Below are 254373 nucleotides of genomic sequence, written 5' to 3' on the forward strand. Positions count from 1 at the left end.
CTGTCCATCCCATATAACCCTTTGCCTCATTTGTCGTCTTCCCGTGAGCGCCCAACGCGAGGCGGCTGTCCTTTATTTACATCCATTCCTGATTGTACCTCTGACTTCATGCACACCACATGAGTTCCCAAATGTAAGCCCCGGGACCATCACACCCTTCCACAGCCCTCGAAGCACCTCGTACCTATTGTATCCCCATAAAGCTCTGTGCTTCATAACTCGCAGCATTCCTCTTTCCCTTTGCTACCGATGCTTTCTCCTTTTTTTTTTTGTACCTCATATATCTATCCCCCTCATTTACCCATACTCCGAGCTACTTGTACTCGCTTACCCTCGGTATTTTTTGGCCCTGTATTAAAACCGCATGGTCTTCGTGATCATTGAATACCATCAATCCACATTTTGTTGCACTAAATCCTTGTCCTAGAGTCTCACATTCTCTTCCAGTCGCTGTATATCATCTTGACTGTCCGCAAATAAGACAATATATCATCAGCATAAAATAGACCTGGAAGCTTCTGCTCAACCATCGTGCCGACCTGTTTGTGTGACAAATTAAATCCAATGTTGCTATGCCTTCTAGCGCTTTTTCCATCCTCACCATGTACTACAGCATGTAGCTGTCTCAGCCCTGCTAATTTCAACGCTGTCCTTGCTACTTATTCCTTCCCATTCTATACAAACTGTATTTTCTCGGTATATTTCCCTCAAAAGCTGTATACAGTCGTCCCCTATGCCCACTTCTTTCAATATATCCCACAAAATTTCCTGATTAACGTTGTCATACGCACCGGTGATATCTAGATAAGCTACGTATAAGGGCCTGTTTTCTATTTTCGATATTTCTACACACTGGGTAAGAACAAACAGATTATCGTCTAACCACCTGTCGATTCGAAATCCATTCCAAAATATTTTTTTCTACCCACGCTTCTATTTTTAATTTTACTGCCTCCATCGCCAACCTAGCACCGATGTAATGGTTAGCGGTCTATACGAGCGAATGTTATCCTTTTCTCCCCTGCCTTTATAGATTAAGTTCATTCTATACTTTTCCGCCAACTGTCTGGTATTTCCCTCTCCTGTAAGCACTTTTCTGCGGCTTTCAGCAGTGCTTCTTTAGTGTTATGTCCGAGTTCGTTAATGAGGCTGACGGGAACCCCATCTAAGCCCGGAGTAGTGCGCTTAGGAATTTTTCCTTCGGCCTTCTTCCAATTGAAATTCTCTAGTACTACATCTTCGTCAGTTGCACTCCTTTGCGTACTTTTACTCACCGGGGGAATCCCCTGGGCGACCTTTTTAAACGAATCGGCTGTTATCTTTCGGACGTAACCTAGCGCTTCATACCCGTCCAATTGATTTCCTCCTTCATCTACCAAACGTTGTTGCATTGTGACAGACTTTCTAACCAGCGCTTTTAGGTGGCTCCGAAATATCCTAGGCGCGGCCTTCTTCTTTTCGCGAATCTCTGTCATCCAGCGTTCACTTTCACCTTTAATTTTTGCCTCGACTAATTTCTGCACAATGGATTTTTGCTCTAAATATATTTCCCATATTTGGTTAACTTCGTCCTGTGGCCGCTTCTCCTTTTTTGCCTGTCTGTGCTCCCCTGATGCCTCACGTCGCTTCTCGATCGCCTCCCGGATTTGTTTGTTCCACCAACTTTTTGGCTTTCTCTTTCAAACAAATAGTTTTCTTCTCTTTTTCCATTTCTTTCGTGATTACATGTAGCAGCTCACTATACTTCCAGTCTTTGCCTGGTAGTTCGTCTACTTTTTCCTCGATGCTTGCGGCTATATTTGTTATTTGTTTGTCATTTAGATACAAGCTGCCAAACTTTGATTCTATGTTCTTATTTTCAGTTTTATATCTCATTTGTAATATTATGCGTTTATGATCGCTACCCAAGCTGTTAATGCCTTCCTCGTCTATTCTTATCTCTCTAAGTTCGTCATATATTCCTTCTGTCATTAGACAATAATCAATGCTCGATTGCCTGTTTCCGACTTCCCGCGTGATCTGCCCCTCACACTTAGGCCCCACGGTAACTATCTCAAGACTATGCTGCTCGCAGAGATCTAGGAATAACTTGCCATTGGTGTCTGAATATCCGTCAAGGTCATGAATGTGCGCGTTCATGTCCCCTAGAAGGATTATTTCGGCATCATGACCAAATTCTTTAATATCAGTGCTTATGCATTTCACTATCTCCACATTCTTTTCTCTGCAGTTCCCGTCCACAATTAAGTAAGCTACCCCTAGCCACGTTTTCTTTCCACCTACTGTGTCCGAAACCCATATGTGCTCTGAACACGTTTGTTTCACTCTATCCCATTTTGTTCTGCTATGAATTAGCATTCCAACACCCCCACCTCTCCTTTCTGATGTGATCCTGTTACATCCTTCCCAAATATAATTGTCAATATGTTGTGGCTCTTCCAAGTCTCTAAGGTGTGTTTCTGTAACCGCATAAACACCCATCTGTTCCTTGTTTAATTGTCCCTCAATCGCTAACCATTTTGCCTTTTTTATGCCACCCTGCATGTTAATGTAACTAATTGCAACACGCGCCTTCTCCCTTCTTTTACCTCTCTGGTTTTTCGCTATACTGCCTGTCAAAGAGTCCCCCTGGTTGTTTTCCTCATTACAAGCTACCCTGGGCACCGAAGGGCCCGCGTGCACCCCAAAAAAGCTACTGCGCGTCCTCGAAGTCGCCACCGGTGGCGACTTCGAGGCTTGGTCATGAGGTGGGGCCCCACCTCATGACCAAGCCTTTTCGAAGTGTATTCCGTCTCTTCGAAAACAACCCCACCTGTGCACCTCTCTGTTTATTTCCACTACCTCGATGCCTTTCTCTCGACTCATCTGCCATACCTCTTTGTTGGCGTCGACAACTACTCTTTGCAGGTTGCCGTCACGCATGCACCGGTACCTCCGGTATTGTGCATACCACTATCTGCATCTGAGGGGAAATGGCGCGCATGTCATCGACCCCTTTCGCCAATGTGGTCGCTAGTTCGGCTGATTCTTCATTCAAGACGTCGTTTAGACCTCCCGCGATTATCACGAGGGTCCATTAGCCTTAGTTGAGAGTTTTGCGCTAGCTTGTCTCATCACTGATCCCAGCCTGTGTCCCGGGAACTTCCCTATTAAAACTCGTTTGTCGCCTCTCACCCTTTCCTTGACTGCTTCTGCGCATCTAACTAAATTCGAGTCCCCGGCGATTATCACGTGCTCCGACTTTTCAGCTGGACTGTCCCGCACCTGGCCACTGCCTCGGTTACTAGCGCGTGTCACGTACTGCTGCTGTTTTGTCCCCTCCCCTTCCCAAAACTACTTCGCGGAAGCTGGGTCCTGTGACCCTTGCACCTGTCTTTTCCAAACCTGCTTCCCCCTGTGGGGGTCGATGCCCCGCTGTTCCCGCTTCTTCTTCTTCTTCACTGGTTATTGAGGAAAGGAAAAAGGCCCAAGTACTATGTTTGTAAGACCTACTTGTGAAAGCGAGGTATATAAAACAATCATGCGGCTTAGAAATAGTAAATGTTGTGATTGTTTTGATTTTCAAATCAAACCTATTAAATACGCCGCCGAAATAATTGCACAACCACTCTCTGAAATCATTAACCTCTGTCTGGCGAAAGGAATTTTTCCTGCGATACTTCAAACTGCTAAAGTGTGCATCTTGTACAAAAAGGGAGATAAGAATAATTTAGCAAACTATAGACCCATCTCAATTTTGCCAGTATTTTCTAAAATAATAGAAAAAATTCTTCATTCCCAGCTGGCAGAATTTATTAACAAACATAATATCTTATGTGACGCACAATACGGTTTCAGGAAAAATCGATCGACTGAGCTTGCTCTACTTGATCAGAAAGAGTTCATTTTGAATAGCATAGAATGTAAACAACTAGTACTCGGTATCTTTATCGATTTCAGCAAGGCCTTCGACTCTCTGAATAGACAGTTACTTTTACGTAAGCTAGGTTTATACGGTGTACGAGGTGTTGCCTTAGACTTCTTTGACTCATACCTAAGTGAAAGGAAACAATACGTGTGTATAAACAATTTTTCTTCGACGACTAAACCAAACTATCTCGGAGTGCCTCAGGGCAGTATATTAGGTCCGTTTTTGTTTAATTTATACATAAATGACATTGTAAATATAGATCCTTCAGCAAAATTTGTTATTTATGCTGACGATACAAGCGTATTTTTTGCACATGATGATAGTGACCAGTTGATTCAAAGAGGAAATAATATACTAGAGAAGATATATAAGTGGGCATGTTCCAATGGGCTATTAATAAACGCAGAAAAAAACCAAAGCGGTTATGTTTCGAGCAAAAGGCAAGCAGGTACAAGTAACTTCTCCGCTCTATCTTAATAACAATCTGATTCAAATGGTGGATAATGTGAAAACATTAGGTGTCGTATTTTCAAACAGCATGCTATGGGATGCACAAGTAGAGCAAGTAGCGACAAAAACGGCACGTGTACTTGGTATAATTTATCGCAACAATTATCTACTACCGTTAAAAACAATACTTATTATTTATCATTCTTTGTTTATGTCCTATGTTAACTATTGCTTTATGGTGTGGGGTGACACAACACAAACAAATATTGATAAGCTCAGTAGACTTCAAAATAGATTCCTAAAAATTATCGCTAAGAAAGAACCTTATCACTCAGTTATATACATGCAACAAAAATATAAACTAATCAGTTTTCAAAATCTTTACAATTACAGCATTTGTAGAAGTATAAAAAAAGAGCTGAAGCAAAAAACTGTGCTATCTGATTTAGCCAACCTACAGCCTTCGGAGAATAAATATGATACCCGTAAGCATAACCTCTGGTTAATACCACGATCACGCACAAAATATGGTGACCAAATGGTACGCAATGCTATTCCCAGAATGCTGAATTATTTAAGCAGCATTGATGTAAATATAGAAAACATGACCACAAAAAATGTTGCATCATTGTTCTTATAAATTGTATCATGATGTCGCTTACCCTTTTGTATCAGTTTGACCTCTTATGCATTTTGTAACACATGTATACATAGCCTTTTTAAGCTTCTGATGTTTTGTTTTCTCTTCATGGAAACTGTTGTATCCTGTTTACGTATAGATTATGTAATTATATTGATTATTACCATATTTCTGTATAGTATGCTTTTGTTACCTTATTTGTATGCCAGTGCTTCTGACCCATTCATTTTTAGGTAGCGGGAGCTAGTCAAGCTGTTTCAGTGCAGCTTTTACTCCCGCCATCCTTCATGTAGTATCAAACATGAAAATAAAGATTCAGTTCAATTCAATTCAAATTCACTCTGTCTGCCTTGAGGCGACACGGCGCAGTGCCTTATAGGGGTGGGGGGATGGGGATAAAAAGAAAAGTATAAAGAAAAGGATAGTAGTAAGGGCACAGCGACGGAGAAGAAAGAGATAGGAAATATGGGTTGGGAGCCGGTCACCAGAGTTCAGGGACGGGACCATGATCGGCAGGGGCGTAGCCAGAAATTTTTTTAGGGGGGGGGTTCAACCATACTTTATGTATGTTCGTGCGTGCGTTTGTATGTGTGCGTGCCTATATACGCAAGCAAAACTGAAAATTTTCGGGGGGGGGGGTTTGAACCCCCCAACCCCCCCCCCCTTGGCTACGCCCTTGATGATCGGCTAGAGGCACGATGCACGTCGGCGACGGAGCGGCGAAGCCCCAACCGTTGAGAGGCGCACGGCATGGCGGACGAGGCAACCGTCACGGTACAGTGTAGTCACGGGGCGTCTACGGCGAGCGGCACGAGTCCGCCCTGAGCGGGCGAACAGGGCATCGCGGGACACGTCCGTCTTGCATGAAATCCTCCTCGGCTGACTTAAGCCTTTCCCCCATAGCCATCGTTTTTTTTCCCGCTCAGTCGCCAATGCATTCTCCAGCTCGGCGATTCTTACCATGAGCTCATTCTGGGCAGCCATCATTATTTCTATTTTCACCTCTAACTCGCATTGCTTACCTCTAGAGTTACTGTATATGCTACCTTTAGGTAGCATATACAGTAACTCTACTTACCCCTAGAGTCACTGGAAAATCAGAGTACCGCAAAGGTCAAGAAGGTGGCAAAGGTAGGCTGCACGCGGGCAACATTGGGTAGCGGCGGCCATGTCCCTTCCAGACCATCCGGCGCGTTGCTAGCGTGTGTTGAGAAGTGACCGATCTTTTAGCCTCAGTGCCGTGTTACGCTCGGCAGAACGGCATTATGTGTGTGTGTTTCTTCAAGAGGATATTAGAAGTGATTTCGAGTCATCGACAGGTATGAATCGACTGCGCGGTTAGCGGTGTAACTAATGAAACGTACGGTGAATGTTGCGATGTGCTCGCGAACTCTCTTCATGGCTTCATCGGTCTCTTTTCGTGTCACGCCCGGGCGTGTTCGCTATAGTCCGGGGCTGTAAACATAGTTGCATTAGCGCAGTGACATTGTGCGAGATGCCATTTACTTCGACATTTGGTGAATCTTGACTCTTTGCGCTAGCTTTGATGTCGGTGTTCAGGTTCACTGCACTCGAGAACGTTATCGAACAACATCGAGAACATTCAACATTGCGTCCTTCGACTGATCGCTGACGCATAGCTTGCTTGTGCACCGTGCTTGCTGTTCAACTGGTTGATATGTGTAATAGAAGTTGTGTGTGTACGGTAATTGGAAGTTGTGCGCGACGTCTTGATTCGGAACGCCAGCAGCCGAACGCACGGGCGAATCGGCGTGCGGTAGGTAAGGTGCATCTTATCTTGCGATACGTAGAAGGCCATCAAAAATGATTGACATCACTACTTAATTATTTCATTTCTTATTTCTTGTCTCCTTAATATTCTCAACGTTGCAATGAATTTGCAAATATTTTGCTCTGTTCCGACAAACAGTTCTTTTTTGGCGTTGCCAGCACGTAAACAGCTGGGGTTCGGTTTCTGCACTGCTGCTTTTTTTTTTTTTCATAATGCGCTCTTATTAAAACTTCCTCGGCACGGTGCTTTATGTTCTTTCGATCAGAAATAGCGCATCCCGGAATTTTTAAAGCGCATGCTACTGCAACACATAAAATCGACTCCTTCAATGCGTGGGATCTGCTTTCTTTTTCTTTTTTTTTTTTTGCTGTGACCATTTCTCACCAACTATACAGTATTTTAAGGATACGCTCGGCGCAATGCAGCATTAGCAGCATTTTTTTGCAACAAATTTAAAAATACGCTTGATAACGTTGCCTTATACCAAGTTTATCAACAGAGTTCCACGCTTCTGTTTTGGGCAATGCTAAATGATCATGCCACAATTGTGCCTTCAAGGTATACCAGTAAACAGTTATTATTTTAATAAATCTTCGATTTCGCTCTCGTGCGTGACACGCTTATAACTCGGATAGCATGCCTAATCTGTTCAACAGATCGAGATATAAACAGCCGCGCAAATAGAAATGTATATAGTTTTCAATATCGCTGACCATACGAACCGAAAAGGTGAAGTATCCTGTCGAGATTTTTTCCAGCAAGCTTAGTGCAGTTCACTGCAGGAAGGAGTGTTATTCGAGGGGAGCGAATTCGTTCAGGCCAACTATGTAGCCACGTAGAACGGCGCTCTTTGACATTAATTTTTCCCACACGGCAAACGAGATTCCCAGAGTACTCATCAGTAACGTTCGATTGATGGCGAGCTACTATCTTCTGGCATCTGCATGCCAGAAGATAGTAGCTCGCCATCCGTGCCCGTGCCCCCCCCCCCCCCCGAAATTTTTTTCCCGTGGCATACACAGCACGAAATGACACTCGACCATATCTGCCTGCCAGGCACCCACTTCAGATCGAGGAGGTGCCCCCCCCCCCCCCCCGAAAAAGATGTCTGCTTACGCCCCTGTCTGCATGACGCGTTTAAAAAAAGCGACGAAGTACTTCTGGGGACCGTGGTACTGCTAAATGTCCGGCCACGCTCTTCATTGAACGCGCCTGCACCCAAAGCGCCTGGAAGGGATATGGCGGCGAAAGGTCACGTGATGCGAGTAAGCCAATCGCGTCGGCGGCGGCGCGCGGAAAACAGATGCGATACTCTGAAATTTTTCCAGTGACTCGACTCTACTTACCCCCAGAGCCGTCGATGGGGAGAGTCTGGCTAGTCTGGCGAATGGGTGGGGCAGTGACGTCGCGGCGCGGCGCTGACGCTGTTTACGTCACTGCCACGCCTCCGCTCCGGCGGCGTCCGCCATATATAGTCTTTCCGCGCGACGGGCGCACGGCTGAGGCTATGTACGCGCTGTTCATTTGCGAAATCTAGCGTTCCTAAACAAATTGCGAAAGCGAAATTGTGCAAGAACATTGTTATACAAATTTAATGAAGAATATGGAGTGAATTTTACGTGTCCAAATCATCGTGAAACTGAGTTGTGCACGCCAATTCGAGTCCACGACGTTCTACGATACGTGCTGTGCTTTTAGAGCGCAGCTCTTAGGCGTCTGTTCCTGCGTTGTTCGGCATCGCCGTTGGCGTAGTCGGCGTAACCGATAGAGCGAACGAGGACGAAAGACAGCGAACGTGGATTCTGTCGATATCACGAGCCACTGGCCTCTAACATCGCTTTCTTCCTTCGTCATGCGTGCTCGCCCTTCGGTCGGAGCTCGTGCGCATGCAGGGCTGGTGGGTGCGCTGCTACTGTCTCGCTTGTCGTGACGGGGATGTCGATGACGCCTGCAATGCACAGAGTGGCGTGCGTAGTATCGAGCACTGGCAGTTTCTGTGGCAATATGTAACGAATGTTCCAATGCGGGTAACCAGAAATTCAAACACAGCTCGCGTTGCCTCAACACAAAGCTGCGCTCAGAATTAGCATGAGGGAGTACCGTGATCATCGGCGACTTTTCAAGCTATGAAGACCTGGGGGTTTGCGTCTATTTTTTTTTTAAGTGCGAAGCATTTCTTAGCGAACTTCTGCGACTTTGAGCGTATCTATCTGTCTATCTACCTGCCTACGAATTTGTGCTCTCCTGACCGTTTCGTTGGGGTGTATACCAAAATTGGTATGGCATAATGTGACTGTATGACAAACATAAATGACTCGTCATAACATGAAAATCATGACATGCATGTCATGTACAGCATGATTTACATGCCACAGTCTTGGTGCTCTTGCGGCCGTTTCGTTCATTTGATATATACCAAAATTGGTATGGCTTGACAAGAGTGTATGGCGAACATAAATAACAGGAGTTATTATGAAAATCATGACACGCGTGTCATGTACAGCATGATCTTACGTGCCACGCTCATGGGGCGTTGGCGGACGTTTCGCTAGCTTGATATACACCAAAATTGGTAGTGCGCGACATGACTGCGTGACGAACATAAATAACGGGAGTCAATGTGAAAATCATGACACGCGTGTCATGTACAGCATGGCTTACGTGCCACGCTCATGGTGCGATGGCGGCCGTTCCGCCAGATTGATATACACCAAAATTGGTATTGCGTGATGTGACTCTGTGACGAGCATATATATAACAGGTGTGATTTTTGGAACATGTCACGTGACAAGTGTTACGTGAGGATCACTGCATACCACGCCAGAAGAGTATGTGCATGTGTTCTGGCAGCAAAGCAGAAGATAAAGAAGAGGACGGATTGCGTGCCGGTTCATGATGATGACAATTTTTATTCGCCACTAACGGGGATTCTCCAAGCTTAAACAGCTCTGCTTTTAAAAGAAACAGAGATACCAGCGCACGTAATTGTATTAAGGCCACAAAATCGCAAAAGCGGGCGTACACAAGCGGCTTGGGGATCTCGAGCCCTAAAATTCCCTCTTAGAGAATTTTAGTGCCGGGACTCCAAAGTGCCTTGCGTACGTAAGCCCCTTACGTTCCTTTGTATAGTCCATGGGTGCGGCTGAGAGTACAAGCGAACGTAAGAGGGTGAATAAGGAAGCGGCTTGGAGACCCCGGCACTAAAACGCTCTAATAAGAGAGAAAAAAAAAACTCACAGGGTCCCTTATGCATTCGCCTAAGACCACTAGAAGGCGAAAGCCGTCTTCCTTTTCTTCAGCTGATGTATTGTTCCTCACCCCCCCCCCCTCGAAAGCTTTGTCACCTAACATTGTTTTGCACTGCCTCCAAGATCGGAGGCACTGCAATCTTCCTACACCACATCTAGTCCTGTGCTGACGTCATCGCGTGAAGTCACGTTATTCGACGTCATGATGACGTCACCATCTTTGGTCGTATGGTCACTCATTACGTGATAATTTTTGACATCCCTCGTGTTGACGCCGCCGACGCCGCGGACGCCGGCAGTCAATTTTCGCGTTTGATCAGGCATCTAAGGTTTTCGTCAGAGCAGGTGCAGGGCCCCCAGTAGGCGCGTTAAATGAAAACAATACCTCGTTCGGCTAGTCTGATAGCGGACATCCTGTTGGTTTACTTTATAAAATCATTTTTCTGCTCAACTTCTTCGCGTTCTATACTTCCGAATCACGAAATTTCATCGAGCACATAAGGGCCCCTTGCTTGCAGCGATAGATATACGGTCCGAACCATAGGTCCCTCCTGGACTTCATGGAGGAAACACAACTGCACCATTTTGTGTAATGTGTATTGATGCCGCAGGGCAAACTAACGCAATAAAAAAAAGAGCTTCCTGCACGAGCACAGACATCGTGCACTATACGTGCATGACTAAAAAGCGCAAGGCACATTCGCTTAGCAGAGAGGCCCAGATTAATTTATATGCGCGAAATAAACGTGAAACTGGTAGCATGTACACAAGCGGCACACAGCGGTAAATGACACCATAGGCTGACAGCCACAGAAACGCAGACCACATAACGTACAACACATGCCAGGTAACCGCCGCAGCTGACGCGCGGCGGCACTAACCAGCGATATCGAAATAGATCTTCCCCTCACAAATCACGGTAACGTCCCAAGCTCGTGCTCAGAACGCGCGATAAATTACGTAAACGCAACACATCACGCTTGACACTTATAGCGTGATCGCTGCAAAATTTCAGTCTGCCCAAGCAATCGAAACGCGAACCATAAAACTCCTTTTTTTCAGCGTGACAAAATTATTTTTAAAGGTTGTTTTAAAGTTAATTATTTTTAAAGGTTTTAAAGGTTTTTAAAAGTGCGGCGCGCCGGCGTTGCCGGCATCTCTCCGTCGCGGCAGCGCCGGACTACGCGCCGCGCTGTTGGCGCTGTCGCCACTGCCGCGCGCCGCCGCCGGCGAGGAGAGAGGGTTTACGTCACGAGAAGAGGGCGGCGCTGGGGCGGAGCTCGGAGAGCGGCGAGATGAAACAATCGCCAAACTCTCCCGAAGGGTATATATGGCTCTGCTTACCCCCATCTGTTAGCGCCACCTGTCGCAGCCAAAAGGAAACAGCCAAGGCGACGAACACAATCTGGACGCGGTGCCGGCGGCAGAGTCATCACCTAACTCATTCTTACACCGTGGTCAATGACGCAGTGATTTTGAGTAAATATAGCATCCACTGACCTCCATTAAAAAGGCTGGACGGCGCATCCCCGCTCTGCGAGGCGGGCGCTTGTGAAGCCACCGGAAGGTCCCCTGTTTGTCCCGGAAGCTGGCGTCTTCTGCCCGTCTCAGTCGCGCAATTCAAATATTCTCGTGTGGCAGCTGTTGTTATGATCGTTTTTATTTTTTATTTTTTCAAACTCTGTGATTACGCCTCACTTTAGACGCCGACGAACGCTACACGAAAGATGACAGACGCCGTGCCGTCACCGTCCGAATATGGCGGAGTGCTGCAACGTACAAAATGCGTAAAAAGTAATGCAACTTTGAGGTACTTACGCGTGAAATGTCTTCCCTGACGAATTTTCTGGTCGATTCGTACAGTTTATTGCGCTACAGGCAGGTATTTCTTTTAAAAAAGAAGAGAAAAGCTCTCTTCCGGGACAAAAACGGCGGCTTCCGGTGGCTTCACGCCCGCGTGCTCGAAGCGCCATCCAGCTCCTCCTAGTGGAGATCAGTGATAGCATCATTTGTCCAGAGAAGAGGAAGCGATTTTTACAGCGAAAGCTGTTATGAGATCACTTCACCGGCCGTTATTGGCGCCGTAGTTGTCCGCCGCCGCCGGTATCCGTAACCAGTATCGCTCGAAATAAGAAAAAAAAAGGAAATAAGAAAAAATTTCCAGGATGGAACGAGGTTCGAACCTGGGCCCTCTGCGTGGGAGCCCAGTATTCAACCTCTGAGCCATGCCGGTGCTTGAAACTGCTTTGCAAAAAGGTCCTATACAGGCTTCATGTCGGGAAGGAACCACACTAGCATATGCAATATAGCGTGGTTGAATAGTAAAATAAGCACCAAGCGTCGCACAACGCGAATTCTGTAACCAGGCGTCACACAATGCGAATTGCGCAACGAGTAGGTTGTTGAATGCTTCCAACCCATTACAAAGGGCTCTGCCATAATTCTTCATCGTCATCAGGCACAGCATCAACAATGTGCGCATAATGCCTTACATGCGTTTAGCAGGTACCAATGCTCTCCGTAGAATGACGAAAAATGGCACAGTGCCTGCTGCCCTACTTCTCAAAAATTACAATGATTTATAGCGTAGTGGGTTCCTCGCAAGTGCACTTGTATTGGTTGCCAAGGAAGCCCATAAGCGCATGATCCATTTCCTCGGGGTCTCAGTAAAATTACAATGATTTATAGCGTAGTGGGTTCCTCGCAAGTGAACTTGTATTGGTTGCCAAGGAAGCCCATAAGCGCATGATCCATTTCCTCGGGGTCTCAGTGAAGTTCTCCCCCACCCCGTCTCTCTCCCACGTCAACGTATGGTATACAGCATGACGGGAGAAGGAAATAGCGACCGGGCGTCACCCAATGCAAATTACATAACTGGTGGGCCGTTTAAAGCTTCCAACCCATTACAAAGGGCTGAGCCATAATTCTTCATCGTCATCAGTCGTCGCGTCAACAAAGTGCACATAATGCCTTACAGACGTGTAGCTGGTGCCTCGCTTCTCCGCAGAATGACGAATAATGGCTTAGTAGGTGCTTTCCAACTTCAGAAAAATTGTGATTTATGGCGTAGTGGGTACTTAAAACTTAAGCTTAAAACGGGCTCTAGAAACGCCGCTCTTCCAGCTTTCGCTGTGACTGTGCTGCGGTTTCAGCGCAGGCCTGGCGTTTTTAGCTGACTCTGAGAACTCATTGTAAAGCCCAGGCCATGCGCTGCGTTATAATGTTTGGCTCGCGTGTCCTAGCTCGGGAGCCTCGACTACAGATCGGCAGCGTTTTCTGACCACGCTGAAAAAGTGTTGCAGGGCCCCTTGAAGAAAGAGCAGCCCGTAATATAGCTTACTTGCAATTCACTGCAAGAAGTGCACCTGCCGCCCTCTTTTCACTGATAGACGTTATTTGTAAAAGTACAGATGAACCACCGAAGCTTACCACATTTATCAGCAAACTAGTCATATGATTGACTGAAAGAAGTTGCAATTTCTAGTATCACGTGGCTACTCATCACATGAGCCAGGGGCGTAGCCAAGGGGGGGTTGGGGGGGTTCAAACCCCCCCCCCCCCGAAATTTTTCAGTTTCGCTTGCGTATATAGGCACGCACACATACAAACGCACGCACGAACATACATAAAGTATGGTTGAAACCCCCCCCCCCCCCCCCCCCCGAAAAAAATTTCTGGCTACGCCCCTGACATGAGCCCCCACACATGTGGATGTTTTCAGGATGCTTTGAGCTTAACAACATCAAGACATTATACTGTTTGCTGGGTTTCCGGACATCATGGAATACTGGGAAATGAGAACGCTGATGCGAAGGCAGCGAAAGCTGCATTTAAACAGGAAATCGATGCAACGAAAGCACCGGACAATGCCATTATAGGGTGCGTGCGCTACCGACTTCACCAGTTTTTGCAAGATGACTGAAATGGGAAACTGAAAACAAATTTCAAATTATAAACCCAAGGCTTAGGTCAACGCTTCTTCCAAGACGTGAGAGACACAAGGAAGTCATCCTGTCTCGATTACGCGTACTTGGCACGCATTGTCATCTTCTGACTGGTGTAGAGGCACCGTGTGTTAGGTGTGGAGAGGCTTTTACTGTAAACTGTATGCAGTCATGTTTTCCAGGAACAGAAAGCCAGTGAAGGCGACACTTTCCTGAAGCATTTAGCCATAATGCATACCCTGCACCCTGCTTTATTGCTTTCAGACGTCGCTATGTTTTCGCGGGAAAGAGTGTTCAATTTTCTTAAAGGGGTGGTGCCATCAAATTTCGAGGCTATATAACAAGCCTGTTGTGGGTTTCCTCTGTATGCAAGGACACCACACGAAGGGTCGGACACAGCAAACGTTTAGAATATACTTTAATTCACTTCCAAAGTGTACCTAAATGCCTATTCTCCCGATTGAAACGCGTCGCTAGCGAGCCAACTCTGACGTAGCTGTATAGGAAAGGTAGCGAAAGTTGTAGTGACGTCACACCAGATCTACTGTAGTGACGTGAGTGACCTCCGGACCTCCGCAACGTACGTACCGGCTGTAGTGAACTAGAGTATATTCTAGTTCACTATAGTGCCGGCAATTAAAGCATCGGTTGCTACATCATTTGCCGAGTTTCGATCGCTTCCTGGCTAAGTGTGTCACAGCCTTGTGTGGTACGTCACGTGACCGAGCCTCCTACACTTCTACGTCACTGCCCAACCTCGGCGCCCAGAAACCGAAACCGAAAGTTGTCCACAGCAAAAGGCGGTATTAAATTATTTAGCGAGAATAGAATACATGAATCTTGGTGCGTGCATCATGCTTCCTGGAGTTACAGGAAACGCTTACAGCAAAGAACGCGCAAGCCACAAACATGGTGGCACCACCCCTTTAAAGACATCGTTTTTCAAAGTGGATGCTTTGTAACCTAACCTGCAAACTAGTCCTCCAGGTTGAGGCATGGGTCTGCAGAAGTTAAACTGTAGTAGTTGCAGCTTCATAACATTTGCCAAGCAAGTGTAAATGCATGAGCCTGTCTGACATTGTCAATGCATACTCCACTTTTGTTTTTATTTTAGGTAAGTTTTTACTAAAGTTGTTAAACGTTACCCTGACCATCAAGGCCCTGTACACCTATTTTACATTTATTAAGCCTCTATACGATGAAATCTTCGTTTCTAATTTCTTTTTAACCCTGCTCTATGTGAAGATAAACTTCATATGGCAGTCTTTCCTATAGATGCATGCCCTTGTGCAATAAAACATTATCAATAAATCAGGACGCTTTGAGCACGTGTATTAAGGTATAGTGGAGGCTATATGTATGCTGTAGTCCTGCAATGAAAAAAATGGGATGTTGAAAGATTTCTCGTGTTCCGAGTCTGCTGCGCCACACCTTTATCCCACAGAATCCTATACCAACAAGCCCAACGTGAAACATGCAACATTCGCGGCAGAAAAGGCGCTCAACCAGATTCGTCTTTCAATGTTTCCTTAACCCCGCTTCTTCCGCCCTGGGAGAAGCTCACGGGCGGCAGGCAGAGCGGGGAGTCGGAGACCAGGGCGTCTTTCGATCAGGCAACCTGACGAAGGGCTTACCAGCTCGCCCAAACCAGTAAACTCGTTTGGGCGAGCTGGTAACAATTCATGATAAAAGTTATTTGCACACCAGTTATAAAACGAACGCTAGGAAAAGGCAGGTATAACCGCAAACGTTCAATTGAATTTTAATGGGAGAAGTAAACTGGTTTGATACATCATAGACTTGTCTTTCAAGCTACGGCGCAAACATCCATGTACAAAACCAGCCTACTCCCTCCCATGAAATTTCAATTGAAAGATTGCGCGTGCATCTGCCCTTTCCTAGTGCTAACTGTTTAAGTGGTGCTCAAATAACCATTTTCAGGACGAAGGACGGGGGGCACGTACGGTCTGATTGGGAGAAGGGGGGTAGGGTAGGGGGCAGCACTGGCGCTGCCGGGCTATTACCGCTACCATCGATAGAAAAATAGCTGTAAAACTAGCGATAGAAAGCTGTACAGCGATAGAATAGCGTCAACGCTAATAACATCGGGGGTTTTACGTGCCAGAACCACGATATGATTATGAGGCACGCCGTAGTGGAAGGCTCCGGAAATTTCGACCATCAATCTGGTCTTCTTTAACGTGCCCTGTCATTGCTGAGTATGGGCCTGCATCCATCGAAATGCGACTACCGCGGCCAGGATCGAACCCGCGACCTTCGGGCCAGCAGCCGAGCACCGTAGCCGCTACACCACCGCGGCGGACATAGCGTTAAAGGGGCCCTGCAACACTTTTCGAGCATGCTCAAAAAGCGCTGCCGATCGGTAGTCGAGGCTCCCGAGAACACGCGAGCCAAATATTATAGCGATGCGCACGGCCTGGAATTTACAATAAATTCTCAAAGTCAGCTGAAAATCGCTCCCTCTTCTCTCGACAAATGATGTATTAGTCCGCAAAATATGACGCGATTGTCGGCAGTTCCACCATTGGCTGATGTTAAAATCACAATAACACCCTCATTATTACTTTCGTTGTTAATTTTGAGTTCAATAAGTAGATAATATGTATGTTTATATTATGTTATCGCGTTAAAAACACCGAACAAACATTAATATTAGCACTTCCGGTCTCACCGACAGCTCGTCTGCTCGTAGTTGCGTGGTTCCGTTTTCTTCGCCATGCGCAGTGCCGAAAACGTGAATATTTCTGTGCTTTTGACCATCGCCGGTTGCCGTTGAGAGTGGCAGCCGTTCGAGTGTTGCCTCGTCAGCTGAGAACTGCATCGTCGGCACGTTCTCACGACCGACCGAGGCACGGGCGCAGCGTGTCTCCGATAACAATGCTGGCGTCCGGTAATGGCGGCGCTTCGGGGTCGTCTGCCAGTGCCGTCTTACGAGGCGGTGTATCGGAGTATGGGCCGAAACCGATCTCAGCTGTCATTCGTTCCAAACGAGCGCGCACGTTTGCTTCCATGGTTGGCAGAGCGATGAAAACACTACGGCGTTCGAGGTGCACACCCAACATTACCAAACCGACGCGCAGTTTTCAAGCACGCGCGATACACAGCGCGATCGACTCCGCTCGACGAGAACGACGCAAGCCGACCGGAAGTGGCGGCACAGACCACGTGGTTGCGCCGAGACGCCAGAGAGAAAAAAATGAAAAAAATGCCGCCGGCGCTGACGTCGCCTCCTCGCACCTCCGCCCTCCCTCCCTCCCCTCACGCCGCGCGCAGCTTTCCGCGCGCTCGCTGCGTTGAGTTGAGAGAGAAAGCTGCGGAACGTGATCTCTATAATTTGGTAACACCACTTAGACTTGACGGATTCGAAAAATTTTTGCGGCATATGGCTCGTGAAGAGTTATACGTCAATAATGGGACTATTCCAATATAACAAAGAAAGGTGTTGCAGGGCCCCTTTAACGCTGGCCACGCCATGACAGCAGCATGCTGCTCCGTGGAACAGCCACCACTGATGTTGCCTAGCAACAGTGAAGGCATAACAGTGACCCGCATTTATTGGCCATCTACAACTTTTCTCTGCTCTGTCAAGTACCAGAAACCATATAGATATGCCTTAACCCTACCAATATAACCAGGGTTGCGGCCGTGTGGCTCGAATCACTCGGTCACACCCTGGGAGGTGGTGGGTTCGAACACTGATGAGAGTGTCAGTATCTGGTAGGTACGTTCCGAGCGCATCCTCCAGATTCTCACCAGTGTTCGAAACCAGTTGCCGGTGGGACGAGAGCGTGCGATCTTGGCCGATTCGGAAGCCGAGTGAGTGAGCTGTCACGAGCCGGTCCAGCCTCTCAACAAGGCGAGTGCTGGACGGTCGCCTTCCATCCCAGCTGATCGACCGGAAGCTGAGAGTCACGTGGCGAAGATTTGTCACGGGCGGGGTATAGGCGTCCCACTTCGAGCATTTTTTTTATAAATAAATGGAGATGCTTCCACCAGTGCGTGGTTACTGCAACGGTGAGTCACAATCCGGCAGGTTTCGTTATTTTGCGGAATATATATAGTCGTTTTCATACATATATCTCTGAAGGGGGCACCAAGTGTGCCCCATACCTGTGCTCAGTCGGACCTGTCTCGTCATTGCCGGGCCATGGTCATGTAGGTTTCACAGGAACTGTTTACTAAAGCCCCTTTACTGTTTACTTCCCACCTGCGCCATCTATCTCCTGCACGCATATTTATTGGTAGGACCGTGGCTGGTGTGGAACGCGTTTCACTTTTTTTTTGCTTTTTTAACTTGAGAAGAGGGAACGCGCGCTTCAAAGCGGACAGGTCCGGGATATGAGAGACCTTTCAACTTTTCGGGTGTGCTAGCACACGCGTGTGCTACCAAGCACTCTCTACTTAGCGAGGTCTAGATGACTCCCACGCAGTGGCGTAAATCCAGAATAATCACAAGGGGGGACACACATCTTGCAATGGCGGTCATTTTGTTTTCACACATTAAAAATTTAATTACGCCGGCAGAATTCTCTGTTTTTCATTAAAGAGCTTTCTCTCTCTCTCACAAATTAAACATACGTTTAATTTTAATTATACAAAATTTAAAATCATGCTTTGAAAAAACAAAAAGCGAGCATGGGTCTCAGCATCAGGTCAGGGAGCTTAACCTAACAGCCCTGAGCAGCCAACAGTGATTCTGATTTCACTCGCCTGCCTCTGATATTGCATTTTTTTACCCCTTGGCACAAGTTAGCTGGGACACCCGGTATCTATCTATCTATCTATCTATCTATCTATCTATCTATCTATCTATCTATCTATCTATCTATCTATCTATCTATCTATCTATCTATCTATCTATCTATCTATCTATCTATCTATCTATCTATCTATCTATCTATCTATCTATCTATCTATCTATCTATCTATCTATCTATCTATCTATCTATCTATCTATCTATCTATCTATCTATCTATCTATCTATCTATCTATCTATCTATCTATCTATCTATCTATCTATCTATCTATCTATCTATCTATCTGTCTATGTGTGTGTGTGTGTGTAGAGAGAGAGAGAGGAGGGAGGAGATACAACTTCATTCGCACAATTACATCGATGGCGGCCTTCCCTATAGTACAGTTTGGCATCATTCAATGAAATTTCGTTAATGTCTAAAAGCTGCTCACTAATAATTGCTTTTTTTAAGGTAGGTAAAATTTCTGCACATATTCAGGTTTGCGTATATTATATTTCGCACTGTTTGCTCCTACTAGGAAGAGGGCTTCTAGCGCGTTATTATTATTATTACTATTATTATATTACTATTATTGTTAACTTGCGAACCCCGAGTTTTCCTTTAAAAAAGTAAGAATTGGTGGTATTGGAGGTGTAGTTACATTCTATATACTCATCGCATTTGTATTTGCGGCATTGCTTACAGGGCCCTACGGTACCTCTAAGTAAAGACGCCAATGCAAACGGTGTAGCCATAAATTTTAGTTGAAAAAAAAAAATGTGGGCGATTATAATGTTAAACTACCCCGCATTGTTTCCTTCCGCATTGGTCGTTAGCTGTTTATGATTGGTAGAAATTTTCTGGGTGATGCACACAGCATTTGCTCGTAACGCGATGCAACAAATGACGCAAGAATGATCCATCGCGTAATGTCCACTTATGCAGATCTACGTAAAAAAAAATGAGAGAATACGCCATTTCGAATGCGGCATATTATTGGCCATTGGTGCTCTTAACGCGATGCAACAAATGACGCAAGAATGATCCATCGCGTAATGTCCACTTATGCAGATCTACGTAAAAAAAAATGAGAGAATACGCCATTTCGAATGCGGCATATTATTGGCCATTGGTTCTTCGCCATTCGTCAAACTTTTTCGGTGTGCCATAAAATCGCTTGCTTGTTACGCGAAGTCACAAATCTGTGAAATCTCGCGGCGTTAAAATGACGTATGCACATTAAACATCGCATTACTATGCCGAACTATACCTAAACTTTTTTGGAATTGCCGGACAGTGTCCCATTCCGAACGTAATTCAAGAAGGCTGCCCGCCGATCACATTGGCAGCAGTTAGCTACAGCAACTGGCGACATGGTTTCATGTGAGTATAATAAATATTTTCAGTTGCAGCATAACGATGTTTAGCTGTTTGTGCGCGTATACAACACTCTGAACTCATCATTGCTGAGAGAGAGGGAGAGAGAGAAATAAACAGCGCTGCGCGTGTGTGCTTATTTGCCGTCCGAGTTGTATTTCCGCTGTACAGGTCAATTCTAGATTAATCAAGACAAACACCCGGCTGTGAATTGAGTATCCTTACTCCCGAAAACCGTGGACCTTGACAATTTTCCTGGCCCGGTAGATCAAGTTGCAGGGCAACCTTGAAAGCTGGGCTTCCCAATCTGCTCTAGTCCACTGCCTTATTCGTTGCCTTATTGCAAGTCGCCGCGCTCAATGCAAGATACCATATGATAAGCTAAGCAAGTTAATTGGAAACTAAAGAGGGAACCTTGTTGAACTCTCCCACGTCAATCCAACTAAAACGCTCAACACTTCTGCAACCTCATCAACTCACAGCAGCTGCAGGATATACAGCAGCGGTGATGTTATTGCTTTTCGATGAAAGAAAATTAATTTCCTGAAACAGGAAGAGGGTTTGATCGGTCCATAAAATGTTTACTGGTTCCCGCCCATATTTGCGTCGTCGATGACGTAAGTTTCAGGCCAGGCAGAGCAGAACGAAAGCATGACAGACTGCTCCAACGTTAGAGCTCTTGCTCGGCCCCTCCTCTGCAATGCTGGAGCGCAAGGCGCCAAAGCATCGCATAGTCGGCCTGAACCGAGAGAGCCTACAGTGCGTGGTCGCGAGACATGGAGCATAATCTTCACAGCAGAAGCGACAAATTTCCCCTGCATAATTACGTGATCGCTTTGGTGAAGGAAAACTTCGCCTCAGTTATTGGTTTCTCAGTGTGCCTCCTGTCAAAAGCGGGGGTGGGGGGTGGGGAGGGGCTTGACGCCCCGTCCCCCCGGTATATACGCCTATGACAGACAGTAGTAGAAAGGTACGTTGGTGAAGTTAGTTTCTAAGTGTGGCTCGTTGGTGGGCTCTAGCGTATTTCGAGTTGATATATATGTCACTCGGGTTAAACGATCAAGTGAAAATGCTATAATGTTTTTGTTACAACGCGCAAAGGTACAGCTTTTCTTTAGCTTCAGCTGCGCTCCCCATTATGTATACATGTTAGAACTAGCCTCCTACGATATTTTGGTTGTAAAGGATACTTTTGTTTCCCAGTGTTTTTTTTTAATTAACGTAATCATAGTCCAGAAATCAGATTTATACTTTATCGTCAATGGCTTCAAACAACCCGTTCATGTAGAAGAAAAATTGTAGGTGATCGGGGATTTTTTATTTACTTTGCGTTTTAAAGCCAAGCATTTTAAATAAACAATTGCTGCATGTCATACGTAACCCGTAACATTTCAGAAAGCTCGTGTTCTAAGGTGCCCTTTGAAAAGCAGAGGAGAAGCTTTCACTTTTGTACTTTGTTTCTGCTCTTTGGAACGGCTTCAGGTTTCAGATTGGTTTTCAAAGAGAGTGCGCTATAATTAACAGTCAAATATGGTGCTCGAAATATAAATCTCGATAGGGGGACACTTGCAAGGTTTGCCCCCCCCCCCCCCATTATTTACGCCACTGCTCCCACGTACTCCCCCTTCCGCTCGATACAGCAGCCGCACTCGGATGCGCCGAAGCGAGCGAGGAAGCAAACGCGATGACACAGAACAGACCTTTTCCGTAAATGCGTTTGTTACCGTTCGCGAGTAGGGCGCTCGTTGAGTGCGTTTTACCTAGTAGCGCATAAGTGGTCATTATGCGACGAGTCATTCTCGCGTCATTTGTTGCATCTGGTTACGAGCAGGTGCTGTGTGCATGACCAAGAAAATTTCGACCAATCATAAAAAGCTAACGACCGTTGCGGAATTCTGGGTAGTTTAACCTTATAACCACCCACATTTTTTCACAAAGAACACTGGTGCTTACCCCTTTTGCGTAGGCGTATTTACTTGGAGGGGCCGGAGGGCCCTCCTAGTCATGTTGCAAATACAATTACGATGAGTATAAAGAATTCGCGCACACCCGATTAGGATCACTGCGCGATCGAAAGCTTGAATGTGACTCACGAGTGGCAAACCGCATTAGAGTATCTCTCTCTAATCATAAAGGTACGAACTGTACCGTGCGCACCACTGCTATTTTTTTTTCTTTTCGGGCTTAGCGTCCGAAAACCACGATATGATCATGAGGGACGCCGTAGTGGAGGGCTCCGGAAATTCGTGTACCTAAATCTTAGTACAGGAGCCTCAAGGCTCAAGCATTTTCGCCTTCATCGAAAATGCGGCCACCTCGGCCGGGATTCGATCCCGCGACCTTCGGGTCAGCAGCCGAGCACCATAAGCGCTAGACCACCGTGGCGGGTCACGCAAAACTGCTGGCATTTCATACGTGTAAAAAGTTTTAATGTGCATCCAACTCGCCCAATCTATGCTAGTTGTCCGCAATAACCCGCTGGTCGGCAAAATCATAAATTTTAACTTGTCGGCAAACATTTGTCTACACAGGTCTGCATGACTACAAGTGGGAGTAGAGTGTGAATTTTTGTTCAAGTCTGTTTACACAACGCTAGGTTTTGTGAATAAAAAAGCCGTAAAATTGATCGCACGCTTCCAAAGCAGATTAGACTCTCGTTAACTCGCTTGGCGAGACGTTCGCGCTTTCACGTAAGATATTTCAACGCCATCAAGCCCTGTGAGTTTCGCTACTGACTCGGGGGCATGATTCTCTCCGCTATAGCTGCGGGTGCATAGACGATAAGTTAAATGTAAAGGTTTTATAACCACCTGTAATGCTGGTAGCCATCTATAGAACAATCAGAAGAAAATACAGGCTAGGCGTCGAGGAGCGCCGTGCGACGCGAGCGAACTATTACGAAAATGCTGCTGTTCGAGCCAGAGCCTAGCAGACGACAAAAGTCGAATCCCCCTTTTGCTTCACCGGATGGATGGATGCTATGAGCGTCCCCTTTACAATGGGGCGGTGACAAGTGTGCCACCATGCTCGACAAATAAAAAAAACTTTTCCTTTTCTTTTTTTAATGTTGGCCTAATGCCTCTACATCGATTAACTCTTTCTTAAAACAGGGAAAAAAATACGTAAATTCACAGGCCAGTTCTCTTCCCTTTACGGCAGAATGTCTCTTTTTTCCCACTATTTATTTTTGTCCTTTCTCTCTAATCTTTTTGCCACCAAAAGTCTAACCGTCTCTTATTCAATCGCGGGTGTGTTCAGCTTTTCATTGTTGTCCCTAATACACAAGGCTTCATGTAGGCTCGTGCCCAAACGGATATCTCCACATTCAATCAGAACATGTTCCGCCTTTTCCTCATCTTCCACACAGCATGTGCGCCATCGGAGCGCGCCGTTCCGTCATCAGTGGCGCACGAGGCGAATTCTGGACACTCTCATATTCTGTCATATTTTTTAATTTCGCAGTGGATGCATTTCAAGCCAATCAGATGAGCCGTAGCAGGTCCCTGGGCCAATCAGAGTTTACCAATGGCGGAATCTGATAGCATGGCGGAAATTGACAACGTCCAGAATAGCACCCCCGGTTACATAAAAATAAAAAGTCACAGTTTTGCCGCAACGGCGAAGCAATGAATGCGACAGCAACAAGTTGAAATGTAACGCGAAGAACGGAAAGCAGCTCGAAATTTCCAGCGCGTCGCTCGAGCGCCAAGGAAGAACGAAAAGAAACACAGGACGAGCGCGAACTATTGCGTGTCACAGCTCGACACTTAAAGCGCGCTGCTCAAACGTAAAGGACACATGAAACGAACGCACAGGTATACACAGGACGAGCGCGAACTAACAACTTGCCACAGTTGTTACTTATTTCTGTTTGAACAACGCGCTCATTTCACAAATGCGCCCGCTGCAGCGAGCGAAGGGACCTTCGTACCCGGTGAAAGCACGAGACATACAAACAGACCCTCCCCCCCACCCCCACTACACGAGAAAAGCGCGCACGCAGGCGACCATGCCTTCAGTGGCGTACCATCTCGTTCGCGAGTGGGGAGGCTAGCGTCGCTCACTCTGTCCGCCGTGTATATATATATATATATATATATATATATATATATATATATATATATATATATATATATATATATATATATATATATATATATATATATTGTGAGCGCTGTCACCGATTCTTCTTTGTCAACTGGACATATCATCATCATTTGTACAATTTCCTCATCTGTATATATCATCATCAGTGTGTGTCGGCTCGAGCTCGACTCGAATAAAGTGGTCCTTATCAGTGGTCGAGATGCGGGGTATTGTGGATACTGGCGCTGCTATTTCGATTATTCCCGCTGACTTTTGTTCTCGCCTCCGAAAAGTGACCACGCATTACTGCGGCCCATCTCTCCGTGCAGCGACGAATAGATGGTATTGCGTGAGTGCACCCACGCACTCATTTTGGGGTGGGACTTCTTGTGTTGTGCATCCGCTTCCATATCTTGTCGTCAGCGCCTCATACTGCAGCTCAATGCCACTGACTCTTCTTTGTCTGCACACGAGGGGCGCATTCGCCTCGTCACCACCTCAGATTATGTGCTTTGGCCATCTAGGGAAGAAATAATCAGCGTTAATTCCAACAACATTGTGGGTGGTGACGTGCTCGATACCTTACGGTCATAACCTACATCGAGGCATTCACATTATTCCAGGGCTTATTCGCTTCTCTCACGGGTCTGCCTTGCTTACTGCCCTGCTGCCCTGTGGATCAACAGTCACTTGCGCGGTTGACCTTCATCCCGTTGCAGTTGTTGCCCTTCCGCGTCAAGAAGAACTACCAAAGTCAAGCTCGCCGCCACTGAACCCTTCTACACCTTTGTCGACAACCATAAGCCCTGATCTGACAAGCCCAGAGTCAAGATTTACTCACCTTATTGAACCGGCATCGTTCTCTGTTCGACATTAAATCGCCCGCCCTTGGTATGACCACTGCCGCTACACACCGCATTCAGGCTGGCGGCTATCGTATTATTCACCGGCGCCCGTATCGCGTGTCTCTGGCAGAGCGCGAGATCATCGAGGAAAACGTCTCAGACATGCTTCGACGAAATATCATACGTCATTCCTCGAGCCCCTGGTCGTCCCTCGTTGTTTTAGTGCAAAAGAAAGATGGAACAGTACGTTTTTGCGTCGATTACCGTGCGCTGAACAAGATAACGCGCAAAGATGTTTACCCCCTGCCACGGATCGACGACGCACTGGATTCGTTGCATGGCGCCGAGTATTTTTCTAGCCTTGATCTGCGATAGGGCTACTGGCAAATACCGATGTCCGAATCTGACATAGAGAAGACCGCTTTTTCCACCTCAGATGGGCTGTATGAATTTAATGTAATGCCTTTCAGACTTTGTAATGCGCCCGCTACCTTCGAACGCATGATAGACAGCGTACTGCGCGGTTTGAAGTGGAAAACCATGTTATCTCGACGACATAGTAGTGTTTTCGTCCACGTTCACGCAACATCTTCAACGTCTCGAAGAAGTCGTAGCCTGCCTTGCAAAAGCTGGCCTGCAGCTGAATATAAAAAAATGTAGCTTCGCCAGCAAGCTTCATCAAGGTTCTCGGGCACTTAGCAAAGAAGGGATTCGGCCGGACCCTGAGAAGCTTGCTGCTGTCCTTGAGTTTCCCCGTCCGCTGCGACAAAAGGACCTGCGTAGTTTTCTCGGCTTGGCATCTTACTTCCGGCGCTTCATACGCGACTTCGCAGAGCTTGCGTCTCCGCTTCATCAACTGCTCGCAAGCAACGCGCCCTTCGTTTGGTGCGTAAGCTGTGAAAGGGCTTTCTTGGCGTTGAAGCAAGCCCTGACATCCGACCCGGTACTGTGCCACTTCGATCCAGGCGCACCAACCATCCTCCACACTGACGCTAGCGGTCATGGTCTCGGTGCCGTTCTCCTGCAACGGGACACCAACGCGCGCGAACGAGTCGTCGCTTACGCCAGTCGTGCTCTGACTACTGCAGAGAAGAATTACACAATAACAGAGCAAGAGTGCCTTGCTGTTGTTTGGGCAGTACAAAAATTTCGCCCATATCTCCATGGCCGCCACTTTACAGTCGTTACCGACCATAACGCACTATGCTGGCTTTCGTCCCTAAAGAACTTATCGGGTCGCCTTGGTCGCTGTGTGCTTCGCTTGCAGGAGTACGATTTCGATGTAGCTTACAGACCTGGAAAGAAGCACCAAGACTCTGATGCTCTCTCTCGCTGCCCTCTTCCCAGCCGTGATAACTCACCATCACCATCTTCCACCGAGACTGCTCTACCCATCTCAGCGCTCAGTTTTGGCTAAGATCCGGCAGCACATCTGTCCTTGTGTCGCATCAACGCGTCGACCCTTACTGCAGCTCTATTCTAGCACGCATGGAAGGTACTTATGCTCTACCGAACGCAGGTCTGCGTCGACAACTTAACCAATTCAAGATACACAGTGGTGCTTTACATCGCTACGTTGATACGTCGATGGAGACAAATTTTAGGTCCCAGTTATACCACGTTCTCTACAACGTGAGATTCTTCATACATTTCACGATGATCTCACCGCCGGTCATCTCGGCTATCACAAAACGTACGAGAAAATACGAAGTCGCTGCACCTGGCCTGGCCTCTCTTCAGCCGTTGCCAAATATGTTGCATCGTGCGTCCACTGTCAAAGCCGCAAGCAACCCACTACAGCTCCTTCTGGTCTCCTGCAACCTCTTCCTTGTCCCGCTTTGCCTTTCGAAGTCGTCGGGATAGACTTGTACGGCCCCCTTCCCGTGACCTCCAATGGCAATCGTTGGATTGTGACGGCTGTTGACCATCCAACCCGCTACGCGGAAACAGCGTCGCTACAAGCTGGGACTGCCACTGAATTAAGTCGCCAATTTTTTTCTCCGAAACATATTTTTACGCCATGGAGCTCCACGCGTGCTGCTCAGCAACCGCGGCAAAGTCTTCCTTTCTTCTATTGTTTCTTAGGTTCTGCGCGCCGCCAACACCATTCACAAGACCACTTCTACTTACCACCCGCAAACCAACGGCTTGACAGAACGCTTTCATCGCACCCTCTCGGACATGATTGCCATGTACATCAACCCGACCACAGGTCGTCACGAATGGCGAAATGGTGGGCTTGACGACGCAACGCGCGAGTGGTTGGTGTTGCCGACGGATCAGTGAGCAAGTCTATCAGCGAGGCGATCCATTTATCCTTGCGCTGTTCGGTAGCGATGGTGTGAACGTCGATGGAAGAAACAACAATGTTACGTGACGAGCAGGGGGCATTGTCGTCAGGCAAGGAGGAGCGCTAGAGGGCGTCGGCGTCAGCATGCTGGCCTCCGTTGCGGTACAGCACGCGGATATCGTAGTCCTGTAGGCGAAGTGCCCAGCGGGCGTGGCGGCCTGAGGGATCCTTCAATGACGACAACCAGCATAGTGCATGATGGTCGGTGATGACATCAAATGGGCGACCATACAAATAGGGTCGGAACTTCGTAAGGGCCCATATGATCGCCAGGCATTCCTTTTCGGTGACGATGTAGTTGGTCTCGGCTTTAGTAAGCGTACGACTTGCATATGCCACGACCTATTCAGGGAACCCTGGTTTGCGCTGCGCAAGGACAGCGCCAAGGCCAACACCGCTGGCGTCTGTGTGTACCTCTGTAGGGGCCGTAGCCCAAGCAACGCTGGCCGACTGCCGACGTTTGGCTGATCACTGGCAAATAGTCGGCAGCCGACTTCACTGGCCACCAGGCATCCGAAAAGGGTCGGCCGGAGGTGCGCTGCATGCCAGCTACGTCGGCACTAGATCTGCTGCACGATTCGCGCCACCGTCGGTGGCCAAGTGAACGCCGAGCGCGCCAAACGCTTGTCGGCACTAGGTCGGCTGCACGATTCGCACCACCGTTGGTGGCCGAGTGAACGCCGAGCGCGCCAAACGCTTGTCGGGGCGACAAGTCGGCAACACGTCGTGCCGGCCTTGGTTGCCGGCAGAGAATTCGAACAGCGTGTATTATTTTAGGGCAGCATAAAATACACTGCAGGAAGTGTAAACAACTCCTACAGTGTGATTTTTTAAACATTACAAAAATCACCTGTGACACACAACATACTTGTGGTCCTTGAGCTGATTACATCAAGTGATACCCACGTGAAAATGGCATGTGAATTCCCAGCTGGAAATCGGGTTTCCAGCCTGGTTTTCAGCTGGAAACGGCTCTTCAGGCTGGAAATTTTCCATTCCCAGCTGGAAATTGTATTTCCAGCTGGTAATGAAAACCATTCCAGGCTGGAAATCGTATTTCCAGCATGGATATGGAAATAATTCCCCACTGGAAAGCCATTTCCAGCTTGAAGTTTCCAGTTCCAGTTGGGAAGTTATATTTCCAGCTGGAAATTTTTCCATCTTCAGTTGGGAAATAATTTGCTCAGCATGAAATTTTCCTCTTTGAGCGAGGAAGTGGTATAGTTGACAAAAGGAATTCCAGCTGCCCAAAGATTGATCTGCATACAAGCGATAGCAGATTGCAGACCGTGCATTTAGACAGGACTTAGAACAGTGGTTCTCAAATGGGGGTCCGCGAGGTCATTTTTCGGGGTCTGCAAAAGCCAAGCTTGCAAAAAAAAAAGAAAAAAGTTCTTTGAATCCCACAACTTGCTCTCTCCGACGCCGCGGCCATGAAAAACGCTGCACCGGCCGCACTGCCGCCATGCTGCCGCGATGTTTGTTGGCATCTCAGTAGCTCTATTCTCGTATCATTTCTTGGTGACTTATGACGTTAATGCTAAATAATAACCTACTCTGTATTGTAAATACGGCATACAAAAATTGTATTCCTTTTTTTAAGGTTAATACCATTAAAGACAGCGGTCCAATAGACCGCATAAATTATTATGTCGCCGCAGTCAGCCACAGTTTCGAACAGCACATGGCGGCCTGCGGCCAGTCGTGGTGACATCTGTACAGTGTGTGTGCTCAGTGTTCGATAGTCTAGGGTGTTTCCTTGATGAATATCTGTGTGACAGTTACATGGAATACTTATTTTTGGTCAGGTTTATCTCTGGAAAGTGTTACGAGTGATGACCAGCATGTTCGAGCTGTTTTTATTGTTGTACTGCGTGCGATGTCTTGGATACACCAGCGCCGATCAAGGGACAGCGATTTTCTCAGCTCTGAGTGTTCCATTTGGAGGTAAGTTGCACTTATATATTTCAAGTATAAGTGAACGTTTGTCCCGAATGTTTGTGGGCTTCGTTATCACGGTGTCGCGTTACCTGGCTGTGTGTAATGTTTATATATGCGCGAAGTACGCTACAGGCCGGTTTGTGTAAGCAGCCTTTGTCTCCAATAGCCCTGTGCCGTGCAATGCTTGCGCCTACTGGTGCGCATGCGTCTATGCAACAAACGCGAGTAATTATATGTGTTCGAGTGAACTCATTAGACGCCTATTCGGAGTAGTTTAAGGTCGATATAAATAATCGTTACATAGCACCGCAGTGCTCATCAGATCTTGCTCACCTTTGCTTTGCACTTGACTTTGTATTGTGGTACTGCTTTTGAAAGCTGTATTGATGCTGTTCGTGTGATTTGGTAAAACTATACTTTTGGTAGAATTGCGTTTTATGGATCATTGTGGATTTGATGTTCCCTCACTATGTATAAATATTTCTTTTTCAGGTGGTGTACGAGGATATGAGCAAACTCATTCATCTAGATCGAGATATGTTCCAACACTTGCTACAAGCGTTCAGATAAATGCTGTTAAAATAAATGCTGTTAAATTTCACCACCATGTTCTTTGACTGTGCAGTTCACTGGACGAACAGGTCCTGTAGGAACCATGCTAAGGCGCATGCGATAGCCGCGAGGTCAAATCTGGAAATTCTTCCATTTCCAGCTGGTAATGAAGGATTCCAACTGGAAATTTTGCCATTTCCTGCTGGAAATATTTGCTGGGAATATTTCCATTCCCAGCAGGAAATATTTCCATTCCCAGCTGGGTTATGGAACCTGGAAATTTTTCCAGGCTGGAAATTTTTCCATTTCCAGCTGGGAAAATTTCCAGCCTGGAAAGATTTCCAGGTTTCATAACCCAGCTGGGAATGGGAATCATTTTCACCTGGGTAGAGAGTATTTGTGCGAACAATCCAAATACATTATTGACTAAATAACAAAAATAATAGCGAGCCATTACATTCGTGCACGGTTTCTCCAGGCGTGCGTATCTAGATTTTTTCGAGACCATAATTCGCCAAGTGTGCGACAGTATTTATATATATACATGGGCGTTAAACTAGGCTTTTGTCGTTGTTCGATGCTTAAAACGGATTCTTACAAAAATAAACGTGACTGAAAAAGCAAACAGTGAATTTCTACCTCAAATTTGATGGCATAAATATTAAATCGTAAGATTTCATTCCAATTATTGCAAACTCAGTGGCTATAGTTAGTCAGTTGCAGTAGGTAAGGCAGTGAATTTGAAGGTCATAAATGAACTTTATTTAGATAGGCGATTATTTATTTTGCTTTTTCATGCAAGTAATGTCACCGGCTTGCATTAAACCGAGCTCACATAATACATTTATGTCATTTCTGAACTAAAACGGCCATTAAAAACCATTCTGTATAACTTAAAAGAAGCATCGTCTGTATACAGACAACATGAAGCATGAAAATTTTTGCGTGCTGGCCGAGCAGCGCTGCACCCAAACAGTCTGTGGATAGAGAGACGCAATGTTTTGTTCTAACAGCTAGTCCTTTATTATGTAATTTGCGCAATGGAATGAGTAAACGTTCTCATCTTTCGCTGACGGATAAGTCAGGCAGACGGAAATACCATATATGCTATGTGAAAAAAACTCATCAAAAGGCGTGGCCGCAATGTAAGATTTTAGTACCAATACACGAATAATATATAAACAAGAAATATTCTTTCAAGTTTGTTAGAACGAACACATAGCAATGGTAATCCACTGAAGACTCGTGCTGTGGAAAATAAAACGCAGAAGGTGGAAAAGTGCGGGAAAGAGCAAAGAGGGTCAGCCTAAGGCCAACTAAAAGGAACCGCGTGGAGTGAAAAACACACTTAAAAAAAGAAGCAAAATAACATGCGCTACTGCGGCCCGCGCCCCGGAAGCTCCCGGTGGGGAGAGGGAAACTTCTTTTTTTCTTTTTTTCCGCTGTTCTCCGGTTTTCTTTCTCAGCGTTTTCTAGCGCAGCAAGGGCACAATGGTGGAGCCGCCTCCTCTGTCGAAGAAGCCGCACATCTGCAGGCACGCCGTCAGTGCCAATGCTTTTGCCGCCAAGAAAATGGGGCACATTAAAGCCCCTCCATCGCGTCTACTGCCGCTTTTTTAAGTACCGCTAGAGTGTTCTAGCACTGTAAGTACCGCCATCTATTGTTCGACGACGACGCCCACTTACGGTTCCGGAGCTTCCGGAAGGAAGTTCTTGAGCCACTTCCTTCCGCTTTTTCCTTCCATCTTGTTTCTGCGCACGCATGTGCACACGCGAGAAAGCTCATATTTTGCTTCTCCGTTTCGCAAGTGTTGTTGTTTTGAGGTTCGTCGTAAACTGCCTGCCGCCGAGCGAGTTTTCGCTCGGTGTTTCTGCGTCGCGAGGGCATGGGTGGGCATCAGGCGGGCATGGGGCAGGTGCATCAACAGGAAAAGCAGCAGAAACATCATGGTGGCACTTCGGCTTCCGCTATGCGGGGAACCGGTGTAAAGGGAGAGGGGGCGGACGAGTTGGCGCTACTTAACCTAGCCGGCGGAAAACGCATGGAGGGGTTTTAGGGCACATGTCCGAAACAGCACCACTAAAGACTTGCGTTTGTCAAAATTTACGCGTGTACGTCTAGATAGTAACAAGTTTAAATTAAGTTAACGCGAATTTATCTTTTTCTTTATTGTGCAATGTAGTTACACCTTTATCTCTTACAGATAATCAGCTCATATTCTTCGATATGCCTATTTGAAAAGTTTCTGTTATCCCATCACTTTGTCAGAGGTCGCCTTGCATATGTTTGTGACATTCATCATTTTAGCACAGCATTTCAAATAAAAATGAACCCTTGTTTTTAATAAAAGACAAAGCAGATACACCGTAACCTACATTATAAAGAAGTTAAAATAATCCCAACGATACACTGCCTCAAGATACGAATCAGAAATCGCATGGTGATCATTTTATACGTCTTGAAAATACTAAACAAAAATATAAGCAAGCGAATATGATGCATGGAAATGCATGAGAAACATTCCGCGGATTTGTCTGATCTTCTGACTCATACGTATAAAAGAATCGCATAATGGAGCATTTGCGGCGGGTAACGCGCAACGCGCACTGCTGTTCTGTTGGAATGTTAATAAAATGTTTACTAGTTCCGTTATTTCACAGAATGATAATTATCAATGAGAGAAACACGTGCTTAAAACTGGACGCTGTAGCTTTATATTTCAAGACGCGTTAGACAAATGCATAGCTAGTGCCTCGCGGTAACCTGCCGTCGTCGGTGCCGCGCATGCAAAACGAAAAGAAAAGTAATAAAATTACATTGCTAATAGCAGACGCTTCACGTGCCCAACGTTACTAGAACAAACTCAGTTTCAAAGCTCCGTATCTCCGCCAGCGGAGGAGGGTGGTCCGAACGGCGGTCGCGAGAACTAGCGGCGCTGCAGTTCCGTCTTGCGCCACTATCGGCGCGTCGTCTGCTGCCACGGCATAACGCTGCGGTCCGCCGCGCAGTTGCCCGCGGCAACTGCGCGGCAACTTTCTTATTGTACTAGTTTGGTGGATACTTAGGTGGATATGCATAAGGTTGTCTGTATGCATTGGCCCGCGTGCGTTGTTCATTGATTGGCTAAGAATCGATGTTCGGTCTATATTGCAACGCCCACTTCTTGTTTTATTTTGATGTATTCGGGTTTGACCAGCAAGTACGGTTATCAACGCTCGACGCTGTCCGCGAAGCAGTGTTCGAGAAGCTTCGCGATTGTAGTAGATCGTTTTGGTAAGATTGCGCGCTGCACGCGAATGTTCCAGCTTTGTCGAGAGATAACGCCGCCACCAGCGATATCGCTGGAAAGTTCGATAGCGCCTGTAAAAAGCCGACGCGCTTGACCGCTTGTCAGTTGATCGACGGTCGACGCTCTGTTCGCCGCTATCAGTGTATTGCTGTAGTTTGACTTTCAGTTTCCCGGCCACAAGTTCGGCCAAATAAAGAGTTTCATCTCGGACCTCCTGACTGCTGGCTTCGTCGACGTCACGACCCTGTGACAATATTTGAGCTGTCTACATTGCGCTTAACTTCCAAGCATAGGAGTTTCTAAGCGAATGAGGGTTTTCAGCGTAATTTTTATAACTACCAGCACAATTTTAGCCGCTGCCGTCTTATCTAGACCAAGAACAACCCAACACGTTTGTAAAAGCCTTTATAGTGTACAAAGAAGCGTACTTACTCGAGATACAAAAACGTTCTCGAAAAACAGTACTCATGTTTCTACAACTTATTCAAAAAAAAAAAAAAATCTCGAAAAACATCACCAATGCTTTGCAATGTTTACAAGACACGTTTTCGCGACGGTTAAAGGGATACTGACCCAAAATCGGAAAATTTTACGAGAACTCGCTAAATGAAATCTCACTGTGCGATTACATCGAATAGATGTCGTCTCTGAGCAATTTTTTCAGCGGATAGTTGTATTTTCGGTGTCTCATCTTTCTACATCGCATCCTTCTACGATGCCTTAAACAATTCGAAGAGATCGGCCGTGATGTGAGCACCGAGCAGTTATTCGCGCGTACTCTGTCGCTAGAAGGGTCGTCAGTATTCAACTTCAGTTTTTCAACTTCACCGAGCAGATGTTCCATGCCCGCAGCACTTCTTACACTGTACGACAGCCGTTTGCGTTTCGTGCTGTAGCCGTTCACTACGCAGTTCAACTGCTCGGACGTCAACTACAAATATCTTTTGCACAAGTAAGCCTCCGTTCCCGAAGCAAAGTGTGGGATTGGGCTAGTTGGTATTCCAACATTAAACTGCTCAGCGAAAAAAATTTGACACGGTACACATAGAAAAGAAGTGGACCAGTGCTGGTCCTCGTCTTTTCTATATGTACCGTGTCAAATTTTTGCGCTGAGCAGCCCGTTCCCGAGCCGGCGAGTGTAAAATATTCCGCACATCTTGTTCAATACCTCGTCGTAAAATCTCTCGAAAATCCACTGCTTTGAAGGCATAGCGACAGCTGACAACTGATCCAATGTCAGTGTGATGCAACTCTCAGTCTCGGTAGCGTATATAGGTAATCGCGTGCCTTTCGTTTTGCTGTTCTATTTCTGGTGGCTCCTCCAAATCGGGCACTGCGCTTTCGCGGGACGCCGTGCGTTTTGGGGGCGATTTGCGCCTAAACCCCGAACATTTTGGTTTTAAAATGTGGCGTGGAAGTGGTGGGAACAAGCGCGGCACGGCACCGGGCGCGAGTTCCCACTTTCCACGTGGGATCAAAACTTCTTGTCCCGCCACGACACGACAATAGTGGTTTACAATGTCGTCACTCTCAAAATGAACGTCACAGACCTTGCATTGCGCAGTAAGCTTTCTATCTTTGCGATGCAAAGCTTCAGGGGCGTAGCCAAGGGGGGGGTTCATACCCCCCCCCCCCCCCGAAATTTTTCAATTTTGCATGTGTATATATACACGCACACATACAAACACACGCACGAGCATACATAATGTATGGTTGAATCCCCCCCTGAAAAAAATTTCTGGCTACGCCTCTGCAAAGCTTGAATAGCGTAGGGTCTTTTGGAGGACCGAAGAAGTGTCGTGAAGCGGAGTCGTCGTTGCGGTAGCCGCTCTTGCAGCCCGGCGCAAAGCAAGTCGGCATACCGCACTGTGAATATGTTCGTCCTCGTTACGCTTCGTACATCATGCACGTGTCTTCGTACAAGACGCTGAGCCTGGCCAAGAACAGTCGCAAAAATGACGAGCTAACAAAGCGCAGCCGATGCTGTAACCCACGTGCGCTCGTACATCGGCGGCGCCGATCACAACAAGCGCCAGCCGCGGGAGCTAGACGTGACTGCAGCGCCACTAGTTCTCACGACCGCCACGCGGACCGCCTCTCCGGCGGAGCTATTAAACTGAGTTTGTTCTAGTAACGTTGCACGTGCCGGTGACGATGTGTGGCTGACTGTAGAGGCTGCGCAACGTAAGCGTACCGTACATTTCTACACGTATGAGAACTTAATTATCAAGTCCCTTGCTGACGCACCACATGGGACCAGGTGCACTGCTCGACACCGTTAGATTGATTTATATATTTGTCCAGCCTTACATCGGCTGCATAGAGTGATGAGGATTTGTCAGCAGAGCTCATCAATCTAACGCCGTTGTTATCGAAAGCAGAGCAAAATAACGCGACGTGGTGAAAAGTATTCGTCTCTGATCGAGTGACAAGTTGAACACTGGTCAATTTTACTTTGAAGTTCAACATTTAGGTTTCGAGCTAAAGCGCGAGCGCGTTTGGGCAGTATGTTGAGGAATAAGTCATGTAGTGTAGCTACAAACGCGATGACGGCCTTTGGTCAAACAAGGAAAACAGCAATGACCGTCAACCACAGACGTAAGGGAAACTTCCGGCTAAGGGATAACATCGAGTTTTGCTCTGAACTGACTGAAGTTAAGCTATTAATCGGATGCTGACTAGACATGCGATGGCCATAATGATGAGCGCATGCATTGGCGTTAATATGGAAGTTGGAGTTCTTCGGCGTTGTGAAGAATTATTCGATCGGAGAATATCGTTAAAATATTTTTATAACCTTGAGAAATCGCAAGATTTGAACACTGTGGAGATCAATGTATTTGCCACCAGGAAGTACATAACGGATAAGAAAGTGCAATCACGCGAATTTATGTTTAATGTGGCTTTACAATGGTCCATTGTGCCGCGGTATAGAATTGACTGAAATAGTTCGCAAATGGCACGAACTGTGCGAAATAGAGTTCTCGCGGACTGTACAACTTTAATGGAAAATTTCAGATACGTGTTTCAAGGGTGCGAAAACTCTGACTGATTATATGAAAGGCTGAATTGCGAAGTGATCTTAAAATCTGGCGTTCTTGTAGCTTATCACACGTCCATTTGTTTAAGAATGACGTCGCATTTGCAGTTCTGCTCCAATCAATAACCCCAGCACTAAAGTTATATGTTTGCTGTGCCTCAGTTTTCCCGAATCCAGCCGAATATTTCTGATGTGCACATTAAGTATGTGAATAAGAAAAGGTACAATTGCGGAGTTGGTTAGGATGCGGAATTTAAATGTCGAAATTTTTCACCTGTTTCGCAAGAAACTTCAGAACATTTAGCGATCGGGCCGCTGAGAATCCTCCGCCGCATTGTCATGAGCACCTTTCAAGCCTTATGATGACCTGTTATGATGAAGCACTTATATGCTCAATGTACAGTGGTACGACATGAGTGCTTTTCAAGTGTACCGAGCGTTTACGGTTTCTGCTCGAAGTTCAAGAAAATGTCCGCCTTTGCATGCATTAGACGCAAAGCATTTGGTTGAACAACATCAATAAATGGGAATAAATGCGAGTACCGAGCAGAAATTTAATTTTGATCCTGATACTATAGCGCGCTAGGCTCTATTAAAATATCGATGATTTTGAACGTTCCACCGAACTGTCCACCGCTTTAGCACGGTCGTGAATATAAATATATGATTGATCTGATCGAGCCACATGACAAAGGGAGGAAATCAGATATAATGGAAACATTTGGAATATAGAATCTAATATCATCATACTTGATTTGGTCTTCGGGAATAGCCCATATGCGTTAATACGAATATTTCAAAATATCATCTATGTCTAAATAAACACAAAATTAGCGTAAAAGTCGCTTGCAGAGCCAGAATTCGATAGTCCGCACACTCTAAAGAGTTTTAATATTTGTACTTGATGCTCAGTTTATGGTTTTCATGTTAATTTGTTTTAATGTTAGGGTGCCAACGATATTTTGTGTTAACAACGAAAACGGTTCAATTCAAATTCGATTCGCTTCTTGGACGCATTAGCGCTGCCCTAGAGTGTTCAGGCATGTGCTTCAGTGAAAATTTCGCGCGCCTTTGTTTTCTCACCAGACAGAGCTGATATAAGCAACACGTGCGTTCCCCCGAAAGAAAAAAGTGGTGAGATGGGGTCTTGCGGTTCTTGCTTTGGAGAGAGAGCACACGTAACATGCATCACATCCCTCTCCCAGAAACAATGACAAGTCCTGAAAGGAGGAACGGAATGTGCCGAGGGCGGCGGGGCGTGCAAGTGGAGCGCCGGACCTCGGACCTCTCGCGGTTTTTTTTTCTTTGTCACCGCGCTGGGGAGGGAAGCAAGCTCCGTGGCGTGCGTGAGTTCCCTTCCCGCGAAATCGTAGCTCTTTCGAGCGAGGACGTGCTGAAACACTACGCAGAGGCGGGCAAACACTCAGAAGCATTTCGTTTGCCTTGATCCTGGAGGCGCGCGGCCGTCTCCCGCTGCCGAGGATTTGACGCGAACTCGTAAGTGACATTCTATTTCCTCGGTGTATCGTATGGTGACTTTTGTCTAGCGACAAAATCAAATTTTATTTGCGCAATTGATGCGTCAATCTGGTCGTCTCTTCTAGCGGGCAGATCAGAAATGTTCAGGCAAACGGTGGTTATGTTTGTCCGTGGACCCAAGACATCGTTGACGGGGAAATATGTAAGATTTTCTTGATTTTATTTGTGGCATCTTATTGTAAGACCGTAACCTATAGTCTGCCGTTTTCTCTAAGGAACACTGCAACAAGGATTGGTGTGGATAGCGTGCTGCGCTGGTCTCGCCAACTGAAAAGAATTCTGGTAAGACGCATGCTTGCATGGTTAGAAAAGTTTCACGCAATCGCTTTTCACGTTGAATTTGGTCGCAAGTGTGCTGTAAATGCCGACTGCACAATATGTGACTGGCCCGCGGCCGCTTTGAAGGTAAGATTGTGTTCTCATTAATCTATTTATTGTACCATTTGTTTCGCAGTGACATTACGAGCCAACAATGAAAATCCAATCCATCCTGTCTCCACATATTATCTAGTTTGTGCGCTGTGGAGCTTGAAACCACTTCTCAGAATTTCAGCACACTCGCATTTATGTAAGTGCAGTGTTTTTCTTATTTGTGCAGTGACAAAATAATTTTGTTTAGTTGTGTGAATAGAGTTTCTAGACGCGACATGACTGTGCAACTGATCAAGTAAATAGTCTACCTTTCTCACAGTATTATTCATTGTTCTTTCTTTCAGTCTTTCCCGACAGAAGAACAATGCAAGTCTCACATCTTGATGAGGGTGGCGATTTACCCTCTCACATCTCGACGGTAAAACGTCGCATCTGCGTACGTGTTCAGGGCCAAGAGCACGAGAACTGGCCGAAAGAAGGGAGCCGATCCAACAAGAATGCCGTCCGTTTTATATATATATGTCAGCGCTATCATGCTCATGCAGCGATCACATGGACTGTACGGTTGCGTTGCACAAGGGCTGATGCAAACGCTCCGTGCGAACAATGTTGCATGTAAAATTAGTGCATCTATACAATTGCAAAATAAACATATAAAGAGAGAAAACTTATATTCACGTCTTTCTGTTACTGTGTGTTACGTATTAACACGTTAGTGCAGACCGTTAGAGGCGTTTAATTCCGTCTTACATGTGCAATCTGCCCGTAATTAATTCAGATAGAGTTAAACGTCTCTATAAACTGCCCGTTCACATTAAATACGACACGCATCAACACAGCAGAAAAACAATTGATGCGTTTTGTTAGAACACGCACAAAAAATAAGAAAAAAAAAGCAGAGCAATACTAGCGAGAAACGTCCGCAACCGACCCGCGGCCGTCGGTAAATCGACGCTTATGTGATGTCGGGCCTTGGTCAACCCGCGAGCGGCATGCACTCGGCATCGTCGGTCACGGTGGACGGGCCTACATCGGGTGCCGACGCAGGCCCACATGAGGCCAATGTCAATCCCCAAGACCGGCCCTACATTGGTTGCCAAGGTTGGACCAACGACAGTGCAGTTGGCCAGCGACATCAGGCCGACATTTTGCCAAGGATAAAATGTTGCTTGGGAGGGTCGTAGTGGCGTAGTATGGGAGGCAACGTCAACAAACGACGGAGCTTTGCGAAAGCGTCGTCACACTCTGACGACCACGAATGGAGGGGCCCGTTACTTCCGAGGAGCTTCGTCAGCGGCGATATGATAATCGCGAAGTTTCGAATGAAGCGCCGAAAGTAGGAACATAATCCTACGAAACTGCGCAGTTCTTTGACGGACGTAGGTTTCGGGAACTCGGTCACGGCCCGAAGCTTGGCTGGATCGGGGAGAATTCCGTCCTTGGACACGCCGTAGCCGAGTATTGTCAGCTGCCGTGCTGCAAATCGGCACTTCTTTAGATTCAGTTGCAGACCAGCGTTGCTCGAACGCATCAACACATGGAGGCGTTGAAGATGCGTCGAGAAGTCTGGAGCGAAAACGACGACGTCGTCGAGGTAGCACAAGCACATGTGCCATTTCAGCTTGCGCAGAACAGTATATCCATCATGCGCTCGAAGGTGGCGGGCGCATTACACAGCCCAAACGGCATGACGTTGAATTCGTACAAGCCGTCGGGCGTGACAAAGGCGGTCTTCGGTCGAGCGTCATCAGCCAAGGTACCTGCCTGAGCGCAAATCGATGGTTGAAAAGAATTCTGCTCCTTGTAGGCTGTCAATCGCGTCATCTATTCGCGGTAGTGGATACACGTCCTTACGAGTGATCTTGTTGAGTCGTCGGTAGTCCACACAGAACCACACAGAAGCGTCCTTCTTCGCAACAAGAACGACAGGAGACGCCCAGGGGCTGTTAGATGGTCGAACAACATTGCGTCGAAGCATGTCGTCGACTTGCTCGTTGATTACGCGGCGTTCTGTGGGAGATACGCGATATGGACGTTGCCGCAGTGGCGGTTGGGCGCCAGTGTCGATGCGATGCGTAACGGTGGACGTGAGGCCGAGAGAACTTTGAGCGACATCGAAAGAAGTGCGAAATTCTTCCAAGCTTGAGGCCCAGAAGCTGGGAACGCTGGACCAGCGTAAGGTTGTCAGCAATGGAAGAAGCAAATACGTCAGCGGGCGATGAACCAGACGTGGTAACAGCACTGAGCGTACTGGAACTGGGGCAGTGCCAAGGGCGTCCGCAGAACTTTTTCTAGGGGGGTGCATCAGCAAAGGGTAGGGGAGGGGGAGGGGGGCAAACAGCATAGGTAGCTTTTGTTTCATTGCCGTGACATGACCGGCAAGATTCGTCCATAGCAGTATGTAACGTGCAAAGTTGGCAGGTAATCCTGAATGATGTTTCACGCGGATATGCGGGACTGGAGTGTGCTAATCAAGCTGTGTAGCTTACTGCTACTGCATAGAAACTTACTATCCAAAATTCCAGGGGGGGGCAGCTGCCCCCCTTTGCACCCCCCTCCGGACGCCCATGGGCAGTGCGTGCCATCTGGTTCGTCCATAACTTAATTGTGCGTCTTCGAGGGGTTCCACGCTGCCGAGACATTCTCCTCACACCAACGTAACACTGTACGGAGATGGGTTGATATCAAAAATTGACGCGCTAACCTGAGTGACTTGCACGGTCGCGAAAGGCACCAGCAAGCCTTTCCTCGTGCAAACACGGTCAGATGGCGAGAGGAGTGCAACGGTGTCGGAGAGACTGGCGCAGTAGACGGACACCGCCGTTGACGAGTTTGCAGGCACTTTGGTGTCGTCTTTGACGAGTACCTTGCTCACAGACAATGGACTGTCAGCCGGCGTCAGATCAGAGAATGGTGAGAGCTCTATTTCGGCTGGTGCGCAATGAACCACGGCGTCGTGGTGGGATAGAAAATCCCATCCTAGGATGACGTCGGGAGAGCATGCTGGAATTATGATCAATTCGACGGCGTACAGAGCATAGTTAACCATGACGCGGGCTGTGCACACCGCTGTAGGATGAATACTTTGGGCGCTGGCTCTACGGAGGGAGAGCCCGGGAAGTGGCGTCGTCACTTTTCGCAGTAATCGGCTAAGTTTGGCGTCAATAACGAATACGGCGGCTCCAGTGTCGATAAGGGCAGATGCGCGAACACCGTCCACAAACACGTCTAACACGTTCGATGGGCTTCGCTGAGGGCTTTCGCAGTTCGATAGCGTCGCAGCCCTTGCCTCGTGGACTGCGACGACTAGTTTTCCTGGTCACGTGGGACCGGACGTGGCCGCATCGGTGACAGTGATCGGCGTCGCGGTGACGGCGAACGGCGTGTAGATGGAGCTGGGCGAGACGACGGTGACATAGGCGGCGGTCAATCGTAATACGGGCTGCTTGACTGGCTGGTGATGGTTGAGGCGACACGAGGCGGCTGCACGCGATCGCAATAGCGGGCAACATGACCGGCGCAACCGCACGCGAAGCAGATCGGGCGGTTGTCAGAAGTGCGCCCGGGGTAGGTCCCATCCATGACGCAGGACGCGGTGGACGAGGCGCTTGCTGATACGGCTGTATGATGGGCTGCATCGGTGGCCTAGTTATGACGTCGGCAAACGCAGCCGGCACACTCGCTTCGAAGGCCTGAGGTCTGGCGACGGCTTCGGCGTAAGTAAGTGGGGCAGCCACAGAAATCGCTTGGGGTGACCTGGCTACAACTTGCGCGTAACTGAGCGGTGCAGGCGCCGGAGGGGGCTGGTGGTATTCCGGCATGACCTCCGCGATTTCCTGCTGAATAGCGCGGCGTAAGGGAGGCAGCAGCGTGGTCGATGGCTGTTCAACATGCTGCGGGTGAGGGAAGGCCAGTAGGGAGAACTGGCGGGCAATTTCCTCGCGCACAAATACTTGATCTCGGCGAGCAAGGCGGACTGATCAGAAATGGAAGACATGCCAGCGAGATCGGCGTCACGTGATGGAGGTCGACGGGTCAGCAACCGCTGCCGGCGTAGCTCCTCGTAGTTTTGGCAGAGCGTGATCACCTCGGCCACAGTACGAGGGTTCTTGGCGAGCAGCATAGGGAAGGCATCGTCGTCGATGCCTTTCATAACGTTGAGGATCTTGTCAGACTCAGGCATGGCTGCGTCGGCTTTCTTGCACAAGTCCAGGACGTCTTCTATGTAGCTCGTAAAAGACTCACCGGTCTGCTGAGCTCGTTCACTGTCACAAACGAGCGCTTAATAAAGCGCGCGCGCGGCCACTTTCAAACGGCTGCGAGACAGAAAGGCGCGAGCCGTTCGCCCAAGAAGCGCGAACGACGAAAAAACAAGCATCAAAAGACGCCGGCGCGCCGCATCCTCCTCACCCAATCGAGCCAGACGCAGACGACGCGATCAAACGCCCGGCAAATCCTGGATGTTTCTAGAAGAAAGGGGGGACGCATCCCCGAGCGATGCCGCCGCGATTCGAAGCTACGAGAAAATTCTCCCCCTTTCTCTAGCCTCAGCTGTACTGCACGCCGAAGAACTCTCCCGACGCTTCTAGAAACCGGGGGAGAAGGGATAAAAGCGTGCGACGACGACCAGTCGAGACAGTAGTGCAGACAGGAGTGAGTCAGTCGGCCCGGATATGGTGAGTGTGGCTCCGTTAGCCAAAGAAGACGTGTTTATGATGGTGTGCGGTCCGTCGATCGTCGATCTGGAAGCATTGGAGGACGACGCCGTGTGAGCCGTGACAAGTTACGACGACGGTTGAGCTACGACGATCAAAGCTGGAGCTGGCGTGAGTGTTTCCTTGAAGAGAAGCATTCGATTACCGTCCAAGTATTGTGGACGTTGGATACGCCATTGTATATTCAGGACTTTAACTGTCATTGAATAGTTGTAATGCATGCGATTGCATTTGTAGCGTGTGATCTGTTTGCTTAGCTCCCGTTGTGTAAACACCATCTGAGTTATATTGAGAAGTTGTAACTGGTACCAGCCGAGTGTGCATGTGTTTGTGTTATTTGTATTGCCTTAACTGAGAATATATTTCGTTTTCGTTTGTGTTATCGACTCTCGGCTCTGACTCGGTCTTTGGACCACAACCGGCGTTCGCCGGCGCACCAAAGGACCAACTCTAAATTGTCCGCGCTTTCGTGGTGCGTTTTCGGAGGGCCTTGACGCCAGCCCTTAGAATCCGCCCGGCGATTGCCATCCCCATTAACGGGATTAGTGACATTCACGTAAACGTTGTTCGGCTTGCAGTTTACGAAGGGCAGGGCGATCAAACACGTCGATGATGGCGGCCTTGAAAGCAGACCACGTGGGGAAATCGGTGGCGTGGTTGTTGTACTACAGGCCCACCACACCCGCGAGGTAGAAAACCATGGTTGCTGAGTTTGCCTGCCTCGTCCCATTTATTGGGTACGCTCACACGCTCGTACATCGCAAGCCAGTCCTTAGCGTCGGTCCCATCCGCGCCGGTGAAGATAGGAGGGTCGCGGATGAGAGGGACACCGGGGCAGGAGGTCGTTGTTGGAGGAGGCGTTTGCTGAGCAGCGTCTTGAGGCATGGTAGTTGGTAGGGTACGGGATCTAAGCTCCAGGGGCATCGAAAGGGAGCACAGCACTCTCCACCAATTTGTTGAGGTGTTTATTAGACGGCAGTCGGCGACGATGCTCAATGGCGACAGTCAAGGAAAAACACGGGTTCAGAGCGCGAGCGGGAAGAGCCAAAGAGGACAACCCATTAGAAGGCTATAGAGAGCGCAACCCATTACTCATCTCAAAGGCTTCGCTACAATATAAATAGCTCGCCGTTAGCATGCTGAAAAAATTGGCCGCGTATCTGCGTGCTTCGCTGGAAATGTCGTCTAAAGACGATAGAAGAGGCGCTGCGTGAGATATGGACGCCATCTGGCAATACGTCGGGAAACATGAGTGCTGTGTTGCGGGCTGGTAGTCCCGGCGCAGCGGCAGGCGAAGACCGGCGGTGACCAATGCGACCGGTGGGGACGCCGGCCAGCCCGAACACGCTGTTTGGCGCGATGCGCCGAAGGAGAAGAAACGCCCGCACTCAACGAGTACTCTCCACAAACTCTCTTACTTACACGTCGCCTGGGTAAAACAGGAATGCCAGAGCGGCGCCCCCTGTCATTCGTACAATGCAATACTGAACCGAAACCGAAACACAACATGAGCTTGTGCAGAGGGCACGGAGGAAGACAAGTTTCAGCGCACCTTAAGAAACTAGGGTTGTAACATTGTAGGGCGAGTAGGGCCAGAAGAACCGTCACGGCGAAAACCTGCCCCCTCAGTCGTATTCGCCTGGAACGTTGGTGTGGCTTCGCTTTCCCTCCTCCGCTCCTGGCCTTTCCACAAAGCTACTGCCTAAGTACGAAGGCCCCTACCGCGTCCTACGTCAAGCATTCCCAGTTAACTATATGATTGAGCTTGTTCAATCATCTACGGACCGCCGTCGTCGCGGCCGCGAGACTGTTCACGTCGATCGACTGAAGCCGCATTATGACCCACCAGTTGTACCTGTTTCTTAGGTCGCCATGATGGCTCCTTTTCCGCGGGGGAGTGATTTGTAACATGGTAGGGCGCAGACAAGAACGCCTGCGAAAGAAGAAGACGAAGACGGTTGTTGTTGGCGCTCGCGCTTGCTAGGCTTGGACCGCTGATCGCTTCAGCTGTGGCAATCTTTTAATAAACGCGTTACTGTCTCAACGTTAAACGCATACCATCAAGGTCTTTAAAATTGCGTATCTATGTATTTTCTATTAAAGGAACACACCACCTAATACTTACCTAATGGTGTTACGCCTCAGATATGCGTAATATTTACTTTTTGATCGACAACGTTCACAAGTATGAACAGCCGTACCAGTTCAAGATGGGTGGGCGGTAAGCAAGTGGTTCAACTTGGGCCGGTTGGCTGAATCGGGTGACGTGCCGACAAACAGAAAGACAGACCAAAATTTCTGCGTTTAAGTTCCCCAAGAAAGACTATCGTCTTTAAAACGGTACTCTTCGTGGCCTAGCCGTCTAACGCAGCGCGCTGCGGAGCCAGAGGTCGCCCGTTCGATTCCGCGCGTCGGAACGTATTTCTGAATTATTTTCCTTTGTGGCTTTTGTATATATATATATATATATATATATATATATATATATATATATATATATATATATATACATACGGGCCCGGACGGCGACGCCGACGGCAAAAACCAGCCGCTATCGCAATAAAAAGAAGCACGCGTGGCAATATCCATCCTGCTGCCCTGCACAGGGAAAAGGTGAGGGGAGACAAAAAGGTAAGAAAGAAAGGTATCTACAGATGTGGTGATGCATGTGTCGTAAGAGAGAAAGGAATGAGGTAGAAACACGCAGCGTTGCTCGTCCCCACAGGAATACCAGAGAACACTTTTATTCACCGCGTTTGGACAAAAGCGACGTCTGTGCTGTACCGTGAGCGCTGACGTTGCGTCGGACCACGGGCTACCCCTTAATTACACGCCCGCGGTGCAGTCAACGTGCCTCGTAAGCCCAGGATGGGCACACAACTACTAAATTTACACAGCGACGTCGTCCTACACTCTATACCCCGTAAGGCTTGGCTCAGAACAAAAAAAAAAAAAATGTGGCAAAAGGAGAGACTCGACGCTGCCGGAGTCGACAGCCCTGAGAGTGAACTACATAAAATGAATCTGTATTTGTTGCGATTTTAGTTTGGAAGTCTGCGCAAGGTACATTCCAGGAGACGTCGGATCGGACGCAGAATCGGAGAGCACGAATCGCGCTTTTGTCTGATTGCATGTCCTCACTGTATAGGTAACAAATGTATAATGCACCAATTCCTGTGTGCGGAACCACTACATATACTGCGCGAAATAACAAAACCTGCCGGGTAGTGACTCACAGTTGCAGTATCCACGCACTGATGGAAGCATCTCCATTATTTATAAAAAAATGCTCGAAGTGGGACGCCTACCCCGCCCGTGACAAATATTTTTCGCCACGTGACTCCCAGCTTCCGGTCGATCAGCTGGGATGGTTGGCGACCGTCCAGCACTCGCCTTGTTGAGACTGGACCAGCTCGTGGCAGCTCACTCACCTGGCTTCCGAATCGGCCGAGATCGTGTGCTGTCGTCCCACCGGCAACTCGATTCGAACTCTGGTGAGAATCTGGAGGATGCGCTCGGAACGTACCTACCAGATACTGACACTCTCATCAGGGTTCGAACCCGCCGCCTACCAGGGTGTGACCGAGTGATTCGAGCCACACGGCCACAACCCTGGTTATACTGGTAGGGTTAAGGCGTGTCTATATGTTCGCTGGTACTTGCGAATGTAGAGAGAGGTTGTAGGCGGCCAATAGATGCGGATCACTTATACCTTCACTGTTGCTAGATGATATCAGTGGTGGCTGACCCACGTACGGAGCCGCTTGTTGTCATGGCAGCGTTAACGTGCTACTGTCGCTGATCAGCTTATGCATATGGTTTTCAAGTAATCCCAGCCCAGCTAGCACAAAAGAGATACAATCCGTCTTATATTCAGGCATATATCGATCGTCTAAACTGTCAGCACGCCAGATTAAAGAAGTCAACTTCAGGACGAATTTGATCGATCCAGACACACACATTTACAAGCGTCTTCGTCTTTATAACTTGTGTTGTTTACGAATACATTTTTTTTTAGCCGTCAGCAATACGGATTGAAGAAGTCAACTTCAATAAGGATGTAATCAGAATTTGAAATCCCGCTATAAGGTGGATTTTGAAAGCCGTTTTTTCGCCGAGCAGCAGATCGCGCGTCATTTGGTCAATGCACGCATGGACATGCATGGACCGCCGCGAATTGAAACTTGAACTCGAGCCTGTGCACGCCATCTCTCATTGCGATAAAGAAAGTAACGCGCAAAATGATAAAGGCGTGTGGTGTTGACATGGCGTCATTAATCATGAAGGCTTCCAAGTTCGTTAACCAGTAAGCTTTACGTAATTTACTGGCAGCGATAACAGTCTAACTTAATTCTTCACGAGTTCCTTAGCGCTGATCTTGTGTCCATCCGCGCGCCTGCTACGGTCGCGCGCGTCGGTCCTGTCCTCTGTTGCTTTATTTCGCGTTTGTGTCGTGATCACGGTGTAAGATATATATACTCTTTAGGTGTGGACACTCCTCGGCTTGCATGCAGAGCGCGTTCGACCAGATAAAGTAACAACGGCGTGCGTCTGTTGGTCCGGTGACCGCAGCGGGTATCTAGCGGCGGGAAGACGAAACTTAAAGAGAGAAAACGCTTTCTGCACCGTTGCTATAGCAACCGACGCAGTCGGCGGCAACGCCGGCGTCCGCTGCATGTCTTGTTTTTCGCTCGTGAAAAACGCGGTATGCGTTTCTAACTTGAGTTGCTGGCGTGCCGTAGCCGCGTTCGCTGACTAGGAAATTCAGATTTCCCGCGAAGCGTCAGTTGCTACGGGAACGCGTTTTTGTGTTGAAGTTGCATCTTCCCGCCGATAGGTATCCGCTGCCGTCAGCGGTCCGACGGGCTCTCGGCGTTGTTACTTTATCTGGTCGATCGCGTCTGGCGAGTGTCCTCACCTAAAGAGTATATATCTTACACCGTGGTCGTGATTCATAGACTATGAACGCAGCTGTGATGGCTGTGATGAAGCTGTACTTCGCATCATGTACAGAGGCGTCCACTTCCGCCTTGAACACCGCACCGTGCGGCTGGATGGATGGATGCTATGAGCGTCCCCTTTATAACGGGGCGGTGACAAGTGTGCCACCAGGCTCGACAAAAAAAAAAAAAAATGCCTTTACTCTTCTTTTTCTTAGTGTTGGCCTCGTGCCTCTACTTCAAGCCAGCGTAGGGTGCCTGAATGGTGGGCGAGGGAAACCATTCAGGCACCCTAAGACAGCGTGGAGTCACTGGAAAAAGACAGCGTTCAGCGGAGCGCCTCTCGCGGGTGCTTGGGGAACTAGCGCGCAAACGCCGCCGCGTCGTCTGCTAAAGCGCGGCGGCTCCGAATCGCCCTTGCTTTGCGGTGAACCTAACTTCGCTCTTGCTATGCGCATGCAAATCGAGAATCCCGCACGGTTCTCGAGAAGCGCAGCAACTGCGCCTTGTTCCGTCCAGCTTTTAGATGCGAAGCAGCTTTTGCGATGGGCTTTGTCCGTAGTTCCATTGGCGACCGTCCGCTTTCTAAAACCTACCATAACCATCTAACATATTGAGCGCGCGCTCGCGCCAAGCAGAAGTCATCTTCGTCTTGTTCTTCAACCGCCTTGATGATGATGCGTGCTGAGCACTTTAGGGGCCCGGGCTGCCGTATGCTGTCCTAGCTTGGCCTAACGCAGACGAAACCACGTGTGCTGACACGTGCTAGCGCGTTCGGGCCTGTGCAAGGGGCTGGGTAAGAGGCTGTGGCCTCTCCCCCTTACACTCTCCCAGCAATCATGTGATGGCGTCGGCGAACGAGATTCTGCAGACGCGCGATGAACCAACGCGTTGTATCTTAGTCAGAACGCGCTGGCACGCGCTAGCGCGTTCGGGCCTGTGTAAGGGGCTGGGTAAGACGCTGTGGCCTCTCCCCCTTACACTCTCACAGTAATCACGTGATGGCGCCAGGGAACGAGATTATGCAGACGCGCGATGAACCCGCATGGCGTGCTCCAACAAGAGTTTGGGGCGAGTAACAGCAACAGCAACTACAGTGAATTCGTGGTGTGTTCTACATGCAAGGACGCGTTAACATCGGGCAAGGTGCCCGTGATGAACGAAACTTTATAAGTCGACCCATGCGCTCGTTCGCATCCCCACATGGTTCCCTTTAGTGGGAGATGGTGAAATTTTTTCTCCTAGTGTTTTTTTTTTCTTTTCTGTATACGGTCTCACAAGCAATAAACCTTGGCCCGTGCTGAGTAAAGTTTCCAAGCCGCGCTGGCCCTCCCACAACTAAGCTACTCAGCTGCTTTTGTTACCACACACTCAACAACAACCACTCAATCATTTTTCAAAACCTGGTGAGTGGCTGGCAAAATCATGACAAAAGCAAAGCAGCAACATCTAAAATTTTTAATTAACATGTATTTATTCATTAATCATTACAAAAAGGCCTGCGGGAAATACACGCAGACACCGCATGTGGCATTGTGTCAACACACCTTCTTTTTCCTCTCTTCGTTCTATAAATATACAAAAGGTAACAAAAAGAAGATGCCTACATTTTGGTGCACATCACCATAATTACCATCGTTAACTTCGTCGCCACATGACGGGAATGAACATTGTGTAAAATATCTGCTCAATACATTTCTAAAGGTGATCGACAGATGTTTACGCACAGGTTCACATCTTTTGTTCCAAGAAGAAAAAGTCGGCTGGCTGCAACAACACAGAATGGCAAGGCAAAAAAACACAACATATGACGAGAAAACCTCTTGACGCACAGCATCGTCAAAAAGAAAGAAAGAAATAACATTTGATTTTAAAGAGAAGTGGTCCCACAAACAAAGACTTACGAAACGGCGCAAGCTCATATATTAACGAAATATAATCTACTTCTAAGACTGGCATGTTACGAAAAAAAAACACTTACATGGAAACAGACAAATAGGCATATCAAGATGCAGCTACAGAAGCAGTCAGACTACATCACTCATTTGACCGCAAACAGCAAGATGGTCACAAACAATCGTTTGATGTTTCGCGGTTGTAATGAAGCCAGCACCACCACGCACAAGCTGCGAGATGATGGTTGTTGCTTTGACAGACCAGCATTTCCTACGTGGCAGTGCCCGTGGACTGAAAACAATATAATTTACGCGTTGGGAAAAGAAACAACGGCAATAAAGGACACACTCACAAAGAGCATCGGCACACATGCAGAACTGAGAGGTTACCGTTGAAGTGAAGAGTAACAAACACCAAAGCACGTTGCACTTGGCAGGCGTGAGAACCTTCAAAAGCGTAGAGTACCGGTCATGCCCTTGACTCTCATTTCAGCTTACAAGTTTCGTCGCTCCTTTCAATGAAGACCTTCTGGTCCACTTTCAGACACAGAGCTAGTGGGGCACGGCTTAAATATGTGCTTTCCCTAACCCAGAACACGAAAATGTTAACAGCGATGAAAACATAACCAAGGCACAAGACAGCTGCAGTAAAACAGAATGGAGGGCGAGGGAGACAAAAAAGGAAGGTAGGAATTAGTAAACACACACAATGTACATGGTCAACAACAGGACAGATCTGGCCAGCTGCCAAACAGCTAGAGCGTTTTTTTCTAAACCTTGCGCTAAATTAGATTTCTAGAAGCGTATATTGTACAGGACCTTGTACACAGCTAACGTCAAAAGAAAAGGTCACTGATATATACATCTACAGCACACATCTAAAAAGCAACGCAGCCTCAGCTTACAGGTGTATATAATATAGACCGCACTGCATGCAGTTCGAAAGCCATCAAAATCGTAAAATAAGAGCAACAGAGAGACCAGCCCAGATCAACATTATATTAAATTGTAGCTAATGATAAAAATAATTTCAAGCTAGACTTTTTTCGTAGCACGCACATACTCTTAGAACGAATTAAAACATCAGTGTAAGTTGTGGAACACGTAAGAATGCCACATTTCATATAGAGTGTGTGCACAGAACTTCTGCTCATACGCACCACACGAAATGTGGAGTTCTTGCGCATGCGACGCCGTTACAGATGGAACTTACGCAGTACTTAAACTTGCTAATAACAGCACCAGGTATTCCCATACACCCGACAGCAGTGTGAGGCATGTAAATTGGTGTTTTGCTCATGCAAACCTACACAGCCAAGCACCCACAGGACCACATGCCAAAATGACGATTGTTTGCAAGTCGTACAGCCGTCAAGGGTGGCTTTGCTTAAGGCACAGGTCTAACCGAAGCACGAGGTGTCCTTTTGTAACGCAGAGACCCTCTCAAAGAACTATGGTGACAAACATCAGCATGCTTGGAAATGCTTCAAAAGATGGTGCCATTGCAACCAATATGCTGCTCTGAAGTGAGTTTCTGCATTACTGAGAAAATGTAACACAGGGGGCTCTGTATGCACCTAACAGCAAAAAGCTAGTGCCCTAATACACATCAATAGCACACATATCTAAAAAGCAATATGGCTTCACCTTACATATGTATATAAACCCACATTGTGCTCAGAAAGCCATCAAAATCATAAAATAAAAGAAACTAAAACACCAGCCCTGAGTGGTAGCCATGTTTTTGACTCAAGTAAAACTAACTGCATCAATGGTATTTCTTGCAGTGTGACTAACACTTTTATGTGTGAGGAGCTAACAGGCATAGCACAAGCTAAGCCCTAATCAAGCTGCCACTGGGTGCATAGGGACAACCTGGTGCTATCAATGACATTCGCATGCCAATTTACGCTGGCGTAAATTTACATTGGGCAATATAAATTTACATTGGGTTGAGTGCGTTCCAACAAATGGGTATTCCTGTCATGGGGAAATACAAGGGCAGCATAGAAAACAACCCATAAAGACTCAAAATATGAAATGTACCCAACACAAAAAGGGACGCACTAAACTACCTATAAGCCATATGCACGTTGAGGAAAACATTGGAAATCAGCAGGCAAAGCACGCAGAGCAAACCCCAGCTCGTCTAAATTTAAGCACTTAACACGAACGCAATAGCCAGAACGTCAACAAGATGCTGATGCATCTTCTGCGGTTACTCTGAATGGCATGAATGCTTGAATACACAAGCGTTGGCATGAGTAAAACAGGTGTCAATAGTGCGCAGCTGGGCAAAAATGAAATGCGATTGCTGCACTGTGTGAAAACACTCGAAACGTGGGCTCATTACGCCCCTTTGCGATATGACAGTGCAGAAAGAAATATCTCTTTGTTGCGAGAGCTTGAGATGTGTGCCGCATGTCTGGTGCTAAAAGCAGTATCAATGTCCTAGAATAGAAACCACACGGAGAAAGAAGTGACATGGCAATCATTTTTCGCCAGCTGCACAGCACATATTTTTTAGACAGAAAGCTACATCAGTGGGCAGCCATTAGAAAAAAAAAAGAGGAAAGAAACAGCTCGACTGACACAGGTCATCATGCATGAGAGCTCTTGCAATATGGGTACAGTGCAGTTCACCGTTAAATGGTACACACGAGTGCAGAGCATGTGCAAAATTTTCCCCTCTGGCATGCGTACAACTGCCCAGTCTGCAGCAGGTGGCTTCTAATTAGTGGCATGGCACCTTTGTCCACAACTGCATAGTGCACCGACACAGTTTCTTGAACTTACAGCTAAGTAAGAGCCACACATTGGGGTGTTCCCATTAACAGCGAATGTCACTGTACCTAACATGCCAAATAGCTACATCGGCATCTTATTGCCCCTTTGCTGTTGCTGGCTATTGAAAATCAAGAGATGAGCACTTGCTAGCACAGAGAGCTCAACGTAATGGTCTCAGTGCTTTGTGCAATGCTCCACTTAAAGGCCAACTCCGGCGATTTTTTCACCATGTCAAAGTAATGGTGCTTTTATGTTCCTGAGACGCTCCTGTTACGGGCCCGATAGCAGAAATACTCGGAAAATTGGAGAATAATTTTAAATAAGCAAAAAAGCGCAACACCGAAACCGAAACCCAACCGAGTGTGCTGTCTACGTATGACGTAGACGTTGTTACGAACGAACCGGAAGTCGTGCAAGGCATGCTGGTCACACCGGCGCCGAGTATGAAAACTGTGACAGCCGGTACGACCAGCGAAGTGCCGGCCAAACCAACGCTGTCTGTCGCGTTGTGCACAGCAGACGCTCGCTGTAGCGGCCGAAGCGCCGAAGTTAGCGGTGCCCTCGGCTGCGTCACTTCCGCCGCCTTCCCAATACTGACGTCACAGACGCAATGTTGCCAATAATTGTGGGAAGCCAGGAGGGCGTTTGCAGACAATCTTTAAAATTCATTTGCAAACAATCTGCGCATGTCTCAAGCCTGTAATTTGGCATAAATGACGGAAACGTGCAAAGGAACGTACCCAGCGAATTTCATTGAGATCCATCAACCTCGAAAAATCGCCGGAGTTGGCCTTTAATGTGTTAGCTGCGAGCAATCAAAATAATCAATAAGCTAAAACGGAAACCCTTTCGTCGACTATTACGCGGAGCTCAAAAAGCCCAAAATAACACAGTATGTCCTAAGTTGCAAACGACACTGGCACATTACCATCAGATTCACTTAATTCTGTTCACTTAATAACCATTCACAGCTGCTTAACATCAACTAGCTTCAAATAGGGGAGGGGTGGAGTTTGGTATAAAAATGAATTATAGGGGTATGATAGATATAAAAATTGCCTGTGATTGCACTGTCTCAGCATGCTAAGTAATCTACTAATCAGCATTCGTTGTTATGACCAAGCCAACTGCTATGTCTCTTTCTGGGAAGCGTCGCCAATACAGCCCGTTGCACAGTCCCTGAGATTTAAGTGGCAGCTACATGCTGCACTTGCACATATTACGCACATGCGTGCCCGCAAGTGCACGTACGATGTACTTGCATGTGCAAGCACACTACGGCAACGTAAGAAAGCAATTATTACATGGTATGACGAGGTGACAATTACAAACTACATGGCTTCCTGCTTATGAAACACACATTCTAGTTCATTAGTTACAACTGTGCATGAAGCTTGTGAAAGTTGAGTGTTTGCAACGTTAGGACAGCATCCTTCTTCCAAAATTAAACTACACATAAAGCATTGTATTACTGTAACCGCTCTTGGTAGAAGCAATGATGGTGCCAGTACTATGCCCTGCTGAGGTAATGTGCGGCACATCTTTTTCCGTGCATCATACAATGTTTCGTAAGGTTTGCTAAGAAAAGATGTAGACTCCTTTCCAATGGAAACTTGCCGAGCAAGAGCAGTACAGTCTACAAACAGAATGCGCGCTTATTCAATTGCAATGGTGAACGTAAAACAAGCATACAATTTAGTTTGTGAAAAAGGTAACTCAAATGGCCCTGAATGTTGACATTTTTTTGTACTAATTAGCCTCATAAGTGAACATTCGTTACACTGTGAGAGAAGACAGCTCCTCTCAGCAGAAATTTGTAATGAACGTGCACGATTTATGGCACACGCATTAAATGTGAGACTGCACGTGCACAGACACTTGCTGCAACTGCCAACATGCAATAAACATTTGCAGTGCTCTTCCCAACATCTAGTTCACGTGCACAGACACTTGCTGCAACTGCCAACATGCAATAGACATTTGCAGTGCTCTTCCCAACATCATGAAACACGCCCTAGGCATACACGAACAATAGCTTCTCTAATGTACCATGCCACTTCTTTACATCTGCTATTTCTCAAACCTGCTAACCTCAACAACAACAACACTCTGCTGTCAGCCCTTGCTGGGAGACTGGGTGCCATGGAGACGTGCTGGCAAATCGTCAAGACTCTTAACATGCAATGAGTCTGAACAAACATGCATGTGCGTATGACCTGTAATATGAGCATGACACGGGCACTTTCAATCACAATTGAGCCCCGATTGAGACTGAATTTCTTGGCTACTACTCTCTCCCGTAAACATCTTGCACAAATGAGCCAATCGCAATCGAGAAACTTTACACCAATCAGTGTCACTTGCGATTGAAATTGTGCAACGTGAAGCCTATATAAGACGTAAGGCATCTCAGACACTTGCATCCTTTCTGGCTTACTAAAAGCTTGGATGCAATTTTGATATTAGATCAGTTTAGATTGATAAATCATTCACTGAGAACTCTAGCATAATGAAGGTCGCGATCGCAGGTTCATTATTGTGACAGCGAATGAAGGACAATACTGCACTTTTTAAATTTCACACTGAAACAAAAACACTGGTACATTACCTGATGTCGTGGATTTCAAGTTTTTTGTATTTTGGCCATGCTGGCTCAATGAAAGTTCCTGAAAAATGCCAGGATAAGTCTCTGCTCTCACGGGACACAATGTAATTCATCTTTACCAATAAAAATGATGTAAGTCTTAAGAGACGTTGAAATATATGATGTCACGGCAAGCCGGTCTGAGAACTTTGAGGCAGCGTTGCTACCCGTCTTTTTCTATTCTGCACCTTCTCTGATTTACCAAGAGACTTCCAGAGTGAAGATAGGTGGTTCAGGTATTGTGGAAAGGCAGGACAAATCCTTTTTCACTTTAATGTTCCTTTTAATGCCGACCCATTTGTATTAGCAGAAGAGTAATCTATTAATTTCCATCCATCACTTTATCGCAGTAAAAAAAAAAACTCCTCCACGTAATGCCTTCGAGGTCAAGAGGAAAAACGAACCAGCTAAGTGACCAAATAAGTTTCCGTCAAGTATAATTATTTCTTAATGTCCTTCTGAATACTAATTTTACACAACATCTCAGTGGGACATCGAGGTTGTGTTTAGTTTTGCAGAAATGCGGAGCAAGAATATTTTAAGTGGGTTCTTACATCATTAATGTTCCACAGTGTGTGAAACAATTAAACGTCAATATCAAGTGAAATCTGAAGAATTCGTTTGCCATAGGCCAAAAGGTGGCAAACCAAATGGCACCCAGTCTCAGTTCAACAAGTGGCATGTAGCCTAAACTCGTCACACTGTAATACGTACTACACACAAGAGGTCTAACAGGCTAATGCACATACACAACAATTAGGTGGCAAACATGCCAGTCTCGTGAACAGCCTGCTTGCATCAAACTGGCAGGTTCATCGTTACACTGCATTTCGCGCTACAAGATACAACGCTGCTAAGTGTACTATGTTCATTCCTTCGTTTGTTCCATACAAAATGAGTCTGACACTCGACGGTGACTCTTTGTGAACCGTTCACAGGTGCTTTGTAATTGAGTATCAGAAGCCGAACCATTCTGGGGACGCACGTCTGATGTTGCCGGACGTCTCGGGAAACATTTCGGTCGCGTAATCAGGCCATGTCATTAGTGCAAATGATGCCAGGCTGTTTGTTAATTCGCCAAGAAACTCGCACAGCATATCCACTGAGGCAAGCACGTTGTTCACTGGCCCACACAATTTCTGAACGATTTGTGATGGCAGCTCTTGTTTCATGGTACAGTCTGCCAGATGCAAATTATTGCCCAGGATAAAGCATTCTTGGCTATGCTGGGCTCAGATCTTGGAGTCTAACTTTCGTTCAGGCCGCTACTCCTAAACAAGCCACTATGCTCAGTTCAGGTGTGACTGCTTTGATGCTGTGGTCACAGATGATCGAGTCAGTGAAAAACATTAACAGACTGCATGCAGGATCAGAGAAAAAAGGCATTTCTGCAGCACAGTGTTTTGCTGTTCAGCATGAGCTGGTACATGCAGACACACTAGTGTTGTACGATTTCGCTGAATAAAGTCATATAAGCTGGTAACAAAATATCAGTGCTCAAATATTTCGAGATGTGGAAACTTTTGATGCCAAATGTACATGTGTGACACTACTGATGGCGCTACTGTGTCTATTTTAAACACTCGCTCTCTTGTATTTGTGTTGCAGTTACCTACAGCTATTTATTACTTACAGACAAGACGCCCACCTTACGTGAATAAATGGAAGGCCTCCATTTTAAGACCGACAGTCACTGCCCATGTAAAAATCTCAAGTTGCCATGTGACAGAAGGCAGCCATTTCCCGTACCATTTGTACTGACAATCAAATTCAGCAAGCTACAGGTGTTGATATAAAAATGCCAAAAATTTCATACTAGGCATGTAGTAGTATCAGTAGAGTCTATATCGATTTGATACAGCCGACTTCTGTGAACCCCGCATCGGTGGGATTAAATTATTCAAAGGGTCAATTTAAGTAAAGCTTTATGAAAGCATCGGTGGCGTTTTGAGACTTTACTTTCAAACGAGGTCAGAATTATCGAGCAGAATTATCACCAATGAACCAAAGTTGATAGGAATAGTGTAGAGAATTGCTGCAAATTTTTGATAAACATGACACTGACTTGTACTATGTTTTTTCCCCCATTCACTGTCCCCATGTAGCTTCCGTTCAAGCAGCACTTTCACTATGTAACATCATAAGAAACAGGAACACTTGCGTGTGCAACACTACCTCAACAGCTGTTAGCCTTCAGAGACTAAAATATGCTCATTTCTTTGAACTTCCAAGAAAGGAGTGATGAGATTTTGTCCAACTACGACAAGCATTTATGTAACTGCAGGCTAGAGCAAAAACATTAGGCAGAATCTCAGACGGGCAATAACTTAAGTGCCATTCACAGGCTGTCAGATGAAAAGAAGGCTTAGCAACCATAACTGCAGAAAACACTCACCTGAGACAGTCTCTGAAATCACTTCAATGTGTTTCTACATGCATAGCCTCGATAGCAGTGCTTCAAAATTAGAATAATACTCAACACAAGGTCACCACTAACCATTACATATTAGTTTGTTACTTTTAAGTGTTCCAGGAACAGTGCTGCCTTGTTTTCATTCATGATGACTGATCATGTTAACGCTGTTTTGCAGGTACCGCCTAAATTAAAGAAGATAAACTAATGTGCCGGCCAATCGATGTTCATCGACACTCCTATGAATTTTAAAATGGCATTTCCCCGTCAAAGAGGCAGGCCTAGCAGCCCTAGCTGCAGCAAAGTACACTCACTGATCATCTATAAGCGTGACTCTTAAGTGTCACTCACCGTCACATGTAATTGACTGGTGCTAGAGGCAGAGTGTAGCGTGCATTGAGTAAACGGTGCCCGCTACACCACCGTCCTTCAAAGTTGTGCTTTGCTACAACGTGTTGTCCAGAGGGTTACGAGAGTGTCGTTTCTTTCCAGAACGTTATGGGGCGGCACACCATTGGTGCCCAATTAAATATACAGTCTACAATGTACAAAAATGATACTTATAACAAGATTATGTGGCTCGTGTCTATTTTTGCGGTTTTTTTTTACAAACGTGGAAGGCTCTACAACACACCCAAGTGCCACGCTGAATGCAGTAAGCATGGTAGTGCTCATTAACATGCATGAACCTGCAACAGGAACGCATTAATGCGAGGCATAAAAAATTCTGACTCAACAGCGAAATGAAGGTCAACAGGTCTGCACGTGATCAATTAGACAACTAATCTCAACCGCTGTTACAAGCGTAAGCCACATGAGGAAAGTAAGGAATGCGCTTCGGTGCATCGGTGTCACGAACACCAATCTCGAGGCAATCGTACAGGCCAACCGGTTGTCAGCACATCAGTGGTATTTCGCGAGTATGTCACAAGCGTCTAGTACATATTTCCATCTATCTTTGGTTACAGCTCAGGTACGACGAGGCAAGAGATAACGGAATTGAGGGCTCAGTTGTAATTACGTCGAAAGAGAGACGTTAGGAAAAGGTATTTGCGACAAAAAGAAAAAGTGAGGATGCATACAACAGTGTAAATGAGACACACATGCACGAGATTACGCATGTGCAGATGACGCAATCCTGCGCTATTGCGAACAGCATACTTCTCCTAAAATAAACAACTAAGACAAAGACAGAGAGATACACTTAGAACAATGCAAGATGGCAAGAGAATAACTGCTGGCATGTACAGAGCAGGGGCACGAGAACGAGGGTACAGTTCTACTTAAGCAATCATCAGCGAAATCCTCGAGCAAATCATTACATTGCATGTGTATTGAGCAAGCAGATGAAAAGCATAATAAATTGTATTTTTTTATGAGATGCTACTATTGGAGTGTATATGAACAAAATGAAACAGAACTAAAACCCAGAGTTCCTTAAAGGGATACTGAAGTGGTTTTACAATTCGGTAAAACTTTGTTGTTAACAAGGACCAACATTATTGTCGACGATGGCGTAATTTTTTTCGCTGTTGTGGCAGCAGGAGCTTTAAAATACGCAAAAGAAAAGTTCGTCTTGCTCCACCCATGCGAACGCACCGAAAGTGTGGGCGTGACCGGAACTACGTCATCGTCGGTAGTTTTGGCCACGGTGGTAGAATAACAGGTGGCCCGACGCGCCGCTCCGCCAATGCGCCGCGCGTGTCACGAAGGTGCTCGAGTTGCCGCTGCTTTTCCACAAGGTGGCAGCAGGTGTACTCTGGGCCGATATCTCTGCTCCGGCGCATTTGAAAGCATGTGCCCAGTGTGCGTCGCAAGCATTTAAACTGCAATTTACATCCTTAACTTTTGAGAAAGAGATCCACGGTGTATTTATTACACCAGAGAGGCCTAGAGCAACACGGAAGAGTTGCCGTCGCTCAGAACAGACGCGCCACTAATGAAAGCATGCAACGCAACCAGCGTTGCAGCCGCGTCTCTTCCTTTCTGCTTGGTCATCTTCGATAAATGCGGAGGCGTCCGTGGGTGCAAGCGTCCGAAGAGCAAGAGCGTTCCCTATGTGACGCAACCAGTGTCGCAAAGTTGCAATCAGCCTTCGAGTCATGATCACGGCAAGATCACTGTGGTCGTGATTAGGTGATCCCACGGCTTGAGATCCGCTCTGATGCGTCGCGTTTGTTGCGCTCTGTCAAACCAACGTGCGCGACCACATCGGTGTTTCCGCTCACTTTGGAAGCTGGAACCACGGCTGAAACCACGGTGGCTCGATCTGTGCCGCTGATGCGGCGGCCACCATGGGACGAAAATGCTTTGCTCCAAATTGCAAATCTGGCTACAAAACGTGCGAAGAAAAGCTGTGCCTTTTCTCCGCGCCGAAAGACGAAAAGCGACTGCAGTTGTGGAGAAATGCAATTCCATGGAAAGACCGCCAGCTACAGTCCTCCGACATACATACGATAACGTGAAAACCAAATGCTTTTTTTTTACTCTGTACACTCGCCGGTAGGAATTTTCACGCTTTCGAAAAAAAATAAATAAATACGCGCACGTCTCTTGCAATCGGCACCCTGTGACAGTCATATCGGGACTACCCGTGTCGATTAAAAAATTTTAAGCTTCATAAAGCCTGGCGCTCTTACTTTTGCGGTCGAAGCTGGCAGACAGCCACTACAAGCCAGTAAAAGCACAAACAACAGTTTAAAGCCACAAAATTAGCTAGAGAAACCGGCTTTTACAGCACAGCGAGAGCTTGCGGTGCGCGTCTTTCTGCCCCAAAACTCGTCGCGTACCTAGCGGTGGCCGCGAGCAACTCGAGCAGTACGGCGATGCGCTCACGGCGCTCGATGGGCCACCTGTTTTATTCTACCACCGTGGTTTTGGCGGAGCCGTGGCCTCCGTGACTACTTCTGGCTGCGCGCGTTGGTGGAACTGATCGCAAAGGCCATGCTTTCACAGAGCTGATGGCGCCGATGACGCGGCATACCGAAGTTGACGTCACCGCCTTCGCTCAGCAGTTCAAAAAGCCCTGCGGCTGCAGCCGCTGTTTTTTTGCCAAGAAATGCCATTTGTGTTCACTTCTGTGAACTCTTACATTGGTTTTCGTATTCAGCAAGGATCAAACTATGATTACACATTCCCAAGTCACTTTTTTTAAAAAGTGCTTCAGCTTCCCTTTAATAACGGTAGTTAAATCCCCCACAAATTAATCTACATTCTTCGAAGAATGAATAATTCGGTGCTTTTAGAGGGACCAAATTTGTACATTGAACAAATCACCTTTAAAAAAAAATGTAAGCAATTAAGTGTAAGCTTATTTTAGCTGCATTTCTGTAAGAATCCAACAAAGCATCGAATAAGCCAAATGAAACGAAATGAATGAAATAAGCCTCCCCTAATTGGCTGTTGCCTTGAGGAAGCTAACCGAGTTATCGAAGATCCTTTGCCCAGTGCAACCTAAGACAGCTTGAAAGGATCGAATAACAGAGGCAGCATTTCAGTGCACAGAAACACTCCTGCCAATCACTTGGGATATATGTGGCCCCAGTGCCCAATTATGTGGCACTGTTGCGTACACTGACAGCAAATAAACAAAAAAGTTCCAAAACTTACTAGAAAACCGAAAAAGCCGCATCAGTGCAGACACAAAGACGTTGCGCGTTTCCCCCCCAATGTTTCATCTGTCATGAGAAAAACCAGAAGCTAAAAAAAGGCCTGAGTCGTGATAAAGCTAATGCCCAGTATACATTCAACTATTCATTCTTTTTTCAATGATCCGTTGTAAATCTTTGCTCAGAGGCCACGAAACAAGTGATGGCTCAGCTCGACAATTAATTTGACCGTACATCAATAATACCCTGACTTAATTTACCATCCATGTCGTATATCTTGTGATGATGCAAATGGCAAATGAGGAAGAGCATTTCAGTATTGGACCGAATGCTAGCTGTTGTTATGGCTATGGGTCCAAACTAATTGGAAGTAATTTGAATGAAATATAATTCGGTCAATACAAATGAAACCATCAGTCGATTGATCAATGCACACCAGTTGCCATATATTACCACCAGGTAAGCAATGGGCGAGCCATAATTTGCAATGCCAACCAACTGGCAACCAGACGTTTCATGGTGTGTGGTGCACCTTCAAGAACGGCAATTAAACCACAATCCCCCAGGAGTTGCTCTCACCACCTCTTAACACTTCCCGAATAATTAAGAAAAAGAAAAAAAGGCAATCAAATATACAACACTGGAGATGAGAGGCCATGAAAGCACCCTTGTGTGTGCGCAAATTATCTCGGGCCTGTCCTGAAACACAAGCATCTCTAGAGATGACTAACTTTTCATTATTTTCTTCCTCGATATATCGTCTTTCCCACTGGCCATGTAACCTCAGTTCCTTGCAAACTAATAATAGTAAAGAATGACTTTAAGTAGGTGATAAGAGTGCAAAGTGTCACAAGGTCACCATGCTATGCAATCATTACCCTTGAGCCTGCTCCCATCGTGTGAAAAAAAAGAAAAAAAAAGAAAACAAACGAAAAAACAAGCCACATTATCGTTATCTCTGTAGGTTTGTACAATGCTTGCACAAAAACAGAGTACAGACCGAACCAAAACGAATCTTGCTTTGCTTGTCATCTTTGTCCCCCTATTTCTAACGTTGGAAACTTTCAGCCAGCGCTTTTCATTTTTCATCGAGAACAGCCTCAAGATGGCTTAAAAAGAAGTTTGCCACTACGCGAGTTCTCTATGTACAAACCGAGCACTGCAAGAGCCTACGTACTTCTACTGCCACGTCAGTCACGCCGAACGTGTTATGGCATGCCTTCCGGCGCATACATTCTGTACAGCAAACACCGCCCGATCGAAGCTAAGCTCGCAATGCGTTGAACACGACGATTCAGCGCGCAGGACTATTCCTAGCCCATCCCAGCGTCTCACCGTGACTCACCACGTGCAACATGAAATCGTCACCCCTCTCGTAAATGTTGCATGTCGCGCCACCAGCGGACTGCATGAGGTGTAATACAAAAGGTGTAGGATGAGGCCTCAAATGGTCCCACACCACTGATCAAGGCAACAACTCAACAAAATCCCAGAACTACGGCGAAACTGCGGAGCGGCCGAAACTAAACGTAGATTGTAGAACCTAACACGTTCCTGTTAACACGCCGTCTACGTGGAGTGACGGTAATGTTGAGTATACTATGCGCACAAACGTGGCCAGCATTTTCAAATCTAGTTGAAGCCCCGTCTTCCCCCCCCCCCCCCCCCCTCCCCCAAAAATTCAATCACGATCGAGAACGCAAGATCCCGAAGTCCATACCAAACGCGACTTTGAGGAAAGGGGTGGGAGTGATGACGTCGTGCGCGTCGATAGCGGGTGGCATTTCCGGTCGTGTCGGGTGGGGCTCTCACATTTTCCGGACGAACAGGCCACAGGTGGAGAACACCACGGAGCAGTGAAATGTGCCACACTAGACACTCCCTCACAGACGTGCACGCATGGTGTTTAAATTAGGTGATGACTTGAACGGCTACCCGGCCGTTGTGCCATTTGACTGAAAAAGAAAACAAAAGAACAAAATGAAAACATGAGTGCGGCCTCTCTGCCTACTGAAATGTTGCAACTGCAAAGTAAGCAGGTATCAACAGCACTTGTGGCCACGCTCCTTTACTTAATCACACTCACATCTGGTGCAGAGATAATGTTCCAAATCACATTTTTTTTAGTGTTATCTGGATGCAACGCACTTATATCTCAATATAGCAACCACAAAAATTGGCACTCTGCTTCACTGGATTGAAATTATGTTACGCTAAAATAGAGTTCAAACCTCTGTATAACAGAGTACATCTGAAACGTCTTGTACGAATACCAGTAGTACACAACAGATGCAGTTGAACACATAAACACACAATTATTCACTATATCAAAAGGTTTTAACATCTAGCGAAAACCTAACCTAGCAAAAAGAAACACTTTTATGTTGCTATCTCATAAGAATATGCTTAGGAATCCTCTCTAACTTTTTTTCTGCAATTTCGCTTCGAAGTATTCGAAAAATATCCTAGAAATATTCGAGAAATATTAGAAAAATATTCGATTCGATTCGCACTCACACTTTAATATTCGAATTCGCTTTGCACCCAAAATTTTGCTATTCGCACAGCTCTAGTTTTTATCCTTTCATAAAGTGCATGGTGCTCTCTATAAAAATGTGGATAGAGGACAGCTTGCTGCCCTGCCATGAGATGAATAGCAAAGGCTATGAGGACTGCTGCACCAAATGAGTCCTTACCTCAGGTGCATCATCCCATCCCTCGCTGGCTCCAGCCAGATGGTAGTGGCGCTTACGGAGTGCGGCCAACTGTACACGCTCCCGCTCCAGGCTGCTCTCCAGCTCCAGGACACGGACCTATTGCGGCGTTATGAAAGAACGAGGGAGTTCACAATTGAGCCATTTGAGGGTATGCTTAAAACCATCAGCTCATCGGGCTATTTGAAGAAAGTGCGAGAAAAACCACATCACAGAGAAACGAAGGAGAGAGGGCGACGCACTGCTAGCAACTGAAGTTTAATCAAAAGCGCAGGAAGATATACACACACAGTACGAAAAATAACAAGATTAAATAATCACACAGTCGCAGTACGAGTATGCATATGACAAAAAAAAAAAGAAAAACTCAAGCACGATTAGGCTGTCAGATTACGTGACATCAAGATATTCCACCTCATGGCTAGGTAACGCCACCGAAGGACAGCTGATGCACGAAACACCCGCTTTTGCAATACGGGCGCCTTCAACAATTTCTGGAGTCCTCTGATCTCAGTTTGAAAACAAAATGCAAGTTTCCTTAAACAAAGGCTGACACCTACGGGCCCGACGATGAGCAGATGGGTGCGATAGCTTGTCAGTCCTCAAAGACCTTACACCAACTCGCCCAACTGTCCCTGGGTGTTCATTGGGCTGAGTTTGAAAGACTGCACTGTACTCTTAAGCGAAAACCCACAAAAACCTCACACAAACGACGCACAAAGCATAGAGCTGCTAAATAATTTTTACTTGCAAATGTACACACTTGTGCTTGTGGCACTGTGGGAACATGAGATTACAAGACTGTCTGCGATCACATCGGCATAAAACACACGAAGCACTGCAGCATTTCTAATTACTCTTGAAAAATTTGTCTATGTGCTCCCACTATGTAGTGTGCCGAGTAGTCAGTAAAGCAGCATCTCCAACTGAGGCGAATGGCTTCAAACCTCTCCAAACTTCTGCCCATTTCTAATGACGAATTTCATTTGACCAATGATCATTTCTAACGATCTGCAGTGCTTCACGCATCAAAACAACCCCGAGGATGAGAGAGGCTACAGCGGAGGGCTCTGGATTTACTTTGGATATTTGGGATTTGGTATTGCACCCCTCGATCTAAACTTAATTTAGCGTTTCTTTTCTCCCACTTTCATCCCATCGAAACTTGGCTGCCAAGGCTGGGAGTCGAGCCCATGACCTTAAACTTACTGATGCTCACATTGGCTCATGAGTCACTGCAACTGTACAATTGCGCCATTAGTAAATTTAAGGTGGGCATTTAGGGCAGACTTGACAAGTGGTCAGTAAAACCTTTCAGCTGAACATCATCCATGCCAAAGACCTCCTCTGCAATTAGCCCTGCATTTGTTGCACTAGAAATAACAATGTAATAGGCTTACGTCTTGCCAAAAGGTGGCAAGATGCTACCCTGGCACAAAAAATAGCGAAGCTAGCCAGGATAGGAAGAGAAAGCAGGAGCAGTGTCAAGCACTGGCCAGTCATACCTGTGATTCCATTTCTAATCTCTTGGCCTGGTGTAGTGTGATTCTGGAGAAATCGAGCACTTCTGCAAAAAAAAAAAAAAAAAAAGACATTGGCATATTAAAGTCAGACAGGAACAACTTCAGTGAGTGCCTGCATGCTTCTGACATTAAGTGACACAAAGTAGCCGAGTTAATGAGTTTTCCACAATTGCCTAGTGGAAACAGTACTGAACTAACACTGTAAACTTTTGTGAGAATGTTGCAGAGTGGCGTTTTCGTATTGACCTCTTTTCTTCAAGAGCCAGGACTACTCAAGAATGAGCTTGGCAACCGTCACTATGTCGGTCGTGGCACTTGGATTCTCAACAAAGACAGCATGTAAGATGCTGCACATATTGTTGAACCTCGCGCCACCCACCGACAAGAAGGCCGTGCGCCGATTTCTCGGCTTATGCGCCTATTACAGACGCTTCGTCAAAAACTTTTCGCGGATCGCCGAACCACTGACGCTTCTCACGAAGACTAACGTGGGATTCAGGTGGGAAACGGCGTAAGTGCAAGCATTTAAAGAACTTAAACGACAGCTGCAGACGCCACCCATACTTGCGCATTTCGATAATTGCACCGATACGGAAGTACACACCGACGCAAGCAGCGTAGGACTCGGTGCCGTCCTTGTGCAAAAGACTGACGGGCTTGAAAGGGTTATCAGTTATGCTAGCCGGTCATTATCCAAGGCAGAAGCCAACTATTCCACAACAGAAAAGGAATGCGTTGCCATCATCTGGGCTACGTCACAGTTTCGCCCCTACCTCTATGGCAGGCCCTTTAAAGTTGTCAGTGACCATCACGCCTTATGTTGGCTAGCTAACTTGAAGGACCCTTCAGGTCGTCTCGCACGATGGAGTCTGAGGCTTCAAGAAGTCGACATTACCGTCGTGTACAAGTCCGGACGAAAACACTCTGACGCCGACTGCCTGTCCCGTGTCCCCGTCGATGCGCCGCCGCAAGAGGACGACGACGACTGCTTCCTCGGAACTATAAGTGCCGACGACTTCGCCGAAAGGCAACGAGCCGACGCGGAACTGGGGAGCCTTATTGAGTACCTCGAGTGCAAGACCGCCGTTGTTCCGAAGGTATTCAAGTGAAGACTGCCGTCGTTTTTCTTACGGAACGGCGTTCTCTTCAAGAAGAACTTCTCGCTACTTCGAACCGACTACCTTCTTGTCGTGCCCTCATCATGGCAACCAGAAGTCCCCCAGGCCCTACACGACGACCTGACGGCTGGACACCTCGGTGTTTCCCGCACACACGGCAGAATACAGGAAAAATACTACTGGCCACGCCTTGCTGCCGACGTCGCCCACAATGTTAAGACTTGCCAAGATTGCCAGCGACGGAAGACACCGCCGCCTAGGCCAGCGGGACTTCTGCAGCCAATTGAACCCCCTCACCAGCCGTTCCAGCAAATCAGGATGGACCTCCTGGGGCCGTTTCCAACGTCGACTTGCGGAAATAAATGGATCGTCGTAGCAACTGACTACCTCACCCGCTACGCCGAGACAAAGGCCTTGCCCAAAGGCAGTGCCGCCGAGGTAGCCAAGTCCTTCGTGGAGAACATTGTATTGCGTCATGGCGCCCCAGAGGTCCTCATCACAGACAGAGGTACCGCCTTTACTGCGGACCTCACTCAGGCGATCTTCAAATACAGCGAGACGAGCCACCGCCGGACCACCGCGTACCACCCACAGACCAACGGCCTGACCGAGCGTCTCAATAAGACCATCGCCGACATGCTGGCTATGTACGTCGACGTTGAGCACAAGACGTGGGACGCCGTCCTTCCGTACGTGACCTTCGCTTACAACACGGCCGTCCAAGAAACGACGCAGATCACGCCGTACAAGTTGGTCTACGGAAGGAGCCCGGCGACGACGCTCGACGCCATGCTACCTAACGTCACCGATGAAGAAAACCTCGATACCGCCGCTTACTTACAACGTGCCGAAGAAGCTCGACAGCTCGCCCGCCTGCGCATCAAGACCCAGCAGCACACCGACAGCCGTCGCTACAATGTTCGACGACGCTTCGTGGAGTACCAGCGCGGCGACCGTGTCAGGGTCTGGACGCCAATACGACGACGCGGACTGACCAAGAACCTTCTTCGACGATACTTCAGACCGTACAGGGTACTTCGACGTCTTGGCGCACTCGACTACGAGGTTGTCCCCGACGGCATCACGAACTCCAGAGGCGCTGAGCTCGACCCGAGGTCGTGCATGTGGTGCGCCTTAAACCGTACTATGCTCGTTAACGCACCTGAGCTCTCTAATGTTTGCTTGCTTTATTAGTTTTCTTTAGTACTGCATGTATTCATGTTCTGTTTTTAAGCATCGGGACGATGCTTTTTCAGAGCGGGGCATTGCCGCGCGTCTTATTTTTCATGAGTTGAAGCTTCACCTGCAAAGCCGGTGGCAACGTGCTGCGCAAGCCGCGCCGTGATGTGTAAGAAGCTTCGCGATTGTTTTAGAACGTTCTGTTAAGATTGCGCGCCGCAGGCGAAGATAACGCCGCCACCAGCGATATCGCTGGAAAGTTCGATAGCGCCTGTATAAAAGCCGACGCGCTTGACCGCTTGTCAGTTGATCGACGGACGCCGCTTTGTTCGCTGCGATCCGTGCTCATTGTGCATCGCTTGTATAGTGACTATTTCGTTTCTTGGCACAAGTTCGTCAAATAAAAGACTCGTTCTTATCCTGCTGACTTCTGCCTTCGCCCACGTCACGACCATGTGACAATATAACAAGACAGTTTATGAGACATTGTTGTCTGTAACAAAGTAAATCTAAATATTTTCTTGCTGATATATGTAATAATAATATCTGGGGTTTTACGTGCCAAAACCACAATATGATTATGAGGCACGCTGTAGTGGAGGGCACCGGAAATTTCTACCATCTGGTGTTCTTTAACGTGCATGGACATCGCACTGTACACAGGCCTCTAGCATTTTGCCTCCATTGAAATGCGATTGCCATGGCCAGGATCGAACCCACGACCTTCGGGTCAGCAGCTGAGCATTGTAACCGCTACACCACCACGGAGGACAGCTAATACAGTGATCTCCCGTTAAGACGAACTCGGTTAAGACGAATTCTCGCTTATACCGAACAACACGGGACCATTTGTTTGGTTTCCCATAGACTCAATGCAAAAAAAATTCGCTTAAGACGAACCGCCCAACTGTACTCTTCTGTTAAGACGAACTTTCGCGATGATCAACAACGCTAGCGATTCTGCGAAACGAACACTGCAGTCTTGGTGGGGCATTCAGGCGACCGAGAAAAAGCAAAAAAGATGAAAAAAAAGCAGTTCCTGGAGCAAAGACGCGAAGCAAATCGCGACGTGGAGGGCGCGAGACAAACGAAGAAGACCGGTCAGCGGATAAAGCCGGTATCCCTTCTCACCCCCAGCCTGTGGGTGGGGGAGGTGTGGGCTTTATCAGCAAAAAAAGCAACAAAAAGAGAAAAAAGAGTGGGGGATTTACAACTTGGACCCCCAAGCCATTGCGTCCTTTTGTATTCCCCCCCCCCCCTCCCGTTCTCCAGCTTCCTAGCTGGAGTACAAAGGAGAACAGAACAACACAAGAGCTTGGGGCCCCTCCGCCGTGGTCAGAGGGGCAAACGCAAAGGGAGTGGGGAAAAAAGAAAGCGACAACAGGAACAAAAACGGTCTGTGCATTACAATCGAGTACGAGACCGAAACCACAATCGCGGCGCACTCCCGTCAGAGGGCTCAGGTGCATTGTCATCGCCATCACACAATGGCGGCCGAGCACATGTATTTTGTGGTCAATTCGCGTTGGTTCGCGTAGGACCTGTACGCGTTCTATCTGTTCCCAGTGAAGTGCAAATTGTGATGAGCCATTTTGATTATGGAAGCGCACGACAAAGGAAGGCTATTTGCACAGTGAATATAGCTGCGTTGTGTCTTTTTCGTGGCGAGGCTTGTGACCGTGAGTAGCCCGATGGGATATCTTCAGCTGCACGTCGATCAGGACAAGTTACTACGGGCCGAAAACGGGAAAATATCCGGACCTCGAAGAAAACCTTGCAGACTTTCTTAAGCAACTCAGCGTATAATGACTTTGTCAAGGCAACAGCACGCGACCGAGGCGTATCCAGAAGTGATCTTAGAGCCAGCAAAACAGGCTCACAAAAGAAAAGGAACTGCCAGGACAATAAATTTTACATTCTTTGAAGAAAAATTGTGCTTGTCTCTTAATTTTTTTTTTCTAATCGTCAACATAAGAGCGTGTTACAGTTTTATCATTAAAATGTGGTAGCAAATATCTTCACGAGCATTTTTATTTTTGAACACGTGAAATCGAGTGCTCGTAAGATTCGTGTAAATACTCTGCTTGAAGGCATAGTCTTTATCTAGATGAGCCAAATAAATGCTTTTTCTTGTCGTTTTGCCCCACATTGTAAGTCTACTCTATTCAGTGTTTCAAGTAACATATTTGGATGCACTTGGCATGTTAGCATGTCTCTTTTTGGGGGCACTTCTGATAAGCCGAACTCCTGATAAGACGAACAGATGACCGCGGTCCCTTCGAGTTCGTCTTAACGGGAGTCTACTGTATATGTAAGAAATACACATTTATAATGTCACTAGATATACAGTAAAAGCTCATTAATTCAGTTTTCACGAGACCGGAAAATGTCTGAATTAACCAAATTCCGAAATATCAAAACTGTCAAAAAAACAAAAACCAGTGTCTGTTATGTCAATACACTTTCATTTTTCATGAATACTCAAATTCTGTACTTGCCTTGCGTAAGAGCAGTGTAAAAGCCGAAATTTTGGCCACTCGTGACTTTGTTCACAATGTGACTGTGGCTCAAGACCTCTCTGTCCTAACTAACCTGAAATGCTCGAACCCGAAGTTAATTAACCAGAAATGTTGTTACCGTCATTAACGTACAATTTCCTCTGATTACGATGATGATGCAGACTGCGCTGCCTCATTTCGGTTGTCCGCAAACGGCGTTTTCACTCCTGTGCGACGCACATTTGCGGCGCTTCGCGCTCAGCGCGCTCCAAGAATCGTCTGAATTAACCAGGTTGCGGCCAAATATGACTGATTGAACAAGAGATTGATGCCATTAAGGGGAGACGTGGCTTTCGGTAGCAACTTTCTTATTTCTTCATGGATTTTGATGAAAATTGGCACACTTATTTGAAATGTTTTTTTAATGCTACTGTAGAAATTTCATGAATATATCTTTACAACTTTTTGATGTACAATATATTTTGCCTTCTGCTCTTGTTCCGAGTCTGACTCGCTTAAAAAATGCGATAGGAAACTCGTTCAAAGTGCTATGCATTCTAAGATGTCTGATTGCGGGCATGACATTCTTAGATTTTTTTATTTGCAACAAAATTTTTTTTTAGTTTTCATTTTTCATGAGGTGACTGTGCAACAGGCATCGAGGCTTTGTGCAACTCGTCAAATAGCTAATTATCAAAAGGCCATACTGAAAAAGCAAGAATGTCACGCCCTGAACTGTGCTTCAAGGAATATAGAACAAAAAACGGAACTGAAATAGACCCAGCGGTCAGTGAGAAATCAGCGGAACAAGCGAAGCAGGAAGCAAGAAGAGTCGTTTTGAGAAAACGGCTTTTAAAGTTGTACCAACGATATTACTTCATCTAAACGCACTGGGGTCGTAATCTTTTGAGTCCTTCGTAATGTGCAGTTTCTTGAGTGCCCTGTCTTTAGTTTGAGGTGCCTTGCTTCTCTAAAACACAAGAAGATTGTGATCTTTAAGGTGTTTTACAAGGCTGGACCTCCTGCACATGTGGCCTTTCATCTGTTGCGCCTTTGTTTTCTTTTTTTCTTAAAATCCTTTTGTGATATACATAGAACATGTGGCATGAATTTTAAACGAAGTTATGAAGTGGTGTAATAGACATGACAAAAAACAAGATATTGTAATGCAAGTAGGTCATGTACTATGATGATTTGCCAGCTTTCTTGTATTCATGCTCTCATTAACATAATTAAGTCTTGATTGCAATTGATCATTGAATCATTTTTATAGGATACTAAGAGCGGCTGTCATCATGACAACCTATCCCTTCCTCCTAAATAACAGGCAGTTATGGCCAAGACATTGGTGGAATAGGAATTCCTTAGCAGTTTATTCAAGACGCGAACTGGGCAGATATGAATTCATCTCCCTGTTTCACTCGTCAAGCTAATTTGTAAGCCTCGCCTGCGATGCGCTTCGTCATTCACCCGGTCGCGGACACGGTTTTCTGCGAGGCTTTTATTTTTTCAGATGATTCATGAGTGCTTACGGCGATACCAAGCACGGCCCCAAGCGTGCCTAAATTGCATCACCAGTGCTTTATTTCACCTCTAATTGCTTGGCCGCATAGTCCGGGAAGTCGGCACGCGATGTGCTGGGTGGCGGCATTCGGTGACGATGCGCAATATGCCTAGGTGCGGCGACGAAAAATAAGCGCGCAACGTGTTTGGCCTCGCATTTCGGGACGCTGACGCGCGCCCGCTGCGCGACGAGCTTGGCTGTGGGGTCCGCTGCCGATGCGTAAAATGACCATCCGCTGTACCGAGGAGCCGGCGGGGGAAGCGCTTGGTTCCTTGCGAAGAAGCACACTGCCGCGAGTCCGCTAACGCGTTGTTCTTGCCCGCAAAGTTCGAGGTTCGTCTCGCGTGCCGACGCCGTGAGCGGAGTTAGGCCTAGTGACGACTCCGAGCAGTAGATGCGCCGGCCGCGGTGCCTGATGTTTCAAAGTACGTAATGCGTGGTCGCGAGTGCAAAGAGTCGTCCTGCGATCATCTTCGTCACGACGTCCGAAGTGTGCATAAGCAGAACCTCCAACCACGGATCCCACGAGTCAACGCTAGAGAGTCGGTCCGAGACGCGCGTTTGCGATGTTCGCTACGAGTGCGGCGCGCCATCGTAATCCCAGCAAGCTTCCGCTAGTAGCTCCAAACTAAAACGTAGTTCTTGTTCAAAGTTATCGTCGAGCCGTGAACACAGAGCGATTGCGAATACGCCACGAAGTAGCGCGACTTTCGACAGCCGTGAGCTCGAGACGCACGAGCTGCAGACGACGATCTCCCGGAGCGAGCATCGGACCAATGGCGAGGCGCGCTGGGGCAACATGGCGGACGCGGCCAATCGGAGGGCTCGAAACGACCTTCGAACATTTGCTTTTTGTGCGCTTGTTTTCGAAGGGAGGAGCCAGCTGAGGCGGGGCATTTGAAGACGGAGAAATGCGCTTTCCGATGAGACCAAGATATCGGCGCCCGGTGGCGTCGTTGCGGAGCTATGATTTTTTGAAAATCAGTGTTTTTTTGTGATTTCCCCAATAATTTTCACCACCTCGGCAGGCGCAACAATTTTTTTATAGCACTTCTACGCGGTTTTCGGTGAAGATATTTTGGAATCGGATATAAAAAGGGCTACAAAAACTGAAAATGTGATTTTCAAAAAATCGATTTTTTTGCCGTTTTTCGCGATACGAAAGCCGCGTCCCCCCTTAAATAATGCACATGATTGCCGGTACCAGAGAATGCGTTCGAATTATCTGCCTTTCCTAATGAACGGGTGTCAAACTAATGAGCTTTTACTGTAGTAAAGATACTTTCATGTCCAATGCAGGTTTATTATAAGAACATTCAACAGTATCAAACGGTCAATTATTAGTGAACTGTTAAACTAGTGTTAACGAATGCCTTTGGACTAATGCCAGCCATTTGGAGATCTTTAATATGCACCAGAATCCAATACACGAGAGCTTTTTCATTGAATCCCATTGAAACGCAGCAACCGCAACCAGAAACTGAACTCGCAACACTCTGCTCGGTAGCACAAATGCCACGACAAGTGAGGTACCATCAATGCAGTCTCAATGATACAGTAGAACCCCGCTGTTACGTTCCTCACTGCTGCGTTTTCCCGGCTCTTACGTCGTTTTCCGCCGGTCCCGGCATAGCTCCCATAGGATACAATGTATTGGGAACCCCGCTGTTACGTCGTAACTGTCGGACCGTTCCCGTATGATACGTCGCGAAGTGCGCCCGGAGCCGACCGAGTGACTACCAAAGAGAGCGGCCATGGCGCATTTTCACGCAGCTTGGCCTCGTTTGACCGTAATAGCCGCATGAGAGCCGCAAGCAACAGAATCTTTCAATTGATGCAAACAAAAGCATGGCCTTCGAGATTCAAATTGCAAAGATGGCGTCTATGACGTAACTGCTCGCGAAAGCAAGGCCTTCGAGATTGGCATTTACTATTGACAAAAGCATAGCCTCTGAGATTTGCATTGTGTAAACATGGCGTGTATGACGTAATTGCTTGCGAAAGCAAGGCCTTCGAGATTGGCATTCACTTCTGCCATCGCGTTGGCGTAGACTCATCATCATCGTTATTTGTCGGAGAACGGGAGGAGTTCGAGCTGGTTGGAGCTCGCATGGTCGTGCGTGCGGTTCGCGGTCGGACTCGCCGCGCCGGTCGTGATTGCGTGTGCTTAGTTTTTTCATGCCTACAGCTGTTGGTGTTAAAAAAATCACATACGTTGATTACATTTCTGTGGATAAGGCCGTCCTAAGCTCCGCGTTTCTATCCATCGACTAAATCGCGGCTGAGCGCGCCAATTTTCGTGCTGCTCGTAAGAATTGAAATAAAATTCTGTACCACTAAATATTTTGCCGTTTTTCCTGTTTTTCGGCTCTTACGTTTCCCCTCTCTTACGTTTATTTCCTACGGTCCCTTCAAAAACGTATCAGCGGGGTTCTACTGTATATAGTAATCTGCGAGACTTCATGGTACACGCTGAATTTCGGTGGCTTCTACCACTCCCTACTGATTGTCTAACAGTTAAACAGATTAACCACTGTACACTAAATTGCTCCTTATCTTGAAGTTATAACTCAGCTTGGCCAAATCCCAGCCCAACGTGAACATGCCCAAGACACTCACTGCATTTATATGGGCATGTTCACGTCGGGTGTTCCAAAGACGCCAGCTGTTCAAGTACAGTAGTGGGTAGAAGTTCAGGTCCATTTCTGTATATGGGGCTCGTACGTATATCACAATTTCCATGCTAAGAAAATAGGGGTAGGAGCCTTGTCAAGCTGCTCACATAGCAGCCTTTTGCCCTTATCCTTGCATTTTTCTTTCTGCAACTTCTGTAAGAAAAATGCTGATTAAATTGAATTTGAATTTAAATTTGAGTTTCCTAGTTGCCAAGCTCTCAGTCAACCAGCTGTTGCATTGGCCTACAGAATGGCACTTGGCTGAGGCCTTGTGTTTGGCAGAGAATAAGTTTGTTAATCTACTAAAAAAAAAAAAAAAAAAAACTCAGCTACACAGTACTGAAGGCACACTGCAAAACATGTACGTATGCAAACAAACAATGGCACGCAGTACCAGCATCTCACCTGAATCTTCAACAAGGTGAGCGCATGCCTTGGCAGTGGCCACCACATTCCCTGTTGCCTGAGAGACACCCTTGGAGGCTGAGCCTAGCGCTGCTAGCCGAGTTGAGCCGCGGTCAGCCTTCACGCGTGAGGCAACCACCAACTGTGCAGTGGCACCTGCAATCTCCTGGCTGGCCACCACCAGTTCCTCAAACTTGCCACCGCCGCTCGACACGACACGGTCCGCCGCGTCCCTGAAATCGAGTGTCACGATGGAAACCAACCTCTGCGCAGCACTACTACAGAAACGAAACAGAGTTTGCAGCAGCGTATCTCTAAAGGTTTAAGTAACTTAATTTGCTTATCCTAGGTTCCAATGGTTAGTGTTCCAGATGGAGTGACCCTCAACTTGGCTTCTGCATGCCACATGGGGTGCTATTGTCGGGCAATCACTGTCAGGGTGACAGTCGCCTTTGCTAATTTTGTGGCGTTGGACGTTTCGGCTTATAAAAATGACAATTTGCAGCATTCTGCCAAGCTACTTTTGCTTGATGAAAGCAAAACTGTCCATCCTTATGTATTATGACACACCCGCAAAGGTGATCTAGCAAAGGTGAACACCATTCCTGAAAGTGATGGCCCAAGAATACCACCTGTGGTGGGTTTTGTTAACAGAGCGACTGGTTCACAAAGGCAGTGGTGCAGAGCTCTATCCTCAGGCAAGGGCAAGTCATTATGCTGCAAACCTTTTGCTTTTTGATTTGAGAATGAGGTAAATTTACTTTGTAGCCCGAATTCCTGAACAATTTCAACGATGAAAAATCCTGAAGAGCCGTCCTCTCATACCATCTTGGGACACAAAACAGTTATTGACTGCAACAGCAAGCAATGCTGCCAGGGTTATGCGGGCACAATGGGAGTACATTAAAACACTCACAATGAAGTTGAATACAAGAATTAAGGTGTCACGCTCACACGTGACAACTTACACGAGGAACTTCGCTCCGAGGCCAACTACCTTGGCAGCCGAGATGAGACCCTCGGTCCAGCGGTGGTTCCGACTGTAAAACTCCTTCTTCGACGCAGAGCCCTGGGCAGCAAACACAGGCACAGCATACTTATTTATGAAAGACGCTTTTCTCTTGGAAAGATTCACTCATGTCGACACCTGTAAAGGCTGTACGGCCAAGTTGGTTGCAAATGTTCTAGTGCACTCTTTTGGATCAGTCTCTCACTGCTTGATTTTTCAGTTACGCGTCCGCAATGTCGACCAGTCTTTCTCGGTCAAAAAGTGACTCTTTTGGCTTTCTGCTAGACTTGCAGTCATGCGACCACAAGAAGAGAAGCAAGCCAACACGGTCACTTCTCAAAGTGACCGGTCGCTTTGCAATTTGAATTTGCCAGAACATTTGTGACCTCACTAACCTCGGAGAGTTTCCAATGGAAATTAAACTGAAAAGCTGTACACCAGACTATTCTTTTAATAATATCTGGAGTTTAATGTCCCAAACCATGATATGATTATGAGAGACGCTGTAGTGGAGGGCTCCAGAAATTTCAACTACCTGGGGTTCTTTAACGTACACCTAAATATACCGTATAAACCAGAATATAAGTCTACATTTTTTCAATCAAACAACGAGCTATAGTCACCCCTCGTCTTATATAGTGGTGTTTAGCCGACAGTGCGTTGCTGTCTGGCAACATGTGTGTGAAAAGCCACACAAGACCCTATCCACATCCAAATCCAATAGCAGGCGTTTGATTTTTAGTGTTATTTTCTTCTCGTTCGTTGAATATGCGCAGCGGCATGGGGAGGCAGTTCTCGGTTGCGTTTAAACTAAATGTTGTCGAGTTCGCCAAAGCGAACGGCAACATGGCCGCTCACTCAGCGCAGCTTCGGCGTTTCGAAAAAAAGCGTGCGCTACTGGAGAGCACAGAAAGGGAAGCTGCAGAAGTGCAACCCTCGGAAAACGTCGTTTCGTGGACGCAGTGCGGTTCATCCGCAGCTGGAAGACACACTCGCGGACTTTGTGCGGGAAGTTCGTGCGTGCTCGCTGCCAGTGACCGTGGATACCATTCGCAACAAAGACGTGGAGCTCGCTCAAGAAGCTGGGCTCATGAGAGAAGAGTTCCGTGCACCAAACTCGTGGGTGCGTCGATTCATGAGACTCAAAAGATTTTCTCTCCGCCGTGCACATCCACCTGACAAAAGTTGCCGGAGGAGTTCGAGGACAAGTTCGAGGACAGCGCTTCGTGAACCGGCTTCGGGAGCAGAATAACTTCATGATGGGGCAAATTGACAACGCCGATGAGACCCCCGTGTGGTTTGACATGCCTTCGTCGACGACGATAACGCAGTGCGGCGCCAAGGTTGTGAAGCTATTGACCACTGGCAACCAGCACTCGCGCTTCACCGTCATGCTGGCTTGCACAGCAGACGGTAGAAAGCTGCCACCCTTCGTCATTTTCAAATGAAAAACAATGCCGAAGGAAGCGTTCCCGCCCGGTGTTATCGTTCGCGTCAACCCAAAAAGATACAAGGACGAGGCCATGATGCTCGAATGGATACGAGTAGTCTTGGTTCGGCTTGCCCATTTGTAGCCGGATGATATGGAGCTGATGTTATGTGCTTGATCATGTTCAGTTTGAAGAAGTGTTGCATTTCGGACAAAACGAATGCTGTCCCATTGTCGGAAACTATCATTTGCGGTATGCCAAAAGTGGTGAACAGTGACCGTAGCGCATCCGTTGCAGCGGAAGTAGACTGTGACGGCACTTGTCTTACTTCCAACCACTTGGAGTAAGCATCCACTACGATTAAAAAGCTCTTATTGTTCACCGGCCCTGCGAAGTCAACATGAACGACCTTCCATGGTTCATTTGGACAGGGCCATTTCGGAATCGCAACAGCGGAAGGAAGACGGCTATGCATTTGGCACGTCTCGCATGATCGCACCTTGGACTCTATGTCGGCGTCCAACCCAGGCCACCACAGGCGACTGCGAGCGAAACGTTTCATTGTGGTTATTCCCGGGTGATTGGCATGAAGAAGTGTCAAAGCTTCCTCTCTTGCTTCCGTTGGAATCGCGACTCGTGTGCCCCATAATACACAACCACGGTGCATGGAGAGTTCATGTACCCGACTCTTGTACGGTTGGAAACTTGCACCCTGCCATGATGCCGTTGATCCGGTTTGTAGCTCATGGTGAACTTCAGATAGCGTGGAGTCTTCCCCTATCAGTCTGGCTATCTTCTCAGCAGTCAGTGGAGGTTCACCGCAACCCTTCAATTATCAGCACGTCCCCCGGTGCCGCCAGCTCATCGACATTGGAGGCCGGAGGAAGTCTACTGAGCGCATCTGCATTCTGGTGTCTTTTCCCTTCTCGGTACACCAACTCGTAGTCATAAGCGCTCAAAATCACGCACCAGCGAAGCATTCGCGGTGATAAAACTTGCTGAATCTGTTTCCTAGGGCACATGATTCCAAGAAGTGGCTTACGGTCAGTCACGATGAGTACATGCCGACCAGCAATATACTGGTGAAAGTGCGTGACTCCAAAAACAATTGCAAGTCCTTCCCTGTCAAGCTGGGAATAATTTCTCTCACATTTTCCGAGGGTTCTTGATGCAAACGCTACTGGTATTTCTTGTCCGTTTCCGTCCAGCTGCGCAAGTACTACTCCTAAACCATAAGGCGAAGCATCGCTGCTCAGCATCAGCGGACGAGAATCGTTGTAATGCGCAAGAACCGTACATTCAGGCAGCGCGTCCTTAAGTCTGTTGAAAGCAGCCTTGTGCGGAGCTTCCCATCTCTACTTAGCTTCTTTGTCCAATAAGCGATGTAGAGGTTCGGCAATGGATGCCTTGTCACAAAGGAACCGGTTGTAAAAGCTTATCATTCCTAAAAAGGACTGTAGTTCCGACTTGTTTGTTGGTTCTGGTGCACTCGTTATTGCTTCGACCTTTTCAGACGTTGGCTCACTTGCCAGAAAAAATGTTGCATCAGCAACGCGCTGGATGGCACGGAAGACGACGCACTGTGGGAGGCGGCCAGCGACAAACTCTCGCCTTCAGAAGACAGTGATGCTTTGTCTGACGAATAGGAACAGCTGCGATGCTGGTTGACGGGAGCTCCGACGATGGGTGAGTGGTGCGCCGATTCGCAAGTAAATGTGTTTTGACAATTTTGAGTTTTCTTTTTTTTTCCTTTTTGGTCACCTGAACTTGGGGGGGTCAACCTATATTCCCACTCGACCTACAGTCCGGTTTAAACGGTACCTGGCACAGAACGGTCAAACTAAAGTGCCACACAAATTGAATCTCAACAGTTTGATGATTAGTTGCACAGTCTGCAGCCACATTGAACCTGTTTCTAGCTGTGTTTGATTTTAAAATATGTGAGCCTGAAAAAAGCATGCTATGCATATGTCGTAGAAAACTGCAACGAAGGTTTTACAGCCATCTCGTGGAGAAGGGGAAACATAAGTCAGCTCCGCCGCAATGCAAAGGTGCTATGTGGTGAAGCACACCAAAAAATCAAAAGGGGCCACTGTCACGAGGCATAGCATGGCTTCAAAGGACGCGTTATTTCCCTCCCCAAGCATGGGTTTAACGGACCCCCATTTGAGAACCACTGGCTTAGACAGAGGTAGAGTGGGCTTACTTAGATATTTCTTTTCATATACAGTCGATCCCGGATATATCGAACTCGAAGGGAACCGCGAAATAGTTCGATATATCGATACTTCGAAATACGAAATATGCGTATTTAAGGCTTCAATTAAAGCACTGCAGGCGTCGACACAGTTTTCTGAAATCGTAAAAAGCGCGAACATGGCGTTTCGCTCACATATGCTACAGAACAAGGCGAGAACCTCTTCCTTTGCGAGTTGGCGCACTTTATTTCGCATGAAAATAGTCCGTGAACTTGTCTTGCTTCTTGAGCGCCATGAATTCATCAAGTCATCGTCAATATCATTCAAGCTTTCCAAATAAGTAAATTCAGCACCTTCGGCCACAACAGCGGTGATCGACGCTGAACGCTGATGCGAGCTCTGTACCGCGGTAAAGGGTTTAGCGGTGGCAGCGGCGGCTGGCATCTTCAAACCGCACCGGTCCATTTCCGCAGCACCGGCAACGTCAGCTATGATATCGGCATCGATGCAATCAGAAGCAGCTACGTCGTTATCTGCACCGATTCACTGACGCACCGTACGCCGTAGTCGGCGGTCATGACGCGCCCAAAGTCGTCACCTGGAACCAAGGCCCGTAAGGAAACAGTGCAAGACGGCGCTTTACTTGACGTCGTTCCAAGCACCGGTCATCATTTTTATCGCTACGACCGGGACAATGTTTAGTTCGACTCCCGAATGACGATTTATCAAGAACGAAGCGAGAGTACACATGCCGCAGGAGACAACACTGCACGAAGAAACATTTCTCCGCCGTCGCCATGTTGGCGATACCGATGGCACTTGTGGCTTTGTAGAAGGCAGCCGCTACTTTGGCGAGAAATGCGAAAAAAAAGCGTAGCCTCCGAGATGGGTTGCGGATCTCAAAGGCCATGCTTTGCGGGCCCGCATACCTTCATGCGCGAACAGACAAGGAAGGGAATGCAAATATTACAACAAGGCTGCCAAGTCACTTCGAATTCTTATTTTGGTGCCCTCGGCGATCAGCCTCTTTGGAAAGCACTAGCCCGTGCGTTAAAACCTGCGGATTGCGCGTCAAATATACCGGTGAACTGACAAGCGCTGCACAACGAACTAGAGCAATGCAATTTCGTCACCTGCGCGCAACGGCAGATTGGAACTTACAAGAATGCAGCCGAAAAATGATCAATATTTGTTAGGAAAAATGCACTTTCTGGGCTTCGGCGCGGAGCAGCGTTCGATATAGCGGATGTTTGGCTGTGCAAGAGTTCGATATACATGCACACCAGCCGCATACTTTTGCATGGGAAATTCAAGGGGATTTCTCAACTGTTCGATATAGCCAATAATTCGATATATCCGAGTTCGATATATCCGGGATCGACTGTAGTTGGGCCAACACTTGTGTCAACAGCTACTGGTTTTTCTTTTTTTCCCCAGCACTAGGCATTCTTGAAATTTCTGCTGGTGACAACATGCAGATTTTTGTAAATGTGGCAACATCATAGTTTTGTAAATGTGACCAAGTCATAGAGTCAAGGGAACACTACGAATTAAGAAAACTCGACTATCGTTTAGGCCACTGCAGTGGCTCAGTGGTTATGGTGTTCAGCTGCTGACCCGAAAGACGCGGGTTTGATCCCGTTGGCGGCGGTCACACTTCGAGGGAGGCAAAATGCTAGAAGCCCGTGTACGCTGTGATGTCAGTGCATGTTATAGAATACCAAGTACCGTATTTACTCGATTCTACCGCGCCCTCGATTGTAAAGCGCGCCCGTATTCCGTGACCAAAAAAAAAAAAGTAATACATCGATTGTAACGTGCACCCATTTTTGTGAGAGAAAAGAACAAAAAAAAAATCCGTAGGAGTCAACCTTTGCACATTCCGAAGAACAAGTATTTGGGTTTTAAAGAACTAAAGTTTCAAAAAATAAAACACAAAGTCAAACAGCGGGCCTTGCCGCTAAACTGTCACCACTACGGTGGCGATACGAGTCACGTAATGGATCAGTCCTCGTCGCTGTCGGACAACTCCTTGTCGCTGTAAACGCTCTTCGATTTCGGGAAACCGGCCCTGCTTTGGTCCACTGAAACCTTTTCGTGAAGCTTTGCTGTAAAAAATCTTCTGCTTCTGTTTGCAGCAGTCTCGCACGCACGTTTTGGGAACTCCGAACGACCGTGATGCGGCCCGATTTCCGTCCGTCTCAGCACATGTAATAACTTTTCTTTTAAATGCGGCATCGTGGTGCACTCGTCGAGTATTTGGAGTCGGCACTTCCATGCCGTCGATGCGAACGCAGAACGGGATGACGAGCTCCTCAGCACACGTACGAACTGAAACAATGGCCGAAGCGCGTAGGAGGCGGCCATTTTGAAATGCCGATGGCAGTATGATAACAGTTTCTTTTTTTTTCCGGTACTCGATTATAACGTGCATGCGATTTTTGCACTCGTTCTACCGAAAAAAATGTGCGCGTTAGATTCGAGTAAATACGGTAGTCAAAATTATACAGAGCCTCTCACCATGGCATCTCTGAGCCTGAGTTGCTTCGTGACATTATATCCCACAAACCAATCAACTATCACTAAGTTTGCCATCATAGGTTCACTAATACAGTTGAAACCCTTCATAAGACACACCAGTGTGCCTGCATCAAAACAGAGGTTGATCAGAAAATGAGAACGTGGTACCCTGCTTATGAGAAACACCTCATGTAAGGGACAGGAACTGCTTCCTGGTGCATGTCTCTCATAAAGGGGTTCAACTGTAGAAGAGAAAATAAAAGCCCAAGTTTCATTTTAAAATTTTGCGTCTAAATCTCTGCAACTGAATGCCATTTGAGTGATTGGGTGCCACAGATTTTGAACATTCCCCCCCCCCCCTATTTTGACCATATTGGCTCAACCAATTTTGAAATTTAGGTGAAACATTCTAAATTATATCTCGGAGGACAATGTACTTAATTTTCACTACTCAAGAACTACGTAGGGCTTAGCAGACCATCAAAGTCAATGACATCACAGCGAGTTTGTGTGAGAGCTTTAAGGGGGGACGCGGCTTTTGTATCGTGCAAAATGGCAAAAAAATCAATTTTTTGAAAATCACATTTTCAGTTTCTGTAGCCCTTTTTCTATCTGATTCCAAAACATCTTCACTGAAAAACACCTAGAAGTGCTTTAAAAAATTTGTTGTGCGGGCAGAGGTGGCGAAAATTATTGTGGAGATCGCAAAAAAACGGTGCTTTTCAAAACATTCTTGCTCCGCAACGGTACAACCGGGCGCCACCATTTTGAGCTCGCCGTAAACAGCATTTCTTCGTTTTCAAATTCCCCGCCTCAGCTGGCTCCTCCCTTTGAAAACAAGCGCACAAAAAGCAAATCCCTGAAGGTCATTTCGAGGCCTCCGATTGGCCGCGTCCGCCATGTTGCTCCAGCACGCCTCGCCATTGGTCCGATGCTCGCTTCGAGAGGACAGTCGTCTGCTTCTTACGCGTCGCGATGTTACCTGATGTTACGACTGTCGAAAATCGCGCTACTTAGTGACGCGTTCGCTCTCGTTCTGTGTACACGGGTCGACGATAATTTATGTATACCCTGCAGTTTGACAGCTGCAAGCGGAAGCGCCGTCATCAGTGTACGATAGACGATAGCGTGCCGCGCTCGTCGCGAACATCGCAGATGCGCGTCTCGGGTAGTTCAGCTTGTCAGCACTTCGTCCTCCGTGACGATGAACTTCGCGGGACTACTCTTTGTACTCGCGATCGAACATGACGTGCTTTGAAACATTGGGCACCGCGGCCACGCACACCGCGACCGAGCTTACTGCTCGGAGTTGTGGCTAGGCCTAACTCCGCTTACGGCGCTGATTTACGAGACGAATGCGCACTTTGCGGGCAATGACATCACACTAGCGGACAAGCCGCACTGTGCTTCGTCGCAAGCAACAAATCGCATCGTCCGCGGACTCCCGGTCAAGCTCGTCGCGCATTGACTGCTCCGAGCAGCGGCTAGCAATTTCGCGCGTCGGCGCCGCAAAATGGGAGACCAAGACGTTACGCGCGCCGATTTTTTGTCGCCGCGGCTAGGAGCACTGCGCATTGTCGCCGAATGTCGCCAGCCAGCATATAGTGCGCGACTTCTCGGACCCCGCGGCCGAGTACATCGGCATGAAAGAAAGCGCTGGTGATGCAATTTAGGCACGCTTAGATTCGTGCTTGGAATCGCCGCGAGCTCTTATGAATCTTCTAAAATAACGAAAGCCTCGCAAATTACCGTTTCCGCGACCGAGTGGATGATGAAATGCATCACAGGCGAGGTTTGCAAATGAGCGTGGCGTGTGTGAAGCAGGGAGTTGAATTATATCTGACCAACTCGTGTTATTGAATAAACTCCTCATATATTTCATCCCAGAAATGTTTGCAATAAGTGTGCCAATTTTCATGAAAACCTATGTAGGAATAAGAAAGTTGGTACTGAATGCCACATCCTCCGCCTTAATTTTATTCAGAAGGTCACAGGAAAGAATGACCTCCGACACACATCCATTGTTTGTGATGGACACAGTGATACTTCCCTGACTCTTTCTGAAGAAAGAACATACAGATTTATTCCATTGGCTAAAGAAGACTGTATAAATCATGTCAAAAAGAGGATGGGTACAGCTCTGCCAACACCTGTATCAAGAAGCAAAAAAGATCAACCACTTGGAGGATGGGCCGGCCTGACTCAAGACCTCATTAATTTGAAAGACTGACTAGTTATTATGATATGGCTATCCGTGACAACGTTGACATTGATGACATGCAAAAGGCCATAATGGCAACGACATGTCACCTCGAGAGATGAAGAGCTACACCATGCATTCTGCCCACTTGGGTCCCTGAGCTGGTGCAAGTACCGTGCTGCAGAAGCTGAAGGCAAGGCTCCACCACCACACACGTATAAATTGGCAGCACTGCATTGCTTCCAGTCTACTGAAACCTGACCACCCTCAGTTGCTCGGCTGTTGCCAAAACAAAAAAAAAAAAAGTCAAAATGCGGCCGAGTCTTCATTCGGTAGTTCGGTCAATTCTACCAGAAGAGCTAAACGCTTCACTGATTGCCGCCGAAACAGCTGTCAATGAGGCAGTCTGCAAGTATAATACTGGCACTCTCCATGCTTATAGAGAGTTTTGTGCATCACTTGGCCTGAAGCCTGGAAAGCACTCCATTCAAAGAGCTGCAGAGAAGGATGCCATCCGGGAAAAAAAGCCATCAAAAGTGCACGAAAGCAAGCAGCAAATGCTCAAGAGACTTCACATCACTAAGGACACCAAAAACTATGATCCTGGTGCATTCCAGATCACTGGACGCAAGGTGAAACTTCGAGAGCCGTTTTCTCAAAAGTGCCTTTTTGCCTGCCTGCCATGTTTGTGCAGCCATTTTCTTCGTAACCGTTTGGCCTATTTTGGCTCCGTTTCTTTTGTTATGCTTCTTAGACTACAATGCATACCGTGGCATTCTTTCTTTCTCACTTTGACGCTTTGTAATTTTACGATGTGACTACTCGTTCACCCCAAGAGTGTGCCTGATTTGAAGGTATCAAAAAGAATCGCAATGCAAGAATATTGTGTTGCAAAAAAATAAAGCAAGAATGTCACGACACTCAGCATGCATTTAGCTATGCAACAAATATTCACCTAGCCTTCTAGTCCTTTTTTTTTTACTCTCCAGGCATTGCGCAAAGTGCAAAGGAATGCAAGAAGTAAAAATTGAATTGAATAAAAAGTTCTGAAGGTATCACTCTGAAACTTTTTTGAAAGCATCAGGGAGACATGCTGAATACTTGTGCCAATTTTCATCAACATCTGTTAAGTTATAAGAAAGTTGGTTTTCCAAAGCCACGTCCCCCCTTAAAGGGGCCCTGCAACACCTTTCTTAGTTATATTGGAATAGTCTCATTATTGACGTATCACTCTTCACGAGTCATATGCCGCAAACATTTTTCGAATCCGTCAAGTCTAAGTGGTGTTACCAAATTATAGAGATCACGTTCCGCAGCTTTCTCCCTCAACTCAACGCTGCGAGCGCGCGGAAAGCTAGGCAGCGAGTCGAGGGAGGCAGCGCAGAGAAGCGAGGCTCCGCCCAAGAGCGCCGGCGGAGTTTTTTTCTTCATTTTTTTCTCTCTGACGTCTGGGCGCAACCACGTGGTCTGTGCCGCCACTTCCGGTCGGCTTGCGTCGTTCTCGTCGAGCGGAGCCGATATCGCGCGTGCTTGAAGAAAACGTGCTTGAAAACTGCGCGTCGGTTTGGTAATGTTGGGTGTGCACCTCGAACGCCGTAGTGTTTTCATCGCTCTGCCAACCATGGAAGCAAACCTGCGCGCTCGTTTGGAACGAATGACAGCTGAGATCAGTTTCGGCCCATACTCCGATACACCGCCTCGTAAGACGGCACTGGCAGACGACCCCGAAGCGCCGCCATTACCGGATGCCAGCATTGTTATCGGAGACACACTGCGCCCGTGCCTCGGTCGGTCGTGAGAACGTGCCGACGATGCAGTTCTCAGCTGACGAGGCAACACTCGAACGGCTGCCACTCTCAACGGAACCGGCGATGGTCAAAAGCACAGAAATACAGTAGACTCGTTAAACGGAACCTGAAGGGACCAAGAAAATGTGTTCCATTTAACAGGAGTTCCGTTTACTGAGAGATGAACAGGAGTGCAGAATCCAAGTATGAAACCAATTATATTAGATGCAGTTGTTCCGTTTAAGCAGCAGTTCCGTTTAACAGATTTCCGTTTACTGAGAGTCTACTGTATTCACGTTTTCGGCACTGCGCATGGCGAAGAAAACGGAACCACGCAACTACGAGCAGACGAGCTGTCGGTGAGACCGGAAGTGCTAATATTAATGTTTGTTCGGTGTTTTTAACGCGATAACGGAATATAAACATACATATTATCTACTTATTGAACTCAAAATTAACAACGAAAGTAATAATGAGTGCGTTATCGTGATTATAACATCATCCAATGGTGGAACTGCCGACAATCGCGTCATATTTTGCGGACTAATACATCATTTGTCGAGAGAAGAGGGAGCAATTTTCAGCTGACTTTGAGAATTTATTGTAAATTCCAGGCCGTGCGCATCGCTATAATATTTGGCTCGCGTGTTCTCGGGAGCCTCGACTACCGATCGGCAGCGCTTTTTGAGCATGCTCGAAAAGTGTTGCAGGGCCCCTTTAAGGTGGCGTCACAAGCTGTATTTTCTTTTTGTGCATTTTCTCACTTACCAAGCATCTTCTAGCAGCAAGAGTGGTGATTTTGGTATTGAGAACAGCTAATTTACTAATTCGACAAAAATAGTTTTTCTCTTTAGTCCCAGTTGAGCTCACCTTCTCCTTGGCTACTATTTCTTCCTGAAGGTGTTTGGAGCTCTTGACCAGTTCTCGTATGGCCTGCATGACAACAACAACAAGGGAGTAAGACGACAAGCCAAAACAAGACTGACAAGCCTTTCAGTTCATGCAAGTCGCAATATTTGTAGGCTTGCAATTCACATGTTCACTGCACGTCCTGTGAAATAATAGTCACCCAAACCAACCATGTTTACCTGACAGGCTAAGCAACAGAGAGAAGTTTGCAGGTTTATCAAAACTGCACAACATGCAGGTTTGTCTTCACGTGCTCGGGCAAATCCCTGTCATCATGAAGGTGTTGTGACTGTGACAGGAAACTTGCTTCGTTGTACAAGGAATAGCATTCAAAGCGACGAGGTTCTAAAATGGGCGCAGAAAAGCAAGAAGTGCGCTCCTAATGGAATGGGAGTCCACAAAATGGCCGTTAAAGAACAAAGCTGCACTCGACTGTGTTGATGTGACCATTCTTACGCCCATGAGCAGCTGGCGTCATCTTTTAGGACATCACTGCACAGCAGTCAGTGCTCAGTTGTCACAAAGCAGAGTGACCTTTTCAGTGCACCGTGCCTCTTTAAATTAATACTAACACATGCAGGGGTCATTGCCCTTACTACACTGAGCTGCACAGTTCATACAAAGTGGAGACTGAGGTCAACACACTTTAAATAATCCACTCTAACACGCATGTAACATAGTAAAAAGCACAACGAATTTAAATGAAACAATTTTATTACATTAAACGCTAACTCTAATCATCTTGATTATACAGTCGAACCCACTTATAATGATCCCAGATATAACGATCTATCGGCTATAACGACCATATTTTGATGCACTTACGATTTTCCTATGCTACCTATTGAAACTGCGTCCATATATAGCGAACATTTTTCAAAGCCTCCTACTTTGAGAACGAACACTTCATACACGGTCGCCGTAAAAATATGGCGTATACGAAGAGAAATAAATTGAAACAGGCCTTCTAAATCATCTTTTAAAGCATGAGAGAAGCGTGCGCTCGCGCGTGCCCCGCTCCAGTTTACTCGCGACGAAGATACCCTAGGTCGGCGAGCACCGCACGCTGATTTTGGACGCTGCGAATGAGGTCGCTCACTTTCCAGTCATTTCTTCAGTGGCAGAATGGCAGTGAGGAATAAAAAAAGGAATGAAATGCGGGGCGGCATGAAGCTTTGTGGTCAGCTTTTCGCACGGGAACCTTTTCTGGTGCCGTTCTCTGCAGCTACGACTGCCTACGATGAACCTACGCCTTGGAACACAAGTCATAAAATGCAATAAGTGATGACAGCGATAACTTTTCATCGCACAAAAGTTCACTGCGTCGATGCCACAGTGTGCCGCAAAACGTCTCGTCTTTTCGGTCGACGCCACAGTGTGCCGCAAAACGTTTCGTCTTTTCGGTAACGGCAGAGACCGGTTGATCAATCATTACGACTTCCGTGTGATTGCGGCGATGCCTTCACGGATAAGGAGATAAGCATCAGAAGAGAGCGAAGGCGATGTGACGGCTGGCGATGAACGTGCCATTAGGACTTATCGCCGACAACCTTATCACAGTCATCTGCAGCTATCTGCACGGCTGCACATGGGGCGTAAGCTGTTCGTATTGATGGCAGTACGAGCAGCACAAGCGCGATGCTGCCGTTCGCAAGTTTGCCGCCGCCACGCCGTGCGAGATAAAAGTGTACGTCGCTTCGTGAAAACAAAAGTAGCTCGATGGTGTTGAGCGGCATGGGCGCCGGGAAACGTCGATTCACTTACAGCGAGCGTATACTTCGTGTTTTATTAGGCGACAACTATGGCAACAACCCAAGTGTGCCGTGCCTCGTCAGGCGGGACTGTCAGAGCATGGCGGAGACGTAGAGTGCGTGTAACTTGCAAAATGCTTGTCTTCGCCACGCTGAACGAACAGGCTACTTGCCACACCTGTGCACGGTCTGAAGGGAAGCGGACACAAAGAACGCACAAATGCGCATAATACAGCAAGCGGCCCGGCAGTGATGGCGTGAGCCGTATAGGCGACGCGCCGCACGCAACTAGCCAGGGATGATCGGGTCCACGTAGTGGTACCGCAGTTCAGTAAAATGGCGTCAGTTCGCTGCAAACATGGTTTAATTCACTCATGCACGCAGCGGGCTTTGCTTCACAAAGCGAAAAGGTTTAATGTGACACCGGAGGGGTTGTTAGCACTTTTCAATAAAAATGGGCAGAAAAAAAAAAGGCGGCTTGGTCGCTAAATGCACGTTTTTGAGGGCGAGTCCATTTACAACGAACTACTGATATAGCGACCATTTTTCGCAGCACTTTCGAGTTCGTTATAAACGGGTTCGACTGTAAATGGTAAATTTTTTAAGTAAAAGTGTGTCAGACACCTCGGAGCAGTACTGATTACTTCGGCTTGACTTGATGTTTGCTCTTGGCGATTTATTCTTACTACGTGTGATGAAAACAAGAGCACGCAAAAACATAGCCTGCCTCGCACCTGCATGAGTCCTGTGCAGGCATCGAGGATCTTGCTGTTCACCTCCAGCTTGATGCCCGAGTCACCCTCCCGGGACTTGTTCAGCATGTCCTGCACACAGAACACAAGAAGGTTGCACACTCCATCACACAGCGAGAGCAGTTTCAACAACGAAATGTGCACAACCAAAAACACAAAGAAAAGAAGAAGAGAGGCGTACAAACAGCAGAATTTATTTTGCAAGAAATTCGGGTTTAACATTGCTGACCTAACAGCAGCGGAAAGAGCAGCATGCCAGATTGAGAAAATAAAAGTACCACGATTTAAAAAAAAAAACAGAAAGACAGAAAAAAATTGGACATTTCAAGCAGTGTGAAAACCAACATTACACAAAGTGTGCTGCGGGTAGCTGGCTGTCTAAAATTGCTCATGGTTCCATCAAGTCTTACCAGATGATGCAATGTGACCACATGAAGCGAGCGATTTACGAGTTCACAACTGTACATGACGGCAATGGCAACATCGACGGTTTGATGACGAGAGTGACGGCAATAACATGACAGCAATGACAAGAGCATGTCAACTAATCAATTACACTGCATCAGTGTAAGGTCACAGCTGGTTTCATAATAACGTGCACCAATCCCACCGTAGTGTAGTGAGCAAGTTGGGCCAACCCCAAAGGCAATGAATGACATGGCGTCTCAAAAGTGCTGGAATGAGTGTTGGGCTGGTTGTTGCTGTATACCGTAAAAACCGGAATATAGCTCAAATTTTTTTTCAAAAAAACAGCCCTAAAATGTCGACTTCTGTCTTATATTATACACCGGTCATTGGCAGAAAAACTTCGCAAGTCTGGCCACTATGGGCAACTGATGTCAGCCGCCTCTATCACCATCGCAATCATCAGCGTCGCTTTGTTTATTAGAAAATAACTTCATCATATCCAAAAATTTGTTATACAGTAAAACCTCGGTGATACGATCACGGCTCATGCGAATTTCGGGGTGATATGAATTTCTTCGTGGTCCCAGTCAAGGCCCATTAGCCTGCAATGTATTGGAGTACGGTTGTTGCGAACCGATTGCGCACAGGTGCCGCCCGCGCTGTTGCGGAGGATGCGGCAGTCATGCGCGGGCTCGGGCATGCGCACTGCGCGACCATCGACGGTGCGTCATTGCCTCCGAGATAGTGCGCGCGAAGCTTGGAGGCCTTGAGGCGCCTTCGCGTTTACATTACAGATGACGTTGACGTCGCGCTTTCTTTTTCCGACGTGTTGACGCGTGCTCCTGTGCTCGAGGCAGCAGCGTCTTTGTACTGTGTTAACACGTGCCTACCACGTCGATGCAAGCCATGTCCCCGCAATCAGACGTTCTATGAAACAAGACTGAAACTTGGGCTGCGGGTCCGTCATGAAGTACCATTAAAAGTGGACGAAGACCCCAAGAGACCAAGCGTATGGTCTTGGAGAAGGAACTTGGGCGCTATCTATCGTGTGCAAAGCGCTTCTTAAGTCACTTTCGCCGCAGTAGTATGGTGTCATGCAGACAAGCGTAGTAAGATTAGGAAGGGGCTACTAGTGGTCACGGGACACAACACATGTAGTTCATTAATTACACACGTGCGCATGCACCGTATATTTACGTTGACGTCTCGTTGACGTCTTAAAACTTTACTGGGAATCATTCAGACCTGTTCATGACGTCGGTGCGGCCCTGAGAAACACTGAATCAAAACGTATGCCAGCTTCCTTTTGTCACATACTAATTTTTCATGTTTTCTGGTGATACGAATATTTTTGATAACCCCGCGAGATTCGTATCACCGAGGTTTTACTGTAAACGTATATTCCTAACACTGTATTTATTGCAAGACTATTCCTCATTCGCTTCGTTATAACTGATATTTTGTTATATCCCTGTTTGTTATATCGAGGTTTGAGTGTATAGACCTTTTCACAGACGGCTGCCTGGGCGCCGCCATAGTCCTCTTTGGGCTGTGCTAAATAGGCGTGACCCCCCAAAAGTGCACTGCCGAGGCTGGGACGTCAGCCTTAGTACTCCCGTGAGCAGCCCAGCATGGCGGTCTTTTTCCTCTCCTGTGAAAAGGTCTATACAATGTACTAGAATTGTTTATTACCAGCCTTGTGCCGTGGGCAGTCTCATCTTGCGCTTTTGTTGTTGTCTTGTGAATATTTGGGCTCTGAGGTGCTTTCTTTATTGTTCTCGACCGGTGGCCGCCGACAGTTCACCATAGCATTCAAGAAAATAGTGATCGAGTTCGTGAAGGCACGAAGAAATTTGGTCTGAGGTGTGTGAAAGATGTGTTGGGATGCTAGCGCACGTGAACGCGAGCGGGAGCCTTTTGTCACAACCGATAACTGAAAGTTTATCTTTGCAGGGGTGTTCTCGGTGCTGCAATCTCGCTGGATACTGTTTCTTTGTTGCTTTTTGCGATGCCGGCAGCTCTGGTTACAGCGGTAAATATGGCTATGATCAGCGGGAAGATCGAGTGCACCACAGAAGCATTTGCTACTGGCGGACGCTGAAGGATCACATCCCGACACGCAGCGACCAGAAGAAAACTTTGTTTTTGTGCCAGATCGCAGCGTATCTAGAGCTGGAGATGGAGATTGCACAGTTTAACCGGGAGCCGCGCTCACGTCGTGATTGCTACTGGGGACCTCAATGTGCATCTCAATTAATGCTGTCAAGACGGTTGTGACGTTTTATGAAGATAATGCTAGAGCCCGCTTTTGGCTTTCTGCCATGTGGAACTTAGATGTAAGCACACGTGTGAATAAACGGCATTTCCACTGTGCGCCATTTGAAATTGCGTTTGTTTCATGGTAAAGGCGCCTTCTGATACTTTGGTCGTTCCATGTACTTTTTTGTTATCGATTTTCGGTAGTTAGAAGTGGGGGGTTTGACCTAGATTCCGGTAGGATCTATATTCCGGTTTTTATGGTAATTTTTTCCCACTGCTTAAGATGACGATGACAAAAATAGAGGCGCACACACAGCGCCAAACTTCTCTTTCATTCACTGTCCTCATCTTATGCGCTAGGGAATCGTGACTATGCTAACCACCACCAGAAAAGAATTTGGGATCGCAGTGTGCAAACCATGCCATCCTGCACATAAGAACGCTAGATGCAGCTTTGCCGTGCATTTCTGTGCAAACTCTCACCTTCTTAGATAGCGTGGTTTCAAAGAGTAAAAACTTGACGATGAAACTACATTGAAAAAGTTAGATAGGCATGAAATAATCCCACAGACAAACAAGCTGCAAGTTGAGCGTCTTTCCTGCCTGTACTCTCTTTTATCGATTAGTTGCATTGTCAAGCTTTCACTCTTCAAAACCACACTTCTCACCAACTAGCCCAACAGTTCACACTTCTCAGATAGTGCCACAGTCAGCAGCAGGGTACGTGAACGACACCGCCAGCCCTGAACCCGGGTGTGCTGCCACCGACGCAAACTTCGAGAGTCCCGCTCCACCGTGTCATCGTCCACAACTCTCGCTTGCCACGAGAAAACAAAGCCTCGTGCAGTGGGCAAGCCCTCACCTGGATGCGCTGAGCGGCCTCGTCGATGGCACGGTCCATCTGTGCCAGCTCGTCTTCCAGAAGGTCCCCCAGCTTCTGGGTGTCCGCCTCGCCCAGGGAGTTGGACAGGGCACCGCTTGCTCGGGCCACCGTCTCGAGAGACGCGTGCACGGCATCCAACCGTGCGCGCACTTCGTTGCCACAGGCTGCTCCACCGCCTGCGAGGGCAACGGTAGGGTTGAAGTGGACTTTCTTTTCAACAGCAAGTAATCAAATGAAATTGAACAACGTTTATCGATATTAAAGGCACAAATGACACAACTCGGGAATGAAAGCAACAATGAAAGTGGTCTACAGTGCAGAAACAGATGAGGGACTGCGAAAGCACAAGCCTTAACCCTTTGAGGGTCAAATTTTTTCACCAAATACGACCTCCCAGGGTCATTGTTTTTTGTTGCAGATTTAACCCTTCAGAGTGGCCTATTTTGAAAACATTTACTCTAAATTTTTTAGAGTGCCAATAAAGTGAGAAAGATATATTTTCCGTAGGTATAAATGCATCAGTCATTCATGAATAATACAACTCAGTACTAAGACTTGGGAGGGGCTACCAGCTGTCATGGGACACAGAACATTTTGTCCTTTAATTACATATGTGTGCACGCGTGGTATATTATTGAATACCAGTATGAAAGATGACATCCAAAAACTAGAGCTGTGCGAATAGCAAAATTTTGGGTGCGAAGCGAATTCGTATAATAAAGATTGAGTGCGAATCGAATAATTTTCGAATAATTTTCGAATATTTCTCGAACATTTTTCGAATGTACATCGAAGTGAAATTACAGAAAAAGTTGCAGAGAATCCCCAAGTATGTTCTTATAAGATAGCAACATGAAAGTGTTTCTTTTTGCTAGGTTAATGAAGTGCTGGCACAGGGTGGTGTTTCATAGTTGTCTTATCAAGAATGAGGCAATGTAGAGGCCAAATTGTATTTATGTACATGATTTGGTGCAAACAAAGTGTTGCTGACAACACTTTACTCATGATAGGCAAAGATGTCATTTCTAGAGCTGTGCGAATAGCAAAATTTTAGGTGCGAAGCGAATTCGAATATTGAAGTGTGAGTGCGAATCGAATCGAATATTTTTCGAATATTTCTCGAATATTTCTAGAATATTTTTCGAATACTTCGAAGCGAAATTGCAGAAAAAAAAGTTGGAGAGGATTCTTAAGCATATTCTTATGAGATAGCAACATGAAAGTGTTTCTTTTCGCTAGGTTGAAGCGCAATGTACAGGCCGAATTGTACTTACGTACATGATTTGGTGCAACCAAAGTGTTGCCGACAACACTTAACACATGATAGGCAAAGATGCCATTTCCTCAGCCTCTTTCAACTTCTTTCAACTTCTGTGGAAGGCCAACTGATGTGGCAGACAAGGGTGTGCTCCCTTCAAGTCCAGAGTTCCAAGTCTGCTTCGTAGACATCGATATATAATAACATCTGAAATTTTGGATGCTAAAAAGCGTCGTCGTCCGATTTTTCGGACTTCCTACCCAAATTTCAGGTCCAAAACAGCATTAATTGAGCCCCCACCTCTGCCATATTTTTCATCTCCATGTTGGAACCAGCATTTTCTTGAGTTAATACACTTGCAACTGCAGCGGAGCTTGAAAGGCAGCTTTGCCGCAATGCGGAGATGTGATGAGGTGAAGCATATTAAAAATCTAGGGACCACTTCTAATCGGACGTTGACTGTGTCTTGGCTATGTTCGACTGTAACGGAGCTTGAAAGGCAGCTTTGCCGCAATACGAGAGTGTAATGAAGTGAAGCATATTAAAAATCTGAAGGGGGCACTTTCAGTCTGACGTTGACTATTTGTTTTTGGAAAGTTCGAATAGTTCGAATAGTAAAATTCCAGTGCGAATCGAATCGAATAGCAAACACTATTAAAAAAAATATTCGAAATTTCGAATATTCGCACACCCCTAGTCATTTCCTCAGCCTCTCCTCCTCTTTCAATTTCTGTGGAAGCCCAACTGATGTGGCGGACAAGGGTGTGCTCCCTTCAAGTCCAGAGTTCCATATCTGCCTCTAGACGTCAATATATAAGAACATCTGAAATTTTGCATGCTAAAAAGCTTCGGCGTCCGATTTTTCAGACTTCCTACCCAAATTTCAGGTCCAAAACAGCATTAATTGGGCCCCCACCCTCTGCCACATCTTTCATCTCCATGTTGGAACCAGCGTTTCTTTGAGTTAATCCATTTGCGACCGTAGCGGAGCTTGAAAGGCAGCTTTGCCGCAATACGGGGGTGTGATGAGGTGAAACATATTGAAAATCTAGGAACCACTTCCAATTGGACTTGACTGCGTCTTGGCTAAGTTCGACCGTAACGGAGCTTGAAAGGCAGCTTTGCCGCAATACGGAGGTGTGATGAGGTGAAGCATATTGAAAATCTAGGGACCACTTCCAATCGGACGTTGACTGCGTCTTGGCTAGGTTCGACCGTAACGGAGCTTGAAAGGCAGCTTTGCCGCAATACGGGGTGTAATGAGGTGAAGCATATTGAAAATCTCTAGGGGTCATTTTCAATCGGACGTTGACTGTACTTGTTTTTAGGAAGTTCGAATAGTTCGAATAGTAAAATTCCAGTGCGAATCGAATCGAATAGCAAACGCTATTCGAAAAATATTCGAAATTTCGAATATTCGCACACCCCTACCAAAAACCTGACTGGCAATAATGCAGAGCTGCCTACGACATTGCTGCAACCATGAGAAACAACAGACGTAAGTACAGTAAAACCTCGTTAATTCGAACTCAGTTATTTCGAAATCCCGCATAATTCGAAGGGTTTCTGTGGTCCCGTATTTTGCAATGTAAATCTGAGCAATGTAAATCCCGATTTCGCCGCAAATCCGCGGAAGCGACGGCCCTTAGGAGCCACAGGGCAATGCAGTGTAGTGATATTAATGAGTGACAGTTGAAGCAACCCAGCCTCGCTGCTGTTAGCGCAAAAAAAAAAAAAAAAAAAAACACGGTCTCGTGGTCAGCTAAAAACGTGCGCCTGCGGAAAAGACGTGCTTCACTGCAACACAGCGGTGACACGCGGGCAGCATGTTGCATGCTTCTCGCAACGTCAGCGCCTCATGGTTTACCCATTCTTTTTGGGAAAAGAAAAGATAATAAAGGATGGTCTGACGAAATTCATGATGTATGCGAACTTCCGATTGGCGGTTGCTTCGGCAATTTCCGCACTTTCAGTGCTGGTGGAGTTCTTGCCTGTAACGCCTGCTTCGAAAACTCAATGAAAACTTCAATGATCATGTTTTCCAGCCAGAACACATTGCGGATTCCGTCACACTGGCCATTATCATATTCTTTATTTTACCAGAAAGAATGGGCGAACGGTCGCATCATGACGCGCTGAGGCTGCGAGGAGCAGGTGACATGCTGCCCGCGTGTCACCACTGTGCTGCAGTGAAGCACGCCTTCTTTTCCGCAGGCACGCATTTTAGCTGACCACGAGACTTTTTCGTTTCTTTTTTTTTTTTGCGCTGATAGCAGCGAGGCCTGCCGTTTTTCCGGGTTTGCGGCAAAAATGGGACCGGGTATTGCTGGAAAGCAACCCTTGGAGCCGCAAACTAGAAGGCCGAACGACCACCTCTGATTACTTTCAGTAATTTAAGTTCCTTGCATCCTGCTTTTTGTATGTTTCGTTAATTCGAAAACCCGCTTAATTCGAAAGTTTTTCACAGTCCCAGTGACTTTGAATTAACGAGGTTTTACTGTATATTTATTGTGCCTAAGTGCTAAGTTTGTTATGTGTTGCCCTGAGTAATACTTATGAGCACTTCTGACAATTCAAACAAAATCTTGGGGTCCCTTCGAGTTTGAATTACGAAGAGCCTACTGTGTACTGATATCACACGGGTACTTTTGATAGCGATCAGAGCCGATATGGATTAATCTTGATGCAGATCTGTAGCTGCTACACAGCCATCTTTAATCTTGATCAGGCCCGATTAAGATGATCGTGATCTGCATATTGAGATCTGGCTTCCAGATCGCGATTTGACTGACGTCGGCATCAAACTCAATGCGGATTAGTTTGAACCATGTATCAGGACCATTGTTGACTGCAATAGAGAAATCTGGTTTGGATCAGCCCTGATTGCGATCAAAAATAACGTAGAAGCCATCACATCAACTAGGAAAGTAAAAGGAGATGCACGCACCTTCGGTCCTCAGAGACTTGAGAAGTGCCAGCGACTCCGTTCCCAGGAGACGACAAGCTGAGGCAAGCTCTGAAAGATTGTGCAGATGGGATGGATAAGTGGCCCAGTTGGCTGTGAACTTAAATGTACAGCAAAGACATTTGAGCGCACTTTGCTGTGCGCTGACCTTGCGCGAGTATATTACGTACGGGGAAACATTGCATCAATTTTAGTTATTGCGGGATTGCAGTTCAGCAACATTTCATTGTTGAGAAATATGAAATGCATTGAACGCGATGGGCGTTTGCCAGGGACAAGAACGTATTTTGTAGTTGCAGGAATTTCGTTATTGCGGGTTTCAACTGTATTTTACTATTATAATGTTGTGTGACTCCATGCAATAAAGCAGCTTCATATCATGACGAGGATGAAGAGGAACACGCCAGACAATGATCACTGCCAAGAAACCTGCAATTTCTCCACTATCGAGTTGGCACATGTTCCTTGTGAGCGCAGATGGCTTGATGTGATGACGTCATGTGTGCACTGATCTGTTGCAAGTTCAGCGCCTCACAGCTAGCATGTGCCCTCCTCCTCCTCACTCGACTCCTGGTCTTTTTGCTATCACTCTTTACTCACATTACACTCCGCCCCCGTTTTATCTAGTGATATCATACGCACAAAGTGGGGGGAAGCAGCTAGCAGAATGAAATTGTAACAAAAAGTGTTCTCACCATCTCCGAGCTCAATGTTTGGCGACACTTGCGACACCCCCTTGCCCGCTGCCATCAGCTGGGACGCAACGTGGGCCAGAGGACACACCGAGCAGATCAGATCCTCCGCATCTGCGGCGGTTGAAAGGGAAATGGTACTAGGTCAGAGAAAACTTCCAGCACACAGCATTCTCATAAGCAAATCCACGGTTAAAAACAAAAGCTTGTGCCCAGTCGCTAGAGCACAGAGAACCGCTAACGAAGCATTTCACGTTGCGTTCATTGTTGGGCCAGTTGGTGCATCATGTACAGACACCGAGAGGAAAACGACGCAGAATTTTTCCCCGCCGGTTCCGACTCAACGACTCTAGAAAAACCATTAAGCATACCCTACTACGGATGCACAGTACGTAAGTAAGGAGAACGAATGTCGAGGTGTTGGCTCTTGACTGGCATTCTGTAGTTTGCATGCACTTGCAAATATAGTTTGGAAAGGCACAGGATAAGAGAAACAAATCTAATATTTATAAGGTGTTGCCAGCACAGTCAATATAAGCTACCGACACAATGCGTCGCTTTCCTCACCCCCTCCACAACTGTCTTCTTTGCCAAGGTATTTCAATCTAGTGAAACTTCAATATAAGAAAGTACAGTGCCCATTATTTTGATTTCAATACTAATATTTAGCTGCATGTCAGGCGTAATTACTGACTCCCATGCATATTCCATTACGGTACTTACCTACAACCTGATTTTACTCACACGCAGATGTCACACCGGCAGTTCAGCATTCATGCAAGGCAAGCGCGATGAGCTACAGTCGTTCATCAAAAGTGGTACAAATATTACAAACCTTCGTTGTTTTCTTCGAACTTCTCAAAGCCAGCTTTGAACTTGTCCAAGGCCTGTGACACCACAAGTGTCTGCTGCAGCAGGGTCTCTGGAAATATGCACACAGAAGGACATCAAACTAAGAACGCAAGGCCTTTCACCAATGGCTTCACAGGCTGAAAGGTCAAGAATGAAGTCATTAAAAAGATTACATAACCATGCAGAACTTTAACAAAATGTTCCACCTCCATTTTCCTTTTTCTCCTACCATTGAATCTTAAACCTAATTTCACTTAAAGCAGTTGAATTATCTCATGCTTTGCTATAAGCGTTCAACCATGTGTTCAACCAGCAGGTTGTTGGTATTGCCTCGTTGGAATTATGTGCATGGCATGAGCACACGAACGATGACTGCATAACATCTAAACAAATGCACACAAAAAACTAAAGATAAATGGGCACCTCAAACCGAAAACTGCAATTACTGCTGGACTGCTGAGGCTTCGCACATTGAAACCAATGATGATGAAAGGTAGGCTTGCGCAAATAGTAAATTTTAGGTTCGAAGTGAATTCAAAATGAATATGATTTGGTTGAATAATTTCAAATTGAATTCGAACAGTATATATCACATATTATTAAGAAAAATGAGCATAGTTGACATGACCCAAATAACCTGCACAATATTTTTAAATATTGAAACAAGGCATGTGCAAATGTTCTTTTTGGTTCAAAGTAAACTGGAAGCAAATTTGAATAGTAGCAGGATTTCACTTTCGGCAGAATGCAAGTGATAACCTGTAAAATATGTTAAGTTTTAAAATTTACTATACCTAGAGCATACAAGCTGGTATAACATGCTTTTAAACTTAAAAAAAAAAAAAGAGGAATCAATGTGAGGGTAAAATGTTCATGTAGCCTTGAAGTGGGGCTTTGCAGATTTCCCCTGGAGAGGTTTATTCATGGTATAGCACCCCTCCACTGCAGTGAAACCATCTTTACAGGGGGTTACCAGTGGATTTGTTCATTTCGAATACTTTGAAATTTAGAATAATTTAAATTCGTTGCGACGCGAATTCGACTACTGTAATATTCATTCGAATATTTGAACTGCTCGAATATTTGCACAAGCCTAATGTGGAGTTTTCTTCTTCTTTTTTTTTTTAAATGTGAATATAGCGGGCGCTAATACAGTCGAACCCACTTATAACGATCCCACATATAACGATCTATCGGTTATAACGACCATATTTGGGTGCACTTACGATTTTCCAATGCTAACCATTGAAGCGGCGTACACATATAGCGAACATTTTTCAAAGCCTCCTACTTTTACAACGAACAGTTCAAACACGGTCGCGGTAAAAATATGGCGCATATGAAGCGAAAAAAAGTTAAAACAGGCCTTCTAAAGCGTGAGAGGGGCGCGCGCTCGCGCGTGCCCCGCTCCAGTTTACTCGCGACTAAGATATTCCTGATCGGCGAGCACCGCACGCAGATTTCGGACGCTACGAGTGAGGTCGCTCACTTTCCAGCCTTTTTCTTCAGTGGCAGAATGGCAGTGATGAAAAAAAAGATAGTAGGCAGCATGAAGCCTTGCGGTCAGCCTTCGCACGGTGACCTTTCCTGACGCCGTTCTCTGCAGCTACGACCGCCTGCGATGAACCAAACAATGCCTTGGAACGCAAGAAGGCGTAAATGCAAGTGATAACCGCGATAACTTTCCATCGCATAAAGGTTCACTGCGTCCCTAAACTCGTCCACTGTGCCGCGAAAAGTCGTCCGCCTTTTCGGTAACGGCAGAGACCAGTCGATCGGTGATTACGACTTCCGCGCGATTGCGGCGATGCCTTCTCGGATAAGCATCAGAAAAGAGCGAAGGCGAGGTGGCGGCCGTCGATGAACGTGCCATTATGTCTTATAGCCGACAACCTTATCACAGTCATCTGTAGATATCTGCTCGGCTGCGCGGCCTACGCTGTACACTGCGGATTGACGGCGGTACGAGCGTGCCATGCTGCCGTTCGCGAGTTCGCTGGCGCCGCGTCGTGCGAGACTGCTTTAAAGTGCACGTCGCTTTGTAGAAACGAAAGTAGCTCGCTCTTGGCGCGGCCACCGAGAAATGTCGATGCACTGACAGCGAGCGTATACTGCGTGTTTGACAATGGGACAACTCAAGTGCGCCGCGCAGCGTCATGCAGGGCCGTGAGAGCATCGCGGAGACGTAGAGTGCGCGTCGCTTGCAAAATGTTTGTTTTCGCCGCGTTGAACGAAGAGGCTAGTCGCCGCACCCGTGCACGGTCTGGATTGAAGCAAGCACGAAGAACGTACAAACGCGCACATACGGCATACAGCAAGCGGCCCGGTAGTGACTCCGCGAGCCGAGTAGGCGACGCGCTGCACGCAACTAGCCAGGGATGATTGGCTCCACGTCGCGGTACCGCGCTTCGGTGAAACGGTCTCAGCTCATTGCAAAGGCGGTTAATTCCCTCGTGAGCACACAGCGGGCGTCGCTTCACGACACGAAAAGGCTTAGCTTGTCACCGAAGGGGTTGTTAGCGCTTTAATAAAGGTGCAAAGAAAAAAAAAAAACTGTTTGGCCGCTAAGCGCTCGTTTTTAAGGGCAAGTCCACATACAACGAACTACTGATATAACGACCACTTTTCGCGACACTTTCGAGTTCGTTATAAACGGGTTCGACTGTATTTAAAAATCAAACATCGTGGGACCTTTTTCCTTATTTACTGCTTCAGTTCTGGAAGCTCAATGTTTCGTCTCAGAAAAACAAAATAACTGTAACAGCAAACTAGTACATATGACGACAATAACCTCCCCAGCTGCCAAGCTGTTTCACCCAACATCTGTAGCCAGAATTCCTTCGCCCTCAGAAGATTACATTTCTTATGGAATGCTGTCATGCATACACGTGAAAGAAGAAAACACTCATATACGTTGAGTAAGCCCGCATGACTTCTCAATATACTGATATACTGATAGTATAAAATGCACTGGTAAAAATTTCTGAAAGAGGAGCCCTGTCAGTACGTAATAAAATGTCATAATTACGTTCCCTGGTCATGTGAGGTAGCCGATGTGTAAACACAATATCATTCGAAATGAATGAGAGCCCACTGCACTGACCAGGTGTGCCCATGTAGCCCTGACGGCCAGGCCGGTCCATGTCTTCCGAGCGAGGCACCCACGATGGCCTCCCCTTCCTGTACGACTCCCGCTGGAAAAAGGACAAAAAAAAAAAAATGCGCTGAAATCTTTTGAAAAAGGTAGTGGTATGTCATACTAAACGGACATTAAGGAGAATGCTAAGTTTACACTTATAAAGTATTCCACAAAAACAGCTCTTTTTTAAAAATAAATGTCTTGTGGCTGGTAAGTATATGTGAAAATGAAATGGCTGATAAGTATAAGTAGTGAAAACAAAAGTCAGAGAGTTTCAATTCTTGAATTTTGTGCCGACACTTCAGCGATGGTACATTAGGGGTGACAACATGAACTTCAACGATTTTCTCCCCCCCCCCCCACCGCCACTCAGACCATTGCAGATTACTAAAAGGTGTTGAGACCTGCCAAATTAAGCCATCAGTGCATTTAGTATGCATGCGATTAAGCAAGCTTGAAAAAAATTGTTAGCAAGCCACATTTCTAACGGCAGCATGTCTGCGACCAACTATGCAAAAAGACAAAATACGTAACACAGGAAAAAGAGAAAGACACAGACTGCTATGTACAATTCACTTTCCTTAATAACTAAATTAGCTTCAATTATAACAATTTTCTATAACTGCACCACGATGTACACACACTGTCGAACAGTAACTTGTATACACACATGCTTTTCTTTTATTGCAAGAGTAATTATAGGCACACTCTCAACGAGTTTTTGCAGTGATCGTCATGTTCTGTACAAAGTCCTAATCGATAACACTGCCCTGTGCATCATACGTTCTATGTGGGAGTAACTCAGGCCACGAAAATGGCTCAAGCAGAGATGAAACGAGCCGGCCATCTTCCATCGCACGGAGGGCGCATGCGATAACATCCCCCAGTATGCGACGCCTGCCATCGATTGGTCTTCAAGCAGAGAGGAAATGGCGCCGCCCGTCTTTTCTAAAGAGCATGAAGGGACGAGGGGGGGGGGGGCTGTGTTGCTTGAGCAGCAACTGCGAACTTTGATCATAAGGGCACGGTCGCAAGCGTTCTCACCAGTCTGTGTAGAGACGACAGACTGCACAAAAAACTCTACGATCCCTGGAGCGGCCCAATTCGCTTTAACCAGCATTTTGTACAGCTGCGCGAGATTAGGTCCAAAAGAGCTAGCTGCTAGCCTTACTCCCTAAAACATTACAATTTGTTGCTGTCGCATTTACTACTTCGCTCTCGCAGCAAAACTGGGTGTGTCCAGATAAGATCGAACACGAGGTCCCGCTCACCATTCCCGATTTTGATGAAATTTACTGTAGGCCTAGGCATTAGATCCAGAACAATGATTTCGAAGTTATTTTTATAAAAAAATTTTGTTCGCCTGAAAAAAGAAAACCCCTAAATTTTGACCCCAAAAAACACTTTTCCGCCAATTTCACGAATTCTGAACTTTGAGAGCACCTAGTGAAAAAGTGGTGCACTTCTCGGTCACAATATTTATTCCCATCAAGGAACGAGTGAAATGCAATCTTATGAGTCTTTTATTTCTATTACCTGTCGAAGCACTTTTGAAGAAAAATTACAAACATGGCAAACTGCACAAAACACCTGTATTTCAAAAATTTATTGGTGCAAAACAAGTTAAAATGAGGATAATAAAACACAGCTGATCGCAGGACCCGTGACTATTCTTTGTCCCCGTATGCTTCAATTCTGGGAAAAGTAGACGTCACACTACCATATAAAAAAGGCTAAGGTGCCTCAGATAGGTTGGCCTAAACTTCAACAGGTAGACCAATCGTTGTCATTATCACCATTGGCATTTTAGAGGGTTACTAAATGACTTAAAATGATGTTGCTGTAGACTGAAAAGAAAATCGGTGCTGTTCTTCCTGTGCAGCACAATCAACTAACCATTTAAAACGAAAATGCCAGAGATGACAATGCCACCTTCGACAAAGGTGGACCCACCAATCGAAACGTCGCGCAGCCTGTTTAAGGCACCTTATTGGCCATTGTTTCACAGTGCTTCCATCTGTTGGCTCCCAGCCTTACTATGAATATCTGAGGGTATTGATCAAGCAGCGGTTTGCCCAGCTTACCAAGCATGCGCAGCAGGGCTGCAAGGGCCTCCTGCTGCAGCCTTTGCTGTGCCTGGGTGTGGCTCTCCCCGAGCGCCGCCATGGCCGCCTCCTGTTCCTGTCGGTCGCGCGCCATCTCTGCCTGAAGCTCCTTGACACGCTCCTCCAGGCTCTGATGTTTTGTACACACATGACAAGAACGAGGCAAGTGAACACTACAGCTGCTGGTTGAACAAAGCAGCAATGCGAAATGTTAAAGCTAAGTATTCAGACTTACGCACCTCAAGGAGACTTTGCGCTTCAAAGAAAATTGGCAGATGATTAGGCGGACATCGAGTGATAAAAGAATACTGCAAACACATTATTTGTTATCCGGAGTATTAATGCGTTTAACCACGCATTCATTCTAACAAAGGGCCATACTGTACCTAAGATGAGCTTAGGAGTCTTAGGAGTGGCAAGCAGCTATGACAACTCTGGTGCCATGCACAAGCGTCACTGATGAAGAAAGAATGCCATTCAGTGCTTATACTCCTGGTGCTCTTCACAGTTACTGTATATAGAGTTTCGAAGATTTCCTCAAGTTCTCTCCATCTAAGTGGTTCTCGCTATTCCAATACTAAGAAAGAACACTGGCACGTGTCGAGGATGTTAAATAATGCTTTGCGGACACAACCTAATGCCCACGTGCAATGAATGAACACAAATAAAAAGAAAAGTATGGCCCGCAGTGGGATTACACATCTCGATTTCGTAGTGCATATGTCTAATCACATGGCGACAGCAATGGTAAAAAATATGGGAGAGCTCAGCACATCCTTCAGCAGCTACATTTTGTTAAAATTGAAACAGCTGTCAGCACCACTTGTACGATACTCACGAATTGAAACAAATTGATTTAGGGCTATCTAATCAACATACTTTTGTTTCCACTGTCTCCTGTTCGTCTTCCATCGGCGTAATATTGACTCGTGCACTTACATCAGAGCCAACGACACCTTTAGCGACCAAATTTGTAGCGACGCGATGCGGTTATCTCGAGAAATTGCACATACCAGTTCTTATACTAAAAGCTTTGGTGTCTTGTTTCAATCCATGAGCACTGTACTTCGTTTGCTTTGTTGCTTTATGGCAATGTAATGTAACTGTGCAGTAGTGGTACAACGTCTATCATAGTTATAGGGTTATTGGTTTAAGAATGTCTAGTAATGGCAGGTTTTTTTTTCTCTAGTTTTCCTTTTATGTTGCTTCAGCATCAAGGATGACTGGCATACCAGATAGAGAAAAATGTAGTCAGAGGAGGGTTTGTTAGGTAATGCTCTTGAACAGGTTGGAACATATTTTCATAATAATGCATGTTGCTAGCTCTAAAAGTGAATTACTTTGACAGAGTTTCACAGCGCAGGTGAGCTATTTCGACAAAGGGCCGGCTACATCGGGTTACGTTCGCACAACTTCAACGCCACGTTAAGAAAAGTGCATCTGCCATGAAGTGCTCTAGCAATCGAACGTGACGGGAATGCGCAGTAATGGTAAAAAGAACGTCAGCATAGCTGCTACATAGTGTAGCCAGGGAGCCCTACAGAACCTGGCCATCAAAGTGAAGAAGGAAGGCAAGAAAATGAAAAGAAAGATAAAGAGCAAAAGCGCAGATGACACATACCGTGATCAGGATGTACTCCTGGTGCAAGAAGCGAGGAGGCAAGCGTGAAAAGCGGGGTAGATCGGGGTTGGGGAAGAGAGCAGACAAGAAAGCGTGCGCCAACTGAACACAACATTGACAACATTGCACTCTGACAAAGCTTGTCCCAGCAATTTGCTTTGTTAGTTATGCGCAGCACTGCAGAGGCCAAGTGGAATAGAGTGTTGCATTCATGAAAGACAACTGTGTGAGGAGCTCCTCTGAATAAGCTCGCAATTAGTTTGTCCTTGAATTCTGCAAATAGAAAGCATTTTACAGAGTTTTCTTTTTTTTTAAATACTGAGCTTGGGTGTAGTACAAGCATATTCAGTACAGATGATGCCATAGAAAACGTGTTTATCTTCTGTGGCTTTCCTGACAGGATATAGAACATGCTAATACACTTAAGCTCGACAATGATGAATGTCGTGGTGCTGCACCTTTTACTGGGGCAATTGCATTTTTGTCCTTCGTTGCACCGAACAATGTGAAGTTGAGGTTTACTCCAACCAAGTGTGCAAGCACTGGACCCCAAAATATGGTACTACTTCTACAGAAAAAATACGGTGCACAATCAAGGGCCTTCAAGGTATTTTATGGTTAAAGCACTATGATTCCTAACAGCTTGAAAAGTAGCACACTCTTAAAATATGAGCAAATTTTTTTTTATGGTGCAGAGATTCTCACGAAGTCTTTTTTTGCATAAACCATCACTGCCCGCCACAAACAAGATGGCTCCCCACCACAATGATGCAGTAAGAATACATCAGCTTGGCGCTTGGCATGTGTTAACCTAACGAGCAGATACAAAAATAAAATTCCTAAGCTTAATCGAAAGCAAAATTTATAGATTCTTATGCATTCCATGAAATTAAGGGCTTTCAAGTCCTTGAGACTGGAAGTATTACATTCAAGGGTTTTCAAGGCACCAAAACTAACCCCGAAACATGCACCTTATATTGGTAGCTCTATGCAAAACTTCAACATGAATGAGTGACTGGCCTAGCCGAAAGAGCTAACTAAAGCTGCATTGCTCATCAGTGCCATGTTTTTGTACAGGCTGTCATGCCTGATACTACAAGGCCACCCAAATGCAGCTACCTTATCTGACAAAAAGTTGTTTGAGCTCACTACTTCCTTGAAGATACTCGTGCAGCATTGCGCGAAAAATGCCAGAAGACAGCTGGTGAAGCAGTGAAAATCACTTAAACCTAGTAAATGCTTTAACTATGCAGCTGACTCTTGTAATAATGAAAACACAGCCTAAACGAGTACACATTCATTAAATCTCATATTCATTATAAGCTTTTGTCGGCAAAAATAGAGAATAATCGCAATGAAGTATATGCGAAATAAACGCAAGCGTGGTGCTTCTGAAAGGCCCGCAAATAGCCGTGTGGATCTTGATCACCTGTCGCTAACTTGCTGTGCCAATATGGAGCATGAAAACAGTCATAACTTAATAGACATGCTTTGTGTTTCCGCTAGTATGCAAACATACTGCGTAGCCAAGTCAAGCCAAGACAGCCAAGCCAAGTCCCTTGACAGGATGCGCAGAATGGAGGTCTAAAATGGGTCAAGTGAACGGTGAATTCGTTTGACCAATTCTTGTTTTTGGCAGGTCAGGACTAGTGAATAGTTGCCAGCTGGTTTTTTGGACATAGGAGGGCAACCAAATATAGACCTGGTGTGCTATTCTGAAAACTGTTGAATTCTCCCATGATGTCATCTTCAGCCAATAAGAGAGGCTGTAGCGGCCCTCTGGGCCAATCAGAACTGACAACATGGCAGAATTCGACAGTGTGCAGAATATCATCCCCGATTGCCATTCTTCACGACTTGTCACCAGCCAGTTTGAGAGCCATCTGTGAATGCTTCTTATAGCTATATTGCCAATGTCACTGGGTCTAACTGGCACAACGTTATCAGGAATCATAACCTGAAGTTGCAAATACGTTATGCTGAACAGGTGGCAACATTTTTCCCAGGTGCGATGTTTACAGTACTACTTCATGTATTCATAATGAAAAAAAATTAAGCGGAACACAAACTGCATAACATCTGAAATTTTACTTTCCATTATACAACTGGCTGTAAGCAGTCGGAGTTACCAAGGAAAATCTAAATACTTTCACAAGACCAAAAGATTACGCTTTAAAAAGTCACTCGGCAACTGTGTCTGACATTTTCACACTAGAATCTCACATTTTGAGCGACGTGCAAACATGCTTCACTATAACCGATACCGTGTCGAAGTCCATAAATTTGGTTTTGCTATAGCGAAACAATACTGATCGAAACAAAGCATGAGAACCCAAGCATTAAATTCGCTTCATTATGTGTGACAATTCATGATCCCTACGTTTCTTTTAACGTTGAGGCTTCACTGTTCTACTCATCGGCTACATGCTATACTTATGACGGTAACACCTGCAGAAAAGAGCCAAGTGCAACAATTAAAAGGCCAGCATGTGGCTTGTGTGCAAACTGACGCTTTCATTACAACTTCACAGCAACGTGAAATGCACTGCCTTGAAGCCATGTGATACTTCAGTGAAGAAAGAAGCGAACAGAGCAGTAAGAGGTGAAAATACAAGAACACCTTGTTTCACTTAACATTGCTTTACACTGATAATACTATGAGAGGTTGCTTTTACATTTTCAGCATTGTTACGTGAAATTATTTAGGTACATGCCCCCCCCTTTTTTTTTCTAGCCAAAGGTAATATGCATAGGTGTGCATACGCGCAGAAATGCGATGTTTTTGTGCAGTGTATTCCGGCCGCAAAGCACGACTACGCCTATATGGATGAGCACACATTCTATTTATCCCAGATATGAAAGAAAATGAGTGTTATCGACGCTAGACACGTAACGCCAGTTGATTGATGGATTGAAAAGATGTGCTTTATTTCGTATTCATGTTTTAGAAACACGTAAAATGGAAATGAGGCTAGTGTTTATGCAACAGGTGCTATAGCTGAAAAAAGGCGCATTTAGTACTTGCTTGATTCCTTAACATAGACACTGTGTTATTCCTGTTCATTCTGTAAGAAAAGCAAACACAGCCAAACAATGTAAAAAATAATGCAGCTGCTTAATGTAACAATTAACTAATGCTCTAAGACTAGTTGGCCTCGGTACCATAGCCTTGCACAGCGAAATGTACTCTGGCATTGTTCACTTGACCACGAACCTTCCGGAGATAGAGTGATAGAGATTATTCCTAACGTTGTATGATGAAGTGAGCTAAGCAGTGAATGTCCTCCACTTTCCATGCCCTCTACTGCATGGACAGTCATGACAATGTTTTTCTCAGACGGTGAGTTAACAGAAAGTATACAAAAAAATTAAGTACCTACGCTGAAGAATTACAAGAGTGCAAATTAATCTTAACCACTGGCATGTTAATGTAACCTACAGAGGAATAAGCGTTACAGGGCATTAAAGGGAAGAAACGACATCAACGCAAAATGAAGCGACAAATGAGAGGCATGCAAGTCTCATCTTTTTTTGGTTGCACAGAGCTTTCGTGCGCGAAAAAATTATGCGCGCATAGGACAGGATTATGTATGCTGCCAGGAAAGCACAGAACCAGATTCTATGCTGTTACAACTGCAATTTTTTAGTGTGTGAAAAAAGTTACGAATATGTTAGAAAACACAGGGTATATGATGGAGTCGGCCAGCTGAAGAAAGGAATGTGTAACGTGAGGTCGCTTGGGGGGAGGAGAGGCTTTGAACTTTTATAGCACCATAACAGCACTATCTATTAGACTGAAGATTATTATGATCACTAATGACCACTATGAAGTGCATTCACTACTTTTGCCAAGAGAGTGCACCGTTTTTCAATTCCTAAGCTAAAGTGGAGTGCCAAGTGATATATACAGGGACACAAGCTACCTCACCATGCATAACGAATGCACATACGATTTTTAGGATCGCAAGCTATCAGTATACCTAGGCTAAACATTTGCCGTTGGTGCCTCAAAAAGGCATAGACCCAGAAACTGTGCCTTGCGCTGTTTCACTTGAATACATATGAGATAAGGTCAAAAAGAAGTTAAATGCGAAATTTTGAGACTTTATGTACCAAAACTGTCGCAAGCATGTTCCATTGTCTGTTGTCCGAACTGGTTCTATTGCCGGATTTTTTCAGAACAAGCAGAGCAGCGTTGCAAGTTTTGCTGCACCCCCCCCACTCCCATCGATTTGGACCTTGAACACCAATGCACAGTTTTATTTACTGGTGCTCCGTAAACACGTTGCATGTGAATCTGTTAAACTGCGACCTCACTGTGTAATGTGTGCCAGCCAGTGTTGAGGAAAGTCCCGGCCATCCTGCCCTTTAGAGTACCATTACCGTATTTACTCGATTCTACCGCGCCCTCGATTGTAACGCGCACCCGTTTTCCGCGACCAAAAAAAAAAAAAAGTAATACATCGATTGTAACGCGCACCCATTTTTCGTGAGAGAAAAGAACAAAAAAAGTCCGTAGGATTCAAACTTCGCACATTCAGAAGAACAAGTATTTGGGTTTTAAAGAACTAAAGTTTCAAAAGAGTAAAACACAAAGTCAAAAAGCGGGCCTTGCCGCTAAAACTGTCACCACTACGGCAGCGATACGAGTCACGTAATGGATCAGTCCTCGTCGCTGTCGGACAACTCCTTGTCGCTGTCAACACTCTTCAATTTCGGGAAACCGGCCCTGCTTTTGTCCACAGAAACTTTTTCGTGAAGCTTTGCTGTAAAAAATCTGCTTCCGTTTGCGCCAGTCTCGCACGCACGTTTCGGGAACTCCGAACGACCGCGATGCGGCCCGATTTCCGTCCGTCTCTCTGCACATGTAATAACTATTCTTTTAAATGCGGCATCGTGGTACACTAGTCGAGTATTTGGAGTCGGCACTTCCATGCCGTCGATGCGAACGCAGAACGGGATGACAATCTCCTCAGCACACGTACGAACTGAAAAAATGGCAGAAATGGCCAAGGCGCTATGGTGGCTAGAAGGAGAGGTGTCAGCATCGTCTCGGCCGCGCCGTGAAAGGAGGCGTGCTGGTAGTTCATGCCGCCGCGGGGCGGCGCGCACGTCAGTACTGAGATCTGTCGAGAACACCCGCCAACCGCCGAAGCCGCACGTTTCCTCGCTTGCACGTGTTCTCGCAACGTCTGCGGCAGGGGCGTAGCCAGAGGGGGTGGGGTTTCAAACCCCCCCCCCTGAGGTTTTTCAATTTTGCATGTGTATATATACACGCGCACATAAAACGCACGCACGAACATAAGTATGGTTGAACCCCCCCGAAAAAAATTTCTGGCTACGCCCCTGGTCTGCGGTGTGCCAATTTGAACTTGTTCGGTATCGGTACGTACCGATGTGACCATGCCACAGTGACGACAGTGGTGTGTAAACAGCAAAGACACTGCTTTGCACCTATGTATTGTAAGAGTGTGTCAAAATAAATGTCTTGCTTGTACAAATAGACCTTCGTTTTCGATGCGCAAGTCATAAAAGTTAGGGGTGTGCGAATATTCGAGCTTCGAATTCCAATCGAATAATACCTAACCGAATAATTCGATTCGACTTTCGAATAGCTCGTATTCAAAGTCTCGAATAATTCGACAGGACGAATATCTAAAACGCGACAAAGGTGCAACTTGGCTAGGGTGGAGTGGATAAAGCTAACGCTTAACATCGGTACAGTAGGCCTTTCGTGAAAACTTTCACCGATATCCTGGTACAAAAGCGAGCGCGTGTTTATTTCAAAGGCGATCATGTATTTGCACACGTAAAAAAAAGAAACATGAGAAAACTGTCAAGCTCTTCACAACTTCGCCTCTCAAACGAAGGCATGCACTTAATTTCCTTGCCTAGTTCGGTCGCGTATGCCGCAGGCGACGACTTCGGCCCGCGAAAGCCTCGGTGATTTGTTCCCGCTGTGCAGTCGTCACTGCCGCACCGCACCACTCGTTCAAGAACTCCCAGCGCTTTGGCGCGTAGTTGAAACACTGCTGTGAACGAGCGCGCCCGAAGATTGTTGGGCCCCGAGTGTGCATCGAGATAAAGCAGTATTGCGCGACCACAGATGGAGCACAATTGAAGCCGTATTCCGCGACCGTAGGGAAAAAAACTAGCTACCGTACCCCCTTTTTTTGGCCTTTGAGAGGGACCCTGCTAACTGGAGTGACGGTTCTTCTATCAACATGCCTGCGCGCCCAGAAAAGCAGAATAAAAATACTCTTCCGAACAAGCGCGTAATGAAGCTACCACCAACCCGTAGCGTCCCTGATTTTTCCTTTGTCTTGCAGCAACTGGCTGTACTAGTTTCATGTAAATATACGTACTATTCGATTCGGATTCGATTCGAGATGAAATTTCACTATTCGCACACCCCTACTAAAATAACGCATTCAAGTATGGTTGCTGATACCTTTACCTGCATTGAGACGTCACGGAGAACACTGTGGCATCAAAGTGAAAACTGCACGGACGTTGTTTTGGTGTCAAGCTCACGGCAAGTCATTCGATTCCCTATCTTCGAGCGCTTCGGGGTGCGATATGGCAAACGTAGCTGATATACAAGGAGGTAAATTGAAAACATTAGTTTTCAGTGCCAATACACGCTTTGCAGCGAGCCGCCAGAAATGTGCCAGCTAGCCTTTGTTATAATCTGCATGGTAACGTGAAATAGTTGCAACAAAAAGCGGCTGCTACGCGCGCGCGCGGGCGCGAGCGCAGGCATCTCTGAGCCGACAGCAGCGCCGCCGCATCTGGATGAATTCTCGCTCCCTCTCCGGCGCGCCGATGCTGACACCTCTCCTTCTAGCCACCATAAAGGCGCGTAGGAGGCGGCCATTTTGAAATGTCGATGGCAATAGGATAACCGAGTTTTTTTTTTTTTCGGTACTCGATTGTAACGCGCATGCGATTTTTGGACTCGTTTTCCCGGAAAAAAGGTGCGCGTTAGATTCGAGTAAATACGGCACTTTTCACCGCTTAATTATCCAAACAGGAACCAAACCGCGTGGTTAGAACGAAGGTGATTCACGTTTTTACTGACGGACCGGATATAAATTCGGCTGCTGGAGCGGCTTTTGTTGTCTTTGGGCTGCAGGATGCTATTGAAAGGGTGGATGGATACACAGTACCTCATGCAACTAGTGTGTACACACCAGAAGTTGTTGCTTTTCATGAAGCACTCTGTTACGTGCAGCAAGCACAGTATTCCCAGCTGGTACACGTATACATGAATTGCCCGTTGCTACTACAAGCATTATCATCGTCTCGATCCACTGACCCACAAATTCTCGCCATCCGAAGTATTATACGGTCTGTTGTTCGTACAGCACAGTTGTGACTTTTCCATGTGCCAGGCCATACAGGACTCTTCGAAAATGAGTTGGCTGATTTCCTAGCTCAGCGTTCCGCTTGCTGCGGCCTTATGCGACACGTGCTCCCTTCTATCTGGGTCCTCAGAGCTAATCTGATCAGGTCAGGTATCAAGGGCACACACAGCACAGGTTCTGTTCAGAAATGCCTGCGTCATACTCTTAATCCCCGTCCTTGTTTTCGTGCCCTTTCCAGTCGTATGTCCTCATACCAACAAGCCTGGCTAACCACCACCATAAAGTTCATACCATTATAATGAGTATAATGAGACTTAGTGGATTAAATTTGACCCCTTGGAGTTTCTTCAAGAGCACCAAATGCACAGCGCATGAGTGTCCTTGCATTCCCTCTCAGTAAGGATGCAGCTGCTGTGGCTTAGATTGCATCCACAGCTTTGAGTTCAAGTGCAACACCATGACGACTGAGCTACCGTGGAGGGTGACAAAAAAGATAACAAGATTAATGACTTGTACCTCTACTCAGAACAACGATTAAAAAGACAGGTTTGTAAGTGCGAGTCCTCTCCGACACGCCTGGAGAGCGCACCTGAACGTTTTCCCGTAGGGTGTGATTGTCCCTTGTCAGGGCCTCCGCCTCGGCCCCTTGGGCGGCCAAACCGCCGAGCTGTTCCTCGGCCGTCCTCTTCTCCTCACGAGCCTGCCTCAGCTGCTCGCCTAGATCCTGCGAAACCACACCGGGTCCACGAGAACAGAGAATCGGGCATGTTGACAAGTGACTGGAACACTGTGCTACGAAGAACAACACACAGGATCTCTATGCATTTGGCTAAGGTGACTCAAAGGCAAAAGCCATCCGGTGTCGGTGTAGTATTTCTTTAGTCACGTGAATGCTGCACAGATAAAATGAGCATGAAGCTTGCATGGCAAGAGGCACACTTGTGAGGTCACACAAGTTTGCTGAATGTTGCGAAGTACCCACTGTGCGTCCGTAAGGCAATACGCGCACTTAGGTAGCTGCACACCTTGCTGATGCTGTGGCTGATGGTGATGAATTACACTTCAGCCTTTTCTAATGGACTGGCAGCTTTCAACCACCCACTCGTTATGCAATTCACATGGTGTGATGCCTGGTGTGATTCTATATGCTTCTGCCACATAATATTACATCTGTTAACGAGAATTCTTGCCCACGATTATGACTGTATAGGGTCTTTTTTCAAAGCAGTTTTAGGCACTGGCGGGGCTCTGTGGTAGAATACTTCACAGCCATGCAGAATACATGGGTTTGATTCCAGCTCAAACCTTGATTTTTATTTTATTTTTATTACGGTCATGTAAGTCTTACAGCGAACGTTTTTATGAGGTCACAACAGCCAATTATGGTGGCATAGTTGTCCGCTGCTGCCGCCACTGCCACCGGTGTCCGTAACCCTTATCACGCATAATGAGAAAAAAATATCCGAGATTGAGCGGGGTTTGAACCCAGACACACTGTGCAGCAGTCAGGTATTCTACCGCAGAGCCAAGCCAATACTTGGAACTCCATCACAAGAAGACCTTATAAAAGCATCATGTTGGGCAAGGGATCACGTTACCATATGTAATACAGCGTGGTGGAAGAGTAAAATAACAGGTGTCACACAATGCGAACTGCATAACAAGTGGCTGGTTTAAAGCTTTCCACCCATTACAAAGAGGTGTAGTGGGTACCTCACTCCTCTGCAAAATGATGAATAATGGCCTAGTGGGTACTTCCCTACCAAGAAAAATTATGATGATTTATGGCGCAGTGGGTACCCTGCTAGTGTACTTGTAGAAGATGCCTCAGGAGAGTTTGCAACGGGCTCTAGAAAGGCCGCTTCTCCAGCTTTCATCGTGACTAGTGCAAATTCCACACAAGCATGGCGTTTTTTTTTTTTTGTACCACATGCCACATTTTTAAAGGCCAGCATCTGATGAGGCACTTAAGGGGAGACGTGGGTTTTGAAAAAAGTTTTTTTATTGGTTAGGTTAACTGAATGAAATTTAGTACACTTATTCAGTTTCTTCTGCAGATTCCAAATCTTCAAGTATATTTTTATTATCTGCATTAGAACAAAAGATATGCCATTTCTGAGAGCATATTTCTTACGGTACTTTTTGGCAACTTTGCTTGGTCGAACACAAAAACAAAGTATGTGGCAAGACTGCCAGAGAGCTCGTCTAGCCGATGATGCTAATTTTATTGTTTTCATTGAACTTCGAATGCAATATAAATGCATGCAAATATGAGTGAAAAATTTTTGCTTCATACACTTCATGATTATCGAGAATTATCATTTGGTAAACAACATTATAAGAAAATAAATAGCATCATCGGCTAGATCAGCTTTCTGGCAATCTTACCACATACTTTGCTTTTGTGTTTGACGTAAAGAAGTTGCCAAAAATCCCCGTAACAAATGTGCTAGAAAACGTTGTAGAAATAACATATCTTTTGTTCTAATGCAGCTATTAAAAATCTACTCACAGATTTGGAATCTGCAGAAAAAGCTGAATAAGTGTATTAAATTTCATTCTGTTCACCCAACTATTAAAAACACACTTTTCAAGACCCACATCTCCCCTTAAGGCTTTTGCCTTAAGTGGCGACTGCACACTGCACTGACTTGCAACTGCACTTTACAGCCAGAACGATAACCAGACATGAAACAAGGTGAGATATCATTTCAACTTAAAGGTCTGATGTCAATACTGACAGACTCATATGTTTATGTCGAAGAAAAGAGGACACAAAGGCATGTTTTCGGCACTGCCTTTGTATTTTTGGCACTGCCATGCAGTAACACTTGCACCTAGCAAAGCTTTCTCGAGTGGCTTAACACATTGCATGTGGCGATCATCCGCACCGCTGTACTCAATTTTATTTCGCATCAAGCGAAACATGTTTTTATTGCGATAGCAATTATATGGACAGTCTCCGCTGGATTTTGCCGTCGCCGTCGCCGCCGTCATGCACCGTATATGTATAAGTATGTATATATATATAAAAGCCCCAAAGAAAAATAATCCAGAAAAATGCTTCTGAAGCGCGGAATCGAACCAGGGACCTCTTCCTCCACAGCGAGTGGCGCTAGCCACTACGCCACGAAAGGCAGATCCTCCACGTAAGTAACGGCGAGTGTTATATACATACCCTTCACCGCTGGACGGACTCAAGAGACGGCTGCGCTTATAAGCGTTTCTTCATTACCAGCGAGATGGCGTTAGGAGCGCGACAGGCGCATTTAAAAGTCGTCGGCGAGCTCGCTCGCTTCTTCTTGCGCAGGGAGAACCTTGCCCTTCCGCTGTCTGCTCGCGCGGTTTTCTTGTGCTGAGGGGAAGAGGGATGTTTCACGCTTTCACCGTGATGTCCGCGCTCATGTTACGGAGCGTACGAAAGCCACTTGAGCTCAAGGGACGCCGCTAAACGAACAAACAGAAGATGAGCGCGAACTATCAAGTGTCACAGCTCGACACTTGAAGCACGCTACTTTCCTTCGCTGCTTCGGCCGCCTTTGCGCTGTTCAAACTGAGAGTATCCATTGGCGAGCCTCACTTCATACAGCATTAGTTTCTTGCTATCGCATTCATTGCTTCGGCCTTGCGGCGAAACTGTGACTTTTTTGTCTCGGTTGATGTCGTCACCCCTTGAGTTGTTTCACTTAAGGGGGGAGGCTACCTTCGGATACCAACTTTTTTGTTTATTGAGATATCTTAATGAAATTTTCATGATAGACTCACAGCAAAAGCATTAGAAGAATTACAAAATTTCATGAAGTTATGTTCACTGGTTCTCAAGTCATGGCAGTATGTCAGAATAATGCACATGGTTCTCTTATCCCAGGCCTGGAGAACTTTCAAAAGGTACTGGAACTGTGAAATTAACTGTGATGATTCCCAGATTGATACTTCAGGGGGTAACAGAGCCCTTTTTTTGAATTTCCTTGCTGAAAAGTTTTCGCAGACCATCAAATTTAGTGTTGGTGATTAGGATATTATCAATCAAATTTTGATTAACTATAATAAATAACAGACAATATATTGAAAAAATGGGCTTGTCACCCCCTCAGAAATTTATTCAAGTACATAATAAAAAATACTTATGGAAATTCGATGAGTGGTTCCAGAGATATGGCTGGGATAAGCAGCTTCACTAGCCAAAAAAGTCATTTTGAGAAAACGACATTTGAAAGTTTTGAGCACATATGTAGTTCTAAAATGATCCTGCAGCATAACTGGAGATGTCCTGTGGCACTCTCTTTCTTTGCCGCCTTTCCATCTTCTCTAGTGATCGATTCTTAGCCTTTTTCAAGCGCAGAGAATCTTTCTCGGCTGCCCGTTATATTGTAATGTGATTAGGCCATATGCTGTGGTGCTTTGCCAGCTTTCTTGTATTAGTGCTATCACTGAGTCTTTATTGCAATTGATCATTGAATAATTTTTATAGGATACTAAGAGTGGCTCTCATCATGACAGCCTATCCCTTCCTCCTAAATAACAGGCAATTACGGCCAGAACATTGGGGGAATAGAAATTCCTTAGCTGTTTATTCAAGACGCGAATTGGGCAGATGTAAATTCATCTCCCTGCTTCACTCAAGCTCACTTGTAAACCTCGACTGTGATGCGCTTCACAATTCACCCGGTTGCGGCGAACACGGTTATCTGCGAGGCTTTTAGTATTTTTTTTATTTTTTTTCAGGTGATTCATGAGAGCTTGCGGCGATACCACGCACGGCTCCAAGCGCGCCTAAATTGCATCAACAGTGCTTTATTTCACCTCGAAGTGCTCGGCCGCGGAGTCCGGGAAATCTGCACGCGATGTTCTGGGTCGCGGCATTCGGTGACGATGCGCAATATCCCTAGGTGCGGCGACGAAAAATCGGCGCGCAACGTGTTTGGTCTCGCATTTCGGGACGCCGACGCGCGGCCGCTGCGCGACGAGCTTGGCTGTGGGGTCCGCTGCCGATGCGTAAAATTACCATCCGTGGTTCCGAGGAGCCGGTGGGCGATGCGCTGCGTTGCTTACGAAGAAGCACACTGCCGCGGTTCGTCTAACGCGTTGTTCTTGCCCGCAAAGTTCGAGGTTCGTCTCGCACGCCGGCGCCGTGAGCGGAGTTAGGCCTAGCGACGACTCCGAGCAGTAGACGCGCCTGCCGCGGTGCCCGATGTTTGTTTCAAAGTACGTAATGCGTGGTCGCGAGTACAAGGAGTCGTCCCGCGATTATCTTCGTCACTACGTACGAAGTGTTGATAGCAGAACCTCCAACCGCTGATCCGACGAGTCAATTAAAGGGTCGGACCGAGACGCGCGCTTACGACGTTCGCTACGAGCGCGGCGTGCCATCGTAATCTGATCGGGCTTCCGCTTGCAGCTCCTAACTAAAACGTAGTTAAGTTCTACGTGATCGTCGACTTCGAGCCGTGAACACATAACGAGTGCGAACGCGTCATAAAGACCGCGACTTTCGACAGCCGTGACCTCGCGAAGCGCAAGCAGCAGCCATGGCAGCAGCCGACGATCCCCCGAAGCGCGCATCGGACCAATGGCGAGGCGCGCTGGGGCAACATGGCGGACGCGGCCAATCGGAGGCCTCGAAACGACCTTCAGACATTTGCTTTTTGTGCGCTTGTTTTCGAAGGGAGGAGCCAGCTGAGGCGGGGAATTCGAAGACGGAGAAATGCTCGTTCCGACGAGACCAAAATATCGGCGAACGGTGGCGCCGTTGCGGAGCTATTATTTCTTGAAAATCAGTGTTTTTTTGCGATTTCCGCAATAACTTTCGCCACCGTGGCAGGCGTAACAAATTTTTTAAAGCACTTCTACGTGGTTTTTGGTGAAGATATTTTGGAATCTGATAGAAAAGGGTCTACAGAAACTGAAAATGCGATTTTCAAAAAAAAAACGATTTTATGCCATTTTTCGCGATACGAAAGGCGCGTCCCCCCTTAAATGGTCAAACCAGTGGATGTTGCAGGCGAGATCAGTGTAGCCCACCACTAAGTCCAGAGAATCGGCCTTCTCTGTCAATGTTGTGATTGGAAGGGGCTCCTCTCGCACGGTGCAACCACACAATCAGCACCGTTTTGACGTCCGGAACTTCGAGCCTCGAATCCGCTCCTTTGATTAGTGCTACCTTTCTTTGCCGCATCAGTGACTCGCTTTGCTTTGGCGGCGTTATCCTCACCACATCGCACGGCCGACGAGAAAATCCGAGCGACGTGTCTTGCGTAAATAAAATGCTGAAATCGCATCTCTGACAGTAAACAAAACGACGTGTGCGACCCATGCTATTTTGCACGGCCTGCCTCTGTGCACGTCTATGGCGTCACATGACGTGACATAGGGTTGCTTGACAAAGTTGTTATGCCGCTAGGTTCCGACTTCACTTTCGGGAACAGTGTCCACTCCGTCGAGAGCGCGGCAGCCTCGTGCGAACCTTGTGAAACGTAGACATTTTGCCGCTAGCGTTTTGTGAAACGGTTAGGCGGCGAAATTTTTGTTACACTCTCACTCGGGATTTCGAGATAACCGAAAGTGGGAACGGAAATACTTCGAGATAAAGGGAAATAAATACATTGCACCTATGGGAAATCGTTCGGCACCGCGTAAAATTTCGACTTAGCCGATTTTTCGACATATGCGAGTTCGAGTTAACAAGGTATTACTGTAGTCCGAAAAATCGAACAGTCCATAAAAGTTGTTAAGACATGAAAATGAAGTTTATTTGGATTAGAGCAGCCTAAATAAATCTCCAATAATTCCCTGCTTCATGCTATACTTGGGGACGAGCAGATTTGGTTGTATTTGGGCTACAGTGATGTCATCAGCACACTGGCGATTGCTGCCACCGACCGATGTGAATGGCACAATTGGTGGCTCCATGGCAACAAGCAAACAAAATCTGAGTCACTATAAGATGCACGCAACGTCTCGATTGGTTGGTGGGATTTAACGACGTGGTCTGTGGTTCTTTAAGCTGCACCGACATCGCACAGTAAGCAAGCCTCTAGCATTTCGCCTCCATCGAAATGCGACCACCGCGACCACGATTGAACCCGCGTGTTTCAGGCCAGTAGCTGAGCGCCGTAACCACTGAGCAACCGCAGGATGCGCACGACGGCTCAAAGTCAGTTGACACACCACTGACACGATCCCGCTTGAAGTAACAACTGGAAAAACAAATGCACAAAAAATAAAAACCCTACCGCTGTATTAATGATGACGATAAGGCTGATTGAAAAAGAAAAGTTGCGTCCCCTTGCCAGCCACAATATTTTGCTAGCCAAGGAGCGGGCATGGCCTCTGAAACTGGAAGTTGTGGGTGCTCTAAGTCTTGGAGGCAACACAGCCTGCCACTGGAAATCAAACTTGACCAAGTCAGTAGAAAATCCAACATGGCGGCTTTCAAAATCGAGCGGCGTGGCTCAAAATGAGCGATTTAGTCTGAAAAATTTAACTTTAGGGCATAAATTTGTCCGAAAAATCGGTCGCCAAATATATTCGTGCTATGGGAGCCTTGACGGTGCATTTATGAAGCCTGAAATATCCATCGAGTCAAAATTTTTGGAGTCCTAAAAATCCGTCAGTGACTGTGAACAGGTAGGAACACTGGGCACTCGCTTGGTAACCGTTACTAGGCGTCAGTGGCCCTGGGTTTGGCGCTTTCGCGGCCTGTTCATCGGCGGCATTAATTTGACACTGCACGCGCAAATTAATGACATTGAAACGGCACCGCCTCCACTCGCCATTTCGTTCTAAGTGGGTCAAGCTCTTTGTGCGCTTCGAGTAATGCAGCTTAATATGCATGCGTTTGGATTGGGACCAGGAGAAATTTTTAATAAAGCGATATTTCGAGCAAAGCGATTTCGTTATAACGAGAGATTACTGTATACGGACAACCTCGGACGGGTTTTCGCCGTTGCCTTCATGTTCCCTATATGTATACACAAAATCTGCAAAGAAAAACACTCGCGATGAAAACTTTTCTGAAGGGTGCGACCGTGGAATCGAACCAGCCAACCTACAGTGGAACTTTGACTATACGTCGCCCGGTCATGCGACGACCCGCATTTTACGATGAATTGGCTTGGTCCCGGCAAAACCCCCATGGAAATAATGTATTAAAAACCTTGATTGTACGACTCAATTTTGCGTCAGCCCTGCCTCGTGCGACACCTCCCTGGGACCGTCTGATGAAAAAAAAAGCACTAAGACGACGCTGGCTGGCACACGAGCACACTGTGGCCAGATGAAAAAAAGTCGGGAAACTGAGGAACAGAGTTGCTCTGTTTTCAATTTTTCGACTCACGGGTTGCCATAGCTAGCCAAAGCCAGCCGGAGTGCATTCGTTATCGTTCCATTGCACTGCTCACCGTGCTGCGCGCTTCCGGTGTGGTCATTTTTTTTTTCTGGCTAGGTCGTTCTGGAGTGACTGTTGTGAGTAGATAACATGGCAGATAATTTCGAGCTCGCTTTCTAGTACGCAATAACATTAACTAGATCTCACGTCATTGCACCGGACGTGTTGAACAGCAATGGTTAAGCCTGTCCACGTTAACAATTTAATCTACCTTCCTTGGAGCAGCGCAGGTTCGTGAGACGGACTTTCTCAAGGCAACAATGCTCATCACTGCTTATATTCTTACTTTTCGATTATACGACAGCTGGATTATACGACGATTTCGCATGATCCCCTGAAAGTCGTATAATCGGGGTTCCACTGTATCATAGACATTATTTACAGTGCATCTCTGGGCTGCTTTGGCATTGCAAAGCTTGTTTACTAATCCATGAGATGGCGCAAAGGGCCTAAAGGGCACGTTAAAAGGAAGTTGCTCCATCTGTCTTTCGTCCCAGCGCATGGAGATAAGAGCTAGAAGGGAGGGGGGGGAGGGCTGGTTGTTGCCACAGGGCGTGGTTGCCGGTAGTTGCGCACTTATCTCTAGAGGGGATCCATAGATGGCTTGTAACTTTGTACATGTTGTGCTCTCATCGCAAAATTTGCGTTGAAGCCACAGGCAACACAAATGTCACTTCACTCACTGCAGCAGCCGCGTTTCCAAAGGAGTGAGCTGCTAGCCTTAACTCACGTAAGATTCCAATTTGTTGCCACCGCATTCATTGCCTTGCCCTAGCAGTGAAACTGTGACTTTTTTCAGTAAGCAAGAGCATCACAAGCTCGAATTCTATATTGAATCGAAATGGAAAGTAGTATGCTTTCCCAATAACTTCTATTTTCACAATCTCAGATAAAGTGCGCATCAAAATGATGCAGCATCTAGAAACAAAGTCAGAGCAGGAAAATGGCAAGAGAAGTTACAAGCATGGAGAGCAGCTCACCTGACGTACTTTCTCGGCACCTTCCGCAGCCACCTTCGCGGAGACAAGCTGCTTCTCGATGTCTGCTTTCTGCAAGCGATGTGCAATGTCAATCGTCAGTATCAACTTGAATGCACTCTCTGGGAATCTTTTTCAACTAGTAGCACCAAATGGAATGGCTTATTTGAGCAATGCATCCTGCAAGTGAATGGAAGTAAAGGAATTTATTGAGAGGCTTGTTTTTTGTTACACATAACTGTACTAAGTCACAGATATTGAAGCCAAATAAAGCATAAGGGGCATTATTACTCGTTTTTAATTAAAGTCCTGTAATTATGAAATAATGATAAATGAAAGTAGATGAGCATGCAATCTGATGCCAGCAGTATATGAACCCACAACCTCTGCATTACCCGTTCGGGCCGGTCATGCTACGGCAGTGGCCGACTCCTTTCTTGGGTATTCCTCTATGCATAACCTACAGGAGTATTAGCCAGCGCCACTCATAGCCATGATGGCAAATGGGAAACATTATTTTGGCCCAATGACCTTACATAGTTTGTGAACCTTAAAAGGTGGCAACTGACCAAGAAAGCCTCACAGGCTACCTAAAGAAACACAAGCTCACATCTCTCAACATACTTTTTCTTGTGACTATCCCGGATGATAAGTGCTGTGCTACTGTAATAACGTTAAGCATGAGCCAACAAGGCTACTGTGATTGCTTAAAGGAACTGTTTAAGAGATATGGGAACACAGAATATCATCTCAGTAAAGCAGCAATAAAGGTTCACTGACCGCTCTCAGCAGGACAATGTGCTCCTCCCGAAGCTGGTTGTAGACCTCCTTCATTTTGTGGAACTTCTCCTCGTTGCTCTTGGCCTTCTCTGTGGGCAGGGGAGGAAAGGGCAGAGCAAGGATCGACTGACAAACGTGGCAACAACAAAGATACACAAGAGTTGCCATGTTCAGGGAAGTAGTGGGAACAGCAGACACTGCCTCGCAGTGCTTGAAAGCCACAACTTGGTGCACACCATATCGAGTGTTGTGGCATAGCAGTCTCCCCCTTCTGAATAAAGCACTGTAAGCCTCAGTCCCACACTATTCACTCTCTAACACACAGCCCGTCAGTCAAAAACACCCGCTTGTCATCCGCATAACCAAAGTAACAATAGGGTGGAATCACGTAATTGGAATTTCAAGGGGACCGGAGAATTGTTGGGGTGAAATGGAGTTTGAACAGAGAGCTGCTTTGAATACAGCACCCGATGACCTGAGCCGCATTCGTGGATGCATACTGCCTGTGCCATCTCTGTGTGCACAAACAATAAAGGAGGGGAGGTAAGCGTGAGCGGTCATTTTATGTTCGTTTGGCAGGAGAGCGGGTGTTGGGAGTTGATTAGAGGCAAGCGTGCTATGTGGAGGGGCAGGCACGTGCACGTGTGCTGTGAATATATGGAAGGAATGCAAAAAAAAAAGTGCACCTCCTCCTCCATGCCAGCCGGCCGCTCCTTTCCACTCTCGTCTATCCTTCACTCCTCGCCCGCATCACTCTGCTGTGCACTCTTATGGGTCCCAGGAATAAGCCTCAGCCTGAAGGCCACCATCATCATAGGGGAAGTGGTTATTGTAAAGAAAACAAAAGGTGGAGCTACTTTCCCCAGCCCACAAGGGAGCAGAGCTCAGAGGAAGGAAGTGTTTTAATTAGGGGTGTGCGAATATTCGAAATTTCGAATATTTTTTCGAATAGTGTTTGCTATTCGATTCGATTCGCACTGGAATATTACTATTCAAACTATTCGAACTTCCGAAAGACAAATACAGACAATGTCCGATTGAAAGTGACCCCTTCAGATTTTCAATATGCTTCACCTCATCACACCCCCATATTGCGGCAAAGCTGCCTTTCAAGCTCCGCTACGGTCGCAAATGTATTAACTAAAAAAAAATGCTGCTTCCAACATGGAGATGAAAGATGTGGCAGAGTTGGGGGCTTTATTAATGCTGCTTTGGACCTGAAATTTAGGCAGGAAGTCCGAAAAATCGGATGCCGAAGCTTTTTAGCATCCAAAATTTCAGATGTTCTTATATATCGACATCTACGAGGCAGATTTGGAACTCCGGACTTGAAGGGTACACACCCTTGTCTAGCACATTAGTTGGGCTTCCACACAAGTTGAAAGAGGAGGAGAGGCTGAGGAAATGGCATCTTTGCCTACGACGTGTAAAGTGTTGTCGGCAACACTTTGGTTGCACCAAATCATGCACCTAAATACAATTCGGCCGCCACATTGCCTCATTCTTGATAAGACAACTATGAAACACCACCCCACCAGTCCTTCATCAACCTAGCAAACAAATACTTTCATGTTGCTATCTCACAAAAATATGCTTAGGAATCCTTTCCAACATTTTTTCTGCAATTTTGCTTCGAAGTATTTGAGAAATATTTGATAAATATTCGATTCGATTCGCACTCACACTCCAGTATTCGAATTCGCTTCGCACCCGAAATTTTGCTATTCGCACAGCTCTAGTTTTAATAAAGCACAGCAGAAAGAAATCTAAGCCAACACGCAGAGTCCCAGGTGTCTGCCCACCTGGGACCGTGGACGACCAAGTGGTGAAGGCTGTGTCTGCTCGAGACAGGGCGAGTGCGCCTTTGTGAAAGGTGCAAAAAGGAGGAAGAGAGTGCGCACATGCATAGTTGAGTAGCGGGCTGCTGACAAGAAAGCATCAGCTCTAACGTGTGCGTGTTCCACTTGGCAACAGTCATAGCAGCGGAGTGTAAAAGTGGCCAGCTCTTCTCATCTTGCATTGCGGGTATAAGAGCTGAACAAGCGGAGACGGCTGGCAACTACATGTGCACTGTCCTCCTACATGCTTTGTCTCAAAGTTTCAGACACGATGCAAGAGGCAGCGTGACGCGACTTTTTCTGAAGGGGTTAAGGAATTTTGTTCAAAATGACAGTTGGGCATTTATTAAGGTTCGATTTCATAGGATGTTTTTTTCCATATTCAAGCACATTGCCAGACCACCTAATAATTGAATTATTTCAAATTACGGAAACTGCACTGTACTGACCACTGCGAGGTGTGCAATGACCGTCTATCTAAAGCTCCCGACACTCGCCATCTCAGCCACTCAAGACATACAAATAGTAATCTCATTTTGTACGGCTACAAAGCTCTTTACCTTTCAGCACTTGGTCTTATTATACCCGTCCTCCTTTTTCTCAATACTTGTGCTCAGTAAGTACAGTCTTCCTACTTCCTTAGTCAAGTACCCTTTCTAGCTAAACAAAAAAAAAAGATGCTTTTTTATTATATATGTAGGTATCAATAAAAGGCATTACCTTTTTCCCTTTATTAAAGATTAAAAATAACAAAACGAGACTGACCACCAGCAATGCCCGTGAAAAATACTCTTGATCAAAACTTTGCCGGCTGCTTTCTCAGATATACAGTCGAACACGGATATATTAAACCCACATATATTGAATTTTCGGCTATATTGAGGTCGTAATTTATCCCCTTGAAAATCCTTTGTAAAAGTATAGAAATTCGAACGTCTATATTGAACGGTATTTTTACCTGCCATCGGATATATCGAACGCCGCGCGAGCTGGAAGGCGCGCTTCGGCACTCGCTGCGCCCCGCGACCTTCACGGCACCGCGCCACAGCCGACACCCGAAACGCTAGAAAAACGTGAGGGCGAGAGGGCTCAGACTGTACTCCTGTTCGGCGCATTCTCCAACTTGCGGAACGGCTTTTTTTTTCTTTTTTTCCCCTCTCTCTCTCTCTTTCTCATGCTTTCTCCGCGTTACCGTCGGCTCGGAGAGCAGGAACGAAGGAGCCGGCGACCTCCTCCTTTCGCCTTTTCTTTCTTTTTTTTTTGTTGCTGTTTTGCGAGTTTTGATCAGCCAACCACAGCCCGCCTCTTTCGTATTTGCTCAGCCAACCACAGAGCCCGCCTCTTTCGTACATCGCTGCTGCCCTCGCAGGTAGCCCGTGCGCCCGGGTAGCCATCGCCGTCATCGCGACTGATCGCGAGCGCTTTGCTGGCGGAGTTCACTTCCGTGAATTGTCGCAAACCACCGCATTCCTCTTTTGCGTGCGTGCTCCCCTGCGAGCTCAAAAACATCGAGCTGAAGTTTCTGCTGGTCAACACGACAGCGAAGCTGCAACTGCTCGACCAGGGCATCATCAAGCCTTTCAAGGTGGGCTGAAGGTTGACCTGCTTGGTGCCATTCAAATGGTGACGGGCGCCTGGCGAGACGTGAAGACGGACACAGTGGCCAACTGCTTCCGGAAGGCAGGCTTCGTGACGGCGGAACTTGCGGAAACCAGTGAAGACGGCGACGACAAGTGCATACACGACGCATTTTACGAGTTGTGGTCCCTCTTCCCGGCTGCCGTTCCACCTGAAGTGTCTGTGGACGATTTTGAGGAAGCGGACTGCAATGTTCAGGCTGTTGCAAGCCTCGCTGACAAGGACATTGTAGCTGCGGTCGCAGAGACCCAGGATGCCCAGGCCAACAGCTCAAGTGGCGACGAAGATTGTCTGGACGAGGCGGCGGCTACACGCACATACTTCGCCGCTGAAGTGGCGGCAGCGTTTGGCTCGATTTGCCATCTTTGCGGCGACATGGAGTGAACCGGGCTATTGCACCCGGACAGCCTCGACGAGGTCGAGGCCAGCGTCTTCAACTTCATTTCGAACATGAAGAAGCAGGCCAAAATAAGCGATATTTTTCCCGCAAATAAAACATTCTGTTGCATCGTGTGTGTAGAATTAGTTGTCATTCTTGAATGCGCCGATTGTAGGTGATCGTCCGCCACTGGTAAGGTCTTGGGGCCTGTATTTTTTTTATATCGAATTTTTCATATATCGAACTAATTCGCGATCCCCTTCGAATTCGACATATCTGTGTTCGACTGTATTCACGTAATCCAAGCATGCTGGTCCGAGCTGCCATTGTGAAACAAATACATGCATGCACATGCTGACAGACCGCCGGACATGAACAACAGACAGGTTAAAAGCTCTTACTCTCGGCCTCCTCGGCTTTCCTGGACGCTTCGCAACCCGTCGAGGCTGTCGACTGCAACGCCTCTGTCTCCTATGTGGGAAGAGGGACACACATCTCTCTGTCAATGCTGCTTCAGACATGGCCATTATCAGCTGAATTCATTCATCCATCACACACAATAAAGCAGCCAGAAATGCATAGGCTGTATAAAGTGGTGCACTGAAAAAGAGATGAAGATCAACAAACCAACACAGACGTTCACAGTGATCAGAGGTTGAAGAGCATGACATTCTGCACAGAGTATCATCGGAGAAAAATTCTACTCGAAGTGCCAGGTTTTCTGTAAATTAGGTCAAATAGAATGTTGTAACAGGCGTCCCAACACTTGTTGAACTTCCATGTAGTGACACAGAAGCTTTGTTTCTTTTGAAATATTCTTTGTGTTTCTTATCCCCGGCATGTAAGCGAACTATCACACAAGCACTGCTACAGGGAATCACGCAATATTCTAAGGTTTATAAATGACATTTAAGAGCCCTGTAATAATGACCTCTATAAATGATATTTAGGAACACATGTCGGGCCTTTGAACTAAATACTGATCTCGACAAAGATTAGTGTTTATAACTCCAGAGGATCCACAGTACTCTCATGCTTTTTTTCCCTTTGAAACTGATGATGAGGACCTCCATGTTCAAATGCATGATGCCTAAATGGGTATTGCCTGAGACCATCTTCTAGAGTTTTATCTAAAGTGACGATAAGAATACCCATAAAACACAATAGCCAGGAATGCTATTGGTTTAAAAGAATAGTACTGCTCTTTAAAACCATAAAAAAAAAGCTGAGCAGCTAACCTACAAACCCATTGGCAGGGAATGCCACTAGCAAGTGCACCTTTCTAATGCATTAGACTGTACACTGCAGCTAAGAGTTAACACCTTCCTGTCCGCACCTATATCCATCGGTAGCCAGCTATCGATGGTTTTCAACTTCAAATTTTGCCGTGCTAGGAGCGCTTACGAAAGGCTAACATCCCCCATCGTATAAAACAGGAGCTATTTTCCCAGTTTCCCTTATTCATTAATTTTTTCGGCCGCGGAGAGAGCTTTGAAGTGCCACTTAAGTCGACAGGACCGAGCGCATGTACCTTCAAACATGGCATCAACATCGATCACGCTCCCCTGCCTCTCGGAAACGGCAAATTTAGGCGGATTCCGGCGAGTCTGAGTCAAATTTTTTTGGCAGCAGCGCAGACTCAGAAGATGATTTTGACTCATCGGCCTTCAGCACAGACAGTGAAAGTGCGTCAAACAGCCACGGAACGTCAACAGGTAATCGCCGGTAACTTTCGTTTTGATCTCCGAACAGAGTTGTCACCGCCGCGCTCCGTTCAGTTTTTATCTGCGGGGTATCAACATCGTTTGGGCGTGACCACTTGCAGGCGGCTGCTGAACGTGTGGAGTTTAGCGCAAGAAAACGACCCGGACTGGACCTCGGCATTGTGCTCCGTAGTGCCACGCGGCGTTTCGTCGGAGCCGTCGATTTCTTTGTGCTCTTCTTTACCTGAGAAATAATCACCGAGATGTGCAGCACAACTCATAAATATGCATGAATGCATATTCCTGAGCAAAAAGTAACACAGAAAATGAATGTTTTCTGCGAAACACGATGCGCAAACCTGTGCTTCACCGCATCACGTAACTGCATTGCGTGGTGGCACGATAGCCACTAGGGCCAACGTTTTCTTTTGTACCTCAATGACGACTAGAGATAGAATGCTTATATTTGCGGGGATATTGGATATGGCATTTTTGGTTAAAATGTATATTTCGAAAATTTTTTGCGTTCAATTGGTGCAAAGCACCATTGATGTTTTTACAGAGTGTTCTCGATTTTGTCAAAAATTTTCCTATTAAAGTTTCTTTTCCGGAAAATTCTTTGGAAATGTTTGCTTAAATATAAAACCATTAGAAAGCGCATTCCTTGTTCTACAAGTCCAGAAGTTCATATCATATATTACAGTATCAATAATATTCTGTGGCAGCAGAAAAATTGTTTACTAGAGTACCCGAAATCGGCCTATTTTTCCGCGGACAGAAATGTGTTAAGGAATGCCATTAAAGCCTTTATTCCAAACAAGTTCCGTGCAGCGTGCATGCTAAGCAAAACTTGAAACTGTACACATTGGAAACAAAAGTACGTGCATTCCTTAGCCCTAAATTTTCGCATTTCAATCTGCGAGTACTGTACATGAATGAAAGCATGAAAGTTCTCATGAACTATCAAACTAACAACCATAATCTGCCCATTTTCTAGATCACAAGCTGCTGTTTGGAGGGACACAGTTGCCTGATGTGGCATGCAATACAGAAAATTGTTAACCGTTTAAAAATTCAGCCGATGTAGCACAAAAACATTTTTGAAAGAGAGAAGCGCGGAGAGTGCAGTGAAATGCTCGCACTTTGTTCAGGTGCCGGATGGTCCGCTCGTGCTCGGCGACCTGCGCCTCTAGAGCAACCACGTGTCGCTTAAGGTCGTCGATGTAACGCTGGTCTTCCAGCTGGACTCGCTGCAGCTCCATCCGCAGCTCGGAGTTCTCGCGGAGCAGCCGCGCTATCAGCCGATCCCTGTGTGGCACAACACAGGGGCATGTGGGTACATCGTGTGTCGGCTTAGAGCTTATAAACACGACGTGCACAATCATGGACAATTAAAATTTAAATGGAAAAATACAAAGTAGAAGGGCTCTTATGGGAACATTAGAGCGCAAAACCAGACATTCACAAGAACAAGATACACGGGACGGGTGCTTGTGAATGTGTTCTTGCGAATGTCTGCGTTCTGCGAATGTGTTTTATTGCGATAGCAATTATATGGACAGTTTCGATGGGTTTTTGCTGTCGCCGTCACGTCCCTCCCGTATGAAGTCCAAGTTGATCAGATCCCCCCGCGCATCGTATGTTCTACCGCGGGTAAAAGTGTGCGAGTGGGGGCGACGAACGTGGCCGAAGCAGAGATCAAACGAGCCGGCCCGTTTCCGTCGCTCGGAGGGTGCATGCGATAACATCACCCCGCTCGGGACACCTGCCGTCGAAGCAGACAGGAAACGTCCCGCCCCTCTTTAACGACCATGAAAAGACGCGAGGGGGGGGGGGGGGGGTGTTGCACGAGCAGCAACTTTGAACTTTGAATCTAAGGCGCGCGGTCGTGATTGCTGGCATGCGCGCTATCTCGACAGCCATCACAGCGGGCGGCTCGTATGCCCTTCTACGTGATGCGCTCTCAACGCGAAGTGACTGTGCGGAGAGCATCTCTCCCTGGCGCGGCCGCATTCTCTTACACCAGCGTTTTGTAGCTACGCGAGATAGGATACAAAACAGTTAGCTGCCAGCCTCACTTCGTATAACACTACAATTTGTTGCTATCGCATTCATTGCTTCGACCTTAAGGTCAAACTGTGACTTTTTTTTGTGAATGTCTGGTTTTCCGCTCTAATGTACCCAAAACCTATGCACCATCTCACCGAATTTCAAGTTTTCTTAAAGAGCTCTTATGCATATAACTCGAGAATAAGACATCGCACCACTACTTGTCCAGTAACCGAAGACAATGTAAGCCTCAAACCTGGCATAAAAGTTGAACGTGGGCCAGCATTGTATAAACTGCCACACAATGTTTCAGAGACATATTGCCACACAAGCTGTCAAGATCTAAAGCCAATAACAAAGTCATCTTAAAGGGACACTAAAGCGCAAAACGATTTTTTCGCGCCTTAGTAAAGTAGTCTTCCACGATACCAAAAACACCACGCTTTCTGCGCAAAGACGCTTAATAAGCGAGAAAACGCGTAAAAAGAAAATACAGGTGGCGACGCCACCTTGGAATTCCCGCACCATTTGCCGTGACATCACATATTTTTGACGGCGCCTGCTTGGGCCTGCGTAGTTCCTAATCGGTTAAATCAAAGTACATTGTCCTCTGAGGGGGCCAGAGACTTGACATAACGAGTTTGTGGAAATTTCGCTAACGCTCAATGGCCGGTTGGCAGGGTCTCCGTCACGCGCTACTGGCCGCTGTCGTGGCCACGCGCTGTTTAGCCACGCGCTGTTAGTGTCCGTGGTGTGCCCGTGTCACTGGGGCGCACGTAAACCACGAGCCGCTTCGCGCTTCACAGTTTGGCAACAGAATAATGCGACACCAAACAAAACCCTTCCGGAAAGAAAAAACAAAAACAAAAAAAAAAAAACAAGACGGCAGCGAGGTTCGAACCAATGTCCTCGCTGATCCGAGCGCGACACGTTAACCGCTGCGCCACTACGGCCAATCGGTTGTGTAGGTCTAACGGGCTACATCTGTATTGTCACGCTGGACGTAACTTTAAGACTTGTTATTCTTACGTCCAGACGTAACTGCACCGACTCCTATCGTTACGTCTACACGTAACGCTAGACACTTCCTTTCCTAAAAGGCACACAAGCCACGCGCGCCAACCCGCAAACGACGAGCAGCAAGCTCTCCTAGGGATAAAGAGAGCATTGCACGTGTTCCTAGGTAGTACCCAGACATAGGGAGATCTTCAAGAAGCAAACGGAGAAAATGTCCCCAGATCCAAGTTACCCGGATGGATTCTGTGAGAAAAGAGACGCTCGTTTTTGCGAGCGGTTCATTTCCTTTGTGCTTCCGCGACTTCGGCTCGAGCAAATGGCAGCGCGACGAGTTCAGTACGATGCCCGCTTTAAGAGAAGTGCAATACTGATGGCTGAAGAAATCGGGAACTCAGCCGCGGCTCGACGGCTAGATGTGGCGGAATATACTATCCGTGGGTGGAGGCTCCAGCGTGAAGCACTCTTCAAGAGTGAGCCTGGCCGAAAAGGCTTCCGTGGACCTCGTTGTGGCCGTCACACAGACCTCGAAAAAAAAAAGTGGCGGTGTTTGTGATTGAGCAGCGAAATCGCCTATTGGGGGTCAACGTTGAGCTGATTCAGTGGAAAGCCCGAGACGTAGCTCGAGAGATGGGGATCCCGCGGGAGAACTTTAAGGCTTCACGTGGATGGGCACAAAAGTTCATGTGAAGAAATGTATTTTCCCTCCGGCGAACAACCTCTATAAGGCAGAAGCTACCAGCAGACTGCGAAGCGAAGCTAGTGGAGTTTCAGCGCTATGTGCTCGACCTGCGCCGCTCGTCGCAAATGCCGTTGGGGCACATTGGCAACACGGACCAGACTCCTGTTTTCTTGGACATGCCTATGTCAAGGACTGTCAGCGAAACAGGTGCCCCCCAAGTTCGCATAAGGACAACAGGCAACGAGAAGACGCGGCTAAACGTGATGCTAGCCTGCTTGGCGGATGGGCGCAAGTTGCCGCCATACATCATTTTCCGGCGCAAAACCACCCCGAAGGAGCTGTTCCCCAGCGATGTGATTGTCCGCTGCCAAGAAAAAGGTTGGATGGACACTCCGCTTATGCTTGATTGGGTCAAGACTGTGTGGTGCCGACGGCCAGGTGTGCTCCTCCACCCCGCCTCCATCCTAGTTCTCGACTCATTTCGCGGTCACCTGACTCCCGAAGTGAAGAAGCTGATGCAGGAAACTCAGACGCAGCTCGCTGTTATTCCCGGAGGTATGACGTCCGTGCTGCAGCCATTAGACGTCTGCCTGAACAAACCATTTAAGGATAGAATGCGGCAGCTGTATGGAGAATGGATGCGAGATCGGGCTTTGACACCTACGGGTAGGATAAAGCGACCTAGCGCCACGAAGATTGCCGAGTGGGTGTCCGCCACTTGGTACGGCCTGACGCACGACATGATAGTTCGCGCGTTTAAAAAGTGCTGTATATCGAACTATATGGATGGCACGGAGGATGACCTCATCTGGGAGGAAGAAAGTGACAAAGAGGGCTCGACCACCGGCGATGATGGCGATGAAAGCGACGAATGAACAAAACTCACTTTATATTTAGAAACTGGGATGTCTTTGTCACTACCATGTGCAGCAAATAACGGTACTTTTTTCCCCCCGCTTTACTCGCGTTACATTCGTGTTTTTTTTTTTTTCAGCACTGAAAAGTCACCCCTCGCGTTACAATCCTGGTCGCGTTACATTCGAGTAAATACGGTACTTTACTAATGCGAGAAAAATCGTTTTGCTCTTTAGTGTCCCTTTAAGCTGCTCCATGTGACAGGGGTATTACTTGCCTATATTTTAGGCAAGAAAAGAAAGATTGTTTTCATTTTGGGAAGCCAGCTGCTGCTAATACGGCACTAACATAAAGCTGCATCACGGTCTATTTCAGGAGGATCGCTGTGTGTTGCCTGCTCTTCTGGAAGACACAGAAACCCCACAAACTCTTCCAAGTCTCCCGACAACATGCAGAGTCTTGCTAGTCTAGACAGTCCGACAAACACTGTTCTAGAGCCTCACTAGAATGAAGGCTAGACAGACCCACCAAGCATGAAATTTCGCTCAATGAGCTGTGAGTTCCAAGTTACAGTTAGACGATACACATGTCCCCTACTTACTTCTCGGCCTCATCGCTTGTGGAGTTGTTCAGCTCAGCCCTGTCTCCTGCAGCACCAAACATCTGCAAAGACGAATCGATGTGCGTGTGACGGAGAATACTCAATCCAAACAATGCGCCACAGCATTTCCTTTCAAGTTTGTTACCATGCATTGCATATGTATGGTTGGTACACAGATGAGCTCTGTTCCAAGTGCAACCTAAGCAGTTAATGATTACTAAAGTGTGACCTAACAAGTTACCAATTACTAAAGTGCAACCTAAAAAGTTAATAATTACTAAAGTGCGACCTAAGCAGTTAACGATTACTAAGGTGCGACCTAACAATTTACAGATTACTAAAGTGCCACCTAACAGTAACAATTAGGTACTGAAGTGGAACCTGATCAGTTAACGATTACTTAAGTGCAACTTAACAAGTTAATAATTATCAAAGTGCAACCTGACAAGTTAATAATTACTAAAGTGGGACCTAACAAGTTAACAATTACTAAAGTGCAACCGTATGTGTTGAGAGGTGAGTGCCTCCAACCTGCTGCAGTTTGTCTGGTGCTGGTGGCACGGATGTATCCACCAGGGTGGCATCCACCGTTTCGTTCTCGGGCGTCTCATTCTGAGGCGGCAGCACCACCACAGGGCTCACGTGAGAGCTCAGGTCCGACGCTATCAGGAAGTTGGGCGGCTTCTGCGACAACAGAGAGAACGAGCGAACACTGCAGCAGTACAGCGAGTTGGGCGAGCCTGGTTTTTGGTTTATGACAAACTCATCAGTGCAGGTTTACCACTGGGCAAAGCTTTAATTGTGCAGCCACAACCGTATCTTAAATCAAGCCAAATTAAGTATGTCATTTCCAACAAAGTCACACTGCACAGAGAGTGCAACATGAACTGCCAATTTAAGGTACGACATGGCCAGACTTGCACATCCTACAGAAAAAAAATTAACCTGTTACAATTACTTTTCAAAAATATGATAGATGACGGCTACAACTTACTGACCCAAGTACGTAATTAAGGAATTACTGAGAAGTAGTCAAATACTTCTATGTTACTTTGTATAAATACTTTGTATAACTTTGTATAAATACAGTAAATAAAACAGGCTAGCCTGGCAATTTCACCGCATCTGCATCCTTCAATGCCTCTTTACCTTCTGTGACAAGGACTTTTTGAAATCTGATTGGTCATCTTCCCTCATTTTTTTTTGAAAGCATCAGTACCGACACTATGAAACGCGTTTGGTGTACGTGCTCGAGGGAAGTGTGGTGTTGTAATGTATATATTTAGTGGTGTTGTAATGTACATCCTTGCCAAAGTTGTGGTTACGTCGCAGTGATATACAGTAAAACCTCGTTAATTCGAAGGCCTCGGGACCGAGAAAAATATCCCAGTTAAGCGGGATTCCCAATTATCCGAAACAACGCGAAATCAAAGAAATCAGCCAGAAAACGTGATGTACGGAAGTCACACCTTTATTGTGGCAAGTCAGCCTACTTGGAGAAAAATTCCTCCATGCGTGACTGACGCGTTCGGTAGTTCCCAGCACTGAAAGTCATATTTTCCAGCCTGTCAATGAGGCGCAGCATCTCAGCCTCGCCGCCGTTGCACTCGACGAAGCTGCGCACAACACTCAAGGCATCGATGACATCCGCCAAAGGGGGTGCTCGGGAGGGCTCGTCATCGCTGTCAACATTAGAGGCCGAATCGGTCGATCTCGCAGCTACCTCGCTGTCGATGTCGGCGTAACACGTCTGCACTGTGCACTCGACATTTGCGTACTCGGAGAATCCGATTGCAGTGCACTCCTCGTCCGCGTGCAAAGCCTCATATCGAGGGCAGAGAGTCTCCCCTTCATCATCAAACGGGCAAGTGACAGCGGTGACAGCAAACTCAGCGGAGGTTGCCTCTTCTCGTTTTCGACGCCGTCGACTCGCTGGCCTCTTCAATTAAGCACACCTTTTCGTGCAGGGACAAGCTCTTGTACTTCAGCATCTTCCTTCCAAGCACACCTCAATCAACTAATTCACAGGGAAGACACTCAAGCGGAGACAGGAGAGAAATGGAGCAGTCGCACCGAATCGCACAATGCTCGCCAGACGACATCCAAATGGCACAAAGACTCCACAAAACATTCACTTCGCTAGAGTGGCTAACATCGCTGTTGAGATGATGATGATCATGATCGCAACCGCACGCATCGCTGCCTGGCAATTGCTAAAACATGGCGTCTACGACGTATTTCCAGTAAAAAAAACATGGCCTTCGAGATCCGTACATCAAAAAAAAAAAAAAATGCATGTTTTAGTTACAGCCTCCGAGATTCGCAACACCCTTTGCATATCTTGGAAGTCGCGGCCAAGTGTGCCAATTAACCGGGAAGTCGCAGACTGGCCGCACCAATTATCCGGTTAAATTTACATGTAAAAATTTGGGACCGCGCAAATAATACAAATTATCCGGGATTCCCAATTAACCGAGTACAAATTACCGAGGTTTTACTGTATTATGTCTGAATCCTCTATGAAGCACGACATTTTATGTGTGCGACAACTCAGAGGAGGCACTCCTAGTTCGGTAAATCGATAGCTGAAATGCTCGGCCACTGCCATCGTGTCATAGCAGTGCTGGTTCAGTTAGTTGGCCAACATCTGGTGGAGTGTTAGGAAGAGAAAACAAATTCAGAGTGCAATGGTTTGCTTAACCTAACACCTACGACCACGAGGTTGCTTGTGGAACAACCGTGGATGCTCTAGAGCAATTGAAATGCTCAAAGCAGCATCGTTCATTATAACTTCTCATCGGTAAAGCAACCAGTTACATGCAATTGATTACTCAAAAAAGTAATTGAGTTACAGTGACTGTTACTAAGCAAGAAAGGTAATTATCAATTAAGAAATGCCAAAAATTGTAACTGATCACATGTAACTAATTACATGTAATGGGCTACATAAAAATCTGGATAGGATTAACTACACTGCACATGCTGGATAGATTGATACCCTATCTTTGCAAATGAGTCGAAAGCTTTTCAATAAAAAAAACAAACAAGATGCAAGTCAGTACTGACTGACTGTTTTCAAATGAGCGCCAAATGTCCTGAAAACAGAAAAAAATGCGGATATACGGTAAATGTTACCCGGATAAGCCTGGACATTGCAATCTACAGAAGCCGTTTAGGTGGCGTTGAGAAAGCTGTTGCATGGCTCTGAGATGTGCCACTCACCACGTACTGGAACAAAGCTCACATGAGGTCTCGAGAAAAGCTCAAAACATCTGTCTTGTTTTGTTCTTCCCCCCAAGACTTACACGATGCTGGCCACACACAGGCCTCTCGAATACCAGGACAACTTTTCCCTGAGAGTGGTCGTAGCAATAAATCCCTACAAGGTGGTAGCACATTAACTCATGAAAAACACAATGAAATAAAGATGCGGACGCATACTGTGGGGCATCAATTCTCTCAAGATCAGGAACAAGAACCACTGACCTCTGGTAGGAGGGGAACCTGGATGAGGTGCTTGAAGTACTGCAGGTTCACAGAGTTCAGGTAGAACTGCTGCAACCTGGAACGAGCATGAACACCATGTAGACCCTGTGCACACAGCTGCCACACTTCAGCTCCCCAGTTCACACGGACATAAATGATGCTCAATCAGTGCACCACATGCAATACCACCACTCATACAAGCTGTGTATCTCACACGGTAAACACAAAACGACCATACATAGTGCCACTAAGGAAGCCTAGTATGAATACTGCCTAGTATGCACTGCCTAGCTTAGTATTTGAAGTTACAACAATGGAGGAATCATGGAAATATCAAACAATAGAGTCTGTGATGTAACATGGCCTAAAGAACAACACTACAGCTCTCAAGAGCCGCACAAGGTGCTTATCATTCTAGTTAAATCAAGGATACTACAACGTGACAGTTCATCCCAATATTTATCCCTTTCATGCCCTTCGTGTTCCATAACCTTGTTACTCTGTGACAGGGTTAGGGCACAGCTCCTCATACAGCCACACGTATCTACAACAAATATTCTATGTACAGTCGACGACCGATAATTCGGACTCCACGGGGAACGTAAATAAGTCCGAATTATAGAATGTCCGAAAAAACGAATGCGTCAGAAAAAAATACTTTTATTGACACTTCAGGGTCCCGGTGGCCGAAAAAAGTTGTCAATGCGTTGCTGCCCGCACTTCCGCTTACGTGCGACCAAGTCCGCCTGTATCTCCGCCAGTGTGATGCGATCGCTGTACGATGACGAGCTGGTTTCTTGTGAAGGCACCGCGTCTGTGCGGTGCACTAAGCTGTCGCACAAAGAGGCAGCATGAGTGGCGGCGCGTTTGGGTTCTTGGTAATTCGGACCGTCGCGCGGCACCGCCGATGGTCCCATAGAAGTAATGTGTAAAGACGACCGATACTTTGGACAGCTGCCAGATCTACATTCGATAATTCGGACCCTGTCCGAGACTGTCGCGCATGCCGAATCGGCAGCCATTATCTCCTCCGGCACCCATACCATGCAAACTATGGCCTCAGAGATCAAAACGAAAGCTAATTGGGGATCTATAAGGCTTTATTTCGATCGCAACTTTATGCCTCAGAGATTTGTACTGTAACTGAAAATGCCAATCTTGGAGGCACTGCTCAACCGTGGGGGATCGTATCGACATCGAGAACATCCTACATTCCGGTTCCTGTATGCCTGTATCCCTGCGCTGCGCTGCTAACGCCACCATTGTGTGAATGTGTCTGCGGTACAGCATTTCGCTAAATTCTGCGCGCGTTTATTTTTATTTTGAGACTTGCTTTATTTTACGCCCTGCCGTCTCACAAGATCTGAGTTAAATGGCACCAACGGCGCCCTCACAGCCAGCGCTGAAGGCCGCGCCGACGATGATGAAACGCGGCAAATATACAAGGCTAACCATGGCGAAGAAAGCCGCCATCATTCAGCAAGTGCTCAGTGGTCGTCCGCAAGTCGAAGTTGCTCGAGAGTTCCATGTTTTGAAGCAAACCATATCGGACTACATGAAGAATAAGGAGAAAGATTTTCAGCGTGACGGAGACATCATCCGGAAGTGAACAAAAGAGGATGTGCCAAGGTTTTCATCCGCAGTTGGAAGAAGCGTTGAGCATCTGGCTTAACACTACCGTCGCTCAACGGGTTCCCGTTTCCGGCCACCTCTTGAAGCAAAAGGTCGAGACATTGGCACTTCGCCTTGGCATATATGGATTTAAGTTCAGTGATGGCTGGCTCTAGAACTTTAAGAAGCGGTACGACCTCGCTTTCAAAAAAATGTGCGGTGAGAGCGGTGCTGTGGATAGCTCACTGGTCGCGAACTACCATGGTGGAAAGTTGGCGGAGCTGCTTAGGTGCTACTCGGCGGACGACACCTTCAACCTCGATGAAACTGGGCTTTTTTATAAGCTGCTACCGGAGAAGACACTCGCCCGTTCTGGAGAACCTTGCCACGGATGAAAACTCGGCAAGGAACGAGTCACTGTCGTCGTCGGCAGCAACGCTTCTGGCACGAGAAAGCTCCCGCTGCTGGTGATTGGGAAATTGAAAAACCCTCGATGTTTTAAGGGGAAAAAAAATTTGCCTGTCTGGTACGAAGCCAATACGAAGGCATGGGTCACGCAAGAGCTGTTCGAAGAGTTTGTCTGAAAATTGGACCGAAAGTTTGAATTGCAGAAGCGCAAGGTCCTTTTGTTCGTAGATAACTGTACTGCCCATGTGCCGATCAGCTGTCTCAAAGCCATCGAGCTAGAATACCTGCCGCCGAATACGACTAGTATTCTGCAGCCCATGGACCAAGGTATCATCAAGAATTTGAAGGTGCTGTACCGCTTCACGCATGCTGCAGCGCGTGTTGTTGTGCCTAGAGAGCCAGATAAAATACAACGTTGACTTAATGTCAGCCGTGAGCATGCTTGCCGATGCCTGGAAGGCAGTGTCGGCAGGCACGATCAGCAACTGTTTCCGGCACGCTGGATTCACGTTCCGTAGTGAGCCCGACACCGAAGCTGAAGAACCCGACACTGCAACTGAAGAACCGGACCTGCCGCCCAGCGCAACGAGCTCAAGTGCGGACGTTATTGACGACCTTCGAGGCTGCGGCGTGCCGATTCCCGATACAGTTACGTTTGAAGACTTTGCAAACGTCGACAGTGCGGTGTCGTCGTGTGCCGAATTGAACGACGACGACATAATTGAGCAGGTTCTGCAGCCGCCAAACAGCGACTCTGACTCTGATGATGAAGACGCGCCGTGTGCTCCGGAGCCGTCGCATGCGGACCTGTCTCGAGCCCTCGCTGTTCTTTCTTCTTCGTACAGCGATCACATCACACTGGCGGAGATTCAGGCGGACTTGGTTGCACGTAAACGGAAGTGCGTGCAGCAACGCATAGACAACTTTTTTTGGCCACTGGGACACTGAAGTGTTAATAAAAGTATTTTTTTCTGACGCATTCGTGTTTTCGGACTTTCGATAATTCAGACTTATTTACCTTGCCCGTGGAGTCCGATTTATTGGTCGTCGACTGTATCACGATATTTGTATATCACAGTAGTCATTTGTAGGCTGTCTCTTTCTTTTTTCTGTTTTGCAGTACCATCTTGAGAATATTTGCTAAAAACCATTATGGGGTTCGTATACCAAAACCACGATATGATTACGAGGCGTGTCGTAGTGGGAGACTTTGGATTAATTTGGCCAATGGGGCTCTTTAATATGCATTTAAATCTAATAAACACATGGGTGCTTTTGCATTATGCCTTCATCAAAATGTGGCTGCAAACGGGCACACAAAAATTGAATGTGTGCCCTTTTGGATTGCAGTAAAATGCACCACATAGAGTCATGAATATGTGGTCCTGTGAATTCTTGTGCTCAAGCAGTCAGCTCGGGCCTCCAGAGAACAAGAACAGGCAACTAGTGCCCCCTGCTGATGCTGAGAAAGCATACAGCAGAAAGAAAAATGTTTGTGTCTTATCAAGGTGTTACCGAATTGCCTCAAAATGTCCAGACTTCCTGCAGGTCTGGATTTTGCAGGCTTACGTCGTTCGACCTCTTTGCAAGGTAGTGGTTCGCAGGGTTTGGAATAGAATGGTTTAAATGAAGCCCATAAATCACATCCTTCTTTTTTTACATATTTGCTGCTGTGGAAAGCAGGTCAGTTACATGCAAAAGTATATTGAGTATAGAAACAGTAAAAAGTTATACGCTGCAATTGTTCAGAGAAAGAATCAATATTTCAATAAGACAGTTCTTCGAAACTTACACTTGGTGAGATTAGTGTGGTTTCCGGGGCCAGTTGGCACATGACGATAGCACGTGATGATGAAGGGGGCAGGCTAGGCTGTATTTGCATGTTTTTACTGCACTTAGTGTACGGCTGAGTTCTACAAAACAGCTCTGAAATAAACTTGTGTTGTAAGTCCAACGTTTCTCCTGCGTGTTTATTTTTCTATGTACTTGCGTCTGTACCTTGCTCGAACCTTCATGCCTGACGTTTTAATGGACGGGCTTCCATGTTGACTACGTGGTTGCAGCACTCGGCTGCTGACCCAAAAGACACATCCAGCTCTGGCAGTCACATTTCGATAGAGACACAATGCTTGAGGCCCATGTACCGTGCGATATTATAGCACATTACACACATCCGGGTGGCCGAAAATTATGCAGAGTCCTCTACTATAGTGTGTCTCTCATAGCCTGAGTTGCTTTGGGATGTTAAGCCTCATGAACCATGTGATAATGGATTATAAGCGAGCGATCAGGGGTGTGCAAATATTCAAAACATTCGAATAACAAATCAAATAGTGTTCTATTTGATTCGGTATTCAAATCGAATAGTGCATATCAGAAATACCAAACATTTTTCGAATAATAAGCACCGTTGAAAAAAGCTCAAACGACTGAAACATTGGAACAGAGAGGGGTAACATTTCTTGTTTTAATGATCGTATTACCAAGATGCATGCAGCACAAGGTTTTACGGGACTATTAATGCTATAATGATCAGACGATGAGGGCGTATTTTTGAAAACTCCAACGTCGCCACAGCGATGGAGTCGTCAATCTTTCTCATGACATTCGTGATGGTGTTGGCTCATGTGAATATTGTTTTAATATTTATATATCGGTTTTATTTAAAAGCTGTTGACAAAGTGTCACCTTGAATACTGTAGTCACTTCTCTATTTCAATCAGCAGCTACAAAATGCTTGTAGGGCTCTAGTTGCTTCTGTATAGGAGCTTGCCTCACTTTACATACAGTCAAACCTCGATATATCGAACACGGACATATCGAATTATTGCCTATATCGAACGGTTCCTATATCACGTGGGAAATCGCATGCATTTTTTAATTTTTTATTTCGAACGAAGTTTGACGTATAATGGATATATCGAACTCGGCCACCCCAAACCGCCCGCGTTCCGTTGACAGGCGGCGAGCTTTCCCGCAACTCTCGAAAATAGCGGTAGCGCGGTGGGCGTTTACGACTGCTGCACACATCGATGGCGCCGAGTGCGCCACTTGAACGTAGCGGCATACGCACGCCGCAGCCTTGCAGCAACGACGCACTGCACTTGTTGCACCAGCTCCTCCTTGATAGTATCGCCAGGCATCCGTCGCATCAGTCGTTGTTGTGCTCGTGTGTTAGGCCTGTCGCGCGTTGTGGTGTGTGTAGCGATGGCTGCAGACGCGAAGAAACGGACGACCCTGACTTTTGCAGCAAAACTGGAAGCAATCCAGCGCGTTGAGAATGGTGAGAAGAAGTCGGAGCGTCGCGGGACGGGTTAGGCATACCAAGGAGCACATTGAGTACTCTGCTCAAAAACAAAGCCGACATAAGGCCAAGGCCGAGAAGAGTCAGCACTCGGGCGCGCGGCGTGTACGCAAAGCTGCTTTTGAAGATGTTGAGAAGTCTCTCCACAAGTGGTTCATGGACGCAAGGGCCCGAAATATTCCTGTATCGGGGCCGATGTTGCAACAGAAGGCAAAGAACTTTGCATTCATTCTCGGCGTCGAGAATTTCAGTGCGAGTAGCGGTTGGCTACAACGTTTTAAGACTCGTTTCAACATTGTCGGGAAGACTGTGTCGGGAGAGAGTGAGGACGCCAATGATCAAGAAATGCAGAAGTGGCTTGATCATGAGTGGCCCAAAGTTCTCGCCAAGTATGAGCCGAGCCAAATCTTTAATGCTGACGAGACGGGCCTGTTCTGGCAAATGCTTCCGCGGCAAACGCGGGGACAAGTGCCACGGGGGCAAGCAAGGCAAGGCCCGTGTGACGGTCCTATTGGCTGCCAATATGGATGGGAGCACGAAGCTGCGGCCACTTGTAATTGGCAAATTTAAAACCCCGAGGTGCATGCGGAACTGCCCCAATATTCCGGTGACTTATGCCTGGAATAAGAAGTCGTGGATGACGAGGGATATTTTCCTCAAGTGGCTGAAGGCGTGGGATTCGGACCTGGTGCGTCAGGGACGGAAGGTATGCCTTATCGTCGATAACTGCACGGCACACCACACCGATGCCCAGCTGAGCAACATCGAAGTGGTATTTCTGCCGCCCAACACCACTTCGAAGCTCCAACCGTTGGACCAGGGCATTATCCGCACATTTAAGTCTATCTACAAGCGTCGGCTGATCGACATTTTGCTTGTAAGACTCCGGATGGGCCAAGATCTGAAGATCGATCTTTTGGGCGCCATCCAAATGCTCAAGGCGTCGTGGGAAAACGTCAAGCAGTCGACGATAGCCAACTGCTTTCGGCATGCGGGCTTCGGTGGACGCACTGACGAAGCATCAGTGGAAGAATCCGAGGAAGCTGGGTTGGCATGCGCAGATGAAGAAAGCGAGCTCGCCGAAACGTGGAGCAAGCTGGAGAGCTTTGTTGGTGCGGAGCCGCAAAGCATGTGCATCGAAGACTTCGTTGGAGGTGACGACAGCACTGGTACAACGGCGGAGCTAACGGATGTAGAGATCGTCGCCGAAGCTACCGCTGAGCAGCCGAATGAAGACGCTGCCGAGGTGGATCCCGCAAGCGCTGATGGTGCCCCGCTCCCGACATCAGCTGAGGTCGTAGCTGCTTTGGCCCTTGCGCGCCGCCACTGCAGCGCGATTGAAGGCACCGGCCTTTCACTTGTGGATCACCTGGACTATGTTGAGGACGCAGTCGTCAAAACACGCCATTGCCAACAAAAAGCAGGCTACTCTTTTTCAGTATTTTAAGCCAACACAATAAATACTTTGTTTGAATCTTCAAGTGAGTATTTACTGCACCACGATTGGTTCGTTGGTTGTTTTCCACAAGTTCTTGACGCATTTTTTACGTGATTTTTTTATATCGAATTCTGGATATATCGAACTATTTCGCGATCGCCGTGCCGTTCGATATATCGAGGTTCGACTGTAGTTGTGGTATTATTTTGTTGGTTAAACGTAATAGCAATATTCCTTTGTTAAAGTTAGTGAATATTTGTTTCAAATAAAATGTGGAATTCTTGGGCTGTTACAAAAATGGTTACATTAACATTTTGGGGCTGCTTCAAATATGGTTGCCTTACCATATACATTCAAAAACGATTCGAACAGTATTCTATTCGCGTTCGATTCGGTTCTAAAATTCATTATTCGCACACCCCTACAAACGATTCAAAATGGTGGTTGAGGAAAAAGTACTCAACAGTTTGAACTGCTTGAGGAAGCGCTCTCTGTGGCCGAGGAGGGTATCACCTGGCAGGGCTGCAGGCACGGCCAAGGCAGAGGGACAAGGTGCGAGAAGAGAAAAAACCACCACAAATGGGTCCCAACACTGTTTCATCCACTAGCCAGCTATCATTGGCAGCTACAAAGCTGGAACGCACGTACGATAGTGCCGCCTGATACAGCTCCTAATTCAAATTGCACTGCTTCTTGACACTATGATTGTAACGATGCGCTCGAACATTCACACTCAATAACTATGAAATGTCGGTAGTGACGTTCTGTGATATCTGTCCAATCACAATGTGTCATGCACATGTTTTCACGTTACATGGGTGTTCTTGTAAAATTAAATCGTTAGTTACTAAAGGCTGCATGTAAATGAAGTAATACAAGCAACTTGTACAACGTACTTAGTTGCTGCGACAATAGCCATACATCTTATGCGATTAAAATACGCAACGCAAAGTGGCACTCGTGACTCAGCTGCCATGTCGTAGTCTAGCAATCCAAGGTAAGATAACAACCGATTTATAACAAACCGGCACAGTGGCTACTTATTGCTTCCCTTCTCCACTGGAAATGCCAATTGAGAAGCCATCGTTTCGCAATTATGCCTCCTATAACTTAGTATTCTGCAAAGGGTAATATGTTACTAAACTAACTTGAACGCCCTAATAACAGGTATCAACATAGGAAGAGCATTTTCATAATTTGTTCTAAAAACAAGCAACGTTTATGATACACGCGTGCTAAACCTCAAAAAGGAACAATGAATCATTTTCCTTCAGCAGCAATAAAACTTTATGCACCTGCAGCACTTCAAGAGTGTTTATGGTCGACCCGTGCACCTACACCTCTGGAACTTCTACAGCGTCTTTCTCACAAGAAAACAATACACCCACCAAGTTTTACTTTTGCACGTCTGAGAGCATTGAAGTGATGTGCTGCCCAATACCCCACAGCAGGGGCGTAGCCAGGAGGGGAGGGGGGTTGAGGGGGTTCAAAACCCCCCTGAAAATTTTCAGTTTTGCTTGTGTACTATACGCACGCACACATACAAATGCACGCACGAACATACATGAGGCATAATTGACCCCCCCACCTGAAAAAAAATTTCTGGCTACGCCCCTGCACCACAGTGTTATAGAACCCATTCTGTAGCCAAGAGCTTGGTAATTTTCGATAGCCGAATAATATTACCCCACATACTTTTAACATTGGTTGTAAATCACCATCCCAATGTACACTCCAAATGTCCCCCCCCCCACTCCTCCCATGCGCATGCCTATGGTCTTGGTATAACTGGTGATGAATGTGCAACTGTGCTGCCCTGCAGTTGTGGATAACGATGAAATCATAGTTCCCGTGAAGACTGTATCAACGAGATTCCTCTGTACTTTGCATACTGAAGCAAAGAAGGTACAAAAACAGCATGCGATTTGACTTCATGTGAAGCTCCGTTGACAAAGCATTGCTGTAATTATATGAAGCCAATGCTTCCTAGAAAACATTGCCGATCCAGGACAACTGCAAGTCCACGAGAGCGAAGCACGCGTCTTTGGCTTTTGCAGTGCTTCCTGCACAGTGCCATCATTATCATCATGCTCATCATAGTCCTGTGTGATAGTGATGACTCTTCGGCTCGTAATTGTCCAGAGTATACTTTTTCCGTAGCATATTGTGCCACAGGGCTGCTTCACTTCAGTTGACAACCACAACACTTGATGACAATGCAGAGTGAGTCGACGCATACCGGCGTGCAGCTTGAAGAGAACCTTGACAGTGTAGTCATACAGCTGGCTCGAGTCCTGGATGCAGGGGATCAGGGGCGCCAGGCGGCACTGACCAGAGTTAGTCATGGAGTTGGAACGTGCCATGTCCAGCGAACCAAACACTGCATGGCCAGAAGGAGGACAGATGCAACGTATAAGAAACAGCGGCTCGGCACTGCCAACAACATTCGTGAGGCACGAACGCTAGAGGGCCCACTTTGCAACCTTCATGTAGACATGCACAAAATGAGACGAGTGTAGTTTCTGACAAAACAAACGGCAACTACATGTGGGTGCATTTCCTTTGACGAGCGTTTCCTGATGACACATCAGGACAGCCAGCTTTGGGACAGAAACAAAGCAACCTCTGACACACCTGAATAAAAGCGCACTGGTGAACTCGCTCGACAAGAGGTTAGGTTATGGAGGCTGCGTGTTGAAGTTGTGTTCATGTCAGCTTTAACCACACTCTGGCTACAACAATACAATGGCCCATATGGTTAATTATGCCCAATCCCAGATGCCACTATCAAAAACGTGAATGTGACACATTATCTGCGTTCCAGACTTCATCAAGCCCACCTACGCCATCTCCGCAGAACAGGCTTTCACTAAGGATGCCCTTGTCAGCCTAGAACACTAGACTTGTGAATTCTAACTACCACGCCTTATTGCAACGAAACAAAGTTGCTTATGAACTTGGAAACACATCTTCGTTTACGATATGTCCAGTTACGATTATAGCTGCAAATGTCCAAACACTGTTACACCAATATGAACTAGATGATGTGAATGACGGAACATTCTACACACCCGCCTGCTGAAGAGCCAGGATCTCATCCATATAGTCAAACATCTCGCATGTCAGTTGGAAGCTGGTGGGGAAAAAAAAAAAGACATTCATGTCACTTGCCAATCGTAATCATCAGTCCATATTTTAACGTTCATTGCAAAAATTTCTCACCACCAACAACACCAAAACTGGCTCTGTACCTTGCTTAGGAAAGCTTCCTGATCTCATACTTCCATAAAACAGCGCTTGGGTATTAACGCAAGTCCCGGGCACAGGCCAAAGTAACACATGACGACAACAAGCATTATTCCTATGTGCTCGTTATTTGCATCGTTACCCAAGATCAATGCATCATACCTCCACCTAATGTCCTCAATCTCAGCGCTGCCTCTGGTAATCACAGCTGAATATACACACTGCTGCCACAACAAACAGCTTATCAATTACCTCACAAACACCACTTTCTAGCGGCTTCCCAGGACAACCGGTGTCATGCGACACTGCCTCGTGCACTTTGAGAACAGCAATACAAACACTGTATTATGGACCATAAACGCTATGACTATTTAGTGCGAATCAATGCACCCTAAAGGGCAGCAGGAAGGACAAAAGTAGGTTTGAACATAACAAAACAGTTATGTTCAAATTTACTGTTTTACAACAATTTAACTACGTGTGATGCCTTTCTGCAGACATCATAATTACTAGCCTAAGGCCTGCTTATTTTGCAATGTAAAGACACAAAAACAAAAAGGTTTGACAAGGCAACATTTGCATCAATGTGCGCAAAGGAGTAGCCTAAATAAATAGACGGCAATTGCGAAAAACCCCGAACACTACTGAGTAACAAATATTCCTACTAGGTTGACAGTGCTTGCATGCTTTTCACAGCAGTGAATGCACTGCTCGTGACAGATTTCTAACCCTGTCAAGAATAAGAAGAAAAATAAAAGATACGAAATATCGTAATATATACAGTGCATAACAAGGTAACTCACAAAACGTTGACGTCCCCTTCACCTATGTCGTCCAGGGCTTCGTCTGTTACTGTTAAGTTGCCAGGAAACTTGGGATTCTGTGTGGAAGAAGAGATTCAGAAAGGAAAGATTGATAAGTCCATGCTCAACCTTTGCCCTAGACAGCTGAATGAGCAGACCTTGCTCGGAAGGCGAGGAAAAGTTGTGAAACATTAAAGAAACATATTACAAGCACACTACAAGAACACTTTACGACATAGAATAAAATAGCACATAAATTTCATCATAATTGATGTGACAATGCAACATTGCAATGCCACAGTTATGATACACTGGCGGGGCAATAAAAACGGAAGCCTTTAGAAAGCCTCGACAGAGGAACGGAATAAAACCACCAATTCTTTCCAACTTTAAGTTAGCTATGCTATTACAGATAAAATGCAATACCTTTCTCAAATGCCGTATGGACCTCTAAATACATTAAATACATTGTCGAGAAGTTTTCTACCTACCAGTCACTGCGTGTGTGCACATCACAACCAGGAATGAATAAAATGACGCAAACTTTTTATTGTGTCAAGGGCAGGCGTAGCTTAAGAGCATGTGTTTATTTCATGTGTGTAAGTTAGGTGCAGAAGACGTAATACTATATACGGAACTCAATACGCGAGACTGGGTGAAGATATAGGAGATGATCAAAATAGGCCTGTCGTCTCCACCCTCAATGTCTTGGCTGTTACCCTGTCTACTTGAAACGCGTCCAACTGAAATTTAACTACCAGAAATTCCTGCTGCTCATGCCAGCGTGCAAACAAAATAATTACACACCGAAATGACAGAAAGGTAGGAAGAAAGGAAGGTAGGAATTCATCATGAGAAGAATCAAAGCATGCAAACACAGATGCGAGAGAAGAAAACCAGACAACGAACTTAGGGGTGCAGTGTGGCGGAAAAGAATGTAGATACAAAGCTTATCAGTGGATGCTCACGAAGGGTAGAGCCAGCCATTAAACCTGGCACATGTGTGGGTCTATGCATAACATAACTGCTTAGGCACGAAATTTTTTTTTTTTGTTTATAAAGGTTAATCGAAGGCTGGCTCGGGCCTGAAATTCATCTACCAGTACCATAGACATGCCAATACTCAACCGTAAGACGCGTATCTTCCTTCTTTTTTGCAACAGTGTGACCTTTCAGTTAATATGTAGTTGGTGTTCATAGCTCGTTATAGTTATCTATACTTGAGTGTGTGTTCGTATGCCTTATTTGATGTTTGCACAGTGATGCTTGCATGCATTTGAAACAATGATAGCCTCGTTGACTAGTGGGCTATTTTGAATTTGCTGCTGCTGCTGCTGCTGCTGCTGCTGCTGCTGCTGCTGCTGCTGCTACTGCTACTACTACTACTACTACTACTACTACTACTACTACTACTACTACTACTACTACTACTACTACCACTACTACTACTACTACAGAAATGTGTGAAGTGCCAGCACCTCTATCATACTAAAACACACTAACATTTTTGACACTTCAATGCAAAATGCTTTTGCCATATAGAAAGCACACATTTGAGCACTCTTTGAACACATATGATGAAATAAACTGGGAAACAATGCTGACACACAAAGAGTGCACTGTAACAATGTAATGTATGCACACATTGCACATTTGAATCGCACATGAGAACTGCTCACCCTGTAGTGAAAATTGAGCTTGGCTACAATGAGTCGACAGTAGCACTGGATCAGCTTTCCGTAGCCTTCTTTGAGCAGGCCCTGCAACAGAATTTAGACACGATAAAATGTACGCTGTCATTCCGTTACAAAGAAAGGAAACCTGAGAAAATTAAGAATGTGGTCTTTGAACTACAAAGATGAAACAAGAATAAGCAAAAAGGTTTATCTTGGAAAAATAGCCTTACAAGAAGCGGTAGCACACATTTGTCACAATTGCAGCAGGGACATTAGGAAAAGGTACAACACGTTATTTAATAGTTTTTTTAGGGCACAAAAAATATTTAGAAATATTTAGAATTAATATGTGACAGAGAGAACAATTCTGAATGTTGAGCTGGATTACTTAAAGAAGCAAACACTACTTGCACAAAAACTCAAAATGCGTAATCAACTTATTACCGAAATTTCACTAAGATTCTAACTCACTGTACTTTACAGCATCCATTGCGATTTATTAAATACAGCCAGTCAGCTCTCCAACGTGCATCCACTCGGAACAAGTTCTCAGGACGGCTCTAGTCTTTAGATATTCCAAAAGTGTGCAACAAAATACGCAGGCATTCAACTCATTTCTGCACTTCAAAGCACGAAACGGTGCTTCCTTTATATAAAAAAAATTGTAATTAGAGCAGCATCGCATTTTTACCGCAAGTATGATGGTTTGTATTTCAAAACTGGTGCCATCTTCAGAATTTGTTACATGGTTAATTTGATTTGCTAACCCACAAGCTACAATTTGTAAACTGCAATTTGTGCTGTAATGTAAATGCACTGTATTTCAAAATCTGAATTAGTTAAATTTTATTATTCATTCAATTATCTGTGCCAACTTAATAGTGCAAGTAAGCGTTGGCCTTTTCAAGCAACCCAGTTCAAGGATTAGAATTGTGCTTTCTGCTTCAGGCAATTTCTAAAACTTGTGCATACATTGAGGAAAAAAAAAAAAAGAAGAAAGAACGCACCCGGTACATGATACACTGGTAGCACGTAAATGCACAAAAGTTTAACGACTGCTACTTAACAAATAATTCAGAATGAACATACGATGTGCGCATGACCTAAGAAGCAAAAAGCTAGGCCTTACTTGCATCTTACGAATTCCATCAACCTTTACGCTCTATAAAGGTTCAGGAAGCAACAGAGGCACGAGAATTATTGAAGGGCTCTACTACATGAACCGTTTGCCACACAAGTGAGATCAGTTCGAAAAAAATAAAACAAAAAACAAGCAAAACATTACAAAAAGATACAGAAATACATGTCCGGTGCAAGCTTATCAAGCACTGGTGCCTTCAGCATTTGAGGGTCAGGAGTCCAACAAACTGTACCCAGGCTTTCTAAGGTGCCTACTCCACATATAAGTGGAAACTCAATACATAAACAAAAATTAGCAAAAGCATCAATGCACATCCAGAATGCTGACACGCACAAAAACCTTAATGCAAGAAAATCTCTGAAGTAAGCAGCAGCTGAAAAAAAAAAAAGGAGTTTCTTATAGCATGGCGCTATGACACTATTTGGCAATGTCAAACAGATTGACTGTTATTGCATGTTGTCATTCAATGTGTTTTAATGCTGAATTAACATTCTGCTTTCTCTGCGAGATTCACCATGGCGGCTAGGAGATGCGTTTGTTGCTCATATCTCCAGCCTGTCTTGTTCTGCTTGCTGAAGTTGGTCCCTACCCTTACCAAGATATCAACCCAAGGTTAGTTCTCCATGGATATATATAATTTTTGCTACAGTTATTATAAAGCACTGCCATGAGAGAGCTCACACGGCTGCGACATCTCGGATCTTGGCTATTAATAGTAGATTTCAAAATGAATAAAGGTGTGCGTACTTGTACGCATCTGTTTTCTTTTTATAGAACCAAAATTTTCTTCATTATTCCATGGCAATGTAGTGGTAAATCTGAGAACAATGCTTCAGCATTACATTTAATTAGCTTCACTATCACAGTCGACATCAACTAATCGTGCTGGTATTACACGAGTAGATACAGTTAAGTGGTAAAAACAAGCAGTCGGCGCTGCACAAACTCTGACACATTTTTTTCTTCCACTCTGCCCTCTTAATGCTAACACATTAAAAATATCATCAATCAACTGCTTCAGGAGAGACAAAGTGCACAGACTCACCCAAAGTTTGCCGTACTCCAGGAATGTCTGGCGATAGCGGAGGGAGTCGGGAATCGCCTGCAGTAAGCAAGAGAGGTAGCCCGCACTCACTAAATTAGGATTCACAAAGGAAAATCACGCGTACTGTAGTATATTGCGGGAGTGATAACACATTGACACACAGGTTGCAGCTCAACTGAAAACCACAGCCACTTGATGTGGCTGCTTTTATTCCTTTTTGCAACATCATAGCCAATGTTGCCAACATCATAAAATTACAGTCATGGTATGCAAGTGGCTGTAGCATGAGAACATGACACATACCTTCCGAGAAGGTGCGGAAATGTGGTCACAACGTGCCACACAGTCAAGCTATAAACTTGCACTGGATGTCGTGTAAGCAATCCTGACAGACATAAACAGGTTATTTGACTACAAACAAAGCTTGCTCATGTTGAAACATTCTTGTGAGGTTTCACAGTGCCCTGTGTTTAGTCTACAGCAGAAAGGAAACGGATAAAGCTACTGTCGCTGTGAAAAACAGTCATCAAACGTGTTGCTCGTGATTGTAAGAGTACGCTTAATTAAGTTGCAATAAGTGTTGCAAGTACATCTTTTTGTTGTTGGGATAACCTCCACTTCTGAGCCTGAATTGCCGCAGGTTATGATTTAAACTTAAGGCTTTGGCATTAAATGCCCAAAGAAATGTGTAGTCTGCGAGAAACGATAATGAAGAGTATACAGGTTATATTTCAGCAACCTACAGTTTTTCATGTTCTGGCATTTTTATTTGTGCAATATTTCGGAGGCACAGCTCAGTGAAACTACCGCTGTCGTAACACCATGCTTCATCGTCATCTTGTCTGAAGACTCGTGTGTGTTGTGGGGAAAGAAAAAAAGTGATCGGATACCATAAGGTGTTTACTCGTACCTTGGAGGAGGTAGCAACCATCACTCCGGCAAAACAATAGTGCACTGAACAAAAACATGCACATAAAGTGAAACTAAACCTCAACTCAGGAGCGCAGGTCCTTTTATGCACAGTTTTATACCATACATTTTTCCCCATTTGGATACACATATACATACATGATATTCCAATACACCGCTGATCGAGAAGAAGCCTCTAGCCTTTCCTTCATTAACAAAAACAACAAAAAAAGGACATCTGATTTCACTAACACATCCCTATCGGAATTTTTGCAATTGGTAAAGAACTTTGCTCTTTTTTTTTTTTTTTCACTCCATGCTTCAATGTTTCCAAAAGAACAAAGTGTGTCAAGTGAACCAGGAAACTTGATAACGGTGAGGTGTACATGACCCACCCGGTGGTATCCCTCGCGGAGCAGCTTGTGCACCACGTGACAGCACTTCCAGCAGACGATGGGGTTCTCCTGCAGCGGGAGCTTCATCACCAGGCTCCAGAAGGTGTGAGCACCTTTCTCGTGGAATGTGCCAATTATCAGGCCTGGCGGCGTTGTCGTCGTGCTCAGGAGAACAACCAAACGTGGAGAAACGGCGAAGTGACAAATGGCAGCTATCCCAGTAGCACTTCATGCATTTTCGACGCTTAATAGAAAACCGCGAAAAAAAAAAAGAAAATGAGAGAAGAAAGATGTAAGATCGAGTAGAACATTTTGACAGCAGGACCGCACCCAAAATGTACTAGAAAGAGCACTTCTTGCACAAGTGCCATATAGCTCTCCTTATCTCCCTTTCAGTGCTCGAAATGCATGAAGTGTAGAAACACCAAGTAGCACAGCTGTCCACAACAAGTATTTCAAAGTGGCATGCTTATAAAGCGACTCACACTAAATGTAATTTAAAACTAAAGTTTACACTTTAAATGCCCTGCCTATGGAAGGACACAGCAGCTAAATTTAGAAGAGCTTAAAGTGTTTTCTCTATACAGTAGACTTTCATTAAACGGAACCTGAAGGGACCGCGAAAATATGTTCCAATTAACAGGAGTTCCATTTGCCGAGAGGTGAACAGGGGTGCAGAATACAAGTACGAAACCAATCATATCAGAGGCAGTTGTTCCATTTAAGCAGCAGTTCCGTTTAACAGATTTCTGTTTACTGAGAGTCTACTGTATTACGACCGCTGGGTACCCTACAACCCAGAAGCTTATTATTTATTGGAACTACACAGAAACAATGCCAAGGGAACGTGTAATTAGGTCAACTTGTAATCAGCCCAAGTAAACAGTCTGCTGTTTATGCCTTATGATGATTTGTTGAGCTGTTGCACACTCCCTTTCTAAACAGCGAACGATAAAAGCAAAGCAAATGAGATGCAACAAGACAAGGCTACCACTGACAAAGGCTGTACAATCTGCTCTGAGAAATCGCTTCTCGAAAAACTGTCTGCACAGCTCTGGGGTTCTTTGAAAAGGCTCACTGATATCTGTGGAATGTTCTTTGAAAATGCATCAGCCAGCACTGTTTACGAAAGGAACCGCCAAAATGGATGGCGTGGAGTTTGCAGTAACCTCTTGTGTAAAAAATATGTCAAAACTGCATGCATACAGTTTGGTACTGCTTCAAAAAAAGAAAAAAACAACAACGTAATTTGGCATTGTTTAAAACAAAGCTTGGAGACAGACTGTTTCCCTGCTAAAATAAACCTTCCCTTCTGGACTGAAGAACACAATGCTGCCACAGATGATACATTTTCAAGATGCAGTTCTGTTTACGTCGGCAGAAAGGAAGACGGTGCAGAGCACATGTAGGCTCTGTTCAGGGTCCCAACGGAACGGATGTTGTGCCTTTACACTGCAGTGTTTATTTAATGTGCTTTGTACTGGCTACCCTGGAATGAATTATTTTCCCTTTTGAAATAGTTTTGTGTTGTCAAACCCTTCCAGTCAGATTAACTGAGGTGAATAAGAAAGGAGATAAAGTAAGAATGATAAAGACCATAATCGACAATTTGCTTAATCTGAAGATCAGGGCTTAAGTTTGTTGGAGCAGCCCATTTTATTCCTCTCCTTTATGAAATGGCAAATTCATCTCTGGCACGTGACACATTGCAAGAAACAGCGCAAACCAACAAAAAAGGCACACTGGACTGGCACTCAAGTTCAAACCCTTTCAATGCATATGTTACACAAACTTAGGTCACCAGACGCAGTTCGAGTTCAAAGTATAAAGCACCTAAAGTGTGACAAACGAGCTTATTTTTGCGATTCTGGTAAACTGAAGCCTGTGTTTGAATTGCCATGTCACTAGAAAATGTGGTTTTGTGAGTGCATGCACTGTAGATGCCTTTAAAGTAACGAACCTTTGATTCCCCTGTGAGTCCTGCCCTGCCATAGCTTAAAGGGACACAAAAGGCTAATACAAACTTAACGTGGATTGTTGAGATAGCGTTCTGGAAACCTCAAAGTGCTCTTTTTGGGCCAAAGAAATTTTGAAAAGAAATCAGGTTATAGCGGTCTGCATATCATTAGGTGAATTCAAACTGTCCGCTTCCAAGAACTGCCTTGTGACGTAACATTCACCGTACTTGCCCCTTTTTGCCCGATAGCTGGTGCTTTGGTGCAGCAAGGTACAGCCCGGCGAAAACAGAACTTGCGTCGTTCCCGAGGGTAACGTAAAGAAGTGCTTTTTTTCCATGAATCAAACTAAAACGCACAAGTTTCTTTTTATTCAGTCTTCTGATTCACTCCAATGTTTCTTCCTATCACGAGCGGTTTGAATACTAGTGACTAATTGCACTGAGGATGCTCTATGTCATCGGGATATATAGTACGAGAATGTCCCACTAGTGGCAGAAGTTGTGTCTTGCACTTACCTTAAAGGGATACTGAACAAAAATTTGAAAAAGCTACGAAAACACTTGCATTTGACTCAGACGATATGAGTGTTCCTATACACAGCGTTTATTGCACGTAATTTTGAGCAGTTGGCCGTATTTTTAGTGGATTGTGAGAGTGCGGCGGCTGCACGCCAGTGCGCTTGTCGACGGTCGCGACGTCGAATGCTCCAGCAAAAGGGGGGCAACCGGCACGCTCTCTCCTGCCCTGCCACTTCCCTTTCTCCACCTCTCCTCTCAAGAACACCTTCCCGACTGTGAGAACACGTTTTGAGAGAGACGCGCGGCAGCGGGTGGCGGCTTGCGATGTCGATTGGTAAGCGATTTTGCAGCGAGCACAGTTGGCGAGTCAGTATCCGCCGAGTTTCGCGTCACTTCCTCTCTAGTTCGCGGCGCAGCCGCTAGACGCGCCAATTTGCGAAAAATGCATTAAGTTCATTATTTCCTGCTAGTCTCTGGCTGAAATGAAGGTTGTTTCAACAAATTTCAGCACCCAATCTTTCAATTGGGCCATTTATCTAGGCGGCGAAAATTTTGTTCAGTATCCCTTTAATTTCTCGAGTACTAAAACACTTCTATGCATAATATTGACATTTTAGAAGTTCTTAAGCATTGACCTTTCACTCTGACGTAAAGTGTAATTTACCTCTAGAGTCTCTTTAAAGTTCTATAATAGCTCTTCAACCAGACACAAGGTGGATTCCAAGCAGCGCACAGAATGTTGAGTGAGGACAGTGGTGTTCCTATGAAACCACTTTGCATGCACTTCACCAAAGCTAAGATGAAAGCTGTTTCAGAGAAAGGAAATATTTTTTTTAATAAGGACAAAGAAGAAAAAGGATACTCCTGACGTGCTTCTCTTTCACTGGGCATTCCTGGGAGTTCACAGCTTTGCTGATGCTGACAGCCTGCAGAGAAAGAGAGAGTCGGGACTCGCTTAGGAAATCTGCATGAGCAACGATATCCTCTCTAGCCGTGCAGACGGAAACCCATCAATCAATCCAACTTCTCATGTCAGTTTATTTAAATCTAGAGCCTTCCATTTGCTAGAGCAATTGCGAGAACTATGCTACCAATTAACCAGTAGTTAAGGAAAAAAATTGGAGGGACACATACTATTAGCAAATTTACTCCACACTGTGGTTGCCTTTGCAGTAAAGGGCATATGTAGAGAACATATATGGGAAAAAAAATTACTTTAAGAAAGGAAGTAGGTCACAGACTTGCACATGAAGGCCTTGCAAACACAAATATGTAAATCTGTATTGCAAAGCATGCAGCTCATAAAGACTTCACTAACTTTGAACTGGGGTGCTTCTTCTAGCTGCACTTTGTCCCCTTTCATGCATCTACTTGAGAACATGGAAACATGAACTCTGAATTCTGTTCACGCAAACAGCCATTGGAGCTGCCGAACTAAAGGGTGCACGAGCAAAAGGGAAGATGAGAAGTGACGTTTGGTATTATGCAAACTATGTAGTCATCTCGGACTTTTGATTTTTTTTCTTTTTTTTTGTGCTATAGGTTTTCATTCCATGAAGCCTGAGCTGGTTTCTTTTGCTGTTTTTGTCACATTCACATGAGTGCAGGCGTCTTAGTATGTAAATTTATTGCCACCCACCTTACAGATTTCACTGAACAAATTTGACTAAGGTGTCTCGCAACTAATCATGGTGGTTGTCAATTGAAAATACCATAAAAGTACAGTTATTTAGCATAAAACAAGAAAGCATTAGGAAAACAACAAGCAAAGAGAGTGCCAAGTAAACCCTTCGGCATCTCTCTCCTAATTTTTCCTTTTTTTTTTTGCTATGTAACCATGGTGCTATGGTTGTTCGATTAGTAAGAATTAACTAACCCAGCAACAAGTGCCGCTCAATCATAATTATTACCCATGTTACACCTAATTTTCCCAAAGACGCTTGTGTTTGCTGGTACAAGTGAAGTTCACTTTCAAATATTTTGTTTTAAATATCGGTGGCAATTCGTTCGGAGATTTTTTGCAGTGATTTCATAAATCACTGGTACTTCGCACATAGCTACGTTGGCAAGGGTAACCTTTCCAGCAAGTAGGACAATGGTGCATAAAGGGGTCGGCTTATCTCAGGCATCCATATCTCCACAAACACCTAGCGGCACTTACAACTAAAGATACCACTGACAAGGCACAATATCTAAACATAACTGAGATGGGGCAAAGCCATTTGCAAGAGAATGTTTTGCAGTGACCCCAAAAGCCACTATTCCATGAATAAGCATAGGTCTGCAAATGCCATCATTTCCTTTAAAGGAGAACCAGAACAACTGTGTAATGATGTATACTCTGCCCTGTACAGCTCACATGCACTGAAGCTGCAAGCATTATTTTGTTAATGTTTAGAACATCTGTTCTTTTACTGCTACACCAGCTTCAGAGCGTGAAACTGCGTTTGCTCAGTCCATTCCACTAATGGCAACAACCGCTGCAATCTACATAATTGTGCTGCCGATGGGCTGTGTCATGATCAGCTTCTGAAAGCTGAATGAGTTGTTATGCTAAAGGATTCCGTAAGAGGAAGCCTTTAACGTAACAATTCGTGCAAGGATGTGGCCTTACTGTGCATCTCAGGCGTACTTAACACTAAACTTAACTACGTTAAATTTCGACTTGAATACATTAACCTACCCCCACAAACCACACTAACTGCGGGTTAGTTGGCAATGCCACCCCAATGAGCAAATACCATTATATGTAAACAGCCGGATGATGGTGTTAACTGTGACAGAATACTGCTGTTACCGTAAATGAGATCAAAGCCACAAAAATTTCTGAAGCCTGCCATTCTTGCAGTGAAAGAGCAATTTTCACAGAAATGTCCTTAAAGGGGACGGACCAAGGCACAGTCATCCTACTGACTTCAGTTTATCATTGCAAATGAGATTGGTTGGCCCAGTATGGTTAATCACACAAAATAAATTGGCTCCGTGGCACACCATCTTGGCTCAGAAGTTTCAATTCAAGAAGCGCTGCCTCTAAACTCTCCCCACCGACAGTGACTGCCATTTTGCTGCGCATCGTTTGGCATCAGAAAATGAGGAGCTACTGCTGTGTTGTTCAGTTCGATAGAGTGTGACATCCCAGCGGGCAAATTGATCCACACGACATGCTATCGAAGGGCACAGGAAGGATGTTGTCATTAAACTGTGCCCACAATTCCTTTACTCGTGTGATAAAACACTGTGTCAAAGCACTGTGACACGTGAAAAAAAAAAAAACACAGCACACTGCTTGGTGGCCACGATGTTTTCTAGCTCTCGCAAAGACTTCCTGTTTTTGCCAAGCACAAAAGCATGGATTCTGAGATAGGCCTCTGTAACTTCATGGAATTGTTTTTGGGGGTAACAATTTATTTTCTCACCGCTCATGGTTGCTATACTGCTGCACAGCAGTGAAAAAATTCAAATACAAATTTCTACTGCCCTGAATGAGCTCAAACTTAGTCAGCAATTTCGGGGATACCCCTGGGTCAATGTGTGTGTGTTTTAAATGCGAAGCATGTTATGGCAGAGATCAATTTGGTGGTGGTGTGCGGCGTGACCACACTTACTGCGCACGCGCAAACCCTCCACACACCTCATCTTCCCTCCCTCTCTCCTGCGCAACGCCGCGATGAGCGCATGCGCGTCCCCTCCCCCTCTCCTATGCTCCCCTCCTCGCGCGCCTGTCGACCGCGTTCCCCGCTCGCCCTGTGAGAATTAATGGCCAGGTTAGAGGGAAGACACGACGCGCGTAGCGTTCCTCTTTGCGTTCCACGACGCAAGGTCGGTAGCATGCCCAACGAGTGCCAACGGAACGCGATCGTGCAAGTGCTCCGGCTTTGCATCCCCTCATGGTCCCTTTCTTCTGTTTTGGTCACGGCTATATTTGTACAACCTTTAATATACTAGGTGTTTTAGAAAATGTGTCTAAAAATCGCATGAAATAGAGAAGGTTATGCCCACTTTTTGCGGAATTGTATAGGTCACAGCAGCATGCACTCTGAAATGAGTCACGGTGAATATCTCAACAGCAAATAACAAAAGCATGCTAATTCACTTTTTCACCAGAACAATGTGTGTGCGAGAAGCGAACCTAATGGAAAAACGTAAGTCCATTATACAAGGTATCCGTGTCCGTTTCTAAAACTGCAAAAGCCAGAGGCTTCTAATTTCTACAGACCAACTAAGTCCGGCTAATTTCCTCCAGGAAACCGACACCGAATCGCCAAAGAACGTTACGGCAAAGAGTGCTTGGTAATGCCTGGTAATACAGCACCATTTCCCTTACACTTCCAAGCAAGGATGAGCTATTGTTGTTGACGAGGGGCCTTTCCAGCAAGCACAATCAGATGCAGCAACGAAATGAGTAAGATGGTTGCTTGATAATGACGCTTGCCCATGCTTGCCCGGAAATGCAAGCAAAACAATGATGCCCCTCTGGACATTGCACAAGGTCAGGGCAACTGCGTCTTTTGATGATTCAGCTTAGGTTTCCGGGGTGAAATCAGCCAGATTTAATCAATCTGTACAAATAAGCTGCATTGTCCTTTTGCAAATCTCAGAACTGATAGGGATACCCCATATAAAGAATTCCCACTAGGCTCGATCGGCTCACTGTTCTGGTTAGATGTTCATCAGCATGTTTTTGCTAATAACTGTTCAGATTCTCACACCAACCCATTTTAATGTATGTACAGCTGTAAGCAATGCATTTCTGCAAGAAAGTGTACAGATATCCAATTTTCTGTATCTTATAAAATTTTGCAACACATTTCCTGAAACCCACTGCATAAACTTCATATGATGACCATTACTGGCTTCCAGATCAATCTTCTTGTGATGCTGGTGCAAGCAAAAGAAAATCACGCTGCTTTAAAAAATGTCAATACAGAATTTTCTCGAGTCACTAATGCGGAAAAAGTTGGTATTCCTCAACCTCAAACCCGACTGAATGTTTCAGATAATAGGAGTTGACCTTAAAAATTGCTTTTTTTTTTGCACTGTATTTGTCCCATGTGAATTCCTAAAACTATGACAGTTTGTCCCTGACAGATATGTCCAAACTGAAGCAGAAAAAAAAAAGGCCCACCCTTTGAAGACCTAACAAATATTTCACTTACAAAACACTAACTGCTTCAAGTGATGTTCACTTTTAAAGAGAAAAAGCAGCCATCTGGCCTCCTAGCAGTCACACTCTAAGAAAAGGTCGAGTATTTGGGAAGTATTTCTGTTACACAACAATAATCATCATCTGGCTTGCTCGCGTTTCCTTTCTTGAAAATCCGGCTCTCCTCACTTTTCTATCAAGAATGCTATGTCACGTTGATAACGCGCACGCTGTTAGTGACCGGGAAGTGCTGGGAGCGCGGTGATAGCGCGAGGAAAGTACGCGCAGTGGATGATGATTATTGTTGTGTAGCAGAAATACTCCCCAAATACTCGACTTTTTCCTAGAGTGCAGCGGCAGCAAACTTGGCATAGGCTTGCTGATGTGTATCGGTGAAGCGCGTTACAAAGGTATGCAGACCTATGCATATGTGTTAGTTACACTACAAAGCTATATGTTAGTGTTATCTTTAGGTAGTACTGCACAAAATAAGCTTAAGATATGAAACACTTCTCGCCTTAAGCTTAGATGGAAACAAGCATTTATCCCATTAAGCCATAGACCAACAGAGCACCTAAAAGACCTGTATTAAGGGTCGTTGCTGACCACCCACTAAGCAATGAGTGACCTGGCTGCTGTGTGAATGATGGCAACCACGCACAACGGTCAGTGGCACACTCATCATTGATACTCAAGCGAGATGGTGAACTCTACAATCTATACTCAGTTTCCATACTTTATACCCTACAATACCTACATTCTCTATACTCTAAACTCAACATACGCTGTACTCTACAACATCATACTCAGTTTCAATATTGGCATTGTCTGCCATGCTGGTACACTGTACCACCCTATCTCAGAAGCCTTTAATTACCTGCCACCCACTGTAAAATAATTCAATGTTTCCGAGCCCATTATAAAAGGATGAAAAAAAAAAAGAGACACAAACAACGCTGTGTGTGCCTTGTTCTGCTCTCATTGCCTGAAGTGCTCCGAAGCATTGATTATGCCACACCAGTGCTTAGACTTGCTAAAATAATTTCACTCGCTGGATATACTTCATGTTCTGCCTTTTGAAATAGGGCTCTACCTAATACCACTAAGCTTATTTTTACCTCTCTGCTGAATTACTCTCTGACCTTTAAGATTTATTGTTTGCTTTAACAAACCACTGAATCTAAAAAGTCATGCCTCACTGCCACCCTAAAAAGTAGCCTTTTTTTTTGTGCATCTCTAGCCTTCTTGCTATACTCCAGCTGTGTTTTACAATACAATAGAATACAATGCACGTTTATTTCTGATGTGCATACATTTGAATAGCTTCAACATATTTGCCTGCGAGTATGGCCAGGCAGTCGACACTGGTGCAATACTTTAAACATTTTACGTCCTAGCATGTATACAGTTAATGCTACAATACGAAGGGACACTAAAAAGAAAAAACAATTTTTGTCGTGTTAGTAAATAATCCTCTCACAAACCCAAAAGCACCACTTCTGCTGTGATAAGACACTTGATAAAGGTAGAAAATGCACACGGCGATGCTGCTTTATGAGGTGTTTAAGAGTTTGGATAGTGTTTTCAAGGGCCTCCATTCTTATTTATCGGTAAAAATGAACTGCATTATGTTGCAAAGGAGCCAGAGAGTGAACATGGCAAATTTCAGAAAATGTTACTTAGCCAGTGTGGCCAAAACACGAAAAAAACGCTAGGCCTGCGTTGAAATCGCAGCACAGTCACAGCGAAAGCTGGAAGAGCGGCGTTTCTAGAGCCCGTTGTAAGCTCTCTTGGGGCTACAATAGAAGTACACTAGAATGGTACCCACTACGCCATAAATCACAATTTTTGTGAAGTTGGGAAGCACCTACTAAGCCATTATTCGTCATTGTGCGGAGAAGCGAGGCACCAGCTACACGTCTGTAAGGCATTATGTGCACTTTGTTGACGCGACGACTGATGATGATGAAGAATTATGGCTTACTCTTTGTAATGGGTTGGAATCTTGAAACGGCCCACCAGTTATGTAATTTGCATTGGGTGACGCCCGGTCGCTATTTCCCTCTCCCGTCATGCTGTATACCATACGTTGACGTGGGAGAGAGACGGGGGGGGGGGGGGGGGGGGAGAACTTCACTGAGACCCCGAGGAAATGGATCATGCGCTTATGGGCTTCCTTGGCAACCAATACAAGTTCACTTGCGAGGAACGCACTACGCTATAAATCATTGTAATTTTACTGAGACCCCGAGGAAGTGGATCAAGCGCTTATGGGCTTCCTTGGCAACCAATACAAGTGCACTTGCGAGGAACCCACTACGCTATAAATCATTGTAATTTTTGAGAAGTAGGGCAGCAGGCACTGTGCCATTTTTCGTCATTCTACGGAGAGCCGTGGTACCTGCTAAACGCATGTAAGGCATTATGCGCACATTGCTGATGCTGTGCCTGATGACGATGAAGAATTATGGCAGAGCCCTATGTAATGGGTTGGAAGCATTCAACAACCTACTCGTTGCACAATTCGCATTGTGTGACGCCTGGTTACAGAGTTCGCGTTGTGCGACGCTGGGTGCTTATTTTACTCTTCTACCACGCTATATTGCATAAGCTAATGTGGTTCCTTCCCGACATGAAGCCTGTATAGGACCTTTTTGCAAAGCAGTTTCAAGCACCGGCATGGCTCAGAGGTTGAATACTGGGCTCCCACGCCGAGGGCCCAGGTTCGAACCTCGTTCCATCCTGGAATTTTTTTCTTATTTCGATCAATACTGGTTATGGACACCGGCGGCGGCGGCGGACAACTACGGCGCCAAAAACGGCCGGTGAAATGATCTCATAACAGCTTTCGCTGTAAAAAAGACCGGAGGCTGAGATGTCACAGGTGGTGAAATGTCGGTGTGAAATTAGAAAATTAAACCTAATTTTTCTAAAGCTAACCTGCATATAACGGCAAAACAAATGACCATATAGTTCCTCAACAATAATTTATCAGTTTAAACTGATTTATAATGCTTCACTTTAGCGTCCCTTTCTGCTGTGCAGTGCAGGCGCCACATAAAACTGCGTTTATGTTATTCTAGTGCGCTTCTTTTTTTCTCTCTCGAAAGATTCATTAGAACATGTCATGGACATCAGAAATGCGGGTGACACCAAGAATACAACAGGTAGTTTTCCAATCCTATCCGCAATCAATGAAGGCAGCACATTGCCGTACTGCATGCCGGAAGCTTGTCGCCGTAAATCACATTTCTAAACAATGAAATATGGCACGTGTTCAAAGATGTCCGAGAATGGTTGTCAGGTGCAAAAGAATGAAGCAATTAAGGATACCACTGATAGTGACATACTGCAGAGTAGTGCAGCTTTTCACCAAGGCAAAGGGCTCAGAAAAATTCTAAACTGATTACCAACACAATTCTACAAAAAAAAAACAAGTAGCCCACTACAAAAATAATGCATATCATTTTTTGAGCTTCATAATAGGTCAGAAATACAACACTAAACAATGCTTTCTTTTCACCACTCCCTTTAAATCTGGTGCTCAAAACTTTTTCCTTTTTCTCCACTCTGTGTTCTTTCCTCCACACAATGCTACGTTTTTTTTATAGTAAAACCACCAAGAAGCATGTTCGTGAAACATGTCGATTAGAGGTGAGAGCTGTCCCAGTGTGTAAAGAGAGATTGCAGGCTAAGCAAGCCAATAACAAATGAATTAATGTGACTATAGATCTACACTTCGCATATTTCTGAGCTTTACACGTGACACGTGTGTGTGTTTCTATGTCTGTCTGCATTCCTTAAAGACCACATGCAATATGGAACAGAAAAGAACTTCTTTTTCAGAAGGCTCTGTTCACACCCCTGTTACAATATGTCATTGGCCAAACATGTGCCACCGCACACCAGGTGCCTCCATGAATAAGGTCTTTTACTTTCTCTCCTGCCACAAATATTTGTGTTCCATGCTAGCTGGAATAGCCATCTTAGAGTGCAAGATAAACACTACTGAAGGTGAAATCCTTGTATTCTTCATAGCGGTGGTAAGCACAACCTAAAAGATAGAGGAAACAAAAGGATGTTTCTAGTGATCAATCATCCTGCATGCATGTCTGCATATGGAACACAGAATTGTGCATTCCTCTGTGTTGCAGTGGTATGCTGGCAATGCCTGCTTAAACACAAGCAATTCCACTTCTACACTGAACTTAAGGAATATTTGTCTTAGCAGTAAATGCTACTCAATTATAATAGGTAGTTTTAGAATAGGGTTCGTAGCATTAGCATTGCTACTACGGGCATGATACGCTACTTTCGTAACTTAACGTGGGTACCCAAGAGGGTAGCGTACGATGCATGCACAGTGGTGACAAATGCTAATGCAAAGCTTTGTGTATGCTATTCTGAAATTGCGTGATGCCAGTGGCAGCCTTCCACGAACACAAAGGTAAAATGAGCCCCAAGATGTCAAATATAGTGCTTCATGCCATTCAATAATATGTATGTAATGCTTAACTGCAATCAGCTCTATTTAAGCCCACCATTTTTTGTCATATACATGTTGTTTAAACTTGCCCGACACCTATGTATCTATCCAAAACGAAGCACTATTCACCCCCCCCCCCTCCATGACAGTGACCACAATATCAATATACAGAAACTTTCGTGAACAGTGAAACTAAATCTTCCTGAAATACAAATATGAATATAGCTGCATCCATGCCGTTTTCACGTATCTGAAACTTCCAAAGGTAAGCACACAGGTTTATCGAGCCAATTTATTCCTGTTCTTGGTGACCCAACTTAGTGTCTTTGGCTAAGAAATTCTGTTCGACAACCAGCAAGCCCGTGAGGCGGCGAGGAGACAGGGTCTCCGGTCCTCCTCGGGGGCGGCCTAGGCCCAGGCCACGAATTTGCCGGAGTTCTGAATAAAGTGGTTACCACCACCACCAAGAAAACATTACACAGAGCTCCTACATATCAGTAAAGTAACCCTTTCGAAGGTGCGAGTAACATGTGTTCTAATCAAGGAAAGGAAAAAAGTATGCGGTATTCTTTATAGCCGTGCTGATTGCATTTCGGCGCGTGCTTAAGACGTAGCGCTTTCTCGCCTCGAGATACGCCTTTGCTCAGCCGAGCTTCTATCAACCAGTGGCACCCATTCGGCGAGCGGTGACCGTCAGAGTGACGATAGAGCTGGCCGATTGCCACATAACCGCACAAACGGCACGGCTGTGCATACGCAAATAAATAAGACACGTGCGCGAGGTCGCAGTTCTCTTCTTGCCGCGGTCAGCTAGCAACGCGCGCGTGTGTGCGTGAAAACGACCGGGCGCCCACGATAGCGACTGTTCACCCCGCGGGCCGCACCCCACGGCTCGTGTCGCCGACCCCCGAAAATAGCGCGACGGGCGTGCTAGCTAGCTAGCTCACAACGACCGCTTCTCGGAAACGGTATTCCGCGCACGCACCAAGCGATTGCGTGCGCGCATTGAAAGGAAAAGCCGTGAAACGAGGAAAATACAAAGTGCGACCCGGTCCGGTTGCTGGATCTCGATCGCTCGACACGGAGATCGTCCCGAACGAGTCGTGGTCGAGGACGAAGGCTTTGCGCATACGCCCACGCGTAGTGGAGTACGGTTTGTTCCCCTGCGAAGGGCGGGTGTCGGGCGTGTAAGAGATACGACCAATCATACATCATCGCTTCCTGGCAAGCGTCGCTCGATACGGTTCACGCGCACTTGTCTGCGCCAGTAGCGGCAATCGCGACGAGACACACACACACACACACACACACATCGCTCGAAACAAGCCGACGTAAACAACATGATTGACGCAGCGCATCCGCTCTACCAAACAAAAACGGCCCCCGGCGTGCGGAAGTCACACCGCCGCCGCATAGAGTTTCACGCTGCTGACCCCGAAAAACGAGCGAGAACCGACGCTGCCCAGCGCGTTTACGACCGCGCGACACCGGCAAAAAAAAATACACCCGAGAATGGGCAATCGCGGGGAACCATCTTTCCCCCAAATCGAGCAGCGGCGAAGGACTCACTTGGGACTTCTCAAAGTTCTCTTTCTCCTGATCCAAACTGTTGGTCCTGCGCTGCGTCAGCGCCTTGGGAAGCGGCAGCGTAGACATGGTGGAAACGAGGCTCGTTTTCGGGAGCCCCGTCCGACTGCGTGCACTGATATCCTCGGGCCGCGGACAATCGCGGTGTTTCAACCCCTGGCCCCGACTACGGACGGTCGCAACACAAACACCACCTCCACGAAAACACGGGCCGCACACCACAGCAGCAGCTGCCTAGCAGCAGCGGCAGTAGCCGAAAGTTGTCATTGGCGTTGATTGCGATGGCAGTGCCGCTGCGTGCGCGTAGAAACGTACCGCTTCGGCGAGAAAACTGTTGCAGCTAACGTCGTTTTTGACGTTTTCGCGTTATTGGCCCTTTCCCCGTCGACACCGCGAGCGAGTATAAGGAGAGAGAGAGCGGATGCTTAGACGCTCTGATTCACACGCGAAGACAGCGGGGCGCGCGTGCATACCACATGCGCGGCCGCGCCTTTCGAACGGGCGCCTCTATCTGCATAATGCGTTCACTCTTGCGAAACTCGCGCGGCCCGCCGCTCAGCGTTGCGCTTAGTGCCGGAATAATCGCTAACGACCTCGAACCGTATCCATTGACGGCTCATTTGCATCTACGCTCCGTTTCGGCCCTGAAGGGGCTACAATCGACACCTACAAAGTTAGTATGGCACATTCCAACATTAAAAATTAAATTAATATAGGACAGTCCATTTTCATTCACTACGAGAGTTATTCAGCTTGTTTTCGCGCTCAACGTGACAACTGCGTTTGAGCAAGGGTCTACATAAGATGCAATTCAGCTGGAGACAGCTTGTTATAGACTATTTTACGCGAGCCATATGGGCACCACCACCTTGCGCTGTTAAAGAAATGTTTTCTCATTTTTTATCTCGTAGCGTGAATTTTAAAGGTCAGAAAACGTCAAATGCACCAACCCAACCATTTTCATGAGTATACGTCCACTGTAGCACTGTTTTATACAAAACGGCAAGGTTAACGCCTCATACGGCGGCACCGAAAACCATCCATAAAATAGTCTATAGCTAGATCTACAACAAGCGCTGACACAGACAGCTTGGGTGTGACTTACAATCTCTATTGCTTAGTTGCATACCTCGAGCTACTGCGTTAACATACAAGAGCGACACGCATTCTAGCTATGACATGACTAGAGAACCATTGTCCCATATTCACTCTAAACTGTACCTGGAGCTAGCCCGCGCTCCGCAAATCTATGCGATGAATTTTGTTGCATTCTTCTGTCCATTTCTTCTGGCAAAATGAACTAGCAAACCACACATATGCGTCTTTCCAATGAAGGCTTCTTGCAGCTGCCACCATATTGGCCTCTGGGCTGTCATAAATGTCTGACCACCCGAAAATGCACTGCCGAGTCAGCGGTGTTAGTCTTTGTACTCCCATGCAACAGTCCAGAAAGGATTGAGGTGCTCCGTCAGTCCAACGGCAAGGTCTTGCAGTTGTTTACAGTGCGCACATTTTCTGTAACATGCTTTGGCACATGTGAATGAATGAGTGACACTTTCACAAAAATCTCTTGCAATAAGACCTTTATATCTCTCGCAAAGTCAAAAGGTACACGTAAAGTCAGACTTGTACAAGGTCAATGAACCCGAGTCTGTCTTTATATAATCTCGAATTCGCAGGGTGCACATTGGGCAGTGCAGATATACTGCCATCGATGGCAGATTTCACCACCGACCCACACGGTGCACACAGGATTCACATAAATGCACATGACACGCTCACATAACTACATTAATTTCACTACAATGTCCGTGCTGAGGGTGTCGTTTAATTGTATGAGTACTCAACGTCCGACCACACGGCTTCCACTTCACTTTCTTCGAGTTCATTCTGAAATTAAACAAGAAAAGCAGTGAAATCATTAGCACCTAAAGACATTCTATTCAATACACAGGATCATCACGAGGAAGCCCTGCAACACATTTCCAAGTAATCACAGAATGACCTCGGGTATTGGAGTTTATTGCCTCAGAGATCTGTTGCAAGAATTTTTAGAATCTCTCATGTACAGTATAAGGAGAGTTATAGGCAGTTATCACTAGGGGTGTGCGAATACTAAACTGAATTGAATATCAAAAATTTTAATTTCGCAGGCCTCAATTTTTACACATTTTCATGCAAACAGAGTATAGCTGCTTCACATGTTTGGAAGTAAGCTTCTCCCCCAAAAACTTCGCAGCATTCAAGAGGGCTGCTGTTACCCATGCCAAGAAAGCTAACTGCATGGCGGGACACAAGTTTGGAGTGTCTGTACGGTTGGTGCAGCAGCAGCAAACGCAGCGTGACCACATGTCCAAACTTTCACATGTTACACCAAACGCTGAGGTTTTCGCGGGCAGAAGTCGGGACGCTCTTCAGAGCTAGCGCTGTATACACTACAACTGCACAATTGGTCTCTGTTGGTAACATGTGACATGGTCATGCAAGAAGCACGAGCCTTCGATTTGGAAGAGGGAATACCGAGGACGCGCTTCAAAATGAGCAGGAACTGGTCATCAAAGTTCGTGAAGAGGATGATGACTCTTGTAAGGACGAGTAGTCAGTCGAGCGACTACACGTTCATAAATTTCCATTGTGGAATGCAGTTACAGGGATGATTTCTTTGTTTGCTTGACAAGCAATATCGGGGGAAGGGAGGTACAATCGTGTAAATTACTGTGCTATGTGCTCATTTAGTTTACTGAAATAGCACGCTATCGTGATAACAAAGTAGAGTTATCAATATTCCTTCAATATCGTCGAGCGGCAGTGCCGCGAACTGCCCCCTTGTGGTACTGCACTTTCACAATATTTTCTAGGGAGCTGAAATTCCTCAGCTCGGGAAGCCACCGCAAAGACGGCTACGAGCTCTCACCTCGACGTCAGACTCCGCAATCTCATCGACGTCCATGTCGTAGCCGGGCTCCACATTTTCTGGCCGCTGTTCCACCCTGCGCGTCCCCCTCCGTGCACTTGCATTGCTTGGGTCCAGGCTGCACGCAACAAAATGAAAAGGCACAGTGTGTGAGCTCTCTACAAGCAGGACAAATGTGTCAAAGCGAATACTAGCACCCATGTCAGAGTTGCATGCAGCAACTCTCGTAGTAAAACCGAAAGGCGGGCGAGTTGGAATTTATCCTATCTTGGGCAGTGCACAGATGGACAATACACCCATTCCGTTTTCTTTCTGGTGTATTGTCTGTTGGTGCGCTGCCCAAGAATGGACACAGCAACTGTCTGTGGTCAATGGAAGCTTTCAATGAATAACTGTGAGGATGGCATCACTAACTAAATTATCACAAAACAAGAAAAAGATAACACCGAAAGATAGTGTTTGTTAGCTGCCTACATCATGCTCAACGTGTCAATTCTCGTCTGATCACTAAAACTGATAAGCGTCAGCCCTGGAAAGTTACTGGAAGGCACACAAAGCGAAAATGCTAAGTAAGTATGGACAACTTTTGTTGTTAATTATATACAGTAGAACCCCGCTGATACGTTTTTGAAGGGACCGTAGGAAATAAACGTAAGAGACGGGAAACGTAAGAGACGAAAAACAGGAAAAACGGCAAAATATTTAGTGGTACAGAATTTTATTTCAATTCTTACGAGCAGCACGAAAATTGGCGCGCTCAGCCGCGATCTAGTCGATGGATAGAAACGCGGAGCTAAGGACGGCCTCATCCACAGAAATGTAATCAACGTATGTGATTTTTTTAACACCAACAGCTGTAGGCATGAAAGAACTAAGCACACGCAATCACGACCGGCGCGGCGAGTCCGACCGCGAACCGCACGCACGACCATGCGAGCTCCAACCAGCTCGAACTCCTCCCGTTCTCCGACAAATAACGATGATGATGAGTCTACGCCAACGCGATGGCAGAAGTGAATGCCAATCTCGAAGGCCTTGCTTTCGCAAGCAATTACGTCATACACGCCATGTTTGTGCAATGCAAATCTCAAAGGCTATGCTTTTGTCAATAGTAAATGCCAATCTCGAAGGCCTTGCTTTCGCGCGCAGTTACGTCATAGACGCCATCTTTGCAATTTGAATCTCGAAGGCCATGCTTTTGTTTGCATCAATTGAAAGATTCTGTTGCTTGCGCCTCTCATGCGGCTAATATTACGGTCAAACGAGGCCAAGCTGCGTGAAAATGCACCATGGCCGCTCTCTTTGGTAGTCACTCGGTCGGCTCCGAGCGCACTTCGCGACGTATCATACGGGAACGGTCCGACAGTTACGACGTAACAGCGGGGTTCCCAATACATTGTATCCTATGGGAGCTATGCCGGGACCGGCGGAAAACGACGTAACAGCCGGGAAAACGCAGCAGTGAGGAACGTAACAGCGGGGTTCTACTGTATTACCATAAAATCCAGAACGATGTATGTGTACTCTGACACGGTTACACATAACAGGAAACCAGAGAGAGGGAAAAGGCTTCCTTTAAATGGGTCATGAACCACTCGTAATCAGCGAACGACCGCAGTATCGAAGTTTATTGCCTGACGAATCGATTGCCACAAAGGTTTCTCGAATGCGTCAAGGACGAGCGTAGTTACAGGTGCTTGTCGCGCACTTTAAGCACTTGCTCGCTTCTCTCGTCCCAATGAGCACGCTGGAGGCTACACAGCAAGGGATGGCATGAGGGAATGGAGTTACGCCAGCGCATGTCATGACCTTGAGCGCGTGTGATGAAATGCGATCGCTCTCTCCCGTTGCGATTCCCGTGTGCGAGTGTGGCTCACTGTGTAATGTTAGCAGACTATGGAGTGCAATGCCGGCACCCCATGGCAAGAAGCGCATCTGATCCAAAAGCCGCACTTGATTTATGTCGGCTGTTGGCCAATGGCATGCCACCCGCTGTTCGACGTCAAAAAGCGGTCGCCGGTAGCTCCGAAGCGAGGGAGGACAGGCCGCAGTATGAAATGAGAGCGCATTAGAAAATGGCAACTTCGAGCTCTGTTTCTAAACCCTCCTTAACGCGCACGACTACAAGATTTGGCTGGGATGTTGATAGCAGTGTCTGTTATCCATGTCTTTTCTCACCAAACCCAAGGGGTGGTTCATGACTCCTTCAAGTGCAACCAAAAGTAGGCTTTTTCATGAATGTTTGGCAGGACAATATGTATAATAAAAAAAAATGCAGTCCAGAACTTTTTACCAAACTTTATGTTAACCAAGAAATTTCTGTCCAACATATCAAGATCAGCTGAAAGCATGGCAACTGTGCACTTTTCTTCAATAAGAGTGGTGAGCTGTCCTGGAAGTCCGTTTTTACCCTCCAGTACATTTTGTTCACAATATACAGATCCGTACAAACAATTGGTGAAGACAAAAGCACTCTTGCACAGATTCTATAGGCTGACTGCCAACTGATCCTCACCTGTAATCCTTCCCACTAATAGCGTAAGTAGCACATCTAAACATGTATACTAATGAAGAGCATTTGAGAGAATATGTATCCTTGCTTGACCCCCTTCATGACTGCTGTTTTCTCATTTTTCTTGTAAAGAATTAAGATAGTTGCGGAGTCCTTACACACATTTTCTAATAAGAGATTCGCATTAGTTCAATTCACGATAAAGATGGTAGGCAAAGTCTTGTTTCTTCTTTATATGGCCAACATGAAGCTGTAAATGAGTGGCATAACAATTTTGACAAGTCCACAACAGTGTAGTGGAGAGGATGGACCCAGAAAATGCACTTTTAAATTTTCAAGTGCCATTGCAAAAAAAATACAGTGTCATATGCTGAGGTTGACTTAACATGTCCAAAACCACAGACACGTCCAAAACCAGCCCAGTCAGGATGCAGAAGTGACAATACCAGAGTTCCTATATAGTATCAGTTGCGAAACTCCCTTCTGAAAACAGGACCAAGGAGGTTTAGAAAAATTTCAAATACTTTTCAAACCTCCTTGACCCGAATACGTCCACAGAGAAATTTGAGGAGGATGGCAAACTGACGCACCACCTGGGAGTGATGACGAAAAACACAATGCACTGCAGCAGTTTTCAGTCATGGCGTCAGTTACCATGGCAGTAATTAGGAGACGAGCTTCCAGGAAAAGTTTAACGCTGCAAAATGCAAGCCGCGAATGTAAACGCATTGCTTGCTTCCTCAGCGTGGCATCAATTGTGGTCCCATGCAGCGCCAAATGCACAGAAATGTCATTTACTAGCTTGTATTTTTGCGTACAAGTGGCACCATAATCGGTATATCTTAGAGATTTCAGCCAATCGGATGTCCGGGTTATGATATGTGGAGCCTATGGGGAGTTTCACAACTTGTATGATTGAAAAACTTTGACATGATACAATTATGAATTTAAATCAAAATATGAATCATGACAGTAGAGCAAGAAAGAGAGAAAGAATCCTCAATAATAAAAGGGTAAAATACACAAAAAGGTAAAAGACACAGGTTCAAGTCGAGACCTGTGGTTCTTTCTTGATCTCTGACATGGGACATATTTGATTACAAACTGCGGAACTGTTAATGGGAGAACATTATGTGGAGCTATGTTGGCGAATTACGCTACTGGCGAACCAAAAATGTTGGCCTTACCAGGACACGAAGCTTGCATTGCCTGAAAAGATGCAAGAATGATACGGGCGGCGATGCACCTTCTAGCTTCTAGCTTCTAGTGTTTGGCAGCCAGCCAAAAACTGTCTTACCTCAAATGCTTTATTATAACTGCATTGCAAAGGTACTGAATGCTTCTTCTTAGAACATTAACAAAAAACATACACACACCAACTTACAGGGTTCCCTATGCATTCACCTAAGACGACTCAAAGGCGAAAGTCAACCAGCGCAGCTCTTTTACCGAGCACTTTACAGCATGCAAATACTGCTTTTTTTTTTTAATTTCTTAGCCACGCGAACATCGCAAAGATGAAGCGGACGCACAGCTTACATGCCTAGAGCCACCAGGCGTGCAGGTGGTCATGTGACTTTTTGTACCACACGCTGGCTTTTTGCCATGTGATCCCGCTCACGAGCAGTCTAAGGCTTTAGCGTTAAAGCAGAAAACACACACATCTATGCACTTGCTATGCTATAAAAGAGGAACCAATCCCGGGGCCTAATTTTTGTTTGTAACAGCCCTAAACATTGTAAAATTTTGCAAATGCATGAAACTGCAACAGTTCGACGATGCCAATCCTTGGAATGAAAGCTTCTGCTTATTGTAAGACGATACCCTGACACAAGTGGCTTTAAAGGAGCGGCATTTGTGTCCATATTTAACCCAGCTGCGATATTTAGCTGTTAATCTTGTTGCTTAATACCAGTTAGTAAAATCTGACCGTATTCAACGCCATTCATTAGAATGTACTTTACTAGGCTTGTGCGAATAGTAAATTTTAGGTTCGAAGCAAATAGTGATTTAGTCGAATAATTTCGAATCGAATTCAATTAGTATATATCACATATTAAACAGAAAAATGAGCATGTGTGTCATGACGCAACTAACCTGCACAAATGTCATTCTTTTTAGTTCAAAGGAAGTGCAAGCAACTTTGAATAGAAGTAGGATTTGACTTTTGGTAGAATGCAAGTGATAACCTGTAAAATATGTGAAGTTTTAAAATCTACTATACAGTGCAGACCACTTATAACGTAACCGCATATAGTGCAGGACCGGTTATAATGCGGTCTTTTTCGACTCCCGTTTACCCTCCCATAGAACCGCATGTATACGCATACCGCTTATTGTGCAGTCCCCCAAGATGAAATACCGTTTATAATGCGGTTGCGGGAAAATATTTCTGACAAACGCGGTAGCGAGTGCGGTTCTCAAAGGAGGTACGCCGCTGGGGAGGGAGCGACGAGGTCGTTACGAAGGGCGAGGGCACGCACAGTGAACGAACGAGGGGCGGAGGGAGGAAAAAGACGGCGGCAGCGCTGCGCGGGCTCGCCGAGTGGGGAAGGATGGTGGTTGCCTAGGCGACGGAGTAGCCTTTGCACCGGCGGCGGCAAGGCTCCGCCGCTCCGCGGCCGCTTGCCGGCAGCGCGGTTCCGCGTGGAACGTACGATCGCGCCCTCATCAAGTGCACTTAAAAGTAAGTTTCCTGTCGGGAAAAGCGCCGTCGACTCGTCGTTATCACACTTATCACACTTTCTGCAGATATCGCGTTTGCTACCTCGTCCGCAAATTGAAAAGTTTTGCGGCTTCATGACGCGAGCTTTCGCCTTTTTCTGCCAGTGCGCGGACTTAAACGAGCTTGGCGGGCTTTTGTCGCCGTTGATCTCCCGGCCGCGAACACATACTTCGTATCACGCGCGCTGTTCTTGGGTTAGTGCTTGAGTGCGATCTTTTCGACTCCGATCTTCTTCTTGTCTTGGACAAACTTCCCGCGACAACATGCTGAACCGCAGGCTAGGCCTAATCAACGTTGGTTGCTTTTCGGTAGCGGTCGCGGGCGATAAAAGTTGCGGTTTGGTGCGGAATCAACGAAACTTTTTCCGATGGCTGCACTTGAAGGGAAGGGAATCATATCGTTAATGAAAACGAGGGCATGGTTGGCACATGCAACTCTCGAATGGTTGGTTCCGGATTCGATTGCAATGTCTTGGGCATCGCGTGCGCGCCCGTGAAATCGAACGATCGGTACCGCTCAGCACGTGAAATTTCGGTCGCGATTCGACATGGTTTCTGTGTAATGCGCATACCTCGAGGTGGCCTGAAACGTAGTCGGCGAATTTCCGCGATGGCACTTTGTTTTGTTTGCTTTTTTCCCCCGTGTTCATTTCGTTGGCAATGCGGGTCTTTGGCGGTTAATTTTTGAACATTCGGAGATTTAAGTGGTTGTAAGCGCCCCAAATCGCATATGTCGATAATCGGACACGCGAGGCTACATGCTCAACACGTTTTGCGCAAGTGCAGACTTTGAAGAAGGTTGTTTTGGTTATAGTGCGGTACCGCTTATAGTGCGGATATTCGCGACTCCGGCGACTTACGTTATAAGCGGTCTATACTGTACTTAGAGCATATAAGCCGTTATAAAAAGCCTTTAAACTTAAAAAATGATGAATCGATGTGAGGGTAATATGTTCATTTAACCTTGAAGTGGTGCAGATCGCAGCAGTGCAGATTTTTCCTGGAAAGGTGTATTGCTGCGTGTCTTATTTTTCATGAGTTGAAGCTTCACCCACAAACACTGTGGGCGACGCGCTGCGCCGCGATGTGTAAGAAGCTTCGCGATTGTTTCAGAACGTTCCGTTAAGATTGCGTGCTGCACGCGAATGTTCCAGCTTTGTCGAGAGATAACGCCGCCGCCAGCAATATCGGTGGAAAGTTCGATAGTGCCTGCATAAAAGCCGATGCGCTTGACCGCTTGTCAGTTGATCGACAGCCGGCGCTCTGTTCGCCAATATCAGTGCATACCGTGTGTATTGCTGTAAATTAACTTTCCGTTTCTCGGCCACAAATTCGGCCAAATAAAGAGTTTCATCTTGGACACGTCGCCTGCGGTCTTCGTCGACATCACGACCACGTGACAATACACGGTATAGCACCCCTCCCCTGCAGTGAAAACACTTTTAGTGAAAACACTGAATGGAAGTGGATTCGAATACTGTAATATTCGTTTGAATATTCAAAGTGCTCAAATATTCACACAAGCCTATACCTTACGTATGTGCACATACAGTGTTTTTTGTGCTAATATTAGCTGCATTGTGTCCAATAGCTCCTTGCTGCTGCCACACATATAAAATGTGCTAGGCAACACTCAAGCTAAACAAACTCTTTTTATCTCAGAATAATCATGTAGTGTTCTTGCCAGAAAATAAATCTCATTCCATCTGATTTAAAATGAAGCCATCAGTCGCTCAGACTTCGTTGACTCTGATGACGTTAAGTTTCACGGGTAGTGCTACAGAAAGCTCTCAACAGCTTCAAGGGTGCCCAGTAAAGTGAGAGAGGGAGAGAGGCACAAGCGGGTCATGCAGAGTGGAGCAGTAGTGGTGTACGCACTTGAGGGCGATGCCAAAGTGCTGCAGGGCCTTGTCGTGTTCACCAGCCCGGGCGTAGAAGTCACCCAGCATCTGGTGTAGCCGGCACGTGCTCTGGCTCTCCAGGTGCTTCTGCAGGCTGCACAGGCAAAAACGCAGCAGCAGCAGACGACTTCATCACAGAGCCAGACTTGAGCACTACTGATACGCTTGCAACAGTTCACCATGAGAATTACAAATGAAATTACATGCAATAAATAAGTGGGGTAAATGCCCTCGGTAAATATTTATTTATTTATTTATTTACAATACTGCTACTCTCCTTCGAGAGCGTGGCAGTTGGACAATACAATAATTTTTCACATAAAGTATAAACAAAAAAGAAATGTAGACGTAAAGACTTGCAAGCATTAACAGGACATGAAGATCACAAAACAATTGAGCAGTACAGAAGTTACACACTAAATATGTCAATAATACACAATGTATACAATGACCACAAGATACAAAGCAAAGTAGAAATATAAAGTTCACAATGTGACGCAGGAAAGCACAGCAAGTAGACCTGAAATGAAATTGCAAATCGTGGCTTGTGACCCAAATGAACCACTTTAGAAACGAATTAATGGTGTGCTTGCCCACCTGCGAAAGATCAAATTCGTAGAAATCTCTTGGACATGACAACTAAGAGGGCATTGCATAAGTCCACTTTGAGAGTGCGTATTTGGTGCAATATGTACACATTTTATGAATGATTACTGACCTGTACAGGAAACATGCAAATAGAAACAAAATCTCGGTAGCAAAGTCTGACAAGCAACACGTTACATTTAGCTGATAATCACTTTTTCTTTGGGTGACTCCGCCGTTGTCAATTCACCGTGCTTCAGGATTTCGTCCTTTCGCAAGCTCGCTTGAAGCAAGTATCATTCTGGTGCTGTTTTGACCGTCGGAAGAGCTCCCACGTATAGTCGGACATCGTAGACGTTTGGCAAATATGATATATTTTTTCACAGAACTCTACAAAATTGTCACAAAATCATAGAAAGAGCTTTGAATGTGAAAACATTACAAATAATTTGGATTTGATGTTGGCTGGTGTGAAGAGAGAGTACATTAAAACATGTAAAAGTTTAATAACACGCTGAAACTGTGCAGCCGGCTAGGAGTGATGTGGCAGTAAATGGCTCCATATTAATCCCGACCACATGGCATTCATTCTCAACTGTATCACTTGAAAGCAAAGCTCATTACACCGGATTTACAAGGATAGCAGAAGAGCGTATGTGGTGTGTGCATGCTTTAAGCGCTAAATCATAACTAAACAAGTACACAATACATACATGCAGCGCTATTTTTTGTTCTTGCCATACTGTTTTATCTCGTTATGCTATGGCCATTGGTTCCACTGGATATGTACAATCTTGCCCAACTTTTGGTTGGTTTGGTTTATGGGCTTGAATGTCCCGAACTGACTCGACTGTGAGAGACATCACAGTGTGGGTCTTTAAGATAATTTCGACCACCCAGGGTTCTTTAGCGTGAACCGAAACTGCACAGTACACGGTCCTCTAGTATTTTGCTTCCATCGAAATGCTACAGTCGCGTCCGGGATTGAACCAGTGTCTCTTGGGACAGCAGCCGAGCACGACAACCAAGCGACTGCGGCGGCTCCAACTTTCCATCTCGGTCGAACAAACTTATCCGGTCAGCAGTTTCTAAGTGCATGTCCAAATGCCTTTCTACGAATAATATTTGTCACAGATGCTAACACTGTGAATTCCACCAAAACCTATTTAAGCAAAAAAAAAAAAACAAGAAAAACAGCCTCGAAGGAAAGATCCTGCTTGACAGACAATAACTAAGAAAACATAAACAGTTTTTTCCTTTTTCTTAACCATTTGGAAGATAAACATCTGCGTACTATGAACACTAACAGCAAGGTTCATAAAAATATTTCAGCAACCTTAAATTGCAGTTGAACGAGCTTTGCCTATCTGAGCTGCCACACTATATTTTTTTTTCATTATGCTGCTTCTTATATCTACAGGCAGAGTAGCGACCAACATGCCCTTACAGTTGTATTCCTCGGTCGTAGGCGCGCTGCTGGTCGTATATCTCGGCGAGCAGGTACACGGCCGGCAGGTGGGTGGGCTCCTGCTTGAGTGCTTTCTCCAGGCACACCTTGGCCTTCTCGAGGCTCATGGGGCTCTTCATCAGCACACTCGCATACAGCTACACGCATATGCGAGACAATGCAATGCAAGTAAGCAAGGAAATATTATGCGCATTCCACACGCACGTTGGGATTTAACCCTTTGAGATGCTTTCTACACAATTTCTACACATCACTTGCTTTTGCTAGTTGTGTTGACTAGTGGCTAACAAAGAGCAAGATACATTGAGCTTTGGATGAATTGAAGGAAGCTCCTGTGTAATAAATGTGTCTTCATTTGACTTCATTTTGCTGTGAACTGTCACAAATGGTCATTCTGCTGAAGGCACCACCATGTTTGACGAGTAGTTCGATGTGCAGCTTTCAGTGAGCAACGTCTAAACTACAATTTTCCTTTGCTCAGAATTAACGTAGCCGAAAAAAGTTTTGCACGACATTTATAGACTGAGATTTGGTTCCCTTTATGCAAAAACAGAACATGAATGAGCTCAGGGTAAATAGACATTTAATTACAATTTAATTAAAATTAATTACTATAAAATGCATAAAACAACATATTATGACAATATTTTTGTTGCAATAGAGGACTGAGCGCCTTGCAATAATGTTTTTTATTAGGGGTGTGCGAATATTCGAAATTTCAAATATTTTTCTAATAGTGTTTGCTATTCGATTCGATTCGCACTGGAATTTTACTATTTGAACTATTCGAACTTCCCCAAAACAAATGCAGTCAACGTCCGATTGAAAGTGACCCCTTCAGATTTTCAATATGTTTCACCTCATCACACCCCAAGAATGCGGCAAAGCTGCCTTTAAAGCTCCATTACTGTCGAACATTGCCAAGACACAGTCAACGTCCGATTGGAAGTGGTCCCTAGAATTTCAATATGCTTCACCTCATCACACCCCGGTATTGCGGCAAAGCTGCCTTTCAAGCTCCGTTACGGTCGAACTTTGCCAAGACACAGTCAACGTCCGATTGAAAGTGGTCCCTATATTTTCAATATGCTTCACCTCATCACAGTCCCTTATTGCGGCAAAGCTGCCTTTCAAGCTCTGCTACGGTCGCAAATCTATTCACTTAAGAAAATGCTGGATCCAACATGGAGATGAAAGATGTGGCAGAGTTGGGGTCTCATTAATGCTGTTTTGGGCCACAAATTTCGGCAGGAAGTTCGAAAAATCGGAAGCCAAAGCTTTTTAGCATCCAAAATTTCAGATGTTCTTACATATCGACGTCTACGAGGCAGATTTGGAACACCGGACTTGAAAGGAGCACACCTTTGTCCGCCACATCAGTTGGGTTTCCACAGAAGTTGAAAGAGGAGGAGAGGATAAGGAAATGGCATCTTTGCCTATCACGTGTAAAGTGTTGTCGGCAACACTTTGGTTGCACCAAATCATCTACCTAAATACAATTCGGCCTCTGCACTGCCTCATTCTTGATAAGACAACTATGAAACACCACTCCGCCAGTGCTTCATCAACCTAGCGAAAAGAAACACTTTCATGTTGCTATCTCATAAGAATATGCTTAGGAATCCTCTCTAACTTTTTTTCTGCAATTTCACTTCGAAGCATTCGAAAAATATTCTAGAAATATTCGAGAAATATTCGAAAAATATTCGATTCGATTCGCACTCACACGTTAATATTCGAATTCGCTTCGCCCCCAAAATTTTGCTTCGCACAGCTCTATTTTTTATACATGACGCATTTACAGACAGTTCCTCAAAGGTCACGCCTGAAAGGGATGTGTGAATAAGTGGCTTTTTTTTTTTCTCGGGACAATGAATTGAAACACTGAATCAGCTCATACTAATAAATGATCATTCAAGAACTCTACTGCCAATAATCTCCCAATCATAGGCTCATTGTTAAAAGGGAAAATCAAGGTCGGCGTATCGTTTTCGAATGTTGCGCCATAACTTCAGCCCACAAACACCAGAGCGAAGTCGCAGGTTTCAGTCTTTTTTTTTCTCATATTTTCGTCACACTGGCTCTTTAAAATTTCCCTAAACCTGCACTGTTAATCTGTGGCTTCCTTAAAACACATTGTAAATCATATGCTGCTGAAAAAGAATTGTGAAGGCCCTGGCACTATGTCGCGGCGAGTTGGTGCACGAACTTGACGTGTCTTTGCTACCTGCACTTTCTTTTTGCGTGTTTTTAGTACTATTGTGAAAGCGTTGCTTACTAATATGAGTGAAATTGTTTATCTCATTGGTCTTCCCATCAGGAATGTGCTTTTGTGGCACATCTACGGTTACGACAAAACACCCTCAACGGATGGTGCAACGAGTGACTCAGCCTCGATAAAGTCCCGACAGGTACTGCATTGGGTCTCACGAAAAAGATTCTCAAAGACTTTTACTCTTTGAGTTAGGGTGTTGAAAACTTATCGCTATCTGCAATTTTACGCGCTTACAGTCAAACCTCGTCATAATACGTACCCGCTTTAAACATACTCACGGTTAAAACGTAGTTACGACGAATCCCCAACCAAGTCTCATAGAGATTAACGCATTCGCTGACCGCTTAAGCCGTAGTGGTTCGTCCTATGCCTACCGATTAGTGCGTACCTGCGCGTACTGCGATAACTTTTTCTGCCATAAATGTCTACAGCGCCGCTGAACTTGCCGACGCCAAAATGTGCCGCAAAAGGTCTTCTATCTTTTCTAGAATCGCAGAAATCGGTCGACCAAATTTCCAACTTCCGCGCGATTGCGGCGACGCCTTTGCGGATAAGCATCAGGAAAGAACCAAGGCGTGATGGTGGCCGCCAACGATTGTGCCAGTATGACTTATCGCCGGCAACCCTATCACCTTCAGCCATCTGCTCGGGCACGCGTGTGGCGTAGCGCTACCTTAAGCCTACTGCACGATTTTTATAGGCGACAACCTGAGCGCGCTGGGCCGCCGATCACTGTCGCCTCGTTGTGCGGGACGGCGTTGAAGTGCGCGCCGCTTTGTAGAAAGGAAAGCAGCTTACTGTTGTTAAGCTGAGCGTCACGGGCGCCGAGAAACCTCGCTGCATTGACAATTTCACGCCAAGCATGCGTACGGTAGAGCAAGCATAGCGCTGTTGTAACCATACTGCACGCTTCTGTTAGACGGCCGCCTGAACGCGCCTCCGTCCGCTACCAGGAGCGCTAGGGCACTTGGAGCTGCGGTGTGCACATCGCTTGCAGAAAGCTCGTCGTCGCTGCGATAACCCAACTAGCTAATCGCTGCATCTGTGCGCGGTCTGGAGCAGAGTGGGTGCACAGAACATTCACACGGCAAGGGCGCGCGTACGGTACAGCAAGCGGCCCCGCACCGCAGTGACGGCTTGAGCCGAGTAGGCGACGCGCTGCACGCAACTAGCCACGGACGATCGGCACCACACGGCCGTACCATGTTTCAATGAAACTTGTCAGTTTTTGCTTAGTGGCAGATCGCGATGCAGACGCGTACACATGTATTGCGGAGAGCCAATACTGTCCGCTCTGTCACTATGTCAGCCGCTGCGTATCGCGGAACCTGCGATAGCTTCGAAACGCGCCTTGGCGTTTCCACTGCGCGCTACAGGACGGTCATGCGAGAGAGCCAGAATCTTTTCTGCACAAGAATAAAGAAAAGGCGTTGTAGTGGGTACTTCTGCTGCGGTACTGTGTTTATTTCTATGTTAGCGGTGATAGTGCACGTCAGGAGACGCAAATTTGCACTTGCTGGTTAATGCGTACTAGTGTTTAGTACGTAGTTACGCCGCGTTCCCGTCAGGTACGTATTAACGAGGTTTCCCTGTATTTAGAATACATAGTGGATTTTTATCTACCTGATTTGGTTTGAACTCTATAAGCTTGGGAACCAGCTCGCACAACACATGTGTTTTGGTAGGCTTGTGCAATAGTAAGTTTTAGGTTCGAAGCGAAGTTGAAGTGAATAGTGAGTTGGTCGAATAATTGTGAATCGAATTCGAATGGCATATATCACATAATATAAAAAAAATGAGCATATCTGTCATGACTCAGCTAACCTTCACAACATTTTTTAAAGGGGTCATGAACCACTTTTCCAAGTAATGATCTAATGGCCTCAGTATCGGAGTGTACTGCCTCCCGAATCAATTGCCGCAAAAATTTCTCGAATCCGTCAAGAATCAGCGGAGTTACGGGGGTTTGGCGCACGCTCCCAGCGCTTTCTCTCTTTTCTCGTGCCGGCGAGCGCACTGGAAGCTAGACAGGGAGGGATGGCATGGGGGAAAGAAGTTACGCCAGCACGTCATGAAACGTGATCGCTCTCCCGCTGTGATTCGCTTGCGCGAGTGCGGCTACCGTGTACTGAGGGGTACGGCGCCGGCAAGTGGCGGCACCTCGCGGCAAGAAGCGCATCTGATCCGAACGCCACTCTCGATTTACGTCGGCTATCGGCCAATAAGCATGCTATGTCTCTTGCGACGTACAGCGGACAGACGCCCCGCCCACCGACGAGAGTGAGAACCGGCCTCTGTTTGAAAAGAGGGTGCCTGGGGAAACGGCAACTTCGCGCTCCGCTTGTGGCCATTACGCGGCGCGCACGACTGTAATATTTGGCAGAGCAGTTCATATCCGTGTCAGCTTTCCGCAGGATGTGTTTTTTCAATCAGCCCAAGGGGTGCTTCATGACCCCTTTAAAGTTGAAACAAGGCATGTTTAAAGTTGAAACAAGGCATAATTTGTGAAACACGTTACATTTCAAAATTTACTATACTTAGACCGTATAAGTCAGTATAACAAGCTCTTAAACTTAAAAAATGATGAATTGATGCGAGGTTAATATGTTCATTTAACCTTGAAGTGGGACTTCGTGGCAGTGCAGATTTTCCCTGTATAGGCGTATTCATGGCATAGCACCCCTCCACTGTAGTGAAACTACCTTTACAGGGGGTTACATGCTGTTTGTTTATGTCTATTCGTTCATTTCGAATACTTCAAAATTTAGAATAATTTAAATTCGTCTCGAAGTGAATTCAAATACTGTAATATTCATCAGAAAATTCGAAGTGCTTGAATATTCGCACAAGCCTAGCATAGGGCAGTCACTGTGACAGCCCTATGTCATGCTGTGGACATATGGGCTGACGATGAAACGGTAATCACTCAGTGACAGACACAAACACTTTACCTGTAAGGGCAACTACCTAAAGTAGAAGCTCATTAAACAAAACACAGTTGTGCATGGCGTGTCTGTGTCACTGTTTATTAAACATGCTCTTCTGGACAAACGATGGGTGTTCCAAAACATATTATTTTAGACATTGTCCCTCATCTGAGAGAAATCCTCCAGAGACTGCTTCCGCAGTTCCAGTCACGCGAAAATTTCTGCTCTGACTAAGAAAAGTTTCTTTTGCATTACCCGAACATGCTCTACCAAATTAAGAGACTGTTGTTCCCCTTAAGCCATTTCCGTTTCCTGAGATTATATTGCAGGCTGGAAATGGACTGTTGATGAATGAGAGCTCCACAAAATAAACTATGCGTAAAGAAGAAGAAAAAAGTGCTTAACCAACCGTGAGAGCCCTAGGGGTGTGACCCAAGTGCTTGCAGGCATTGCTGGCGAGTGTCGCTGCGTCGTTGTTTCGCAGTTGGGCCAGGTAACAGTCCACCATGCCTGCCAAAAGGGAAATGTCTTGGTACGTATCTAACCGAGGTAAATTCTGGGGCTTTATGTGCTATACTGATGATACGATTATGAGGCATGCCACTAAAGGTCTCTGGAATAATTCTGGCCGTCTCAGGTCCTTTAACATGTGCCGAAACCTAAGTACGCGGGTGCTCTTGCATTTCAACTGGATCGAAGTGCAGCCTGACGTTGCTTTTCCCGTATGGCTCATGCCTGTCCCAAAAATCGGCTTCCACAAATGGGAGGTGCTGCATCGGAAGTCTGCGTAGTTGCGCAGTTGCAAGAGACACGGCGACAGTGGCCCTGTGCTGGCGCCGCTAACTGGCATGTCTACTCACGCGCAAGAAGAACATTCTTCCTACTCTTTGACTTACAATCAACATGACATGCAGTCACTACTCACTCCATAGCATTGCAACGTGTTCCACCGTCATGCCACATTCGGCGTGCAATTGAGCTAGCTTGCTTACTTTATAGAAGGCGCAATAAATATCCTTTTGTGTCTTGGCACTACTGTGTGCTGTGTCACTTTTTCCTAGAGCACTCTACCGCTCACAAAGCACACGCACACACATGCTCATATGTGCACACACACACACACCTTTGTAGGCCTCGTGTCGGTACGGTGCCACCTTGAACACTTCGCCAAAGTGGGCAATGGCTTCGTGCACCTTGTGCAGCTCCAGCAGCACTGTGCCCTTGAGCAGCAGAGCCTCCACGTGACGAGGGTTCAGGGTGCACGCCTGCAGTGCACAGTGATTGAGGAGGAGACAATGCAGCTCAGAGAAATAACAGTGCACTCCTGTATCCACTGGGTGGTCTTTCCTTCAAAAGCAAACACACGTGACAGACACAAGCTGGGCACAGCCAGCACAGAGGGAAATTATGGCAACGTCATTTGTTTGTTTCCGAAAGCTGCATTCTCAGCAAGGCAGCGTGTTGTAGGGGATCAAGCATTTAGGGCTCATGCACACTGCCAATTGACAGTGGCTGTGCAGCTGTTTGTGACTGGCAACTCTGTAGTGACTAACAAGGTTCACGCCAGTCAGCGTGCTAAAGATCTCCCCTTTCGCCCGAATCGTCACGGGGTCTCTGGCCGACACCTGCCTTCTCAGGGGAAAGGTTGGCCGACTGGAACACCTGCATGACGTTTCTGGGAACTGGATGATGACCAGGCTCGTACTGCCCCTTTGCTGGACAAAATGGCGCGGCTAACAGGAAGAAGAGAGAGTTGCCGGAGCGGGGGGACACTCGGCGGGCGAGCAGAGAGACATTTCGAACAATGAAGGATGAAAGATTCTGTTTAGCTCCCTAACGCAGTTGCAAATACGTAAAATAAACTTCTTGTATCATTTAGAAACCTCAGCGTCATCGAATTATTTATTAATAAAAAACCTTTTTATAACACAGCGCGACCTCCCTGTTGCCACAACGAATTACCTCGCAAACAGTGCTGCTATGCTTGCTCTCCCTACCATCGGCTCATAACAGAAAAAGATACGCTTTTCCTCTACATCGTTCACAAGCTTAGCAACCGAAAAACCGAACAATGAGCTACCAGCCCAAAACAGTCACTTTCTGCAAAAGTGGGCAATTGCGACTTACCTGCAACAGACTGCTTCGCGACCACTGAGACTCACTGATGTGAATGAGCTCTAGTTACACTGCTTTGATTTGAGGAGAGAGGTCTCCATTCAGAGAAAGAGAGAGAGAGGGGCCTGCAGGCCATGCTACTACCTTCTGAGAAAAGTAGATGGCTCGGTTGCCCTTCTTGGTGACGTAGCAGAGGTAGGCCATCACAATCCACGGCTCGGGACTCCTGTTGTTCACTGACATGAGCTGCGATGACAGCCTGCGAGGGGGGTGAACAAATTACTCCAAATTTCTAGAGTTTTACGAGCCAAAACTGCATATGATACAATTATGAAGCACCCTGTGGTGATGGGGCAATCCCAATTAACTTTCACCACTCAGGGTTTTTTAGTGTGCACCCAAATCTAAGTACGTGAATGGGTGTTTATCTATTTCACCGCGATCAAAATATGAGGTCATTAAATTATACAGTTGAACCCGACTATATCGAACCCGTTTACATCGAATTATCCTGTATATCGAACAACTTCTGAAGACGGTATAGTTACAGTGAGAATATATAGCGAAAATTACGGTTACATTGAACAAGAATAGCAGCGACTCCCGATATATCGAACGTCAAGCGGGGCAAAAGTGCCCCCGGAAGCTGGCTTTCCCTCGTAGCGGCGGAGAAACTGGCGCTTTTTCCCACCGCTCACTCCAAAAGTGGTTTAACACGGCGGCGCATGACTCGCTCTCCCTAGCGTGAGTCGAGCCCCCGTCACCCCCCTGCAAAAAATGATCCTGACCCGGCCGCAGCGCTTGCTGAGAGAGCCAATCAAGGCCTCTTGTACTCTCGTCGTGCGAGCACGCGGGTCGTGCGAGTTATCTCCCTGCATTTCTCGTTCGTTGTGCTTCGCACCATGCGCCTGTGCCGTCATGGCTAGCGTGAAGCAGCAGAATTTGCCTTTCCCCGTGAAGCTCGAAATTATAAATCGAGTCGAACGTGGTGAGAAGAAGTCGGACGTCGCGGCAGCGTGCAAGATTTAGAGGAGCACTCTCAGCACAATCTTGAAGAATAAGGCGGAGATAAGGGATAAAGCGGACAAAAGACCCGGTGCTCGTGGCGCCCGACGCGTACGCACGGCCGTGTGTGAAGACGTCGAGGCAGCCATGTACAAGTGGTTCGTCGACGTTCGGTCGCGCAACCTCCCCATGTCCGGCCCCAAGATCAAACAAAAAGCAAAGGACATGGCTTTTCCCTTTGGCAGGGAGGGTTTTCAAGGTGGCTCCGGTTGGCTACAGCGGCTCAAAGAAAGGCACGAGATTGTCGGCAAAGCGGTTACTGGCAAAAGCCGACCTGTGGACTTCGACAGTGTGAACAAATGGATGCAAGAAAACTGGCCCGACATTATAGCAAGATATGAACCACGGGATATCTCTAACGCCGATGAAAAGAAGCTAGCTTCATCAATAAAGTGCTTTTATGAATAGTAGGTGAATTTACGACGTCCAATTCTTTAGCAGGCTTATATCGAATTATGCCCTATATCGAACTGACAGGCGTTGTGAGTTCGATATATCTGGGTTTGACTGTAATGTGTAGGATAGCTGTTGAACTGCCAGATTCCCATTTACCATGAAAATCTGGCACAATCAGCACCACCTGTGGACTGATGGCACAATCAGCACCACCTGGCCACGCAGTGGCCCCACACAATCTATATAAAGCCACAACCTTTTTTCGCCGGTCTCTGGCCAGTTCACGGGAATTTGTGCTGAAGAAATAGGCAACGCTTGAATGCACTTGTTACTAAGTGGTGGCAACACGGCTGTCGTGGTCCAAAGCGGGTCACCAAATTATCAACCTTGCTATAGATTTCATCAACGACACTCCCTGATGGAAGTCGCGAAGTTAAATAAGGAAGTCCTTGCGAGCTGCGGTAGGTATGACCATGTGATGAGCCCGGTACAATAAATCATTTTCCACTGACCACTCAGACTACTTGAGAGGTTATGTCATCTGTTGCCATGAGTGCATGTTTAGTAAGCACGGCAGTGAGGTCCCGCTGGACTAGGGATAGAACGACAGGCGTGATGCCTTCTGGTTCCGCTGGGTGCTGTAAGGGTATGTATGGTTAAACGGCTTAATGCGCCGACATTGTAACACGGTTTACCCAGCTTATGCTGCAGACAATACCTATAGGTGCCTGGCGTGATAGTCCATCTCTGTATCCAAGCTGCTGCTGCCATGGTAGGCGCTGGCCGGTCTGCCCTCAAGAGACCCAGCAAAGGCTGATGCTTGCTGATGCTTGTTGTTACAAAATTTGAAGGCACAGGATGGCGTCGGCTGACACAAGGGCAGGTGTATATTCGGATGCAGTAAACATAGAATAGCAGTCCTGCGGAGGACGTACCATATTTTCTCGCATATAACCCGCCCTCGCATATAACCCGCACTCCTAACTTTGAACTCCCGGAAAAAAGAAAAAAAACCCTCGCGTATAACCCGCATGCTTAGCTTGCAGGTTATATATGGGCATCTCGAAGTACACGGGCGTTTGATCGGCATTTCCCACCTGGGAGAGCAAGTAGTTGTGCTCCTTCCACAGCCCGATGTTGTAACGTTGATAGCTCAACAGCTTATCCTCGTAGGCGTTGAGAAGCCGCTGGCACAAAGTTGTTCGCCACCGCATCGAAAATCCGTGCCTGGCCATCAATCGCTGGAGCCATTCACGGCTCGCACGAAACTCGCGTGAGATGTTCATCTCGCGGGCCAACCTCAGCGCTTCCATTTGCGCCATCTCCGATGACATAGCGTGGCCGCGACTCCACCGCTCCTCAATAAATTTGACAAGTTGCGTCTCAAGAACGGGGTACGCACCAGTCTTCGGGCCGCGAAATGCTCGCTTCTCCTTGCGTGCACTTTCGAGAGAGGCCTTTTTTTTCGCCAGTCGCAAATGCAGGACTCGTCGGCGTCATGCCTCCTCGCAGCAGCTCTGTTGCCGATTTCTTCCGCAGCAGCTCGGTTGCCGATTTCTTCCGCAGAAGCTATAATCTCGAGTTTTTCTTTCGCGGTGAAAGATTGCCACTGAGACCCATTCATGGTGCCTCACCAGACAAGGCTGACCAACGGTGCAAACTGGCCACACCTGACTCGGAGACAGACGCTGTCAAATCGCTGTTGTGACGCTGTTGACCAAATCAAACAAAGCACGCAGAAAGTGAATAAACACGCTACGGAGGGGATCTGTCTATGGCCTGTGTTGGCTTTTATTGGCTTTGCACCAGACGATGCCGATGGGGATGCGGACTGCACAGCAGGCCATGCATTGCCGTGAAGACGACCTCTGCTTCCGGATTATTCGCAGATAACCCGCACCCCCACTTTGCAGGCAATTTTTTTCCATTTTTGGTGCGAGTTATATGCGAGCAAATACGGTAATATAGGCCAACAATGATGAAGAGCAACTATAGTTCATCGCTCTGGCAACGATGGCCCGTTGGCTCTGGCAACGATGGCAACGTTGGCTAAGAATGAAATAATGGGAAGGGCAACAGACTCACGACTCAAGCTCCTTGACTTTCTTATCCTTGGCCAGCAGGGCAGCGTATACGTCCATGCCTCGCAGCAGGTGCGGATCCAGACTGTGCACCTGTTGGCAAAAAGAGTTTGTTTGACTGACCAAATTAACAGCAGTGAGGAACATTGTACTAATATTCCTACAGTTAAATCTCGATATAACGAAGTCAATGAAACTGGCAATTTACTTTGTCATACTGAAACTTCGTTATATTGAAGCTTGACCATTCATGCGCAGTATGTAGTCCCCAACAGATTTTTATTACACCATGTAAACTGCTGCAAGAATGTTTGAACAAGACAGTACAGAAGGAGATAACCTACTTCAATGACTTTAGAAAATTAAGTTTTGACGAACCTGAGATCTGGCTACCGCAACTTGATGCCATGCCGGCAGTGTCTTCCTCACAGCGGCCGTACATCAAGTGTATTAGCAGGCCTAACACACTGTGGTAATCAGCATAAGTGAAGTGAAAGTGTCAAATTGAAATCGTGGAAAATGCTTCTTGTTTATATTGAGCTTTAAAATAGATGTTGTTCTACTGAAAAAAAAAGTAGTGAGAAGTTAAGTACCCCTGTGTGTTCAAAATTTATTATAATGAACTTCGTTATGCCAAGGTTTAACTGTACATACAGATTATGCATACAAAGGAGCTTCCATGGGAAGTTTTATGTTTGAAATACCAAGTACTAGAGGCCTCCCAAAAGCCTGGGAAAAATAGCCATTTTTTTACATTAAAAAAAGTCACAGTTTCGCCGCAAGGGCGAAGCAATGAATGCGATAGCAAGAAAAGTGGCCCGTGATGAACGAGCTGCTACGCTGCAGAAACATCTGCCCCCCCGGCAGCAAATACCGTGGGAGCAGACAGCGGAAGGGCAAGTTTCTCCCTGCACAAATATTAGAAGAAGCGAGCAAGCTGGCCGACGACTTTTAAACGCGCCCGTTGCGCTCCTTGCGCCATTTCGCTGGTAATGAAGAAATGCTTATAAGCGCCTGTCGTCTCCGAGTCTTGCCATTGGTAAAGGGTGTGTATATATGGCTCGCCATTAGCTACCTGACGGATGTGTGCTTCGTGGCGTAGTGGTTAGTGCCACGCGTTGCGGACTGAGAGGTCGCTGGTTCGATTCCGCACTTCGGAAGCATTTTTCTGAATTATTTTTCTTTGGGACTTATATATATATATATACTTATACGGTGCATGATGGCGGCGGCAAAAACAAGCCGAGACTGTCCATATAATTGCTATCGCAATAAAAAAGACACTGCCATCGTTGGAAGTGATGTTAGGCTACCATGGCTGCCAACAACACATGAAAAAATTGCAGAGTTCACCTGCTAGGACCTCCCTTTCATGTGCTTATTGCAAGGCCCATGTGTCGTCTGTTTACTGCGCACCTGTAACCATTTTCACTAAAGTGATATTTTGATGCTGTTGGCCTTCTAGTGACATTTGAAATGTGTCAGAGTAACCTTGCATGCTTTCACACATTGAACTCACTGAACTCTTCTAATCCGCTATAGAATGGCTGCATCATTTATAAGATGGCCATGTATATTGTGGGCATTTATTATATGCACATCTTCTTCATCTATACATTATCATCATCACAATGCATTTCGTTATGCATCCTCATCTTCATGTGTGTCATCATCATCATTGTGGGTTCACCGTGCCTGTTCGCTGCCGGGTCTTTGGGCCAAACAAACGTCTGCCCAACCAAGACCTCATACGTGGTGGAGGTGCTGGGTATTTTCCTTCCATTAAAGAGGGATTTTTCTTCCATTAAAATCCCTCTCTGGGATCCCTTCAATTCACAATTAAGTGACCAATTGGTACCGCTACGGGATCACTTATGACGCACTAGATCCCCAGCTACACAGCAACAATAATATACCAAGTTAAAAGAGACATGCTTCCACTAGAACACTTTGCAATCACTATTTGTACATTAGAACTACAGTAGACTCCCGTAAAGACGAACTCGAAGGGACCGCAATCATTTGTTCGTCTTATTAGGAGTTAGGCTTATCGGAAGTGCCCCCAAAAAAGACACGCTAACATGCCAAGTGCATCCAAATGTGTCACTTGAAAACACTGAATGAAGTAGACTTAAAATGGGGGAAAATGACAAGAAAAATCATTTGGCTCAACTAGATAAAAACTATGCCTTCAAGTACCGTATTTACATGACTCACGATTTCGCGGGTTCAAAATAAAAATGCAGGTGAATATATTGCTACCACATTTTAATAATAAAACTCCAGCATGTCCCTATGTTGACAATTAGGAAAAAAGTAGATAAAAGAGAGAGACAAGCCCAATTTTCCTTCAAAGAATGTAAAAGTTAGGGAGTGGATATTCGCCTGGCATCTGGCAGAACTGCGCGAGCGGAACTTGGCTTGCAATGTCTCCTCAATGGCCTGCTGTAGTCACGTGGCTAGTGCCACCATCCTGTAGCAAAACGCAATTTGCCGGCATTACGGGCAGCCGGAGTTTGCTTTCGCGAGCAGCGGCCGTCAAGGGAAGAGTGCCAGTGTTTTGCCCCGGTATGCTTATTTTCCGGTTAGTTTGATTTATCTACAGCATAGCCTCTGCCGAAAACGCACTCTGTGATGGCTCAAGTTGCCCAATTGTGGTTTGACTAGCAGTTTGCTGTCATGAGCTGCTGGCACTCTTCGCTTGACGGCAGCTCGCAAAAGCAAACTGTCGGTAAAAATCGTACTCGATTCTGATTCTAACACACAGGCAATTTTTGAGAGAATACAAAAGGACGCAATGGCTATGGGGTCTCAGTAGTAAATCCTTCAACTCCCCCCCCCCCTGCCACACACGCACGCACACACACGCGCACACACACACACACACACACACACACACACACAGGCTGGGGGTGAGGGAGATACATACCGGCTTTATCTGCTGACCTTTCTTTTCCGCTTATCTCACTCCTTTCCTCCGAGTCTTGATTTGCTTCGTGACTTTACGACAAGAAACGTTTCTTTTTTCCCCTTTTTTATATTCTCTCGTTTGCCTGAATGCCCCACCAAGACTGCAACGTTCATTGCACAGGATCACCAGTGTTGTCAGTCACTTCGAAAGTTCATCTTAACAGAAGAGTACCTGTTAGGCGGTTCGTCTTTAGCGGATTTCTTTCGCGCTAAGTTTACGGGAAATCAAACAAACATTCCCATGTTGTTCAGCATAAGCGTCTTAACCGAGTTCGTCTTAACGGGAGTACGTTGTATTACCTGATAAGAGCTAAAATAAATTCAAGCAACATCCACACATTCACAGAAAACGTGTACTGCGTTTGCGAGATGCAAATCAATGATGTGGCGAAATGCACATGTCATATGGACACACTGAAAGCTGAAAGGACTGCCAACAACCCCTGATACAAAACATAACAAAACCTAAACTCACCCTCTCCAATGTAGCCGTAGCATTGGTGTAGTCTCCCATGTGATAGTAGGCCTCCCCTAGTGATGCCAGGATCTCCACATTGTCTGCAAGCTGTGGCTGCACCGAACATAAGCAAAGGTCTGTGAGTCAATGCACACATAAGAAGCCCCGTGTACACTGCAGTGATGGAAGCCACATTTTGATTTTTGGAGCAGATTCTGGAGCAGAAAAAAATGGTGCTTTGGAGTGGCCATAAGTGTTTTCGGAGCAGAAAAAATGATAGTTTGGAGCAGCTATTGTTGTTTTCGAAGCAGAACAGAAAATATTCCAAACGTCACTTGGACTTTAAAGCATCATTTAAGCATCTCACAAAAGACATGGGCTCAGGGCACACTTCCGGTTAAGACATGGAGGTCTTGAGCCACGGTCACATTGTGAACAAAGTCGTGAATGACGAAAATTGCGGCTTTTACACTGCTTTTATGCAAATTCAGTACTCGATTTACGTTGACATCAAGAAAATTAAAATACATTGATGTAATAGACACTTGTTTATTGGTTTCTTGATACGGTCGATAAATCGGCATTCAGTCAATTCGGACATTTTTTCCAGTCCCATGAAATCCGAATTAATGAGCTGTTACTGTACCACCATACTACCAGCTCAGCGCAGTCTTCAGTCAGATCCAGGAGCATTTCTTAGCCTAGTTGGTTCTTGCCACCCGTTTTTGTCCTGTTTGTGTTTGTTCTCATGTCTTTTGTTAGCGACAACTATGTCACTCAGTCACACACGTGCACAGTGCACAAAGAAGTGCTCGCAGAACAATCTGACATGATGCCGTCCTCAACTTCTTCAGCACTCTGACAAAAATTACTTAGCGCAATACAAACACGGCACACAAGGAAGGTACACAAGGCACAAGTGCTACTTGCAACTGGGTGTGTCCAGATAAGATCGAACACGTGGTCCCGGTCTCCATTCCCGATTTTGATGAAATTAAATGTAGGTCTAGGCATTACACCCAGAACAATGATTTGAAAGTTAGTTCTGCGAAAAAAAAAATTTGTTCGCCTGAAAAAAAATATACAAATTTAGGAGACAAAAAACACTTTTCTGACAATTTCGCGATTTCTGAACTTTGAGCGATCTTAGGGAAAAAACGGTGCCCTTCTTGGTCACAATAGTTATTACCCTTACAAAACAAATGAAATACAGTCTTATGAGTCTATTATTTTTCTTGCTTGTCAAAGCAATTTTGAAGAAAAAAGACCACAAACTTGGCAAATCGCACAAAATACCTGTATATCAGGAATTTATTGCTGTAAGCAAGTTAAAGTGAGGATGATAAAAATCGGTACATATTAACTTTGATACTTTCGCTCTCTTAAAATAATTTGCGTGGTTTTATCGCACTCCGTTTCACTCAATAACTGGGCTGAAACGTAAGTGATTTACCAAAAACGCCGAACTTTGAAAATAGTTTTCTCAAAAAGGTAATTTTTAATTTTTTTTTAAATCGCTCTGATTGAAGTCAAGGACGTCATCTATCATTCTGCATAATAAACGTTGCATTATTTTGGTCACTAACAAGTTATAGTGCGTCAAATGTGACCATGCCAGCCTAGCAGCCGCGTTGTTCGTTATGTGCTGAAACTCAGATATAAGTTGTTAAAAATACTTGTACGTGACAAAAATCACAAATCAGCAGCTCCACACCAACAAATGCGCAGCCAGGTGTCATGGTTCAGCAAGCTTTGTCTTGCGATCAGCCTCTTGACAAACACGCAGTAGCGGCCGCTCGATGCTGCGGACGCTCGCATTACATGAATGCCGCTTGGACTGCGGATGAGCTCCGCTTGCGCGCCAAACTACACTCAGAGGACGAATGAGAGAAGGAATGCATCACAGTGAAAGTTAAAGTCTGTTAAGTGCCAACAAATGCCATAATAGGCAGCGAAAACTCTGCCGGTAATTTCGCCGTGAGCGCCTTCAATACCGCAAGCATGTTTTTTTTTTCCCTGCTGTGATGGCCGCAGCAGCAAAATATCGTGATAAATGCTCTACTTGCGTTAAATATTCTATCTGCGCACGCACAGCAATACAGTATTGTAAAAGTGGTGCTTTAATGAGACAAAGGACTTGGACACACATTTCACAGCCGGCTGACAGAAGTGTTCTGGCACGAGACGGAGAACGACTGTAGTTTGAGTTGTTCAACCATCGGAAGTGCGTATCACAGCTTTCTTTAGATGGCTATGGCTTTCTTTTGTGTCATATGTTGCTCATAGAATGATTTTAATTATCTTTAGGCCATCAGAAGAGAAAAAAAATTCGGCAGATCCCACGCTTTCTGGGAATCGGTTTCATGAGAAGCCGTCAGCGAGTACTTCTATGCTGTATTTTATGGCTTTGAGCCAAGCGTTGCGAGGTGGATGTTTTCGTAAATGTAGTAGCTGTGTACACATCGTGGGCTTACCAGGCACGTCGACAACACTGGCGTTTAAACAGTAACTTATGGGGCGATGTGACGTCAGCCCTCACGTTAGAGCACATACGTCGCTATTATCGAAACCAAATGCACTTTATGGTGAAATCATGTGAATATCATACGTAACTTTCGTTAATGTATTCCTCCGGGGTCCAGCAATGCTGCAATACAGCTTGCTGTATCATAGGAATACAAATGTAATGTTTATTAGACTGATATAAAAGCGGAGAAAACACTGGAACCACGGACGTTAGTCTGATATGACGCCTGTATTGTAGGAGTACATATGTAGTGTTTATTGCTTTCTTGTAAAATTAAGACAGCCAGCACCACAATCAGAGTTGATGTTGCACCGACATTACGCCTGCATAGGCTGTGATTTTCTTCAAACCAGTTTATAGGCCTGGCGTGGCTCTGTGGTAGAAAACCTGATTGCCACACAGAATGCTTGGGTTCAATTCCTGCTGGTATCCTAATTCTTATTCTGTCCATTTGTCGAGACAACGCTGCCGATGTCGGTTTTTCTAAACGCTCTCGCATTTAAATTGCCATTGTCTGTTCTCGCCGTTCCTGGGTAGATATAATCTGTCAATCACCTGTGGCGCATACTTGTACACCGCGGCCCGTGGTAAACGGGTATGTGCCACACGTGTCTGGAGGAAAGGGTTTGACAATGCACGCGGCAGGATTTTCACGTTATTCATGTGATGACCCGACAGTCATGTTCGTCAAATTCGTTCGTCAGCCCAGTTATCGAGTGAAACGGAGTGCGATAAAACCACACGAATTATTTTAAGAGAGCGAAAGTATCAAAGTTAATATGTACCGTTTTTTATTATCCTCACTTTAACTTGCTTGCCGCAACAAATTCCTGAAATACAGGTATTTTGTGCGATTTTCCAAGTTTGTGATTTTTTTCTTCAAAAATGCTTCGACAAGCAAAAGAAATAATGGACTAATAAGATTGTATTTCACTTGTTCTTTAGGAGGAATAAATATTGTGACAAAGGAGTGCACCGTTTTTTCCCTAGGTGCGCTCAAAATTCAGAAATCGCGAAATTGGCGGAAAAGCGTTTTTTGCGGCCAAAATTTGTATATTTTTTTCAGGCGAACAAAATTTTTTTTCGCGAAACTAACTTCGAAACCATTGTTCTGGATATAATGCCTAGACCTACAGTGAATTTCATCAAAATCGGGAACGGTGATCAGGACCTCGTGTTCGATCTTATCTGGACACACCCAACTGTTTATCTATAACAGTTGCAAGTAGCACTTGTCCCTTGTGTACCTTCCTTGTGTGCCGTGTTTGTATTGTGCTAAGTAATTTTTGTCAGTATGCACCAACTAGGCCCCCAAAAAGTCCTATTATTTCTTCAGCACGTTCAATGGGGGACATGACAATGAAAACTGTCTTCGTTATTTATGGGTATAAACTGATGAAATTTGGCACACCGATGTGATCTGTTATGCTGATATCATAAATGAAATTGGTTTTAAGCTACATGTTATAGGTACTGAGTTACCACACTCCATAAGCCCCTACAGTCATCCCCAAATTCATTAATTCGACATAACTTTGGCAACATTTTTGCTTAAGCATGTTAACTAAGGTGCACTCTGTGTTGTAATGCTATTCGCTTATTTTTTTTTAATGTCCAAAGGAGCAGAGAAAAATGTTTTGAAATGTCACATACATATTTTTTTACTAACAACTTTTGCAAAAATTTCATTATAAAAATTTGTATGATAGCACACAAAAATGAAAAGTTTTACAGAGCTCACCAATGTTTGAAGATCGAAGCGCAAAAAACAATGATTTTAGCTTCATTAGTTATGGAACGGCACAGGGATGACTAACAGCAACTGCACAAAAAATGGAAAATGAGAAAACGGAGCTCTAAGTTTTATTTCACGAAAACAGCTAAATATTAACTTTGAGAAAATAAAACTCGCTTGGGATGCAGTCAGTCGCCTGTAAGGACACATTTTCTTCAGATGTTGATTCCGTTTTATGCTTCTTCGAAGCAGTTTCATGCACCTTGCTTGCCTTTTTGATCCGCCGAGCATCCTGTTCAGCAGCCCGCCACAGGGAACACGATCCTGGCATGTACCCAAGTTGTGGTGGGATTTCTTGTTGTTTTTCCACAGCCAGCATTGAAGTGGCAAACTGGCATATGCCACAGCACTCTCAACACTTAGAAGAGAGGCAAACTGGGTTTTCGATTGGAGCAACCAAATCGCACTGTTCAGACTTGATGGTATTGTGAGTCTTGCCTTCCTGGCATCTTTCCAAAAGTTCTCTTGGACAAAGGCACTTACATATAGGCAAAAGTGCTGCCTGAACATGTGCAGGAAGCAGCATCTTGCGTGCAGGCACTGGTTTGCCCCCCCAGCTGCCACAGAATTAAACTTGCATCTGCATCGAGTTCACTTCAGTAGGGCAGCGCTCGTGGTGAGGCTCGTCATCAGTAGATGTGATACGGTGAAAAGTAGTCATGGTGGCCTTTTCCATGGCAGGCATTTTTGATGGCCCAGCCATAATATCGCGAGTTGCTTAATTAAGCCATGCCTCAAGCAGCCTCTTCAACTCGTGCTGAGCTCACAGTCCTTGCTCTTGTTTTCTTCAACAAGGTTGCGCAAAGCTGGGCCCATTTTTTCCCTTTACATGGTTCACATATTGTTGCTCTTGTACAGGTACGAAACCATACACCTTATTCTCACTGAGGGCAATATACATGCAGCTATCCCCTTCACAAGAGATATTTGTAAAGCGGAGCTTGTGCTTCTGGAGTGGTCGCTGAAACATGGTTTTTGCCGCAGTCGTTCCCATCTGCCCTGCATTTGCGTCAGCATTTCTTTGGCACTGTGGCTTGTGTTTTTCATATCGCTCCAAGTATCCACTGTCTTGAGGTTTCGGTCCAAGAGCACAGCCACAACAGTAGTTGGAGAGAATACAGTGATGGAAGACAAGGTCACGGTATAACTCAATGACACAGCCAACACCGATGTGGCTTGCGTGGCCCCTTGTCATCCAAGTGCCATCATAAATGACATCGATGTTCCCTCGGGCACATGCAAGGTCCCTATATATCTGACACACCTTCTCTGCATTTGCAGCCTCTATTACTCTGGCTGCAGGTGCAGTGGCAGGGTGCCTACGCTTGCAGTGCAGCCTCTTGTAGGTCTTGTGATGCAGCCCAGATGCGAAATGTCCATGTGGGAAAAAATATTGTTTAGCGCAGTTTGATATTTGCCCACGGACTACACAGCTCTCACTGCACGAATGTTCACTTCAACGGGGTTTATCTGCCGAGGACCAGCACTTCTTGGGGATGACCGCTCTTTACTTGTTATCCCACAGTGGTCAGATCAGTTCCATTTTTGTTGCAAGCCCGAGACAAAATGCAGTTTCAGAACGAACTGGGCCCTCCCATACTGTCTGCAGCAGAATTCGGACAGCAGCTTGTTCATCATCACTTTGTTTGTGACGAAAAATGATGCCTAGGTAACAATGTCATTGTCACTTTCACCATAGTTCAGTAGTTGAAATTTCCGCTTTGTTGCCAGGGTAGCAGATAGCGCATTCAAAGTGCCTGCTTGCGTCTTCTCTGGTTGCACAATCTCTTCATTAATGAGAGATGGAGTGACAGCTGAATACTTGACGCATGAACATCTGCGGTTGCCAATGACACGTTGCCGTTGCTCGCAGAAGCGCGGTCACCACTGCACATGGACGCAACAACACCGCACGTGGATGCGCTAACATAGCACGTGGACACACCAATACCACACCCAGATGGGTCTGCACGTCACGTACACTGGAAGCAGACACATCTTCAATGTGGGATGCGCTGTCATCATGGCCCTCGGTCCGGTCGTAACCAGCGTATGTGGACGTGCTGTCACATTCATAAGTGAGTGAGCTTTCCCAATCTCTCATGTGCGCCGACTTTCCGTGCTCGACGAGGACAGTGGCATTTGCTTCTGTGTGCAGTCTTCTCCTTTTATTCCATAGCTTTCGATATTTTTCCTACGCATGGTTTGTTCGGCACTTTGCGCCTTCGGGGCTCATCGCAGAACATACACACGTTCGGTTGCAGCGATCAACACTGCAACGAACAAAACATGCAGCTCACTCCTGTGCGCGTGAAAGAGAGACTTCAGCCATTCAAATCTCAGACAACCAAGAGGAGCGCACCACGTGCCCCTACCTGACTATTGCGACCCATTGCGATGCCACTTGTGCCCTTTGGCACTCACTTTCACTAGTTTTATTTTTCAAATACGCCGTTGCAGCTTTCTTTAGCTCCGATCTCTCCTCTTTACGATCATACCAAGATGACGGTGCTCCGCCGAGCAAAAGCCACGATATTCGCGGCATGGCGGCACCTTCTCAAGCCCAATTCTTTTCGCAGTATTGGATGACAAAACACTGATAAAGCGCTGTTTTCTTGATTAATAGTGCGCATTTCGTGATAATATTTCACCACAAGGTAAAAGAAGGTTTGATGACCAGAAAAAAAATCGAAAAATCGAGAATTTTTACCGAATTGCCCATTCCCATCTGCACCCTCCGTTAAAGTGGCTCTGCAGGCCTTTTTCTGCATGGTCAGAAAATGCTGCCGATTGACAGTGGAGGCTGCCTGCCGAGAACACACAACATCACAGCGCAGCACGCGGTCTGGAATTTACAATGAATTCTCAAAGTCAGCTAGAAATCATTCTCTTCTTTCTACAAATGATGCCATATACACAAATTACCGTGCCATATACGCAAATTCATGACCATCAGCTGATTTGAGCATCGTAAGCTGCAAAGTTGCTGCGGCTGCCATGAGAGGTTGCCATGTGTTCGCGCTCCCGATCACACTGAAGGTAAGCCTTGCATTCGAAGAAAACGAAGAAAAAAAGAGAAAAAGTGCTCAAGGTCATGACGCGTACGTCAAGTACCTTCTTTCCCCCGTGCCATCCCTCCTTGCTTAGCAGTCGGCACGCTCGTTGGGACAACAGAAGAGAGAAAGCGATTATAGCGTGTGACAAATCTCTGCCACTCCGCTCGTACTTGACTAAAATTTTTGCGCCGATCAATTCGTGAGGCATTTGATGGTTACTTGTAAAAGTGTTGCAGGGCCCCTTTAAGATCCTCCTCCAAGCTACAAAAACTTATGGATCAAACTGTGTTGTGCCTGTCCCATCAGTGTTTTTCTTGATGCATATTTAACTGCACGTTTTGGATGCATGCAAGGTAGCATGTTTCAGAGGTGTGCTACCTTGCAGGGTCACCATTTTCATCCACACTGTTAACACACCTACCCCATGCATGCCTCTTTGTACATCTGTCAATGGCTCAAGCAAATAATTAACAAAATTTTGATAATTTTCCACACTGCATCTCATCGTAAGCTTATTCCCGCACAACTAGAATCATCTAGCATGTCTGCTCAAAATTTTCAACTTAGCCCAACTTCTGTGTCTTTAAAGGGACACTAAAGGCAAATAAAAATTTAGGTCAGAGTGAAAGGTCAATGTTTGAGAACGTCTAAAACGTCAATATCATCAATAGCAGTGCTCCAGTAATCGAAAAATTAAGGTTAATATAAGACACTATATGTGCCACCAGTGGGACATTTTGGAACGAGCCCGATGACGTCAAGAGTTCAGATACAATTTATCACTCGTATTCAAGCTACTTATGATAAAAAAAGAACATTCCGAGCAGTGCTGGGCAGTATCGAAGATACATGAATCTTAGATACTATTTTAGATACTCTTTGGGTATCTTGTATCTGTATCGCGATACGTCTCGCAAGACGAGTACCTATATCTGTATTTCCGATACATTAAATAATGTATCGTGTATCTTAAGATACAAGATACTCCTATAGAAACACCACCGTACGAAACCATAATCGCTGGCTCAACTCCGCTTCTCAAGCTGGTACTGGTGCCTATAAACTGCCTGAATAAAAGTACGCGCAGTGACATAATTTTATTTTTCCTCCAGAGTCCACCAGTGAGGGCAGGCGATGAGGTGTGCGCGTCCCTTTTGGTGGAGCAGAGCAACATGACAGCGCTCGCGTAGTCACAACAGAACAAGCGCGCCAACGTCTATGCTTAGCTCACGTGCCTTTCTTTTCTCAATTTTTTTTCTTTTTTCATGTGCCAGTGCCATGATACTTACCCTTATCCACTGTCCAGCGCCGCGTACCACACTGCGTGGAATGATTATCGTGCAAATTCTGATGCCGCTCCCCTGCGTAGTGCTTCATTACGATATCTGAAGCATAGGGTTGCTTTGCTTGTCGTTGCTTTCACACACAAGCGATTTGAAGGATCTTGTGGATGTAAGTTCGACTTACATGCGATTGACTTATACGCAAATAAGATCCTTACTATAGCACCACTTGTGCCGATGCTAGATCTAATAGATGAAGCGTTTACCTAGCAGAAGATATGTTCGTGTACACTATCTTTTTCTTCCTGCTGTCAATCAAATCCTGGCCGCGGTGGTCGCATTTTCCATGGCGCCGAAAATACTTGAGACCCGTGTACTTCGATTTAGGTGCACGTTAAAGAAGTCCAGGTGGTCGAAATTTACGGAGCCCTCCACTGTGGCGTCCCTCATAATCGTACCGTGGTTTCGGGACGTAAACCCTAACGATTATTATTATTATGTTCCTGCTATCATTATTCAAAGAGTTTGAAATCATCATTTGATTGTTAGCACAAGTGCTTTCTTGGTCCATCTTGTGCGTACCATACATTACCGAGGGCTCTGAACTGTTTTTTTCATGTCTGGTCACAGCAATATGTCTCTTGTAACGTGCTGCCAAAATAAGCTCTCTACTTTATTCTTACTTTGAACTGTCTGCTTTATTTGTGCTACTGTTTACGCATTTATATTTCACTTGGGTTTACTGTTCTGTCAAGGTGACTTCGAAAGCAAATATGTCATTATGTGGACACGAAGTGAGTATACAGTACGAAACAGCCTGCTTATTGCTTAGTAAAAACAGCGAAATTGAGCTTGCATTGTAATTATGGAAATAATTAGGAGCCACCTTAAAGTTGATAGGAAAGGGATTCTAGAAACATTGCTATACCAAATAATCTGTTTTTCTCATGGGCGTTCAACAAGCCGTCTCAGTGAATTTTTCGTAGGCACTAAATATTTTTATTGTCTTACATTAACAAGTAAGTTGACGATACTTCACGCTTAATTGTCATAGCTATTAGGGGTGTCGCCTGTATCGTGTTTCAATACTTCTTCACGATGAATGTTTGATACAGAATGGATGTTTTATTTTATTTAGATATATTTGTTTTCCTTTTTTTAGGCATCCCAAATTTGTTTTTTTTTACTATTACTAATCGCCAGGTAATCGGAGCTATAGGTGGCAATAGCGTGAATAACAGCGGTGTGCTGCGTCAATTTGTGCAACTATCTGCCACGCGCTCTTATTTCTTTATTTTGGTGTGATCGGGTTTAAAACGCAAAAAAAAAAATTATTCGGATGCTCGGCTCAAGCCGCACAGCGATGTTTCGCAATCTTCGCAGTTGTTTCAGATTGCCCTGTTAATATTACGCGCGAATCCCAGCCGCCGCGGCCACATTTCGATGGAGGCGAAATGCTCGAGGCCCGTGTACTTAGATTTAGGTGCACGTTAAAGAACCCCAAGTGGTCGAAAACCCCTGGTGGTCGTTTAGAACCCCGGGTGGCCCTCCACTATGGCGTCCATCACAATCATAATGTGGTTTTGTGATGCGAAACCGCAACAATTATTATTAAAATTATGCGCAGGACGCGAGCACTGTAGTTCATTCGGGAGCTTACGCGAGCACCAGCGGTAACGCTGGAAGGTTCGATCGCTGATGTGACCACGCGTTCCGCCGATGATCAGAATACCGAAGGCCAACGACATTTATTGCCGCTGTCAGTGTACAGAGTTCTTTTGCTTGTACATTGAGGCACCTATTTTTCTGGGCACAAATTTGCCCAATGAGCAGTTTTGTTTCTACCAGAGTGACCGCCGCCTTCTTCATCGTCACCACCACGTCATAATACAATAGGTATTAGGTATTTCTGGGGTGCACATGTTCTCTCGTTGAAGAAAAATTGTTAAAAGATTGCACATTGGTGAGTATATTGATAACGAACGTTTTACGCCAGCAGATAAGTAGAACATGAAGAGTCATTGCAGTTTTATGAGCTCTATACCTATACGCAATGCGTCAAGAAAAATGTCGCGAACAGCATTGTCGCTGCTGTACACCGGTTATTCGGTATTGCGTAAAGGGTCTTTTACAGCCAAGGTAAAACTCCACACCGGTATTTGCGCCATCGTGCGAAGGCTACTTATTGAAGTTCTTGTGATTAGATGGCGACCGGCTACCTGGTCGGCAAGCTGAGCAGCGACTCTCATCAATTACAAAAATGACAAGCAAGAGCCGCTGTCAGTGAAGAGCTGTCCTGTTAAGCAGCCGAAACAAACCACAATAAGTTCTGTCGGAAGTAAACTAATGCACTTCGAGCAAGAAGGACAAAACTTTTGAGATACGAACAGACATTTCGTTAAAATGAAACAAAATTGGTCACATTATAGAAATTTTCAGGAAAACCTTTACATCCATAGATGTTCGCTACTAGATTATGAGGGTTTATAATAACAAATTTGAGATTTATCGAAGTATCTTAAAATACATTTGGCAAGTATCGTATCGGATACAATTATTGCGGTAGTATCTTGTATCTGTATCTCCAATACTTCTTGCCTGGGTATCTTGCATAGTATCGCGATACAATTTCAAAGTATCTTTGCCCAGCCCTGATTCCGAGCATTGCAAGACATAATAAAATGCTGCTTGTGCGTTTCTGCTTGATTCATGGAAAAAATGACGTTACAGTGGAGAACGGCACGGGTTTTGCAAAAGTTCCGTTTTTGCAGTGCTGCACTCTGCTCCCACGGTCACGTCTCAGTGGTACTTTCGTTATCGCACACTGCTGTGTGTGCCTTACACGCTCATGAAAGTCACTCTAACGAAAAGTTCGACGAAATGCCGTGTCATTTTGATGTTGCGCAATGTGCTCTTCAGAGCAGAAACCACAGCATCGGCTGCCGGGCAGTAATTGCGGGCAACGTCGGGAAAGGCAAATGCTACATCAGGAGGCCTTCTAAGGTGCACGATTTGAAGTGCGCTAAAGCTGTACGGACAACTGTAATGTGATTGTCATCCAAAATAAGCAATTCCTTGGCACGAAACAAGCACCTATGGGGTTTTTGGAATGCTATTTCAACAATCAGCGTCAACTTATTAACATTTGCTTTTAGTGTCCCTTTAAGACAGGTGTACACATCTTTTCAGATACGTTACGCTTTCTGTGCTTAGACTGTTCAATTCAACTGATGCAATGCCAGGACTGTACACATAAAAAAAAAAGAGTCATCTTGATGAACGGCTCGTAGCAGTCTGAGCCCCCTGCTGGCATACAGTGGGGTAAAACGGTAAGGTGCACATATATTTACAATCTATAGGAAAGTCGTTGTCCAAAGACAAGCCATTCGTGGTGTAACTGTTGCAAGTGCTTGCCGTTAAAAACGCTAAAAATATGAAAGCACACACACACAACGATGAAATGTTGCAGCACAGAACGTAATTGCTGAAAACATGCTTGTTCTATCAATGCTGACAGTTACATTCACGTCTTTCCACAGTTCTAGCAGCATCACTGAAAAACAGCTACAACAAAACTCACACGTACACGTGTTCAGGAACTAAACAAAAGCTACATCGCTTCACTTATTACAAAAGCATTTCACCAAATCGTGCAGAATTTGGTAGGAAGCCAAGCCCAAGTCCCCAATGTGCACGACTCGCGCACTCACCCTGGCTTCGAGCTGCTTGAAATTGGTGATGCTGGACGAGTACTCCCGGGAGTGAAGGTATGCGTTGGCCTTGATCCACTGCCCAAGCCTGCATTGCACAATGCTGTTAGTAGATGCCGACACAGCCGTTCATCCTTTTACACAGAGCAGGGTCTCAGAAGCACACTACCCTTTTTACAAGTATATATAGCATGTTGAGCCAGAAAGGTAAAATACCAGGCACCAGCTACCACGGCCCTAGTGTTTGTGCCAGCATTGCGCATATTTACAAATTGAATACGAAACGTCTAGAAAACTCCCTGAAATAACTGGAATGGCATGTATACGTGTTTATAGATTATAAAATGTTGAATAAACATTGGCTACAAGCGGATTGGAAATGTTACAATCCACTTCAACAGCATGCTTAGATTTTTTTTTTACCAAGAATAGATCCATGTACATTGTAGCGTAGAATCTCGATAATTTGAAATGTCTCAATCCAAATTAATAGATAGCTTGAATTGCACAGATGGTGCCAGCAAAGTTCTACATATCCTGAACAGGAATGAAACTAATATAAATTCAAATTCTAAAAACTACGGAATGGTTACTTCCAACAAAAACATTCATGCCTACTGACTACCTCTCGGAAAAAAGAAGTTTCATCCCGTTGCGTCTTGCACTAATGTATTTATGAAACTTTCGAGATAAAGCAATCGCCTACACTAGTCTAGCAGGAAGACAGCGCACATCAAGCTGCCAGCCACCTTGGCTCACCCAGGTTTTATACCTACCCTAGACTATGTGCAAGATAAGGAGCACCTGCTGCAAATGTGCTCAGCTGTTACGATCATTGCCACGCCGAGTACGCATGCACAGCCAGAATGGACCACAGCACCCTATGTGGGGGGATGCTCTCCCGTACCTTCTTCCACCCACTGCCCAACCACATGCTTTTCAAAGTCTTTGAACCTTCCCCAACTCCTCTGCTCTGTTTGCTACGCCACACTCACAATCTCGATGGCTACTTAGCAGCTGCCATGAGCAGATGCAGCCTTCGCTGCTTGGTCAAAGGAGGTGGATGATGGGCAGGCGCCCAATCCAATGTTGCTTGAAATCTCATTCTTCCATTCTGTTATTATCCCACTCCCTTCCCTTCTTCCAGCAACAACCCCTTCCCTTACGACTTGGAGGAAAAGACGCTGGCATGCTCCTGCGCATTGGACAGGTATTGAAACCACAACATCCTGCTTGGTGACGGAACACTGGGGAACCTTTGTTGCTAATGACTTGCTCTAAGCGCACTTTCCACACAATGCCACAAAACGTTTTATTGCATCTGGGTGTACCACAAGGAAATATTGTACCAGTAAGAAAAATGTAAATTTAACCAAATTAACACTATACAAGTTGCCACATTGTGAAGCACGGACGTAGACGCGACTTGCGGTTCAAAGTTACACTGGCCGGCAATGGTCACATGTGAAAGGCCTAGCCATGACTTTAGGCTGTTCCAAAAGTACGCACCATTCCATGTGTGGTGGCAGGGAAGAGCCACTGGAACCGCCCGGGTGCAGCACCAGTGCGGCCACCTCAACAGCCTTGACTCCTAGCTCCAGAAGACCCTTCGCAGCTTCCAAGGCAAGCGGACACTCCCTGCAGACAACAGTGCAGTGATAAGTGTTAGTCACAATTCATAGCGGTCTGGCAACACTAGCCGCATCTGCCCTTTTCCCGAGTCACAGTTGCAAGGCAACCTACATGTTGTCCCCGCCATGGTGGTCTTAGTGGTTATGGCGCTCGACTGCTGACCCGAAGGTCGCGGGATCGAATCCCGGCCACAGCGGCTGCATTTTCAGTGGAGGTGAAAATGTTTGAGGCCCGTGTACTTATATTTAGGTGCACGTTAAAAAACTCCAGGTGGTCGAAATTTCCGAAGCTCTCCACTATGGCATCTCTCATAATCATATCGTGGTTTTGGGACGTTAAACCCGAGATATTATTATTACTATATTAACCTATATGTTGTGTGGCCTAGTGCGCCTTGGCGATCATTGCTGTGTGGCCACTCAGGACTCTAAAGTGCAGTGGCCACCTTTGTCATCCAGTGATTCCTGAAGAGCAAACTGTACCCAAGAATTAATAAAGCCAAATCCATTGGTTTCATTGATTCTTGGGTGCACAGTTAAGTTAAAAGACTGAAGGAGTGAATGGATGGCAGCTTGAAAAGTAAACCTAGTTCGTGGGTTTTATGTGCCAGAACTGCAATTTGATGACTAGGCACGCCATAGTGGGATACTCCAGATTAATCCTCAGAACCTGGAGCTCTTTAATATGCACCTAAATTTAAGTATACAGTTGAACATTGCAATAACCAACTTTGATTTAACCAAACCTGTGATGTAACAAACTATTTTATTTATCCTAAGCTTAGCCACATTGAAAACCACCTATTCGTTTGTGACTTAGCAAGGTTACTTTGTGTCACAGTTTTAATTTGATGAACCCGTTATCGATCGCATGTACAGTGCTGGTCCCTCGTGATTTAGCGAATTCGGAAGATAACATTTTTAGCTGCAAGTAAGTAGTGCTTGCAGCTGAATACTTCGTTACATTGAGGTTTGACTTTAAGCAGGTACTTGAAATCTGAGCGCGTGACTGCAGAGGGACACAAGAAGACAGGGACGACCTGTGCAGTTACGTGCTGTGCGCCCTTGTGTAGTTATACACATGTATTTCAAGTATCATGAATCACCAGCTCACCGTGTTACTGTATATGACCCCCATCGAAATGCAGCCCAGGAGCGGAACCTGCACCTTTGTGCTTAGCAGTGCAGTGTCTTAGCCAGTGAGCTACTATGGCATGATGGTGGGGTTATGGGAATTGGGCCTGTCATTTGGAGAGATGGGATTCAGGCCTCGATGAACTGGCACAGGACTTGTGCACTACGGAGCATTCCCATAAGATGCACGTGAAGGATGGGAAAATTGCGATGCACTCACTTGAGCACCTCGCGGTAGCAGGTGATGGCCGAGCGCTCATTGCCACTCTGCTGATACAGCTGCCCTAGAGCCATGTTGACCCGGCTGCTGCGCTGCTTGCCTGGAATGCTTTCCAACTGCGGACACATAATGAAGGATACAGCGTAAAAGAGTAAGGAAGCCAGTTTGGCGGTTAGAATCCCAAAATCCATTGCACTGAGACGGACGGCACTAACCATTGTATTCGTGCAATCTTTCCAAGCTGGCTAAATCGATGGCAGCGTGTTTAAACACAACCTGTACTTATGTGACTCTAGTGCCATCATCTGTCAGTTAGAGGTAGCTTCGTGGGAACATAATTCAGTTTTTCAATGCTATAGATACTTTGACTGAAAAGACTGGAAGAACACTGCTGCTCGCTCAAAGCAGCAACAACCACAGTTGTACATCTCTTCCAAGTCAAGTCTGTGACTCAATACCACACTCGTTTCGTTGCTGATTCTTAAAAATGGCATTTCGTAAGATCTCATATGCTAAACTAAGTGTCTGGCAGGAACTCACATCTAAATCTCCTTACTTCCTCCTCTCATGATCCTCTTCACTTTAAGTCGGTTTTCCAGTAGCCATTGTTAGGAAATTGGTCTTGCCAGGACTACTGACGTATTTACGAAGGCAAAAAGTTATCTTATTCAACATGTAGCTTTCTTCATTTTTCTTTGGGTTGTCCTACACCTGGTGACTAGAACAGTAATTTTTTCTCCTAGAAGCTAACAATTTTTAGTTTGCTGAGAAAAGGCACAGAGCTACTGGCCCATGTTGTGGCTGCTTCTCGTATAACCTCGTCTCTTGCACGCGATGTCCAATAACGCTTAGCAAATTGCAGTAAAATTTCTGCCTCTTACATCCAAAAACAGTGATGACACCTATGGTGATAACAAAACGGCCACCACACAAGAGAGAGCAAATTATCTTACCAGCACTGATCAAGGTGGCTAACTGCTGGTTGGGAACCTACATATATGCGCATGTATGCTTACAGAGAGCAGAAGCATGTGCACCCTTCTGGCCTTCATTTTTGCCATGTAGTACTTAGATTCCAAAAATAATGTGTACTCTGTCATGCCACCTTTTGTGTCATACGTAGCTTTTGACAGGTGGCCTGCTAGTCTTTGGGGATGTCCCCGTATGAAGACCCACCCACCATTCTACACCCCACACCAGAACAGTAGAAGGAGGCACTGCCGTCCTGCTCGGACTCGCTCAATCAGCATGGCAGGCAGCCAAGGCACCGGAGTCCTGAACTAAGTAACCACCGCTCGCTCTGGTGCCCACAGGAAGACTAAAAGCTTGTGCTACTTTCATCAATCTCGCGCATTAAAATGTTTCTTTTTGTGGAAAAGTTGTTATCAGCTGTTACATTTTGCCAGACGATACATTTTTCTTTCCAGGGTCCCCCCAAAACAGAATGGGGTTCTGCTATAGCTACTGCATGCTTCAAATCTCGTTTCGTCCCCACGAGTGTGTTGGATGCTGCACAGGTGGGATCAAAGGGGGGCAAGACCCTCCCCTAAAGTTGCATCATCACGCAGGGTGTCATGGCTTTGGGAATTTTCTTTTTTTCCTTCGACCCTGTTAGCCACTACTTATGGTTGAGGCATGCCATGTGTGCCACTCTCTAGAAACGCTCGGGTATGTAAGGCTGCTCAGGCTGCCTTGCGTCGCCATGTGCTCGAAAGTACATCGACCAGAGACCAATCGGAGCACACAGTACTCAGTCAGCGAGAGCGCTTGGTGTGCCTTGCGGTCGCCGTGGCACCTACACTATGCAGCCGAACCAGCAATGCGGACCGACTTTCTCCCATACAAGCATGGGTGATGTTGGATACAGATTGTGCATTTTTAACTAAATAGGAAGCATTTTCTTCCAAGGCATCTGTCTCGTGAAGTGCATAAAGAACAGCTAGCTTGCAATGGCAAGTGCATGTGTAGTTTGGGAGATGGCAATATGCATGGGTGAGCAAAGTCGAAGTGGGTTCAGTACAAGACACGTGACCAGAGTGGTTAAAAATCGTTGAACAGCGAATGTCGCTGAAGCCAACGATTTGACAAGTGTACGCCAACCTCTCTACTATCTCAATAACCTTTTCCCACCTTTGCGCACATGCCTTCTTTTCTCCTACTCCACTTGTGTGGTTGGGGAGAGTGAGCGAAACATACATAATCTTGCTGCTAAAGATGGCGGTTGCTGCACCGAACAAGACAAGTCCGTTTGTCGAAACATTGACTCCAGCGGCATCTTGTGTTCAATTATTTTTTTTATCACTTCAAACCTCCATGTTCTCCTGCCTTTCTGTCACGATTGAACAAACTGAATCAGGCACGTTATGTTTTGAAAGAAAGTGCATGTAGTACGCTGCGTGCTCCCTCACATTAGTGTTGGAGAAAACGGAACAACTGTCAATCGAGACTGGAAGAATAAGAAATTTTATTCTTACTCTTCCAGTCTCGATCGGCAGTTGTTATGAGCTCCGAACCTTTTCTGATACCGCAGACATGTATGTTTTTCAATAATTAACAGTTATCAATAATATTATTATTGAGAATGTTTTCACAATCAAGAAATAAGCCAATACGTGTTGGGCCCATTCGCCTCCCTTTGCAGAATGGCTGATGACAACATTCCAAGGTGACAGCAAGTGACTTTTAGCTCTTTTTGACACGAGATTGCCAATACCCTGCTGAATTCAGCGCAATAACATCGAGATAACATTTTCGTAGGAATCTCACCTGCAGAACGGCAAAATTTTTTTAAACCATTCAGAAAGTGTTTTGGGGGCCCCTTAGTCTCCACCACCAAGAGACATATAATGATCAAAATGTATTTGCTTTCTTCACTTCCTCAGCAGTTCCAGCAGAAAAAATTGGCATTTTCAGCTGGCAGTGCACGCATAGGATTCCTATCAGCGTTTACCCCACTTGTGATGCAATAACACGAACTTCAAGCCCTACCACTAGAGGGAGCTTCAGTACCAGCTAAGTAGTGAAGCATTAGCCAGATGTCACAGATGTGCCACTTATCATATTAAAGCACAAAGTGTCTTTGGGCCAAAGCAATCACCTCCTGTTCTGAAGTGACTGTCAATGCCAATGTGCCCAACCACGATACTTTCCACAAACAAATGAAGCCTCCCTACACTTAGTATCATTTTTTTTTTCATTCTTGTAAATCAATGAACATTCTGTGACTGCTTGTTTCATTTTTGCAATTAACTGTTTTACCATGACAGCAGTCAAGTCGGTGCTCCATATCGCATTCTGACAATGACTACTGTTCTCAGTGATGGCATGCAATAGCGATTTCTGTCATCATCACACTACCTAATCATTTTACGCACATTAACTCTTTTTAGTGGTCTAACACAGAAATCGGAGGCCCGAGGTATGTTGCATATTTTCTACATTTCAGACTGTTTTTGTTTTTTTCACTATCACTACTTTCATTAAAAATCGCCAAGTATTTTCACAACAGCCTTACGAGAAGATTCTCTGATCTCCAACTTAATATTCAAGCAGTGTTGGAGGAATTATGTCTACTTTGCTTCCTTCCATTAAAAAATGGCAATTGTTGGACTACAATCTTACGTATCGCAGTTTCAAGTCTTGAAACAAATGCAAAAAGATGAATGCATTAAAAATGAACATATTCCTTATCGTACAGAAAGAGTTATAGTAAAGCAATAACTTCCCGGAAGAAATGACAGGTTATGCTGCTGGGGGATACTTAATGGCCAAAGCTATGAGACTCGTGAAGGGTTGGGGCTGTGACATGGCAGGATTTCACTACTTTACAAATGTCGTTAAAAACCTAAGTGCACACTGACACTGGCAATGGGTATAGTCACACGATTTCTATTGCAAGATATGTGATATTGGTGACAGGTTGTCTTCCACTGATTAAGAAGACTGCATTAATCTGGTCTGCTATTCCTCGTTTCCCTGGTTAAGAGGGCATTTAAGTCTGCAATCAGGGAACTAAATCCTTGCAGGAACTTCTGTGCCATGTGAGTCTTTTCTCTGTTCTTTCTCGATATTTCCCCCAGGAAACATCGACCTTTTTGCATACACTAACCCAACACTCACCCTTGGTGTGGCAGCATTGACTACATCTCTGCTATCAGACCACTTTTATTGGCTGCCATTTGCGTTGAGTGAGGGAACAGGCAAACATGACTTTGCTATGTAATAAGAGAACCAGATGCATCAGTGATACGACCACACAACTTTATAAAAGCATTAGTCTGCTCTTTCATACAGCAATTTTTGATTAAGAATAAAAGGACTTTCCAGCCACATTTCATTGCTGTTGGATATCTGTACCTTTCAGTAATTGTTGATCACTTGCACAAGTGTGTTTACAGGCTAGGTTTATAATGTTTCAATAAACTTGCTGAGACATCAACTGTCGGTCAGCCTTCCTGACATCAACCTTCCTTACATACAAACTCATCCAGACCAGTAACAAAGTCCTTGCAATGCGAATGCGACTTGGGGCGCCGATCACTTATAAAAGACAACGCAAGCTGCAACCTGCCTCACAGTGCAACAAGTGAGAACTTGCAGAAAACGCAATGTCGACATTTATTGTACTTCTCAACTGCACCTTTTTACAGCTTGCTATTGACAACCCAATTCACTGCACATAGATTGCCACTTGTCCCAAAACGACATTATGGTAAGGCACTGGTGCTGTCTTATTGTCTTCAAGCTCCATCGCAGGAGGAGATTCACTTTCGTTGTTACCAGTCTCCAACGGATCCCCTACTATCTCCGCAGTGACAACCTCTGTGGCAGACGCATCGTCTTCTACATTTGGTCTTAATTCCCCATCCACGCTTTCCCCTGGCGAGGTGTCGGCAATAACGAGCTGCGGCCGCTCCGTATCCGTTACGACTTCACTAACAGATGGACCGTCCTGCATCCTCATCCTGCGTTCCAGACGTGCCTGCTTCTTGCGCAGAAGCTTCTTGGCGTATTGGCATTTTTCCGACAGTCCGGCACGGGTGGTGCCTGCTCCGCAACACTGCACGCTGTGCAGGCCGGACTCTCGCACCTCCACGGAGGGCGGCAGTAGGCGTTCGTTCAAGTGGAAGTCCTCCGGCTGCCCCAGTCCAGTGCATCGCCGAACGCCGTCCAGCCTCTGCAGCAGCGTCTGTGGGTAGTCTGTGCTGCCGGCCTCTTCGAAGCTCTCCAGTCGGCGGCCGTCCATGTAAACCTGGCATTCGGCGTAGTTTTCGTGCTCGCGAATCAGCACCAGCTTTTCGGTGATCAGGCGACCCGGCTGTTCGTCGGAGAGGCAACAGGTACTGTATGCTATCACCAGAGGGGTCTCGCTGATCACGTGACGCGCCCACCGGCCCGACGGCAGGGGCAGGTCCTTGTAGGGGAACGCCGGGGTGACCTCGCATTCGACGACCTCAATTACGGCTTCGCATTCCGAGGGCGCAGGCGCGGGTTCGACCACCGATCCTTCCTCGACCGTAGCGGAGGCGTCCTCCGGAACGGTCTTCGAGGGTGAGGGTGTCTTCGCTGACGTTCTTCTCTTCGGTTTGGGAGGAGGCAAGGGCGCCCTCTGGATCGGCTTGCGGCGCGCGGGCACTCGCCGAGTGTAGTAGGAGGGCGAGTCCGGGAACATGGTGGGCACGGCGTCGGGCGTCAGGCACGGCACGCCGCGCTTCAAGCGCACCACCTGCCCGTTGATGGTGTGCTCGAAGTAGCGCTGAACGAACTGCGGGTCGAAGTGGCGTTCGCACAGGGCCGAGTTTGGCGTCAGCCGCTGCCCGTTGGCTCGCGGCGGCACGTACCGCTGCCATCGCCTGAACATCTCCTCGTCCCGGGGCATGCCGAAAATCGAGCACCGGCGGCCGTCGTGGTCCCGCCGGTGGCGGGTCTTGCTGCACACGCAGCCTGGCGCGAAGCAGTACGTGTGGCGGGTCTTTTTCGAGCGCTTGGCAGCACTCGTCTCCGGTTTCCGCGCTTGGCCTGGCTCGCTGGTCTCATCCATCGTAGCCATATGCACTACAGCATCACGAGTATCGTCTGCTACGCTGGTCTCGTCCATCGTAACTGGTGAGCTACGCGTGAGCTGCACACCTCTGGAGGTGCAATATTATGGGGCGTAATGAGGCATAATGATCGTCTGCGTCACAGTACGCGGCTCGACAGACAGATCAGTCAGCGATGCTCGGGTGCAGCAGACTCGCTCGGTTGTGACACCGCGATCACCATCGAAGGCGACACCGTTCTCTACGCGAAAGTTGGGGCTAAGCAGGAATCGCAATGACACCAAAGAAAAAAGCTTTCTTTTCCTAACTTTTCCAGCCACCACGAAGCGCACACATTCCCGCGTTCCGCTTTCGCTAATGGACACCGGCCGACTAGACGTGGTGTCAGTTTCGCACCCGTTCGAGTACCAACAGCACTGAAATTGGAAATGTTGTGGTACAGGCGCATAAGCAACTAGCAATATTAATTGGAAGAAAGCGTAACGCGCTATTCATTGTCACGTCGCTTGTTTTGGACAACACTCTGTCGCGACATGCGAAATCAACAAGTCACCAAACATCACGCGCGGCATTGTCCGATGTCATCGATTTCGTTAAAGAGCTTTCTAGAATATTTTTCCGGAGCACCTATAAAATTATCGTGCACGATAATCCCCAAATAGTAGGCCGCTATTTGCGCTCGATTCCATGGAGAAAAAAAAAAAAAAAAACCATGCTCCACTCGTTCGATGCACTCGCAATGAAAGCCAATGAAAGCAGCGAAGCCGGCGAAGCTGCGCGTAGAAATACAACGCGAGGGAAACACAGGCCGCGGAAGGCAAGCGGAAAGCGACCGAAGAGCGCGCAATTCAAATGGGCAAGTTGCGAGTGGCCGCACTCGGTGTAAATAATCCGCTGCATTCTGAACTCAACTCACCGCAGAAATCGCTTGGTTAGGCTGTTTCATATTGACGTGGCACACGTGAATCTGATACTTGATGTCGTTCTCAGATGTGACGTCCTGCAAAAAACAAAGCGCGAATGATTCTCGGATATGTTGTACCACTTACAGAGGAAGAACACGTTGCACTGAGAAATCTTACTCCTGATATTATTGAAGCTGGTCCCTTGCCCTTCGCCTTGGACGCTGACTTCTTTAACTGAAGGGCTTTCTGGTAGAGTGCCTGCGTTGGAGGAGATGTCAAAGTTTGATTCGCCTTTCGGTGCACCACGCATCGGTAAACAACCGGCGGCCACCATAACGTTGAAGCTCACCTCGGCTCTCTTGAAGTCTCCTAGCTGCACGTAGGCATCCCCGCAATACACGTAACTCTGAAACTTGGCCGACACTGTCATGAAGTCGGCGCAGTGGTTGCTGATGGGGTGTGCCAAGCTAAACTGTAATGACACGATTCAAATGAGCTACGAGTGCAAAAGGATTGGCACGTGGTCGATCCACCATTGGTACACTTACCAGAGCCGTGACATTGGAGTACAGCTTATTGTCGTAGAGAAGCTTGAGCTGGTCGATGAAACTGATAGCTGCGCTGCTCGACATGTTTGCCTATCAAAAACGCGCACCTTCCCCGGCAAAACTACGGGCTCATAACAAGACAACACCGTACACTTTTCTTTTCCTAAATTAGCAGCGTAGGCCAACTTCGCTATGACTAGAGCAATACCCGATCACACGGAACGCTGCAAAACGCAGCAATACGCTCTAAAACGGGAGAAATACAGCATTCCCTGTCAAACACACTAACATCGGGCGCGAAGTGCCATTTCCATGCGCTTGCGACCAGAACGCCACCGAGTATCAATCGAAATAAGCTTTGCTAAATATTTTTACAAATTTGTGACATAACGACGTGTAAGCTGCCATCTCCTCAAATTTGAGTTTTATTTCCGCACGTGTTGGCTGAAACGAGGCATCTGTGGCGGTTTTTAGGCTTTGCAACGTTTGTATTACTTGCCAATCTCAAAGGCTATGCTTTTGCGCGAAAAATAAACGTCATTGACGCCATGTTGTTATTACAAGACATCTTTGAAGAGCAAGAAACAATCCAAGCCAAGTTGCTTTTCAGTTTTGACATGGCCGCTCACACGCAGTGGTGCTTGACGTGCCTGCCTTTCGTTGTAACTTTAGTAGTGCAAAGCTTTGTTTATCGGTGGTGATTCGGTCGGAGGGAGCAGTTGCCGAGGCATGGCTGACGACGAAGAAGATGACGAAGTGTACGTCGTCGTGGAACTGAGCGGCGTCATCGATGCCCGAGTGTTGGAGCTGGCTGGCAAGCGATGCTCCATTCTCGGCGTTGACACGCCCGAGCCCGTGCTCAAGCTCGGCTCGTACCTGTTCACCGGCGAGTACAGAGATTCCATCGGGACGTGCGTGCTGTTCGAGGAGACCGAAGCGGCCGGCGAAGGCACCAGCAGCGCCACCGAGAGCCGTAACAGTAGCTGCCGGCAGACAAGGCAGAAACCACCGAAGGAGCTCAGGTATTTCGGCAAGACTGAGAAGCGGCTACACATGAACACCTCTTTCCTGCAAGAAAAGGCGACCGCTAAGGCTGCCGAAGCAGCGCAGGAGGCAGTGAAGCCTGATCGTGAAAACCCGTCTACGGAGAGTCGGGAAGAGGCGACCGCGAAGGCTTCCGAACTAGCGCGTGAGGCACTGAAGCCTGATCATAAAAACCAGTCAACGGAAGGTCTAGAAAAGGCGACTAGTATGACTACCGAACCAGTGCAGGAGGCAGAGAAGGTGCCTGATCAAGAAAACTCTACGGAAATGGCGGTCGACGATAGCTGACAAGGGGCTGAACGCGTCGCTCGGGGCACGTGTTTGAGCAAGTGAAAGCCGCAACTGTACCTGGACGCTCCCGTATGCGCCGCTCCCGTATGCGCGCTGTGATGGTAGTTTCCCATCTTGTGTCCGGTTTATCATTCGTCCTGTGTTTTATCTCAAGTGGTGCAGTGTGAGTGCGTGTTTTCACATTCCTTGCCCAAATACTTTCCATCGTGGCCTGTCGCCCCGCTGTATTTGTGGCCGCCTGAGGGACAACATATTGTTGACGTTTTTTTTTTTTTTTACTCAACAAACGCCTGCCATTATAGTCTGCGACTAAATTAAGCATCTTCACGAAATATTCGAACGTTGCAAAGAGCACACTTACTCTCTCGAGGCAAGCTATTGGAAGTCGAACTTGTGCATCTTAGCAAGCACAGGGGAACAAACACAAGAGAAAAATACACGTAGATAGGCGTGTTTTTTCTCTTGTGTTTGTTCCGCTGCGCTTGCTAAGATGCACAAGTTCCATACACACCAATTAGCCCAAATTTCCACGTTGAATTGGAGGTCATTTTGTACTCTGCTGGCCTTCTAACCCCCTAGTTTTTAGACACGCTACGGCGCTACCTACCATGTGCTTAGAATATCAGAACAACTTCGATGCCCAGGCAACCATTTTCGCTGTGAATGCAACCTTCATGCATTATGCAAAAACCTTGAAACACTAGGATTCCTCGTCGTGTCTCTGTGCGAAGTTCGAAAGCTGGACGTGTTTTACATGGCACAGATTCATATGTTGGCAGACTTAACTGCCCACCACAGTGAACAGATGCACTGCTTTTCGACCAACTCGTATAGTTAGTCATTATGCCCACATGAAATACAGTAAAAGCTTGTTGATTTGAACTCGGTTAATTCGAATTTACAGTTCATTTGAATTGACACCCTGGTCCCGGCACAGCCCTGTGTATTTATATGGGGCAAAACACCCGATAATTCGAACGCTTCAGTATCCACAATGGCTAATTGGAACTGGGAGCCCCTGGTTTTGATCGCTCCTCGCACAAGTCTGCTTCGAGTGATCACAATGTGTTGCAAACAAAACCAAATTTAGTAAAGATGCAAAACCACGAAACAGCAGCATTTCTCAGTTGATGAGAATGTGGACGCTGTGCTGGAGCTCTTGGGCAAGCTGCAAATGATGGTCACGGAGTCACGACTGAAGAAACGCAAGGAAATGAAAATTACTGATTACTTTTAATTTTGATTGCGTTATCTTTGCCATGTAAAATAAACGTGTTTTGGAGCATAAAACCGTGTCATATATTACGATGGCTCGCCTCTCACATGAGTGCGTGTCGGTGCTTGTTTCTGGCACATCACTGACCGATCAATTAATTTCTGTTCGCTGTTAAAGCTCTATGAACCTAATTTACGAAATCACCTGCCACAAATGTGTAGTAGTGCCTAATTTGCGATAAGGAGTCCAGAGGTGGCTTCCTTGGGCTCTGCCCGCGCAGTGTGGCGCGATGTCCGTTCATTCTAGCGCCCGCTCGCTGATTCGAACTCCGCTTAATTCGAACAATTTTATAGTCCCCTTCGAGTTCGAATTAATGAGCTTTTACTGTACTACATTTTGTGACCTTCACATCATACAGAACCTAGACAAATATGGCAGCTAGGGCAGTGTTTCAGTGACCTTCGTTGGTACTTTCCCTAACTTGTAACGTAATGGCTACTCGCTCTGGCTTGGTAGCTTTCAGGTTCTGTTGGCATCATATTATTCTTGCAGCCTTTCATGCCCGGAACTGTCGCAATACATCATTGCCATCAAATTCGCTTCCTTATGCCCCAATTTCCTGCTTTGCCACACTGGTGCAGCAGCATAAAATGTTCGTTGTAGTCAGATTTGCATGCATGTGAGATGAGCCTAAACAGCCGCAATGAATCCAGATGACCCACTTTGAGCCACCTCTCATAACCTGTAGGGCGGTAATGAAACCCTGTAATTTGATTTATTTTTAGCCCCCTTCCACCTTTTTTCAAGCAATGACGGTCGGCCTGCATGAAGGCAGCTGGATTAGACTTTCGTTTGCATATGTACGAAGTGATTGCATGAGCATCAAGCGCTCATTTCTGGAAGCATTTTATTGCAGCAACTGGTACTGCCCTTATAATGAAATAGCCCCGCCACGGTGGTCTAGTGGTTGTGGCACTCGACTGCTGACCCGAAGGTCGCGGGATCGATGCCCGGCCACGGCGGCTGCATTTTCAATGGAGGTGAAAATGTTTGAGGCCTGTGTACTTACATTTAGGTGCACGTTAAAGAACCCCAGGTGGTCGAAATTTCCGGAGCCCTCCACTACGGCGTCTCTCATAATCATATCATGGTTTCGGGACGTTAAACTCCAGATAATAATTAGTAATTATAACGAAATAATTCCATTTAGTTTGTTTGACTACAACATGCTCTGTTTTCTTGGCATTTTGCAAGGAGGACATGTCCTAAAGTGTTGCTGCACATGACCGAGCTTAATTGTGCTTTTGCTTTTACACAGAGTGCTGAATTTTTTGTTACTTCTATTGTGCATTTGTGTCTGGTATCGACAAAACATTCAATGGCAGTTGGGTCGTGTGGCCATGTCTAGACCTCTCAGCTGTAAGACAGGTAGGCTTACTATGGGTTTGTTCCTCATTTACTATGTCCGCAAAAATGCTGTGAGCCTGCAGCTCTGCAAATGACATTTCCAAGGCATCAAGAGCATTGGTGAGGGTGTGGTAAAAAGCTGTGGTGTGGCAGGCATTCGCTCACTAGCTGAATAAGATTACGGCTACTATGCTGCGGTTTCCGTCAACGAACCAACACACACAAAATTGCTCTACTACTTTTCATAATTATGCTAATATACGCAATATGTTTGCAAGCAGCCTTGATTGGCTGAAAATTTCGCTGTAAATATAATGAGATCAGTTGGTGGCAACAACCGCAATCCTGCATCAAATGGGACTCACAAAAATATTCTCTATAGCCGGCTGTTCCCAGCAGAGCAAGACGTACACCTCAATAAACCACATTTATCCACTGGATGTCCGATTTAAAGCCGAACGTCCACGCCCAGAAACAACATCCGTCATACAAACGGGGGGCGCACTTCTTGGGATGTAGCAAAACATCCGCAAACTAAAATACGGTGGAAGTTCAGTGGATGTATGTTTGTGGATTTACCAGCAGCAGACGTCCCACGGATGCCTTCCCGCAGACAGTAATTAGTTTGAAAGCTGGGCCAGTTGGTGACACTTCTTGACAATATTGAAATGCTGCGCAAATGCGACGCGGACCAAGATAAAAGAGGGACATACCACAGCGCTATCTCGCAACTGAATGTTTATGAAAGGAAAGATTGCTACCTGTTACTACCCTCACACCCGTGCGACCACTTTAAAGGAAAAATACGGCAAACAAACTTACATCTTGAATACGAAAATAAAACGCGAAAAAGACTACGTGTGCACTCTAAGAAAAATAATCGAGAAAGATGCAAATAAAATAAACAATGAAAATCTTCGGTCCCACTGAGGATCGAACCCGGGCCGTTTGTGCGGCGAGCAGATGTCCTACCACAAAGCCTCGATGTTACTTGGAACTGTTTCGGAAAAAAAACACTACATAAATGCCACGTAGTGGAAGGAGTCTCCTTAAGCGAAAATGAGCCCATTCGGCCATTTGTAGGCGCATTGGCGAGGCCATCGAACTACGTTTTTTGCGCGACGCCATGCTTCGAAAAAAGCCGGGATAGTGCAGCCATCGCCGCTAAAAACACACACGAACTTTCGAACAGCTCCAAAAATGGACAACTATGTCCATCTAGCGGAAAACATATCAAGCCAACGCCTGCTTTCTAGAGGAGGCGTTGATCAAGCAAACAGCAAACGTTAGCTAATGTGCTGCCATCTGTGAGACATTGTGAGAAATATATGTCTCGGCGACTCTTGCACAGGTATAGTGTTCTAGAATATTGGGAACACTTTAGCACAGGGAAGTGCTTTAGATGGAAAACCTGTACCATTACTATAGATACATCGCGCGCGCGTGTGTGTGTATGTGTGTGCGCGTGTGTGTAACAATACGCATTAATAAGTATGCACTTAGTGGTTTAAGTGGGCACTAGGAGCCGGATTTCGGTATCGCGTTCAACTCTTAAAGGCGAAGCTTAAGGGTCCCCCAATTTTTGTTCTGGCTTCCTACGCCCCATATGTCGCGACCAATTGACAGGCATGCTTGCGAGAAGGCGAGCAAGATGTCTAAAAAATTGATTAATGCTTTAGCAAATGAAGCAGTTTAGTGGGATTTTTGTTAAAGCACCATGGGCAAATGGTCGGAACAGCTCTGCCGCGAACACGTAGCACCCGTAGACAACAATGGCGGGGAACAAACCGTTTTACAGCGAAAGCGGTTATGAGATCATTTCACCGGCCGTTTTTGGCGCCGTAGTTGTCCGCCGCCGCCGCCGGTGTCCGTAACCAGTATCGCTCGAAATAAGAAAAAAAACGAAATAAGAAAAAAATTCCAGGATGGAACGAGGTTCGAACCTGGGCCCTCTGCATGGGAGCCCAGTATTCAACCTCTGAGCCATGCCGGTGCTTGAAACTGCTTTGCAAAAAGGTCCTATACAGGCTTCATGTCGGGAAGGAACCACATTAGCATATGCAATATAGCGTGGTAGAAGAGTAAAATAAGCACCAAGCGTCGCACAACGCGAATTCTGTAACCAGGCGTCACACACTGCGAATTGCGCAACAAGTAGGTTGTTGAATGCTTCCAACCCATTACAAAGGGCTCTGCCATAATTCTTCATCGTCATCAGGCACAGCATCAATAAAGTGCGCGTTTAGCAGGTACCAACGCTCTCCGTAGAATGACGAAAAATGGCACAGTGCCTGCTGCCCTACTTCTCAAAAATTACAATGATTTATAGCGTAGTGGGTTCCTCGCAAGTGCACTTGTATTGGTTGCCAAAGAAGCCCATAAGCGCATGGAATCCATTTCCTCGGGTCTCAGTAAAGTTCCTCACCCCCCCGCCCCCGCTCTCTCCCACGTCAACGTATGTTACTCGCGTGTTTCATTAACGATAGTACAGCGTTGGAATTGTCCCCCTACCACTGCGTGTTGCACGGATCTATTCATTTGCCTGGCTGTGCAAGCGATCGCCGTGTTGCTAAGCAATGAAAGATGCTGCTCAGCGACTACGCCAAGTCGCTGTCTGATCCCGAGCGCAGGAGATACCACATCAAAGTCGCAAAAATGCGGTAGCGACGACCCCTTCGCGCTTTCCGATGACCAGTTCACGAACGATGTTGCTGCTATCCCAGCGTAGAGCCGTGCGGATATCAACGATTATCTTGTTCACGGGACAAGTTTCGTGACGCGGGAGCAGCTTAAGAGCTACAAATCCTTGGAGGCTCACAATTATGTCACAAGCGGCCTCGTGGAGCCACCAAGGGTGAAAAACTCTTTGTGATGGCAACATCGTCGTTGTTTCAAAGGTGAGGCTGTTGCTCGCGCTTCTTTTAGCGTGCGTTGTGGACTTGTAGCCGAGATTGAAGCTCGCGCCCAGTCGGGATTGGCCTCGTCCATCGAATAAGCTGGTCTTTCCTGAAATGGAACGCACGCTGCAAGTGCTGTACGTAAATTATAACGCCGAGGAGATGCATTTTATGCTGCTTGCCGCGCTCACCTGTGATGAAATGCGCCCCGCAAACGCGGTAGTGCGTCGCCGATTCGTCCAGGTCTTCGCGACGAATTCTGCTCAGCCATAGAGCTCTCCGCTTTGACGACAGCTCCGTTATCTTCGCACACTGTCCTGATATAACTTTCGGCACGACATTGAACCCTACCCGTTGAAAGTTCTCGTCGTTGAGGCTGTTTCTTGTGCGGTTGGAGCAACCGTAAACAGCGCAGTTCACCATAGCCGATTGACGCAGCTCGACGCGCAACAACGTCCTGCGGCTTGGGCACTTTTACAAGTCCACGCAACACGCAGTGGTAGGGGACAGTTCCAACGCCGTACTATCGTTAATGAAACACGCGAGTACACGGAAGTCAAGGAAACACCACACAACACCTAGCGCGTACACGCAGCAAACACAGTAGCAAGCGTGGGTCGGCTGCTGCACGAGAACCGCAAAAATGGCGCCCAGCTCGGGGCACCGCAGCGCCACATTGCGGCTCAGTTTCAGTGCATACTCCCTATACAGCATGACGGGAGAGGGAAATAGCGACTGGGCGTCACCCAATGCAAATTACATAACTGGTGGGCCGTTTAAAGCTTCCAACCCATTACAAAGAGCTGAGCCATAATTCTTCATCGTTATCATTCGTAGCGTCGACAAAGCGCTCATAATGCCTTACAGACGTGTAGCTGGTGCCTCGCTTCTCCGCAGAATGACAAAAAAACATGGCTGATCCCTCCGTCATAGGGAGCTTGCACGAACGGCGGCGACGCTATGCACTCTGGGTAGGCAGCCATTTTTTTGTCAGAGTCCACCGCGGAGTGCCGTGGCGCAGTCGTGTTTGCGAGCGTTGGCGTAGCTTGCAGGTGTGATCAAGAGCGAGCGCGACGCAAATTCAACTCCAAGGAGCGTCGTGCACGATGTCAGCTACACTGGAAGACTACACCGCAACACTGTGCCAAAAAGACCGCGAGCGGTACGAAGAAAAGACGAGAATCTGCGGGCTGCACCCATTCACGCTCCGTCGGACGACTGTGTAAGCGATGTGGACTTGTGGCCGCGCGTCGACATCTCCGATATTCACGAATTTCTCGTTTTGAGGACGAGTTTTATTACCGGGGAACAGCTGAATTCGAGAAAGGCCCTCGAGGGCCACAGTTACGAGTGGCTGGGAGCCGTGGGCGAAGGAAGTCGCCGCCGACACCGTGATCGTCGTCACCCAAGTAAGACGTTTTAATTATTTGACTTTTTCGTAGGTGCTGATGTTTATTTCTCTGCGCTGACTTGCGTCGGCTTTACGACAGATCCGCATTAACCCTTACTCACCAAGAGCTTTGGGAAAGGTGCCGTAAAATTTACGCTACACTTGGCGTAAATGATAAAGCTCAGAGGAGCATCGATGCAAGAACAAGGAAGCAAAACATGTGCGTAAAATGGTGCGCTTGACGAACTGGCCGAATCACAGCATTAGCACCTACGGAAAAGTCAAATAATTAACACGTCTTACTTGAGTGACGACGATCACGGTGTCGGCGGCGACTTTCTCGCCCACGGCTCCCAGCCACTCGTAACTGTGGCCCTCGAGGCCTTTCTCGAATTCAGCTGTTCCCCGGTAATAAAACTCGTATTCAAAACGAGAAATTCGTGAATATCGGAGATGTCGACGCGCGACCACAAGTCCACATCGCTTACACAGTCGTCCGACGGAGCGTGAATGCGTGCAGCGCGCAGAGTCTCGTCTTTTCTTCGTACCGCTCGCGGTTTTTTTGGCACAGTGTTGCGGTGCATTAGTCTTCCAGTGTAGCTGACATCGTGCACGACACCTCCTTGGAGTTGAATTTGCGTCGCGCTCGCTCTTGATCACACCTGCAAGCTACGCTAACGCTCGCAAACACGACTGCGCCATGCACTCCGCGGTCGGCTCTGACAAATAAAAATGGCTGCCATACCCAGAGTGCATAGCGTCGCCGCCGTTCGTGCAAGCTCCCTATAGGAATCGGTATAACAAGAAAGTTAAACGTATCTTCACAGAAGTAGTGCTTATTGTGTAGTGATGTATGAGAGCTTGTACGATGTCTATTCGTGTTTGGCAGCTATAGCACCGTTGACGTGAATGCACCCATGTTGACAGCATGTCTCTATCGCGACGACTAACGCCCATGATCATTATTAAACCGTTTGTGGTAGCTGACGGTGTGAACATATCTTTGGACACAGCGAACGTGAATCCGCGTAAGGATGATATCAACAAACTCATAATCAACACTGGTACCCGGTATGCGCTTCTTCAAAGCGTCGTCAATTAAGGAGAGAAACGGCACGGTGTGCGCCTTCTAGTAATGGTTAGCCGACGCCTGTGCTCATGAATACATTAACACACACTGAGCTCAGCAAACGGGGAGGTAGAGGTTCGTAGCCTGAGCCGCAAACGCGTGCGTCCCGCTGGCCTTTGTCTCGCAGGCGCGGATCTCGCTCCACCAAGGCACGACATTCGCCCGTCGAAATCGCGTCCTTTCTGCAACGCATATTGCAGCAGTTTTGTTAGTCGGTGCTCTCGCAATTGAAGCAGTCAGCCGCGGAGAAATCCCGTTGGTGTACGTGGAAGCTGCACTACTCCGATGAGCCGACGCACGCTAACACGAAGCCAAAGGCAAAGAACGTAACTGCGTCAAGGGTGCCTCGGCGACGCCAGCGCGGCCAGTCTACCTCTCTGGTATCGAGACGCTTTAACCATTATGCCATTACCTCCGATATCGCGTGCAATCTCGGAGGAAGCGCTAGTAAGTGTCGATCGTGAAGCATTACTTCTTTTCACACCTCACAGACGGCGGCACCGCCCCGCTCCGCCCACTGCGAAAGAGAAAGTGTGAAAGATATAAGGCGCGTTCGCGCCTTATATCTTTCAGCGCAGGCTTGGCGTTTTTTTCCTGCTTCTCGGCTCCTACGTTTATTTCTTACGGTCCCTTCAAAAACGTATCAGCGGGGGTCTACTGTATAGTATAGCAAGGGGGGGGGGGGAGTGAAGAGAGATGTGAGGGTCAGCTAGGAGAAGGAAAATGAAGAGAGGAGAGAGAAAAGCATAGCATAGAAAGAAAGAGAAAGAAAGGGAAGAAAGGCGGAAAGAGAAAGAAAGAGATAATGAGGGATAATCAAAGAAAGAGGGTGAAAGAAATATAGAGAGAAAGAGATAGAAAGAAAGAGGAAGGGAGGAATGGAGAGAGGGAGAAATAAAGAAATAGCGAGAGAGAGAAAGGAATAGCAAGGGGTTGGGAAAGGAAAGTAAGGGTGAGGAGGAAGAAAAGGAGGAGGGGACAGAGCAAAGCAAAGTGTAGACAGAAAGAGAGACAATCAAACGAAGAGAGAGGGAGACAAAAAAATTCACAGCATATCCACGTGGTGAATGATGATGAGTGGGGCGAAGCTCCGGAGAGAATCATCTGTAAACCGTGAATGTTTTGTGTAACGACCCATCAATCATCATATGAAGAGTGAGAAACACTGTGTGTATATTACAAACATGAAACTTGTATTTTTCTTAATTAGATGATGCTTGGCTTGCGTTGTCCCTTCATTATCACAGCTTTATGGTCCGTGAAGTGAAGGGACAGCGGTTCTTGTACGGGTTGCAACTGAAAATTAGAAAATACCAGGTCTATACACGTCCCTCGGATGGTCCTCTCGCCGCAGCCGTGCAGCTTGTCGAGCAGCTTCGGCCTCGCGGACTCTCACCTCTGGATTCTGTCTGCGAGCGCGCGCTGCCGCCGCCTTCCGTGCCCTCCGTTCCGCAGCCTTGTCTTCCATCTGGCTACTCCGAGCTAAAGAGAAAGCGTGCGAAGAGGGAGCCTCATGGCGCGTTACTTCTGAAATGTTGTCTTCGGGTGTCGTTGAAAACACGAGACGTAGTAAAGAAGAAAGAACGCCACACAGCTAGGCGAACACGCACGAGAGTGTCACTCGTCAACGTCGTCTTCTTCTTCTACTGCATACCAGAACGCGCGCTTCTCGCGAACTAGAGGTGGCTACTACAAACAAACCTACAAACGGAGGATGGACAGACCCACGGCATAAGGAGCTTCGCCCCTAAAATAGAGAAATAGATAGAATGTTTAATAACGGAATTAAGTTTAATAACGTTGGCTATGCGGCCAATATCAGCTGAAAATGCGTCATGGACACCGCTGTAGGTGTTCAGGGGGTGTAGCTCAGTGGTAGAGCGCTCGCTTCGCATGTGAGAAGTCCCGGGTTCAAACCCCGGCACCTCCAAGTGTGTAAAGCATCGCGTATACTTTTTTTTTTCCTCGCGCTTACTGGAAAACTGCTGTACCGCTTAAAGTGACGGAGGGCCATGACCTTGCACGCTTCCTGCTAATGTACTGAACGTTTTATATGGATAAACAGACGGTGTCTTTGCCTACTATCCAGGTTTTGTACATAGCAACTACATATGCGCGATGCATGCTATTACCCGCAAACAGGCTTGAGCAACTCGTTTAAGTGGGCCGGTAGAAACGCAGCGAGAAAGCGCTCGTTCCGCGTAACAACACAATTACTTGCGCGGAATTACACCACGGCGGAGTGACACATCATATATCTACCGCGTTACCAAACTTTCGGTGCAGGCTCATTAAAATAGGTTGTACACAAATGCTAAATCTACTCTTGTCATAGCGCACGCACATCACGAACATGTATCACCAAGATGCCTGTATCGTACGGCATAAGTAATTAACTTAAAATATGTGTAGCGCTGCAACTAGCCTTACAACGAGATTTGATAAGTAATTAACCTTACATGTTTTTTGTTTAGTCCCACGTGCGGCTGCAGCTAGATAGCATTAAGCCGTAATTGCAGTATTTTCGTATCATATTCGAGCTAAATGTTTTTTTTCTCCTAGCAGCAGTTTCTCTTAGCACCTGTTTAGCACCTTTTCTCTTGGCACCTGTTTGACGTCATTCAGCGGCGGTGCTGAATGTTGTCAAACAGGTTCGTTGAATTGCGGCACATCGGCTGTGACCCAAAATGATCTGCCGAAGTGCTTGTGTGCGCATACTTCCAAGATTGCTTTCTAGGTTGTTTCGAACATTGTTTTTGGTTGCGACTCTATAGAAGTGTAGAGTATGCTATCTATAGAGCGATTTTATCCCATACGCATATAAATAGGTCCAAATGTAATGGTTTCATTTACTCGCACGCTGACACTACGCTATAATCTTGTCCCCACAACCGCTTTTTGTAATTTCTTGGGCCTAAAACTTGATTGAAATAACAAATTTTAACAATATCTAGCTAACACTATAGACAGAAGGTACCAAGTGATGGTGCATTTAACCGTTCGTTGTTAATTAGTTACTCTCATCATACTACCCATTTATCCATAGCCGTATAAGTAACCACAGCAATGTTTGCTGTGTAATACGAGTTAGTACTCAGCGCACTCACACTCATTAGCGTCCTCGTAAAAGCCAAGCTACTTGGATAACGAGCTTTGCTATTGCTATACTGAATAGCTACTGTATACCGATGAATTAGATTATCTTCTTAATTGTAACATTGTTGCTTAGGCAGGGAACTAAGGAGTCCCTGCGAGATTCTCAGATTTTAAAACCAAAGTTATGTGACTTGACTGGCATAAAAATTTCAACTTTTCCAATGTGCGCACTCATTACGGAAATCATATCGTTCGTATGCAGTCTATTTTCTTCTGGAATCACCCTTGCCACAAGCTCTGAAGTCACCTTCTGCTGTCAAGTCGTGTAAATCGTATAAGAACTGTACTTAATTTTCATGCAGTCAATTGGTTAAGATTTCTTCTATTTTCTTCTTTTTGGAAACGTACTCGTTTACCAATACCGCCGCATCAATAAAAGCTATTTTACTTACGTATCACCCTACGTTTACCTTTACAATGGTAGTTCATTTACTACTCGCACCTGCTACTCTATTTTTTCCCCATCGAGTGCAGTAAATCTTTTCATTTTCTAATGATGACGCGCGCTATACTTTGTCGCAATAACAAATATTTTGTGTTTTTGCCCCAATGTCTAGCACAAATTTTTGCACAGGGGAGCAGCTGTTTAAGCTCAGAAAAGCCCCGTTAGTCGGGAACAGAAATTATCATGACCATGAACCGGCACGCGCTCTCTTTGTCGTCTTCTTCCTTTTTTCTTCCTCTTCATCATCTGCTTCGCTCCCAGGACAGGTGTGCTGATTTGTCCGGCGCAGGATGGAAGAACTCTGACGACCGAGAAAATGAATTTAGAGAGAGAAAAAATGGGAGAGAAAGAAAGAGAGACATTCTTGGCGAAAACGAATTTCTTGACTGGGCGGGATTCGAACCCGCGTACTGACGACCCGAAGGTGAGCATCGTAACCGCTCGGCCATCCGGGCATTCTAGGCGAGCATAACATAGCCGTGTATAGTATAGTATACGAAGGGGGCTAAATGGAAGTGAGGGTGAGGAGGAGATATGTGAGGAGAAAGGAAAGGAGGAGAGACGAAAGTAAAGCATAGCATAGAAAGAAAGGAATAGAGAGAAAAAAAAGCAAAAAAAAACAGAAAGAGACCAAAACAGAGAATAAAAAAAAAGAGAGAAATATATAGACAGGTGGAGAAAGAGATAGAAAAAAGAGGAAGTGATAAATAGAGATAGAAAGATAGAAGGAGCGGGAAATGGAAATAAATATATAGAGAGAGAACGAAATCGATATAAATACAGACAAATAAGACATAGAAAATGTAGACAGAAAAGAGAAAAAGAAAAAGTTCTTGGGGAGGCAGGATTCGAACCCGCGCGCCCACGACAACGAAGGCGAGCGTCGTAATCACTCGGCTATTTAGACACGCTAGCAGCGCGTAGCATAGCCTTGTATAGCATAGTTACAGCAAGGGGTGGGAATGTGAAGGGAGGGTGGCGAAGAGAAAAAGAAGATGGGAAGATGGTGAAGCACAGCATAACCGCGTATAGTATCATAGCAAGGGGTGGGAAAGGGAAGTGAGGTTGAGGAGAATGGGAACGACACGCTATTTCCTCAGTCTTCGCACCACTAGTGCTTAGCTGCCTTATTTTTTTACAGCGAAAGCTGTTATGAGATCGTTTCAGCGGCCGTTTTTGGCGCCGTAGTTGTCCGCCGCCGGTGTCCGTAACCACTAGCTCGAAATAAGAAAAAAAAAAACGAAACAAGAAAGAAATTCCAAGATGGAACGAAGTTCGAACCTGGGCCCTCTGCGTGGGAGCCCAGTATTCAACCTCTGAGCCACGCCGGTGCTTGAAACAGCTTTGCAAAAAGGTCCTATACAGGCTTCATGTCAGGAAGGAACCACATTAACATATGCAAAGTAGCGTGGTAGAAGAGTAAAATAAACACCAAGCGTCGCACAACGCGAATTCTGTAACCAGGCATTACACAATGTGAATTGCGCAACGAGGAGGTTGTTGAATGCTTCCAACCCATTACAAAGGGCTCCGCCATAATTCTTCATCGTCATCACGCACAGCATCAACAAAGTGCGCATAATGCCATACATGCGTTTTGGCAGGTACCACGGCTCTCCGTAGAATGACAAAAAATGGCATAGTGCCTGCCTTCCCTACTTCTCAAAAATTTCAATGATTTATAGCGTAGTGGGTTCCTCGCAAGTGCACTTGTATTGGTTGCCACGGAAGCCCATAAGCGCATGATTCATTTCCTCGGGGTGGTGTGCGGCGTGACCACCATTACTGCGCATGCGCATACCCTCTCCACAATCCTCCTTCCACTCACCCTCTCCACTTCCCCTCTCCCCTTCCCCTCTCTCCTTCCACTCTCCCCTTCCCCTCTCTCCTTCCACTCTCCCCTTCCCATCTCCACTTTCCCTCTCCCCTCCCCCTCTCCCGTACCCTCTCCCCTCCTCCTTTCCTCTCTTCCTCTGAAACGCGGGCTAGACATGCCGAAATTCTCTCTTGCGCGACGCCGCGATGAGCTCGAGCGCATGCGCGTCCCCTCCCCTTCTCTCCTCTCCTACGCTGCCCCCCTCTCGCCCGCCTGTCGACCGCGTTCCCCGCTCGCCCGGTGAGAATTAACGGCCAGGCTAGATGGAAGATACGACGCGCGTAGCGTCCCTCTTCGCGTTCCACGATGCGAGGTCGGTAGCATGCCCAACGTACGCCAACGGAACGCGATCGTGCAAGTGCTCCGGCTTCGCATCGCCTCATGGTCCCCTTTAGCGGGAGATGGTGTAATTTTTCTATTCGTACACTTCTGACTAAAGGAATAGTTTGATTACTATTTTCTTACTCTTTCGCACAAAAGTTCGCAACCCTCTTTGCTTGCTTATGCAAGATCAAATGAAAAAGTGACTGAATTCGAATAAGTCACCTGCCTTGCTCGAGTCGTTGCGGTCGCTCTATCGTTGCGATCATGCCAGAGCCTTCACAAGCACCTTAAGCAACCATGGTGGTCCATATGGTAAAGCTCTTTCATGAACAGCCAATGAATCCTGGTAGCCAGCGGCCGTCAAAGTTTCTCGCACATCATAATTTTCCCGAGGAGACCAAGAACGAGGCGCCACAGAAACCGTAACCGACCTATTCCCGGCCGCCTATTTATTTACTACGATGTGCCCTGTAGGAGCCATGCCTCTTTGACATTGCGCTTACCATTGACAGGTATTCGCAGTAACATAACGTTAATAATGTTAATAGCGCAAGTCTTACCTCTCGCACACAAGTGAATGGTGATTATAACTTGTAGTGCCGCGGTTTCTATATGAAGTAGCGTTAACGATGCTTTTATTGCGATAGCAATTATATGGACAGTCTCGGCTGATTTTTGCCGTCCCCGTCGCCGCCGTCATGCACCGTATATATATATATATATATATATATATATTGTCACACTTATGACGAGAACCTTGCGTTGTTCTGCGCGTTGGGCTGGTTAGGCCAAGAAGCGGCTCAGTCCGAACTTCTTTGTCCTCTTCTACCGTCGCCCCGAAACGTAGCCCAATGGCCGCGGGTCGCCGTGGAGATGGTGACCGCGATTGACGACGTGCGAAGGGTACACGCTGCTGGGCGAGATATTCTTCAATTTCCCTTGGCCTCTGACCAACTTGTGGACGAGGCGAATTAATGGCGAAACCACGCAGTCCCAGCTGTCGGTACGGGCATTCGCGGTAGATGTGACCGGCCTCACCGCAATGGTAGCAGAGAGGTCTTCTGTCCGACGTACGCCAGAGATCAGACTTCCGCGTAGGTGCACGGCGACCGTCGATGTCCAAACCAGCGTGTGCTGATTGAATCGCAACCGGCGGCATCATCTGAATCGGGACTGCGGGGCTAGCGACCGACAAGGAAGAGACCGGCATGCGCAAGGCTTCGGCATACGTACGGCTCCGAATATCAGTGGACACAGGAGCCGGTTCCACATTGGTAGGCATCGGTTGATAGTGCCGGTTGTGCAGCACCTGCTGGACCTCGTCCCGGATAACACTGGCGATGGAGCCTACCTCGGGTTGTCTCGGCCCGTACAGCTTCTGCATTTCTTCGCGGACGACAGAGCGAACGATTTCGCGAATCCATTCAGTGCTGTTGCTCCTAAGGGTGGCGCGAAATTCGGGAGACGATGCGGTATTCACTTGCCGGTCGGATAGGGCAGACGGCTGATGAAGTACTTTCTCCATCGTTGCGGCTTCAGTCAGAAACTCGGCTACACTCTTTGGAGGACTCTGCACCAGACCAGCAAAAAGCTGCTCCTTCACACCTCGCATAAGATAGCGCAGCTTTTTTTCTTCTGGCATTGCAGGATCCGCTCGCTTGAAAAGCCGTGTCATGTCCTCCACGTACATCGTGACGGTCTCGTTCGGCATCTGAATGCGTGCTTGCAGTTCACATTCAGCACGTTCGCGGCGGTCGGGGCTCCTGTAGGTCTCGAAGAGGCGATGCTGGAACTCGCGCCAGGATGTCAAGACATCATCTCTGTTCAAGAACCAAGTTCGGGCGCCGTCCTTTAAGCAGGAATAGACGTTGCGGAGCTTTGCGGCGTCATCCCAGTAATTGATCGCTGCGACACGTTCAAACTCACTCAGCCAGTCATCCACATCTTCAAACAGCTCTCCGTGAAAGGGACTAGGCATCAGCGGATTCTGAACGGTGCAGTAGGTCGGCGTAGAAGACGTAGGAACTTCCATGGCCGCTTGAGGTGAAGTCATAGTCACTGCGTCAGTAGGCTGTTCCGGTGCCTCCGGTGGTAAGCCTCGTTGGCGGCGGCTTGCTCTGTGAACTGGAGTGTTCACGGGCACAGGGCTTGTGTTTCGGCTACCGGGCGGGGTCTTGTGCATGGGGTGAGTCGTAAGTCGTCGTACCCAGCTCCTCCACCAATCTTGTCACACTTATGACGAGAACCTTGCGTTGTTCTGCTCGTTGGGCTTGTCTTGTCTTGTCTTGTCGCCTAGATCTTGGCACATACCCACAAGGGGGATTGGCCGGTTAGGCCAAGAAGCGGCTCAGTCCGAACTTCTTTGTCCTCTTCTACCTGTGGGGGCTCACACAACCATGCGGCAATATATATATAGATATAAAAGCCACAAAAATAATTCAGAAAAACTTTCCGACGCGCGGAATCGCACGGGCGACCTCCCGCTTCGCAGCGCGCGGCGTTAGACGGTTAGGCCACGACCAGTGCAGCATTTCAGCCTGCCAACGGCAAGCTATATACACCATTTACTTCAGTATGCTTTCTTAGTCATCACATAGCTGGTGTGATGTGCGCGCGTGGCGCGCTTTAAAGATCGTCGCCTCGCTCCTGCGAACGCCGTTGCTCTTCGCCCTACCAACGTGGTCGCCTTCGTGCGCTTTTCTTGAGGAAAGAAGGGGCGGCCGGTGTGGTGGAGCGGGGGTACGAAGGTCACTTCGCTCGCTGCAGCGGCCGCGTTTGCGAAAGGAGCGCGCTGTTCAAACAGAAATAAGTAACAACTGTGACAATTAGTTCGCGCTCGTCCTGTGTGTACCTGTTCGTTCGTTTCGAGCGTCCTGCTTTATGTTTGAGCAGTGCACTTCAAGTGTCAAGCTGTGACGCATTAGTTGTGCTCGTCCTGCGTGCGTTCTTTTCGTGCGTCCTTTGGGCTCGAGCGACGCGCTGGCAATTTCGAGCTGCTTTCCGTTCTTCGCGTTACATTCCAATTTATTGCTGTCGCATTCATTGCTTCGCCGTTGCGGCGAAACTGTGACTGTTTTTTTAAATCACTGATAACGCTATTTGGTGTAGAACACGAACCGCTATCACGCCATCTTGTTTATGTAAGAGCGAAGAGCGTATAACGTCATGGTCATATAAATGCTCCTAACACAACCGGAAAACACCACACAAGCCCCACAAACAAACACAAATGTCTTTGTTAAATATAGTAAGAGTTCGTTATATGGAATTTGTAGAACGACATGATGCAAGAGAATCAGGAGTCTAAACTCTGAAAGACCTACTCTCGGGACATCTATACTTAAATAATTAGCGCTATACAGGCCGTGCTAGAAACACGGGTTGCCCTCAAACAATTACTTTTACTAGGTGTATAACCAGTACAGCTGTAGGGACACCTTAAGAGATTTCATTGCTTTGCTAGAAATTATACGGCTATACACAAGTATGCCCTACTTAAGGTTATTTCTTATATCCCTGCCACGCACATTAAAAAAGCATTGAAGCATAATATAATTTAACACTGCAAATATACATTTCTGCTTTCGAACAGGCGTGCTGGAAACGCGGGTTGCACTTAAATCACGGCACTTTAAGAGATGTCGAAGTACCATACTGACATGTTACGTGAGTTCATTAATTCGCCTGGAATTTTACTATGTTTAACTAGTATCCAGTAGCTAAAGTTATTGCTTACGTCCCTGCCACTCACATTGAAAAAGCATTGAAGTGTAAGTAATTTAACACTGCACTTATATGTATTCCCACTGAACTCAGCGGCGTTAAAATTCTGTTCTACATCTGTGTTCCGGTGTCTCGCAAACACCGAAATTCTTACGGTTAAAGGTAGAAACTCTTTATTTTGTTTTTGCTGCACACATCATCACTATAATCAATGTGTCCGACGTCTACAGCCTGTTTAGCCAATTAATCTTGTAAGCGACTTTGCTGCCCCTGGTAGTTTTCATCAGTACATTATCACCATTCTAGCGTTTCTTGTCAGGTGATACCTCTGTGACCTGGTCGAATAAACACTCTCAATCTACTTTCGTCCCCTCAAACATACTAAGTAGCTGCAGGAGGGAGTGCATAAAATATCCGTATCAGTCAATCGCAGCTCTGAATCGGCATAGCCTAGGTCAGGGGGCACCTTCTTTTCGTGTGTCCACACGCTGCGCGTAACTGCGAACTGACGTATACGTCGCCCAGTCATATATTCGGAGAATGTGTTTTCTCATCGTGCCCGAAGGTTAGTTTCGGGTTTCTACAATACAACTAATGCCTGAAGCTTTCCGAACCACTAAAAAAAGAGCATATTCCGTGTAGGTGCTAAGTAAGACTAGTGAAAAAATTCAATACCTGAAACTTCGAGACGTCAATTAATGTTTCTTCCCGCACAGAACTCTCCATGGACGTCACTGCCACGGTCCATGAAGGTGGGCATTGCTGCGGTACTGGTCATGATCGTCACGTGTTCTGTGATGCTCATCTGGATCCTGGCAACCGATCAAAGGCGCAAAGCTGCAACCGGTGGCAGCAGAAGCCAGGAGTGCCACCAGTACGCGAAGAGGCTCCGTGAGTCGCTCAACCTGTCCGTGGACCCGGGCACCGACTTCACGCGCTACGTGTGCGACGGGTGGAGCCGAACGCATGTGTTCTGTGTGGCCGAGGAAGCCTTCATGTCGACCTTCGACAGGATGTCGAGGTTCGTGCGTGCCCTGGATATTCCAGCGAGGGGTCAGACTCCCGTCCAACAGGCGGCAGCGTTCAACCGCGACTGCGTGAAGGTTCTTCGTGGTGAGCGGAACGAAATGCCGAGAGTGAGGCTCGCCCTGGCCGCCGCAGGCATCACGTGACCTGACAAGTCCGAGGCCACGCCTAACCTTTTGCACACGTTGCTTTACGTCCACCTACGGCTACACTAGAGCCTTCTCTTCAACGTCGACGTAATTAGCAACGCAAGCAAGAGTTCCATCAAGGTGGGCCTGATACCGTCCGTGGAAATGGCGCCCATTCAGAAACGCTTGGAAGAGATCAAAGCTCCCGAGAAAGCCGCACACTATTTCAACACCCTATTCTCAGCATTCGGCACGTACACGAATGAGGGCCGCCGCCGCGTGTCCTTCACGGAGACTAGTACAGTTGAAACCGCAGTGTTCCGTGTTCTTTTTACTGGTCTCCTTAACGGCAGCGCAAAGCCGCAAGCTGTCAACACGGCTTTGTTATTCAAAACGGTACCGAATCTCATGGAGACCCGCTGGAAATCCACGTTCCGTTCTCTGGGCATCACGAAACATGTATTTATTGAGACGACCTACCCGACGTATGTGACGGAAATCTTTGCCTTGTGGAGGAAACTGGGCGAGACGCATCTCCATCTGTTCTTGTCCTGGTGGTCCATTCAAGTGGCGGCCTACTACACCAACAAGCTACTCATTGAAAACTTCTGCGGTAGCGAGAAGACCGCGCTCCTGCGACACGGCGCTTTTAGATGCGAAGCATCTTATGGCGGAGTTCAATCCGGTGGTGGTGGTGGTGGTGGTGTGCGGCGTGACCACCCTTACTGCGCATGCGCAAACCCTCTCCACACACCTCCTCTCCGCACACCTGCTCTCCACTCCCCTCCCCCCTCTACACTCCCCCTTCCCCTCTCCATTCCCTCCTCTCGCGCGCCTCATTCTCTCCTGCGCAACGCCGCGATGAGTGCCAGCGCATGCGTGTCACCTCCCCCTCTCTCTCCTCTCCTACGCTCCCCCCGTCTCACGCGCCTGTCGATCACGTTCCCCGCTCGCCCTGCGAGAATTAACGGCCAGGCTAGAGGGATTACACGATGCGCGTAACGTTCCTCTTCGCGTTCCACGACGCGAGGTCGGTAGCATGCCCAACGAGCGCCTACGGAACGCGATCGTGCAAGTGCTCCGGCTTCGCATCGCCTCATGGTCCCCTTTAGCGGGAGATGGTGTAATTTTTGCTTCAGCAAAGCCTATCTGCTGTCAGGAGCCGCTGTATTCAGCCCGTCCGTGAGTTACATGTTGATTGGCGACACTGGCGACCAAGTCGCGGAGCTGCTGTGGAGCGTCCGCGGTGCGTTGTTCTCGCACAGCCTATGAAGTTTGCCGCACGACAGCGCTACCGTCGCGAAGGTGCTGGATTTGAGCAAGAGGGACTTCACAGCAAGTGCGTTCGCGGTATTCCGTGAAAACAAGACCAACGAGGGCAGCTTATCTCGTGAAAACGACATGCCCTCTTCGCTCGTCGACAGCTGGATCGCAGCGGCCGTTCCGTACAGAGAGGACATTTCGCGCATCTCCTCAATGGCTATCGAGAGGCTGTCCTTCACCGCTGCAACAGCCGACGGGAGAGTTGTGCTGATGCCGTACGCTTTCTCGTTCCTCTTCTTCGACGCGCGCGGCACTGAGGCAATGAACTACGCGGGCGTCAGCTTCCGCTTCGCCAACGCCCTGAGCTATCTGTCCCTCATACCATACATTACCGACATAGGTGGTCCACTCTACCGGTTCTACAACTGCACTGGCGTCTCCTTCGACACAGTTGGTCCTCAGAAGATCCTAGGCGCGTTCTCCGCGTCCGCCATGCAGCCACTGTACGACGCGTTCGACAAGGCATCGGCACAGATGGGAGCCCAAGACAGATTGCCGGAGTTTCGATCCTTCCGTGGCCCTCGTCTCTTCTTCGTGTCGCTCTGCTACGCCAAGTGCCACGGAAGCTGGACCGGATGACTCGATCAGCCTGAGTGCGGAGACTTCCTGCCTCACGTTGAGGCGTTCTCGAAAGCTTTTCATTGGCCCGCCAGCTCGCCCATGAGTCCTGCCAAGAAGTGCGGTTTCTTTTGAGTTTAGGCCACATGGAACTCCCACGGTGCTGTGCCGAACTCGACCTGGCTGGCTCTTACGTGCGCTTGCCTTTCCTATGTATCTTCGATCTGAAAACAAATGCGCGATTTACCATTTCTAGGGAGAGAATGAAGAATTGCGCCCATGTCGCGAGTTGCTCAGTAACACATGAGAAAGGTCAAACGAACAAGAAGGCAAAACGCCGCCTCTGTTTAGCGCCGCAAGGACATACGGTATTAATCTATTGATATGTACTCATTTTTCGTTCTGTAGACCATATTGCACGTGCACATCTCAACAGAATGAAAGTACGTGCCTTCGGTATGTCATATAACAACAAATTGATTCATGTTTCTCACTCACGGTGCCGATTCGATGTAGCACGTCGCTTTAGCGCACTTGGGAAATGAGCGCGTTCCTCAGGACCAAGTCGGGACACTCCTTGAGCAAAAATACAAAATTCAGCCTTCACCCTAACATTCCATCTCATGAACTACGCGCACTAAACGGTTCTGTGTCTCAGAGAGCTGGAGCGCAAGACCGTGAGTGCTGCTGACTTGCTCCTAAGGAACAGGAGCACCATTCGCTCATAGTTATTCACCAACAAGGCGAATAACTTCAACAAAACCTTCTCCAACGAAGACAACCAGTCATTTCTTCAGGCAGACAATGCAGGGGGCTTTCTCATAATGCCTTAAGTTCTTTTCATGGAAAAAACAACGTCGGCTCTCAAGAACTTCGTTCCCTCGTCAGGCAAGGCATCCGAGGTAAAAGATGAGTGGTAGACTTGTACAAAATGCTTAATTTGCAGTCTCTCGCGAAATCGGTTAGTGCATGCAAAAGTACTAGCATGAAAGTACTTTTTCTGTAAAAAAAAATAAAACAAAAGCAGGGACAACCTTTTATATTCGCTTGCAACCTAAGAACAAATGTAAGCTCCGCCCACAGCCGTCGCTGTCCAACCCAGAGAAAATTTGCACAGATGCGCTAACCAATCGCTTTTGCTCATTTCCTTGATGTAAAGCAACCTTCATGTATTTCAAAGAGGTGGTTTTCTCATACAGACACATGTCAGTATTGCTGTTTTTCACTTGAGAACTTGAACTTGCTGCCAAATTTCAGCGAAGATTCCAACATCAGTGCTCACCCAAACGTAATATTAAGGTAGGGACGAGAAACATTCAAATCTCAGTACGCGTAGTACTTACATTAGCAGGCAAAAACTACTTAAGGTCTGAGCGGCAACCACCTATCACGACTCCCTTGCACGGAGGAATGGCAAGCTCGCAGCATTTCTGGGGGTGGACCTTGTATTTGTTAGGTTCTAACCGACTTTAGACCTATAGTGACAGAGAACGGCAGCTTCAGGTGAGCCGATTTCTGTTAAAGGAGTACTGACACGATTTTGAAGTGCAGCAAAACGGACGTTTTTGGTTTCCTTGGCATGTAGTGTTAACGCTCTCCCCACACCGCATCCGGGAAACACGTATAAATATTTAAGTTTGATTTTAAAGTTTTCATCTCCCAGCATCTGCAAGGCAGCTTCACTGCATGGAGAGCCCTATGACGTTTCAAGTCAGCTCATTTGGTTTGCGAAGTCTGGGTCCTGCATTCAGCCTAAATCACAGAAATCGCTGTCGGAGGCACTGGACGACAGTTCACTCATCATGAACCACGTTCGACTGACAGCAAAGGACAGCAGGTGCATATTTCGTGGGTTGCAGTCTGCCCGTGACGTCACGGGCAGACTTGACACGTCACTATGAAGCCGCCCTCTCGAAACCGAAACCGAAACTGCTGGTTGAAAGAAGCGGTATTAAAAATATACGCAATGCATCCCCAGGCACCACGACACTCTTTTTAGGGTTCTCGACACCCGTGCTTTCATTTAGAGCAACAACCCGAAAAATTTTAATATTCATGTCAGTACTCCTTTAAGGAAGTTGACGAGGCTTAGTTGTGATGATCGTTTTTACTAATAAAACTCCACTCAGGTTATAACCTCCTTGAGAGGAAACAATTTCCCTAGCCGCGTTTACAAAAAGTCCAAGGAGGATCACAGCAGTGCCGGGGAACCACCACACATTAGTTGTCAAAGGAGGAATAAGTTAAAATTGATATTGCGATAGCAATTATATGGACACTCTTGGCTGGTTTTTGCCGTCGCCGTCATGTCCCGGATATGTATATGTATGTATATATAAATAAAAGCCACAAAGAAAGAAGAAACAAATTTCCGAAGCGCATCACCGGGATTCGAACCTTCGACCCCTCGCTCCGCAGCGCGCTGCCTTAAACAACTCAGCCACGCGCCTCCGGCTGTTTAGCAAAACAACGGCGAGCTATTTATATACACCATTTAGCGCTAACGACACGCAGAGCTCGGAGGTGCTTCTGTGTGTGTAGTATCGCCCGCGAGATTGCTCGAAGGGTGCGCTTGAAGCAACGCTCCTACATTTTTCTTCAGACGTGCACTAAAAGGTGGCCCCTTTCTGCAGCCACTGACGATGTGGAACGCCGAGTAAACGATGCGTCTAATGTCACCGCGCAGCAGGAGACGCGGAGCGGTCACTCCACGCACCGCAGTCTTTAAGAAAAAAGTCTAAGAGCGTTGGGTTGTAGCGCGGTGCTCAAACACGAAGAAGTAAGAACCGCAGAAAGTTGGTTTGCGCTCCACCTGTGTGTACCTGTGCGTTCTTTTCGAGTGTCCTTTCTTGTGTTTGAGCACTGCGCTGCAAGTGTCGAGCTGTGACCGTCGTCAGTCCGCGGTCGTCCTGTGTGTGTTCTTTTCGCCACTCCTTTGCACTCGAGCGGCGCGTTGTAAGTACTGAGCTGCTTGCCGTTCTTCGTGTGAAATTCTAATTTGTTGCTATCGCATTCGTTGCTTCGCTGTTGCGGCGAAACTGTGAGTTTTTTCTAGAGCAGTTGTATTATCTTGGCATCCATAATAGCCAGAGGAACGTCGCTTTGGGACGTTACAGGCCAATAAACCTGTTCGATTGTTTTGTATTCCATTTGTGCATCACACAGCTTGCATCCGTCCTGGAAGAAGAGCTTAGTGTGAACCCAAGATTGGTTTTAGAGCCTGGTGAAACAATTTTACCAATGAAGCTAACAAATGCATGCAACAAACAGTGAAGCTAACAAATGCATTTTAAATGCGAAGCATTTCTTTGAGAATCTCAGGCACTTTGGCCGTTTCCATCCATCCATCCATCCATCCATCCATCCATCCATCCATCCATCCATCCATCCATCCATCCATCCATCCATCCATCCATCCATCCATCCATCCGTCCGTCCGTCCGTCCGTCCGTCCGTCCTTCCGTCCGTCCGTCCATCCATCTATCTATCCGCCTACGTCTGAGTGCTCTCCTGGTCGTCTCCATATCTTGTAATATACCAAAATTGGCATAGCAGGGGATCAGTGTATGACGAACACGATTCACTGGTCATGACATGAATAACGCAAAATACCTGTCGCGTACATCATGAAACACTTTCTCTCAGTCACCTGTGGCACATACCTGCATCATCATCAGCCTGTCTACGCCCACTGCAGGGCAAATGCCTCTCCCATGTTCCGCTAATCAACCCGGTCCTGTGCTTTCTGCTGCCACGTTATACCTACGAACTTCTTAGTCTCATCTACCCACCTAATTTTTTGTCTCCCCCTCACGCGTTTGCCATCTCTTGGAATCCAGTCAGTTACGCTTAATGACCACCGGTTATCCTGCCGACGTGCTACGTGCCCGGCCCATATTCATTTCTTCTTCTTGATTTCAACTATGATGTCCTCAACCCCCGTTTGTTCCCTGACCCACTCTGCTCTCTTCCTGTCTCTTAAGGTTACACCTATCATTTTTCTTTCCATCGCTCGCTGCGTCGTCCTCAATTTAAGTTGAACCCTCTTTGTAAGTCTCCAGGTTTCTGCTCCGTAGGTAAGTACCGGTAAGATGCAGCTGGTATATACCTTCCTTTGATTCGGTGGAGACATATCCGCATACAAGAGTTCATTTTATGCGGTTATGTGCCACAGGTGATAGAGAGTCTCAACCAGCACAGTAACGGTGCACACACACATTAACACGCAAGGAAAGGGATAATAAAAATAATTGTTAAGGTTTTATGTCCCAAAACCACGATATGATTATAAGAGACGCCATAGCGAAGGGCTCCAGAAATGTTGACCATCTGGTAGCCTTTAACGCGCACCGAGATCGCAAGTACACGCGCGGGCATCCAGCATTTTGCCTCCATCGAAATGCGACCGCCGCGTCCGGGATCGAACCCCCGACCTTCGGGTCAGCAGCCGAGCATCGTAATCGCTACACCACCGCGGCCGACGCAAGGAAAGTGCGGGAGCTGAAGACAGAACACCCCTGGAAGACGCTGAACTACCATCCGTTCGTCCACGTGGTCCGCAACGTGAACTACGTGAATTATAAAAAAAAAACCGGGGTGAAGGCTTCCCTATAATAAATCTGCTCAGAGAATCAGGCCTCTCATCATTACCGGTGACTTCAACATTGACTTGTGAAGTCCCAACATCGCCTGGTCCTTATACTGCGTGAAAGACGGTTTGGATGTGGACAAGGCATCAAAACACCTCGCTGCCACGTCCAGGACAGGAGGCATCATAGATCATTTCATCGTTAGAGGCATCTATGATTTCCACTAGCTGTACTATACCTCGCACTTCACTACACTTAGACGCCTCGTAGCCACGATCACGAACGGATCCGACAAGTCGGGCTGTTGGTGCTCACTGATCACGGTGATGATGACCTTGTTCAAGAACTCAAGAACCCCTCCTACACATACACACGGGTTTGTTAAACGTGCGTGCGTTTTCCGTGATAACGCACAAGTATAAGCATAACAACTGCAACGCACGTGCAGCGCTCCTGCGCGTGCCTGTCGGCTGCGTACCATATATCTAGGGAAACTTTCTTAAATGAAGCTTAGTTGCGAGTAACGCCTGTCCTGTGAATCTGTGATCCCTCTTTGTCCTGTACGGATTCGCGCTATCCAGTATTCAAGAATATAAGCACTACATATCAGCTTACCGCATCTGGTGTTGGTAACACACATGTTGCTGTTACCATCGTTACGCAACTGTAAACAACTGGTTATATAATACATGAGCGACTCTTAGTGTGCGTATACCACTTCCACATTTCTCTAGCGTCATTCCGTAACGTTTCGCTCAATGTGAAAAATTACGCCACAGTCACCATCCCGCGCATGCTTCACATAACATCGATTCCCACGGTACGTGGGATCTGCCGAAATTTTTTTTTTTTTGCTCAAAGCTCTGGAAGTGATGTGACATCTCTGCGTATACATTTCAACAAGACAAGCACCACAGGAGGAGGAGGAGCCTCCGGTGCCAGTTGAGGATGGCACGGCAAAGGCGGTGCCACCTTCAAAGAAGGTGCGCCGGAGCAGGTCGCAACTTGGTCTCCTCCTGGATACAGTGCGAAAAATGGTGGCGAAAGTGAAGCAACCGGAGGCGAGAGCCAAGGAGCGAGAAGTAAGGAGAAAGTGTGATGATATGAGGGCAAAGCGACATAATGGTCGCATTAGGAAGCCTAATCGCATCATATATATTGTGGCTAAGCAGCAAGAATGATCCATCGCACAATACAGTAGTTGCACCAACACTGACAACATTAGTTTATTTTCATAAAAATTTCAACTTTATTTATTTGACGATGTATAAAACATATTTTTATGAAAACTTGGCCACGACAGACCGAAGATATGGTTTATCACTGCTCTTTGGCAATGAATTAAGGCAGAGACTTGCTGTAGCCTGGGTGGCTGCAGTCTAAGCTTCCTTCAGTGTCACCATTGCCCATATCATCATCTAGCGGCAATGATCGCAACTCCTGAAAGAAGTTCCTCTCATGGTTGCACAGGTTTTGCAGCACAGAGCGTAAATTTTGACATCTACAAGATAGAGCCTCCTGCAACGCAGTTGAAGCCGTTCAAAGATGTTTTCAATGTACCATTTGCTGACTGCGCCGTTTATTGAAGTTATGTTTTTCGATGTAAGAAAGGTGCTTTCACTGTCCCCAAATGGAAACGTGAGCCACATCATCAACGGGTACACACTGGCGCCGAGTGTATTATTCCCGCTTTCCAGAGCTATGTGTGAAGAACGGGCTCTCACTTAAGACGCAGGCATCGTGAACTGAGCCCGGGTATCCTACGAACAGGTTTAGAAACTTGTTCCTATCATTTTAGATCCCTTGGAGGATAACTGACGGCTGCTGCTTGCGGTTGAAGTAGGACAGCGCCGATTCATTTGGGGTCCATATTTGGATATGCGACCCCTCAATACAGCCGACCGCGTTTCTGGGGCACTTGCCACCGCTGTTGGTGAGAAAACCGCTCTTGGTGCGAGGCACTTCCGCTCTAGTGGGGCACCATTTGACCTCCTCGCTAATCGTATGCAGTATTATAACAGAGAGCTGAGCTAGTTGGTAAGTATTCACTCTAAAGAGATAGGGCGTGCAAACACGGACACAAGAAAGAAGTCAGGACACCACAGTGTTATGACAGTGTTATGACTGCCACTGGTGCCACGTCGTCTGTGAGAGTTGGCCGGCGGTGACTGCCCACGCGACTAATAACACCTTCACCTTTTCCGGAGCTCCAAGGACGCGCTTTAAATGCCGTCGCCCAGCGCGTTGCCATGCGCGCGCGCCTCTACAGGGTGTGGTCGCTCGGGCGCTCGTGATGGGGAGGAGAGGGAGTTCGACGTCTTGTGCGCTCACCGCAAGTTTGCGCTGAAATCAGAGAGCACGAAGGTCACTTCCCTCACTGCAGCGGCCGCTTTTGCTAAAGGAGTGTGCTGCTTACACACAAATAAGGTACAACTGTGACAGCTAGCTCGCGCACATTCTTTGTATACTTATGCGTACGTTTCGTGCGTCCTCCTTTGGGTTTGAGCAGCGCGCTTTAATTATCGAGCTGTGACAGTCGTTAGTTCGCGCTTATCCGCTCTATGTTCTTTCCGTGCGTCCTTTCTGCTTGAGCAGCGCGTTGCGAGTTTCGAGCTGCTTTCTGTTCTTCGCGTGACATTACAATTTGTCGCTATAGCATCCATTCCTACGCCCTTGTGCCGAAACAATGCACAACAAACGCTCAACTATGTCTGTGAAGAAACGTTTCACTTTTGTGTTATACCGATTCCTATGTCGGAGGGACGAGCCATGTTTTTTAAAAATATATTACGAAAATTTTAGCGTAATGCGTTTTTGTGAATACAGGCAGTAATGCTTTCATTGATAGGACACCATTGGCACATCAGGCGCGTAGCCAGGAATTTTTTTCGAGGGGGGCCCCTTGCTGGAAGTGGCCACTTGCTGAAAACCTTCACTTTTTGAGAAAAACACCTATTTTTATTATTTATTTTTGGTAAAAACACATACTTCACCAAAATTTCGGTAGGGACCCGGACCCCTAGCCTCCCCCCCCCCCTGGCTACGGGCCTGAGGCACATGATTGATTCTTGGCAGAGAAATTGATATTTTTTCCTCGGTAACGTGCGACATAATGGCGTACATGCTGGTGGCACCAGTGCGCGGGTTCTTGCTTTCACGAATCAAGAAAAGACAGTGATCAGAGCATTGATCATAGCTACAAATTTAGCATACTGACAGCATTTGGCTTCTAGCTAAACTTAGTTGACCTTCTCAAAAATGCCTATATAACTATAAGTCGAGTGAATGTTTTCATATATACGTAGGCTACATACGTACATGACGAAGACGCTTATTGAGTGGCACTAATAAAGCATTTCTTTTCTCAGCGCCGTCCGATATTGCGTCGTGTTCCGGTGCTATAACAATCGCATTTTAACATCCATACGCTTTGTCAGTAATTCGCGCATTTACGTTTCGAATGCTTCTGGTTCGGAGTGTCTGCATTCTCTTTCGCGTTTTCCCACTGCAAACCCTTCTACGCCTCAGTAGCTTATTATCACGTGCCATAGAGGTGACGTCTTCACGACACGTCATCCAACCCTATAAAACTGTGACGTTGAAAATGTCGCCAGCGTACGTCGCTTCACCAACGGAGTCGTTGAGCCGTCGATGCTACGGCTTGCGGCTGCTGGACGTACGGGCCGTCGATTGCGGTGCCTTTGGGCGACCCTTCAAACTTTCGGCTCCGTCAACTCTTCGCACAGTTCTCGGAATGGGCGATACGGTCGCCTTCCTTTCCACTTGCTCTGCCGGACCCTTGTATTCGAGCTGCCGGGAAGTGCGCCCGTCGAGCGCATGGCGATTCGTAACCTGGGGCGTCACTGCGGCTGCAGCACAGACGTTATCAGTGGCGTCGTACTCTCGAAGCATCTGAGGTGATGTACCGGAAAACGCGCCGATGAAGACGCCGCTAGGCTGCTGCGGCGCCGCTCCTGTTCCTCGATTCGTCGCATCCGACTTGGACCAGTGGGACGCGGTCGTAGCTACGCTGATTTCGGTTTCCACAAGGTCGTCGTCGGGCTTGGCGCTCGACGTCCCTGAAGAAACAGCGCTTGCCTCGTGAGCCGTCCCGTCTGCTGCGGCGCGGTCACTCTGTTGCGGCTTTCGCTCTTTGGTCGACGTACGGCGTGGCATAGCGAGGGTCGCAGTTGCGCGCTTCTTGCCTTTCTGCTTTGTCTTGGACGACGTCGTGGTGCCGGCGGTGGTGGTAGTGCCGCCCGCTTCGCCTTCGGATTTCGGCGTAGCGCCAGCACGTGGCGTCGCGCTGTCTTTGCCTGCGCGCACTCCCGGTGAGGGCGTGGGCGAGTGTCTTGGTGTTCTCTCTCCCGGTTTTGGTTTTCCTTGCTTACGAGCAGCAGGCCGTCCGCCAGGGGTCCTTGCACCGCTGGGAGTCCGTTCATCTGAAGTCTGTACAGCTGGAGGAACTTGTACAATAGGAGTCTGCCCTTCAGAAATTTGGACACCCGGAGTCGGGGCGCCTGTATTTCGGATACCTGGAGTACGAGAGCCAGCTGGAGTACGGGTGCCAAATGGGGTACGCGCGCCGGCGGGAGTAGGGTCACCGGATGGGGTGCGGGCAGCGGCAGGAATACGGGCACCGGCTGGAGTAGGGGCGCCTGTTGGAGCACGGGCGCCAGCTGGAATGCGGGTGCCAGCTGGAGTTCGGGCACCGCCTGGAGTAGGGGCGTCAGCTGGAGTACGGGCGCCAGCTGGAGTACGAGCGTCAGCTGGAGTACGGGCGCCGGCAGGAGTACGGGTGCCAGGAGTTCCGGCATCAGGTGTCCGGCTTGCAGGAGTTCTTTCGTCAGGTGTACGGGCACGTTGTGTCCAAGGCAGAGCCGGCCACCATCGACCGCGCTTGCGTCCCTTTGGCGACACTTGGAGCCGGGGATCCACGTCGAACGCCCGGCCCTGAGTTGCATCGTACTTCTTGTAGAAGTCGTACAGCAAGGTATTGTAGTACAGCTGCAATGTGAGTGTACGCTGTTGTTTAATTATGTGCAAGCGTTACGTAGCAATCGCTGAACGCACTTTAAATAGGATTGATGAAAGGAAGTCATATCTTTACTTAAAAGTGAGGCCCGGTGCAAGTGACGAACCAGGGAAGGAACATTTTTACAGCTGCAACACCCACCTGGCATGGCCGCTAAGGCGTACTACAGCTAAGCGGGAGGACACAGGTTCGATTTCTGGCCATGGCCAGTTCATTTCAGTAGGGGTGAAACGCAGAAACACCGTGTACATAGATTTAGGGGCGCGTTAAAGAACCGCTGGTGGTTATTCCAAAGTACCACACTATGACATTCGTCGTAACCATTGATATGTTTAGGCGCGCGTGCAAAACCCTAACAGTTAGAGTTTAGAGGTCGACGATTCCCTGTCCGTTGATGGCGTTGCGCTATTCGCGTGACATCTCAGTGTGGGGAGGGTGAGGCTCATTAGGAAAGAGAGTGTGCGCCATAAGGGACCCTGGCCATGCCGAGTGTGCCGAGGACGAAGCTTGATGGAAAGGGTAAACCACTGCGGGGCGCGCCAATTTTGGGGGGGGGGGGGGTGATACTCGGTGGAAAGCGAGAACCAATGAGAGGCGCGTAAAGAGGGGTGAAAATGAGGCTCAGCGGAGGAATCCAGCCGTTTTGCGAGAAGCAGGTCAGTGAGGGGTTCGGTGGACTGCAGAGGAGGGTGTCGGTTCTGCGGGACTTCGCTCTTCCAGAATGGCCAATACTGCTCGTACTCCCGTCGAAGAAGCCGCCCGACGTGAGCGTCAGCGAGTGCTGACGCGGTAAGCCATCCCGGATGTTCACGCAAGAGAGGCCGAAGCTAAGCCCCAATGGAGGGAAGACTTGCAAAACATAGAAATACGATAGGCTGACGACGGGGCGGGGGGGGGGGGGGGAGCATCAGCTTCGCTGTTACGACAGTGTTCGCGAAGTGGAGATGGCTGGAATTTTTTTGTATTAGAGATCCAACGCAAGTGTTGGATTGATTTCAAGTGAAGCTTTTGTTAAGCGAAGTTTTGCATTAAAGCCTGTTCGACCAACACTGTGCGTATGACAGCGTGACACCGGCATCCCACGCAGCATGCAACCATGTACAATGCTTACGTTTATCCACAACAGACTTTGTGTTTAAGGACTGTATCGCTCGCAAACTATACCGAAACGCAAACACCGAACCAGGCGGACGCTCAGCGTAACATGTGTATACGCAATCATGTCAAGAGTACAAAGGAGATGTATGATGCTTGTTGAGGCAGGTGTGGTGACAACAGATGTACGTCAGATAGAGCGCGACACATACTCGCATATTGCGTATACTGCAGCTAACATTACCTAAACTGTTTAATTTTACGCTTATTTCCTTTTAATTAGTCGAGACATTGGTATGGAAACACAGAAACAGTGTGTTTCGTTGGGCTAGTTGGTGACACATTTGTAACTGGGAAAAACACCGCGAAGGAGACGTAACACAAGCGAAGAAACACAGGCAGCGCTTTTCCTGTGTGTTCCTTCGCTTGTGTTACCGCCTCCTTCGCGCAGAAACAGCACGGCGCGCAGAAGTATGTAGATGTCTGAATGATCCCCACGTTTCATAACCGTACACTGAGCTGGTCAATTGCTTTAATGCGACGCTTCATTCGTGTACCTCTATGGATTTTCGCGACCGTGGCTACCGCAGATGTTCCACACTGCCGCCGACCTATGTAGCCTCGCTAGTCACAGGAATGGCGGGTCATACGTGAATTTCATTATGCTACTTCGAATAAGCCGAGTCACTTTCGGGTACGTACGCTTCCTGCCTTAAGTTCGCTTCAGGTTCTTACTCGCGGTTGCGCCCTCGTTACCTTCCTGTCCACACTTGCAGTTATGTCCCAACTAAGCAAACGTCTCTGAGGCAAGCTTGGTCACAAATGATCGTCGACATAGTGAACATTTTACCCCCTTACACAGACAGTGGATGATAATAAACGCCGAGAAGACTCGTTACGTCATGCACCTCTGAGCATATTGGAGGAAAGATGGAAGATGTGAAACTCGCTATTTTAGTATGCTATTTCCCCATTTAAGTTACGTAGTGAAGAGTGATACCACGTCTCGGAGGCTAAAAGGACAGGGAAGAAGAAAGGGGAGAAGGAAGAGCCCGAATAGAACAGCCGACACGCAGCAAGGGTGGTGTCTCTGTGTCGTTCTTTTGCAGTTATTAAGTAATTAGTTGATTAATACAGCACTAAAGCTGTCAATAACGCGTTCCGTGGCTATACACGTCAGAGCAAACCAGTCAAATATGGCATCAGAAAAACTGTAACCTACCTTCACAAATGCGGCGAGGATTATCAGTGGAGCCCAGCCCGAGACAAGTGAAAGCTGCGCGGAAGGAAGATAAAATTTGTGTGCAGTGGATTACGCTTACTTACTGACAGATTAGATACCTCTAACACTCATACATATTTTTAGTCACTATATGAAGTTTACAGTCTAGATTCCCTTTATTGTAGTTCACAGTTGCCTGCCGAGGTACCACTTTGCCCGTACACCTTTGCACTCCAGAATACGAGGTCTCTGGTTCGACCACAGTTGCGGCGGCCGCATTTCAATAGGGACGATGAGCAAGGAACGCTTGTGTGCTTAGAACATAGTAGGTCTAATGCTGGAAATTGTGAAACACATCCAAAGCTAAACCACAGTTAAATAAAAAGAGGGAAATCTGGATACCGACTTCACCGTGGCGTGCATGATAATGATATCGTGTCTTCGGTAGAGAAAACTCCGGAATTAACTTAATTTTTGCAAATATCTGATTGCAGATACACACATGCACGCTTGCGAACACGCAGCCCCAGTGTGTCTTACGCAATTTGTGATTTTAGCGCTGTCTTATAACGGTTACTAATACTTAACGAAACTTTACACAGAGGTGTCAAGTTTCGTTAAGTAATATTAACCATTATAAGTTAAAAGCTAGTCCCACAAAAGCTGGTTCACGGTGAAAAAACGAATACCCCCCCCCCCCCCTGCCATCCCACCCCTTCCGCCTTCGCCTGCAGGCCTGTAATCTTTTGTAGCGAGAAACACCGGCTGCATTTTTTTCTAGACGTATAGTACACTGTTGGAATGTGAGCGATGCGTAAGAGAACATCAAATTTGGACCACAGCAACGACATGCCTCCCCCCTTCCCCCGTCTAAAGGACAGTTACATTGGCTTCCAACGCCCGAACCCGACGACGCCGCCTATGTCGCCTCATCTTGGCAAATTGGAAAAAAACACTGTGCCTCTGGCTTGATAGACTACACGGGGAAACACACCAGGTCCGAATTGTTGTTAAACACATCACTCACGTCTGGCAATGCCAATCTATCATTATACGGCCGGCGATTACCTTGATTGAAATACTACAGCACCCCGTCTCCTCTCGTGTAATTAGTTTTGCAGACGATGCACGAAGTGAGGCTGCCGAAGTTGTTTCGCAAACTCACGGTTTCGCGGAGGGTCAGGGTGTTCGCGTCTTGGTGCGTGTACTGTAAAAAAAAAAAAAAAAAAGACAGCGAATGAGCGCACAATTTCAGCAGACATTGCTTTTCCTCCGGGCGACATGGCCATAAGTACTTTGCCTCGTTCAGAAAGCCACAAAGGCTGAAGTACTTCCCGAGCAATTTTAGTATACGCTACCTTTAGGAGAAACGTTACCTCAAGCCCAACCGAACTTTCAAAGCTTGACTTGCGCCGAGGCCGACATGATTAGGGAGTGAGAACAACTCAGGATTTCGCCTGCCACCTTGACGACATTTCAGTAGGTTAGGTGACGTTATGACGCGCAATGGCGTCACTCTAGGGAGAAACGATTTGACTACACTTATACAGCCCTGTCGACCAGTTGTTACGATTCTTGGGCACGACATTTTGTTACGATGATAACACTGAGAAAGATACGAAGTAAGACGAGTAGCCTCTCAGACGGCTGTAGTTACGATGATTACCGCATTTTCATCTTGTCCTCCAAATTACGGTTCTGTTACTAGTTACGCGGCGGTCATCGTGACTACAGCAGTCTGTGAGGCTACTCGTCTTGCTTCGTATTTTTCTTACAATGTCGCAATAAGATGTCATGCGTAGAAGTTGCAACAACTGGTTGACAGGGCTGTAGAAGTGGCACCAGCCGAATGTACAGTTATGCGAATGACAATCCCCTGTGGTGGGTATCAACCAGTCATACCCACTACGGGATATGAAGTGAAGCCAGCTCTCAAATGCGATTGGCTTTCATCTTCAACACCTTTAATATCGTACTGTCTTGTATGCTTGCCGCTTAGAAACGACTGGTTTGCGTAACCGAATAATTATCAACTTGCACAACACGAGAGCCGAGATACCTACGTGACGCCTTGTAAAAATGTTTTCCAGTTCTGGCTCGCCTGCGCGTTCTCAGCAGGCCCGTAGCCAGGGCGGGGGGGGGGGGGCAGGTCTCCCCCCGAAATTTTTATGATACATGGGGTTTTACCAAATACAAATAATGAAAATAGGCGTTTTCTCTCAAATAGTCAAGGCTTTAAGCAAGTGCCCCCCCCCCCCCCCCCGAAAAAAATTCCTGGCTACGGGCCTGGTTCTCAGGTACACGCCTATAAGCACGTCCGTTCTCAGCTCGTACACACTGTAGCAAGGCGCCATTTCCATGCCGATCGCGATTGGCTAGTTCGCTTCAAACTGCAGGAGGGATGAAGACAATCGAAATAGAGAAAAGAACGGATATACCGGACTCGATCGCGATCGAAAGGGCGCTTTTCGACCTGGTTGTTAGGTGTTATAACGCTCTCTAGTCGGGTCGAATAAATTTATACGTTGATGCTGACGTCTTTTCGCAACTATACTTACCCACTTGGGCGGGTATCGCAGTCCGATCAAGTTGGCGCCGCAGCACAGCATCATCGCCATTGTGTTCCATGCCACGAAGATGCCGAGGATGGGCGCCATTTTTAACTGCGTTTCGCCACGATGCAAAATCTCATTTTCTGTCCTCCATGCGTCAAAGCATCTGATTAGCTCAGCCAAGCGCGAAATTAAAGTTCAATAATTGATTGACGACAACTGTGAAACAAAGTGCAAGGAAATTCATCAATCGTTAAACGATGACATTACATGATAGCGTAGAAAAAAAAAGGAATTTTTATGTGATCGTCGCAATTCTACATGGCTATGGGGAGCCCAAGCTCAAGTTTGGGCGCGACGCTCGCGCGACTGAGCTATGCGTTACTGGGGGCAGACCGCGAAGGCGGTAAGTCGCCGGATTTGCCAGCGACGGCGGCATGGATACGTGCGCGCATGCGCTCCTCATTCGTCCCAGAGCACTGCTGGTCAGCAATAGTTACATTGTGACGCACCGAAGGTGCAATCCGTGAGCTCTGCGCGTGCGCGGAAGCGGGGGCGGCAGTGTTGTGGCCGTGGATGCCCCCAGTAGCGATAAGAGCAGTGGCGCCACTCGACGTTGCTTTGGAATCCTATAGGCTTATATGATTCTTTCTGCTCTTAGTGAAATGCGTTCATTGTCAAGCATATTTCTGAAGAGAGAAAATAAATAACCTGCTGAGTAACTCTTTCATACAGCACCATTCACATCACCCTCATCGAGATGCGAATGAAGTGGCGCGTTTTCAAGGTGGAGCTGAAAAAGAAAAGTATTTTGACACGTATTTTGAATTACTCGTTATCACATACATCCATGCAGTGCTAGGAAGTTACTTCTATATGCCTAGAACAACGCTCCGTGACGTATAAAAATAATTGCCGTAATGTATGAAAGTTTCCATGTCGGCGGACACGAAGGTATCCCACCACATATACACTCTCGCTGTAAAACTTGCACGCTCGTGTCTTTCCCTTCTTTTTCCAGTGACGAATTCCAGTGTCGGCGAGACATCAGACTTACCTTTAGCCAGTTATGGAGTGCGGCGAGCAATCCATGAGGCGACGCTCCAATGTATGGCTGAAAGCAGTAAATGAAGTTTTCTGTTTACTGTGTTATCGGTACCTGGCTCCCACGATCGTAAATTGGATCTCCGTCGTTCTACACATGTTGAGAATTATTCATTAATGTGCTTAATCGGCGGCGTTAATTAAAAATTAAGGCACCTATACGCACTGGGGCTGCCAAGCCTGAAGGAAGAGCGCAGCTGGGTGGCCTTCCTTGTTTCTCTATTTTTTTTCCTTCTCTTTCTGTTTCTTCTATCTCGTCTTTTTCCACGTGCTTCCTTCAAGTTCTTTCTTTTTCTCGCTCTCATCTTTATTTCACTTTCTTCCTTTCTCTCTCTCTTTCTTTCTTTCTTTCTTTTCTTTCTTTCTTATCTTTCTTTCTTCTTCTTTCGTTTCTTACTTTTCTTTACTTTCCTTACTTTCTTACTTTCTTTACTTATTTCTTTACTTTCTTTCTTTCTATTTTCCTTTCTTTCTTACTTTCTTTACTTTCTTACTTTCTTACTTTCTTTCTGAACTTTCTTATTCTTTCTTTTTCTTTCTATTACTTTTCTTTTCTTTCCTGTCTTTCTTTCTGTTACTTTTTTCTTTCTTTTCTTCGTTCTTCTTACTTTCTTACTTATTACTTTCTTT

General features: G+C 46.5%; 3 protein-coding genes and 1 non-coding gene across 4 annotated transcripts; 2 read left to right on the forward strand and 2 right to left on the reverse strand.

Moving 5' to 3' along the window:
* Positions 1–60561: 60561 nt before the first annotated feature.
* Positions 60562–167254, reverse strand: LOC119389283 (huntingtin-interacting protein 1-like). The gene is given in 31 exon segments (XM_037656484.2): positions 60562–63091; positions 63833–63949; positions 65356–65417; positions 74813–75045; positions 75781–75881; positions 86827–86889; positions 89351–89440; positions 92898–93094; positions 97124–97192; positions 97837–97947; positions 98669–98755; positions 101789–101834; positions 101836–101879; positions 103909–104059; positions 113507–113641; positions 122284–122352; positions 123061–123149; positions 127317–127386; positions 129761–129926; positions 133820–133881; positions 134351–134503; positions 137306–137381; positions 144531–144588; positions 146306–146446; positions 147138–147199; positions 148116–148192; positions 149795–149875; positions 151978–152034; positions 153282–153424; positions 156620–156683; positions 166956–167254. Coding segments are annotated over 31 exon segments (2985 nt in total). The 5' UTR covers positions 167043–167254; the 3' UTR covers positions 60562–63067.
* Positions 167255–168539: 1285 nt separating this feature from the next.
* On the reverse strand, positions 168540–216538 carry LOC119389284 (anaphase-promoting complex subunit 7). Its single transcript, XM_037656485.2, has 16 exons — positions 216214–216538; positions 216015–216137; positions 215843–215923; positions 215677–215760; positions 208720–208835; positions 207244–207372; positions 205735–205822; positions 193382–193477; positions 189941–190029; positions 186539–186653; positions 185403–185544; positions 184689–184789; positions 179057–179214; positions 177002–177118; positions 169888–170005; positions 168540–168863 (listed from the first exon to the last, which is right to left on the reverse strand). Exons 1-16 carry the CDS (start codon positions 216295–216297, stop codon positions 168801–168803), a joined length of 1704 nt encoding a protein of 567 aa, XP_037512413.1. The 5' UTR covers positions 216298–216538; the 3' UTR covers positions 168540–168800.
* A 282-nt stretch (positions 216539–216820) lies between these two features.
* On the forward strand, positions 216821–218911 carry LOC119389285 (general transcription factor 3C polypeptide 6). The gene has a single exon (XM_037656486.2). The coding sequence runs from the start codon at positions 216943–216945 to the stop codon at positions 217543–217545; it is 603 nt and encodes a 200-aa protein (XP_037512414.1). The 5' UTR covers positions 216821–216942; the 3' UTR covers positions 217546–218911.
* An 8534-nt stretch (positions 218912–227445) lies between these two features.
* Trnaa-cgc (transfer RNA alanine (anticodon CGC)) lies at positions 227446–227517 on the forward strand. Its single transcript has one exon. It is a non-coding gene; the product is annotated as a tRNA-Ala (tRNA).
* Positions 227518–254373: the final 26856 nt, after the last annotated feature.

Source organism: Rhipicephalus sanguineus, chromosome 4 (genome assembly GCF_013339695.2).
Source record: "Rhipicephalus sanguineus isolate Rsan-2018 chromosome 4, BIME_Rsan_1.4, whole genome shotgun sequence".
Taxonomy (NCBI): domain Eukaryota; kingdom Metazoa; phylum Arthropoda; class Arachnida; order Ixodida; family Ixodidae; genus Rhipicephalus; species Rhipicephalus sanguineus.

Coding starts and splice junctions, on each gene's coding strand:
- LOC119389284 (XM_037656485.2), bottom strand. CDS start 216,297: ATGTCGAGCAGCGCAGCTATCAGTTTCATCGACCAGCTCAAGCTTCTC. Junction 186,654..189,940: donor AAAGTCAAGGAGCTTGAGTC/GTGAGTCTGTTG, acceptor CCCCCCTCGCAG/GCTGTCATCGCAGCTCATGT. Junction 177,119..179,056: donor TACGACCGAGGAATACAACT/GTAAGGGCATGT, acceptor TTGCCTGTGCAG/CCTGCAGAAGCACCTGGAGA.
- LOC119389285 (XM_037656486.2), top strand. CDS start 216,943: ATGGCTGACGACGAAGAAGATGACGAAGTGTACGTCGTCGTGGAACTG.